The sequence below is a fragment of the Manacus candei genome, unplaced genomic scaffold (genome assembly GCF_025592945.1).
Source record: "Manacus candei isolate 608988 ecotype Guabito, Panama unplaced genomic scaffold, ASM2559294v1 h1tg000103l, whole genome shotgun sequence".
Taxonomy (NCBI): domain Eukaryota; kingdom Metazoa; phylum Chordata; class Aves; order Passeriformes; family Pipridae; genus Manacus; species Manacus candei.
In genome coordinates, this window is record NW_026138151.1 from 467,210 (window position 1) to 673,184 (window position 205,975).

General features: G+C 40.6%; 4 protein-coding genes across 9 annotated transcripts; 2 read left to right on the forward strand and 2 right to left on the reverse strand.

The window, feature by feature from the left end:
* The first annotated feature begins 6,658 nt into the window (after positions 1-6,658).
* PIWIL1 (piwi like RNA-mediated gene silencing 1) lies at positions 6,659-23,479 on the forward strand. 2 transcript variants are annotated; one of them, XM_051769138.1, is made up of 22 exons: positions 6,659-6,792; positions 7,337-7,420; positions 9,282-9,423; positions 10,125-10,250; positions 11,139-11,353; positions 12,421-12,542; positions 13,204-13,284; positions 13,810-14,007; positions 14,366-14,477; positions 14,873-14,987; positions 15,628-15,745; positions 15,901-16,015; positions 16,952-17,139; positions 17,738-17,810; positions 18,152-18,352; positions 18,638-18,741; positions 19,200-19,270; positions 19,798-19,951; positions 20,429-20,470; positions 20,841-20,966; positions 21,366-21,513; positions 22,248-23,479. In XM_051769138.1, the coding sequence occupies exons 2-22, from the start codon at positions 7,340-7,342 to the stop codon at positions 22,362-22,364; spliced, it is 2,649 nt and encodes an 882-aa protein (XP_051625098.1). In that variant the 5' UTR covers positions 6,659-6,792; positions 7,337-7,339; the 3' UTR covers positions 22,365-23,479. The 2 variants fall into 2 exon arrangements, with proteins under 2 accessions (XP_051625098.1, XP_051625099.1); XM_051769139.1 differs by lacking the exon at positions 20,429-20,470.
* Positions 23,480-24,152: 673 nt separating this feature from the next.
* On the reverse strand, positions 24,153-154,356 carry RIMBP2 (RIMS binding protein 2). Of its 3 annotated transcripts, XM_051769128.1 has the most exons (27): positions 154,254-154,356; positions 151,765-151,989; positions 150,918-151,052; positions 118,646-118,783; positions 81,157-81,246; positions 75,748-75,870; positions 71,080-71,184; positions 67,754-67,804; positions 66,477-66,497; positions 63,030-63,234; positions 57,289-57,440; positions 54,904-54,980; positions 54,132-54,241; positions 52,900-53,709; positions 48,886-49,037; positions 48,060-48,515; positions 46,296-46,442; positions 44,839-44,997; positions 41,686-42,411; positions 39,795-39,912; positions 36,607-36,756; positions 33,565-33,749; positions 31,360-31,528; positions 30,405-30,508; positions 28,539-28,610; positions 28,177-28,311; positions 24,153-25,780 (listed from the first exon to the last, which is right to left on the reverse strand). In XM_051769128.1, the coding sequence occupies exons 2-27, from the start codon at positions 151,894-151,896 to the stop codon at positions 25,592-25,594; spliced, it is 4,911 nt and encodes a 1,636-aa protein (XP_051625088.1). In that variant the 5' UTR covers positions 151,897-151,989; positions 154,254-154,356; the 3' UTR covers positions 24,153-25,591. The 3 variants fall into 3 exon arrangements, with proteins under 3 accessions (XP_051625088.1, XP_051625089.1, XP_051625090.1); XM_051769129.1 differs by lacking the exon at positions 66,477-66,497; XM_051769130.1 differs by lacking the exons at positions 24,153-25,780; positions 36,607-36,756; positions 66,477-66,497; ... (2 more) ...; positions 151,765-151,989; positions 154,254-154,356 and adding exons at positions 27,462-27,599; positions 147,420-147,714.
* A 12,518-nt stretch (positions 154,357-166,874) lies between these two features.
* STX2 (syntaxin 2) lies at positions 166,875-184,144 on the reverse strand. 3 transcript variants are annotated; one of them, XM_051769144.1, is made up of 11 exons: positions 184,035-184,144; positions 177,869-177,940; positions 177,275-177,374; positions 175,736-175,810; positions 175,329-175,402; positions 175,018-175,126; positions 173,248-173,321; positions 172,999-173,136; positions 171,567-171,677; positions 170,315-170,375; positions 166,875-168,882 (listed from the first exon to the last, which is right to left on the reverse strand). In XM_051769144.1, exons 1-11 carry the CDS (start codon positions 184,062-184,064, stop codon positions 168,782-168,784), a joined length of 945 nt encoding a protein of 314 aa, XP_051625104.1. In that variant the 5' UTR covers positions 184,065-184,144; the 3' UTR covers positions 166,875-168,781. The 3 variants fall into 3 exon arrangements, with proteins under 3 accessions (XP_051625104.1, XP_051625102.1, XP_051625103.1); XM_051769142.1 differs by having other exon boundaries at positions 170,248-170,375; XM_051769143.1 differs by lacking the exon at positions 170,315-170,375.
* A 4,446-nt stretch (positions 184,145-188,590) lies between these two features.
* Positions 188,591-193,152, forward strand: RAN (RAN, member RAS oncogene family). Its single transcript, XM_051769145.1, has 7 exons — positions 188,591-188,715; positions 189,456-189,498; positions 190,415-190,499; positions 190,593-190,718; positions 191,698-191,885; positions 192,425-192,595; positions 192,706-193,152. Exons 2-7 carry the CDS (start codon positions 189,463-189,465, stop codon positions 192,748-192,750), a joined length of 651 nt encoding a protein of 216 aa, XP_051625105.1. The 5' UTR covers positions 188,591-188,715; positions 189,456-189,462; the 3' UTR covers positions 192,751-193,152.
* The last annotated feature ends 12,823 nt before the right edge of the window (positions 193,153-205,975 follow it).

Consider the following 205,975-nt stretch of genomic DNA (forward strand, 5'->3'; position numbering starts at 1 on the left):
GTGCTTAATGACTTCTAAGGGCTGGAAGCTGGTGGGTTTTATCTTACTGGGAGGCTGGAAGATCTCACTGTGTGTTTCTAGTTCCTGCCAGTCTCCTTTCTGCGGCCCAGTGTTGGGCAGAAGTTAAGGGCATGTTTGAGAATGAGGAAAACAGAACAAAGCAAAGTGAGCAGAACCTGTTTTCAAAACATCTTTCAGTTTTCTGGATGGGGTTTTGTTTCCCTTGACAGAAGTCTGAATGTCGTGGGCATTTCTGACCTACATTTTTGGGAGCTGAGTGTTGTCTGTGTGTACATAACACGTAGCAAAACACTGTCTGTGTTCTCAGTGCCTGCTGGCAGGCAGGGATTTGTGCATTCCCAACACCCTCCAGAGCTGGTTATGGAGCTTCCCAGGTCATCTCAGAGATGGTCCTGCAGAATTGGTTGCTGTGTAATTCTTCTGTCACTGAAAAAGCCACTACAAGCAGTTCATAGCTAGAACACAAACTAACAAAGCATTACAAACTTTGCACCCAAGTTGAGCAGCTGGGCTCTGAATGCAACAAAGATGGCCTGGCTACTGGACTGAGTTCCCCAGCACAGTAAACAAGACTCAGGAGAGTCCCAAATGAGCCAGCCTAACATCTGCTCACTGGACTTGAATCCCTTTGTCCCCTTCTCCATGTTTCTAGATGGATGCAGGCTTGACACAGGAAGGAAAGCTCTGCAGAGTAACAGCAGTTGCCTGAAGTGCCCCCACTACACATGCCATGTGCTGGGAGGAGGCTCCAGTCCTGTTTTCCACCACTCTCAAAAATGATTCCCTGGCCTTATTCAGGGCTTCAAGAGTGTACTGTCATCCACTTAGACTCCACTTGAACCCTCTCTCAAGCGAATGCCCTCCAGCTCTTGTCTTCAAACAGTGGTGTCCATCCTTTTTGATCATACAAGTCATGTAGATTTTTCAAAGGCAGAGCTGGTGCTTTCGGCCCCTCTTCTCTCTCGCTTTCTGATTCCTTGACTGGATTCACTGTGCATTCAGCTGGCAGGTAATTCATGCAAATAAGGCACTGAATGCTCAAAAGATGTCCAAGATGAGGAATTGCTGAGATTAGGCAGCCTCCATAGGAATAATTCATGCAGCCCATGTATCTTTTGCTGAGGGTAAATTTGAGAGCACACAAAAACTCGCTTGTCAGTAGGTGAATATTTTACCTATGACTGCAGCTTATTCCTGGCTGCCACTCATTGCTGGTTACTCTCTCTCTTTATGGGTTTCTCTGCATTTTGCCATGGATGTAATCCACAGACTGCCTGAATCTGACTCAGAGACTTGTTTTCTCCTAGGCTGCCCCTCTGGTTCAAAGAACCTGCTCAGTTTTGTCAAGACAGTTTTGTGCTGGGAAAGTACAAAAGAATAACTTGGAGTACCTGAGGAAATCTATAACCAAAAAGTGCAGTGCATTTGAAACTAGGCACCTTCAAGAACAGGCACAGATTCACTGAACTGTGAAAACAGATATGTGTCTGTTTATGTAGAGTGCAGGTAACACCACCTCTGCCCATGGTTCCTATCTGTGCAAGAGCTATATGAAGTATAACTTCTATACCTGCTGTTTGAAGTGCCCAAGGAGGCCAAGGTTTTAAAAATGCAGCAGTCCATCTTAAGAATAGTATTTTATCTGGATCACTTACATGAATGAAGCAGTAGGACATCAGTAAATACTGCCATGTGTAAAAGAAGAACACATTTAAGTGCAACATCCTTTGAAAAAGGTCAGGGAGCAGCAAGTGTTCAGGTTTTATTTTCCTCATAAATGCAAATAAAGACAGTTGCCTTCATGCAATAAAATGTTCAGATTAAATAAACTGCTCTGGAAGCAGAGTGCAGGGTGTGTGGTTTGGTTGATGCAGCAACCAGGTGTAGAAAGCATGTAGAGACGTGTCTGATACTTCCCTGTGCTTTCCACTCCTTTCAGCCCTGCACACCAGACTTGTAGGGAGCCAGCAGCAAAGTGCTTTTTCTAATACATTACTACTATCCTGAGGAATTTACTCTGCCTTTTGTGACCCAGGGTATCACTTGTGCATTTGTCAGATAACCAAGAACTCGACCTCATCTCTCAGAAGCAATTCTTGTAACAGCGTGGATGGAAATAATTAATTCACTTGCTTGGTGTTCTAGGTGGTGGCTGTGGAGCTGATATTGTGAACACAGGAGTGGCCACCCTGGCCTTGGTCCCTGTGTCAGGGACAGCAGCACAGACTCAGTGCTGTGTGACGAGGCCACTCATTCTCATGCACAGCACTGACAGAGGTTTCAATGAAAACATTTCAAAAATGATTTTGCAACTTAAGAAAACATACTTCAGCAATTACCATTTCCTTTACCATGAAACCAAATTCACTGTACATTACAGCTTTAAAGCTGAGATCTAAGGTTCAGATCAACTCTTTAATCCTGACTGTGGCTTTGGGTACTTCCTGATATTTATGAGAAATGCTCCAGGCCTGCAGCTGGGCTTTGAACAAAAAAATAATGAACTTCGTTGACTGTGAACAAAGTTCTACACTATTTTAAAGAAAGTTAAGCTGTGACATTTTTTAATCCAACACTAAATCACATAACCCAAATTCTCTGCATAATTCAGGAATGTTCAAAGCAATAAAAAGACAATTAGATCAAACCGAGTTGCTAAATGAGCTGAAATCAATTTATCTAAACATGAGAATTCTTGCTGGTCTCTCTCCTGAAATACTCCCATTGCTTTTTGAAACAATCCAATATTTTACTATATAATATCTGAATAAAAATACTGTTTCAGCTCTATTCTAACATACTCTATACACTAACTCTCCATCTCCTCTTACTAGTTAAAAACATAGGTAATCAAGGACATCTTCCAAAATACACATATTACAGAATTTCATATTTATAGAATATGTTTTACAAATCTAATTACAGTATCAATTTCTGGAGGTCTTGTGTCTGTCTGTTTAATGTGACCTCTCCATTTAATACAGCTATTTATTGAGAACTTACGTCCAATCACTTCCTGCTCGCTTCGCTCAGGACTTGGACACAAAATAAACATCAGCTAGGGCCAATCTGAATTTTTAATGGGCAGAAATGAACAGAGAATTGTGTTAAGTTGGTAGAGTACAAGAAATTTTGGCAGGGATATGGTGGTGTGTAAATAAGAGGCCACTTTTTTTTTTCAGGAAAGGAGGGCTCAGGGCACAGTCTGACAAAACAGGGCTTGGAGTGAGCAGTGATGGTGACAGCAGTGATTAGATACCCTGGTAAACAGGGAGCACACAAAACCCAAACCCAGTTTGCTTCTGTTGAAACAAAACCCATTGTTGTCAAGGGGAACAGGAGAAAGTCCTACACAGGTTCCAAGAACAGAGTGATGTTTTAAGAGATGAGTTACAAAGAATAAGGGCTCAGACGGAAGAAGAAAGGATCTGAAGGAAAAAAACCCAGAAATTAGGGATAAAAAAAAATAGACTAGAAAACAGCAGGGGAAATAGGTTGAAAATTTATTCTCCCTGCTCCTGAGAGAAAATACTTTCATGATATTTATTACGCAGTGAGTTGGGTATTATCTCCTTAGTAGCAATTTTTTTTCTGTTTCTGTTTTCTGTTTCTGCCTTTTGCTCTCTGTTTTGGTATGTAAATACTAGTTTCCCTGTGCCCCATACTCTACCCAAGGCAGTAAGTAAATCAGGCTCCACTGTTTAGGCACATCAGTTCCTCTATTCCAACTATCATTATAGTAAATTAAATGGGACAGTAACAACTTGCATTGGGAAGAAGCAAGACTGTTAACTCATGAGATGATATTTCAGATACTAACTCAGTCTTTAAACTTTGCCTCTCTCCCTTTAGGAAAAAACTAATTAAGAATGTAAAAACATTGTGGTCCAGACTCACAAATACTACCAGAGGAACTTGAGTTTCAATGCTTATTTTTGAGAAATTCCCATTTGAAAATGTCTTAACAAATAATTCAATAAGATTCAGGAGCAACATGTTGGGCTTTTAAAAAACTAGCTGCACATGTGAGTTGCTGAGTTCTGTTCTGAAGGGTTCCTTATTTTCTCTTGCTTCATCACAGCAAATATTGCTTTTTATTCTGCTGTCTTGAGGTAATTTCCTTTTCTGGGGCTAAAACCAAAAGAGCTATTGATACCTGGACGTGGTGTTACAAGAAATACGTGAAGGTAAGAGTTCAACTTACTTTGTGAGGAGTTTGCAATACACTTAAACATTACACCAAAGGTAGTGAAGTGAGTATTTTCTTCACTATGTGCATTGGAGTCACTTATTTATTTACCATTCAGAATCCCAAAGTGCTGCTAACTACACGAGTTAACAGCTGTCTGCTGGTACAGTTCCTGGCTCCTACCTCCTCAGGCATCTTTTTCCTGTTTATACTTGTACATCAAATGGGCCTTTGGAAAAATCCCTGATTTTCTTTTGTTCTGTTTTCTTTGTTCTGTTTCCATGCGGTCTTTTCCCCTTTGGAGATGACATGTATGGGAAATGGCTTATTGTAGCAACAGGAGACAGAAGGCAAAAACAATTGCATCACGGGTAAAGCAAACATCAAAGCAGAGTTCAAGCCAAGTAGCTGTGAAAAAAAATATTTCGTATGTGATATTTCGGCGTGTTCGAGTCCAGCTTCGGGAGGGTTTTTTGGCAGCACAAAAATGAAAAGGCAAGCAGTTGCCATTTTCAAAATCTTGTTTTTCTCGGTGTTTCTGCGAACCGGCCTGGGCTAAGGACATGATGTACCTGTTGCCTTTTCCATGTTTCCTCTGACTATGAAAATCCATTAAAGATACCTGCACAGCCAGTTTTAGCTGGATTGAATTGCCAAAAGAAAGGCAAGTCTGAAAGACTGCGAAAACCAAATTGGAACTTATCTTTTGCTAAGTACTAATTAACTGTCTGACAACCCACGTATAAAAATTAGGGTGCTTATTGTTGATGTTTATTTTCATTTTATAAGGAATTGCTGTAGGTAGCCAGCCTGATTAAGTACTTTTAACAACTCCCATCTAAAGATAATTAAGTTCTGCAGTGAAATGTAAGGAATTTGGCATAAAAAAAATAAACACTAAGCACGACAGATATTTTAAATGAATAAACAAACATAACTCTTTCCAACACAAACATTCTGCTTTCTCATGATTTACATAACATAAATGACTTTGACAACATCTTTATATTCTGTTTATCTTTAAATACTGCTGAGCCAAGAAAATCTGCATATTATGTTTCTGCAGCTTTAACCCTCTGACCTACTGGAGAATTCTGCAGGCTACAGAGCAATAAAAGTTGGCACTGTGGGTGAAGAGCCCATGGCAAGGAGTAATCACTGCTCTTAAAAGCACTGAACATGCCCCATCTAAGTGTATATATTGAGTGCGTTAAATATTTATCCGGATTTATATGTGAATAATAAAAATTGCATGCTAAAAGTACTTTAAGTAGCAACATCCACACTTTCACAGTTTGAAAACTCTTCTTTTTCACTTGGTTTTCTAAGTGGGCTGCTGCACTGACATAGTAAGCACAGCAAAGCTGGCTTTGTGGACAAACTGACAATATGAATCAAATAAAAAGAGATATTCGTATTATTTTAGTATTGATATTAACAGCGTTAACCACTTCTACCTGGAATAACAGGCAAGGAGGAAAAGAAACCTTGTGCACTGCAGATCCAATTGCTGTGATTGTTACAAGAAATCATAACTCGTATTTTGGACTTCACAACAGAAGTAGAAAATCTTACGGCTTGGAAGTCAGCGGCCTGAAGTGGGAATTCACTCTCTAGCAAATTGTAAATGACCCCATAGGATCAGAGTGGTCTTTCATAATGGTAAGTATTTAATTAGGTAATGTTATCTCTTGTCCCTTGAAGTCTCCAAACACGTCACAGACACCTAAACTTTGAGCAAAGGCACACTAAAAACAACAGAAATGGTGAATTTGAGCCTTGGTGCCGTCTAGACATCCTGCCTTTCCACAGGAGCGTGGAAAAGCTGGCTAGAGAGTGAATTCCCACTTCAGACAACTGACTTCCAAGTCGTAAGATGTGCTAGTTTAAAGTCATGGCTTAAACGCGTACAGAAGTAGAACTGTGGCTGTAACGGTGCTGAGCGATGCAGCTCTTCACCAGAAACAACATCAAGAGTTTTATTTCTTGCTTTATTGCTCCACCTCCTGGTTAACTGCAGCTTATTTTTCAAGCAACGAGAGGGACGAGGAGTAAATCGCCTTTTAGCGGGAACGTTCTAATCTCGCACGGGTGACACGCAGCAGGAGGGGGCGGAGGGGACACCCCGAGCCCCTCTCGAGCAGAACTCGGCCATGAGGGCAGCGCCATGGCCGCTCCCCGCCCGCAGGGGCAGCGCGAGCGCCGGGGGGGGCGCCGCCAGAGCGGGAAATGCGTTGCCCTTCGGCTCCTTTCGGCTGCTTTCGGCCCCTTTCGGCTCTCTTCGTCTCATTTCGGCTCTCTTCGTCTTCCTTCGACTCCCTTCGGTTCTCTTCGGCCGCGCTCTTCGGCCGCGCTCGGGCCTCGGCAACCAATCAGCGCCGAGCGCGTGTTCCTCCCTCGCCCCGGCGGCTCGTGCCGAGGGCGGTGAGGGATCCTTGCGGGGGCCGCGCGGGGCCGTGCGGGGGCGGTGCGGGCGGGACCCCGGGGTGTGGCCTTCGGGAGGTACTAAATCGTGCGGCGACGGCCCGTTCTTTGCCGCTGCGTAGGAGCAGAGTCCTCTTGCAGCTGGAGGGCAGGGCGAGGTAACGCCAAGGACCGGCGGGGCTGGGAGGCTCTGTGTGCGGATCGTGGCCCTAAGGATGGCTCGAGGCGGGCAGGGGTGGTGGGGCCGGGAAGGGCGGCGGTGAGGGCAGAGGATGGGCAGGTCGGGGTTGGGGGCGGCAGTGACCAGGCGGTAACGCTGGCACGTGCTCTGGGTGAAGCTGCTCCTGGTGTAACAAATCAGGCTGAATTGAGAGACTCGAAAGTAACATTAGAAGGCTTTGAGTTACGCTTGGCTGAGGCTGCAGGTCCTGCCGTGCTCTCCGTTCTAATTGACTTACCAGCCTCAGGATTCGTGCTGGCCTGTGCCAGTCAGTGCAAACCTGCCTGTAAAGCCTCCCCACGCTCCCCGTCATGGCTCTGTTAGTGCGGAGATCCAAAAATGTTTCCAAGAGGGGTGCGTTTTACTGAGTTAACTGAAATTAAAGCGTGGCAAATGCAGTGGGGTGCTGCTCGTAGTATTTGTCGGGATAAGGATGGGGAAGGAGGCAATGGAGCACTAACGGTGTAAGTTGTTTGTTTTAGAAGATGACGGGAAGAGCCCGAGCGAGAGCCAGGGGAAGACCTCCCAGACAGGAGGCTGCTGGACCTATGGCAGGAGATCCATCTGTGAGTTGGTTTTCTTTTAAGTGAATGTAATGGGGATTGTCATACCTCAGCTATTTACCAGGCATATGTGTTAGATATTGTATGTGTGTATGTATATATTATGTTAGATGTATAGTTAATATAACTCCATTTTATTAAGGATATTCTGGTGTCCTTACAAACTATTTAATATATAGTTAAATATATATATATATATATAATAGAGCTGGGGGAAATAGATAGATATTTTCACAGCCTGCTTTGTCCTCTGTGCTACCCTGCAGAGAAACAGCATATATTAGGCTGCTGCTGCTATTGATTCATATTTGGGCAGAACCTGGGTCTGGCAGGTGTTCTGACCTATTCTTCTTGGTTTTAATTTCAATATCGAGGAGTTTATGCATTGGAGCTAGTATTTAGGGCTTGTCTTGCACTTGCAGGCACTGATCAAACTGTAACTTGGAAATGGCTGATACTTCTGTGTTTGCAGCCATGGCCACATACCTGGAGATTTTTTTAAAGCAGCTCCTTAAATTTATCAGTTATCAGTGATCATCTTTCATTTGAGCACATGGGCAGACTGGAGGAGTGCTCCTAGTAATTTTCTTGCCAGTGTCAGATGAGATTAAATAGTGATAGAAGGTAATTAACAGTTCTGTTTCTCAAACAGTGAAATCTGTTGTGCATTAGCAGTAGCACTGATGCACCTCTTGGCCCTGGAACAGAATTTATAAACCTAAGAGACCTGACTGCTTCAAATTTGGCCTCTTTGACTTGCACAGAACTGTTAACAGAAGTCAGGGAGTGGTATCAGTGTCCTGTTCTTAGTGAAGAGGAAAGTAATAGAAAAGGTAGGGGTTAAATACTTTATATGGACTTTGAATGCTGATGAATTCTGAGTGAAGAAAAGTCTGTTTTGGCATTCTATTTCTATACAGGCTGCCACTCTTCTGTCATGTAGACTGTGTGTATCTGTCTCCAAGAGGGTTAGTTCCAGAAGTGTTTCCAAAGATATGTTGAAAAGAGGTTGTGGAATGCATAAGAGGGTTTATATTAAATGTTTGGAAAGTGAGGGCTTAGGCATGCACTGTATCTCAACCTAAGAGAGAACACACTCTGGATGGCAGGGAAAGATGGGAACAAGAAGTGAACAACAGCATGTGATTTTTACACTGGTCTGATACAGAGACATCATAATACACCAGACATGGAGCTCTGCTCAGATCCTTTTGTGGATGGGAAAGGAATACAGTCAGCTCAGGGGCTCAGTGTTCAGCTGTTGGACTAGAGAATCCACGTAGATGGCATTGCCCCTTCCTTCAGAGGCGAGGATGGAGTATAGGTGAGAGAAGCAAAGTAGAGAACTTTGCTGAACTACTTTTATGAATACTATATATAGGGAGCACAGAACTTTGTAATATGCTGTGACTGTGGTAGCACTGGGCTCTGATAACTTTCAGGTATGCTTTGCAGGGTTGTTGCACATTGGATCTTTGCAGTAGTGGTTATAGGTATTTACAGACTTCTTAGAGGGTGTACATTTGACAGATCTTACAAGGTGGAGAGTGTAAGAGCAAGGAGACCTGCTTAGCTACTGATCTCAAATGAGAAGTCCATGAATTTTAATTAGAGCTTGGAAAGATTTGTACTGACTGTTAGTTAAATGAATATTAACTTAGGAAAAAAATCCTGAACTTCAGTATTTTTGAGTTAAAGGGTAGAGTAATAACTGCTACTTAATACAGGAAAAAAAGATTTAATCTTCTGGAACTCTTACACTTGGGTATTTGAGTATTCTCTACTTGGTGAACGTTCTGCTGTACTCTTGGAAGTATGGTGTTTTTTCAGTTGCAGTAGAAAAAGTTGTTCCCAACCATGGCAGGTTGCACTGGATCTGCCAGGTCAGCTGGGTGAGGGTCGGCAGCCCCAGCGGGTCGATGTTCCTTCAAACCCATCGGGAGAACCCGGAGGCCACGGACGACTGAGGGGCTTTGAGAGCGTTCGGCAGGAGAGAAGGCCAGAAGGTCAGACAGGGAGAAAAAAGTTCATTGCCCACAAGAGCTTGTGTTTTGAAGAGAATGCAATTAAGACATTCTTTAGACTGTTTCTTTTTCTTTTCAAAATGAGATTTATTACTAAGATTTGGAGAAGTTCACGATACATACCTTGTGGTGATGGTATTGTCACTCTAACTGAACGAGGAATTTTGAGAGGTACCTCATGTGTACCATGTCCTCTGTCAAAATAGTTGACACAATTAACTACATGAGTACCAACAGTAAATTTTGTTTTGATACTTCATTACTTTCTTGAATCTTAATAAGGAAATTAAACTTTCTTGCCTGTTTCACATCAAAGTGTATTTACATTTGGTGGCAGCTGGAGATAAAAGGAAAGAGACCTGTCCTCCCTGTATTTGCAGAAGAGATTGTTTATTTGGAGGATTGACATCTGGGTTTTTTTTGTCATCCTGTTGTGAACTGTTCTATTTGCTTACTAGTTACCTGTCCATATATTTTCAGAAGTTACTATGTGTTCCTTGAATTCTGTTTTAAGATGTTTGCTACATAGCAAAAGCAGAAAACTAGCATTTCATGATTTCTCTTAAATTTATATGTGTGCCTTTCAAAATTTGAATTGTATTTAATTCTAATTTGTGTAATAAATAATAATATCTATAATATATCTATTACTTGATTCTGATCCTCAAATTTCAAACCCCTAGGATTACGGGTTTCCTCGGGACTCCAGGATTTGTGTTTACGAGAGAGGGGTGGACGTCGGAGGGATTACCATGACCTGGGGGTCAATACTCGACAGACCATGGTGCATGTGCAAGAATCAAAAACTGGTATGTTTAGACTATAGGCACATAAGCAAGTTGAAATGAAAAATAGTTTTCTTCTGCTTTTAGTTTCCACTAGAGAGCTGAGTTAAAAAAAAACAAAACAACAAAAACCTTTACTATGTACTAGAAAAAGATAAAAGTTGCTCTTGTAACCCATTCACTAACCAACTTGATAAAGATCGCTAAATAAATGTGGAATTTGAAATCTCTTCTCGAGAAACTTTTTAGTTTAAAGAAAAGGTGACATGCTTCTTTTCTGGAGTTTAAATCATGCTTATGACAAGTACAGCAGACTGTCATGATGGTCCTGTATGCCTGCTAGAATGCAATCCCTTCATCCTTTTAATGCTCCACAGTGCGGGTTCTATGCTGATGATGGTTTTATGTTGCAAGTATGAGACATCACACCATACAGCAATGACTGTAGTCCACTTTTACTTAATTGAGTGATGACTGGACCATGGCACAGGCCCAGGAATGACAGGGCTTAGTTCTGCTCAAGTCACTTTGGGCCAGGAGCAGTGTAGTTGTTCTCATTCGGAGTTATTCTGTCTAGAGCTATGCTGCTGGTCGATGGATCTCTGTCCTTTGTAGGCAGCTGTAGTGCTGGCCTGCTGTTTTCCCTTTACATCTGTGTGCAGGTTGCTGATCTAAATGTTTACCTCATGTGATGTGAGAGTGTTCCTGCCAGCTGAAGGAGTTACAGAAAGCTCTGATGAGCAGATGAATGTCTCATAACACCGTGCCATAGCTCACCGAGCTTGGACAGATGCACAGCCGACCTCTAATCTTTGTCTGAACACCACAGTTTTTAAAAACCTCTAAGAGCTGTTGTATGAATATAAACGGGTAAAATGTTGTGACTGCTAAGATGTTTGCCTCTGGTTTTAGGTATGTCAGGTAGAATGATAAAATTAACTTCCAATCACTATCGTATGACGTCTCGACCCCAGTGGGCTCTGTACCAGTACCACGTTGGCTACAGCCCGGAGATGGAATCGCGCCGCCTTCGCTCCGCTCTGCTCTTCCAGCACGAAGAGCACATTGGCAGGACCCACGCCTTCGATGGCTCAATATTGTTCTTGCCACAAAAACTACGCAATAAGGTATGATATGAGCATGCTGGTTTAGTTTTTTAGTCTGACTCGTGTTTTATGATGCTTCTTGTTCCTTACTAGCCGGGGTGAAGTTAGGGAATTGATGTCCCACAAGTAGTGTTTAGTTGGATTGAGTGTATTAGTATGAGCTAATTTGCTCGTGTAGAGAAATTTGGTAATAAATGTCTGGTTCTAATGCTTAGGTTCTGCAGGTTAGAATAACCCTCTGCACAGAAGTGGGTAGTACAGACAGTATTTCTCCTGTAGTTGTCTTTCTACTTAATTCTTTTCATAACTTCTGTAAACTAACATTCAACATAATCAAAAGGGTGGTTATGGCAGGATTTTGGTAGTGGGGTGGTCTGGGGTGGCTCTCTTGGGAAGGGTCAGGCTGTCCTGTGTTGTGCACAGTCATTTTCTGCCAGCTTCACAATGGACCCATCACAGACCAAGGCTGAGCCCACCAGCAAAGCTGGTGGCACTTCTGTGTATTTAAAAAGAAGGGAAAAACATCAAAGCAGAAAAAAAATCTAAGAAGAAAGGAGCAGCAAAGGGAAAACACTATTACTGCTGCTGACCCCTGCCCCTTGTGCCACTCACTGCCTCACTGGAGGGACTGAGTGTAGCCAGTGGTGTTCAGAGGGAACACGGGAGTCCAGAGTGAAGCTGAGTTTGGGAAAGGGAGAGGAGGAAGATGTTTTCACTGTGTGTTCTAATCTTTTGTCTTTTTGCCTCCCAGTACCTGAATCAGTAATTAAATGTATGTTAGTTGGCAATATATTAAGTTTATTTCCTCAAGTTGAGTCTTTTTCCTGTCATGGTAATTGGTAAGTGATCTTCTTATCTTCATCTTGAGTTCAGCTGCTGTGGGGATAGTCTCCATTCTACTGTTAGTCACCTTCACCCAAATCAGGTTGTAATTTACAGTCCTAGTAGAAAATCACATTCCTTTTTCAGTTAGTCTTGAATTATTGCACAGAATCTCAGTGTACAAGTCCAGTTTGATATTACTGGAGCAAATTCCAGATACAGCCCTGTTTGCCTCTAGTTTTATTAACCTCATTTCCCTTTCTCAGGTTACTGAACTGTTTAGTAGGACTCGAAATGGGGAGGATGTGAAGATAACAATCACTTTGACTAATGAGTTGCCACCTACTTCACCTACATGTCTGCATTTTTACAACATCATTTTTAGAAGGTTTGCTGTACCAATTACGTTCTTATAAGAAGTCTTTCTGAAAATACATGAGTTAAGGTTTTTCATTCCAAAGAATAGATTTTAGTAAATAAGTATTGCAAATGTAAGTTTTTAAGCCTTTCTGGCTATTGTTACTTTGTGGCCAACCACATCTGGCAATATTTTAACGTGCATTATGTGTGTATTTCTGGCTCATGTTAGTGTGAAATGAGGTTATACCTTTTTCCTGAGCAAGCAGATTCACACTGGAATGCTGACTGTTGTAGGCAGATATTCCTATCCCTACTCTCTTTTTGTGTCTGTGGGTTTGCCTCTTAAAGCAAATAATAGAGCAGGACCTTGAACTGGCAAATGACTTTTTTTGGCTGTGGTATTTCCACTTTACTATGGTACCTGGACTGTCTGGTTCATCTGAGATGTAGCTTGTTTGGACTGTTACCTTCATCTGGTTGGAGAAGGGTTGGGTTGTATTTGAATTTACCTCACCTGACTGTCATTAATAAGTGTCCATGACCTTTTCATTAAACTCAATTTAAAAAGTTCATGTTTTATCTAGTCAGACAAATAAAAAATGAGGTTATGTAGAGGAATGGGATCATGCATGGTGTGATGGGCTGAATAATAGTAATGCTAAATGACATCCATATTTCAACTTTCCTAGGCTTTTGAAGATGCTCAATTTGCAGCAGATTGGCCGTAATTATTACAACCCTGGGGATCCAGTCAGCATCCCTAATCACAGGTGTGGCAAAAATACTTAGGTTTAGGAGGGGTGCTGGGAGAGGGGTTGATATTTGGGGATTTATCTTGTAATAAAACCATGCACATAAAAACAGGTATTCCTGGGAAGCATAAAATCTCATTCTCCTGACTTAGTTGCATGTATGTGTAAGATCCCATTTGGTGGAAGAAACTGGACAGTGTTCTACTACATAAACTGCTGGTCTTCTTCTCTTAAAAGTGTCTTAAATAGCTACACACTTTGTCTGTGAGATATTTAATAGCATGAATTAAATTTCTTAGCTTTTGAGGCATCCTTGCTTTCACTTCAGTTATAGCTGCTCAATTAATCTTATTTTGAGCTGATTAAAGATAGCTACATGTAAAATATTTTTCATTTTGTTAACTTTTAAGAGCTTGTTTATATTTGAATAATGGTTTCTTGGTGTCTTCACCGCTTTCTGATGTCCATGAAAGTGGACAGAAATAAGGGGTGAGAATAAAGATGCTCTAAGATGTTGAGATTGTGTATGTTCTCCTTTGACAGGTTGATGGTGTGGCCAGGCTTCTCAAGTTCCATCCTCCAGTATGAGGAGAGCATTATGTTGTGTGCAGATGTGAGCCATAAGGTTCTTCGTGGTGAGACAGTGTTGGATGTTATGCACAGTCTTCATTCCCAGGTTGGAGAGGAAAGGTTTAGAGATGCCTGTGCTAAAGAGCTGATTGGTTTAATTGTTCTCACAAGGTAAGTCTCTGTGGGCTCTTGTTGTCTTAAATCTCTCTATGCTCCACATCCTGAAGTACACAGTGAAGCATCAGAAAGCATGCAAATGCTGTCATTGTCAAGCAGGCAAATTAATCAAGGTGACAGCATTTAAAAAAGCAGAAAGTATATACTGGGTTAGTTATGTTTTCTTGGGTTTATTACAGCTCAGTTTTTGGTAGAATTGAGAGCCTCTTACAGTTGAAAACTTGAAGTTACTGCTTCTGATAAGAGAAAAACTTTCAACTTACATGAGTATTGTGATTAACTTTTTTGTCTCACCAGTTGTATTTCTTTCCTATTTGAGATTTAAACAAAACCTAATTAAATGTTTATGTAGGTACAATAACAGAACATACAGAATTGATGACATCAACTGGGATAGCAATCCAATGGCTACCTTTAGAAAATCAGATGGTGCTGAGATCACTTTCCTGGAGTACTACAAAAAGGTATGGAAGCTTAGCTCTGTGTGTTGTGCTGTGACTTGGAGCATTGTTACAGGTTTGCTTATGATGCATGGATTTGTAATTAATAATATTTCTAATAGAATGTTATGTTTAATGGATGCTATGTAACTTGAGATCAGTAAATAACCTACCCAGTATGGTTTGGTGGGAGTCCTCCATCCCAGGGAGGAGTCAGTCAGGCAAAAATGTCAGAAGGGTTGTGTGGATGAGCAAGGAGCTCTTGGGAAAACTCAAAAAGGAAGCATATGGAAGGTGGCAGCAGGGACAGGTAACATGGGAGGGACACAGATGCATTGTCCCAGCATGCAGAAATGAGGTTAGGAAAGCCAAAGCTTTGTTATGAGTAAACTAACATGGAATATATATTTCTAACACAGCAATATAATATAGACATTGGTGATCCAAAGCAGCCTGTCTTGATCAGTCAGCTGAAGAAGAGTAGAAATGTGGAAGGAACTGTGGTTCTAATTCCAGAGCTGTGCTCTCTAACAGGTACTGTAGTATTTTTTCATATTAAAGCATTTGTCAAACCATAATGCCTACTGAAATGGGCATTTTGACAGCAGCCTTTTGTGCAGTAGAAATGTCTTGTTTCTTACAAATGTGAGTTTTTAGAAACAAGTTTTGTAGCTAAAAGATTTTAAACAAGGCTGAAAAGTTGGAGGGGTTTTGATGTTGCATAGTCTGCAGGTACAGTGTTCAACATTGGCACACTGATAACTTGTAGAGACTTTTGGTGGTAGAATTTCTGTTGAAAAAGAGAAGTTTATTAGAAATGGATAATTTTGTAAGATCTGTAAATATGTATATTGCTCTGAGATACTCACTTTGCACTAGCAGTACCTGTCCATCTCAGCACTGTTTTGTTTTGATTTGGAAATGTAAAGAAAAGACCTTGTGTGGTCTTCATTTTGCATTCCTTGTGCGGTTTCCTCTCAAGCACAAAAATCCAGAATTTTTTTGCTGTGCAGATGGGAATGTATGCACAGAGAGCAACTAAAAACCTTGACTAATACTGCCACCACTTTCTGTGCCTGCAGTACATGCACCATCAATCTGTATGGCTTGGAATTTGAATTTCCATAGTCCTTAGTCTTAACTTTGACTCAGCAAAAGCTTTTGCTGTTGCCAGGATTAACGGAGAAGATGCGAACTGACTTCAACATGATGAAGGACTTGGCGACTCACACCCGGCTGCCACCTGAGCAAAGGCAGTGGGAAGTTGGAAGACTTCTGAACTACATCCAAAAGTATGCCACCTCAACATCTTCTGTACTTCTGTGGCATGAAAGATTTGTATCAACTTCTTTCTTGCAGCAAAACTTTAGAAATCTTACTGTTTTTTAAAAGAAGTCAGCAAGAACAAATTTCTTATGTTTTTTGTTTAAATCTTGTTTTTAAACAGAGATGACAATGTTCAGAAGGAACTTGGAAACTGGGGTTTAAGCTTTGATTATAAATCAGTGACCTTTACGGGAAGAGTTGTTCAAGGAGAAAAGATCTTTCAATCAGGAAACATGGTAAGTAATAAATCAACTTCCAAAATCTTCTGGGTCTCTCACTGATGAAACAAGTCCTTAAGGAAGGAAGTAGTACTTTTTGATTTATAAATGGGGGATAATGAGTGAAAACATTACACACAAATCTTTGTCCAAGCAGAAGACTTGCAAACTTCTTAAACTGTTTACAAGTTCTATTTAGAAACTCTTGAAAGCACTACATTAGAGTAGTGTCTTCCTTGCAAAACGATCCCTCTGTCCAAAAAAAGTCTTTTCAGGTACCCAAACTAGGAGACTAGAGATGTTTCTAACTAGTTTCCATTTATTAAAAATGTATCAAGGCTTTGAGATGATAAGCCACTAATTAGTTCAGTAGATAGAACACTTAAAGGTAGGGTGACCAATATGAATAATCTAAATTTGAATTAAACCATAGATTGTCATAAAACGTTAGATATTTGCTCTGTACTAGGGATTTTTGTTTTGAATGGCTGCTGGATGGAAAAGGGCACTTTGCACAGCTGTACAGATCCAGATACTGTATTTGTAAAGCCCTTTTAATTCTTGCTATTTAAAAGATGTGTTGTTTCCTTTATAATAATACTTTCTCGAGCAGTTACCCTATTAAAAAGAAAAATGGGAGAAAAAGAAGTCTGCATCAAAAGCTATGTCTTTATACCAGAGTCTGTGCAGCAAATAGTAACAACTTATCTGGGCTAAAAAACCAGAAGTATGTTTGCATAATTAGGAATGAATTATTTCAAGAGTGTGATTTCTTTAAAGGGCTGGATGAAGCTTATGTTAAATTACTGACAATGGCAGTAAAGGGACAGGTAAAAAGGAGGTTCTCTTTTAGGCAGAAGTGTTACAGTCTGTTCTTGAAGTGTATCAGGAAGTAGTTGTGGTATAGCTTGTCTGGTAGGGTGTTGATTTTCATTCTTTACCACCTTTTCACAGGTTGATTACAACCCTCAGTTTGCTGACTGGACAAAGGAGACCAGGGGAGTTCCCTTAATCCGTGCTGTGCCCATGGACAACTGGCTGTTAATCCACACACGGCGCAACCACGACGTTGCCAACACCTTAATTCAGAGCCTCTACAAGGTCACACCCTCTATGGGGATCAAGATGAGCAGGCCCACCACGTGAGTGTCTTTAGAAAGCTGCTGGGAAAACTATTTTATACTTCTTAAGATGTGTCTGTTCCCATGCTTAGGCTTTTAAATGAGGAGATGGTGCAGTATGTCACACTACTGACTTCTGGGAGAACTTTCATAAAACAAAGTTGCTTTCAGGATACAAACTATGCAGTTTTCTCTTGTGACTGACTTCCCTACTCATTTATTACTACATTTATATCTGAGAGCTTTTCACATGGCAAAACCAAAAAAATTAGACAGTCATTGAGCAAAACCTTCTCGAGTAGAGCCATATTTAACAAAAGAAGGAATATGTATTCTTGTTACAAATATCCTCCTTTGAGTACCTGTGCTTGCCTTTAACTTTGAATTTCATTGTGTTTGGAAGCCTAAGGTTGGGGTGATTCCTCTTCATCTCCAAAATGTGTGAATATTATATGGTTATTAATAGCTGTAAATGTGACAATACAGTACTGATGTACAGTGGGCTTTTATGCTTGTGCATAAGTAGTTTCAATAGCTGTTGGGTTTTTTTCTGAAGTTTTAGTAGGTGTTAATTGGTTTTTGGTTTTTTTTTCTGTAAGCTTTTTTTCTTTCTTTTCAGGATTGAAGTAGATGACAGAACAGAAGCTTACTTAAGGGTTTTACAGCAAAGGGTTACCCCTGACACAAACATAGTATGTAACTGAATCCATAATTTCAAATCATGTTAATCTCTGTAATTGGTGTTTTAAGACTAGTGGGATTTGTCTTCAGAAATACTGCTCTTGACTCCTGAGAATCCACTAGATGGCTAATCATACTCCTGTTCAAATCCAAGGCTAACTATGAGTACCCTTCTGGATAAGAGCCTTTGTACTTAGCTCTGATGCACAGACACTGAAACTTTACAGTTACTTCTTTCACTGTGAACACTTGGGTTATTTCTCTTGAGGGTAAAACTTTTCCTAAAGAACTCCGAAATGCTCTGTAAATCTTAGAATGCAGCTTCTTACAAAGCATTTTTTTTCCTTTAAAGGTGGTTTGTATCTTGTCCAGTGCCCGAAAAGATAAATATGATGCCATCAAGAAATACTTATGCACAGATTGCCCCATCCCAAGTCAGTGTGTGCTTGCTCGCACTTTAAGCAAACATCAGACAATTATGACTGTTGCAACAAAAATCGCCCTGCAAATGAACTGCAAAATGGGTGGAGAACTCTGGAGTGTTGAGATCCCAGTGAGTGATTATTTTTATTTTTTAAATTAGTAACTCTTTTTCTGAGCTTCACTTAAAAAGCAAGCCTTTTCCCCCGAGAAGTAAAATTGAGTGTTCTTTGAGTAGCTTCTGTGCCTTTGAGAAGAGGCATGAATTTAAATCTAACATAGGGAGATGCTTAATCCAAGAATTCAGTACCCATGGATTACTTAAGTGTCCTGAAACCATAGAGCTTGTGTCATGATCTTGTTACCTCACAGCACGTCTTCATGTACTAATACATGTTCTGTATTGATTTCTTTTAAGCTGAAGCAGGTGATGATTGTGGGAATTGATTGTTACCATGACACTGTAACTGGAAGGCAGTCAGTGGCAGGATTTGTCTCTAGCCTGAATCAAACAATGACAAGGTAAGATTTGCCAAAGGCAGAAAAATGAGAAAAATAAAAGAAGGACCTTTTCCTTGACTGAAAAGTGCCTTGAATGTGGAGGGCCACCAGGAGAACATCCAAATTGGTTTACTGTACATTGTTAATGAGAAATATATTGTGCATTAGTTTTTCCACTGCATTCTCTTAAAGGAGTAGCCTTGTCCTTCTTCCATAGTGCATGGAATAGAGGGCATCAGCATGTGACAGGCTCTTTCTCCTTTTCAGTTGACTTGTGTGAATGTTATTTTTGATTGAGAGGGATTTCAAGTGGTGCTAAGGCACTTTTACCATGGGGGAAATATTCTCATATAACTCCTCCTTGGCTGCACTGACCCACAACACCCATAAAGACTAACTGGTTATAGGCATTTTAAAAATAACTTCATTGAATGAAGCCTAGGAAGTGCTTTGAAGGTCTTTTATTTTGTTCTTCACAGGTGGTTCTCCCGCTGCGTTGTTCAAAGTCGTGGGCAAGAACTTGTGGATGGAATCAAAGCCTGCTTGCAAAGTAAGGGAAGGAGTTCTGCTCTTGTGGAGTCAGATCCTCAAAACACACCTCCCCTGCTGCCTTGAGGGGAGGTGTGACCAGCTTGCACTTGCATAGAAACAGATTAAAAATACAGTTGTAAATATCACTGAAAACTAATAATAATAGCATTTTGTGTCCAGTCTTTCATTGATTCTGGTATTTCTTTGCAATAATTACAAATTACTTCTCAGTGAACTTCAAAGAATGTTTTGGCAGAGTTGGATGTAAAGGAGGACAGCTCCCTGCTGTGAGGGAGGCCAGTGGAGCAGAGAGTCTCCTTAGGTTCTATCTTTTTGTGTCAGTACACAGAGTTCCTTTTTGCAGGCGATATTTGTGTAACATGATGCTCACCTGTTTCAGGTGACTGAAAGATTGAGGACCTTAGTTTTCAAACTTACTGCTGTTCTTCTAGGAATAAAAATCCATTTTTTGCTTTGGAATAAATTTTCATTACAGCTAGCAGCTTTTACTCTTGAGATTTTTTTGTTTGTTTGTTTTTTTTTAAGCTGCTCTAAGAAACTGGTTCAAGTGGAATAAGTGTTTGCCCTCTCGTATCTTTGTGTACCGTGATGGTGTTGGAGATGGCCAGCTAAATACTCTGGTTAATTATGAAGTGCCTCAGTTCCTGGATTGCTTGAAGAGCATCGGTTCTTTCTACAGGTAAATCTGTTTCCACCACCCCTCTTGTTTATACTGCAAGAGAAATTAGCCCTGGGATACAAAACGAGGTTATGGATGAAGATTGTGTTGTCTTTCTATCCGTACTTATTTTTACTTGAGCTCAAATAACTGCCCTTCTGATGATTGTTTACGTGATTTCAGACACCTGACATACATGTACTAAGAATTTTCCTATTACATCACACCACATGACTGCAATACACATGTATGCACATACACTCCTTAGGCATTCTTGATGGATGTGGTAATTAATGCTTTTTTCCAAAGCATTTCCAAAGGTTGATCATAGCCTGATGACTCTTACGTGGTAAGTCCATTTTTTTTTTCTTTCCACTTCTGAAAGGACTATGTTGTCCAGTGATTTATATTCTGCACAGTTTTCAACATTCTGCTTTTAACCTTAACAGCAGTGACTTAACCTGCTCTGAAAAATGAACATGTTTCCTTACACTGCAGGAAAGTAGAGTCCGAAAGAAGTCGCAGCTCGGAGGAATTGAGGTGCTTATTTCTTCTCTTTAGTTTCTGTTAACAGCATTTTTGATAAAGAGCAAGCCATTAAGGCAGTGTTTTCTGTATGAAATGGTGGGGTAGAGAATAGAAATCTGATCTCTATTTAGATTATCTCTTTTTGGTCTGTTTTTCTGTCTCCCTATGAAGTTAAATATTTAAATGGAATTGGTGAGAAATAGTATCAGAGTTGCATCTAAACTAAAAATCCAAATTTATGAAAACTGTCATTTAATCTAAATCAGTGAATTAATGAGGACTTATTTGTGGAATTAATGCCCTGGGGTCTAGAGAATCTGTTCCTGAAGTACTCATAGTGCAGTTTTTCACGATAGCTGTTGGGTTTTTTCCTTTATTTTAGTCCAAGACTTACTGTGATCGTTGTGAAGAAACGAGTGGGTGCCAGGTTCTTTGCAGAGGTTGGTGGAGGACTTAAAAACCCACCCCCTGGCACTGTTGTTGATACAGTGATTACCAGACCAGAGTGGTAAGTTACTGTAGAAGTAACACTTAGTCCTTTTGCTGGCAGCTTTATACTAAAGGAAATATATTAATATACATTAAATGGGCTGTGGGATTAAGTAGAAAATGACTTTGCACAATTCTGTCCTTTTGGAAAGAGATCATAGTGAATTTGTAGATGAAAGAAATGGATAAGCTTATATTTTACAAATGTATTATGCAGTATTTCTTGGGTTTCAATATGCACTGTTTGTATACATCAGAGTATTGCATACATTTCAAGTGCATGTGTTTCACTTTTTAGTGTTTCTTGTTTTGATTGTTAAAGGTTTAGTTCCAAATGAGTGTGTATTGACAGGATTGCCCAACTGTCCTTACAGAAATGCAGTCCTTTCTGTAACAGACTTTGCTTTTCCTGTTACAGGTATGATTTCTTTGTTGTGAGCCATACAGTGAAAAATGGTTGTGTCACACCCACTCATTACAATGTCATTTATGATGGCAGCCAGCTGAAACCAGATCACTTGCAGAGGTTGACCTACAAACTCTGCCACATGTACTATAACTGGTCGGTAAGTGTTTCCTCTGGGAAATGATAATATTTTTCTTCAAAGATTGTGCATCTCCGTACAGTTACAACCCACAAGAAGGTGGAAACAAGTATCCTTGAAACACCCATGCAGATCTAAAAAGCCTGCAGGGTGTGCCTTGGGACCTAGAGTGGTTGGTTGAGAACTAGATGCTTTATAAATCACCTGATCTCTCTGAAGACTAATCTTTATTCTCACTAGAAAATACTTGCTATTTTGATTATTATTTCCAAATTCTGTGTCAAAAGCAAACTTGAAGTTACTGTTTCTGACCTGCAGAAGTACTTCCTGCTTTATGTGGAGGTAGAATTATGTTCCTCCACTTCCCTTGAGGCTTCTGATGCACACCAAGATCAGCACACAGTCAGCTTGTGCCTGAGGTGTGCTTCAGATTTGTCAACTTAACAATCCCAACTATTAAGCCTGACTTAACCCATGTCCCACCTTCTGCAAGACCCAGTATTGAATGTAAAAGGATTTTTTTTGGAGTGAGGAGAGGAATGGAGTTGGGAAATTTGGGTTTTCTTGCATCTGTTCTTCTGTTACGTGTTCAGTGTATATAATGTTATTTTTCAGAAACCAGCATAAACAACAGGGAATATAAACTTTTCCATGTATGCACATACTTTGGAACTCCAGGGGTGTCTGTTACAGTGAACACATGCTTATTGAAATTACTTGAAAATAATTGCCTCTCTTTTTTCCCCTTTCTGCAGGGTGTTATCAGAGTACCTGCTCCTTGCCAGTATGCTCATAAACTGGCTTTCCTTGTTGGTCAGAGCATTCACAGAGAACCAAATCTGATGCTTTCAGACAGACTTTACTATCTTTGAAGTTGAGTTATCAGCCTTCTTCTCCAAGGAACACAGAATTGTCTAAGGTTTTGGTTTTCAGTTTTGTTTTTTCTTAAGACATGAACATGGGATAATGCATGCAGTTATGGAACTTAGTTTTGGTTTGTTTGGGTTTTTTTTTTTTTTTTTTTTGGAAAGTCTTACCCAAAATTACTTCTAGCAAGTAAGAGAGAGTGTTATGCAGAACGAAATCCAAACTTTTTCAGCTAGTGTGTTACACTTTAATTTTCAAAATGCTTCAAAACTGTTGATTCCTTGTTTTTCTTGCCTGTTAAAATGAGGGCCAAATTTTGTTTCCTAAACTGTTTTATACCTTACAAAGAGGCTGTAAGATGTTCTTGGTTTAAGGCTGCCACTGGGGGAAGGATTTGCAAACCGACTAGAAACTGTCTGGAGTCTCCCTGGGAGCAGAGGGGAGTGAAGTGGGGCTTTTTCACACTGGCTCAGCTGAGGAAGAAGTGCTGTGGATGCCAGAGTTACACGACTGACTGGCAAAGGCAAAATGATCTCTGTCCCTTACCACAGCTGTTGGAGCACCTTTATTATCCAAGACTACACTGTTCTCTCCACAAAAAGGGATGGCTTGGATGCTCTTGGAGCAGCTGTGAGACTTAGAATGGACAATCCTGTCGAAGTCCTTTCTCTTAGTCTTGTAACTTCATGTTCACTACACTGTGCAGTTGTCTACAGCAGTTTCCTCCCACTGTCATCACTGAAAGGAATTAAACTTCTGGACTGATACTATTTAACCACATGCTTGTTAAATGTGAATATTAACTTCCATCTGAGTGTCAGTGCACTGACCAGGTTCAGGGAGTTTTTTGTTTTTGTAGTTCCAAGCACTGGGCAGTGGCCTTGATTTGTTTTGCATGTCTGAGGTTTTCCCTGGTAACTGTTGAGCAGCAGCAGCTCAGTTTGTAAAGCAAGAAGTTGTGTGGATGGAAGTGGATTTCAGAGTTTATACCAGAGTCAAAATAGCACACATGGAAAAATATGGATTAGTGCTGATTTTCCTAACCAAGTTGTTGTGAAGCTTGTTCCTGTTCTCTGAGAGATTTAAATAAACTTGTTGTTGTAATTCCTTGCTTGTTTGATTCTGTTTTATGTATTTGCTTATGTACTTCAGCAGTGGGCTTTGGGCATAGATGGGACAATTGCCACATAGCTTTGCAAGCACTTTTTGTCTCTGGAAAGCTCTTGCAGTCTTGCATGTAGATGAGCCTTTCTTTATTCTACAGTAAACTAACTGTTGACAATTCTGAAAAATGAGAATTCTATGACTTGTATTCAGTTGAGGTTTTTTCCTTTCCTAGGCTGAGAGAACTCTGCCAACTCCTTCCACATGAAATTTGTAGTGAAGAGATGCAGAGGGTTTTTTGGGCAAATAGTTTTGTGTTTCTGATGTCATACAGTGGTAGCCTACTCTATCCTCTAGTTAGTATTTTGTATTTCTTGCTGGTTACATACCACTTATTTACTCCTGTCACAGATATTCCTTCTGATCCATTTTTTTTTTTTTTTTTCATTTGAGGTCACTTGAGAAGGACCTTGTGCAGCTGCAGAAAGGTAGGAGATGGTCACTGGGGGCTGCTCTTTTTCTTTGGTGCAGTGTTTGAAGGGGTGACATGCACCATGGCCATGTGCTTGTCCTTGGCTCCCTGGGCACCTGGGATCTGACCAGGGGTGCCAGGGCCAGGAGGGAGGGAGAGAAGGCTGGCACAGCAACCAAGTAGCTGCTACAGTAGATTTATGAAACGTACTGCACTCTACAAAATATCAAATTATTTATTTATATAAAATATAATACACAACAATTGTACACATGCACACACCCACACAGTACTTTACCACAACTTTAGGCCAGTTATTTTCTTTAATTAAATGTTATAATCTAGCACACGGTATCTTACAGTAATTTACATTATTATCTGAAGACACAATGGGGAAGCTTTGATCATTCATTTATAAACCTTCCATAAATTACAAAAAGAAAGGCAGTCTGAAAAGTATGTATAAACAGTAAAAACAATTTACAAATGGACAAGAATTACAAAATAGTAACAGCCAATGACTGCCATCAGTGTGTAAGATTGTTTGTCTTGATATGCCAATATCACAATTAAGATTTGATTAGAGCCTCTTGCAGCCTCATTACTGGCTGTGGCCTGTGACTGCAACACAGTTTGTCCTTTTTACTTTAAACATGTACTTTATCCTGAATCTGACATCAGCAATATGAAAATGCCTTTTAACTTAGAACTGTACCTCCACAGAAAAAAAATTAATGGGGGAGTAAAGGGGTTTTGGTGTGGAGTTGTTTTGTTGTTTTGTTTGTTTGTTAGTTTGTTTTTTAATTTTCCCAGTAGTTTAGAACAGTAAACCAGGAACCCCAAAACTGGAGGTTGAATGGTTGAAATTCTGGCTGAGGTTCTGAATAACTTACACTGTATCTGATTTCAGTGGAGTGAAAATAAGTTGACAGAATAAGCCAATACAAGGTTTTGGTTTTTGGAGGTGGGGGGAAATAAAGAAGCAAAAACTAAAAAAAAAAAACTAAAAAAAAGAAAAAAGCGTTTAGCACAGCACTTTCAAACTCCCAGGAGTTACATCAGACAGTGAATGGAGTCAGTAACATAGTACTTGATCTTAAATTACCATGTTTTAGGGAAGATGAAGACAGTTGAATACACAGTACATACAAAGTATACGCTGTATATTTATTAGACAGTACAAATCATTGTGCATTAATAAGGCAAAACATCAAGGCTGATTAAACTAGGAGTTTCAAGACCATTTTTGTTAATGATTAGTTGCAGTGGGGTGAGTTTTCTTCCCACCACTTGTGGGTAGAGGAGGCTAAAAAGGCTGAGATTTTTTCCAGTGGAGTTGCAGGTGTTGAGTTGACTTCAAATAAAACCACGTTCTTCTGCTCTTAAGCCCACGAAATTTTTTATTTTTTTAAAAAAAAGTTTTTGCAACAACACATCCACTTCCTTTTTTTTTTTTTTTCTTGCTGTTTTGATTAAGCAATTCACATGATTCTATTGATGTCAGAGTTAAAAATGCAGAGAGGTTTGGTAAAGTTGTACTGCATAGTCATGAAAGCCCTAGTTTTGACTTTAGAAAAAAAAAAAAAATTAAAGAAAAAAAAAATTAAAATACACAGACTGGAAGCTTTTACAAGTTGTCCAGGAGCAGCACATGAATCATTTCACTGCACCAAGCTTTTTCAGCAGTTTCTTGCCTTTGGAAAGCAGCCCCTTTTTCTTTTTCGAGGACATATCCCTGCCTCTCCCGGGACTACCAGAACCCATAGGTGACGTAGGTGACCCGGAATGGAGATGGACTGTGGGGGATGGTGCTCTCCGGGATGTACCTGTATTCTCAGGAGGAACCTATTAGGTACATTGTTATAATTTATTGAATGTTTGAAAGCTTCAAAGCTGTCAGCATCAAGAAAGTTTGGTAACATCACTTTTTGTCCCATTACCCCACTTTTTAAGCAAAAGGGCTGGTTCCTTTCTTCTCTCTGGCTTAAAATACTGCTCGGGCTTATGGCAAATGCATAAATTTAGAGGGGGGGGGAAATTGTAGAACAATAAGAAACCCACCAATAGAGCCCTGGTTTGGTTATACTTTTATAAAGGAAAAGTTGGATACACTTGTTTTGCCAGAATTCTGGCCACAAAAGCCACAAAACTGGCTTGGGTTTTGCATTTCAGTACTCTGATAGTACTAAAATGGAGAGGGATACTTTTAGCTATAGATTTAAAAAAAATAAATGTATTAATTACTACAGATTAGCAATCTATAGAAGCCAAACTCTTTTCAGAAGAAATTACTTAAAATGCTACGTGTTCACTTACTTTTTAATGTCCTTTAAATGCCTTTTCTTTAAAATTGGCTAGCAAACTTTATGTACAGATTAGAGAAGATGGCACACTGGCTTAAAAAAAAAAAAAAAGAAAAAAAAAGGAAAAAGAAAAAGCTAAAATGAACCTTAATTGCAATCAAAGAAAGCTTAAAGACCCTGACTGCTTGATGTATATGCTGCAGCCATGAGGTTGTTAGATGACAGCATTCCTAAATATTTTGAACAGCTAATTTTTTTTTTTCAATCATCAAAAGCACTTGGATGAAAATGCTAAAATTGCTTATACTCAGCCTATCCTAACTACAGTGCCCAGCTGGCGAGATGGGTTACTATCAATTAAGATGATATTTTCATAGTAGTATCCATGCTGGAGGGAGTCCTGTTAGCTTGGAGTTAAAACATCAGCAATTTACTGGCTTGTTGTGCAACAGTGAGTTAAGCAAAGGGGCTTCAAGCCGACTTTGATTTTAAATCAAGGTCTAATTCTAATGAAAAAAAAAAAAAGAAAAACCAAAACAACTTGGTAAAGCACCCCAACGTACACCTGAAGATACCATATATTGAGTCTAATGCATTCATTCAGTGAGCTGCATGTTTCAGGTCGAGACTTTTATTGCATTGGTAAACCAAACAGTTGCTAACATTTCAAATGTCCACTTTCTAGGACAAAAATCCCAGTCAATTGTAGCGTGGGAAGGGATTGTTTTCAGGAGCGTTGAACGGTTGGTCTTAGGCAGGCTGGGGTATAATCGATTATGGAAAACACATCTTAAGGCAGACAATTTAAGTAGCTCAGTTTGAGTGTAATGAGTTTCAAAACCAACTATACCCTTGTAAACTACCGTGTGCATCAGCTTAGGCTGCACCTGGATGTTCTGTAAGGGTTGGAGCTGTTGTGCTTTTCTCTTGTCACAGGAGCTTGGAATTTTTCCCTCCCAGGTTGGCTAACAATGCAATATGCAGCTTTGTTTGTAGGGTAGTTAGACATCAAACTCTCCTTTCTATGTAAACATAAACATTGAGCTCGTGAAGAAATATGTTCCAAACGCTGACCTTCATAAAGTGAGGTCTAATTGACTTCCAAGGATTCCTTTTTAAAGGATTTGTCTCCTCAAAAAACCTCAATTGACTCGACTAGATTCAGCAGAAGCATACAAGCCTGCTCTTCTGTGGCCAAGGCTTTTGGAGACATATTTCTTTCCTTTTCCCCCACAATTAAGTTTCAAGACTTGCATTAGATAGCCAGGTAGCTTTAATTGAAATCTCTATTGGTATCTTCAGTTGCTCACTTACGTGAAGGCTACATTGCCTTATTAAGGTGTGAAATGAACACTCTTCTTCTGTTTCCAAGCAGATGAGCAAAGAAATAAAAATATATATAAAATATATAATATATAAAAGTATTGCAGTGATGAAACAAAACCAAAAATGAGATACTCTAAACATGGTTAATCTTTCATAAAAGAGAAGTCTCTGAGCAATTAACTAATGCCAGTTGGAACAGGAAGTCATAAGGATTAAAAGACGAGCACTGTCAGTCAATCAGCTGCAGTTACAGTTTGTATTTAGAGGAACACTGGTACCAATCTTTTGTCCACGAGAGCTTTTTGTAGCAAGAGCAGTTTGGAAGCTTTAGGAAGTAACTATCACCAGAGAAGAACTGCTTAAATTCGAATTAGAATGGAAGGTACTGTAATGACTGCAATCAAACAGTCAATTTAGTTTCTCCATTTACAAATGTAACGAGCCAGCGAAGGCTAAAGTCGCTTTTCCTTACGTTTTATTCTAGATATTTGAGAGAGTTAATTTTAAATGGGCAGATGAATTTAAGGTGTTAAAAGTGACGTCTAAATTACGTATGAGACAGGATGGAATGGGAAATAAAAGAATTTAAGTTTGTCTTATTCGGTTGCTTACCCTTTTTGCTTTTGAACGCGTCGGTGTGTCGTGAACGTAGCGCGAGGGTGCATCGGATAGAAAGACTTCAACATCATCAGGCACTTCTTCAAGAAAGTTGGAAGGAACCAGCCCCTTTTGTCCGTTAAGTTCACCCTGCAACACCATGAAATGTTTTAATTAAAGCAAGTGTAGGTTCCCAAGAAGGGAAGGAAATACTTTTGCCTGACGCAAAGCTGGTGAGGAAGAGGAAATGCCCATCTAAGGTCAGTGGGACATGACCTGAACCCCCCTCCCCTGGGCTGTCATTTAGTGCTTGGTGCTGGTGAAGGTGCTCTAGCAGGTTGGAGCAGTCTGAAGTGAGCAAGCAGGAGCCAACTTACATAGTAAAATCCATCTTCATCAATCTCACCAAAGACAGTGATAATGTCCCCAGTGCAGAATGTCAGCTCGGCCTGCAGGAAAGGGACAGGGGGTTAGGCAAAGATTATCTTTTCTTTTATCAACAGTAAATCCACTAATATTCCCCCCTCCTTCCTGTTGACACATTTGGTGAAACCAAATTGAGAGCAAAGCCTTTTTTCTATTTTTTTTCTTTTTTTTTTTTTTAAATGTATTGGATTTTTTCCCTTAGCTTGCTAAGCCTGGCACCTCTCCCACTGGGCTCTGAACACCCCCAGGACTCCCTGTGGCCAACAAGCCAAGACACTTGGGCCTTGAACAACCTGAGCAAACTGTGAAGCTTTGAACTACACGACTTCAAAGGTGCCTTCCATCAATCCTTGTGGGAGGAGGGAACAAGACACCGGGGTGGGACGTGGCTCAGGTCCCTGCTGTGTGCTGAGCTGAGCACCAGGACTAAGGGGCACAGGAACAGCTGAGGGAGCTGCTTTTCACAGAATCACAGGATCAGGGTTGGAAGGGAGCTCTGGAGACCATCCAGTCCAACCTCCTGAAGCACAACAGTCCTGCGGTGGAGCTGAACTGGGTTCTCTTCAATAAAGGCTTTGTAATGGGCAGCTCCACTCTCTGATCAGTAAACAAAGAGTGCACTGGGCTCTTTTTAATTGCCTGTGGCTTAAATGCAATGTTACAAGGGGGTGGGGGGGTTAATTAATTTCCTGTGGTCATGGCAGACAGAACAAACAAAATGTTTGCAATATATCGGCACGATTTCTTTGATTTGTTGGCCAAATTACTTTGAAACACCCTAATTTAGAAACAGATTTGGTTCAGCAGGAAACAGAAAACAACCCTGGCTGTGTTTTAAAGCACCAAGACTTACATATTTCAAAATTCACCTTCTGCCTAAAAAAATTCCAAACAATTCACCAATTAAAAAAAAAAATCCAAACAACATTTTAAAGGATAACTGAGGAAGCTCCCAGATATGCAGTGTTTTTTAGAGCTTTCAGTGTACCCTGACATTCTTACCACAGTGCAGACAGAAATGGAACCTGCACCAAACCTGGACCAAGGGGCTTGCCATGTAACACCAAAGACATGTAAAAAGTGACTCTTGTTGCTGGTCACAGTTATGGAGAAATGGGAGACTGCAAGTGGGTACATGGAAGATAAACCTATAATGAAGATGTAATTGATGCTCAGCTGGTTTTAAATGAAGATGTGGTTAATGCTCAGCTGTTTAAGATATCCTTAAATTATTATAACAAAAAAAGAGATAGTCAAGACATACATTCATGAAAGCTCAGATGCATCAATTAAGAGAAAAATGCAATATATTATGAATGCTGTTCCCATGGGCTGTATCCTTCTGGCTCAGGTTGTGAGGGAGGGTGGATTTTTGGAGGTTACAGAGATTTGAAAGCACTCAGGACTATCAGCTTGTTAGAGTGAGCTAGGGTACTTCTCAAAAATAACCATGGTCTTGGGTGCAAAGGAAATCAGAAAATAAAAATTCCCTACAATTTATAACTGCTTTTTTCCTTATAGATTTTGTTATATTTGCAGGTACACACACATATGGCATAACATCCATATCCATAGTCAGCTTGTACTCAGCTGTATTAAATAAAACCTACAGAGGATATTCCTTGATTTTTTTTGGACAAGAACCGTAAATCTACTTGTACAGAAGCCATAAGCTTTGTCATACACATCTGCTCCAAACCATTTGACTTGTGTTTGTAATCCTGAACTATTCCTTTGCACACCCACCCTAAAATGGGGAGCAGTGCCCACCAGTCCTGACCATGCTGGGTACCCACAGCCCCCGGTTCCGGCCGTACCTCTACGTCCACATTAGGAGAACTTTCTCTTGGATCATAATCATACAGTGCCACCATCCTTCTTGTCGTCACTGGCTGTTGTCTGCCACTCCTTCTGCTTCTCTCTGCTCCAGTCACAGGGGGAGGAAGGTGAGGAAAAGCTATCAAAGTTATTTTGAAAATAAAACCACGATGCACCTTTCCCTCCCGGCCTTTTCCCAGCAGTGTGGCAGCAATGTGGGTGTTTCTCCAGCACAGTGATAAAAAGTCACAGATTACCAAACCTATTAGCACAGATAAAGGATGTGAAACCACGTGGGCTTCATAAATAATATTTATTTATGAATAAATATTATTCATTGTTGTTCATTAAATATTATTAGTGGCCATTCAACGTTGAACCAAGTGATTTGTAGCACAGAAGTGTTTGGCCAAATTCTGCTCTTTAAAGGGTTTGTCACTGCAATATCCATAAAAATCTCTTGATATGTAATGCTATCCCAAATGGGACCACACATAACCCTTTGCCACCATCCCTTTAAATTATTGCTAAAATAGGAATGTGCAGAAGAGTAAAAATAATAAATAAGTGATTCTTTTTATACTTTGCAGGAGTGAGTGTATCATGGAGCACCTCAGCACAGCACACTCCAAAGCTCAGGGATTGTGTTCTGAGTCCAGAAATCTTTCAGGTGACAAAACCCATTTTTTTTTTTTTTTTAAGAGTAAGAAAAGAAAGTAACGGGTCGAGTGGTGAAGTTACAAATCCCTATCTGCAGCAAAAGATATCAGCAAGATTAAGTATCAGTTGTATAAAGTCATCCAGATACCAACACAGAATATATTCCATGGGGTAGCAAATGGCTGGAAAACTTAGATGCATCTGCATACAGTGAAAACAAGAGGTACAGCAGATCCAGCCAAGTTAAGAGCACCCAAAAGTCAGGAAAAGTGAAATGCTTATATTTTCCCTTACCAATTTTCTCAATTGGTGTGTTCAAAGGAAGAAAACCTTGTTTAAGAAGCTGATCCATCATCTCTTCATCGTCTGCTTGGATCTCAGAGACCATGTTACACGGGATAAGGCCAATTCTTGCACAGGTTTCTCCACGATAAAATCCATCGGCATCTTTGTCCCCATAAACCTGTTATTCAGAGAGTGACAACATTGGTCAGCAAAGGTTTTAGCATTTAGGAATTTTAATGCAGGCTAAGTGGTTACCAAAGCAGAGATGATGACTGCAGTTTGCATGGGGAACTATATTAGGTTTTGACTTCTCTGACTTAGGTTATAAAACTGGAATTGTGACATTTATTTGAATTATAACTCCAGACATATAATTTACAGAATTTGAACTTTTTTTTGTTAGCAGTGAAATGCACAAAAAATGCCTTAAAAGTCATCAGACTCTCCCTGTGCTGAGCCAGAAGTTTACTTGGTGGTTTACACTGATATTTATGGAATTATTCTGGAATTATATTCAAAATGAAACATTTGCAAAAATTGTGCCAAAATGTTGTTGTTTTGATTCAAACAACTTTTATATGATCAAAAATGCCTATCTGATATAAGGTATAAAAATAGCATGGATGTCCTCAGTGAGAACATATAAATCCAAAATTTCTCTGCAGTGCTAAAAATGCAGTCAAGTCATAAAGGCTACTAATGATACAAAGGCCTAGATCTAGGACTGTGCTAAACAAAAATTATGCTCCTAAAGTCAAACTGATGACTGAGTTCCACTCAAATTTGAGCTCATTAAAACTGACTGATTGCCACAACTTTCTAGCACAGGAATATTTTTCAGCTTTAATCCCTACCTGTCCCTGAGTCACCTGGCCCCACTCCTGCACACAGGACAGAAGATGAGACTGTAACACGTGTACAGGTTTCCTACAGCTCGTGGAACTGACCCTCCACCACCCCACTGCTCAGGGAATGTACCAGAAACATTTTGGAAGTGGAAACTAATCCATCCTCACAACAGTTTGATAAGAAATTCAAAGCAGCAGTTCACAGAGCAGTCACCATGGTCACCAAATATAAAATAAACGTCACTGACAGTAAATATCTGATGTGGGGTCTCACTAGACTTTTCAGTGCCAAACAGGTAAATATTTGTGAAGAAATAATTACAATATCTCAGCAAAATGCACAGCCTTGCAAAGGAAAATAAGCTCTTAGCAAGATCAATTTTTTTGGCACAAACCTTATATCACAGGGAGAGGTAAACAAAATACAGAACAGAGTATTCAATGTTACAAAAATTGTGATTTAGAGTACAAACATTTTTGTTAAGACTCAACACAGTGGAAGGCAGTCAGGATTTTAATAGCTTAAGATAGAATTTAATCTCTGAAATGGGTAATATTCAAATGAGCCTATTTTTTTCAGGTTCTCTTTCAGATCACACTTAAACCTCAATCACCCTTGGACTACCAGCAGCTGCTCCTTCTGCCTCTCTCATTTCTGCCTGTTTTGCTGCAGATCAAATGGATGCAAGGCTGCAGGAGGAAACACTTACTTCTGCTGATTCCACAGAAATATCTGCTGGCTTTTTCAAACCAGATCAGCAAGCTGAACAAATTTGCCTTGCAGCTGCACTGTCAGAAGATGAGGCGAGCTGGGATGGAGGGCTGGGAAAAAACACTTCCAGAGCCCAACCCCTGACAGAGCCAATTTATCCTCTGTGCCCTGTTTAAAGGCAGTGTGTGTATTTTACACCAAACTGACAGAAAAGGGAACAGAAATACATGACTTCTGGACTTGGAATCAGTCTAAATTGTTTATTATCTGGGAGTGCCCAGCATTTAAAAAATACAGCAGCTCTGCTTTGTATGAAGGCACAACACTCAATACTCCTGGGGGACCTTTGCAGCTCCTCTCTGGAGCAGTTTCTCCTGCAGGGTTTGTGGCAATGGACACAGGGAGCTTCAGTCACAATTACAGTCTTCACACTAAATCTCTAATTAAGTCTGGCCCTAACTATCTACAGAAACTTTGAGATTTTTGTCCACTCTGTAATTATTTTTAAGCCATTAGTACTAGATCCAGATCCAGCGAGATTTACAGCCTGAACCTCTGGAGGAAAAAAAACCCTTGGATTCCAGTCACCCAAGGGACAAAGGAGACCCTGTTTGCAAAACTGGGTCCTTCATTTCCCTTGTTTTCAGATCTCACCTTTATGATCTGTCCTTCTTTAAAGGGCAGCTCCTCCTCCGCGGCGTCAGGATTTGGGGACATCGTCAGCGGGTCGTAGTCAAAGAGTGCAACAAATATTCGAGTAGAAATATCTTCTGTGCCAGGATCTGTTTCAGATTCCTCATAAAGATCTGGAGAAAGATGGTCATGACCACCGTAGCCATCTGGGAAATTAAAGTCAGAAAAGAACAATTCAGTAATGCAAGTTGGCCCCATCTTTCGACTATTCCAGATAATATTTGAAACACGTTTGGCATTTCAGGGAAAAAAAAATCCCCAAACCTCAATGCATATCCTATAAAGCTTGGTGGGTTGGTCTTTTTTTTTTTTAATTAGCAAGCTGGTACTTTTTTAAAAAGCCTATAAAATCTGCATGCACTGAAAGTGGTGTTATCTCCTACCCCACACTGACATTTACACTTGTGGATACAGCTCAGGTAGGAAAGCCATTTTTGTCAGATTTACTAGAGTTTGCTATAAATTAATGGAGCATGTTAGGAGTGACATAACGATGAGTCTGACAGGCTTTTTCATTCCTGAAAAAATAACCATGCTTTGGATCCACTTGTTTTCCAGCACAGCTGTCTCTGCTCTCCATGGACACAAGAAAGCACATCCCAGCTGTGTTGACAAACCATGTTTTAGGTACCAAGTTAAAAATAAAACATGGTTATAACCTCTCCAGACAGGGAAGAAGGAAGGTATTTCAGCAGTGTTAGTCCTGCCAGAGTTGGAACTACACTCTCTATGATTTTGTTGTAACACTGTCAATAGTTAACATAGTGCCCAAACCAACCCAAACCACTAACAAATGTGTTAAAATCCAGGAGAAATGATGATTGCATGTAACTATAATCTCATTAGGAAAGACTATCCTTGAACATCCCAACACTTGACATTGCACTGAACTCTGTCCACTGTAGGGTAACAGGTCAATTAGGACATTAAAAATGAGAATGAACATTTTGTCTCATGTACCTTTCAAACTTTTCAAATGACCTGGAGAATGTGTTTAGTCCATGATTTGCCAACATACTTAAGGATGGACTTCAGAAAACCAGATTGGAAGATTAGGTCAAAGTGGCTAACACTGACTGTTCTGACTGATGGGTTTAAAAGGCTTTTAATTTTGGGTTGAAAGAGGATGTGGCAGCACTTTCCCAAATAGTCTCTTTCAAGACACATGAACTTGAAGTCCCAAAAATTAAAGCCCTCAAAATCACAAGCCACTTGTGAATATCTTGGCTTATTGAAAAGTCCCTCTGGCTTCACTGGGAGTCACATACTTTTGTTCTTTGCTGAATCAACATTCATCATCAAGCTTGCAAGATCCTTCACAATGAATAAATTGAGAAAGTGATGTTATGAATTATGATGAAAATGTAGTTCAACTGTATCAATTTTTTCCAATTTTCATGGTAATAATTTTTTTACTGTAATCACCTCTTGCAAATTAAAGACTCACAGTTTTTTTAACAGTTTGAGCATTCAATACGAAACATTTCAGATAAATGCTTTTTACCTTTTTCCCCTCTTTTGCCTCTACATCATGCATTTTATTCAACATTTGATAATTGTAAACTACCAGAAAAAAATGTTCAGAGGGTCACAGCTTTCAGGGAACATCTCCTAACTCGTGGGTCCAGAGCTCAAGAAAGAATGTAAGGATAAAATGCAGGAAAGCAAAAGGGCAGGGAAAAATTCCAGCCAAGAAGCTTTAGGCAGGCACAAAGCACAGAGAGGAAGTGTGGGAAAAGGGCACATGTGGGACAGAAAGCAATGAGACACAAAGGATGGGATCCTTCTCTGTTCTGTTCTCCTCACCCTCAGGTTGCAGCCATTCTGAGGCTGATACCCAGGCCCACCAGGCAGTGTGAACCAGGTGGGCTAAAGGGTGTTTTGTTTTGTTTTTTAAATTAAAAAAATATCAATTTTTTGCCTCCAACTCCAACTGCACTTAATGAAGGTAAGGTGGAAACATGAATCACAGCCAAATGTATCTCTGTTAAAAGCACTGGCCTGTGCCAGAACATCAGAATACTCACGTTTGCTTCAGTGAACCAGAAAGCAAATAATCTCTTGATTAGCTCATTAGCCACTTATCAAGAGGTACAAATACATGTCACACACACACATCACTGTGCATGTACAATCCTGTCTCTGGATGCACCCAGCCAAATTCCTGACTGGTGCACAGTGGCAACCAGAGCTGCTCCAAATTCACTCGATTTACTCTGATACACCCAGGCTGCTGTTCTGGCTGTGTCAGTCAGACAGGTCTGCTTGGAAACTCAGCATTTAATTACAATTTACCTAAACTTTCAGAGCCTCTTCTGTTTCATTTCAGATATCAGCAAAACCTGAGTGTGTTTCTTAGCTCTCTATATGGTTTGGGCTGCTCTTGTGGGTTCAGTGTCACACACTTCAATTCCCTGTCTAATGAACTGTGAGAACTGAGTTGGTGATCAGATAATGATTTCTATGTTGATGAAGCAACAAATACTATCAGTAATGGGTAAAACTGCCTTACTTATGCAGTGCAGTAGAACACAAAGAATAATCTTTGTCTTCATCAAGTGACACAGCCAAAGTCCTGTGTGGCCACTGAAAAATCCCCCAGTCTTCGTTCAGCCTACCAATAATGTCTGGTGATTGCAGAACACTGGGTTGTGACACACCAGTGCTGTTTGTCCCTGTCCATCTGCCTGGCTCCAGTGGGGATGTTTGGATGGATGGTGGTTCAGCTGTGTACAGTAACTGGCTGGCATTGGGAGCAGCAGAGCTTCACAGAGTTCATGCAATGCTTGGACTCGGTCGAGTATGGAGAGGGGGCTGTGCAGCGGGACAGAGCCCTCGGGGCCGTTTGCCCCTGGCAGCTGAGCTGGAGGAACTTACCTGAGGGCACCCAGGACTCAGAGCCAGTCCCCCTGGCATCCTGCATGGCATGCAAGGGTGTCACACATGGTTAACACGCAGCTCTAACCCGTGCCTGGCACAAAGGAGGAAGAATGGTGGGCGTACCGTGTCCATAGTGAGGGGCCATGGGGCGCCGCGGGGGCCACTGCTTGTGTCCAATGCTGCCATAATAAGCTTCTTCTTTTACAGGTGAAATATTTCCCTCACTACCTGACCGAGACCGAGCACCTTCACTGTTACTGTCCATTGTAATTTCTATGGAGAAAAAGGGAATGATCTATTAAAACAGATTGTAGAGTTGCCTCAGCGGAGGCTCCTGCTGCCAGGCTGGGCCTGCCTGGTTTTCTCGCTTCCTAAACACTGCACAAGCTTTGCCAGATGTCTCAGCCTCTAGAAATCCTCTTCAGTGTGTGTGTGTGGGAGTGTCACAGAAATATGAATCTGGATTTTGTGCTTTTTAAAATTCATACAGTGTAAATATTGTTTGTTAGGTCTTTGGAGAGGAATTGTCTTTCATTATGAGGTTTAAACAACAATCCTAAATACAATGCTACCTGCCAGATCTGCAAGGTCAAGAGAACTGTAAACTCTGTTTCACCCTCTAAAGTATCAACCTAAAACCAAAAATTAATTAATTCACTTAAATCCTACCTGCAAGAAGATAATAGTCTAAAGAATTTGTAGATCTATGGAGAAAACACCTCACAGAACTTAAATTTTGGAGAGAGATTTTGCTATGGGAATCCTAAGAACTCTACAGTCTTGAAAGTCTTTTCTGTTTCTCCCAGAACTGCTTTAAGAACTCTCCATCACGTAAGTGACCCTTTAGCTAAATAACTCAACAAAAACCCCAGACAAATTTGGACTCCATATTTTTCAGCTATACCTGAGGCCAACAAGTTTCAGGTATTTAAGAAGCCTAAACTTTGGCTCAGTCATATTTACTCTCTTCTTTTATTTTACTCTGCTTTTCATTTTATGGGACTCCATATTATAATGACACAGCCTCAGCAACTTCCTTCTTCAAAACCATCCTTGCAGCCCTTACTCTTGGGAAATGTTCTCTGTCACTGGAGATCCAAAGAGTGGGTTCAATTTATACAGTGATTCACTATATGCTTTTGGATGCCCTACTTTTACTACATTTTATTTATCTGAGCTCTCAATATTTTTCATACCTTCTAGATTTTTTTTTTCCTAGTAGGTTTACAGGAAGGAACTCTCATGCAGTTTTATCAAGTGTTTAAACTTGCTTCAGTTCTCCTCAAAGTGGTATTTTTCAGTATGGTGCTGAAAGGGAGAAATATTGCATGCTTACCTTTCAGCAACTTTAATCATTAGTCTTCTAGTCAGAAATTAGGACTCTTGAACTCTAAACCACATAAGGCCTTCCAATAGTTTCACAGCAAATAATATTTTTTGTTAAATATTGTGCATGATGCTCAATAGTTTCTTGTTACCAGCAAGAGAAAATATTGTCATTTATTTCTAATGGAATTTTCCCAAATGGCATTTGTGGATTGTAAATAATACAAACCACAATAATTAATGCTTTAAGTTACACTGAATGAAACAAAATCTGAGTTATTATTTTCTATTTAATTATCTCCTTGAGCACAGACTATCAGAAATTAATTTCTTTATCAGATTCCTAAGTTGTTGCTATTAAACTGCTAAACAGCAAAGTCATTGCTTAGTGGTTTCTGTGTCCTAACCTTGTTTACAGAAAGTGAGCTCTGATAAATTTAATCACTTCCCTTATTTTTTAATTAAAATGAAAATTAAAAGGAAACCCAAAGGATTCAGTCACACAAACTTCTCTACTGTCTTGCTATTAAAAATGGGGGGGTTTAGCAGATAATAGAAAAGAAAGAACTTCTATACAAAACTTGCTTTAAGTAGTTTAAAGGTAAACCAGGAATCTTTACTCCTGTGAAATCAAGGCTGCTTTCAGAGGGAAAAAAAGAGGACATGAAAATCTAACATTCATCACAGCATCATCCAAAAGCTGCTTGGTTCAGCTCACAATAACCTGTCAGGAGAAGCACAAGAGCCTCCCTGGACCTGATTCTCCTCCAGGCCATTTTTATTCCAGGGTAATTCCATTGACATCTGTGAAGCTAATCCTGGTTTGCACCAGGAATTGGGATGAGAATCAGCCTCTGACAAGCCACACAACACTGAGGAGACTGAGCAAGTTCTGTGCATTTTGCAGCTGTGTCTGTTTTCTGATCTATGGTTTCAATAACAGTAGTTACTATCCACTAGATATCCAAAGAAATATGCCAACTAGGAGGATTTTGCTTTTAATTTACAGTACAGGAATTTTAGTGTGATTTTATGACAAGGGAAAAAAATTTAATACTTAAAAATAAAAGCATTCCTTAAGGATCAGTCTCTTTCCTTCTGACAATCCCCATTTGTTACATCAATTATTCCCATACAAGTCAGTGAGAATTGCCTGGCACTGCTTCCTTCTCCTCATCATGGTGCCTACAATGTTCACAAATTAAAGTCCAGATTAGGGACAGGAAACAGATAAACTTTCCATCTTCATGGAGTAAAGTTCTGTGAATAACTCACAGAACTCCTCCTGCATTTGTTTTGCATGTGTATCCTGATTTTCAGTGTGAATGTTTCTCCTTTTTCAGTTTAGAGTGCAAGTTTTAACAGATACATATTTGTCCACAGTGTCTTCATTCCATTATCTTTTTCCCACTACTTTTTGGATTTTCTGGTGTTCACCAGCATATAGATTAAGTCATAATTAAACCAGAATAGAGATGACTCTGTAAGAAAAACCAAATCTGGTAAATATATGCAAGTTCTACGAACTTATTGCATTTAACAGCTTCCATTTTCCCCGTTAAATTCCAAAAAGTAGTCAAGACAATGGAAAGTGAATGCAAAATGATGGTTGATGAATGGAAGGATGGATGGGTGAATGGATGGCTGAATGGCTGCATTTATTTTACTGATCATATAGTAACCTGCCAGCAAATTTCTTCTTAGGTAAGATCTAACATTATCTAAGCTTAACCAAGCTTAAAAAAGCTCCAATACCCACTAAATTTAATGAAAAGACTCCCAGGGATGTCAATGACTACTAATTCAACCCCCTGTGAGGCCCCAGTACACTCATTTACGTGGAGATGTTTTTAGTCCCACTTCACCCCCTTTAAACTGGGAGTAGCCTGGTTCAAGACAAATATCCACTGTTTCATTTTTTTAAGGGTTGCCTTCCCAACTCTGAGGCTGCAAAGAACAGAAATGCACCAATCTGTCCAACTAACCAATGGAAGGGACCAACATTGGCCGAGACCTTTGTGGCACTGCACTGCCATGAGAGGACCTTCGTCCTGCATGTTCCACCCTTTCAGGCCGTCCTGCAGATGCTGGATTACCTAAAAGCTAAAAAAAAAAAACAACAAAACAAAACAAAAACAAAAAACAACAACAGAAAAAACAGGTTTGTAAGTTCCATGCGTGGTAACATCGTGATCATATGGCTGGACATTAATCAGAGGTCAATCACATTTGGAAGCATAAGCTCTAAAGGCAACTAAACTTAGTTTTTAACTGAAAGGTTAGCTGAAAACTAAATGCTGTTGCCTGGCAAACCTGCGAAAGGAAAAAAAAATGGTTCCCTGGATTATGGCAGAGTTTTGTAACCAGCAGTCACACATCAGAACAAAAAGAAAAGAAAAGAATAATTTTTGAAATATTCTTTTGCCTTTGTTGTTGCCGCTAAGGTGACGTTTTAACCTCCTGGAGAGTAGTACAAGCAGTTGTGAGCTGTGGAGATTGGACTGCACTGCAAGAGCCTCGCTTGTGTCCAGCTCTAGAGCTTCCTCCAGTCTGCAGCATGGGAAGCAGTGTAGGTCCTTCTGGCTTTGAGCACACTGTGTTTCTAGAGTGGCCTTCGGCTGCCAAAGCCTTTTAAAGCTCAGTGAAACCTGTAGACAGCAATGCAGACACACTTCCTCTCACTTCACAGCTGGCTCTGGTCACTACCCTCGCAGGAAACGCTATTTATTTAACCAAATGGTACTATTTTAATGCTCTCCAGAGTTTATCGTGCAGCCATCAAGATTAACACAGCTTGGTCACCAATTTTGATGGGAGGAATTTGTAAGGATGGTTTCAGCATGAACTGCTGAGGCTGGAAGAGCAGGCAGCTGATCTCTACTCTTACGTGAGGTGCATTAGAATGGAGGTTTCCACTCTGGACTGTTGCAGGCTGAGAGAGGGTAAAGAGCTTGCTTTGGTCTTTAGGGAGCAGGGAAGACTATGGATGCATCTATCACCCGTGGAGACTCTTCTACAGATTAATGGACAGAAATGCAAATAGGCAAGATCACGCGGAGGCATCCTTGAAAGATATGGGATGGCCCTGGCCTCTCCCTCTGGAAGAAGCTGTCTGCCTGCATCCTCACCAGAGATGCAGTCTGCAACTTCAAAGGCAAGAAGAGATGGTCTAAAAAGGACGGCAAAGTGGTGACAGAGCAGAGATATAAGGCAGCAAATGAAAATATGATGAAGTTGTGACTCCATAAATCTGGGTCACTGTCACACTGGGGGAGAATCTTGGTTCTTGTCCAGAGATGTTCCATGATAAAGAGCATATCCTGAAAATTCTGGGAATGGGATGAATAAAAACAACACAATGAAATGAATTCCTTGACAGTAATAATAACAAAAAAAGTAAAAAAAAAAAATAAATTACTGATGAAATATTTTCCAGTTAGAATGCAGCTTTTTTTTTTTTTTTTTTTTTTTTTTTTTTTTTTTAAGCAACATTCAGATGGGCAAAGTCAAGAAAAACAATCTTTTGGGAAAAATCATAGTTCAGCTAACCCTTAATTAAAATTTAGATTCAGTTGTCCTTTAATAAAAGCAGCCATTATTGTAATTTGGTTCGTGGGAAAATCATTGTAAAGCAAATTAATCTGATTTCAGCATGACACAAAAGAGGACTATAAAGGAAAATGCAGAATAATAAAAAAAAATGAATGGGGAGGAAAGAAAAAAAGGGGAAAATGTAGCAGATGGGTCCAAAGGATGGACTCTAAAAATTAATTCAGGGAAAAAAGAGAAAGAACAAAAAAAACCAAAAATTAGTAATCTAAAGAAAACAGACTGATTTGGCAAGCAGATGTTAGAAGGAAGATTTACTTCACACACCAGAGAGTCTTCTGCATCTCTGTGGGATGGTTTTGCAAGTGGCCCAGCTGCCCTAGAGTCAGCCAGCTTAAAGTCGGTCTTCCAGCCTCCCTGAACATCTTCATTAGAGAAATTATCTGTTCTATTGCACTTCTGAACTTCATACTTCCTCTCGTAACCGGGCTTGGCCTGCTCGCTCCTGGGCTCTACAAAGGAAGGCCCCAGGTCCCCGAAATCTTCCTCGATGCTGCTTTGCCTGGTCAAGGTTTTCCTGCGCGCCAGCAGCGGCCTCGTGCTCTTCCTGCAGGAGCAGCGAGCGGCCTCTGCACAGCAGCGAGGGGCCACATGGGCAGAAACGGCATCACAGGTGGATCTGAAGCTGAAACGGGACTCCTCCTCTTCGCTGCCACAGTCCAGGCCACTGTCCGGGCTCCTGGAGAGGGACCGGCTGTGCTTGCATCCTCTGTCATCCGCGCCAAAATCCTCCCCGCCTGAAATCCTGTGCTTGGCCGGGTACCAGAAGTTGTGCTGCTGGTCTTGATTGTAGGGCCTAGGTGCTCTAGAGTCTCTAGCTATTTTGGGGTTCTTTTTATAGGGCATACCTAAACCCTGCTTGTACAGCAGTTCAGAGTATTCCCCATCCTCTTCGGCTACTTCTGGAATACTGAAAAGCTTTTTACTGTGGTGTATCTGCTGTGAAAAGTCAGGCTGTTCCAAAAAAGTGGCTTCAGTGGTCTTATCGCACTCCTTAAAGAGTATGTAATGTTAAAAAACCAGACAGGGAACAAATAGTGTGTGACAAAAATAAAATGGGAGGGAAAAGGGAGAAGAAAAGAAAAATAAAGACAGAATTAGTTTTAGAGCAATGGCAAACATAAGACATGCAGCTTATTTAGTGAAAAGGATGTCATGCTTTGAATGAGAATCTGTGAAAAATAAAGACATGATTAAGAAGTTGCTGGGTGTCAGGTACAACATGAGAGGTCGGTACAAACAACTGAGTGATGTTCTTAACAAGAATAAACTCATGCATTTAAAACAAAGCAGTAAAAGCCATACAGGTTCCAGCATGGTGAATGAGAATGGCATTAAAACACGTTCCTTGCACCAAGCCAAATTGCTATTTAAGTTTTCTTTGGAACCAGAACCCATATCTGAGAAGGACAAGTCTGCTCTAGCAAGCTTTCTTGCTTTGCATCTGTTAAAGCATCCTGTGTAAGCAGCAAGTATCTTAAATCTCCTGACAGAGGAGAGCAATTCTGCAGACATCATTAAAGGAGTTCTAGTTTCCTTTCTAAAATTCTAAAAAACCTGCACCATTTTTAAAGCTTGGCTTGCACAGAAAGACCCCTGAGAAGCAGGAAGCTCTCTGATGTCACTTGGTCTGCACTGTCATCAAATCTCTCATCATAATCTTGCACCTGCTTGATAAAACCAAGATTTGAAAATCAACCAATTAGCAGAAGTAAGTAAGAGTCTCTGTTTACATTAGAAGTAGGTAAAAACTATCCCAGCCTGGGAAAAAGAAGCATTCTGAACACGACAGACATATTTTTGAAATTTTTCCAATTCCATTTACACAAAACACAGGTTGGTCTGACAGATGAGTCCTGTGAGTGTCTTTGCTGGACTCTGAGAAGAGACAAGAGAAGACAATGCAGGAGGTGTTGGTTTTGACAGACAGGGTTTGTTGATTCTACCCCCCAGAGATCATCTTTCCTTGTACTTAATGCCCAGATCAGGGAGATCTCTGGTCACAAGAGCACCCATAAATGACAGGATCATCCTGGAGATTTCAGCAGTTCTCCCTCTCTCTGAGCGTGTTAAACTTAACTGGGTCTTGGATGTTGTCCCCTTTCAGGCATTAGGAACTTTCTTATTTCACCTATTTTCATTCCTTTTTGAAATGTGTATCACACTTGTGAAACAAGACAAACTGACATCAAAGTGGAAAAACAAATCAGAATGAACAGTGATAGTTTTGATAAGCTGCTGCATCAAGAGAAGCACACCTGTAAACCTTAACAGTCTAAAATTATTTACTGCCCCAGTTAATGTTCTGGCCCTTTCTTTCTAAATATCAACACTGGCAATACTAATTTAAAACAAAGAAATAAATATACTTTCTGATGCATAAAGAACAAGAACAGTCTAGGGATTATTCTCTTTTTCCCAGTGGGAAGGGACAGAAGCAGCATGCAGAAGGATTTCACTTTCAACCTTTATGTTAGCAGAACAATAGAAAACTGATTATTTCTTCTTTTGAAAAAGTACCTGTCTCATTGCAGATAGCATCAGAATAAAAAGAATGAATTTATAGCACATGAAAGCAGTTACAAGAATGGTCAAAATGCTTGTATGCATGAAATTGATTTTAGTTAAACAACAGTGTCTTGAAAAAAAGTTGACCTCTGTGTTTGTGCTAAGAAAACAAAATTTGTGTGATTACTACAGACATAAAAAGCCAAATACAATTTACATGTACAGATATAGTATGGGAACTACATATTTGGCATTGGGTAAATTCAATATCCTACTTATGCTTTAATTGTTATCATAAAGTTGTCTTTCATGATGAATAGTCCTGTGTAGTGTTAAGGCAATATTTCTCATGGGTATTTCCTGCTGTCTCTGGTGATTTTTTATATCCCTCTGGTGATTACTTAATAATCACCAGAGCACAAGGATTTCTGATAATGCATTGATCAAACAAAGCTAATCCAACTCCCTTTCTTACAAGAATCCTTTAGAGCCTGGGAAGAAATGGGACTGGCACTGGAAACAGGGACAAATCACTCAGACATGAAAAACATACATTGCCTTCTTGGTATGTACATAATTTTTATACATCTCCTTGCTCAGAAACAACTCATTTTCTGGGTAGCACATGCAGCATTATCTTCATATAGACATGGCAGAGGTCCTCAGATGTAGAACTGAAATTGCAACTGCAACAGTTACAAGTAGGAAAACAGTCAATTAGTTAAAAGATTAGCTATCCAACAATGAAGGAAAAAGAAAGGAATAACTGCATTAAAGCGGCCCAGCTCTAGGTCTATATGACAGCATGAGTTTTAATGGTCTGCAACAATCCATAACTGACTACAGGAAACGCTTTGAGGGAAGAACCAAACCCCGGGGGTGCTCCTGAGGGCTCCCTGCAGCCACACTTACCTTGAGGGCGTTGTGGGAGCTCCCACTGACTCGCCGCCTCCCTCCATCCTCCAGCTGCATTTCAGAGTAAAGCTCTTCCTCATCTTCCTCCATAATGTCAGACAAGTCCGAGCCTCTGCTGCTCTCTGTGTGATACTCCTCCCCGTGGCAATAGTGAGGCTGATTCATAAGGTGAGAGAGAAAGGTCTTTACTGCCTGTAGAGCTGGAAATCCTCAGATAACACACTGAGGACCAGAGCATTTCCTAGATTTGAATGTCAAACTGATCACCACATATAAATTACATCCCATGGCTTGCTGCTCTGTTCTACTGGAGAGATCCTGCAGGAAGTTTGTTTTGGCCATTTATGGTCCTAATTCAAGAAACCCAGTCTTAATCCCAGGTGATACAAAAAAGGATATCTCCATTCCCAGCACCAAATCTAGTCTTAGTCTTGATTAAATTCCCCTGATTTAAAGAGGTCCTTCATGCATCAGTGGACTTGCTGACCAAATTGTAAAAGCCCTAGGATAATTCACATATCATCTGTTCTTCACAGCTGTTTCTTACATCCCATTATAATTTAAAAGTGATCAGCATTTAATTCTTGCAGGGTGTTACCACCATTGTATGATATAAGTAGCTGACGACATTTGAAGCTTTAATTTTTTTAAACATTGTAGGAATAGACTGACTAAAACACTGGAAATTTGAGGCATTGTTCATACATTTGTAGCTGCTTGAACATCTATAATAAACAGAACCAAAATTCCAGAACATCTCAGAAGTGGCACAAGAAGGAGTGGTGTTGCTTGGACCCTTCCACATGGGAGGTCAGATATTTGGCTAAAAAGCTTATTTGACTACACCAAGACATAAGAAAATATCTCTTCTCTAGAATTTACATTTCTCTTGACAGTAATGTAATAAATTATTTTATATTTCTTTTCAGTGGGATCAAACTAAAAGCTGTGCAGTCGTGCAAAATTCTTCTGGCAACACCTTTCCATTCCTTACAGCGTGCCAAGCACAGAGGATTTTGGCTTTCTGTAATTAGGTTATGAGCTTACAGGTTGTGGCTTTTATGGAACGCAGAAACTCTTCCCACTTCCCCTTTTGCCACAGCATTTTTTCATGTGCAGTAGTGACACCACACTGAAAGGCCCAGAACCCAAACATGACAGTCCAGTCACATTTGCTAGTTCAGCTTTTCCATCTTCATTTTTGCAGTTTCCACTGCTCAAACCTGCTGCTTGGGCTGATGGCCTGGAGGTGCCTGGTGCATTCAGCTCCCATCAGGCAGTGTCATGCTGCAGGAACAGGACACACATCTCCCTCCCCACGAATTCCTGCTTGTCTGTGCAGTTTACCAACACAGCCACAATAATCAGGAGGTGACCTGGACAGCCTGCTGAGCTTCAGAAAGTGCTTGTTTTATGTCAAACACCTGACACAACGACAAAACCAGGCTACTCACTTGCTTTCCAAGTTCTGACCCTTTTAGGAAATCATCCACTGAAGCTCCCCTTCTTTTGACATTGGGAGAATCATAGCCATCCTCCTCCTCATCAGAGTTGGCATACTGGGCACTGCTCCTGTCGCTGAACACACTCCTCCTCTCCATCTAGCAAGGCAACAAAAAAATGGAAAATTGTGAAGCAGACTCCCTCCTGCCACCAGAAGAAGAAATGGCAAATATAAGAACTCAAGCACACACCATTTAAATGTGCTCATGGTTAGAGCAGTGCTGGTTTCCCCGACTGGAATCTTGAAGAAATATTCAAGAATTTTCTGCTTATCATATTCCTCTGGCTCATAAACAATTACATGATTCTCTGTGATCATCAACTCGTCTGCTCTCTTCCCTGTACCACTTATGTCAAAATTCTCAGTATTCTACAGTCAGAGGCTGCTAACAAAGACACTAATTTCCCCTTGGCAGAGTCAGTGGATGAACTCAGCACAAAAAAAGCTTTAGAATGAGACTCTGGGCTCTTCCTCTGCTCTGAGGTGACTCCTGGCCTCAGTTACTAATTCCTGCTGCTTACTCTCCTGACAATAACCCTCAGCCATCTAACAGGCTGGATGAGGGCAGGGAGAAGGCACACAGCTTCTGCAGCAGCTTACCACAGGGGCAGAATTTCTACTACAGGGGACTAAACATGACAAATATCACTGGCAGGATTTGATTTAATTTAGAATGAATTCATCTGTAAACTTCTGTCCACATTCCTGAATTAAACATTTCAAGCATCACTTAAATTAATGTAATTAAACATGGTTCAGAGTATTTGTTATGTCAGCATTTTCCAGACTAGAAAAAGTATTTCTGTTATCTTTCCCTATATAGTTCTTAAATCAACTTTCACCTCTGAGAGCCCAAGAAACAAATTTTTTCCTTCTACTACATTTATTCCAGTTTTCTTTCTTTATAAACAAAAGGAAGATACATACACATGCACACTTATGTATTTATCAGACATTATTGATCCAGAATTACTCAGGTTCTCAAAAGCTGGCTCAATTCACCCACTGGCTCAAAACAGGGACAGTCAACAAGCTGGGGCTGTTAAGATATGTGTGAACTGTCAAAATTAATGGAGTTATTTTGGACATATGATGGGAGACCAAAAACTGGACATAAGTGATGACTGCCGGATGAAGGACCACAAGGGTGTATGAAATAAGTGACTCCACAGCTTGTAAAAAGTAACAGACAGTTGTGAGCAGCTTGTGATGAGAAAGTCACTGCCCAGGGCACTGGGAGTGTTTAAATATTGCATACTTGCGTAGAAAAACCAGAGCGTGTTGTCAGGATGCATATACATCAGCTGTACTGACCCTTGAGCCTCAAATATGGGATTTAAATTAACTAGCAAACATCTGAGTCACTGCAGCAGCCATGGGTCCAAACCAGGTAGTGTCCTTTGGCAGTGATGCTGTTAGCAGCTACAGGAGGAGCTGCAGTGAAAAGCAGTTGTGAACGTCTGTGAAAATGTGACACTGAGAAGGGCAAATATGTAAAACTGCCTGTGGGATCCACGGCAGACAGACACAACAGTGCTTTACACGCACAGAATTTCAGCACACTGTTTTATCTCCAACTACGGACCCTCAGAGCTTAGGAATGAATTATCTGCTCCCTAAAGCACGTGACGAAAAAAAACCCTTTTGATGGGAAGCGCCACAATGAATAAAAACAACCCGAAAAAAGCCCTTGAGAGAAAAAGTTTGCCTTTACCCTGTTGCTCTCTGCAACCCTTTGCGCAGCTTCTCTGGCCATGGCTTTCGCGACGGTGTTTGGGATGGGTGTGCCTTGGGGCTGAGGGAGGATCCTGTTGGGGGATGGAGACCTCCTCCCGTGGCTGTGGAAGCTGGGGGGCTCCAGGGTGTGTCCGTGGACGGGGGACGCCGAACGAGTCTGCTCCCACGACTCATCCCTTTTCAAATGGGGACCTAAATGTTCTTCTTTGGTTTCTGGGGCTCCGGCACTTGCTAATGGCTTAGATTTGGGAGCAGTTCTGGGGTGAGGGGTTGGAGGCACCAGGAGGTCGGGTGGAATGGCAGCAACAGAAGAGTCCACTGATTCCCCTTGTGCAGAGAGCGTTCGAACAGTGACTTCCCTCGCTTCCAAACTCCTCAGCCTCAGCAGCTCCACCAGTGTGTTCTCTGCTGTTGGGAAGATCACCTCTGCCACCTGAGAGCACAAACAAGCAACTCATGAGCATGGAAACATCTGCCTCCCTCCCCTCAGCCCCACTAAAGGACAACCTTCAAAGTCTTGACATGGGGTGAACTATTTCCAACCCCAGCACCAGTTGTCTTTAATCCTTTCAACCCCGTTGTCCAAAAGCTGAAGTTTTTGGGTTTTTTTCTCCAAAAGCTGAAGTGTCTGTAGAAAGGAAGCTCATGAGCAAGTTGTGCACAAACAAAAGAACAGGGTCTCCTGAAAACTGAGTGAGAACCCCCTGCAAGCATCCAAGGGTTGTCACATCTTTCTTGCTGCCTTCACCTGTTGGAATTCCCCCAGAGCTGATGGTCCCTGTAATGCTGGAAGGAGAACTCACCCGTTGCCCTCTCGCATAAACCCCGTAACCTGTGACGTTGGCGCCGTGGGAGGTCCCCGTGGCCGTCAGAGTCGGGGGCTTCCAGGACACCTGGAGGGTCCCTGGGGTGGACCCAGCCCGGACAGCAACATCTTGAGGTGGAGCTGGAGGACCTGAGGAAGATGGGACAGGTCACTGTGGCTGGAAACTACAGATCTCAAAGCACTTTTTATTTTTTTTATTTTTTTTTTTTTAATTTTTTAGAAGACAAACTATCCTTGTTGTGGTTGTTTTGTAAGAGCAGAAGCACGGGTTCAGCAGGTCATGGAGCAGGAACTGACCCTCACTTTACAACCATTAACTAAACTGTACTCCTTTGCAAGATGGTCTGTAATGCACCTTGCTGTGAACCTGTTTTTAACCCTCCAGGCTGCATAACTGATATTCTTGAATGCAGGATATGCTAACAGAAAAACTGAGTGTGAAAAAGGCCCAGGATAGGCACTGTTAGTGGAAAACTGCTGCATGTGACAGCAAATTACATTTTGAGATATATGTCTGTGCTGAATGCACACTACATACTCTGAAATCACTTCCAAATTCTGTCTCTCTGGACCATCAGTGGCTCCAAGTCCCAATTTAAGGGTCAGAAGCACAGTGAACTAGGGTGCAATGTGAACTGCAAGCTGAAAATTCAACATTTTCCACCAGCAGCACGCTGGTTAAAGGACAACTGATCTCACAGTCTTTCCTCTGCACTGAAGAAAAAAAAATGCATCCACTAACCTCTTAAGGCATTTCCAGTATGTTAGTGTAATAGTACACCAAATACATCCTTAATTAAAAGACATTACCCTACTATAAATAGTTCTACTGCAGCCAGAAAGCCAAAGTAAAAATACCATAGAGATTATTAGTTCATAAATTTTTCAGGCATCCTGTTGTGCTAATTTAACAGCCAAACCCTGAGAAATATCTCGTGTTAAAACATCTCAGAAGGAGGGTTCAGCAAGCTCTGCAGAACAGCCAGGAGGATACAAACCTCTAGTTTGCTTTTCCCAGCGAACTAAGCACAACCAGTTCCTGCTCATCTACCAAAAAGGCCACAAATATTTCAGCTGTGTGCCTGATACATGTGTAAAATACCACACAAGCCTCAACCAGTTTGCTGGCAAACTGCCAGTGCATTTCACTGGTTTGCTGTCACTGAATTTCGTTCTCCAGAGGGCATGGAAATAAAATTGTGGTCATGTTCAGGACAGCACAGGCACAACAGGAAATTTTTGCTTGTACCATCCCCTGCATCTGTAAAGTATTTTTAACTTGCAAGTCCAAAGTATGCAAATTGACCTAAGACTATTTTTGGCCAAGACAGATTTTGGTCTAGGATTGAATTTCAGCTTTCCTAACCATCCTATTTTATTGACAGCCAGCATTCCCAATCCAGCAGGGCTGCTGAGCTTACAAGAAAGAATGCATCTGATCTAACCCACTATCTTGTCAGTGACAATGACATTAATCTGCTCCTGCAGGAGAAGTCACCTTCCTTCCATTCTCCCACAACTAAACAATCCCCAGGGAGTGTGTCTCGACCTTCAGAGACTCTGGCAGGGACAGGTTTAATAAAGTGTGATGCCCAAGGCTTAGCATGGTTTCTATTTTCCCCCATCATTAAATGGGAAATTATTCTTGGTGACTTGTGATGGTCTTGGCCATCAACATGAATGTTTGTTTTGGAATTCTGCCCTACTTTGGTCCTCATGGGGTTTTTCACATAAATTAGCTCAAAACCAATAACAGTCCCACGGGTCCTGATCCTGTACTTATTTCTATTTTTGGATCTGGGTGTCCAAGAGAGAGAACTACTTCTATTTTAATTTAAGCAATTCCAATGCTTTGATGAATCAAGAAAATCAAATTTCAATGCTTTGATGAATCAATTGGTCAGCTGTCAATCAGCTTTGGTCTCACAGGAAGCAATGTCTTTTCAGTATAAATCATGTAAAACATGATATATTTATGCAAAGAGAAAATGAAAAGTTGACCCTTAATTGTCCTGCACTTTTCATGTAACTGCTCTCTCTAGGTTTGAAATCTGAGCAGTTCCCTCAAGATCATTTTTGCTTATTGTACTCCCAAAAAACCCCTGAGTTTGATACAGTGTGAAAATATTAAAATATTCCCTGATCCCCACTCCTTTTTTGGGATAAGTGGCTGATGACATCCTTTTCTGTAAGGATATCACCCAACCCACTAGTAAAGGCCAGAGCTTCTCAGCTTTGAATAAAATGAGCACTGGAGGTATTTAAGGAGGAAAATTAATCCAGTCTGAGAAAAAAAACCAGCATTAGTCACTTAATTTCTTTCTTTTAACTGTGGTTTGAAAGAAGAAAGATGTGATTACTCGAAGTCAGCAGTATTTGCCAGACAAAACTATGACACACTGTGATGGTTAACTCCCATTTCATGGGCATCCTTTCCCTTTGTTCCAATAACTTCTGAAATACAGGCATAGGCCTCTAATAACTTCAACTACTGCTATTTTATTTTGCTATAAAACAGTGAAAAGTTGACATGCTTCTGTAAAAATGCTCCCTGTGCAATGAAGGTGGGGGGGGGGAAGACTCTGGATTTAAAAGATGAGGCTTCACTGCATTTCAGCTCCCCAGCAGAGAACAGCTCAGGCACTGCTTAGCACACTCCAGCAACTAGAGGGAGATACAGCACGTTCAGTGTTTGAAAAATACCTCACTCCAAAGGCCTTTCCCAATCAGTAAAGAAGCTGGCAAATGTAATAAGTTCAAGCCAGCATCCAGGCAGTGCCTCCCAGTTGCCCCAGAACACATTCCAGGCTGGAAATGTTCCCCCCCAACAGGTTCTACAACAGCACCACCACTCACCTCACTGACATGATTCCAGACAAAAGAGTAAATGTGTGAGCTGAGGATGTTTTTACTGAAACTGTGAATCAACAGCATCAAAAAGAGGAGACATATGAGCTTAATTCCCTGTCTACTCAGCCAGCACGGCTGTCCTGCCTGTCTCCTCACATAAATAGAAGTCATACAAGCCAAGGAAGAGATCAGAATTAATTCCTGCCTCTTTGCTGGAATCAAATCCCAGCAGGGAGTGAAGGAACCACAGCTCAGTACATGCTACTGACATTCCACTCTCCAGGAGCCACTTGTGCTTGTCTGTCCCTGCTCCAGAGGCACTCAGGGATCTGAAAGACTGGATGGATAAGGAGTCTCCTACTTGTCCTTGATCAGATGACCTTGGGTAGGTGAATATATAAGGACACGTTCAATTTTTTTCAGGGATATTGCCATATACCCCCAAAATCATGAGATTATCCTTTAATTCACTACATTCTTTCTGCTCCAGTTTTCAACACCACTTCAGTGTTCTTAAATAGTGGGAAATGACTGACAAGGCTTGCCACCATTCCTAATGTAAAAGCCAGGTGGGGAAAAAAACCTCAGACTATCCAAAACAAAATGGATTTGTTGACTTTACAGGTTCAAATTGTACAATGTGATTACAACTTCCCAACCAAAATACATTTACATCCCCTAAGTGACTCCGTGGTCCTCTAAGAGGTTTGTGTTGTTTTTCATTAGAGAAAATGTTAAAAGTGCTTTAAAACACACACATAACAAAAAAATGACATGTCAGAAGTAAAAACTGTTTTTTCTCCCAGTGCTGTTCACGCCAATGAGAATAAATTACTACCAGAAATATTATAACTGGACAAACGAAATACAAATGGAGATTAATCTGATAAAACACTTAGTGTGTTATCTGAGATGATGATCTGAAGTTTATCTCCCAAAAATGTATCTGTCCTTACCCAGGAGTGAAGAAGACAATAATGCAGGACAGGAATTAATTTTAAATAGCATAAAGCAATCTAATAATCCCCAGTCTGCTCACAAAAGTGGCAGGGATTAGAGCAGGAAGCCAAAGGTTATTTTATCTAGTATTTTCAGAGAAACTTAACTGGAGAGTTTTGGGGTAGGGAGAAAAATATCAAACCTGCTGGCAATGTAGAAAATTCCACAAAGGCTTCCTTTTTTTCTCGTTGTTCCAAGGGAAGCTGCCAGGGCATCTGATGGGGCTTTGCCATGACCTTCACCTTGTAGGCCATATTGGGCTTCAAATTAAAAAAATGGTACTTGTAGCTAGCAGCCTTGACAATGTCAAACTCCTCTTCATTGAGGAAGATGACGTGACTGTAATTACTGTTTGTAGGGAGCCAGGACAGCTCAGCAGAAATCTGGGTTATATTGTCCACTTTCAGATTGGAGGGGGCTACTATGACATCCTTCCCCACCAGCAGAGTGCACTGCAGCTCGTCGGAGTTGCCCTTGTTGGTGATGCTCTGGATGGATATTCTGTATGTGCAGGCAGAAATGTTGAGCTTTTCTATGAGAGCTTTCGTTCTGCTCCCCAAGGCGACGTTCATCCGGATTTCCTTGTCCACCAGGACGTTGTAGCTGCTGATGGTTCCCCAGCCGGGTGGCACCACTGGTGGCTCCCAGCCCACAATGACACTTTTGGCTAGTTGTTTGATAAGGGTGATTTTTCTAGGATAAGGCACAATGTCTTCTCCAATTTCATCAATGTTCACATCCAGAGTCCCTGCGCCGTTGCTGATGACGCCGGAGTCTATGTGACTTGGTGGACTTATCTCCAAGAGATCTCCTTCCAAAGCAGGACCCGAGTGGTTGATAAAATTCTGATCTTGTTCGCTGCTTAATGTGCTTGATAACCGGGTCTCGTTGTCTTGAACAAAATCCACGAAGTTTGAAGGGACTAGTCCTCTTTGTCCATCCAGAAGTTCTCCTGGTGAGGAAGAGCAATGCCATTAAAATCCTTGGAGGAGAACACCTCCTTCATGCCCGTGCCTTGAGAGCGGACAGGACAAGGAAGAAGGATGGAGTGCAAACCCTACATAAACAACATTCACAGCTTGAGAACGTGAAGGGGAACACCAGAACTGCCAGCAAGCTTTCCTGTCAACTTCAATCTTGCCAGCAGGAAAAGCTGACACTATAAAATATCTTATAATTAGCTTTGCCTGCGAGGAGCGGCTTTGCCGGTGCAGAAACTCTGTTAATTAACAGAGCGATGATAAGGGTAATTTTAGCAACTGATTTAGTGGTAGACTAAGAAGGAAAGAATTTGGAGCGTGTTTGACAGACGGACTGATTTCGATCTGCATGAATTAGCATGAATTCACAGACTGGAAAAAGAAAAAAAAATACCTTCATAGAAGCCATCTTCATCCATGTCCCCGTACACGTAAAGGTACTTTCCTGCCGTAAGAGGGAGCTCTGCCTCTGGATTTTCGTTTGGTCCATCGAAAGGGTTGTAACTGCAGGGAGCACAGGAGCAACGCTGATCAGGGGGAGGTGGACAGCTCTAAGGCTTATTTTTTAAAACGAATTAAAAGAAACTCAGTTGTGGGGGGTCTTTTCCAGCCCCCACATTTCATTTGTTTTATATTTTTTATGTGTCTCTTACATAATTTTATTAACTTCCACGAGGACAAGGTAAAAAAAGACAAAAGAGTGAGTTACAGATAAGAAGGAAACTGAGAGACAAAAAGTACTTAAATCCATATCCATCCTGAAAGAAATCGTTAGTCCCTGAAATTTATATCATGACAGGACTTTATATCTGAAATTTTAAAGTGCAAAACAAAAATGCGATGGACTTTTAAATCTTTTCTTGCTTGAGAAGGTAATTTATAATAACAGATTGAGACATCTTCTGTGAAGTAGGAGGTACCAATTTCATGTCATTTAGGCACTGAAGGTTGGAAATACAGTGGTGGGTGAGAGAGACATGTCATGTTCAGCTTCCTCTGAGAGTTAAAGCACGTGGACATGGCACTATTTTGCAGCCAGTAAAGGGGTCTGTTATCCATAACACTGATTCCATGTAATAATTCAGTGTGTGAATAAAGTGAAGGAAAACCTAATGTTGAACATTACAACTGTGTATTATATATGGAATGAGATGGGGGGGGTTTACCTATAACGGGCAATGCAAAGATGGACTTTCCCAGAATATCTCTGCTTTGAGGTATTGGAATTCTGATCATTATCCATCTGTAGGGGAGCAAAAAAAAAAAAAAAAAGGTAATGCTATTTCAAAAAGCTGCATGAACAGTTTTCCTGACAGGTGATATCAATCAGACAGTGAACATGCAACATTGAGAAAAAACAGAAATTAAATTCCAACATGGAACACAACTGGTTAATTTTACTTAGAAGGGCTGACAGCAGTGACTAAGCACTTAAGACAAATATTGAGTTTAGAGCTGGTGCAAGTGTCAGCTTCCAAACAATTTGAAACAATGAGTATCACACAAAATATATCCCCTTGCCAATCCAATCCAATCCACAGCATCAGCATCTGTTGAATCCCACCCTTTCCACTAACAGAAAGAAACATATTTCCTTGGAATTTACCATCATATTTAACTCAAATCTGCAAAGCCACACATTTATTCCATTACAAATCTGGTCTACAAAACCCAGAGATTAAATTGTGGTGCTGAATCAACAGAGACTGTGCCTATTTTAGCTCTGCATCAGGTATCTCACTGCTAAAACAGTAATTCTTTCTGTTATGCTTTGAGCCTAGTAGAGTTTTTAAAGTGAGAGTCAAACTTCCTGCCATTTATTTTACAGAATGCTGTGAGCCATTTCAGAAAAAATGACCAACTCTTTGCCTGTGCTTGAGAGAACTTTAATCAAAATAGAAATGCCAGGTAAACAGTGGGATCAAATAACATGAATTGTCCAAAAATTGATTGCAATTTTACCGTCTAAACAGAGTGAATATTGAACTGCAACTTTCAGCTCTAAACTGGTCCCTGTCAAAAGTACACCAGAAAAACACTGAGTTAATACACTTTTCCTCTGAATTAACTCTCAAGAGGTGGGTTAGCACAGCACACACTATTCTGCCTACACTTGACCCCAGTGAAGAGGACACTAACAGGTATTTTCCCCTGTGTAGAATTTGGGGATGTATGCACATTTCCAAGGATTATCACCCTGCCACCTTTATATGGTGCATAACTCAACCAAGAATGGTTATTCTAGAAGACTTTGGCACCAGTGACAACCAGGGCAGTTGCAAATATACTTTTTGCAGAGTGTCACTTTTTTTTTTTTCCTTATTTATTTCAGACTTCCCAGCGTTATGCTCCATTTTTAGATTTTATTCATACACTCTCCCTTAGGTCTGGATATCTCTGAAAAGGAATGGAGCTTAATTTCTGTGAGCTTGCATAATGTAAGTATGTATCACATAATTACACTCTAGAAGGCACAAAAAGTACAATTCTCCAAAAGAGGGCTTGACATTCTCAGTGAGAGATAACTCAAAAAATAATAGAAAAAGGGAATTAAATTTGACGTGTGCTTTTTCTGTTCCTTGCTGTTAGTTCTGCTTCCCTAAGTCTCCTTGCTAAGCTGCTTTTTCTGCTTTGACTACTTTTTCTGTGGCCTCTTCTAAAAGCAGTGAATGTTTCCACTTTTCAGTAATGCTGCTACACAAATATACACAAATATTTCTTGTGGATAATCCTTAGATATGCCCATGGAATTCCTCCTATACAAGAATCTAATATTTTGTTGAGTGTCCTACACAATACTCAGGCTTGTGATCCATTTAGAAACATTTGTTTCTATCAATTTTCACAGGTTCAATAGCAATGAACTTATATAATATAGAAAGAAAATATGCACAGTTGCAATTTATTTACTCCTGTAAAGATTAAGAAAGGGATTCCAGACTACAAAGTGAGGGGTAAAATCTAAAGATCATTTCCTCATGGGTATTTGCCCATACGAACCAGACCTTTTAGTATTTAATAGAAAATTATGCCCTTCTAAAAAGTTTTCCAAAATTTGTCCCATGCCTATTTTTATTTATAACATTTCTCCTAAATATTAACAAACAACTTTTTATGGCAGCTTTGAAAAGTTCTTCTGAGCCTCCCACTGGATTTCTACCAGAATCCTACCAAAAAGCAGAAAACCTTTCTAAGAAAGGAGGAACAGAACCTTTCAAAAGTACAATTAAATACCAGATGCAACAGCTGGATGGTGGAAGACTTTGGTGACAACAGCCTGCAACTTCCACTTCCATTTTACAGGCTCAGTATCAGTTTAAGAGGGTGCTGGAAAGGCTGGAAAGGCTGGAAAGGCTGTTAGCAGGTGGTGTCTGCCTTGAAAATATCAGTTATGTTCCCACTGATCGTGTTCTCGAGCTGCCTCAGAAAATGAGAACATTCATGTCTTGACTTTTTAAAAGCCAATGGATCAACCCGCATCAGCCCCCTGGGGCAGAGGAGTCTTGGCCCCTGTAACACACATTTTCAGTAAGAAATTTAAAAAGACTCACGTCTGAATCAAATCTGCATCTTGGGGTACCAGATCTTGACTTGGACAGGAATGTAGGTTTGACAGACAGTTGTTCTGGTTTGTCTCCAGATATTTGGAGGGGTCTTATAAACTCTGAGATCACACAGCGACTTCCAGAAGGACTTTCATGAACTGGCAGTGAACAAAACACACACGAGAATAAGGAATTGCTCTCAAGCAGAAATACTGCCAACTAATAAGCAGCAGTGAGTTATTTTCTCCTCCTGTTAAAAATCCTTCTAGAAAAAGACTACAGTAGGTAGAACACAAAAGGCTCTGCCTACTCATTCCCAGTCTCTTGGTAAATCACATAAATCAACCATATATAACAAAACATAATGTAGAAAGTGAAGGTATTTTAACTCAAAAAATTCAAAGTTCAATTTTTCCTTATTGAGAAAAAGTCCACCTTCATTCTGAGCACCTTAATATGTACAGAGAAGTTACCTGACCTGCTGTTTAACATACCCAGCACTAACGAGCTGCTGTTAGAACCTTTATTTCTTTTGGGGACTCTGTAGAACCAAGTCATACATTTGTCTTCTGAGAAAGTGACTGAAATGCTAATGATTTAGCTGGCAGGATGTTCATTTTCAAATGAAGTGGTTTGACTTTTGTCAGGCAGCAAGTGCCAAGAGCACCTGCTTCATACTTCGTGAGAGTTCCTCTTTAACACCAGCACTAAAACACGTAATTTGATCACAGTTCCATCTCTCCAGTTTCTAAAAAAATGGAAGATTTGGGCTATGAGAAAGGAAAAATCTTCAGAAATCCTTTTTGAATATTTTTGTTGTGCTTTTAAAAACAGTTTTAAGAAAATGAAAAGGCAGCGTATACTGCACACTGAATAACCCAAGGAGGCTGATCTCTCTTATCTCCCACTGACTCCAGTGAAAATCAGGCCTAGAGGTGAGGGGAGACAATTAAAAAGAACATCATCCAGGTTGCAAGACAGACTAACAAAGTGTTATATAAAATACTTCTACATTTTTTCCCTTTTACTGTTAGTTTAGTCCCCAGACCACAGGACAGCAGGAGATTGTAAACTGAGCTTAGTTACACCTGCAGCGTGAGCAGAAACTACAGCAAAGCACAGTCCTTGCTGACACATCCAGATATGCAGAGTGCATTCTCCTTTTCATTAACATAATGAGCCTATGCTCTAATTTTCCTGAATATGTGTAGGTTCAGCATTTCCTCTCCTCTTCTGCCAGAAGTCTGGACAGCAATGTTTTGCTACTGAACTGCAGCTTCCCAGACCACGTCACCAGGAATTATCAGTGGAACCTCTTTATTCATACTGCAGAGGAGAATAAGCTCCAAGAATATCATCAGAGGGTTTTTCTGGTGTTCTCATTAGTCCATTATGATTAATTTTCTCTGCATCACTGTAATTTACAGCAGGACAGCTTAAGCCCATTGACAGCAGGGTAATATACAACTCACCACACAAAAGATTAATTACAGCCAGTCCCGCTTACAGCAATCCCCAGGCTGGAAAAGGGCACATTTTTTATTCTTGGAACCTTTCTCACATATATAACAAAAAAGTCATCCCTGTTCAGAAACCTTCAGCCAATTTAGCTCCTTCTGTTTGCTGTTAATGTGCTTGCCATATCAGCCTGTCAGCGCCAAGCCTATAAATAATTGGGCCAACTGTGATTATTCATTCAAAGGAAACTGCTGTTTGGTCTCATACCTCCTGGATTCTTCAGGCTTTGTTTTTAAATTAGTTGCACAACATGGCAAATGTGGAGAAAGATTCTAGGACAATCTAGCCCTTGCTTTGCATACATATAGGATAACTAGGATAGGGACATGCATTATCAGGAACTCCAGGAGTATCAGGATGCTGGAAGATATTGATCTGTCTTATTATTTTTGCTTGTGAGACAGAATACATAGAATTTGCCCTGAATCTTTAACATGTAGAAGAGAAAACTATGTTGTTGTGATTGCATTAGTGGCTGGACACATGTATGCCCACATAGATAACTCACCTCCCATCAGAGTCACTGGAATATCCATCAAGGTATGTGGAAGTGCAGCTTCTGCCCCAAGTCTAGCTCTGCAAAATGGATCTGTCTTCCTAACTGGACTAATTGCTGCCTTCAGTGTCCTCTGTTTCTCCATTTATTTGGCTACTTGTGCAATGGAGCATCTCCCTTGTCAATAAGATCCACACAGGGTGCCATCAGCTCCTGTCTCCTTAGGAAAGTGTGTGTGAAACAACAGAAGCTGATCCTCTAAGGCTCCTTCCATACTGTGGGACTGCTTTTCTCTAGGGCCACAACGTGAGCTATTTCTTAAAGCAGTTTAAAAATTACTGCATTTTCAAGGTCTTCTAATATCTGCAGTAAACTGGAAAGAACTGATTTTCATGTGGGCCTTATCATGCAGCTTTAGCAGTGAGTTCCTGTGTGTTCTGGAGAGGAGCCTTTTTAAAAGGTCATGAGATACTTAGATAATATATGTAAATTCATGTAGATTCTATGTATGTAGAGCCACAGTTGGATTTTAAAAAAAATAAACACAGGCATCATCAAGTAATGCCTTTGCAAAAAAAAAAAAAAAAACAAACAAAAAAAACCACAAACCAAAATTGGGACTCACAGTGCATGAAGCAAATTCCTCCTAAAACCTCCTGAACCTCTGTCATCTCCTGATCATTTCTACAGAGGAGAGCTACTCCTGCAGGTTGTGAATACAGGATACAGACAAAAAAGGCTGCATGATGTCCCTGGGCTTGAGCTACAGACTGTGGAGGAATGAGACCTACAGACTGTTTTAAAGCTTGTTAACTACAAACCAAGCAAAAAAAAACCCAAACGAAACACCTTTCCTTTTATATCTGCCCTCTGGAAAAACCACATTTTAAAATGGAGAGTACAAGAGGTCAGCTCTTAAGAAAATGCAGCAGCATCTAGAAATGTCTCTTTTTTTTCTCTAAATACTAGAAAAGAACCCTATAAAGCCACGGGGTTTTTATCCATAAAGTCTTTGTGAAATCAATATATGCTCAAAATGGCCATTATTTTCCCATGCCTGGCAAATACCTGTTAAAGTCTGAAGAACACCCTTTCAAGAGGAAAGGAAGATCACCAGGCCTAATTGAAATGTTTCAGGAGAATTAAAGCTGCCCATACTTGCATTACAATTAGACTCTCCATTTTATTTATTGCAATTGCTGATTCCATATGGACTACCTAAATTACCCAGAAAGACCATTTAGACGAGCCTCTTGTCTGATGAATAATAAATCTTAAGGTTTCTCTATCTGATTGTGACATTATTATATGCTTAAAGTGAACTTTTAATGCTCTAATCCATTCTGGCTGGGTTTATTTCATTTCTTGATACATTCAAACATCACCAATTAAGGCAAAGCAGCTGGTCATAAACTGATCTCATTTCCGTCATTTGCTTTGCTTTGAAAGCTGTCCCTGTGTTCCCTCTTGTGTTCTTTCTTCCTCACACATAATAAAAATAATTACACTTCTGGTTTGAAGAACTTGCTGTACGTTACCATCATTATTGTGGAAGGGCTGATTTCAGTTATTAGAAATCCTGCCCACTTGCTCAAACATCACTTTATTGTTATCAGTGCATTCATACTGAGAATGAATGTTGTCCAAGGATTTCTGATGTTTATTCACTGGTGCTGCAGGGCCTGAATTCTTAGTCACATAAAAAAATCAAAAGGTTATGGGGAAAGATTTACAGCCTTTAAATGCCTTCAGTACAGACCTGGCTGCATTTGCTGTGCCTTTACTCAAGGATTACATGGAATATTTCTGTTTGGTATGTTTTGAAGGTTTTTAAAAAGGTTTTTCCATTGGTATTTTACTAGTTTGGAGAGTTTGACTGAGTATCTTAAAAAGTTCAGGTGATTTTCATTTGGGGATGGGAACTTGTTTAAATCAATTGCAGTGATACAGGCTGGACCTTCCCCAGGTGCCTGAAGGACATTTCAATACCTAACTACCTTTTCTTTAAAATTAATTTGAACTAATTTGAAAATCCTGTCCTTAGAAGACATGAAGAGCTAATGCTGCTGGTATTAAGGAAATTTCTACTAAATTCTTATGGCTATCAGGTAATGCCTCCAGAATTCTCCATTTACTGCACTTTGACATCCAGTTAAGTAAAACCTGCAGCTCCAGAAAAGCCTATGAATTAACATGCACCACAGTGGGCAAGACTGCCAACAGCTCCAATTTTGTGCTCAAGAACCCAAGGCACACAAAATACAGAGTTACTGAACTGAAATGAAAGAAGGATGTCACCTTGCTTCCCTTTGACTTGGTTTCACATTGGGTTTAGCACCCTTCACTGAAAATCACTGCTCGTCTGCAGCAGCAGGGAAATGATTTGTGATTCCTGGGACCTGTTGCTCAGGGTTTTTCTAGAAGCTTAGGGAGAAAAGTCGAGACTATTCCATATTTCCAGTTCCTTTTCACACTTATTTTAAAACAACCTTTGGTGAATTTGCAAGTGAAGGGAATTAACTGACAGCTGTTTTTTTGCAGAACAAGTGAAGTGATTCTTCACTGAGCTGGTGAGGACACTCCTCAGCCTCGAGAATAACATCCTGATAATACACAATCCAACGGTGATTTACATGGAAGTGATTTCCAAGTGTGCTCAGGTAACCCCTTGCCTTGACCTTTGCAATTTTCATATGAATAATGGATGGTTTACAAGGCTCTGTACTTAGGAGAGCCGTTGCCTCTGGCAACAGGAGACAACCCAGTGAAAGTTCAACACAGATCTTGGATAACCACACACTGTGGACTGTCCTGGGCACTCTAAGTGTAAGAACAACAATACACATGTAAATCAATTTTTCTTGTTTTTCAAACTTTACATTCTCCACTTGTTTTCAAACTCAAATCAATAATATTTTTGTCGAGGCTCTTCTGTTTCTAGAACAACTGGGAGTTACATCTTTAAATACTATTTGAAACACAGTTAAAAATTTAAACGTACCTTTGCACAGTTTAGCAAGCAACTGTAGATATTATCCTCACCCAGTTCTGTTAAAATATATCCCCAGGAAACTCATTTTCAGCCGAAATCACTTTATACAAGAATCTGTGTTTTGTAGACAGTGTTTGCTTCAATTTTAATTTTTTTAATGTTTTACTTTCAATTTTTTTGTGGAGAAGTGCATCATTTCTGCTGAACAAATGAAATTAAGCCAAAACCACTTTGGTGTCTGTCAAAATACTTCGTTCAGTTCCTCTATTTTCTACCCATCTCTATTTACACTTCTCTTCTATGTAATGGCCAGTACAGTGTGTGTGTGTCTCTGTGCTTGCTTTCCCAATGAACTGCTACTTCAACAAGATAGCAGACCTACCTCTGTGTCCCTGAAACAGGGAAGGTTTCACAACAAAGCCTGTACATGCAGACAGTCCTTCTTCTTACAATGGAAGTATATTTTTACATAAGAAACACACAATTTAACACTGAACTGGTCTCTTATCACTACACCCAACAACAGTTAGAGAGAATTGTGCTCCCAGCTGTGCCCAAATAAAACTGGAATGAGCTCAGTGAAGGCTTAAGAGATACTTTGAAATTTAAACAAGTCACAAAACGGGAACAGGAGTGGATTCCACCCTCCATTTGTACAGCAAACTGTGTTTACATCACAGAGTTGCACTGGAAAACCTACAGGGCAGAACCGACACCCACAAACAAAAGGCTGGTCCTTACCTTTGCCTATAGAAGTGGCTATTCCATTCATTAACTGGGATAGAGATTTACCAGGAGAACCAGAGATATCTGAGGGTGCCAACGTGTTGCTGCTCAGGAGGTCAATCTTCCCTGCCTGCTGCCGAAACTTCTCCAGCTCTCTGGACAGGAGGTTAAATTGCTCGCTCTGCGTCCGGCATTTCTCCTCCAGCTCCCGCACCTTGGCCTGCACAACCAGGACACAACGCTGGGATCAGAGCTCTGACTCCATCAGATTTTTCTGAAGGACCAGGAAGCCAGGAGAGGCAAACTATTTGGGGTAAACAGGCCCACGATCTCCCTGTGATTCTCAGCCTGGTGGGAACCCTGGAATACTGAGGTGATTTCTCCTTTCGTCCTCAGTTTCCAAAGGGGAAATTCCTCATCTTATATTTTGGCAGTGCTCAAAAAACCACTGTCAAGAACACCTGCAAAGAGGTCCTACAGCTTTGTGACTTCTACACACATCTGAATGTCAGTTTTGTGGTGTGCTCTTCCAACTTTTTCTAAAACTCAGGTATTTTTCTGAGATTTGCCCATCCTCTGCTATTATGTATAAACCTCCTAAATGGCTGGATTAACATTTATGTGTTAAAACCCAACAAGAACAAAAAAAAACCCACAGTGGCTCATGCAGAATTTAGGCCCAGGTACTGGCTGAATTCCCTTCCAAAACCAATGCTCCTCTCTTTAAAGCCAAACCACACAAAGTACTCCAGACTCCAGCAAGAGGAGGTTGGTTGAAAGGCTGTGAGAAGCACCAAAATGTCATTGCTGGCAAACATTTTCATTTTAATTTTGAGGCATCAGGCTTTAACAAAAGAGAACTTAAAAAAGAACATAAAACAAAAGAGAACTTCTGTGCTGACCTGGGAAATTTGCCTACATACAGCTTATGAATTCCTGGTATGAGAAAATGGATAAGGTGATGTGAAGAAAGATTCCCTGACTGAAAGAAATGACAAAGGGCCTGGGAATTCAGGATTTTTTTCTACCACTTTTACTCAGAACATATGAAGAGTAGTAAAGACACTAGAGCATGAAAAAGCCTTTTATCCACATTCTGCACATTCATTGTACCAGCTAAATTAAGGATATAATAATGTTTTCAGTACAATGAATTTAAATTTCAATCTGCATTTTATTCAATCTGCACAGAAGACAAAACCCACAAATCTGGAGTACCCAGAGAGTTAGGAAAGAACATATTAACACCTCTTGCAAAGAATGAAGAATCAGAGAAGCTCCTGAGAGTTTTCCTTTGTGAGGTTTGATTTTCACATAGGGGCAACCAGTTGGCCTGTGCTCTGGAAATGTGGCAGAGGGAAGGCCACTGGAGACCCAGGGAGAACCCAGGTCTATGTGCTGTGACCCAAAGCAGCAGAAGTAGCTCAGCAGAGGCACTAATGGGCTCCTTGTATGAAAAGGTGATGTATTGTATCCTGGACTGGTGCTTTGTGATGAATAAATATCACTTTCCTTCATTAAAACTCCCTTTTATAGTATATGCCTCGTTAAACAACTGTTGTAACAAAGGAATCAATTAAATTCATTCAACTGAACTAAGAGTTTGGGTTTTCTCAAAGACAAAACATGTCTTTGTTCATGTAAGAAAAACTGCACATTTTACATATCAAGAAAACATATATTACATACCACCTCTAAAAGGATCCTAGCTCAGCTAAAGACAAGGAAAACACTTATAGCACCCAGAAGAACCCAGAAATCCAAATTTTCTACTACAGAAGGTGGTACTGTTTCTTCCTTTTCTCGTAAAAAATACTTTTTTAAAGCCGGAGTGAATTTCAAAGATAAAATTTCTCTGTGTTCATAACACCAATTAATTTATTTCTGCTAAAGATGTCTCAGGGTATCCATCTGATCTGTTATAAAACAAAACCCTGTAAGAATCAGAGACATTGTGGGAGTTTTACACAAACATTAAATGCTTGGGGTTTTTTTTAGTTTTTCATCCCTTTGCTGTGGTTTTGAGGGACTGAAATGTGAGCCTTTGCTGCTTGTTAATTTGCTGCAAGAATATGACATCTATGTACGATTTTAAAAGGACATTAAGCAAACAAAGAAGTAAACTGGTCTGAGTTTTTGGTCCCCCCTTTTAAGGATGAGCTATTTGACCCTCTAAGAATATACACTGACTTTTCTACATGCAGTTTTGGAAACTCTAGCATAAAATGAAAAATAAAAACATCACAATCCAAATCTCATCAAGATGCTAAGCCCGTCTTAAAAATGTTTTTGAAGAAACAGTAATGTATTATTATCTATTAATTTTAGAAGTATATGCATCTCAGTATATGCCGCCTTTGTCTTTTCTTCTGAATATGTGGAAATTTCAAGTTGTTCTGTCATGACAGTGGGAAGCCTGGAAGAGAAATGCTTTTACTGCTTAAGGTTGTGAGTTAGAAGTGAGCACAAAGCTGGTACTATATAAAGAAAAAAGGGCCCTAAGATCCTCAGTGCAGCTACCAGGAAGCATTCCCTGTGCTCATCCTCGTTTCTTGGCTTCAGGCACGTGCTTGGTTTGCTGTCAGCCAGCCAGACTCACCTCGCTGGAGAAAACCTACACATCCATGGACGTCAGTGCGGAGCGGGGCGTGTGCTCACAGCCATAAAATCTGGGTTTTTATGCTCTGTCGTGCTTCCTCCTGCCCTGATAACGATGGCACAGAGGTGCCAAGTCTACCAGACCTCCCTAAAAGTGGCTCTGCCTACAGCAGTGGTTGTATGAAGAGACATTCCCCGCTGCAGACAGATTGAATGTCTGTCACTTGGCACCCGCCAAGTTTCTCATACAACCCATGGTGCTGCTTCTAAAGTTCAAATGGCTTCTAAAACAGAAAATGAAGCAGAGACTTCATCCATTACAAGACAGATACTGTTCACACGAGACAGGGAAGATGATGAGCAACTTTCCAAGTGGACAGGTTTGAATTCAGACTGGTAATTAACTCACATGTTCTGCTGGGGAGATATAGTTTAGCTGTTCTTGGCAGCAGTAGCTTTCACTGGGTGGTTCAAATCAACCTCAGGTGAAAATACCACATAAAATAGTCTCTGTATTAACAGCGAAACAATCTGAATTCAGACAAAATCCACACAGTCAGAAAGTTTACAGTGGTGAATAAACTACCAAACCATTCCTAATGGGCATGCTCTTAAGAAATTTGACTTCCAAAATCAGGATCTGAGTTCTCATCAAATCATGCCAAGATTAATTTCTCGTGGAATAAAAGTCTAATTTTGATGATTTGGTGTTTGGCCAAAAAAAAATAAAAATGCAAAGCATGCTTGCATAACAATGGTTCTGGCACGCATCCCATGCAAGTTTAGGTAGGGCTATCGTACTCATTTTAGAGGGAAAGGTGCAGGACTCAGGACAGGGAAAGGAGAATTTATGCCCTAAAATACCTGCATGCTGTCCAAGGTGTTCTGGATGAAGTGCAAAGCAATAAATCCCAAACAAGACACAGTAAACAAAGAGATGTGAAATAACCAAAGAAATAAAAACAGTTTTGAATACTTTTGTTTTGTTTTTACATTTCAAAGCGAAGTATATTAGAACAGTTCCACGTGTAAAGACATGCATTAACACAAACCACGCTACAGAACGCTTCAGAAATCAATATTGCTGCTGATCTCAAACTGCAAAAGGCACATTAAATAAAATGCTAAAACAATAATGCACTTGTGGCAATAAAAAGCAAAAGCTTTGGCAACCTTGGTGGGGTTGTGCAGATCGCAGGTTGCAGACAAATCAGCTACACAGGAATTGTGCTCAGCTTGAGGGGGGTAAATAATCTCTTGCCTGCCTTGTTTTTAATTATGCTTTCCTGCATTATATACTTTCCACCAGGCATTAAATAATAATTTAATCTTGTGTTCTGAAAGCTAAAACAAACTTAATATATATGGTGAATACGAAAGGCTATGAGCAAAACACGTGCTGTGGGAATATTGATTTTTATGAACGAATTCTTTAATTATTTTTTCTTTACAGTTGATCGATGCACCTGAAAAAACACCTTTCACCAAGATATGACCAGCAAGTGGACACACAGAAATACTGTGGGAAGCTAAACAGACTAGAAATCAGCTTTTGCTAAAAACAGATTTTTAGATGAAATATTGGCAATGCCCTTGCTACGATCAATCCATGGTATTGCCTGTTCTTTAGGATACATTAACCCTCAAAAAACATTTAATGCCTTTTCTTTTCATCAGGCAGAAAAATGAAGTGTTCTCTCTCTACCACACCCTTTTAAGGTTATTTGAAGCATCTAAATTCTTTCATTAGGTTTAAACTTTTTAGTTTTTTAACATGTTGCCTTATGTTTATTAGCCAGTATTTAATTAGGAACATTAGATAACAGATTGGTATTTGCAGCTATATTTCCAGCCTAATAAATAATATTTCTCGTAATTAATCACTTTCTATTTTAATAGTATTTTACAAAAAAAAAAGGTCCCAAATGAGAAACTGAGGTACACAAATCACTTCCAACAGCTCAGCTTAATGCACTCCTAACTGAATTATAAACCTTAGAGGATGAAATTATAATAGAAGATTAAAAAAAAAAAATCTATCTGCCTACACATTCCTTGGAACTTTCAGAAGTGATGATACTGTAAAGTTATCACATTCAGAAGGGAACCTGAATAGGTAAAGGTAACACAGAGTATCTTACCTCTAGCAACTGAACTGCTCCCTCATGTTCCTTCTTAGCTTCAACCTGAGCCTTGTGTTTATGGAAAAGGAAAAAAGAAAAAGGAAAAAAAAAGAGAAAAAAAGGAGGAAAAGGGAAAATCATTAGTCATGCCACATATAATATGCTCTAAGCACATAAAGTAGCATACTGTATACACAAATCCAGAGCCAATTACAGTCTGGAAGGGTGGCTCTGCCAGTATTACTCCAGCACTTGGGCTCCAAGCCTCTGAAATAACTGCTTATTTTTAGGAGATCGAATCTCAGGGAAGCTTAATAGCATTGGTATTTTGCTGGGCCAACACAAGCAGGCTCAACACACTGCAAGATCACATCTCTGAAACCCTCCAAATTAAAGCTGAAGTGGAGTTTGATACTGAGGAGGTTCATAGTGTAGAAACTTCCCATATCAGGCAGGAGAAAGCGACACAAAAATTAAGCTCATTCTTTTAATGAAGCATCAGTATTTATCATTGAAAAAAATAGCTCACAAAACACCTCAAGGCAAGCACAAGTCAGGCTCTCTGAAAACAGCAGTGCAACATTTAGGGTCCAATCAATTGGGTCAAAGACGAAAAGAGAGAATAAATAAGAGCAGAAAAGTGTTTTATATAGCTCAGAAATTCACTTATCAAATCACAGTAGGGAAAAGCCTAAACCTTAAAACCAAAAAACAGCAGTAAGTAACTTTGGGTTACCTTCCCTTTATTTCCATTTAAGGTTTCAGTATCTCCTTCATTGAAGCTTGCCCAAGATAAGCACAGATTTTGTTAACCATTGTATCATTCTGCACATTCCTCACCAGAGAAAAGTCTTAAAACCCTCCTGTTTGTCAGAGAACAGCACCCCACATACTCTCCAATCTAATGGTCCAGAGAGTCCCATGATGGACACAGATAACAGCAATTTTAACTTCATTCCCCTCACCTCTAAGGGCCACTCTACTCCTTTATTGGTTTCAGTGGAAGCTGGGTCAGGCCATAAAGTCACAACCAGAACATTCACCCAAACTATCCTTCACTGTCATGCAGGATAATAAAGCCTCCTTCAATCCTGCCAGCACAGTCATATTTCTTCCTGGACTACAGTAATAAGTCTTAGTGCTAGCACTCGATAAATATTGGCTCCACGAGTATCAGCAAACATGTGATAACAGGTAATAGAAAGCCTTGAGTCATCCATCAGTACAAGTTTAATAAAATCTACCCAGCATATGAGTTCTGGATAAATGATTAGAAAACCTGCATCAATAGCTATCTCTCTTTCACATCCAACTGCCTCGTGTATTAAGGTTTTCTCAAAAGAAAAAGACCATCTGATTCCCCATCAGCACAAAATCGTGGTGAACAATATCGTGCTCTTACTTTCAGGCTGAAAAATCTGAGCTGAAAAGCCTGTATTTATATTAAAAAAGACAATGAATCTTTATTTATATTCAAAATGGGGCTGTACCAGCAACTTGCTTTGCTTTGAAGTGCCCATTTTGGGGGCTCCTCAGAGCCTTTACAACAGTAAGAAGATGTGCTGTGAAATGCCATCCAGTTATTGCCCAGAGTTACTACTATCATTTCACAAGACTTTCTCACATAATTATGTGACTCCAATAAAAAAGAAGGGAAGAAATAATTTAACCCACACACGTACCAGGTACGTTGGGAGATCTTGTTCCTTCAGGTCCACTGAACAAGAGTTTAAGTGCTGGCTGCAGATGCTGAGCCAGTTGCACTGAGCAAAATACCAAATATAATATAACCTCCTTTGTGCTTGACATCTGTCAAGCTGCAGCTTAGCAAAAGTGACTGGAGAAAAGACCAGCACAGAGATTTGCCTCCTGTGGCCAAACCAAACATGTTTTTGGTAGATGAATGTAACAAAAATTAGCAAGAAACGCTGTACCTTCCTTTGATTTCTTTGCTTTGCCAGGGCTTAAATTTCAAGTCCAAAATTTATGAGGAAGTTCTAATAATAACAGCTGAATATAACTAGAAATGGCATTTTGAAATGTGCCTAAGTACATTAGTTGAGAAAGACTAAAAGAAAATTAACAGAAAGATTTCATTTGGTCAACTGCAGCTTTCTATTTCAAGCAAACTCCATTAGAAATATCTTTTATTCTACTGAGAATGTCACCCCCTGCCAATTCTCTATCAAATTATCATTAGCACTATTATTTCTGTGTTTTAATCTAGTCCAGCAATTGGAAAAATCAACATTAGCACTGAGACAATTGCAGCTTTAAGTGACTTTGGTATGATTGAAATTCAATATCATGTATTTTGTATTATAATGAATACTGAGAAATTGCAGCATGGAAAAAAAAAGGTCTTAAAGTGATTTGTGAATTAGAGAATGACCTTGGAAATGAGGTACTTAAAAACTGTTTAGTTTATTGTGGTGGACTGCCCCTGGCTGGACACCAGGTGCCCACTGAAGCTGCTCCATCACTCCCCTCCTCAGTTGGGCAGGGGAGAGAAAACACAGCAAAAGTGTCATGGGAGGACAGGGAGAGATCCCTCAGGAATCACTGTCATGGGCAAAAGAGGTTCAGGGAAATTAGTTTAGTTTATTAGCAATCAAATCAGAGTAGGATAATGAGAAATGAAATCAAATCTTAAAAACACCTTCCTGGAGCTGGCTGGAATTGGATCTGCTGGACATGGGGGAAGCTTCTGGCATCTTCTCATATATATCTTCTCTCTTGGCTCATAGAAGCATCTCCTGTAGCCACCCCACTAACCAAGGCCTTGTCACACCAATACATTTATGAAAAAGAAGATGAACTATGATTGAGATGACTCATTAATCTAATTTAATGGAGAAAGGTAGCAAGAATTCCATATCTGGAAGAGAAAGTCAAAGAAATCCTGACAAAACATTGATATGTTAACTCTTCCAGCCAACAGGAAATGGTAGAGACCTCATATTTTGATTATCATGAAATAAAGACCAGATTCCTTCTTGAAATTTAAGAAATGCACAAATATTCCTGAGGTAAGCATAGAAGGAAGCAATTGAAATACAAAGGAAATATATATGATTGTGTCAGTTTTATCCCTATTGAGAAAGAGGACTTAGATATACTGGAGTCAGGTTAACCTTCACTGGCATAAACATTCCTAAACCAACGGGCACAGACAACACCCACTTGTTGCTGCTGCAGCAGCGATCACACAGAACAATCCAGAGCAGGATCCAGTTTGGCAGCTGGGGTTCAAGTTCTTCAGACCAGCAGCTCCACGCTGTTCACTCTGCCACTGCAGCCTGGGATTTCCCCTGGCTTTCCCTGCTTTCCCTGGCTCCCCTTACCTTCTGCAGGAGCTCGATTTCCTGCTGTTTGGCGTTGAGGACAGCCAAGGCTTGCTCATGCTCCAACTCCAGCTGTTGCCGCCGTTCAGCAGCCTCTCGCATATGCTGTTTCAAGGGAACAGGGAAAACTATCAGGACACTTTAACCCGTTCCACCTGCAGCCAAACATAGAATCATAGAATCATAGAATCACAGAATCAGCTGGGTTGGAAGGGACCTCCGAGATCATCCAGTCCAACCCTTGATGCAACCCCGCTGTGGTTCCCAGCCCATGGCACTGATGCCACATCCAGTCTCTTCTTAAAAACCTGCAGGGATGGAGAATCCCCCACTTCCCTGGGCAGCCCATTCCAATGGCTGAGCACCCTCTCTGCAAAGAAATTCTTCCTAATATCCAACCTAAACCTCCCCTGGCACAGCTCAAGACCGAGCCCTCTTGTCTTATTGATCATTTCCTGGGAAAAGAGACCAACCCCCCCCTGGCTCCCCCCTCCTGTCAGGGAGTTGTAGAGAGTGAGGAGGTCTCCCCTGAGCCTCCTCTTCTCCAGGCTGAACAGCCCCAGCTCCCTCAGCCTCTCCTCATAGGACTCCAGTCCCTTCCCCAGCCTTGTTGCTCTACTCTGGACCTGCTCCAGCCCCTCCATGTCGTTCCTGAACTGAGGGGCCCAGAACTGGACACAGCACTCCAGGGGTGGCCTCACCAGTGCTGAGTCCAGGGGCAGAATCACTTCCTTGGACCTGTTGGCCACACTGTTCCTGATCCAGGCCAGGATCCATTGGCCTTCTTGGCCACCTGGGCACACTCTGGCTCATGTTCAGCTTCCTGTCAATCCACACTCCCAGGTCCCTTCCTGCCTGGCTGCTCTCCAGCCACTCTGTCCCAGCCTGTAGCGCTGCAGGGGGTTGTTGTGGCCAAAGTGCAGGACCCGGCCCGTGGCCTGGTGGAACCTCATCCCGTTGGAATCAGCCCAACTCTCCAACCTATCCAGGTCCCTCTGCAGAGCCCTCCTGCCTTCCAGCTGCCATCCCCAGGGATGCAGATGTTCCATCTCAGCATAAAAACTCCCTGGGATAACCGACAGGAGAGCAGGAAACCGGACAGGGTTTTAATTCTGTCGGTACTTAGAGGTGTGTTGCCAAAGCTGAACTTGGGCATGTTGACAGCAATCTCTTTTAGGATGTGCCACTGTGACATTGCCAGCACAGTGGTCTGGGTGCTGCACAAGTGAACAGGACCCATTTCACCCACCAGGCACATGTTTTTATGTGGCATTGTGCTAAAAAGTCAAAGTGTGGAAAAAAAATCACCTTGACAATTCCCTAAATGCCTCTTTATCTAGGATATGCTTTTGTCATTTGTTTTGCAAATGATGACCCAAAAGAAAGAGCTTACCTTTGCTGATTTCTGCCTATTATCTACAGCTAATTAGAGGGAACAAAACTAACACTGGTGGATTTGGACAAAAGGGACCATACAGTACTCATAAACAACTTTTAAAGTACATTTGCTGCTAATGATTCAAAGCAATATGAGAAAGGTTCTTGGGAAGAGCACAAGCTGAACAATGTCAAGATACCCTTTGCAGATAGAAATCTTTTTCATTACAGGTTAATATTATTCTCCCAACATCACTGTCACTTTCAAACACGCTCTTAATAAATGGGAGTTAAGAAAGATCTCTTTCTAGATTCTGATCTCTTCTCTGGTGAGACTGGTATTGAAGATTTTTATTTTCCAAATAACATATTATTCCCATATTACTCTCAGAGCAGAGGCACAATGTCTTATCTGTAGCACCATGAATTATTGCACACCAACCTATTAGAAATCAGCACTTGGAAACACAAATGCACTGCTAAAATTGACAAGAACAGCCCCAAAGATCTCCTATTGTGTACAAAAGAAAATTTTATCCAGCATATTTCGAACCTTTCATGAGCTGTTATCATCTGCTACATGTTACTCACAACAAAGAGGGACAGCCCAGGGGGGCTGATGTCTCTCAGTCTGGATATGTTTGCAAAGGAAGCAGAAATGTCTCCAAAGCTCCATTTGGCCTCTACTTGGGATTTATTTATTTTTATTTGATTAAAAACAACAACAACTATGACCCTCAACTATAGCTCGTTTTCTAGGAGCTTTGTGAGGATTCAATATTTCGACTGTATACATTTCTGAACTGTGCATACTATACAGAAGTTAAATGGATCTGTTCCTGGGTAATATCTATTATCAATATTTTATAATGACCAAAAATAATGGCTCTGATTCTCATTTTATCTGAATGAACATAACCTATTTTGCTAACTGGTCTTACTCATGATTTAAATTAGCATGAAGCTACATTTATTGAGCTCAGCAGCTTCCATCATGTCTTATGCAAAACTTGACACTGATGGAGCATCAGCACATTTCTTAAATTCAAGAAATGGTGAGGCAATCAAGTCATTCTCACACCTCTAATTAAAACCTTTAATTATCATAAAAAAGGTCTCACTTCACTCTCTCAAGATTCAGTACCAGATTTGGTACAGCATATTTTGATACTGTTAAGTTCTTGCTACTTCTACAAAAGCTATTAGTCCTTTGCAAAAATCAATAAATAATTAATACTGGGACCATACAGTGAATCTATAAAATGCAATAAAGAAACAGATTGTTAGCCATGATCTGTGATTCCCCACAGCTTTTAATTTCTCCACTTCCTAAAATACGCATTTAATGATCTGGAGTTCACAGATTTTAAGGTCAGAAAAGACCATTTGGTCACCTGTGTTAACCTAGAAGTATCTCTCAGTCATTTTAGTATTGTCACTATCTACTTAGTATTTAAAGCAGCAAGGATCTCTTCACCCCAGCATCTGTCCCTCCCCTGGCACAGAAAAAAAATCTCCCTCAAACCAGAAGCAACTCCTCTCCTCACACACTGGTGTCAAATTGGTTCTCCCTGCAGATCTGTTTTGTGCTTCCTCCCTGCACATCAGCTGCTGACACTTCTTCTTCCAAGCCCCAGGTTTGGGCAGTGGAGCAGGACTGCAGAGAGCACCAGAAGGGCAGCAGGGAGAAAGCTCTGAGCTGCTGAACTCTTTCTGCATCTTCCTGCAGGCCTGGCTTGCACAATGATCAAACTGCCAAGGTTTGGGTGGGTGGTGGCCATCACCTGTCTGTGCTGTCACTGCCCTTAATGTAAGGCAGGTCAGAACTTTCCAGTGTGTAAATCTGCACTTCCCTTTTGCACCTTCTAATAATGCTACTCTAACATCAGAAGGCAAATCCACATTTAAAAGAGCACAGAAAAAATACAGTAGGGACTTCCTATTTCAACACAGTTGTCAAACAAGGCTCTGCCCTCCCAAGGAAGTGTGAAGAAGGAACCTCTCTGGTGTATCTTTCAGATCAAAGGCAAGAACCCTGCAGCACAGGGACACCGTGCATTTATCAGTTTTATTTCAAACTACAGAGCCAGACAGCTGTATGGTATAAACTGTTTCTGAAATAGCACTTAAGGGACCTGCTTAAACACTTCTTGTTTTTCCTGCTTCCTCCAGGGCAGCAGGGGGATTTGACAATGAATAGCCCATCCTGGCTCCAGCTGCTGCAGTGTGTCCCTGCAGCTGCAAAGACAACAAAGGACTCCATTCTTTTCCTACAGAAGTGACTTTGCAGTTCTGAAACATGCAACTGGTTGATGCAAGAACAAAACTCCGACGGCTTTCAAGTCTTGTTTACCAAACAGAGCTCACACATGGGGCTGAATGGGGAGCAAATTTAATTCTCACCCAACGAGTCTTATCAAAAGACTTCTCATCTGCACTGGCAGATGGGTATGAGCACCATTGCAGTGGGATGAATGGGAAAAGCTGGCTGCACACATCAGAAAATCAGACTCCTCCATGTGAGAGGCAATTTTCAGAAGTTGGCTAAATCAGCAGTTCTCCATCTTTTCTGCTTTGTTGATGCATCCTGAGTTTCTCAAAAGAGAAACTGAATTTCTTTTCAGACAGGGAAACTAAGCTAAACATTCCTCAAAACTTTTTTTTCCAATGGCTGGAAAGCTGCAACCTGTGTTTTCAAACCAGTAATTTCCCAAACATACAAGGACATACATGAAATACACAATTAACTGCGTCTGCTTGGGCAAGATTTAGTGCTAAAAAGGAGCTGTAGGGTTTCAGATCTGTTCAAGTTAAAGGGAGAAAAGTACTGAACATGGAAAACTGGGATCTCTTATCCAGTAGAAAACTTTTGCTTCAGTGAAGGAAAATTTTTGAAGAAGTTCTTAAGATTTACAGAATGTAAAGGCCACAATAATGTTTTGTAGCCAGACTGGCAGACACAGCTCTCTCTAAAGTAAAATATCTTGGCAGTTGTTCATATTCTCATCCTCTTTTTCACATTTTGACTGAAATCACTGCATAGTGAAAACCTACATCCAACTACTTGCAAAGTATCAGATAAAGGCTTCTAAAGATGTCTCTCCTCTGATAGTTTGAGATCCCTTGTCAGTACTTGGTCTACTGCATTCCATACATGTTATCATAACTAGCAGGGGCATTCAGTCCCTGAGTTATGTGTCTTATGTTTCTGTGGCTTCCGAAAAAAGCATCAGGAATAATAAACAAGAAATAGAAGTACTGGGCTGTTGGACTTGATGCCATCTCACGTACCTTTAGGACCTGCTCTAAGTTCTCCAGCTTGGCTTGGAGCTGGTGTTTTCCCTTTACAGCCAAATCTCGTTCTTTGGTCACTCTGAGAAGGGTTTCTCGAAGATGGTCATAGTCTGATTTTACCTAGGAAAAAAATTAAATGTGATTACTGCCCAAAAACCTAATAAATGAAGGGAAAACTCTGTCTGACACAAATATTTCTCCATGTTAAAATGAAGAAAGGAAAAAAGAGTTCAAAGAGAATAGGAAAGAAGCACAAAAAACCCAAAAGGGAATGTTCATATACATGTATGCATGGAACATTTTCTTTCAACAGGGACTACAATCTGGCAACCAAAGTGTACTTATGCATAAGTCATGTAAATTTAAATAAATATACTACACAAGGCCCAAAATGAATGACAATCAAAACATTTCTACATTCTCTGGATCTCAAAGGCATCAGAGATGGGTGTGCTATAAAAAGAGACAGAGATCTAACACATATATATAAATATAACTCACATGTACCTTTTTTTTTGGACTCTTTTTTAGTGTGAACTGATTTCAGAATAAACTCAAATATACATGATCAGCCTGTGTTAACACTTGAAACCAATATCTCTACAATTCAAAAACAGGTGTTCTTCTGCAACAAACCCACTGTTCTCCCTTAAAATATTTCCATACCGAAGGTATGGAAAGGATCAGATACTCATAAAGTAGGATTTGTTTTATGATTTAAATTACTTGGTGCTATCCTAACCATTTCAGTGTGATCCAGCCTTTTTATACAGGATTTTGTGAATCATCAGTGATGGTGACCACTTCATAAACACACACAGGAAACAAGAAAATATATTGAATTACTTTATCCTGCCAGGGAAAAGTTCTCTCTTTAAATCAGCTGAAAATTTGATTTCTTATCTCTGATCATTTTATGACTTTGAGACATGCATTGATGTATAACAACAGGATTCTTACAGCCTGTGTTTTATCAGAAATTGCAATTTTTACATTCAGGCTGAAAACCCAGCAGAAACAAACACCTGGGTAAAAAAAAACACCTTATATTCCTGTACTATTTCCACTTCCCTGCAATGCTGATAGAAGGTAAGAAAGCAAAAGACAGAGCACTAATATTTTCAGTGAGCAGCGTTGCCAGAGTCATCTGTTCTCCTTTGTTACTGCAACACTGCACTGAAGCAGAAACAAGTCTGGCAGAGTCACTGGCCAAGGAAAGGCAAACCAGCACAATGGGTTGGCTCAGGCTCTCACCTAAACTCCAGTTTAGGAAGTGACAAGTTCCTCTGAATTTTATTATTTTTTTTCAGTCTAATCACTGTAATTTTTTAATTATTATTATTTTTAAGGAACGAGTGGCATTAAGCAATCTCTGCCATGGATATCTGCTGGACATTTTCTAAAGCCATGTTTTGGAAGCTGATTCAGCCTTTTTATTTGCCTTCTGGCACTCTCCAGTTTGTTAACTTGCAAATTTTGCCACGGACCAAACAATCTAAATGGTTGCAGCCAGCCCTCGTATTCAGCTTTGCAGCAGGGCTCTTTGGAGTGCAGTGGACTAGAAAAAAAGAGAGGAAAATGGAACAAATCATGTTTTCCACAAGAACTGATGCAATTATTGTCAACCTCAGGATTTTTTTTTTTTCCTGTGCACAGATTTTTCTTTTCCTCTCCCCTTGCTTCTTTCTAACTAAGGAAACTATTAAACAATGGATTTTCAGGATCTTATTAACTTCCTGCATCCTTTTTATTGTATTCCTTTGCTCAGATCAGTGTGTATTGTTGAAGAATAATGGAGTGAAAAAAAGAAACAATGAGGTATCAGTATTAATGATGCAATTTTTTTACTGCCTGTGATTCTCGGTTAATTTACTGAGGATTAAATGAAGTGCAATATTTTGAACAAGTTTCAAGAAAAGGTTGTTTTCCTCAGGCTTTAGTTTTCCCTGTCTCCAAAACAATTCATACAACTGACCACCTTTGAAAAGAATTTTTTAAAACTTATTAGTCATCATATTGTGAATAATTTTGGGGAGCTGGTGAGCAGGGTACCTTTCTGCTCTGTGCTTTTCCCTGCTGGCAGGGAAGGGGCCATCAGAACAAACAGTACTTATCAGGCTGCTGATGGAATTTGGGAAAGAGATGGATTAGAGACAGGAAGAACTGCAGATATTTTACACATCCCAGGATCTTTCATTTAGGATCCCAAAGTGCCTACCTGGATTATTTAATGTTTAGGAACACACAAATGGTTCTGATACCTTCTTTCTCTTTTGGCAGCTCAGCTTTTGAACAACGTTCTGTGTCTGTTTTAATTTTGTGGATTGGAAAGAACAAAGAATCAAATCTACCAAACACCTTCTGATAATTACTCTTGTTACTCCCAGAAACTCTGATATCTTTTCATGTTCCTACAGGACAGTCTTGCCACGACTTTCTCATCTGAAGACCGTGTGTCATGTAGAATGCTGTGATATGTACATTTATATAACCCATAAGGCATCACAAAACTTGACAAGACTATAATTTTTTCCTTTTTTTTTTTTAGACAACATTTGTTCTTGAATGTGAATTTAATGCTCTCTCCATGCAGGCTGTTTAAGAACATATGGGATATACATGAACTTGAATTACTCACAGAGCGTATCAAAACATCAATGTTCCCAGTGGCAAAAACAGTTGACCTAAATAGAGTGCCATCAGAAACAGCTCCAATTTCATGACAGAAACAGGGAACATTTTGATCTGTGATGTTTCTCTGTTCAATGCATCAACCAATTTAATTTGCATCCCGGCTCTTCACACTTACTAAATGTGCCCTCGTTGGAGTCAGTCATGAAGGCCAGGACATTGCTAAAGTGCCTTCCACTTCCTGAACACTCAAACAGACACTGGTTATTGAAAACCCGCAGTTTATTTTGTTGGTGGAAAGCTCCCTCAGCCTTCTAACCCACCATGTGCCTTTATTCTGGGCATTAGAGACCTGCCAGTTTCTCAACCCCCTGGCACCGTTCAGAACACATTCCTGAGAAATGAACACGAGAAGGGGATGATTTCAGGTATGGTGGAAATAAATTCTGAATGTATGATGCCTATTCTATTTTTACATCAAAACACTAACCCATCTATGTTCTGATGAACAGGAGAACAAGTCAGAGCCCAGTGCCACAGCACTCCTAAGGACACAAAACCTTTTCAGAAGGCCTTCCCCATGGAGTGGAGGAATACCACAGTGGAATACCATTTTGTTTCACTCAGCAGAGTACCAAAACCAAACCACGTAAATTAGGTACAATTTTAGCTTTATTTGGTGGGTTTATAGGTAGCCAGCCTAATACTTACTCCTTTCTACAGTCAAATTTCAGCAAGCACATTGTGCAAAAATGAGCAGTAGCTTTATCTGTGCTGCATAACAGAATGTATAAACACTCCTCCAGCCCCATTTGCTTGGATAAAGTTGGCCTGTTTTTCAGGCCAGCTCTCAAGGGTGAAAAAGAATAAATTAATTTAGGCAGGTTTTCCCCTTCAGGGCTAAGCCCTAACTCTGTTAGAATTCTGCTCCAACCTCCACATCCAGAGCTGTATAGTTTCACACATTCTGAGTGGTAAAATGTAATCTAAACTGCACAGTCTATCCTCAACCTCATTGTTTGTGGTAAAAATACCCCCAGAAAAGCTGTTATGCAAGAAGGCAAACAAAAGGTTTGTTAATGCTCAGGGTACACTACAAAGATTACATATTGTAAAAATTGTTAAAAGTGAGATTGTCCTCTTAAAACAAGTTTTTGGTTGCATTGAGGTGATATCAGGTTAGCAGTACAGGCATCCAGAATTGTTGCACTGTGCCTTTCACAGTGTTTAACACGTGAAGAAACCAACACCCATAGTATGATAAATCCTGACATGATAAAAGATAATTTTATTACTTAGTGGCTAATGTGTCAAAGGCTGACATTTTACCTTTATATTTTAAATGGTTTTCATTTGATTTTTTCCATGTACCTCAAGCTTTTCGCTATAGTTAAAGACTACAGTGAAAATGCATAATAAAGTATTATCAACTATGTAGTTCTGCACTTGCTGATAATAAGAGGACTAACATTTTGAGTGTCATCAAGGCACTGAGCCTTCATTGCATTAATGCTGTGTGTTATTCTGTCTCAGTTAGGTTATAAAATTGCCCAAATGAGACTTTATCTTCTGTGCCTCGTGAAGTAAAGAGCAAAGGTAATGTGTAAACAACAATAAAGAGAAGAGAAACACATCAGGAGAGGGGGAAATTGTAGACAGATGGATGAATAAAATTAAGTGATGCTATGATACACATGGCTTCCTCCTACCATAAAGTGTTATAACTCTGCCTTTTTATATAAAACCAATTCAAATTCGTCAGCAACAGGAAACGTCAGGTCGTGTTCCAGACCAGGCGCTACACGTAAAACGTGGCCTAAATGCACATTTTAAATGGGCTAAATGCACAGCCATCCCTAAATTTGGGTGGTTTGCATGGCCTCAGGGACCTCATCAGCCCTCCTCTGGCTTGGAAATCCAGCAGTGGGCTGCTCAGAAACCAAAGAGTGCAGCGACCACCGGTTTGCCAGCTCCGAGGATGGGCTGTCATCAGAGCCCCTGTGAGTAACAGCTCTGGTGATATGAATGAGGTTGCCCAGCAACTCACTTAAGCCCTGTAGAAATCCCAGATTGGAGTTTTATTTTTAGCTAAATGTGGCCCTGTAAAGTGGCTGGTTCCTGGTGTTTCTTCCCCTGAATGTGTGTGTGGGGAGCTGAGGCACGTCGGCCTCCCCTCCCTCCCGTGCTGAATTGGCCACAAATATAACCACACTGCAGTCAGGAAGAGGTTTTTTAGTCCACAATAGGCACAAATATTAAAATAGTTTTTCTATCAGGACCTGGAGTAGCTGAGGCTGTGCCATGTCCATGCCACAGAGGAAATGCTGCCAAGCAGAGTTTTGGGGCGTTTGCTGCTGGACAAGAGCTTTTCAATGTTTTACTGAGAAATTATAAACTGCAAATTTAGAATTCAGAAGGGTAGGTGTAAAAAAAACAGCTAACAGATAGAAATTTTTTAGGAAAAGCAGAGAATTTTTCACCAAGTATCACTGGAATCCCTGGAAAAGTCTTTTATCAAAGCCTAATCCCAATTTACAATACTAAGAAAACATGACTCAGAGGAACGATGTACCTCTCTAAAACCTATCAGTGTCTTGAATGTTCACTTGAAAATCGCATTTGTTCGTAAAGTAATTTTCTTGTAATATATTTTTAATCAATTTTTTTTCACGTTGTTGTGCAGAAGCAAGGAAATCAGGAAAAAAATGATCTGTATCCTCTGCAGCCTGATTTCTGTGACAAATGACTGTCTGAGCCCTGTGCTCGTGGGGTTACCTGGTCATATTGCAGTGCTTTGTGGGACACACTTGCATACTGAAGGCTCAGGCGATTCTTTTCTTGCACAGCATCTTTCAGTTTATTTTCCTAAAACAGAAGCAAAGAGTGTTACAGACCATTTGTCTCCATTACAGTACATCCTATTAAGTGCTTAAGGAAGCAGTGTTTTTGCATTATTTGGTATTAACAAACTATTAGGAGCAATGTGAGGCACAGAGCCAAAGGCACTGAAGGTGCAGAAGCAGCAGATTAACTTGCAATTCCAGTCAGCTCTACCATAAACCCACATGTTTTTAGGAGATGATCTGATTAAAGATGTGCAAGCAAAGAGAGATGACCTGGCTTCACAGGCCTGGTGCCTACCAAAATAACAACAACAAAAAAAAATCTCCCTGTGGATGTAACAGAGACCTCAGACCTGGCTGCCTCACCTCACTCACAGCTGGGAAGGGAAAGAGCCTTGACCCCCAGAAAGAAAGAAATGCAGCCAAATTTCAGAGCTCAGAAGGCATTTTGAGGGCAAAATCCGACAACTGGAATGTATCCTCGTGTACACATTATTATATTCACATATTTCACTTTACTTTTAATACATATCTATGTATAATACGTGTATATACAGATCCTAATAAAAATGCTTAGAATTAGGGTGGAGCATCTCTGTACTACAGTGACAGGCAAACCACAAATGCAGATGGAAGTCAAAAAGTAAGTCACTTATGCTTAAAGAACAAGGTATTAACTACAGCCTCAGGAATGTACTTTTATGTATTTAGACAGCAAATAAGCAGGAAAAGAGGAACAGTAAATAAAACTCAAACATAAAGTTAAAAGGCCAAACTAGAAGGGTGGAAATGCTTACCAGGTCACACAAAGCAAAACAGATGCAGCTCAGAAAAAACCAGCAGCATCCTCTGATATTTGTGACTATTTCATTGCTGCACAAGTTCACAAAGGTGGTTGTCAGAGATTCAATCTTAATTCAATTCCTTATGAAAGTAGCAATGAGTCATGGGCAATCTGTAATCTTTCCATTCTACAGTGGGCATTATATAGTGTCTTCTGAAAATATTGGTTATATTTCCCAAAAAATTACATTAAAGTGGGCTAAAGTTGTCCCTTTTTTGAGTGATTTGAAATGATGTATGATTTTGCATCACTCTAATCCACACTGTCAGCAGATTTCTCTACTAATTCTGCTGAGGTCTTAAGAAAAACTGTTCAAGCAATGCTTTATCACAGTTTGTCTTTAAAATCCTCAATATGAAAAAAAATTAAATTGCCAACTAATGTAAGCACTAAAAATAGGCATTTCAAGATTCTGCTATTAAATGTTTTTCCTGCTACCTGAAACCAAAAACTTGCTATTTTAAGCATATCTTTCTTAAACCAATTTCAAAACTCTCTGCATGCAAGATACACATTTGGAACAGAAAATAGCCTTTTCAAAGAAACAAAAGTTGTTAAACTGTTTGTCTGAATTGTTTCCTAAGCATCAGAACTAGTGAAGCTTACAGAGTTCTGCCTAATGGCTACTTGACTAATATCTGAGCAGGTGTGACACTCAAATCTGACTGAAGTTGAGCACTGGGTTCAAAATTTATGGAGTCAGCTAAACAGGGAGTTATGATCATGTGAATAATTTTTTTTTTCTATAGGAAAATGACATCACACATCAGGTTTATAAAACACACCGAAAAGATCATCCTGAGTAACAGCAATTTTAACACATCACTTAATTCCACAGAAGTTGCTGCAGGTCTGCCCACACCTGGAATGCCAGTCTTATCCTTAATTTGAGCGCAAAATTAGTGCAGCTCAAGTAATGCCATGGCACAGCAGCCCCGTGGTTCAGCACCAGAACATCTCAGCAGCTGTGGGAAGCTGTTCTCTTGACTAAATGGTGCTGCTGCACTAAAGCAAGATGACAAACTGCAGAACATTCAACCTCCTGATGCAGATACACCTCTCATCTCGCACAGGAGGAGCTCAGCAATTATCATTTCTCGAGACTGCTTTGTTCAGGGTGCAATTAAAAGTGGCCATCAGGCTCTGTGAGATGCCAGACACTCCTGAGGGCCACAATCAGGAGAATTCCTCAGCTCACGCCTCGGGTTTTCAAAGGTGGGAATCAAATCAGTAAATATTTTTATAATATCAACAAACTGCACAGAACAGTTCCTTGGATATGCAAATAAATCATTGTGTCCTGTGGATGGCTAAAAGTCACTTGGATGTCTTGTGTGTCTGTTCTGCACTTCACAAGGTGAAAATAAGCTACACCACCTGCTCTGAAACCCTTAAAACTGCAGGCTTTTGTCAAGCCACATTTGAATTTGACTTTAATGGATCAATTTGCAATTGCTGCAAATCAATCCTGCTCAGCTGACTTTAATGGGGGACAAGCAGTAATGAGGTACCAGGTTTTAATAATGTTATTAGAAGGAATTTCAGCCAAAATGGAGGGGTGAGGAGGTGAAAGGAGAGGAGGAGTAATTGATGGCAACCTAGGCCAGCATTTTTCACACCCTACTTAAATTCTCCAGCATGGAAAACAGTTCATGAGAGATAACACAGCAACTGGGCTGGCTGTTAGTCTCACCTGAAGAAAATACATTTTATCGTGTTATTTGCCAGAATGAATACAACTAGGGCAGTAACTATCCCAGTTTCATTGGTCCCTAGTTATAAGCCTATTTCTTTTCACTTATATCTCTGTTCATCACAGTGGCAATTTCTCTCAGCATTCTTTTAGATTTACCAGGATAAAGCCCACCCATATTCCCCATTCCAACTAAATCCATAGAGATGAAGAATCACCTGAAACAGGAGCAAGAATTACTGGAGCACTTCAAACCTAAGAAATACAAGACAGGAAGCCAGCAATTAAAACCTGGGTGCAAGATTTCCACCTGCAGTCCTTGCAACAAGGATTTGTAATAAGCATTTGTATTTATCATCAGTGTGTTTGGAAGTGACCAGTATATCTAAAAATATTTAGATTGCTTGCTCTCAGAAAAAAAAACCCTCAAAACATTAAGGAACAAAGAATAAATGACTCAGATTTTGGAACAATAACAGGTGGCAAAAGCCAGAAACTGAGCCAAAGTCTCGCAGATTTTAGCCAAGTTCCTTCACTGGGCCATGTCTTCTGGAAACCATCCAGGTCACAATTATTGGCAGCTCAGAAATTCCAAAAATATTAGTTTCAATTAGCTGACTCGAGTCATCTCTGAGCAGCAGTGAAGCCCTGCAGCTGGGACTGTGAGAGGGCAGTCCTGGGATGTGCAGCTGTGGCAGTTCAGCTCCTGCACAGAGGAGGTACCAGCAACATGTCCTGGGAAGAACCCGGGGGGTGGGGAACTGGAGCAGCACTGGAGCTGCTGCCTGAGGGGTTTCTGTGCCCTGCACACGAACAGCACTTCAGCAAACACTTGTGTTCTCTCTCTAAACTCCTCATCACCAGTCTCCCCGGGGTTGAATGTTTCCAGGTGCTGTACACCCTTTTCACACACATTTTTATTACGCATACTTTTATTATACATCTCCTCCCTCACCACCTCCTCTTCCTTCTTCCTGTGAAACACCACCTGATTTCTGCAGAGGATAGTGAGGTATCATTGCAGTTCGTGATTTTCTGTCTGATCCACTGACTTCAGTGATTTGGTCCCTTAACAATAACTACCTCAATATTGTCCAGATTAGTTAAATATAAGACTTCAATAAAAAAAGACCAAAGTTAATCCCAGCTACCCCAGAACTAAACTCCACTCAACCAGCAATTCATATATTAAAGAAAGAGAATCGAAGTCTTGTAGAGGAGTATCCTGGGATAGAGTTTTCTTCTTGGTAGGTGGTACAGTGCTGTGTTGTGGATTAAGATGGAGAATAATGTTGATGACACACTGATGTTTTAGTCATTGATAAGTAGTGCTTAATTAAATCAAGGACTTTTCAGTTCCTCATGCTCTGCCAGCGAGGAGGTGCACAAGAAGCTGGGAGGGAGCATGGCCAGGACAGCTGACCCAAAATGTCACAAACAGCGTATAAACTCAGGGGAGTTGGCCAGGTTGGATCCCAAAGGAGTTTTGAAACTTCAAACACATTTTAAGGGATACAGAAGCCTATTGAAAATCCCATCTTCCTGCACACGAAGGCTACACTTCCTCAAGATTAAATAAATAAGAGTATTTTTCCTTCTCTCCCTTTTGCTTGGCAGCAAGCACTGAATGCATTAACAACAGGGCAACACTTCTCACTCGAGCTCTTCCAACTGCCAATTCCAAACAGAACCTCCAAGTCAGCAGGGAGAAGAGGTCAGCAAATACAAGGGGCAGCCCTCACCCCCACAGACGTGCTGCCAATAGCCTGGGAAGGTGCTGCTTCCTCCAGCATGCCCAGGAATGCCAGGGATCCTCTGCTGCAGACTTCCCCACTCTAACAACTCCATCAGATTCCAAAGGGAACATGTAAAGAGGCAGCACTCAAATGTTGCCTGGACCTGAGAGGAAATTTTGTGGGATTTCACAGTTGGTTTCGGAACTTGCCATGATGGAGATTGTCAAACTTCCTGACAATAAACCAGCATCAGTCCAAACAGCAAACCTGTGGAAAGCATTACCATGCACTCTTCCCTCATCCTTTCTATTTTTTATACAAATAGCTTTTGACTTCCTAATGCAAATTTAATGAGAGTTTTGTCCTTTTTTCTCCCTGCTGCCCTCTCTCCCCAGTTCTTCATTTATTCACTGCGTGTAACAATTCTGACAATATAATTGTGCCTAAGAAGCAACATTTCACTGGAGTCAAATGAGGTCTACCATTTAACCTGTGTAAATCAATCCACTGCAGCTGTTAATAAAGACAAGTAGAGTGGAGATTAAGACTCATCCAGCCAGTTAGTCCAAGACACAGTATAAAGGCAAATGCTGACCAAATATTAGCAGACTACAGTGCAAGTGGAAAGGAAACAGCATTTCATCCTTCCAAAAAGGCTTCTTGCCAGTCTCCAGAGGCTTGACATTGGGTTTCAATGACAGTCTGTCACCCCCTTTTTCCATGATGTTGCTACACAATGCTCATTAAAAAAAAAAAAAAAAAAAAAGGAAAATCGAGGGCTTGAAGCAATTTAACAACTAGCCTTGAATACATCCCAAAATCTTACAAAGAAATGGATGTGGAAAATTAACTATAAGACAATAAGCAGTAGAAGATGCATGTAGAACACTCTCCCCCAGAGAAAAAATGAAGGTATTGTCACAGATTAGCATCAACAAGCTACAGAACAAACCAACCCCAAACTTTTTCTAATGTACAGAGGCAGAAGTTGCACAGAGCTCAGACTGCTCCTGCTTAAGCTTTTCAGACAAATACAAGAAGCATAAAGGGTACTTACATATATTACATATGTGGTGCCATCAATCACGCTGCATTCATGTCAGGACCACAAGCAGCATAATTTGCAAAAGGAATCTGAAATGTCTTGAGCATGTCAGACAAAACTCCACACAGCAAGGATGCTTCCCGCTGGATGTAAGGAATGCTTCAGGCATTCTCAGCTCAGACAGGCATTTTGATTTAAGAAAACAACACTAAGGCTGATCTTTTCAGAATCTGCAAAGTAAACTGAGTCAGAAAATTGACAGCCCTCCCAAATGTGTATCAACACCAGCAGCCCTGCAGTGGGCTTAAAAAAATGCAAACAACCTGGTTTTTAAGGGGTGCCCAAAGCACTGCATGGACTTAAAGGCTCACACACCAGTACATATTTCATAGAACATGAGACTATTAATAAAGAGACAGCCATGAAAAATTAAACAGGAGACGTTAAAAATAAATTGTGTTACCTTATATATAAGTTGCATCTTTTTAAGTGGAGAAATGAAGGTAAAAATGTGTGTTCCTAACAGAGCAAAAGTAAAAAATTCTCCTATGGATATGAGGACTGACTGAAAAAATTCAGGGGAGGAGGATGAGTTTGGTAGATTTAATACAATCTGACACCACTGTCTGGGTAACAAGGTTCTATATTGCCTGGAGAAAGGCATCTGTTGCCCTGTGTGCTAGTTTGCTCATCCATCAATTATTTTTGTTTTAAAAAAAATGTTATACACTATTCATTTATTTGCAGCTCTTTTTCTCTGAGATTTATTTCTACCAGTAACCTGGAATGACTGCACTGGAACACTCTGATTATACCCCCCTGTGATAGTTCTCTGTTTTGATGGCACATGAATAGAATTAATCCAAGAGCAAAGTGAAAACCTGTAGTCTACAGGTACTTAAAAAGAAAAAAAATGAAGAATCTTCTGATCTTTTCTCGTGCATTTTTTTTGCCCCATCAATGATTCACTTTGAAGGTCGGGTTCATCACCACCAATTCACTTTTTCTCTTCTTCTAAGAGTTACATTTTAAAAGGCAAAGCTGACTCATCCTCAGTGGTACACAGCACAACTACTGCAGGACCTCCCCATGGCCAAGCCAACAGAGCTGGGCTGAGGCACTGCCTGTGCAACAAAGTGCCAGTAAAACCTGATTTTATCTTTGCAATTAGTGTGTGGATAATGCAAGGGAAACACAGGCTGCCCTGCATAATTCCAACCACTACACAATATAGTCCTGGGCAAAGTGGAACCTGAAGCAGACAGAGGAAAATGACTTCCCAAGAGAGATGCTGCTGTTTTGTTACTGTTGGTTAAGGTTCTGACACCACTTCTGTCATACCTGACAGCTCTGCATGTGTAGCAGTGAGATAAAAGAGGGATCAAAGTAAGCTCTGAAAGATGCTGAATGTCCCTCCCTGGCCCATGAAAGGGACAGTTCTACCCACTACTGCCTGCCACAGTTACCAGCCTTGACAATTAGAAAGTTGCACTTTTAATAAATTAACACTTTATAAGTCAGTGGAAAAATATTAAATGCGATGGAAAATAAACAAACCAGATACTCTCATTTTTTAAAGTGTTTTACTATTTCTATTTGATTTTTTCTCTCTATTGCCATGATGAAGTACACGTTAGCAAGCAGTACAGGAAAGTAGTTGGACATTTTCTGATGCTAACATTTCAAAACTGAGGAATTCCTACAGAGAATACTAACAGGCATGCATATGTGTTTTCCACTACCACTTTAAAGATAAAGGAAGAACTACTCCAAAACGCTTGCATTTTAAATAAAAGCACTTCACAATTGGATTTCCTTCATTTTAAAAATAGGAACTTTTCCACGCAAATTATACTTTGTTCTAACAAAGGAAAACAAATGCAGCTTTACCCCTCTAATCAGTAGGCTGAATTTAGCATAAGAAACACTACATAAAAATAGCACTTCTTAAAAAGCACTGCTAAGTAAGGAACACAGGAACTGTAGCAGTTTATTGGACTTGGAAATCACCAGTGTCTTGGCACTATAGCAACCAGGACCAGATGTTATGGAGGAAGCACAAACAATTAATCCATGCTATCATTTTTCACTTCAATAAAACCCTGAAGACAGCGAGTGTTGCACCACCAAGTCACTTCATTCACACTCTTCTTGTCTGTTCCTCTGTTCCTCTAGACATTATCTCCATCACAGGACAGATGGAACATCAGAACTTCTGGAAGATTTCCCTGGTTTAGAATTGAAGATTTTCCCTGTTTTAGTCTCTGATTTGCTGCTGCTCAGACCATGCCCATCACTCAAAGCTGTTTGCCACAATCTCCATCTTATTTTCTTCACCTGTGGCACACAATGTAAGCATGACAGGACCCCCTCAACTCTTTTAATAGCAAAAGTGGAAAGGGATAACTTTAGATCTAAGTGCAGTGGTTTTAGGATGGCATCCATACCTGAGAATAAGTAACACAGCAGACATTCTACCTGCAGCTCTTTATAATGAATGACCAGGTAATGCAAGTTCTCCTGAAGACATTCCTTTTGGACTTCATGCCTACCACTGCTGAAGGAGGTAACCATGAAGAGAATAAAAAGGCAGATATTACCCATTATAACATTATCAAATATTTATTATTATGCTCATCTATTATGATGCCTTGCTTCTGCCTTGAGGTATGTGGAATTCATCAGCTAAGCCCTAAATTCAAAAGCAGAACCCAAATGTCTTTGCACACTCCCAGCTCACAACACAGGCAGTAACTGGCAGTGGTGCCATCGCTTTTGTTCTTGTTAACTCCTGCAGAAAGTATCAAACACCATCCCAAAGAGCCAAGACAGCAATTGTGTAACTTATATTTTCAGTATCATCTTTTAAAACCTTCTCAGAATTTGCAATAAAAGGTTATTATTGGACAGCTGCTTAATTCCCTAGCGAAAAAAGTCATATATAATCTTGTTGTGGAAAAGTAGGATTCAAATGTAGAGCTGATAACTGAAGAATCAATTCAAGGTAATTTTAGGCCTATTGACTTCAGAGAAAACTGAGGGGTAAGGGAGAGGTCAAGCCTCATCAATAATGAGTTATTTATGTAGGTTAACAACACTTTCACTCTAGGCTGTTCCAACAACTCAAATGATGCAATATTGAGAATGCTTTCATCAGTGACCATATAGAAGTTATTTTGATAGGCATGAGTTTTAATACAAGCTTGACACCAAAGTAATTCTGTCCTGGACAATGCCCTGCTCCTAATTTAGCCACTCAGAGCATCTCTGCAACGTGCTTTTGATCTGTTCAGGTTACCCTCCTGAAGATACCCCTTGCCTCAAGTCAGCCAAACTACTGCTTAGTATTTCTTTTAAAAACAAGCCCATTTGTGTTCCACCTTTCAAACAACATTAAGGTGCTTGGAACATAAACAAAGCCAAAGATACCATAGAAACAGATTTCTGCAGCATTTAATAGTGAATTAATCTTAAATGTAATATTACAGCAGTGTTCCCCCTCAGTCAGAATTAGAAAGTTAATCAATTTGATTTGTGGGCTGAAGCAAAATCAATATTTCTTCAGGGGCTTTTCTTTCAATTCTTTTTACACTCACTTCTAAACACATTAAAGTAACCTGTGTTATCTGAAAGACAGAGGGTCTAATTCTCATTTACCATAGCACAGTTCTAGTTCCTTCAGGGACAACTTATATCCAAGGGAAAGAAAAATTATCCACTGCTAAGGGAGAAAGGAATGAACAATGTCCCTGCTCTTGCATAAAGGCACAAAGGAAACACAGTGTGGCTTAAACATTAACCTCATCTGAAAGCTGGTATCAAGCTGGCACTGTCTGAAGGGGATATTCTCTACTGACCCCTGAAAAAGTATTTTCTTTTTATCTTACCATCATATTAATATGTTTTGTTTCACAGCTCCAATTGGTAGCAAATTGTTCTTTTGCCTTGAGACCAGTGGATGTGCCAAAGATCTAACTTAGCTTCGCAGGTCAACCCAAATATCACCAAATATTTAAAAATACTTAAAAACCACAGCCTGGTTTTGGTGGTTCCTGCACATGCATGAATTTCCACTCACTTCACGAGGATCTCCTTGCCCACATTTTCCACTCACTCCGATTACACCAGTGGCAGAACAAACAAAAATCATCAGCTAAAACAGACCAACAAAGTTGTGATCACCTCTGGAGCTCCCAAGGGATGAGGCTGCAACAGAAGCACCAAATCAATTATCTGCTAAAAGCATTAAGGTTTCCATCTGCTGATCAACTGAACACAAGATTGATGAACAGCAGTGGGAACTGGGAGATCTCTCTGCAGAGCACCTTATAGGAGCCTCTAAACACCATATACATTCTGCTAACACACCACTTGCAGACACTTTTCTGGAGGAACAGTTAATGGGGAGATCCTGTCAGCTTTGATTAAATTATCAAGTTCATCGTGCTGCTTCTTACAATAGAAATTTATTGTTCTTACTGAAATAGAGCAAGCCAGTTCTTTATCTATTTTACTGATAACTAAAATGCAATTAGTTAGGCCAGCTTTTGTAAATATTTCTCAAAAATCTTTCCTTTTTGTCATGCACAAAGAGCAGAGAACAGCAAACAAGATCAACTGTTGTCATGGTAACATCATGCCCCAGCAGGTGAAAGATTCAGTCCTGTGGCACTAAAAAAGGATGCAATGTACTGAACCTAAGCACAACAGCAACTACAGCTCAAAAAGCTCAGTGTTTTTTCGTAGACTGGCATATTTTTAAGCAACAAATTTAGAGATGCAAGCGTTAAAAAAACCCCCGTGTGTCTGGTGACACCAGTAATGATTCAACTGTCTCAGAGTAATTTTATTAGGCAGAAATTTACATTGATGCTTTGCATAATTTTGGAAATCTCTACGAGAAGTTAAAGCACTTTTTCAAAAACATTGTGACTCGAAAATAGAAGATAAATTTTCATTTCAAGACCGACACGAGAAAAATGTGCTGAATAATTTTAAGGGTAAGGTGCCAGAAGCATCATTCAAAAACAGCTCTTCATGCTCCAAAAATTCTGTTTTCAGAACAGATAATATTACAGCCTTCAAGTAAGAACGTACAATCAATTTTTCATCTTCTTTTAAGCTGAGATGGTTTATAGAAACACTAAAAAAAATTTATGGCTTAAGTAAAATATTATGGGCCACTGCTTTCCCTGCATGATTTTTTAATAAAAGCTGTACAGAACTGTATGTTGGTCCTTCTGTGGTCCAACCAAAACTTCCTTAACTAAAAGTATCTATAAATAAGAGCCCATCTCAAAACACTTCATTGCCATTTAAAAGGGGGGTTGCTGATTTTGGATTCTGGTTGCAGACATCCCTGAAAAGCTGGGACAGTCGCCAGCAAAATACCCTCTGGAAATGTGGTCTTAGAAAATGTGACTGGCCCTGAACAACAACATGAAAGCAGAGTCAGAGAAAGACACTTAGACCAAAATCCTCCTGTTATCACACTTCACACACACACACAAGTCTTTCAGAACCACCACAACCTCTTATTTTGCTGTCACAGACCTACTCTGCACCTCTGTAGCCTGTAAGGACAATATTCCAGGCATTTCTGAGGAGAGCAGAACACAGATAAAAAACTTGGTGTTAAAGTATCGTAAGAAACAACACAAAATTTAAACAATACATTTGCTATGTTACTTATTTTTTATCTTCTCTTTCATAAATCTCAATAATGCTGCCAGGTAGATATTTATGTACTATTCTGCTTAGTACAAAAAAAAAACCAAAAGAAAAGTAAATTAAGGCCCCACTTCGGGGAAGGAACTAACTGCTTAAGATCAGTGGAATAGTGAAGCAATTTATCCAAACCCTTTAGTATTTTCCTCTTCATTAAACTCTGACACAAATCCAAACAGAGTCCTGACTGCTTTCAACAGGGTAGAAAATCATCAGCCAGACATCTGCATTAAAGTCACAACCAGACTTATTTCTTTACTATTCCCGAGCCTTAGCAAACACGTTATTTGGCAACACAAATTAATCTTAAATTCGCTTCAACATGACTAATTAGGTGCATATTACCCTCGGTCTCAAAGCATTAATTGTTTCCTTAGTTGGAGTCACACGTGGCAGCCACGAGCTGCGTCTCAGCCCCTCTTACTCCCGCATCAGTCCCGCGTCCATCGTCCCTCCTCAGTGACACGGGCAGCCAGAGCCAGCCAGAGCTTCCCTCTGCTCCAGCTGTGCCACATCACACCCCTAAATTCAGATTAATCCTCCTCGGTGGCTGGGGCTGACCTTTTGGCCGCTGCCTGGGAAGGGAGCAGCGCTCCCGGGGGCTGGTCCAGGGGAGGCTCCAGCGCCCGGCACCTGCAGCCCCCACGCTGGCCGAGGCAAAGGGATGGATTTGGCAGGGGATGATTAATGTTATTTACACAGGGGAGGCTGGTTGGACACGCTCAGCTTCCTGCTGCCTCCAGCACCTGAGGCAGGGAAGCTTTTTGCGATCTGTGGCATCGGTAAATATTTGCGTTTTGGTTTATTCTCCCCAAGCCGATAATGAACTGCTGGAGGCTGGGCTGAAAGATTCCCTGGGCTCTCCCCCATCACCTGTACCCAGCCTGCTGTTACTGCATCCCTGAGCTCCACCAGCACACTCTGGCTATTTGTGGGCATTTAAATAACTGAAGTTTAGCCACAGTTGTCTCCGAACTTGTCACAGAGTTCACGTTTTTGCTACTTGCTCATTTATTAAATGAGATTAAATGGAAAATTTATTAAATGAGATTAAATGGGAAATTTATTAAATGGAAAATAGGCAGAGAGTCTGCAAAACGATTTTGCCTTCTATCACTCAAAAACAACCTGAGCACTGGGAAATTCAATTTCTTTCTGCCCATAAATATAAGCGTGTGTCGCACATATCCTGGATACAGCTCTCAAAATCTTTCTCTCGCTCTCACATTGTATAAAATGCACATTATTTTATGTCCTCCTTAAAAACATACACAGTCTTTGTCGCTATTTTAACATTTCCTAATATTTCATCAGAGTTTTATGGTTAAAATCTAAACAAACTGAGAACAACTCATAAGTCTGAAGGCCATTAGGGCAACCAAGCAGAGAGAGTCTAATCAGAGCACAGAATCCATCTTCTATATAAAATACCAGTTGATTAGCAAATGATTTTACTTAAGGAGAGAAATGGAAAGGGGAGGAATAATGATGCAAAACATTCCTGATTTGTGAGCTGACTGAAAAATAAATCTTGATTCAAGTGATGTATAAAGGGGAAATAAAAACCAAAACCAACCAATAACTTTGGACAGTGAAAATAATATTTCAAGTTCTAAGCAAGTACAAGGCCAGTCTGAAAAACAGATTAATGAAATCATTACTCTGTTTAATAAGAGATGAGATTTGGTACAAATATTTAGGATTGCAATCAATTCCAGGAATTGTAAGACAAACGCATTGTATTGTTTATTTCACCAGTTTTCTTCTTTTTCCATTCACAGATATACATGTATTATACCCCATCCCAAAACCTGAAAGAGGAGGAATTAAATTTAAATTCTGACAGGATGTAGATCCAATTTAATTTCACTTGAACTTATTTTCATCTCAGAGTGTCTCGTCCTCACATGCTGTGCATTATCAGTGAGGAAAACAGTGAACTAATTTACCTATATGTATTAAAGATAAAATTTGTTTGCTGCATTTCTTAAAACCACCTAAATTATGTTTTCTCATGAATGATCAACTGAAAAAGAAAAGATTATATTTGATTAAAATAAGCCTCATGTGTCATCTTTCTATAGCAACCTCCTGAACCATGCACAGACAACATCAGCATAATTTCTGAGCTCCCCCAACTCATCAATTAAAACCAAACCTAGAGTGGAAAATCTATTCATGAAGGAAGAAATGGATCTCTCACCAGGTAATTATAATTCTCTATGCAAAACAAGACCTTGGAGAACACTGAAAAGCTACAGAAAAATTTTAAGCACTTTAGACACTTGAGACCAGATACTGTCAACTGTATTTCTACCTGTCTATTATGAATTTCATTAACATATATTTTTTATTCATATTGAAGTAATTTTCAATTATTGCTTATTTCTCTCCTGATGTATTTATTTGTACAAGGAATTCTGGGAGATCTTCTGTCCTCAAGCAAACTAATTAGTTCTAATAAAGCCAGAAGATATTAGTTTGAGTTAAAAATTAACACAAAACAAATTTAAGTGATGCTTCTGAATTGCGGTGGGCTGAAGGTTAATCAAAGGGGAGGATCAATTTATCTCCCATTACAAATAAAGATTTTGAAATTAGGCAGCATTTCTAAGCACACAAAGAACAGAAAACGCCAGGGAGAACATATGTGTGAGGAAAAACAAAAGCAGACCCTAAAATAGCAGGGAATATTCCAAAGAACACAGCTGAGCTTCCCTGCTGAACTTATTAACTAAAAAATATCAATAATATCAGCTGAAGGTCAGCTCTGCCCCCGTGTCTCTGAATGGGGTCTCATCTGTCACTTCAACAGAGCAGCCAGGTCCCCTCTGCACCCTTCCAACAGAGTGTGAGAGCAGCTCTGGGTGCACTGGGAATGTTGGAGAGCAGGGATGTCAAACAAAATGATGCCAAGTTTTGCCTCTCTCCAGATCCAGATGAAATCTCCTCGGACCGACACTGGGTTTAAATGAAGCTGAGCATCACTGGATCTCTCTGGCACAGCTATCTCAGCAAAGTGAAGAATGGAACTGGAAATTAAAGATAGCCTCAGATGGCTGCACGTTTATGGAGTTTTCTGAGATGTAAATTTCGTATCGTTGGTTCTTTTTTTTTTCCCAGCTGTCTGCTGAAAAATGACACCTGCCTGCAAAAAAAAAGTGATTGCCAGGCATCACTGAGGTACCAGAGATCAGATGCCTTGACAGATCCCCTGTTCCAGTGACAAAATGTCTGTCATTCCAGTAGGCTAAATAGCACATAAAAGATTAATATTTCTCCTAAATATTCCAAATGCCGAATATTTAGTTCCAGAAGTGCTATTTAAAGCCTTTCCATTGCCTGTAGCAGTAAGCTAACTTCTATTTTCACAAAAACATTCTGACAGGATGAGAACCATTTCTTAGCACCTCGGAGCAAATGATATCTCTGGTTGGGAGGAGGCTCCTCTTGGTGAACTGTCATTTCTGCATTAATGTGCATTTAGAAATGGACGAACCATGACTGTGGAAAATCTGCTGTAAATATGTGAAAACCACGGGCTTATGGTCATAATCTATTGAAGGAAAAGCAGTGGCTAAACATGCTGCTTTTGATTAAATGTTTTGCATCTCATCATATATATTCGGTTTTGATTTCACACTCCAACCCTTCACAGGTAAACTACTGATTTCAGCTCCACTCTCTTGAACAGAGGCTCTCACAAACATGTTATTTATTTCCCTCAAGGCATGGGCCTTGAGAATTTCTGAACTTAAATTCCCATACATGCAAGCAAACCAGAAGGGAGTTTCCTCTGTTTGGTTGACATCTATGTAAGAAAAATTAGTAACATTCTTGGTTGCTAAAAAGAAAAGTTCTTCCACAATACTGATGTGATTTTTTTATCTATACACAACAGAAAGAACCCAGGACAGAAGGCAGTTTCAGCACACAAACCCCACATCTGCACTACTTTACTCTTCTGTATAATCTACACTTATTTCAGACCCCAATCCAAGCACAGTTTGTCCCCCCACAGCACAGCTCAGCTGTGGTAACAGAAAGATTCATTTACCACCTGAACACATCACTTTGTTATGTTCTGCTTACCAATCCCTTCTCTCAAAAAAAGGGAGTCATGGAGAGAAAGGAGCATGTACATTGCACATGTCTGCCAAACTATATCCACACACACAAGTGCTCCACTCAGAAAACCAAAAATCAGACACCTGTAATTCCAGAGATTTATAGATTAGACTGAAGGATTGCTGCTGGGCCAATCAAAAAGAAAAGCAGACAAAGAATTGTTATGTGTGTTGCATTTTGGCTGCTAAAACATAGCCCAGACAGCTGATGAGCTCTGAAATCACCTGTCCTTCTTTTCCAAAGGAAAACACAGTTTTGCTGTTTCTTTAGAAGTCTGGTACTCTGACAGCCAGCCTACCTTTCACCTCATTAAAGGGGAATTTGGGACATCCTGGCCAACTCCTTCCCTCCTCTATTGCTGGTGTGGGGTGAAGTCTATTGGGGATAAAATCTGCTTTAGGGCTGCAAACTCAATATTCATAATAAATGACTGTTTTCCTGCTCGCAAAGACTAGTGCCATTAAGGTGAGTGTAAAAATCCTGTGTAAGCATTTCGTGAGTCAGTCATGCAATTCATTTTTGCAGACACTAGAAATAGATAAATTGCCTTTTTGTGAAGTTTCTCCTGACTTTCCTTAAATGAATTAAAGAAGACAAGAAGAACATGACTAGAGATGGTAGATCTCTCAGAATTATACCAAACCAAGGTTTTTATCAGTTTGAAGCTCTGCTCTTGAATATATGATCACAAGACAGTGAACCTCAGCCAAATAAACCTATGGGTCTTTAAAAGACCCAACACATCCAGTGGTAAAGTATCTGTGTTCAAAGGATCCCCTCATGGCAGAAGGAGAGAAACAGCAAGGGGTAAACAAAGGGGAAAAAAGGAGATGTTGTGTATCCTAGCAGGTTAAAACACACTGTGTAATTCGCAATTAAAGCAATTTTGTGGAAAACCAACAACAATTATGTTGTAAAATACGTCACAGGCAAAGTGCAAACACCTGTCCCTACCTGCAAGATGAAGCACATACATTGTCTCCCTCCCTCAATGAGAGACTCTGTGACACCTTCTAGAGTGCAGGACGTGAATACCCTTAATTTATCATTTACCCCAGCAGCAAAAACAGTGTTTTGATTTTCTCCTAAATCTGCATATCCCCTCATTAGCAACCCTCTCCCTCCATTAGTGGTTTACTGTTGTTCTATTTGGTGAGCTTCCAGCAAATTAACACTAAATTGAATTCCATAGAAAAAGTTGTTAACAGGCTTTTTCCCCACCACCCCCCCGGGCCTGATTTAATCGCATTTTCTTCTTCAATTTACGCTACATTTAATGGTGGAAATTATTTTTAAGATTGATTTCTGATGATGATACTTATCACAGCTCAGAGGATTATTCTTCCTCTCTATCTCAGGGTAATTCTCAAAGAAAATATTTGATCTGGAACATCTTGTGAAGGGCAAAAGTGATATTTACATAAAAGATGATTTCTTTACCCTTCTACTCCCCCTTTACAGCACTACACCCAGCCTGTGGCAGAAGGCACTAAGTCCCCATATATTTCCTCCTTTCACAAATAAAACTAGCAAATGGTGGAGAACAGACAGAAGAACTAGAAATAAATCAGTATTATTCATTTGAATTAGATGTAGGAGAAATTCTTCTCATTATGGCCAAGCAACCTACTTATGGCCAAGCCTTCACGTAAAGACATTCCTCTACAGTTTTAAAGTGCTCTGAAATTGTTTTAAGAAAAGAGAATTGTTATTTATCGTTGGTATGTCATTAATATAACCATCCGTTTTTTAAAAAAAAATTCTCCCTGTAAAATTATTGCTTTTTAAACCCCTATGCTTCAAATTGTTTGAAGTATGATAAGAGATTATCTGCTTAATCCATTTCTTTCACTTGGGCATTTCAGATTTCACACAGCTACGCCAAGTTTAGTTCTGCTTAACAGTCCTGGGAAGCTCTTCACCAAGCAGAAAATGAGTCAGGAGAAAAAAAAATATACAGCCTTAAGGTGGTTTAAAAACAGACAAAGTGTAGTGGAATGGAAGTACAAGGGAGAAATTTGGAGTTACATCTCTTCCTGACACTGTAACCAGCCAGAGAATCCGTGTTACCTTTCTCCTTTTATTTTCTGCTGAGGAGGCAGCAGCTGAAGGGAGCTTGTTAACTCCATTTCTTCAGACTTAGGATTCTGTTTCAATCCTTGGACACTGCCACTTGAGGAGGAGCCTCACCAAATGCAAACTCCTGCGGCCCTCCAGCACTCAGATGATGCTTTATTTACCCAGAGGAAATGAAACTCTCACTGCCAGCGTGTTTTGTATTCAGTTTTCATGCCTCATTCAGAGGATCAGAATCTGGGCCTTTCCTTTACTGTTCTCAGCACAATTCCAACATGATTCAGTCTTGGTGCTGCCAAGGCTGTATCACCTTAAATGGGCTTCAGCTACATAATTAACCAAATGAGTTAACATCAGTTTAGTCTTTCTTTGAGAATTACTGGATTTGAGTTAATGCCTTCTCCTTGACTCACACTCTTAACTTGACCATTGCTGGCTGAACCACATGTAGAAAATTAAAGAGCATCTCTCCCTGAGGGTCCCAAATTGGCCACAGTGAATTGATATCCCTCTGCAGAGCGAGGATGGGAAACTCAATGTTATGGCAATCTACATCTCTGCCACTGGGAAGCTGAAAATCCCTGTCCTGTTCCCTGGACAGGTTGGAAAGCAGAATCCAAATTCTGAACCCTTTTCCTCTACCAGACTGTCAAACAGCATTATTTCTTCTTATGTGCAAAGTGTGTGTTGAAAGTTGCTCAAATGCCAAAACGTGTCTAATCCTGCTGTAACGTGGCAGAGAATAATTTCTAAATTTAGGAAGTAATTGCTTAGCTGTCCAGTGAAATGTACACTAAAAAAGTAATCTCCTCTAGGCAAGTCCTCATTTTAAACACCAACTCAGACTCCTGTGAACACGAGCACTAAACCTTTGGGAAAAAACGAGGCTGTGCAATTCCATTGTTGCAGTTTAGTGTTTCCATCGGTGCTTGCTCTGTTTCACAACACAATCAAAATAACAACAGTCGGTGCTTAGATGTCATCCAATACATACAAACGTGCTTGGCAAAGAAAACCACACAGTTCTCTGGGGTAATGCTCCTTTTTGTGCAGGATTTTGACTTTCCCAGTTGTGGTTTTATTAGAATTCTGAACAAAAACCTGACATTTCAAACATCTTTTGTGCAAATGAAAGGAAGGGAAGATTCTTGTTTCAAATACAGTCTGCCTGACACTGCTGCCCTAGAGCAGTTCCTTGCCAGCCTGAATCTTGGGAGCACTAAGTCTTTGATTCCAGGAATTTCAGAGGACTGAATTCCCAGCTTCTAAAATCTGAACGAGAGCAAGGTGAACAACCAAGCAGACAAGCTGGCAACAGAATAGTTTACTGCCAATTTAAATTACTCTTTCAGTCGACCTACAACTTGGGTTTCAAATACACTGCCAAATCCCCAACCAGCTAATTAGCATCATTCCTGATTTTAGGGAAATACCAGCAGTAGTCTACATGCATTCATCACATACAGGTTTTATCTTCACATAGGTTTGATATTCTGTGAATTAATATAGAAAAAAAGAGCCAGCACAAGACATGTCCCCCATTTAAACTATGATTTCACAGCTCTTCAAACCAGGCACCAATCCTGCTGGGGGAAAAAGGGGCAAACCCGAAATCTCCAAGACCAAATCTCCAATAAATCTTCGTAAGTATTCAAAAAGAACCAAGGTTAAAACTGGAATGAAACCACACAGACCAGCCTGTGAATGGAAATCATACATAAATTAAAGGGAGAAAGGAGGCTGGTTGGTTGGTTTTGCTTCGAGCTTCTGAGTTTCTTTTAAATATACTAAAAAGTTCTTATATTAGGATCTACCTAAGGACCATTTGAACGTCATTCATCTGGATTAACTCCAGTCCACTGCAAATAGTAAATCCTGAAAAGTTAAGATCTTTAATTGGGTCATTAGTATGTGCCTAAAACTTCCTACCAGGTTAATGCAATCACTTCTTTTCTCCCTCACTTTTGGGGGATGACTCTAATCTCATGTGACTGAAATTCATCCTAAAACAGAGAAAAAGAGAGAAGGAGAAAGAGTAATAGAGTAACAATAATCAGGATAAATAATCACACAAGCAGGAGGGTGGGAAAGCTCTTACTCCACACAAGGTGTTTGAGGGGCAACACACAAAGGATTAAGATGCCAAAAGCATTTGCAGATTTGGTCATTCTGGGAGCAGGGGGAGCTACCCAGAGGTCAGTCTGTCACACAGGGAACCCACTGCACATTTGTCAGCCAAGAGACAACCTTTCTCTGAAAGCAGATTCCTCCTGTGGGCTGGCTGTGGCACTGAGACAGATTCTCAGCCAAATTTAGTACAACTTCCTGGCTTGCCAGCAAGACAAGGTGCATCACAACATTCCCAGGAGGTTTAATCTGAAGCCTGAAGTCTCACTCTTGCTCTCAGTGATCTCTGGAAACCTGGGAGCCAATAACTAATTTCTGTGGCATTAGAACTCTGTCTTTGTGCTGTACTGTGGTGTTGTGACACTGCAGAGCAGTCCACAAGGAAACTGCACAGGACTTCAGGACTGAAAGAAAAAGTGAAACATCCACCTTTTTTCTCGGAATTTTTCAATGGAATTTCATCTGCACCCTCAGAAATGAGAATCCTTATAATTTTTAAAAACTCCTGTGTTCTAAAAGTCTAAAGAGGATGGTGATGGATTTTTGAAGACTATGCAAAAGGGAGGTTACATTTTAAATATGGCCCAAACTTCCAAATTAAGTGATAGAAAATCTCTCACTTTTTCAGAAACATGAACAAAGAAACAGATGCTGCTGTAGCACAGAACTGACCATTTCTAAACCTGTGAAGAAAGGTAAGTTAATGTGACCCATATTTCACTGCTCTTTAATCAGTGACTCTTCAGAAGAACAGACAGTTAAACAGTAATAGAGGGATTTTCCTCCTCCTCTGAAAAAGCTTCATTACACAAACTCACACTACACAGTGACAGGCAGATGCACAGACACAGAACAGCTCCTCTTTTCAACTGGGTGACCTAAGAGAACAGGCTTCTAAAAATAATTTGTTTTGTTCAGCAATAGCTTTTGCCATTATTCTTCTTTTTGCTATTCTTGCAGTCTCTGAGGAAGGCTAATTTTCCTTCCCAGATCTCTGCATGTCTTCTAAGAGCTCAACCCAGACTCTGATTTTTCAGCCTGCTTAGGAATCAGAAGGGGCATTCACAGGGTGGAAGACATTAATGTCACTTGAATCAAACCTACTCGAGACACTTATTGCCACGTTCCGAAGAAAAGATTCAAAACAGGAATTGTGGGGGAAGAAAAAGGGGAAAGAAAAATATTAAAGCTGTTGTTCACTAGCAGAAATAATCATCTCACTTTTGTTCTGTAACTTAATATTTACAACTGGAAAAAAAAACAACAACAAACCCAAACCAAAAAGAATGAACACCCTCTGTTTCTTCCAAGGCACCACTCAGATTACAATCCAGTCACACACAGGAGTAATTCCTGTTTGTCTCATTCCATCAATAGGATGAGACCATGGGCAAGCATCACTTGCAAACATCCCACTCCTCCCCCCTGGCTCCATGAGCACCCAATTCCCAGTTGGATCAGAACCCTGCAACTGCTGAGTGGGACACAAACTCCCTTTTCCTTCCTTGACAGATGCTCTCAGAACTCTGAAGTTTGGAGAAGGACACGACTGATGGAAACCAGATGGAAAAATCAGCAACAAGCCCAGAGGACTCCTAATGAGTCACAGATCACAGTTGGCAACTTGGCCTTGGAAAATGATCATAAACACATTATTACAGGGCTTCTGTAGCTTCTTATTTCGTCAGTGTTTTGGAACTGTGGACCTTTTTTTTAATATGTAAATTTACTTTTTGTGCCATATATCTATTTACACAGGGCTCCCAAAACATCACGTTTACTATTTGCAGTATACAAGCAAAATTAAGCACTTTAGATACATTTTCTGATAACTCAGAATATTTTTTAAATTATTACTCGAGTTGACACAGTTATTTCGAATTTGCCCAAAATAAAAACTTGAAAAAATTCTGATTTCCTTCGCAGTCCTCGTCACACTTTTCTTCAGTACTGACCATTGTACATCTCTTACTTTAAATAAGTCAGAAGTGTATAAATCTGAACCTGCAGATGAAATCTGGCACTGAACTCAAGCATCATCAAATTTCACTAAACAATTTGAGTGACTAAGCACTTTTTTGGACTTTTTTTTTTTTTTTTAAATTGTTAGCTCTAACTCTTCCTTCTGACAAGAATTCACAGAAAATTCTGACACTACCAAATCTGTGCTTTCTGTGAGAAGAACTTCAGTGCAAAAATATTAAAGCACAGACAACTTTCTTATGCACCACCTAAGACAGGCAAAATGAAAATCCTGAGTGGCTTCAGAGGGTTAATACTGACCCAGAAGGAAAAAGGGCTTCCCTTTCTGTAATATTAGGTAAAATATCACACCCATCCAACCCCCCATGGGATTAATCTACTCAAATATGGTTTAACAGAAATTTTACACTGCCTTCCTGACTATTCTTTTCAGCTCACTAAATACAGTGTTACCTTTTCCCAAAGGTAGAGATTTCCCACTCACACTCGAGGGGTTGTCTTGGTTTTAAAATTAATTATATGGTAATGTGCTAAAAATGCTGTTACATGGGAGGACTGCAGACTTATTCATTTTATAGATAAGGACACAGTCCTATTTCAGGCAAATGATTTTCCAGAATCTGAATAGTTGAGATCTTGTAAAGGGTGTGTCCCAGCTCATCTGTCAGTCTGAACTGGTTCATGTGACAAGAAAATGCACTCACAAGGCTAGAATCCAAGAAATAGAACTGAAAATTAAAACACCAAATAGAAGTTAAAAAGATGTGAGAAATCCCTGCTGATGCAGCAGCAAAGTGGGGAAAACTCACAGCAATTTTCTGTACTGGGGACGTTTTGCAAAAGGAGGTTTTCCCCCTCTCTGTTACCTGCCAAGGAGAAACACACACACTGCAGTTCACAGCAAATAACTGGCAAAGTCAAGCATTTGATTCCCCAAATTTCCTGTATCATCATCTACAAGCCTCCAGCTCTGGGGCCAGCAGTGGTTTCCCTGCAGACACAAAAGCAGACAGAATTTCCATGGCATGCAGACATTGCAAGGACATGAGGGAAGCCAGGCAGATGGCTCAGCTCATTCCCAGCATCCCTCCTTGGGAAGTGAAGAGAATTACCTTCCTTTCCTTCAAGGTAATGCTCAGCTGCATCCCAAATTATAAACTCTCCTCCTGATGAATGAGATGAGGCTGCTGAGCTCAGTGTGGGCAGCATTTTGCTGCCTGCTGTCCTGTGCACTTCTTTGGAACAAGCAGCTGTGCTAAATATGCAGCTCTGTGAGACACAAAGGTTTTAGGGAATAACCTGTTGTGAGGTCCAGGAGCTTCTCTTTGGAACAATGCCCAGTGTTCCTTGGTCACAGACCCGTTGTAAGGGACAGCAGTGCCAGCCAGTGATGGAACAGACAAGCAGCCAACAACAGAAGCATTTGTATCTTATATTTTGCCCTTCCCACAGTGATTTCAAGCAAGTGAAAAGATTACATACCTAAGGCTATGCTTAAACTGCACACCAAAAGGCTTAGCTATATAAAACCCCCTTCTAGTCAAGAAATACTGACTTTAAACTTCTGTTTGCCCTGCTGACCGCTACAACTAGCTTGACCCCTGCAATAATTCTGTTATTTGTGTGTCAAATTCTCTTGCCCCAAACATGCAACTATGGCTTTTTTATTTGCTTATTCATTTTTAGAAAAAGAGAAAGGAGGAGGCATTTTTTTTTTCTTAGCTCCTTCATCATTCTTTCAGAAAAAAGAGATCACAATTTCCCCTTTGCTAGAAATGCAGTATTTACTTCTGGCCACTGAGCCCTGTAAAATATGGCTACACTGTAAGCTTTAGGGTCACTACAGAACACATACAACTTAACATATTCAGGAGGGTTTTCTAAATGTATTCCTTTCATTTGACTTGATGCTTGGAATCCTATACATCTGGATTCATGGAAAGAAAATGCTCTGCTTCAGAGTAGTCCACAGTATAGTGATTATGGGACTCATCAGGGATCATGATAGAAAATTTCACTGGACTCCCAGATTATCAAAATAGATTATTTAATTTCTAGGGGAGTTCTAGGATGTAAGGCTTTGCTTAATAATAATTTGGCACTATAGAAAATCCAGGAGCCATCCATTATTCACTCAGTCAGCCTATAAAAATTACATGACTTTTAACACACTTTTTAATTGCTTTTAATTATTAACATTTACGTTGCTCTCAAAATGATGAAGTGTCTCAGCTGGAGATGTGGTTAAATTTTCAACAGCATTGGAAAGCAAAGCAACAAATCTCAGACTGTGGATTTTAAACGTACACAATATTACCTGGATCTGCATTTAGAAATATTATCTATACAAATACGCACAAAATTCTATCTATCCATAAAATAGATGAGCATAAAAACATAGATGTGTGTTTTCATTCAGGTATCCTTAATGAAGTTTTGTGATGAGGCAGTTCAGAAGGTAAAAAAGAGGTGAATCTCAGAATGCTTTTGGGCTCCACAAGCTTGAACAGAAATGATTGCACAGACCCCTAAGAATCCTCTCTTCCCATATCTTTAATTTGTGGGATTTTGTCAGTTAGGGGAATGGTGAGGCTACCAGAGATCATGATGCAACAGGCTTGCTCACTGCACATTTCATCTTTCTGAAGGAAAACACTCATCACAGAAAAAACCTTAAATTAAGTGAATCCTTTCATTCATCTGCAAAGCCATGTCAAACACTTTGAAATTCCACCATTTTAGAATTGCCACTGGAGATCATTAAACACAACATTTATTGCCCCAAAGAGATAAGCTGCACCTGTGTTCCCTCCTTGTCTCTCTGTGGCTCTCTCTTAAGAACTTTTCCCCAACTTTATATGCTAGATCTTCAAATTAATTCTACTCTTGTCCTGGGTTTATGAACAAGAGAAAGCAGAGGTAGGTTTTATTGAACTTTTTTTTTAATTGAACTATGGTTCTTTCTCTTATGATTTTTGACACAAAGCTGAAATTTTCCTGCTGCTGTCACTCTTGGGTATCTTCCATTTTACATGACCTGCATTTTAGGTAAAGTTCCTAGACATCTTTGCCGGCAAGCAAACCTTTTTACCATCTGAAGCTTCCAAACATCTGTTTTCCAAAACCTCAGCTCTGCCTTCAGTGTTAACCACACAAGAGTAAATGAGTCACTAATGTCATTAGGGTGCCAAGAGATACCTTGAATATAATTCAGGTTGACTCACAGCCAAAGGCAGCCAGCCTGTAATGCTGTTATAACATCCCCACAGGCTTCCTGTTCCTTCTTCTCTAGAAAATCACTCACACAACTAAAATAGAGTCGAAACAATTTCCATTTGAGCCCTGGATGGGTCTCAATCCTCTGATAGGAATCTTGGGAGTACGTAAGTGAAAGTCAGACTCCCTGTGAAAGGCTTGAACCAGTTTGGAGAGCTGGAAGTCCCTCTGAATAACTGAGACATTAGAAACTATTTATTAGAGGGAAATAAAGAGAGAAACTTGCTTCTCTCTTTAAGGAGAATTAGGAGGTATCTATATTTAACAAAGGTGTGAGACTCATAATCATCAAACTTTCTGGCTTTTAAGGAAATGCAAAAAACACGGAGGAAAAGTGGGAAAATTGAGTTTGGTTCAGAGGAATGACAGAAAACAGCATTAATACAGGGCCAGCAACCAAGGTTCTGGTTTCCTTCTGACCCTTCTGAAGTAAACCTGCAAACACTTCTTGTGTCAAACCCAAGCAACAAGAAACCCTGTGTGACAACCAATGTACAACCCCATGTAACTAAAATTAACTCCTGAAGCTGTAAAGTTTTGTCCTAAGATATTCATTACATAAATGAGAAATGCCCAGAATCTTGCCACTATTGGTACTTTTCTTATATTTAGGGATTTTTTTTCAACTTTTCTACATTGAGTTCAGAGCAAACTGTCACCAAATTTGCAAACCACCCAACATTTTTTACAGAGAAAAATAAGAACAGATTCTCTTCTGAATAGGTTTTTGTCAGTTTTCTGCATCTTTTACTTACTCCCCACTTCATAACCTTGGTTTACATTTCAGGATCTGACAGGAGCAGGGCTTATTCCACTAAACCAAATTACAGGTATTAATTAATGGCTCTTGCTTGTTTGCCAGCTCCTGCAAGCAGAAGGGTAGATAAAAATGTATTTACAGCAGAATTCAATTACCCATTTTCAAGCCACTGGCCTCCTGGCAAAAGTCTCCCAGTCTAGTGCAGAATAGGACTTGGTTTAAGAATTAATTTACTGTCAGCAATGATCTGCAATTTAATGGCTTAATCAAGTTTGCCATGAAATTGGTAGGGAGCTCTGGAGCCTAATATTGCCCCAGAGCCTGCTGCATCTAAAGACAGGTTTCAGAGATCCATAACAAAATCATCATCATCCAGCAAATCCAAGAGCTGTCTCACATAATCAGGAACTGCCTCCAGCAAGTTTTCTACTCCCATTACACAGTTATAGCCCACGGGTTTGGAGTTCAGCACATCCATTGGACTCCTTCCTCCTCTTCCAGCTAAACCTCCCAGAGAATCTTTACTTGCATGAATACCAAGATTAGCATGTAAGTACAGGCCAGCCTGTGTCAAACACATCCTCTCGTGTCTTTTCAAACTATAATGTAAATATAGAAAACTGTTAATAAAAAGAGACAAAGGGTTTTAGCACATAAATGCTTCTTTTAGCTGCATTCAGAATTGCCCCTACAGTGGGCAGTGTGATTATAGAGTTCCTTCTACAGGAGCACAGCTGAAGATGGAAATAGAGATTAAGGCTTTGAAATCACAGTTGAGGTAAAATCAGGTACAAACTGAGCCTTTTTGCTTGTTAAAATTTTTAAGTTTAAAAGACCTTGATTGCTTTTAAAAATAAAATCGACCCACATTTTTCTACTCGAAGCCAACTGATAGAATAATAAAAGCCTTTCTGCTGAAATAGAAAATGTCATGCTAGAAATAGGGGTATAAAAACTGTTCTCTTGAGCTTCCAAAGCCAGATTTTTAATGAGCTCAGAGGCTCCAGCCTTTCAAAAAATATGAATAAGCTTCTCATATGGGGTGTTTAGTTGGGCTGAAATACTCCAAACTCTCTGCAAGTTATCACTGGTTGTCAAAATATCCTGGGGGGAACTCCTGGGAGTGCTTTGAACACCACACCATCTCAGCAGCTTACCTATTCTACCACTTTTTTCCCTGCTAAGATTATGAATCATCCTCATGTCTCCCATTCTGTCACCCATCAATATTTACATCACATCTGGCACAATGTTACCAGCACATCCAAAGGCTTCTTTGTGGAGCACTGAGGACAGGTTTGTTTTTTTTCTTCTCCTTTTGTAATTTTCTTTTTTTCCCCTTTTTTATTCCTCCTCCCCTTTTAAAAAAAACCTCCAAGCTTTCCCCCTCATTTATTCTCAAAACAGAGCAGTAAGTCTGAAGCAACACTACATCACTACATGTAAAAGTACTTTATATACTGAGTTTAGGAAACATTGGTAGAGAATTTCAGGTTCTGAATGCCTAAGAAGGAAAATGCATCATGAGTACACTCAGAATTATACAGGCAGGACCATTTTGCATTCCTACACCCTCACCAAAAGCTGACATGGTGGTGGAAGAGTCCACTCCTCATTTATGGTTAAATGAAATGGGTTAAAAAGGATGAAGTTTATGTACAAGTGAAGATCTAGTACAAGTGTAAAACTTACCAAGCTTAAGTTCACTCAATCACTTGTATCAGGAGAAATATTAGCTAATAGCAAAGTCTTGCAGTAGTATTTAGGTTAATGAATATGCTGCTGTCAGGACTGAAGTATGCACCACAGGTAAAACAATCCCAGCTCTGAAACACCAAACAAACCATCCCTCTCAACAAAAAAACCCAAATTGCACAGATAATTTAAATGTAACACCGTGGATGGATGTTTGAGTAGTGATCACTTGTATAATGTAATTGTTTAAATACAGGAGCTAAATTGAAGAGATGAAGAATGCAACTCCACAAAGAAAAAAAAGCCAGTTTTAAATCAGGCTGCCATTCCTAATAAGTCCCTCCTGTAGCATTTCTCAGCTGAGTTTACATACAAAATACAAATTGACAGCAAGTCCTTTAATGAGCCTGTTGAGAGCACAGCAAAGTGGAGTCAGACATCCAGAAAAGTCTCATTAAACATCTGACCACATCCATTCTAAAAGGGGAAAGTTATGAGAAAATTGCTGTAGGTGCCTGCACCTTAATTCAAAAGGCTAATTGGGTTTTATTTGTAAGATGATCTTCAGTCCTCTAATCTCACATCCACTCAGCCACCATCTAATAATCATTTCCTCAACATCTGTATAGATCTCTGATTCTTCTGATGCATCATTTTCAAAACAATGCATTGTTTCCATGTATTCTACAACACTGCTTTGTTTGGTTATCTGCAGTGTCATGTTTCTTGTGTCATGAAAACATCTTCAGAAGTAAGAAAACTCTGCTGTTTTATTCTAGTTTTAGAGTGTTGCTGCATATTCTGTATTAAATTCCTTAGGTCGTGTATTACAAGGATATGTTTTGATACATTATGGTATTTATTCTTGTGAAACATTATGGCATTAATTCTCTGACATTTCAGCATGGGCTTGCCTCCAAAAATGGCTGAGAATACAGTTTTTAAACTCTTCAGCATCCTAAAAAAAAAAATCAGTGCACGCCTCATAAGAAAAGCAGAATGATCATTCAAAAATATACTAAAAAAGTCTGTTTTACAGCATTACCCCTTCCATCTGTTGACACAATGCACGTGCTGGGATGGTGATGCTCATCCAGGAGCTGCCAATGAGCAGAGCAGGTCTGAGGCACCCAGCAATGATGGCAGTGACAAACCAGGGGGTTCCAGTTGCTGCAGCTGTTCTGAATAACCATCTCACTGCCCATCACAATTCCATTTACAATTACAGCAACACATTGAAAACAGCACTTCCTACTTTTTAAGCTCCTCTCTCTCATCCCAGACATCACTAAATGGAACTAGGAAGCCCAAAAACTCACTCCACACATGACAACTGCAGTGTGTGTTAACTCTGTTTTCCCACTCCCACAGCCTGCTTTGTTTCTCCTCTCTCCCCCAGGGTGTGCCCAGCACTCCACATGTGCTGCATTGCCACGGGGGATTTTTTGGCTCCCAGCACAACAGGAAAAGTAGATGCTTCCAAACCTAAAATTTTTCTGGACCTTGATCTAAATTTTTAAGCTGTCAAGTATTTAAACACGAGTGACTCTCTCTCAAGTAGATGCATCAGACAGCGGTTGGCTTAATGCTTTGCTTTGTAAATTCAGAACAGAATTCTCTTCCCCTGTTTAAATTTTCACCCTGGATTCCTTCCTTACCAGCTGCAGAGGGAGCAGGCACCAGCAAAGCCCGCCCCCATCTCAAGTGGGAAGCCAGGCTGCAAACGTCAAAAATGCCAAGGCACAAAATAGCATACTTGTCCCAATTTCTTCATGTTATTTTGGTATACTTTATAAAAAAAAAACCCAACAACACATAACTCATTAATTATAACCTTTCAAAAGTGTTTTCCTTTTCCCCAAACTGTTAAAATTTAGCAGAGCTGCAGCCAAAGTTCTAATAAAATTATTTTTAGCTTTTGTCATGCAGAGAACATCATGAAGAGTCTCATCCTTCTATTAATGCAAATGTCTTTAAGCAGTCAGGGCAGGGAACTTTAAAATATGCTAATCACTGTTTCTTTGGACTCCAGTCTCTAATGTCTTTGCTGATGTGTACATATCACAGACAGAATAAGTAAAGGCAACACCATCATTTAAAGTGTCAATTTATAGACAACCCCATAAAGTGACAGCCATATGCATATTTTATTGCCACGTTTATATATTTCATTAATTTCCACGTTTGACATCCTTTTAATACACACTGTTCTTATTTTCTGGTGTCTGAGCTGAATTGCCCCAGTGTGTTATAAATGGAAATGCTTTTGATAATCACATGCACTGGTTTTCTTTTTAAAGTGGTTCAGTGCTGATGAGAGGGGCCAGATTGACGGCCCTGCAGATTGGAGTTCCCTGTTAATCCACAGGGAAAACAAGGCACAGTCAGGGCAGTAGCTCAGCCAGTTTCCCTCCAGTGCATCTCCACTTAAATCCTTAAGAGAAAAACTAAAAAAAACCAACACACACATCACATCTCTAAGTCACAGCCTGACTCTGCCTGCTCATATCCTCAGCCTTGCTTCTTATTTTTAGTAGCAGGGAAAGTAATCAGAGAAAGTAATGCCTTTCTGGGATTGGGCTGCTGCCCACGAGCTGCTTTCCAGCACATACATCACTCTCAGGCCAGCACACACGTGTGGAGCTAAAAGACCACAAGAATTTAATCTGATAAAGCCTTGAGGTGAAGTTGCTGGGTCTCACTTAGATGCTTCTCATCTACTGGGAGTTCCATCAGGAATGACAGATGCTTTCTTCAGCACCCAAGGCAGATGTGCACCACTCCCAGTTTTGTCACTACTACCCGTGAAAAATCAATAATTTTAATTAGAAATGTGATCCAAGCATTAGAAAATGTTATTTTTAATTTTACTCATCTGCCACACAGTGTAGAGCAGACAGTGTCACATCTGAAAGGCAAGGCCTGCACAGTTGTTCAACCCCCCCCTGGTAGCACCCAATCTACAAAACTAAAGTGGAAATGTAAAGAACAAAGACCATTTTGTAATGACACACAAACAGGTCAGCAATTGGAGGAGAATATGCTATCCTAGACATAAATAAACAAATAAAACCACAGGAGTTTAAAATAACAAAAGTAGCTCAGCCAGAATACTTTAAAGGACATATGGCTCAGTCATATGGCCCCGTGAACACAACAGGGTGACGTGGCCAAAACCAGGAAGGTTTTTATTGTGCAGTGATAGCTGTGAGTCTATAACTTCCTCAGACACCTCCCTGAAATATTCAAGAAAAGTCCTGCCTGCCCTAGGGAACTAGGAATGCGTTAATAAAGAGATAATGGCTCATTCCCACCTTACTAGATATCCAGTTACACAGCTGTTTTCTTATCTCAATAGAATTTCAGAAAGAATATTAGCCTGGGATTTCTGCAGAAGATCAAATCCCATTGAAATGAGTCTGCCAGGCTTCTCTGGAAATATTGGTTATGTATAGAATTGCTTTTTATATTCTGTTAACTGAAACAATACAGCTGTTGGAGTATATTTCAGGTGTTTGCATTCATTTGTTCTCCATTTCCTTTCTGGAATTCCAACTGTTAGAAATAGTCTGCAAATCTTCATGGCAACTACACAGAACATGTCATCTACTGCTAAAGAAGGAACCAGGGGGTTTCTAAATATGTTCATGAGTGGCCTTAATGTGTGTCACCTTCTGTTCCCTTATGACTATATTTCACATTTCCTGAATTCTAAAAGCCCACACAGAGAAGAAAGGGTTAAATTATATTTGCCTGCTGAAATGAATAGTCTCAACCACACCTTTGAGACCATGAACTCAAGCCAAGATACTTTTGTCACTGGATAAGCATATTTTTAAAGTGCGTTGCTAATTATTTTTATAGCTCATTATCTCCTTGCTATGGTGAGCACGACTCATTTCCCTCGTCCACCCACTGCCTCTCAGGTAACGATGAGCTAATGGTTTGAATGTGTCTGAAGCTAATAATTTTCTTTTTTGTTTTTTTTTCTTTAAGGAAGGAAAAAATTAACCAGTGCAGAAAGTTTGGAGGAAATTTCAGTGAAATCAGGAAACGAGAAGTTTGGAGGAAATTTCAGTGAAATCAGGAAACGAGATCTCACCGTCATTATTATGTTTGGGAAGCGAGGTGTTTATGGTACAACTTTCCTGCAAATGCAGAGAGTGACCTATCAAGGTTTCTTCAAGAGCAATAAAGTCCTTCATGGACAGCTCTGTGTATCAGGAAAGAGGAAGAGACAACATCCCAAGTGATGGTGGTTTCAGAACTGTTTTAACCAATGTAGGTCATTTCTGGCCCTCCAAAAGAAAATAAGCCATACCAAGGCCCCAGATGATGTACCAATACTGGCACATGTTCCCCAAGGAGACAAAAAGTGGCAATTTATATAAAACATGCTGTCAAGCATCACTGAGCCTGCAGCCCACAATCCAGGGGGTGGTTGCCTCTCTCCCAACGTGGCAGAGGATGGTGGGCCTGATGGGCACCTTCCACACTCAATAGCACATCTTTACAGAGAACAGGGACTGTTAGAATGAATTTACACAGGTTAGTGACAACTACACACACCACAGAACCACGGAATATCCTGCCCTGGAAGGGATCCACGGGGATCATCACAGCCCAGCTCCCTGCCCTGCACAGGACAGCCCCCAGAATCCCTCTGTTCAAGAGCCCTGTTCTGCTCAATCTTATGCTTCTCAAAGCACTTGCAACACAGCATCAGTGGAATCACCTGTACCAGCTATTCACAGGGCTAAATAACTGAAGTATTGCACATATTTTCCCTACCTCCCCATTTGAAAGCACTCCTGAACGCTGCCAGCGCTCACTGAGTATTTCCAAGAGTCTGAAGGCACTCAGAGCTCCATCCACCCCATTTTAATCAATTAACAGCAGAACTGGCATGCTTTTTTGGAGGGCAGAATCACAACTGCTGCTCCAAATAAGAGATGCAGTCTCCAAATTATTTAAACAGAGAAGCAGAAGTTTCACTGCCTGTTGTCCAACTCCCAGATTCATTCTATCCTCATCACAGTGCAACTTCCTCAGTGTCAAGCACCATTTCCTGATAAAAAGCAAATGCTCCAAGTTGCAAGAATGTTGCTGAAGGACAATGTTACAGTAATTTTAATTTCAATATCAGCTTAAATTCTGGGAGAGTAGTTACTCTGTAGTTAGTTCTGATCTAACCACAACTATTCTGTGTGGTTTACCTTGTCAGTTTTAAACTCTTGACAGGACTTCTTTTTTTTTTTTTTAAAGTACTTGTCAGTAAAGCACCTTTATCATTTGGAATCCATACTAAGATCCCCAGACGTAGCTGCAAATACAGAATCTGTCATATAAACCATGCATGAGTGCTAAGCACAGGTTGAGACAGGAATTTGTGAACTTCAACACACACTAATACATTCCTGTTCACACATCTCAGGTTTTCTGGTTACGTTTGATGAAAGGGGACAGCTCAGAAATACAGTTTTATACATCTTTTTGACACTCAATATGCTTTTCCCCAGCACACTGTTTATCTCTGATGTTCACCACCAAGCCACAGGCTCATCATGGGCTCTAATATCCATATTCAGGAAGGGATTTCATTCAAAATATTTTTCTCCCAGCTGTGTTGACTTTGCAAAGTGCTGCACACTTTGTACAGCATTTCTGTAAGCTGGATTTTTGATCCAACACTTCTGGGTGTTTTTTAGCCAGTGAAAAGCAAGCCTGGTAGCTTTGAGCAGCCTTATTGCTACAGATCTAATCATTAGGATTTCTCCAGGAAACAGAGGGAAATGTTTGTCCAAATAATGACTGTCTACATTTGTGTGCTGTTAGAGAACAATTTGATTATTCATACAGATAAGGCTGTTTCTTGCCTGCACTACTCATATTACCAGCCTTGCTGACTTCAGTGGTGCTACTGGTAATCAGAATTTGGCCCACGTGGAAAAAAATTGAACACCAACACCAGGAAAAAGCCTTGTAGATGTTTAGAAAAATTAAATCTCAAGCCAAAATCAGAGACCCAACACCTAATACACCTCTGAATTCAGCAGCAACACCACTGAGCTTAAAGATTTTTGTATGGGGTTTAGGTTTAAGGCTTATATTTTGCAGTAAGGTCTGAGTACTTTGCCTCCCACCAATTTACTGGACAAGAAGCCTTGCAAACGAGGCTACTACAAGATTCTGCAGCCTGATTCATTAGGACTAAAGTTAATTAAATCATGTTCCCTCCTCAGACATACTATTTTGTCTTAAAGATGATTAAACAAGAGGCAAATGTAATTAGGACAGGAAAAAGTATAAGTCAAAAAATTAATCTTATAATGTGTTTCAGAAAAATAAAGCAATTAATCACCTTGCCTTTTGTTTTGCTGCAGCTGAGATTCTTCAGCTTTCTTGACTGATATGATACTTACACTTGATGAGGCAATTTAGAGGGAAACTGGGACTGTGACAATAGACATTCCATTCAGGAGAAGGATCATATATACACAGCCAGGCTTATGCAGATGGTGCCCTTTCAGAGAGCAATCAACACAACACCGGGTGGTGAGGTTTATGAAAATATAAACTGGATCCATAAACACACAAGCCAGATTTGAAAATAGATATCTAAACTGTCTCTTAAACAGAATCCCAAGTCATATCCCACGTGGAGAAAATAATTGGTTGAAGGGAAGTGGAAGCCCTGAAGGTTTGTGTCACTGGATGCTTGTTGGCTGGAGGGTTCTAAATGAGAGGGTACAAAACACAAAAAGGAAAACCATGTGCTGCCAGCACTGCCCAGGCATGAGAAAATCTGCGTTTGGTTCCTGAGCCTATCTTTGACTTTCTTGAGATATTAATTGGCTCATTTGTTCTGTTCCTTACGGAGGAATAGAGATAAAAATGTGTCACTGCTCTTGTCTGTTTAGATCAGATTCTCTGCTCAGTTATACTGAAGTCATTTGGGGATGTCTCATAAATCTGCAGCCACAAAAGCCAAAAGCCCAAGTTTTAATATGAGAATCTGCAGAGTTTGAATGTATCATATACCATAAAGGTTACCAGAAGGCCTTACATCTGAATTTCATAAGCAGAATTAGGAAGAGAAATCACAACTACAGACCAGTAATACTTGAAAAATACATATTTTTTTCCAGAAACATAAGAAGGCAGCAGTGCATCCAGCACAGGCAAAAGGCCCTGACTCTGCTCAAGGCCTGACTCACCTGTGCTCTTTTGAACACCTAAGCACTCACTATGGCTCTAACTAGTCCTCCAAAAAGAAAAACAATGGAATATACACGACAAGAGTGTCTTTATTAAAAGGTCATATTCGAGTCAACAACCTCTTTAAACTGTGGGAGTAAAAATATTGTGTTCCAGGGTGGAAAGGAAAAAGGTCAGCCTGCTTTCGTGGCTGCTAATTTAATCCAGCCTTATATTGGGCACATCTCATTGTTTGAGAATTCAAATATCTTTCACTGCTTCTACTCATTCAGAAATGTAACGACCTGCTTGAACTCCGAGTAGAAAAAATGCTTTTTAAACCACATTAAGATCTATTTTTGACGGAAGTTTATTTCTCAGCCTGCAGCTAAAAAAGGCTTTTATGATGCTGGCACTGTATCAATAAATTCAAACCAGAATTCTACATTTTTCACAGGCAACAGCTAATCTAGAAACTACCATTAGAAATGGACAGCTATATAAGTCATTGCATCTGTATAGAGAGAAAATTGATGATGGAATGGTAAAGCTCATTGGGACTCAGTGCCATATATTTAAAAATGCTTAAAAAGAAAGACACAAAATGGTAAAAATTCAAATACATTCTAATCAACTGCAGCATTTTTCAAAATTCAGATACTGGGTTGGCCATGGACATTGTTGGTTTCATTGCTAAAAGTCTCAAATGTGTACAGGACACTGGAAAAACAGGTAACCATGAAAGGCTTCTTCTGCAGAGCCAGCTGCCTGGGCTGAACACTGATTATGACAATCAGAAGCATTCATATTTTTTATTATTATACTAATACCCAGCCTCATCATTCTGCCATCATTAAGAGATTGCAAACCACCTCTGAACAGCAAGCAATTTAAAAATATTTTTTTCTTATAGTTTTTACCCGTTCTTATAAACACCCAGTGCTCTGACCTCAGCAAACGACGAATCCAAGGGAACATTTGGGAAGCACGACACATTCCTGCTTTGCACAGAGGCAAAAAGGCTTAAATGGAGGACAGGGTGTATTTTAGAGAAACCTGCTTATCACAGAAGACTGAAGCAACTCCAATTTCTCCACCGTGCCCGTGTGATAAGGGGCTGTCGTTATAGAAACTCTGCTGACACGTTGCTCCTACGGTGCAAGTGGCATTATATGAGCACTAATGCCCTTTTTATCAGCCTCAGTTCCAAATTCAGAGCACTCCAATTCACAATCAGGGAGCTGCACGTCATCCCCCACAGCTGCAGGCAGTGTCAGATGCTGCTGTTGCGTGGTAACCACCAGGTAACTGGTGGGAGCCTCTTGTATTTGTGTGCATGGAAAGGCAAGGACAGGAGGCAAAGGAAACACTGGGTAAAAAACTTGGTCCCTGTTTACTAAAACACAGCCCTTTCCTCTTGCAGTGAAAGCACTGCTGAAACATTACAGTGCCAGAAAGAAAAATTGCACCTATTTCTTCCGGTCTTCAGTGGAAACGAGTGAAAGTTGCTGTTATTGCTATAGCTGTGGCAATTCATTAAAAATTAAACAGGAGAGAACTGCAGGTTAAAATTGAGCCCCGAAGTACTGTGAGTACAGTACCAAAGAAACATGATTTACTGTTTTGTTAGGAAATTTCAGTCCTGGCATCAGAGGATGAAGCTCTCTCCCTGCCCATACTACACCACTATATAAACAACAGTATTTTAAATAGAGTCTAATTTGGGTGTCCAAAGTTCACCCTTTATCCAGCAGGTTGCTACGGCCCAGCAACCATTTAGATTTCGTGTGTTTCCCTGAAATACTGGCAAATTGAGCAGAGAGACTCTGCATGGGCTCAAAGGTGCAGCTGGACAGGAATGAGCTACTGCAAATAATCTGTTCTCCAGACCCAAATCCAAACCACTGCTGTTTGTTTTACAACACTTTATGCTTCTCCAAAGCACGAATTATTTGTATAAAGGAAATTAACAGCAAAACTCCCACTAATTCCAATGGCATCCCAGTTTTGCCTCAGGCTGGTCTTTTGTAAGTGTGCTGGGTTTGGGTCTACAAACAGCAGCCTCACCTCTCAAATGCCTCCTGTTAAGGGAACTTTGACACAACATTAGAAGGTTGACTTCACTTTTTTTTGCAAGAAACGTCTTTCACCAGACCTTAACATTCAGTTCACATCACAGCTATGTAATTATTCTTTTCAGAAGCAGAGATGCAAAGAAGGCATTAACAGCTGTTCAAAATATCACATTTATGCACTTTTCTCTTGTCATATTAAAGATAATTACTTCTGATGCAATCAAACTCATATCCTCCAAATGGATAAATCCAGCACCAAATTTAGAACCTCAAGCTTCAACTCTCAAGCTCTCAAAGCAAAGCATTAAGCCTTTACTTTCAGTTCAGTGAGGTACAAAGAAGAATTGGGAGAACATAAGGTTTAAAAGTGGTATGGTTTTATGAATTTTCTCCACATTATTCTGTTGGTTACTTTAGTTAGTGCTTTGAAGCACTAGTTAGTTAGTGCTTTGAAGATCAAAGGTGATATATGAACTACATCTTATAACTCAGTCACCCAGAGATGGGGATCAACTAACTGGCCAATCCTTCTAAAAGTTTCTTCTCTGAACTCAGAAGGTGCCTGAAAGCCAGAATTTGTGCAAACACATGGAAATCCAACTGGAAAAAAAATCTGCTGATGCTTAGAACTAAGTGTCAGGATGTATACCCCAAAACAGGTTGGAATGTGCTGATCATGACCATCAAGCACAGGATCCTGCACTTTTATTTAAACATCCAGAACGAAGCATTAGAATTTCTGCCTATGCCATATTTTTGTTTACTAAATTCTCATTTCATGCTTAAGCTATGTCACCTATGTATTTTATATAAGTATTACTGATATTCTACAAGATTTTAAGACATCAATACAAAATGTATTGCTCTGAAGGTGGTGGAGGTAAATCCTCCTTCTCTCAAACACTCCCCCTCAGAAATCCCCAACCCTCTGATATTACTGCACATGCAAACAAAAAAACCCCACCGACCAACCAAAGGCAGAAACATGGATTGCAAAATGAGACCTGCCTTCAAATTCATCAGCTGCCATAAAATTGTAACAACAAGGACAGGACTTACTAAAAACTGCCAGTGATGATGCTTTTGATTTAAGGTGGCGACATGAGACTGGGAAATCTGTGTCTGTTCTATAAACCGGGTCTCATCAAATATTTTCTGTGACGTTGCAGGCTGCAGACATGATGGATCATTTCCAAACTGTGCAGAATAAAAGAAAACAAGTGACTGGTTTGTTCAAACCACATTTGTTCTGGCTGAAGAGTATTTGCTCTTCCTACCACACAGGGGGTTTCATTAATGTTTTGCATTCATGTGCCCCCAAAAGCTGCATGAAAGTGGTGGTTAATTATATATTACATACAACAGAAACCAATCTAAACTAATAAATTCAACCTTGCTGAATAAACATTGTTGTCAGGGCAGGCACTGACTGAAGCCCAACACAAAACCCAAAAATATGGGTGTGGTCATTGGTCCCTTGCAGGAAATTAATTTCAGAGGGCAAGTGAAAAAACTCAGTTTCCGTATTTCCTCTAAGAAATGTAGGGACGTAGAACCAAGCAAGTTTGTTAGAATACCACTGTGTTAACAGCAAGTGTCCAGCAAAGATTGTACAAAGCATCAACAGAAATAGAAATCCTGGAGGTTTTTGCTGTCTCACCCACACAACTCACATTAATCCCTGGGTTAAGTGGGATCATTAGATTTGATATTTTAAGTCTTTTTGGATGGAGTCAGCGAAGTCAACATTCCCAAATTCCTTTTCGAAGAAGGTTTGGGAATAGTCACCTCAAATACACTAATTTTCAGGTAAACATGATTTAATGCCAACATATTTCTGAGAAACCTTGAAAAATCCTGAATTTGAGATCATTCAGAACTACTTGATTCTCTGCTAAGCATTTTTTTGTTCTGGTCAGCAATCAATCACCATTTGCAAAATGACTCCACACAGACCATGAATTATCAAGGTAGCACAATACAAAGTCCCTGAAACCACAGGAATATCTCCCACTGATCTTTGGGTAAGACCCTAATTGTTTACAGCTTAGCTCCATAACCCAAGGAAAGATCCAATAAAGCAGTTCTCCCCTCAGGCAAAATTAGCTTCCCTTCCTTACACCACAAGTCAATCCATTTTAATGCCACCTGCAACAAGTAAGAATCATGTGCATTTTGAAGCTGCTTCTTCAAGAAACATAAACATTAAAAAACCCCAAAAATTAGAAAAAAAAAGGATTTAAAAAATATTATAACATAGCATCAGCATCGTGACAGTCTTAAAAGAATCCAAGTTTGATGTAAAGTCCAGCATGGAATGCAATTAACTTGCTCTTCCTAGTCTCAGAAGAAGATTAGCAAATTGCTAAGATGATTACATATGAAGATACTCATGGGACTGTCCACTTCATGGACAGTAGTGAATCCTGATCCACTGCACAAAAATGCAAAAAGTCTGTCCAAAAAAATCTTACCATTTTGAAGACTTAATTTACAGGGCTATCACTCGAGTGATGGGAAGAATTGAGGGGAAGAGCAACAGGGAAATAAGTGCAAGAAAGAAACTCCTGCTGGCCTAGTTGAATTTTAAAACTTCCAAAAGGTGCCCAAGATCAAGCATTTGAGCAGTGCATGGGGCAGGAGGTTTATGTGCCTACTCACAAGCCATCCCTTGCACAAAAACCTGTGCAGTGCAGTAGTTGTCACACACATACACTGGAGAGGTTGAGCATTCAACAGGAGAGGTGCTTTGATTAAAAAAAAAACAGAAGAAATACACGTGTAAAGATGTTTGGTGGGGTTTTTTTTTCAGAATTTCTCACTTTTAAGACCAAATAAAAAATTATTATGAATATAAATACAAATAGATATAGATATAAATATAAGATATAAATATAAATAATATACATATAAATATATAAAAGCATAAATATATAAATATATAAATATAAATGTATATGATATGAATATTAAAATATAAATATAAAAATAAATATAAAGCATTGGAGAATTTATGGAGGACTGTCTCCCATGGAATGGACCCCATGCTGGAGCAGGGGAAGAGTGTGAATTCCCCCACTGAGGAGGAAGGAGCAGCAGAGACAAAGTGTGATGGACAGAATGCAGCCCCCATTCCCCATAGGTGGAGAATTCAGAAGTTAAACTGAGCCCTGGGGAAGGTGTTTTAAGTTTAGTTTCTATTTCTCTGGTTTGTTTGGCAATAAATTGAGTTACTTTCCCCAAGCAGAGTCTGTTTTACCCACAACAGCAATTCCTGAGTGATTTTCTTTGTCCTTATCTCAACCCAAGAGCCTTTCACTATGTTTTCTGTCTCCTGCCCAGCTGAGGAGGGGAGGGATGGAGGGGCTTGGTGGGCACCTTGTGTCCAGCCAGGGTCTGCCCACCACACAGACATACTCTTGGAGAAAACAGAGGGTGTTCTGCAGTTAATTTCTGTGAGAACTTTCTCCGTGTCCTCCCTTTTGCACAAACTCTTCACAACCCTGAACCATATGCTCCTTCTTCACATCCCTCTTTCTGCAGGATTGAGGTCAACATAAGTGCAAAGATGTTAGAGCTCTTGGAAGAGCAGTTTTAGAAATAAATTTTGTTGCAAATAGGGCTGTGAAGCAATGAGGCACCTTCCAATAATGTTTGATTCGGGTTGCATTTCACTAACTAGAAAATGAAAAGATTGAGTAAAGAGGTTTGCTGATTAAATTAAACTCTGATGAACCCCAATCTTTGCAGAGGTGGTTTCGTTTCAGCAACACAGCAAAGGGAAAGAAATTCAGAAATGCTCAAAGGCAGCCCACACAGGGCAGTGTCCTCAGGATCCAACCCCCCACACTGTGCAGTCAGCAGGAAAACACGACAACAGCCTCCTTCCACCCAGCAAACAACACTTGGATCTCGTCCTCCCTTCATCCTGCTAAAAACCACCGAGGTATCAGTTCCCACCTCTGTTCACCCAACAGCTCTGCCCCCTCAATAGCCACATTTTCACATAAGCATCTCTTCCTTATGGCCAAGAAAAACTTCCCTATGAGCATTTGCCAAAGGTATCCAACTGTCCTTAAAATCCTCAGTTGCTCTGGCACCTTGGAAAACTAAGAACTAATCAGCCAGTGACACCCCAAGGTTACACTCGTCCCCAGCAGCATTGTTGCATAACTTTCTCCCACACTGTTTTTCTGTTTTATTGCTCTTATATCACCTGCTAAACTGCAAAAATTCTCACAGAAATCACTCTTGATCTTCCATGTGTGGAGCACAACACCCTCTGGAGCCTGAATTCGTGCTGAAAACAGTCATGTAACAGCAGAGGAGAGCTGACATATTTATTGGCCTCAGTAGATGATAAGCATGAATAAGTTCTTCCAAAGAGTTATTTTTCCCTAAAATGGAATTCTAAAAATGCCTTTGGATAGTGTCCCTCCACACACAGAATGGCAAGGCATATGAATTGCTTCCTATAGGCACAAGCTAAATATCAGAGGTTGCAGTCTAACAGATTGTTCGGAGTTAATGATAGATACTTCCACTCATACCCCCACATTTCCATCTATTTTTAAATGCCTTTACTTACATAATGGTTGATGTCTTCAACAGCACAAATCTAATTCTGGTGGCAACATCAAGGCTGTGCTTGTAGGACATGGGAAATCACCAGAAAAGGAGGCACCCTCACAGTTCTGTTGGGTTTGGGCCTGGAAGCACAGGATCTTTTACTTATTCATGAGTTTCCTGAGAAGAACCAGTGGTTGCTTTGTGTCAGCTGAACAGGATCGTAATTCAATCTTCCCTGGAACCTGTTTATCTGAATGACTCATTAAGGTGCAAGCTGACTGCTGAAGAACTCTGTTTCACAATGACAAAGCCTTTTGCTGGGGAAGATACGTTTGGAGAAGTCACTTGGTGCAGTGCAAGTTTATCAAAGTTTGGTTTTTTGAGAGAGAGCATTATTTCTTAAAAACATAAATGAAGCAAAGCACGTTCACACCCCTAATGGTGACGTTTTGCTGCAAGGACTGTGCCCGTGGGCAGTAGGAGGATTTAGGGGCACAGGTCTTAAAAATGCAAGTTCACAGCTGCAGCTCGGTGTTCATCCACAGGACTTGCAATCAAAGTGTGTTTTTTAATAAGAGTTATTACCATTTTTCTGAAATCTCAGCCTTACCAAAGGGCTCATGAGTAAAAACAACAAGGAGTCAACTGGAGACAGATAAATCTACAGCTCTAATAACTGCAGTATTGCTGCAAATGCAGGTAAGAAATCACCTGTCAGAGCCACAAACTTATGATAATACTCCATATAGAGTTTTCATTCAGGGAAGTTTCAAGGAACAGAAACAGCAGGAAGATTTGTCCCTTTTCCAGACATCCCTGCTGCAGCATACACAGGTTATGAAAGTTTGCTGGAAAGCTGGAAAGGTCTTTCTAGGAAAATCCTCACCACGAGGTCAAGAGACAGACTCTCATCACTGCTGGGCAGCTCTGCACAACTGCACAGCAAGGGGTGGCAAAGGAAGCACAGCACTGAGGGGTTATGCTCATAATGGCAAAGAAGTTTGGGTTTAAATCCTTTTTCACGTCACCTCCAGCATAATTAAGAAGCAAATATAAAACCCAGTCGTTTAGCTGGGGTTTGTGCATTCCCACAGGGTGCTCTGAACCCTGGGGAAAGGCTGCTTTTAAGTTTCATCCTCTAATTTGGGGCTTTGGTGTTTTGGTATCTTCATTCTAATTTAAAACCGAGACTTATCTCTGTCATAGGAAAGATGAGAAAAGACATTCCAGCTCTTTCTGTGTCCCACTGGCATGAAGCCCTGCACTTTATAGCATGATCCTGGACTGGATAGGCAGTTATCTGGTTTACTGTTCTGTTTGCACTGGACAGCAGTTCAAAACACGAATTATTTCACAAATAATGATTCCAGTTTCCCTCTAGGCCCATGGGAAGTATCAATTTTTGAGGACAGGCATCACTTCAATTCACAAGAAAGTGTGCTAGGCATGGTCTTGCACATTATATTACAGATAAAACACCAGGAAATCCTCACTAAATAAACAGGGAGCCTCTGGAGACCATTGGAAGTGACAATATGAAAACAGATGGTTATAAAAGATGAGTGAGGAGGTGAAAATACATTTACTCTAATTAAATAAATCTGAATAGACTCACTCCTTGTGTTCAGCTGACTGGCCACTGACACTTTCCTGACAAACATCTCCTTAGGGATTTTTCCTTCCAACGTTTCCTGTCCTTTAATACATTCATTTAAAAACCTTTCCTGGTGTTGCTTTTATAGCTGATCTTCCTGCAAGTATTCCAGTGATCTTAAATAGTTTAATCTCCTTCCTTGCACCATTCCTGTGCAAAAGATTTTGTTTATATTTTTTCAGCATATAATCTAAAAGGGATTAAATGCATATGATTCATTATTGGTTATTCACTGAAATAGATGTTTTCAAAAGGAACAGTTCTGAAACCTTAATATATTGGGGTGACTGACCTTCAGATAGGAGTAAGAGAAAAAAACCAGTGTGTGAGTCCCAAAAACTGCATTGGGACATCTTAAACTTGAATTATTATGCTGTTTCATATTCCAGGGACACAAAGTATAGACACAGAAAAGTGTCTATGATACTTTATCATGGTGATATTTTATCAAGGTCCATCAGGGATCCAAGTTTATCAGTTTACATATTTTGTTTTCGAGCTGAGATCAGCAAGACACAAATGTCAACGAAAGGTAAAGGTCTAAACCTGAACACAGACGTTCTCAGAAGAACCTATAAAGTGACACCTTCATTAAAGTTTCCTTAAAATTGGAAATCCCAATAGACTCTGATTGTTGTGATCTGCATAAGTACTGTTTCAATGTGTTTTATGCCAACTGAACTCTTTCTTATTGGGGAGGTAGAAATACTTTACCAACTTCTAAAATGAAAAAAAAAACATAATTACAAACCCAAATGACACCAATACTCCTGACTTGACTGTGCTGTGAAACAGTTTTGGGAATTAAATTGAAAGATGCTGTCACTGTGTCATATCTTTTATCATCTCTATACATTAAAAATAATCCAGCAGTTGACTTTGGTCTTAAATTGCAGATGATAAATGAATTGTGACCCAAGAATCAGTAGCCAAGTTATACCAAGGACAATAACATTGAACATGGAAGGCAAAATGTCAACAATTATATGTTATCAGTCTATTAAAGCAGTTCTTAAATGTTCAGCTTGTAATGTAAGATACTTCAATAAATCCTTCACACAACACACTTCAGTCTTTCCTCTTAAATTGAAAGGATTAGTCTGACCTGCCTCTGCTTTTAACACATCCTTTTTCTTCTGCCTCTATCAGAGAAATACTCAGTCTCAGTGAAATAATCAGCAGTATTACAATGTGCAATAATTCTGCAGCTCCACACTCTGTGTGTGGGTGTGTGCAGAGAAAGACATATTTAATACAGATGCTAAGTAAGACAATAAATTTTTGTACAGTCTATAACTAATTTATTACAATTTATTACTGTCCCATTAAATCTAAGCAGGTAACAATAAGGCAAACCTTGGATTAGCAGCACTGTGGAAATGCCTCTTAATTTTTTAGGTTAAAAAAAAAAACCTTACAAAAAACCAATGCAATAAATAAAACAAATAATGCAATGCAGTATGGCAGAGTTTCAGTCAAGGGATATGACACAGTCTGCTACTCACAGCACAGAAAAATATTTCATGCCTCAACAAGCTTACAAGGTGTATTTGTCCATAGTAGTTCATATACAGCCTTTTTAAAAAATTAAGAACTATGAAATTTTACATCTGCCTGTGTATTTCACCAGCAAGAAAAACTGAAACCATTGTGACATTGAAATGCTTTTTCAATGTGCAAAAGCATTATATGATCTTTATGAGCATAAAAACTGCATCTTACCCAAAACACAGCACCATCACTCCTTCCAGAACCCCACCACAGCTCCTCCTCGACATGTCAAAAAGAACTGATCCAAAAGTCAAACCCCAAAGAAACATAAAGTGCTTTATTTTGATTTTTTTTTTTCAATACAACTGCCTGAAGCTTCCAGAGATGGTTCCTCCCATGTCCCTGGCCCATGCCTGACCTTGTGGAGTTGATAACATCTGACAGGGTCAGAGTGCAGTGATTTGGCTGCAGGCAACCACCTTTACAAATGATACACATAAACACACCCTTTACTCTTCATGCAGCCTTGCCAGCAGAAAAAAAAACCACTTCATTGTGCTTTGCAATCTGACTTCATGTTTTGCTTTTTCACTGAAAAAGAATAATATATTTATTACAATTCTGCATTATCACCAAATATTATCCAAAACAGCAGATCTACACAGCCACTGACACAGGAATATGGGTGAGGTTAACTGTAAATTATATATACAGGAACAGGGGAGAGATTTGAGTAGAGGTAACAAGCTTTCTACAACACCAAAAAGCTTTTAAGAGAGTGATACTGCCTAAGAAGTGAACCTTGAGGAACTGTGAAAATTACTGTGAGAGAATGAAAAAAACCCTTCCAACACTTGCAAAATTATTACTCCCTGCTGTTAACGAAAGGACTCAACCAGTAAAACAACATGGCAGAAAATTTTTGATAGTTCCTGCACTAATGTTCCTAGAAATGCTCCACACACCAGGTTTGGTGCTGATAAGGGTCAGTATGAAGTCCTCACAAAACACCTCAGATGCCACCTGGAGAAGTGAATCCTAAAAATCTCCTGGTATCTCTCCATCAGTAAGGTCACACCATGCAATGTTCATTTTATTTCTCTAATATTGAGCCAAATATCATCCTCCAGCCATATTAAAACTGAGAACATGAAAAAAACTTTGATGATATTTGTCTCACGATCTGAGAGCTTTCTGGTGCATTGAACAACCCCCAGTTTTGTAGCATCCCATCATATTTCGAAGTCACAAAACAAATTAATTAGCAAGATCGTGCCACCTCGTCCTTAATCTCATTAGGAAAGACTAATGGCTACAGAATCAATTATTTCATAGAGATTACTGCCTTAACACCATTAGCCTTTACATCACACGGGCTCATTCTGAATTTTCAATTCCTTTGTAATTTCCTCCCCTGGTTTAATTACAACCCTTAATTAAGTCCCTTCCTTAATCAACTTTATAGCTGTGTCCATTCATTTATGGCTGCACGTAAAATAAGAAACAAAGAGCAACCTGGAAAACTCTGAAGCCAACACAAGAGCTGTCACAGTATTTGGCTGGCCCCAACCTCTGCTCCAAGAACTGCAAGCATTCCTTCTTTTTAAATATCCCCAAGCTCATAACAAACACAAAGAACCCCAAATCTTTAGCCAGTGTTTACAAAACCATGACTGACACAGTTTTGATTTTGCAGTTTCCGAAAGTCCAACGAATTAGTGATTATAGCTGCGTATTTCATTGATTAGTTTTCTGGTAATGTGAAGAGTCTGTAGCTTGGTCATGGTTTTCTAGTTACTCCAAAAGCAATTTATGTCCCTTCCTTAGTGCAGTGTCACAGCCAGCACAGCCACATCCTCCTGATCATCAGGTCCTGCAACCTGGGAGCTGCTTTTGCCATTTCTTTCTACTTTACATCTCCCACACTGTGTGATTTCTCTTTTTAACCTGCCTCCTGTCCCTTCAAATCACTGTGGTTATCAAAACTTAGTCTCTCCCCAGACTCCTCCTTGACTGGGGTAAAATCCCTGCTATGCCAAGTACAAAATTTGCCCTTCTCCAGCAGTAAGTCAACTGCTATTGCTATTCCACTCTCTGTAAATTCATTTTGAGTTTTCTGATGCTCTGAGGAGCATCAATTCCTCAGGAAGGGCTACAAAACACCAAACAGCCCCACACAAAGCACTCTGCAACACCAAATGAATTTGGAGTAGCAAAATTCTCCATTGGTCCAGACACATTTGCTTTGTTTGCTGAATATTTTTCCCACCATGATAAAAAAAATATTTCTTGTCATTTCTTGATAAAGAGCCTGAATGTTTTTTTTTCCCTTAAATTCTATCTTTCATATTCTCAAGCATAACTGATAAAAAACTGTTTAGTGACTTTTTTCTTTATGGTCTATTAGAACAAATGTACCAAAAGTAAATCAGCAACAAGAATGAGAAAAGCCAACACCCTCTCTGTATGCAAATTTCTTCTCTTAAATACTAAAAATGAGACCAAGGGAATCCTATTTCACTGAGCAAATTAACAAAAGGTCAGAAAGCTTGATCTTTGTCACTGGTGTACTCTGTCTGAAAGCTGAACTGCCATTTAAATATTTATAAGGGAGAGCTGTAATTGCAGGTTGAGAGCTGTGAGAGAGCTCTGTATGCACAAAACAGGAACCTGAAAATATTCATGACATGGGAGATATTCCACCAAAAGAAAATCTGGGTAAAGGGAAGGAGTATTAACCCAGCATTTTAATAATTTCTGGACCCAAATACATAAGAAGGTGCCCTAAAACTTGTTATTTTTTGGGGTCCGTTATGGGACACAGACAAAAAATTCAGACTCTTACCAGCCACTGGAAACTGGAAAACTGGAGAAAAAAATAGTTTTAAATGATGACAGCACCAAAAGTGGATGGAACCACAATTCATTTTTGTGGATATTTTTTGACTAAATAAAAACAAAGTGGGAGAAGCAGCTGCATACATGACAAAGTGCAGGGAGCAAACAAAAATATTCCAGACCCTGCTGCATCTATTAACTGGGCTTGCTACTAAAAACAGAGTCCTCCCAGCAGATTAAGGGTTCTTGCTAGATAATCTCCCTTCCTGCCTGATTTTAGTGCCTTTAATTAAACTAAATATACTCTTGTCCCTCTGGTTTGATATGCAGCTTATTGAAGGTTCATTTGAAGCAAGTCATTCTATGTGGCACCACAGGAAAAGCAAGAAAGCTCAGAGAATTCACAGTCACTCCTTCCTACAGAAACCCCCAGACAATGGGAGTGGTCCCCTCTGCCACCCTTTACCTGTGCTCTTTTCCTCTTCACAAGCCCAAATGTGCTTCACACACACACGATGGAGAATGTTTCCATTGTGGTCATTTAGCAAATTACCTTTCAGGCACATGAAGACCCAGCCCAGAATCACTTTAAAAAGAGGCTTTTCTGAGCACAGCAACCAACAGGCAGCAGAGTGAATGCTTGCACAGGTGACAGCCTACTTTGACATAAAGACACTTAAAGAACTATCTTGCAATAAACTGAGTGTTTGAAAGGGATGTCACTGCAAGATAAATTAAATACAAACTCTATCAAAAATACATACAATGAGCTTGATAGTATTACTTCTTAGCCACCTGAAGAGAATGAGTATTTAGTTTAGGCTTCAGAAACAAGTAGTCTCATGAGCAGCAGGCTGAGATCAGCCACCACTCTGATGGTGGTTCTGCTCATCTCACCAGTTTTCAGGAAGGATGATTACCCTGCACAGTCCTTACCTAATTGTGTCCATCATATTGCAGGTTTTGAAACCAAGCTGTCATTGGAAAACATAAAATGGAATTCAAAAGAAAGAATCAGAACTTCTTCTTAAATAACTTTTTGGAAGCATAGAATAAAATATGCTCATTGGTTAGAATAGGCACCATCCCAAAATATTCCACTGATGACACCTGGTGGAGTTGCATAGAGATTTCTACCAGCTTGTGCTGCTAATGAACACTGCTCTGGGGATTGCCAGCTCTTTCACAGGATCAAGAATAAATGAGTAAGGTATGTTTGTCATCAGACAAAACAATTCCTTGTATCTCTGTTCAAATATCTTTCCAATATTAGCCAGACTGAACAATTCCCATTATGGTAGGAAATAGGAAACACAACTGAAAATGCTAAGTTTAGCTTGAGGATAATTATACAGATCTAGCTTTGGGTGAATGGTGATCTTGATTGTGAATGGGAAGATTGTTGATTAGAGTTTTTAATAAGTAAATTAAAAAATTAGAGCTCGCTTGTCACTTGCAACTCAAAGTAAGAAGGAACAATAGGCAGTACTGGAGGCTGTCCAGGCATGCAATCCCAGCACTGGAACAGAAACATCCCATAGTCTACAACACCAGAATGATAAAATGAAAACAGACACTTGACAAGAGAAAAACACTTGATAAGCAATAGAATGTTCCCCCCAACCAATGGGAAAAAATTGAAGGAAAATTATATTACACTATAAACTATTATACTCCCAGACTATTTTTCCACACTTTTTTCCATCAAAGATCACCATCACTTTGTGCTCCTTCTTCACTTTTTGAAGCAGACATTCTGCAACCTTCTCAGCACACAAACACTTCCTCCACCAAACTGAAACTCTTCACAAAATCTAGCACTGATAGAAGCTCCAAATAGCAAATTCATATCTGCAAAAGCCTCTTACCACTTCCCGTATCCTTGCTTTAATTTTGCTCTTCTCTATGCATCCAGTATCACATTGGTTTGCCCTCTCAGCTTAAAAAATTCTCAATCACTCTAATTTTCATAATGGTTCTTGCTTCAGCTGACACCAATTCTCCAAAGCACTGCAGTCTTGAGGGTTCCCATATTTTTAGCTACTGTGCCAAATTGCTCTGAATTTAATTAGTTAAACACCTAGCTGCAGAAACCCATCCTAAATTCAATGAGAGGAGTCTGCTGCCAAAGTTTTCATGATAAATTCAAAGCCACTTTACTTTGATACCTTCGGGGCAGGAAGTTCTGATGCAAACCACTCATGTTGGTGTGTTACATTTGAAAACCACTTCTAACTGTATGTGTAAGAATACAGGGCATCACAGAGCATGTCAATAAATACTGCAACAAGAGCTAGAAATGTGATTCTTGGGAAAAATACAAATCTGCCTCTCTAGATGGAATAATAGCTTTGTTTATTTTTTTTTATGACATCTCTATGTTACCAAGTATTTCTTAAATGAAGTACGAATATCTAGTTTACAAATTAGAAAAAGCTTATTTTGCCTAAGGCAGGGTGATTTCTCCATTTTATTCATGCTGCAATTATGCACTGGAAAACTGGTATAAGAAGTCACTCTTGTGCTAAACGTGCACATAACCATTTTTTCCACAGACTATAAAGAAGCTCTGCATTAACTGTCAACTCAAACCTCTGTAAATCTCCTGACTAAGAAGAAAAAAAAAGCCTTTATGAGCACCAGATATCCATTAGTGCCGAGGCTTCTAGAATATTCATTTTCATCACAAAATTCACACCACCACATACATTAATGCATAGTTTACATTCTGGTTTTCTGAAAGTACAAAGGACTCCATGGTCCACGTGGCACAAGATGAACAAAGCTGCCACAGCTACATTCCCATTCAGCAAAGCATTTATACCTCAATTTTTAGCAGGCATGTATGAACAAGCCACTGCATCATTCTGCAGGAACTGCACACGAAAAAATATAATACCTGTATTTTCCATGGGGCTGTTGATTTTTATTTAAATGAATTATGTATCAGCCAGACCAATTTTGCTTTCATTTCACACATGTAACTAATATCTTTCTTACTGGCATTATCCCTGAGTGATACTACCACAAGTCTAAGGAGAATCAGGCCTTTAAGCCCTAAGTATTATCAACATAAAATGTAAATCCTTTAAAAAGGATTTGAGGTGGCTTTTTATGAGAAAATGACAGTCAGGGAAACGTCTGACTTCCTCTGACATAAACAACAAGGACAAGAACTAAAGATTCATCCCTGTAAGGAAACCTGAAACCCAAACCAAAGAAGCCAGAAGGCATTTGGTAACAGCTGGGATCTTTCAATAGTAGCCAAACCATCCGAGTTTGACATCCCTATTTTGGCAGCGGCAAAAGCACCATTTTTGGCAAAAACAGAATCTCCCAGCACTAGACAAACAGGCCTCTTGAACCTGCATTGCACAGCCCATGATTTCCCTGTCCTCTCCCACGGGCAGTAATTCCAACACCTCTCGTGTCCGGCGTTAATTCTGTGATCGGCCGCTCTCAGGGCTCTGCTGATAATTATAAGTGATGTCATGACCAAGCTTAAATGTATCTGCCAAAACAGAAATTGAACCTGCAGAGAGAAAGCTTTTTTTTTTCCCCCCAGTGTAAGCCTTTGACATAAGCCTGGCTGGATCTGTGCCTACATATGCAGCCAAAAACATTAGCAAACAGACCAGCCCTACAGCACAGCCACCTGAGCACTGCAGGCTTCCCCCTGCGTTCCAAAAACACTGCAGTCCACAGCTTTAGCTCTACAGGTGAGTAATCTGTCATCCTGGCCATGCGCTAATGGGCTAATCAAGAGATTTTTCAGCCTGTGGAGTATAAAATCAGAGAGAGATGTGTCCACACTGGACTCGAGTCTTCAGGTCCAAGCCACCATTTAGTGTAAGAAACACAACTGTTCCTTCAGGCACTAAGAGTCTTGGACCATCTACATGGAAATTATAAATGATGCATCAACACTTACTAGAAAACATTTTTCAAACTGTATTGCAATTATAGAGATTAAAGTTGTTTATTATTAAAAATTAATCACATTTATTATGCAAGATTGCAAATGTAAATCTTCATGAGATTATTTTGTTTATCATTAGAGGTATATAAACACCTCCACTTGATCTAGTTGACTGGATCCTCTTACAGTGAATGGAGAAATGGGCATTCTAAGATGTAATTTCTATCCACTCTGAGACAGATACTAAAACCAGAAAGCTTTCTTTCTCCATCTGATTTTTGTAACTTATTACTAAATTCCCATACTGCCTGAGCATTAGTCATTCATCATGGTCTCTCTGTGCTGGTGCTATAACTGGTCCCTTCTCTGGCTAGAGTTACAGCAAATTTACCTTGACTTCCCACTTGCTTTTCCTGTGAGTCATTTAACAGACCACCTGAACCCCACATACATCTGTGCTTCCACCTTCATTTCATATGGAACTGTGCCTGTAATAGCTGCTGACACTTGCCCTTTTCCAGGGGAGCTCTTTGAATAGAGGCAAGTTAAATAACTAAATTATCACAGGTCCAGAATTAAGCCCAGGAAGTGAGAATCAATTTACTTTGACTTTCCTATTAAGTCATATGAAGATTAGTTAAAGGATTTTCTTTTTCTCCAGCCTCCATCTGCATCCTGTATAAGCAAAAGGATAGAACTGATGATATGCAAGTCATATCTATCTTCTACTTTGATCCAGTTAATGAAATTGAGATTCATTGCAATTTTCTACTTTCCATCATTTAAGGGATGTGGTTACTTTGAAGATTCCTTGAAGCTTACAGTATTTTTCGTCACAACTAAATTCTATTTCTCCTGGATATCTTGTTTCTTTATCACTGCCAGTCAAAGTTTTTAATACAAATCTTCTGTCTAAAGCAATCTAGACTGACTGAGCTCCACAAACTTAAACTCCATCTTGAACTGGTATAAAAAATTTTGTAGAAAAAGTTTTTTGCTTTTTTTCTCTCTCACACACACACCAAAATCATGTATTTCTAACTGCTGATGCAAGTACTGGAGTAGCATTTAAGTGATTACTTCAACTATGTCAAAATGGATGAAAAGGAGTCTTCATCAAGGTAATGATTTAATTGGAAGGTCAGAACTGAAGTGGTTCAGGACAATACCCTTTCTCTTCCAGAATATGGAATCCACAGTCATGGTAGGACTGTATTTGTTTGTATAGTAATAAATGTATATACTTCCCTTGCCTCCTCATAAAGGTGTCTGCCTGAAAGTTTCTCTTCGGTGTTGAGATAAAATTGTGGGAAGGAGTGGGGGAAGCCTGGAAATTGGATTTTGGATTTTTGTGGGGGCTCAAACCACCACAACTGTACATGTGTGTGAGGAGAAAAATGCTTCTCCTCTCTAAGACTGAGAAGAACGAGATAACCAGAGCACGGAACAGGAACAGCCAAAGTCCAGGGCTGATGTACAGTCTGTGCAATTCCTCTGCTAAGGCCTTCCTGACCAGCACATTCCCAGTTGCCTTTTTGCCCATGGAGCCCCCTCTGCTCCATGGTCCCATCCTAAAACACTGGTGAAAGCAGGAGGGAGGGAGCAGGTCAGGCTGAAAAGATGCATTTGGGATGTGACATCAGTGAGACACCACAGTGAAAGAGCCACGGGGCAGAGGAAAGGACGAGGCTGACTCAGCTTGTGAAAGTCCCACTCCCATGGTGATGGATCTGGGGAGTCTGTAAAGAGGGTGTGAACAGATCTAGGTTATTTGGGCAGAGTTCTGCCACCTTAAAGGGAGCACCTCAAAGGGATTTGCTGCCTAATCTTGCACTGCCACTCCCTTCCTGGGGAAGGAGAACAACATCCCCAGGGTGGTGATTGGTCAAAGGCTGCACTCAATGGTCTTGAAGGTCTTTTCCAACCTAAATGCTTCTATGATTCTATGACTCTATGAATCAGGGTGCCATTTTCACGCTGACCTTCCACCTCCCACCTTCCCTGGAGCAAATCAGAACACGTTCTATTTTAATTCTGCAGGAAAGCCATTAGTGCAAATATTGGAACACACAATTCAATTAAAGATAAACAAAACAAAACAAAAAAAAACCACACCACCACATCTCCTGTAAGTCTTTACCTTGCATATTCTGCTGGCAAGCTTAGATAAGCACACTAGAGGGAAACTAAGAAAGCTCCAGACGGGAAAGGTTAATATTGCTGTGGTATGGCTTGGTTTTGCACGGTGATTAGGCTCACTGCCAGCCTGATTCCTTCAATGTTTTAACTATCTGCAGCTTGAGTGATTACATTAATAAACTTCCAGTGCAGACAGCATGCTAAATTCGAGCCACTGTTCATGTAGGAAGAGAATGGATGTCTTTAAATATACTTTCTCTTCTAAATTCTAGATAAAAAAGGCAAATCCTGGCCTGATTTTCTCAGAAAGAACCATTCCTTAGAAACCTCCAGCAACACTTCGATTCTCAGCAGGATTTTTAGGACCAGGAGAATTCCCTCTCAGCCAAAGAAAGATTTTTTTTTCTTTATTTTTAAGGTTGTAGCAGATCTGACATTCCTCTCCATCACCCTTCGTAGGTCTGCATGATTCAGATTCCAGTCATAACATCCCTAGAAATTCCAGCTGGAAGACTTTAAGGTCAAAGGCATACACCTCTGCTATTCAAGCTAAGAGAAGAAATCATCAATGGTTCATAATCAGAGATTAATTTAAGTCATCACAGGTGAGTCCAGAAATCTTCAGGTCAAGTCCAACATAAACACAACCCCAGGTGATCAGACCGAGTCCCACACAATCCTGAGACTATCTTACAGACAAGTACATTATCAAATAAGGATGGGAAGCAAGTGAATCCTGTTATGTAACAAACAAACAAGAATATCTTCACATCTGGATGACAGCAACACAAAGGGAAAAGGCTAAGGAAGGTATTACAAGCCACGTTACTTCACCAATCCTTCTGAGCCAACAACAGTGAAAACCTCTTTCAGCAACTGGAATAAATGCAGTTTGTTCTTCTGCAACAGGAACAACTCCCTGCTAGCTCTAAATCTTGACTTCTGCCTCCACTATGTCCAGAAAGGAGATAAAATGAGTATTTGCAAAGTGAGCCAGACATGCTTGCTGCCTTCCTGCAGGCAACTACACCACCTGTTAAAGCAGTCAATAAAACTATTTGTGTCCTTTTCACTAAGTGTTGTTTCATCACTTCACTCCCCAGTACACAACTGCTGTATTTATTTTTGGTTATTCATTTGTTTTTGATTTCTGCAGCAGGAAATGACTGAAAACCTTTCAGATGCACTGTACAGAAACCTACACATTTACTGGTGACTTTACTCAGGGGAGCAGAGCTACAGTGTGGGCAGAACATCCACTTTTGATTCTCAGCTCTGTCACCAACTCATTAAAGAAACCTGGGAAAATCATGTGCCCTCCTAAACAAAATGGGGATACTAATTGTTCTTACCAAGGAGACGTGCAGGAAGAGTTTATTAATTAACGTCTGGGAGTTCTTTGAAATCCCAAGATGAAAGACAAAGTGCATCACATGAATCCCTGAAATAATGTATCTATGGAATATAAACACCTTTAAAATTTCTTAACCATTAATCCTGTGCCTGTAAAAGGCAAACTCCTACTGTTCCATTCTAAACAGACTTGTACATACAGAGCCAGGAGACAATAAAAACTGGGGACTCTGTGCCCCCAAACCTTCAGACTCTGTGCCCCCAAACCTCCAGACTCTGTGCCCCCAAACCTCCAGACTCTGTGCCCCCAAACCTCCAGACTCTGTGCCTCCAAACCTCCAGACTCTGTGCCCCCAAACCTCCAGACTCTGTGCCCCCAAACCTCCAGACTCTGTGCCCCCAAACCTTCAGACTCTGTGCCCCCAAACCTCCAGAATCTGTGCCCCCAAACCTTCAGACTGTGTCCCCAAACCTTCAGACTGTGTGCCCCCAAACCTCCAGACTCTGTGCCCCCAAACCTTCAGACTCTGTGCCCCCAAACCTTCAGACTCTGTGCCCCCAAACCTCCAGACTCTGTGCCTCCAAACCTCACTAGGGATGAATTGCTGAAACACCCCCAGTATCAAACAAAATTGCCTGGAGACAAACATGCAGGTTGTGTACAAAAACAGCCCTGTGACTAAGAAAACAAAATAAGCCTGTTTGCTGTGGGCTCAATCGTTTGCAACCTGATCTTCAGGGTGGGCTCCAGCAGAGCTGCTCTGCAATCCTCCTGGAGACTGAAAGGATGGAAAAGGCAACAGCAATCCATGATGAGCAGTCCAGGTAACAGAGATAAATCGAAAAGAACACAAAGTGATGGCAAAAAGTAGATCATCTTTAACGGGGAAAACTTACCATAAATGTAGCCACTTATTAGCATGACCTTCTTTTGTACCTTTATTGAGAAAAATTGAATATCTGTTAATAGCTCATTACTTGAAGCAGATGCATGAGGGACTGTCACTCTTTGGTTGTCTTCAGTTTTGTGCCTGTTCTCTTTTCTCCCTTCACATGACCGTGGTATGAATGGTTTTTTGAGGCACATGTTGTTTGTTATTTTAACTTTTAATGAAGTTTTGCTGCTAAGTATACAGATGTAACTTCAATTTTCTCTTCATAGTTGAATCAAACAAACACACACCATGCTTTAAATTATCCTTACGTGGCTGTTAGCGAGTTCTATCAATTGTTATGTTCTTTAAATCACTTCCCCATCTCTTCAATTTAATAACAGACATTCCCCTTTGGGTGTGCTATTAAAGTGTTAAATTTCCCTGGATGATTCTCCCCCATTTTCATGATTGTCTTTTATTTGGCATAAACCTGCCCAGGTATTCTTGAGACAGCACAAATAATAATCCAATGTATTTGGCCCCACAGTAATAACAATTTGAAATAAGATTCTGCTTTTCCCAAGAACACCTTTGGGAAAAACCTAAAAATGAACAGCAGAACTATTCACAATACACCAAATATTGTGGCAGTGAGAGATCAGGAGAAACCTTGGGCTTCCAGAGCAGATATATCTTTTAGTTAGGAACTCTGCATTTAAAAATATTCAATCATCCACACTGAGAAAAATATCACAGGCACCATGTAAAGACTGAAAAGAAAAAGGTGTTTTCTTACATAAATGGCATTCATGCAGCACTTGGAAAGGGTTCATTGAAAATTACTGAATTCAACCATGAAGCACTTCAATAGGGTAAGAACTGAAGCCAGGTTAAACCTTGGCCAGACAGATGCTGTGGAAAAGTTACACTAAAAATGAACAGCTTTATAACATTTCTAAACCCTTCTATCATCCTGACAATCTCTTGGGGTTTGAATTGGAGCACTAAGCACATGCTTAACTTTAAAAACTCTAACAGTCAGAATTAGTCATGAAATCAGACTTACCTTGTCATTTTGTCACTATTAGACAACAAATAATAAGCTCTTTTAATGTTTCGTAACATAAGCTCCCCAAACTCCTGGTTTATTCATATGGCCCTTGCTTTTTGCCTGCTCCAGTTCCAATTCATCTTTGTTCACATGCTCTTCCTCGAGCATAAATCCTCCACTGACACAAAAAGGTAGAGCTTTAAGATGCATTTTAAGCATTTCTCACTGTACGTAAATGGTTGCAATTATTCATGAGGGAAATAATCTGGTTTGTTCCTTACGTTTCTCTCCCGCCCTTTCAAATGTGTGTGTGGTAATTTTAAGAGAGGTGCAACACAGAGTAGGATGTTGTGAGAACTCCCTCGAAGTATTTGCTTGATGTTTTTATTGCTTATGTAACAGTAGCCCATTATCAACCCAATAATGATGGATAGTGGTAGTGGAACATTCCTGTGGGATTTCACAGGCCTTCTTCCATAAAGTAGGCTTGATGGGACTATAAAAATCCAAATGGATTTTTTTTCCCCATGCACACTTGTACTGGATTGCAAGAGTGGGATTTATGCACGTGAGAAAAGATTTACCACCTATCTGAATTTAGATATATTGCACCAACACATCAGGAAAGAAAACCTTTTCAGCCCTGAAGTTATTCCAATAAATTGAGGAATTCTGACAATAGGAAAAACATGGACATCTAGAAGCACTGCAGCTCATGGACATGTATTATTCTTCCTAGTTAACGCCAGCAATTATACTTTTAATGACTGTTGCAGAGAATAAAAAGACAATAAACAGTGCTACGTGCCTCAAATCTGTATTTTTCTAAGAGCCATGACTGCTATGAAAATTCTGTTCTCCTGCCAAGTATTACACACCACAAACAAAAATTTTTTTGCCCTCAAGGCAGATTTGATGTCAAAGACAGTCCCTTTTTGCTTACTTGTAAATTTTAGTTTGGAAGGGGCAGTAGTCCATGAATTACAAGCTTGTGAAAAGCTAAATTGTAATATATTACTGAGGACAAAGACAGGACCAAAGACAATGAACTAAGGATGCTGTCATTCATCAGTATCTGACAAAGAGAATTTCTGAACTCAGTATTGCATCAACCAAGCTGTCACGTACACCAAACAATTAGAATATGCAAGCCTGGACAGACAATGGTAGAATCCCTTTTCCTTGTGGAAAATAAATGGATGCTACCTCTTAATTCTGTAGGTTTATCATCAAGGTTTCTGATTTACCTCCCTCCCTTTGTTTTCCACTCCACCTTCTCACTGTGTTGGGTTTTTTTTAAGCCTCTCCATTTCTTCCTCCCTCGTTCAGATGCCTGAGAAATCCTGCAGCCTCTGATCTGACTTCTACAAAGAAGAGCTACAAAGTAGGCAAACTAGGCTGGGAAAAACCCAAAACCCACCAGCCCAAGTGAATGCTTTGCTCCAGACACCTTCCCTAGTGCACAAAAACCTTCTTTCAGAAAATAATTTCATGTAGATGAGGGGGCTGAAAACTACCCATGGCATTATAACCTCTCCGGAAACAATATCCAAATCCACTAATTGAAGAATTACTCTCTGATTTTGGTTTTCCTCTTTTTGTGGCTAAATAATTTCTCCCATTTAAGATGAAAAAAAAAATATCCACAAACCCAATTCCAACATTAATGTACATAAAGACTCTTTTCTGACAGTCATTCTTTGGGATTGTAAGGAAAAGGGATAGAAATGGCCAGGCTAGATCAGGTTCCAGACCCATGCAGTCCAGGCAAAATGGGCTATCAGATGCTTAAGAAAGAGGCACAAAAACCCCACAGTAAATTCCTGCAGTATAATCTATAAGTCTCCTACAGGGCCTGGAGTAAGATCTCATAAATACTAACAAAACACCAAAGCACACAGGGCTTAACATGCCCTCCAACTCAACTGGAGCCCAGTTCCATGCACACATTACAGTGCTAGGGAAAATTTCCTGTTACTTAGTTACAGAAGTCAGAGCTGAGAAAACATAATTTCCAACAGCAGCATGGTCTTTTAAATGCTATTAAATAAAACATTAAAAATCAACAACACTGGCTAAATGCTCTGGTAAATCTTTATCTAACAGACTAAATTTTAGTTCCACAAATCACAATATGGGGAGGGGAGGGGAGACAACACCTCTGGAAGTGGCTAAAAAGTGGGGTGAGGAGGAAGGAGAAGGAGGCTTCTCCTTTGTGCTACCTCAAATGCTGCATCACTCTGCTGTGTCCAGTTGGATGTTTGGCCTGGCAGCTGTTTGGGAATTGTTGAGTGGAGCTGGTGCTCAGGACCTGGCCAGCAGCTCTTCCTGCAGATCAGAACCAGGCAATGCTCCAGTTGCTTGGTGTCACTTCCAATGCCACACACTTGTTGCACCAACACTGCCAGTCATGTTTAATGGAACGTGGGTATTTGTTTATTTACAGTACACAAATATTATGGTTTCAGCATCGTTTCCTGCTTTCTGCTCAGAGCAATTTTTCCACGAAGGGTCAATGGAACCACCTGAGCCCCACAGACACAAGTGTGTCACTCCAGTGGTGTCAGCAGCACAGTGACCTCATTCACTGTTTGATTCTTTGAGCTCTCATCATCACAGACAGTTTGTCTTCCTGCCTTGTTCTGCTTTCTAAATTGTTCTCTCTTTTTTTAAGATAATTTCCATAATCCATATATCAAGAAAAAAAATGATGTATTTATAAAACGTCTGGTGTTAGATTATGAAAATATCAGCAGCTTGAAGCTCTCTATCTGCTTTATTTCCTTTTAACAGTATTTACAGAAATTAAACAGAAATTTTTTCAAATTAGAAGGGTTGTAACCTATGCAGAAGGTTTAGGGTTTGTGATAATTAACAACTATTGATATCAAAGCTGGTAAAAATCTCATTTGCATCTAAGAGCTGGGATCAATATCTACCAAGAAGTCACTGAGCAGGGCTGCTGTACCCTGGCTGCATAAGAAACTTCACCTTTTGGAACTCTGAGAGAAAGGTGTGACTTCCCCCCACTGCAGGAAATAAACTGCAGTCCATTTGAGCCATCAGAGCTATGATGGATCTGACACGAAGGGTCAACCCTTCCTTCCAGCTCCCTCTCCCTTATCAATAGTGTTTGTACAGGATGTTACTCTAAGGTTTATAAAATCCCTGCTTGTATTTCCTCCCTGGGAGGAATCCTCAAGCCCACAGAGCACAGGCAGTTCAGGTGAGGCAGACACCGGATTATTGCTGATAGGGCAAGAAAAGATATTCTACTGTAAGTTATTCAAAGGCTTCATTCCTTCATTTGTTTGGGTCAGCCACTTATTGCATCCTGAAACTATCCAGGATGTAGCTTGCCAGGGTGACAGCTATCTTGTCCCTTTGTGACTGTACAGCACATCAACTGGAAGAGATTCACATCCCAAAAAGCTCATCTGGGCACATTATTAACAGGAACAACTGCCTCCAGGACAGCTTCCCTTTAAAACACAAAAGCTGTACCCAACTGTCCTACAAAAAACCCCATAAAACTGCTTTACAGTTGTTTCTTTGTTCTGATTTTAATTCATCCAGTATGATAACACAGCAGTGTTAACTCTACCCACTTAATCTTCAAATAAGCCAAATTTACCAAATCACAGGGAGTAGTGTATGATACATACATTTATATAGAAGGTTAAAGACTGTTGAGCAACAGAGAATCTTTCCAGCAGGGAGACATTTGCAGTTCCAGTACACCCAGCAGGTGAACAGGCAGCCATCAGAACAGACAAACTCACTCCAGCCACCATGATTTATGTTAGTAGTAATTTTTTTAAAAATTAATACATTAACAAATCCATTACTATGAGTAGCACATAGGCAGTTAATTTAAAATGAAGCAAAAAAAAAGTCTGGGTTTAGGAGATCAATACTTCCCCCTCCTCCTTTCTTATACAACATTTAATTAAGAGAAGCAATCCAGTGGATAAATGTTAGGCTGGACTCTGCAAACAATATCCATATCCCAATTCCATCGACCCTGCTGAATGATCTTGGGCAAATAAACCTAAAGCACATTGAAAATTTCTCATCTGCAAAATGGACAGAATGTTATCAACCATCATTCTTCAGTACTCAGTAAAGAGTTTTTACTGAAAAGTGCTATTACAGACTAAAGGCTATTCTAGAACAAAGTGCAGCTTCACACAATCACAAATTTCAATAAGAAATTATAAACTGGAAAATCTGATATCTTTCTAAAAAAATAAACCAACACCCAAAATTTCATCCAGGTCTTCCTAGTTTCCAACTGCAACTTTTGTTGCAAGGCCACAGAGGCTTATTCCCACTGAGCCTTCCCAACAGATAAAGAAACTGAGGCAGGAGGATCTGTGGCTTCTTGGAAAACACAGGTCAGAGCCACAAACAGGACCCAGCTCCAACAACCACACCCCAGCCAGGAAACCAAAATGAGACTTACGTTCTTCAGGGCACAGAGCTGGTCCATCAGCAGGGCAGTGCTGGAGCTGCATTGGATGGTGTACAAATAAGTTTTACCCAACAAAAATGTGAAACTGTCCGGGAAGGAGGACCAGAAGTTGGTGCAGGTTCAGAGAAAGCGAGAGGAGCTGTTATTCTGGGAGTGGATACAATGCTGTCAGTGCTAAAAGTACTTCTTTAGCAAAACAGCAACCTAATGAATTACCAAGCATTAAAAATTGATCGTCCCTCCATAGCATGTTTTTAAACTTCTCTATTGATTCATGTTTTCATTTTGCATAATGCAGCAGTTAAGGTCCAGAGGAGGTGAAAGGGGGTGGGGGGGGGAGACTGAGAGGTTTTCTCTGTTTGTTCTGTTCTCTGGTCACTTCAAAGCCAAGACAAGCAAAGCTCTCAGGAGAACAGAAGGGATCCTAGCATCCTGCATTTAATATTCATTTGATCATTACCTGGCATGCCAGAGTGTTTAAATCTAACCCCTCCCCTCCTCTGCCCTGCAGGAAAGGCAGACACAGCCGACTGCAAAGCATCTCAGGGAAGTAAGACAATTGACCTGACAACCGAGGGCACAAATCTTGTGCCAGAACAAACCATCCACAAGATTTCTACAGTCACTGTACATAAAAAAACCTGATCAGACTGTTGGCTTCAGACAGAGCCTTATGTCAGGCCCAGTATGACACAAGCACATTTTCCCAAACTACTTAAAGGTTATGTAATAGAGATCTGCAGAGCATTAGCAGTCACATGACACGTCCCACTAAGATTTCAAACTGCCACCTACAAAATTTAATTAGCAAGCGGTAAACAAGAGAGAAAGGAAGGAATATACTCCTGGAACTGACAGGGAATATTCTTCATGTGCCAAACTTCGTTCAGAATTCGGGGCAGGGAAGTGGGGAGAGCAGAAAAGAGGTTTTAACAAATAGGTAAAACTCAGAATGTCACAGGAGAGGGAAAATTCAGTGAACAGGGGACAGATTCAACCACATATTGCTCGTTATAGTGACAACTGGGAGCTTCATCCAGCTGAATCCTAAGCACCATCAATTCTATCTGTCTCCAGTAAGGTGTTTAGCCCATTAGCACACTCCCAGGGATACTGTGCTGTGCTATCCCTCTGGGTGTAAGCTGGCACAGATCTACAAAAGCCCCTGCTGATTAATATCAGAGAATATCTTTAAGTGAGCTGGACAATGTACTCATTACAGATGCACTGTCCATACCAGTGAAAAGGCACCATGATATGCCATACAGGAGTAACAAACAGCATTTTTCAACTGTATGAGAAGGAGGCAGAAATATCCAGCAGGACCTGAAATAGTAAAACCTCAGAATAAATACCCAATTCTGCAGGAATTTACTCTCACTATAGTATTTTTCTCAGCCAACCCTAAACAACTTAACCTTATTTTCCTTTCAAAGTTGGTGAGAAGGGTATTGTTGTAATTTTCCCCCCACATATCCAGTGTAAAAACTTAATGAAATGTCTATAAATTGATTTATGCTCCTCAATAAAAGAAAATAAATCAGTCTAGTCCCAGAGGAGGTGGAGCATGGAAGGAAAGAGGCCCATAAGCTGGCTGCTCATCAGCTCAGCTCAGGCCCTAAGGAAGGTGTCACACTGAAGAGCTTGTTGTGGGATGATCTTAAAGGAAAAAAATGGAAGATGGTTTCTAATTGTCACCAGATGAGGACAGAGAAGAGAGACTGTGCCATCCTGTTATATCTGCACTGCCTTCTTCCTGATTCTTCACAATAACACCCTGCACTGCTGCTGCTTCCTAATCAGCATCAAATATTGGGCACAGTAACATTACTGCCTTAGAAATCAAGTGCTACACTGTAAGAGAAAATATTAAACCTTATGACAATTTAAAAAAAAAAAAGAAAAAAATCAAACTACAGGCCCATTTCCTCTGTCCTGACATTTGCTCTGTAAATGTTTCTACCAAACCACTGCCACCAGCAGGGAGAGAAGGCTCTTCACTCCAAACTGAACATACCCCAGGGGCACAACAGAAAGTTTAGCTAATAAAATGTTATTCCAGAAAGCTCAGAATCAATTCAGATTCTTCTGGCACTCGGCAATATTCTTCTAGAGAGCAACAAGGCACAATGCAGACTGTCAAGTGATTTATAAGTAGCGTCTCGAAGCCTCTGTTGGGATTCAGCATCCTGATGGAGAAAACAGTATTTGGTGTGAAATTCTCATTTCCTAAGCAGATAAAATAAAGAGAATGTAGTGGAAAGGGTTCATTATTATTCCCATTTACAGAAAGAGAGCAGAGCCCACGAGATCCTTTGCTCAGGGCCATTCACAGAATCTGTGGCAGAGTTGGAAGTCACACTCTGGTTTCCTTATCAAGCACCACATCACAAGCACAAGCCAGAGTGTTGAGCCACGAGCCTTTAAGCCACTCTCAATTTCCTCACCAAAATCCCAACCACAGAGGGCTTTACAATCATAATTTACAGGATGAACATGCCTCCAACATGTGGTTTAACAGGATGGCTACAGTTAGCAAAGAAACCCTCAGTGACCACATTCAAACTCCAGAGTCAACCAGCTGCTCCAGAAGATGTTCTCCCTGTTCTCCCAGGGAAATGGTATCACTGCCACTTCCCAAGAGCCCACTCTGGGCAAATAAGGCTGACAAAAGCCCTCTTTTCCACCAGTGAACAGAAAAGTTGTTTCATGACACGTTGCTTTGAAGGAGCTGCATTTTCCCAGCACTGTGGCTACACTCCACTTCTCTTTTTAATCATGATATTGTTTTTTTGTTTTGGTTTTTTTTTCAATTCTAACAGCAGTGAGAAAACGCTGCTGTCAGCAATGCTTCACCACAATTCTCATCTGTGGTGGACAGGCAGCTTAGGAGGAACATCAACAGTCAGAAGAGAGAGAATCATCAGTGGCAAAAGGTGTTTTCCAGAAAATCTTAAATAGATTTTGATCACTTAGTGCTGTGCACGGAAAGATTTTCAAAATGATAGTGAGGAACTGTTTTCTCTTCAGCTTTGCCATTCTATCAGAGAGCTCACTGGACACGCAAGCTGATGCCATGAACAGGGGAAACAAAGGATTTACACAAAATTCCACTTCAGTCAGGAGCTTTTGCTGAATAATAACCCAAAAACAAGTCCCAGGCAAAAAAGTCGTGACTAAGAAATATTTCAGCTACTGTGACACATTTTGTAGCAGTGACAAAGGCCTGTAACAATTTCAATGAAATGACAAACAGCCTTGACTCTCAAACACTCAACATACACCGTGAAAGGGCAGGACAGTGATGCATCACCAACCAGTTACTTTTCACAGAGTGCAGTCAGAGTGATTTTGGATATTTAATTTCAATATGCGGTGGGGCATTTGACACACAAAAAAGAAAACCCATAACACCAGAGGATACTAATTATCCAGTGATCCCAGGCATCTTATTTCTCCTGTGGCAATCCAGGAAGGCTCAGACTTTTGTAAACAGCACATTGCATTTCTCAAAAGGATATACACAAATATATAAAGTTGTATGTAATAACACTGCGCCTCTCTTATGCCTCCAACATACAGTCATGCTGCATTTTAGCAGGCTGAAATATAGTTTCAGGTATGGAATTATGAAAAAATCAGAGTTGCTCTCCAGTCTGCAGGCAGCATGACCATTTCACTAATTTCATTTAGAGTAGGTCTTTTCCTTATCAAAAAAGAAAATAGTCCGCACAGAGCCACTGACCAAGACCATCAGATCAAGACAAAAAATAACCAAGAGGCACCTAAAAAAGACCCCCAACACCCTCCTTTGGGGTACTAGAAGTAACACATGTACTTCAAAGGATGTCTACAGTGGTGAGTCCTGGCTGACATCTCTAAGATTTGATCTGAATTACCTTCCTCATTTGCCAGCTGGGTAGACTTGAAAGCCCTCCTCTAATAAAAATGTAACACCTTCTGATTAAAAAAACCAAAATACAATGTGACTACAGTAACTTTCGTATCAGTTCACGTGCACTGCTATTTTTTATCTATTGAATTTAGGGGAATGCTATAATTTCCTCTCTACTGTTTGGTCTGTGTTTAAATATTTCATGCTTTTTTCTCAAGGTAGCTCTTCTACCTTGCTAAGCAATAGTCCTTACTTGTGTTTTGATGTTGGCATCATAGTATTCTTTTTCTGTCTCAGCATAATTGGTGCAATTCTTAATGTTAAAATCAATGGCTTTGAATTTAGGCATTTCTTCAAAATATATCCAATCCCTTAAGGAGCAGGCACTGTATTTACTAGATGCACTGTCAAGGCTCATTAATAAGTTATTCTGCTGAGTTATTTTATATATAAACTCTGCATCACTACCTGCACTGGACGAAAAAAAGCCCAGTCAGTGTTTTACCACTAAAAGAACAGACAGCAGCAGTTTAAAAAGAAAAAACCAAAGGCTTCACATGCTTTCAGATTTTGCTCAGTTAAAATTGTACTAAGACCATGTACAGCTGTAATGTCGACCATCACATCACTCCGGGAAAGACACACCTCCCCTGCCCAATGCTTTAAGCAATAGCCAATTTTGAAAAGAGGTTAATAAAAACCCCTGCAGTATCCCCTATAATACTGAGCACAGCACACTGGTACGTGCTAATTAACTGGTATTTATTTGCATATGTTGTAATAAAATGTTATTATTCTGTCATACATGCTCATAAACATGACACACTTCCCCTAAATACTGCTATGTATAGTGTGTCCATATGGATATGTATCCATCTGTATTTATCTGCAGATGTCTCTACCAAAAAAAGATGAGGTATTTACTTGCAGTTGGTCTAATTTAGCATCAGATGCCAGACAAATAGCACACATCATTTCATTAGCAGTATCTCTGTGGAGGAGCAGTCACATCGATGACTTTGCCATGACATGACAATATACATTTGCAAAGCAAACACATACTGTGCATATGCACCATGCTTGGGGCTGGGGGGGCAGGGGAGAGCTGCCAGCCAGTATCATCACTAACTTTGCCCACAGACACTAATACAGACCAGAAACACAGCCCCATCGAGCCTGGCAATATAGTGTTTATTCTACTGGAAACCTTAAAAGTGACTGGAAAATGACATCAGATTAAACATCAATCGGAGGGAGGATGGAATAATCTAGCAAGAGTTTAATCCCTTTACCTAGTGCTCATGCACGATGCTAACACATTTTATTATTCTAAGCAGCACCTAGAAGAAAAGATTCAGTGAAGGGCATCACCGAATTGCTGCAGAATAATAAAGTTTGCCTGCCCGTGACAAGAGTTCCTGATGCATCACCGCCAGCTAAAAAGAGGATTCTCCCCCCCGCACACAAACCTTCAGCCCTCCCACCCTCAAAAAAAAAAAAAAAAAAAAAAAGCATTTAACGGAGAAACAGCTATTTTTAGGAAAAGGGGCGAAAAAGAAATAAATCTCCGCGTACCTTCAAAGCGAGCGAAGCTGAGCGAGATCATCGCCGGGAGCGGAGCCGCAGTGGCCGTGTGAGCTCAGAGCCGGGCAGAGGACGGCGGCAGCATCGGCGTGTTGGCACGGCCAGCGCTCGGCTAGGAATGATTCATTAGCCGGCTGCAGGCAGGCAGGGGGAGACGGGGCGGGCGAGCATCATCGGCCATGCAGCAGCTGCCGGAGCCTATGAGACAGCGGCGCTCGCTCGCAGACGCGCACCAAGATGGCTTTCCCTTCGTGCCGGCTGTCCCTGCCTGTGCCGCTGTCCCTGCCGGCTGTCCCTGCCTGTGCCGCTTCCCTGCCTGTGCCGGCTGTCCCTGCCTGTGCCGCTGTCCCTGCCGGCTGTCCCTGCCCCTGCCGGCTGTCCCCAGTGCCAGCGCCCCTCTCACACCGCCCCAGCCCCGGCACAGCGGCGGGCGGGCGGCATCGCGGCGGGGCTGCGTCTCGCACGGGGGAGGGAGGGGGAAGGCGGGTGTCGGGAGATTTTATTTTACCTCCCGAGTAATGCTATCACAGGATCTTCTCAGTAGGTCATCCGTGGCCTGCTGGCACGAACCAATGAACTGTAAATGCGAGCGGCAATTTTTTATTTTTTTTTTTTTAACGCTGCCCGGCCCGCCCAATGGAAGGCGCAGAAAGCCCGATGCAGAAGGGGCATTAAGGCAGATTACCTGGAGCATCCCCACCGTTCTGCCTTTGCTCCTTCTCAAAACTGCGTGCGGTGAATTCACGCAAAACTTCCGAGGTGCAACAGCATCTCCCCAGCAGCTAGAGGGAGACGTTGGAAGGGGATACAGGGAAAGATTTCAGAGGGAGATGCTCTAAGGGGATGCAGGCAAAAATTTTAAATACATTAGTTTTTGGAAGTCTAGCTTTAATCTTTTTCCCATCTTTTTTTTTTTTTTTTTTTTTTTTTTTTTTTTTTTTGTTCCTTTTTTTCTCTCCTCAGCAGAGATGATCTGACTGACAGGACCTGACCACTTTGGGAGTGTGTTCACTATAATGTAACTGAAGTCTCCAGGCCGGTGAAGGTTAAACTATCAAAGAAACATCTGAAGTTATGTTGAGTGGAACTTCTGCATTTTCCTTTTGGTATTTAACAGGGGAAAGAAATATTGCACTCTCAAGGCACTATGGTATTGAATTCTGTTAAAATATCTGCAGAAATACATCTCTCCATTCATTAATGCCTCTCCTATAGTCCCTTTTCAGGTACCAGTCTTCCTCCCACAGTTTTACTAACAGGCATAATGAGGAAGAGGAGGAGAATTTTCAGAGAAGTTTGGCCTTAACAAAAGGAGTCAGATTTCCCCTAAAACCTAGTAGTTCTTTATGAAGTTGAAGTGCATGGGGAACACCCTGCTCTCCAAGAACTATCAGCATCAGGTGCTTCACTGAATTAAGAGCCATGGAAGAGGGATTTGTCAGATGATTTTCTGAAGTTTTGTCTTATCTGGATTTCTAGTTCATGATCAATGTGAACCATGAATTGGGATGTTTACTAAACAACTGAGGAATCCTTCCAGAATGGCATTACTTATATTTCTGGATATTCCAGTTCTCAGCCATCAATCCATTTGAGCCCCTTGCTAAGGGTGTTACCCCCAAAGCTTCCAGCAGAAGAGAACCACCACTCCCACTTGGATGAAACACATTCCTCTTCAGAGGTTTGGAATTAAAGTATGGTGCAGAGCAACACAGTGTGATCTTCAAAGCAACTGAAAAATCTGCAACTGCTGCTGAAAAATCTGTCCCTCATTACATGAATGAAACAGCTCAAGATCTGATCCCTGGTTGTGTGATACTGCAAAAAAAACAGGAGCAAAAGGGTTACAGGCAATCTGTGCTTTCTTCCTTGAAGGTCTGCCTTGGCACATTCTAGAAAGACTCGAGTTTTCTGAATGGAAAGTCTAAAATCTAAAAATAAGGCATCCAAGACCACTCTTTTGTGCAAATCTCAGCCCCAAATGACCTTCCATGAGATTACTCATGACTATAATGGGAACAAAACTCTGACATTTTTGGAGAGAAAAGCTGTTCCCACTCAGGTTCATATGTTCCTTCCCAGATTAGATGATGACTTTGATCATGAGGCAAGTGCACTCTTACTTTTCTAACCAGTTCGTGGCATAAATGGTTTTCTTTTTTTTTTTTTCTTTTTAAAGCCTAATTTTGGCAAGTTAGATTTTTTTTCCCCCCTCAGCTGAGCTCCATGCAAGCTTCAAACTCAAATGTTCCTTCTGACTGTACCAGCACTCACCACACTGTGCTTCAGCAATGACTACAGATCTGCAGCATATGACACAAAGTGAGACCAGAAGATTCCAGGTGACACATTTTGGAAATCTGTCTTGTCTGGGCTGGAGACTAAATGAACATAACTGTTCCTTTTGGTGCTTTTGTACAAACAAACCAAAAATTTGCTAAGCCACCCTGATACTTGAAAAATCAGTGAGATCACTGTAAAATGGCATTATTAATGTGTTCCATTGAACCAAACCAGCTTTTCTTTTTCCTTTTCATGGGTAGATTTAAAACATGTATATCGGTATATGGGGGTGTGTGGATATATACATGTATAAAAGATGTAAATTATCATAAATTTTCAGGAAGTCTTGTTTTAAAAATATGGAAAATGACACGAATAAAAATTCAGTGAAGTCACTCTGAAAGTAAAATATCAATTAACTTTTTAAACTATCAGTACAGATTCACTGCTATGAAGATTTTAAAGCGTATTCTTTATCTCAAGAACACGTTAAGAAATTTGAGTCATAAAAATTTGACATAGGCAACCTGTTAGGCCACAGCAGATGAGAACAGACATTTTTACTGCAACTGTAAGATGTTAGGGCATTGTTGGCATAAACATTGTATTATTAATTTGGTAGTTTAAATGGCCAAATATCAGCATTAATACTTATCAATATAAACATTTTATCATTAATTTGGTAGTTTATATGGCCAAATATCAGTATTAATTACTACCAAATATAGCTTGGTAGTAATTTTTGCTGGATGCAGCAATGCTGATGATGGGCTGCTGGCATCTAGGAATGCACATATATATCAGTTTTGTTGAGAGAAGAAAGGGAATTACAGCTCTGGATGGCAGGCCAAGAAATCCCCCCAGAATAACATCCAAAATAATGACTCTACTTTCTGACAGACAGTTTTCTTTAGAAAAAGAGACAGAACATAAGGCATCTTTCTGTGGATGATAAGGGCTCTATGAAATGCCATTTTAACTACGTAACATTTCACAGGTCAGAATTAATTTCTTGTTGTTTCCAGCCTTTCTGCATTACATGAAACAATTATTTAAAATACCTCCTAAGAGAGGAATTTTCCTCTTAGCATCCTTAGTCTGAAAAATAAATCTTGCAGTGTGTTGTTTCAATAAAACAAGAATGGTGATAAAACCCTTCCCTCCCTAATTCCATTTTTTGAATGAGAGCACAGTAAAGGAGCTCACCTTGGCAGCTGCCAGAACACACACAGGGCCTCCCGTGGAGATGAAGGACAGATGTCTCTGAAGCCACAGCAGTTCCTTCTGAGACTGTTTCAGTAACTCCTCTGGGTCTCCCGACTTCTGCCCCATCAGCCCTTCCTGCAACACAGGACATTTTCAATTTCTATCTTGTCAAATATGTGCTGACAGTAACACATGATCTGTCATAGCTGAATTTCTAACCAAACAAGAACATCTGCTGTATTTATGCACGTTTGTTTTTTTTTTTTGTTTTTTTTTTTTTGTTTTTTTGTGTTTAATCTAATAATCTTCTGCCCCCTAAAAAGCAAGATGTCTCTTCATAGCACCAGCAGCAGAACGACCCACACCTCAAGCACCCTAATACTTCATGCTTAGGGGACTTTTGGCTATTAATCAGTCCAGGCTAGACTGAGGTAGAAAACAAGATGGGCAATTCCAACTTTCGGGAACTAGAAGTTATTCCTCTCACATGAAATGCTGCTGTAACAAAGAGCTCAGAGATGCTGCTGGGAGGGCACAAAATTAATACAAGACAATGGTGAGAAAAGCATTTACAGAGTACAGGAATGCCACTGAGTATTCCAAAGTTTATATCCCTAGTGAAAGTCTTGAGTCTAAACCAGAAATATTGTGAACTCAGACCCAAACTCTCCTCTACACGTGATAATTTACACAATATTTAATGTTAACAAACATTCTGTTTGAATAAGAAATGGGTAGAAAAACATTTTTTCTACTTGCTTTTAACAGATCTATCAATAAACTATTCTCAATGTTACTGTTTATCAGCATAGTTAGATACCAAGAACAGAACTGGATTTTTACCTACCCTCAGGAATCCGAGCTGATTTCTGAGTTCTTCACACTCCCCTTGCAGTAGTTGGATCTCCAGATCTTTTATACTTTTGGAATGTTTGTTGATATTTTGCAGATGTTGAGCCTTAACATTGACAAAGTGCATTTTCTGCTTTAGAGGAAGTGTTCTGGTGATTGGTTTTGTGATGACAGCGGTGTTATTGGATGACAATGTCAATGAAGTTGAAGGGTTGACAGGCTGGTAAAGAGAAAATACATTTTTCATGTCATTCTTGCTAAAGTTTTGTCTGAGGGAAAGAATATAATTCAAATCCCTTCAAAAATCATATCCTAAGTGAATTATTTGATACTTTTCTTCCTCAGATCTTTCATTAAAACTGTAAGTGAGTGAGAGACAATCTCCCATGATCAATCACCAGTAAAGAGATAGGGATGACTCAAAGAAATGAAAAGCAAACAATTTCTTTTCTTTTCCCTTCCTTTTTTTTTTTTTTTCCCCCCACTCAGTGGATTCCAGCCAGCTATGATCCCTAACTAAATACCAATGTATTTACCACTTGATGGCAACCTAGTGCTGCTGCTCAGCCACCACTTCTGTCCTTCCCTCAGCACAGTCATTAGGAAGCTCTCCTCGCTGAGCACGCACCTCCGGGATGCTGCATTCCCAAAGGTGTGCTCCACCACGCTGCAAGCCCTGCACTGGGAACAGCTGCTGTGCTGCCAGACTTACTGTGTGAGAGTGGAGGGAGAAACTGGGGCTCCCTTCTGAGGCTCAGCAGCTCTCAGCCCACGGGAGAGCTCAGGGGTTGAGACCAGGCAGGAAAATCCCCTGCCATTTGCCATCACGGGTTCAACTTGGGGAAAGTTAACGTGTTGCCAGTTAAAAGTAGGTTTGGGTGGTGAGAAACACAGGCAAAAATTAAAACAACACCTTCTCCCCACGCCTTTCCCCAGCTCAGCTTCCAACTTCTCCACCTTCCCCTCCAGGACAGGTCTCCTCTGGCACAGGCTGCTCCCCTCGGTCCCTCCATCCCACTGCAGGGACCCTGCCTGGCACCTGCAGCTCCTCCTCCTCCTGCCCAGCCCTGGGTGCTCACAGAGCCATTTCTCACACCTTTCCCCCACCTCTGGGCAGGTTTTACCCTTTCTGAAATGCCCTTTCCTAACAAGGGCTTGGCTGTGCCCATATTGGGGCCATCAGGGACCATCCTCGGGCTGCCCAAAATGAGTCCCCCCAACACCAGGCACCAACATCCATCCCACACCTGCATTTGGAACCCATCCAAGGACAACTGACCCCCCCAGAGCCAAGCTTTGCTGAGGTGGCCAATGTGCTCCACCTCCTGTGCCAGCCCCTCCCTGGGGGAGGCAGAGAGGGAGGGGGTGAGGAACATCAGCGAGGTGCAGCTGTGCCAACCAGGCCAACCCACACTGGCTCTGCAATTTTTAAAGCAAAAAAGGGCTCCAAATTTTGAGTGGTGGAAACTCCAACCTGGAATACTGAGAGATTCTCACAAATTGGTCCTGACACTGACCTCAAACAGGTAAATCAGGTGTCACTCCCCAGCAAACGCAGTTCCTGTGCTCTGGAACAATTGATTTGGTCATGAATGAGGAGCCAGAAAACCAGAACCAACTGGAGGGTGTTATATCTGCTAAATCTGCACATGAATATTTAACAGGTAAGTTTCTTCTTTTAAGCATTACACTGCTGAGTAAATGATACAGTAAAAAGTCCGAGAGTTGCCAAACACTTAAGTGTTTATTGATTTTTTTTTAAAGCATTTTTTATCACGTTGGTATCTACTGGAGAGAGAAGCACTGAAAGCTCTGGAGAGCAGATCCATTAGTGAACAGAAAAGATGAATCAGAGGAAACATCAGATAAAAGTTCCCTATCACTGATGCACCCCAGTGTCACTGGAAAAGCAGTTTCTCTGTAGATAAACAGGGTGCTGGGTCTCCATCTCAAGGGCATCCTGAGGTTATCCACACCTCTTCCTTCTACTATGCCAACCTCAAGCTCAGTGCTTTTAGAAAAGGTGTTGATCCCCCTCTAACAGAAGCCTAGTGTGCAAAATAATATGCTGGAATCATTGCAAAAGGTGTTTCATATAAGCATGTAATTTTTTTGTTGGGGGGCATCACTTCAAATGGACCAAAATTTTAAATTAGGTATCTTACAATGAAAACAGCAAATAACTCTCCTTAGAAGAGTCAAAAAAGAAAAGTCATAATGGGATAGTCCTGTAACTGGTTAACACTCATAACATAACTCCTAAAACTGTAAAGAATTACATAGTTCGTGCTGGACCATAAACCAAGACAAACACATCGGGGAAGCAAAGCCTGAGATAAATCTCAGTGCTCCAGGTGCCGGGGAGGGTGCAGAGAGTTGTTTCCCCTGCCATGTTGTCACTTGTGATTTGTGCCAGTGCCATGACAGCCATTTCAGCAGTTGGCAGGAAAGCCCCTGGAAGATTTTAGGGCACGTTACACTCACCTTGCTCTTCTTAACATTTACTGAGCTGCTTTTCTCTTTGCTTCTGCCCTCAGATCTGCAGCGTGGAGACTTTTCAGATGTTTGTTTCTCTTTCTTGTTGCCCTTTTTGGACTGTGGAACGAAATGCACCAATAGCTCATTAAAATACCTTAGAGCACATCTAAAACGTCTCAGTGATTCTGTTGGTCTGAAATCAATTTGTTCCTGCATGGCAAAGCACAACTTTCAAAGTGTAGACAAAGAGAGTCAATGGCACGGATGAGAGGTGGCACTCAGGCAGCAGCAGAGGACGTGGCATCTCTGTGGCAGTGCCCTGTGCAGTGCCCACTGTGGTGTGAGCTGTGCTGGTGCCACAGAACAGGACAGCAGACACCTCCTGCAACCCAAGGAATAAGTAATATTATCAGGAGCAATTTGTTCCTTACATGTCGTTTTGTCTCCTTGTCAGTCTCAGGAAGAATCTCATCCTGGGTTTATTTGGAAGATGGATAAAACAGCAGGGATGTGAGGAGCATGCAGTTAAACACTAAATGGCACTGCTTCATCAGATTACTCAGTCAAAAGCAGGCACTTTCTGCTGCATCCCTGGAATTAAGTGGGATAAAGAAGTGCATGAAGAGGGACCTTTGTTCCTTCTGCTGTTTCCTAGTACAGAATGACAGGGTACAGAGTTAACAGGCAATACTATTTTAAGTGTGACGGAGATTTTCACATTGATTCCTTTTTTAAATTTCAAGGCATTGCTAAATCACACGTCAATTTTACAGTGTGCTACATTCAATGTAAGACAGTCTTGTCCTAGAACTTACAAACCTAAATAAACATAATCATAAAGCAGTTAGCAAATTGCCCTTGTACCATATTGCCTAGTTCAAGGCAGCTTGGTTCCCTTTCCTTTAGGAAGGCTGATCCCTCTTTCCTCTGCTCGTGGATGCTTAACAAGAAATTCCACTATGAAATTTCCCTTGTCCCTGGCTGTGTGTGCTGTCTATAAGCACTGGCAAAGCAGCTGTTTTTTTTTTACTTTACATAACATTTAATCTTGTATAACCAAGACCGCTCCCAGAGGGTAAACAAAGTGCCTGAGATCTGTTTTTCCAAACACCACTACCCTTATTTTCATGCTTTCTCTGCTGATGGTGAGTCAGGCTGTCTCTATTTGGCCAGCATGACTTGATCTTTAGTACTGTTTGAGGTGTGGGTTTCATTTTTGAGGAACCTTGTAATGCCAAGCAAGAAGCTCTTTTTGGAAAAGGAAGTTTAGAGTCTGTTCTTTTCTCTAGTCAGGCCTCAAAATGATCTTATCACCCACCAGCAGAGGGTGGTAGGAGGACAAAGCAACAAACCAAGTAGAAAGAAGAAGTGAATTGGTTCTAATGAAGCAAATAGCTGCCTGGAACGGGAAAGGAACCTCTCATGTAGCTGTTCTGCAGTCGCTGTCTGTGAACCAGAGGTGGTCATTAGAGCTGCTCGTACCACAAACACAAACCATCTGTCACTGCTCGAGCTGTGATGACTTCTGCTATGGGCCAGGATGCTTGGGAGGAATCCAGAAATATTTGCCGGAAAATTAAAACAATGTCCCTTCCCACATGGTCTCTGAATTTTTCTTGTTTTCATGGGATGTTCTGCTGGTGGGAACTCACCACATCTAAGAGACACTGAAACTGGAGGGAAAAAATGCACACAAGCAGTGCAAACACACCTGAGAGGGAAGAGCAGAGGGGGCTGTGAGCAAAGAAACTCAGTGCATGTGGAATCATCATCCAAACAGTTTTGGCATGAATTAGGCATTGAAAAAAAAATCAAATTGTCATTGCTGGAGCCTTAATAAGACCATCTATGTAAGCCTGGTTGGTACAGCAGATAAGTATGAATTCCTTTTCTTTAGTTCTTTAGTACCTGGATAATAAATGCAGATTAAAATAGAAATAAAACTGAATGAGCTCTTGGCTGGACACTGAGCTGGCCCCAGGTGTAGATGAAGTTGTCACAGCTCATTGTGATGGAGATGGGGAGGGCAAAAGGGGGGTTTTGCCACCAGGACTGATCACAGCAGCAGCTGGCACTGATGCCATAGACTGCCACCCCTGGGGAAGACAAGAGGGAAGGCTCTCTCAGAGGTACCCTCTATTTCCTGGCCTTGCCCACACCCTCTCTTTCCCTGTCTGTTCTTCCAGCCTGTCTCCCCTCCTAAGCATAGAGGAAGAAATGGGAAAAACATCTTGCCTTCCAAGCCCTCATTCCCAAACCAGTGAAGTCTGTGAAACCTCACTTCCTCCTCCCAAACCTGTCAGATTTATCTCAAAGAGCAATAAAATAATTCATTTTAAAAAGAACATCACACACATATTCTTTTTCTCCCCTCATAAATGATCACTATTTTATAGCAATTCAGTGTTTATTTCTTCTTCTCTACATTACTACACTGTGCTGTGGCATGATGGGTATCACTGTGTAAGAGCAGAACTTTGAAGGTTATAAACAGATGCTAATGAAACAGTTCCCCTTTAACCATAGAAGACATATTTTAATGCCATTAAAATAATTTCAAATTTACTTTCCTAGTACTGAATGATAGAAAAGTCAGCGAGGGCAATTATTTATATCCGTGTGGGATAAAAAGAATGCTCAATGGAAACCCAAGAAAAGCATCCTGGCCTACAAGTCTGTGAGTCACCCTGCCTAGCACATGCTTGGATATAGCTTAGCAACCAACCAGCTTCGATGGGAAAAGACATAGAAACAAATATATCAGCTCTTGTGGGTACATGAATCCAGCTGGATTACAGGGAAACAGGGATTTTGCCTTTATTTTCTTCAAACTCATTAGAAGTTTATGGTAATTTCTGCTATTTCAGGGATTAAAAAAATAAATATATCCACTGCGATTAAAAATATGTTTCAACACTTGCTGAATTTTATCGTCCTGTGAGTTTGTTTTTTTTCTTTCTGAGGCTGATTTGTTCTGTGGGTTTATTTGCCTCATTCTGCAAGGGTAATCAGACCCAAAAATACACTGAGGGGGGGAAACTGTACGAATGGGAACTCTGACAAAAGTCTTATAAATAGCTCCAAAGCCAAGCGTGCCCAGCTGTCGGGATCTGGGGCTGAGCAGGACACCAGAGCTCTTCCCCCAGCTCGTCCTGGCAGACAGAGTGGGTGACCCTTTGGGGTGGATCAAATCTCCAGGCCCAGGGCAAGGTTACTGTAACCTAAAATTAGCCTTCTGAATTCCTACCCGGGCTGTCAGCCCTCCAGAAATGCCCATCACACAACATCCTCCCCAGCGCTCCCAAGGCCCTCTGTAGGAACTTGTTGTGGTTCTTACAATGCTTCTGAACCTAATTTTAGGTGAACTTTTTTTCTTTTTTAAGTCCTGCCATCAGTGACTATTGAGGAGCTGTGTAAATACGTGGTGAGAAATAGCTCTGTGTTGTAGGAGTAGGCTAAATGTGCCCTTCTACACATGCAAGTGAATTTATTTAAAAATAAATGTACCACTTGGTAGGCAGCTTAGGAAGCAGAGATTTTTTTTTTTCAATATGGGGAAGATAAAAAGGAGCTACAATTATTTTAACAATGAGTGCCTAAAATGTGTGTACAGGGGACAGTAACATCAGTTCACCACAAATGGTGATATCAGATGTGGGGGACAGAGTTGAAGACAGACCAGGCAAGCACTTTGTATAAACCATTGTTGTGATGCCTTGTGGGAAAACCAGGGGAGAGAGAGAGGCACAGACTAAACTAGAAATCTTAATGCAGATTATTTGTTGTGGGGATAAACATATTTCCTCAGCTGAAGTGCAAGAAATAAGGACAGATTGAAAGAGCAGCCATGGCCTTCTGGGACTAGGAGCTGGGTTTTCAAAAAACTGGATGTACAACTCACTTCAGGCTTACCAGGACACCTAAGCTGACCTGCTGTCAAAAGTTCCACAAGCTCCAGAAGAACTTTTCTTTGATAGAATTGGCCTTGTGATTACAGCCACTACACAACCAAAACACCCCAACCCTGTAGCCAGAGGAACTATGCAAATGTGACCTTAGAGCTCACGAGTAGCTGTGTTCTGATGGTGTTTATTGTCCATACTTTCTGTTTTAAAAAGCACCTCCACTTTTTCAGCTGTCTGCCAAACAGTAGGATTTTGGGGTTTCAATTCATATGTTTTGCATATTAGAGGCATATCCTGCACTGTAAAGCTTTCAGTTAACAAGGCTATGTGTAGTTCCTCAATTCGGTAAGATTTTTAAAAATGCTTATTTAAAACAGTTGCCTATAACCCCACCCCTCCAAAAAACAAAAACAAAAAACAATCAAACAAACAAACAAACAAAAAAATCCACAAAAAAACCAAACCAACCAAACAAAACAACAACAACAAAAAAAAACCCAGACAAATTCTGGCGTGCCCTGGGTTGGAAATGGTTACTCACCACTTTGTCTTCCTCTTGTTCTTTAGTCAAGGGCTTATCCACTTTTGAAAGTGATTGATTTGCCTTGGGGGAGTCCTGTAGAGAACAGCCATGCTCCAGAACATGACTGATAGCCTTCTTCTGGAATAGAGGGAAAAGCAGCTTGAGAGCATTTCAACTCTCTAGAGAGAGGCTAAATTGGCTTAAAGGACTTCAGACTTTTAATAAAGTCAGGCAGCATCATTTCACTGGCTACAGCTTCAAGGTAACAGACACATTACTGGGACATTTCTTCTTTCCTTTCTATATGCCTTTGTTTCCTCCTTCCCTTCCAAAACATTCCCAGCCTGTCTTGCATCTTTAAGCTTTGGAGGTGCTGGGTGGGAATTCTGCCTGCACAGGAAATTGCCTTTCCCTTTGTCTTCCCAGGGCTTTTCAAAAGACAACCAAGATGTTTAGTCACAAGAGAAATAAGCATGGCTCAAATTTTCCCTTTTTTCATTGTAGATGAGCAGCCAAAATGCTTTTGGCCTTGGAAGGCAGCACTCTTAGTGAGACAGCCTCCCAAAAGTTTGGTAGGTATTGCGAGACAATGGGTCCAACTCCTTAAAACAGCAGCACCGTGTCTTTCCTTCTGGAGAGCAAGTGGCTTCCTGTCAGCACCCAGAGATTCCCCACCCAGTGGGAAGTGGTTTATATGGAGTAATGTTAAATTGTTATTACTTTGGTGTTTGTAACAGCTGAGTGTAACGTTGATACAACAAGGCTGGGTGTGCCAGCTGCAGACACAGCCAGAGAGTGAACCTCACCAACTCAACGGTGTTTCAGAAAGGCAGTAATTTCCCTCCCATACAGAACTGGGACAGACATAAATAACATTGTCTTAGGGCAACAGTCTGAAAGATTCATACAGGGCGAAACAAAACGCTGTGTGTTGACACCTGGAAACATATTCCAGGGTTTTCTTTAATTATGTTTAAAAATTAAAGGCAAATTTCTACTGGAAGTATATACTTGATGTTTCAAACAGTTCTAGAAGGGGGTGGTCTGAGTGCTGCAAGTTTTGCCCTCAGAAGGAGATGGTGCTTTCCACCTACCTTTCTGTTTTGTTCTGAACTGTGACCCAATTTGAGATGAAAAAGCCCAGAACAGAAATCTCTGTGTAGACAGAGCATCACGTTTCTCCTCAATTAATAAAGCATCCAAGTGAAAAGGGTACAATATGCAGCTCCCAAATGATGCTGAGAAGCAACATCAGGCTTTCTCTGCAGTGAATTCATTTAGTTTCAACAGCATTTTGCATAAGAATAGTTAAAAATCCATCCAAAAGTAATTGAAAGGAAAATATACCTGCAAACTACCTGCAAAACAGGCAAAAATGATTGAGTTTTTGAAATTCAGTGATCTTGTATTATGAAAATATATCCAAACATCAGATGGAAAGTGCATGGAAAAATTGAAAGTTGAAAAAAATAGAATGAAACAAGGTGTCTTTCCTGGGGGGGAAAAAAGAAAACCCTATATTCCAGCAATTCCATACAGAATCAATGATTCAGTTCCAAAAGACAAATCACTTCCCTTACATAAAATCACTTCCCTAATATAAAATCATGGGTCAGGCACCAAGCCACTGAGTCATGTCTGTCCAGCTCTGACACATTTTAAGGAACAGCTAAAACCCACATTAAGAGAAGTTATTCTTGCAGCATTTGTAAAGAGGAATTCGGTCTAAGCTTCCTGCCCGGGTTGAAGGGAGGAAGCAATCAGGACTGTCCCTGCTCCTGCTGAGCACCACACAAGCTTTCTGTCTCGTGTATTCTGGCTTTTCCAGCTGGGACTGGAAAGCTGGTTTTACCAGGATCCAGATGAAAAGATTTGTACTGGAGATGCCAGTTTGCTGATGCCTCTGCCACCTGTTTAATGAGGGTGTGAACCCCCTGCCTGGTATTGTCCTGCAGTCTGTGCCTGCATTAACACACCTCAGAAGGGCAAAAGATGAGCTTTGTGTGGGTAACAGAAGGAAAACATTGGAGGGCAACGAACAGATTTCAATCAGAATTGTGATTCCTGGCACAAGAGGTGAATGCAAAAATTATCCCTCTCGGGAATCCCAGGTTTAAGTCTACTTCACATGTAGGTCTGAACCAGGTGTCTTTGAAGCCAACAGGAGTGTTGCTGGGAATTTTAATAAGAGGCTGCTTCAGCAGCCCAAAAGCCCAGCAGAGAAACTAGATTGAAACAGCTCATTTGTACTTGTACAGGTATTTCAGAATCTCACTTAGCTGTCTCTTTATTCCTAATTAATTGCAGTCTGCCTCACTATTTAAATGAGTTTTTTCTAGATTTTTTTTTTCATAGCAACCACGTGAAACCCAATTCTGTATTGCTTGACAGGCACTTTGAACTTTTAACTTCTACCACGTTCTAGAACGATCCTGTGTCACGTATTTTAAATATACTCCAGTAAAATTAAAATATACTCCTCTGCACGCTGCCTATTTGCCTCGAAGGAACAGAAGGTAGGTAGGAGAGCAGCCACCCTTTGCATCATCTCTTGGAGTCACTGGAAAGATTCCTATGGGAGTAGATTTGATTCTAAATAAATGGCCAGCCATGCTGGGACAGGAACTCCCAGCCTTCAGCACCTCTCTGATATTTAGCTTTTTCCTACTGATTTCTAATCAACCTCAGCCATTGCAACCTGGAGCAGCATCACTGCCATCAGTGCAGCAACACTTCACTGGTGCACCAAAGGACCTGGGACAAAAGATGCCTCCCCTCGGGGAGTTTATTCTATTTAAGCACTTATGATATGCTTAAGTAGAGCTGTTTGTTTTAGCAGCAAGTTCACAGATGTGGTGAAATTTTTATTAGCTCCTAAAATGTTAACGATGCTCTGAATTTCTCGTGCACAAAAGGCTCTTCTAAAAAACCCTCACACTGGAAACATCATCATCATGACTCCCAAATGGAAATGAACTGCAGGTCAAGCTTCACCTCCAGTAAGATAAATGCCAACAGAAACATTAGTGGACTAGTGCATGTATGTAAATACTCTAATAGTGCTTTTATAGGAATAAAGCCATAAGAGCCTTTCAAAGTGAAGCTTTATTTCACCCATAATTTATTTTGTTCCCCACCACATTGAAGAGACCTAAACCTAAAACCCTGTTACTCCAACTGAAGTGAGCATGTTCTTGTGTAACAAATGATATCCAGGAGAGGGCTCAGATTTGTGCTTTACAGACAGCACAAAAATGTGATGTTTTTCTAAACAAAAATGTGCAAAGTAAATACAGAGAAAGTTGTACGGCAACACCCTGAATTATTGAACGGCCAGCTATGCAGAACAAACATAATTAAAGGGTCTCATTATCTTCTAAATAATCATTGTAAATAATGCTTTAGATAATTACTTCATTAGTTCTCAAAACACTGGCTTTTATTCTCCTCTGAGATTCTACCCACTATCTCTACTCTGAATAAATTGCCAAAAGGGAAAATCAAAAGCAGAGCAAGGATGTGAGCTGGAAATGTAATGTGTGTTTGTTACATGAACTGATTTAAACCCAGGATGTTTTGAAACGTTTTTTGGTTTTTTTTTTTTTGCAATTTTCAGATGGTTAAAAGCAGTTTGTTTAGATTTTTTAATGTATGTATTTCTTTCTTCAGATTGCTTTCCCATGCAGTTAAGATTCCTTTGCTAGCAGCTGGATTTATCCATTTAAAGATGGTTCACAGCAGTGTGGATAGAACCAAGATTAGTCTCTATCATGGATGTCTGGCCTTACCTAAACTGCCCTTTTTCTTCACTACAAATACCATGAGGTAGATTCAGTAACAAATAAACTATGTCTCTAAAAGCCACAGCCTGAACAAAAGGAAAGCCAGAGACCAAGATAAGAAGTGGGCAGAAAATCTGAGACCCACAATTACATGGCTCAATAGCTGAGAATGCCTGCATTTGGAAAAGTGAGTCTTTTTTTTTCAACAGCGTTCTGTCAGTACTTCCAGTAATTAAAGTAATGGCATAAAAAAGACAAATATTTCCCTGGTCAGGTCCCAGGTCAATCTGAAGCACTGCAGAAGGCTGAGCCTTACCAGTCATGGTATTTTAAAAGTCTGTTAAAGTCTATTAAAGAAATTAAATGGCAAGAGGAAAACAGTAAATGTGCAGAGTGAGTCAGCAATCAGCCCATCCCTGAGACAGAAGGGGCACAGCAGACAGAGCAGCCACATTTGAAACTCTGGAAAGGGAATTAAGGTGATTCCTAAAATTTTGAAAAGGGGGATCAGCAGCAACCACAGACTGGAGAGAACTGAGACATGTTTTGTGAAAATGAATATTTTTGGAGTTTTTTGTGCTTGTGTTGTGCTTTTTCTTAAACTCACTCCACTACTAAGGTCACATCTTGCTTCAGCAGATGCCAAAGGTGCTACAATATTTGCTGTAAACGTGGAAGATTCAGATTTCCCTAAAATTTCAACTCATCTCTTTCCAAACTTCCAGTTCTTCCCATGGATCAATAAGTCCTGCCAGCAGCCCCTTCCCACTCGTGGCTGCACAGGGATGTTCTGGTGATGTACCTGTGCCACTGCCTGTGATGGTTTAGGAGAAGAGGCCTTGCTGCAGCACCCAGCAGTTCCCAGAGTACCACTCTCCAAACTACTCCCCAAAGTTTCCCCTTTAGGAGAAAGCTCTCAGCACTCAGAGCAATGAGGCAAGAGACCTGCTTCTGTCTCAGCAGCTGTTGGGAATGAGATGTTCTCTCAAGCTTTAAGTTGATTTTCCAGAGGGGACTGGAGCTTAGTTGCTCTCGCTAAACACGCTTCAGGTATCAGATCTTTTCCCTGGACTCGGGGCCAGATGGGTAGCTGTGCTTAAATCAGAAATCCCAGGGAATGACCTGGAAGAATAAAAGTGGAATTAACTGTGTTTTCTGAGAGCCTTTCCACCTCTAAACAAAATGCTTTTGTCTACCCCATTGCCAGCATTCAAAGGATTTGCTTTCCACTTTCTCAACATAAAACCTAGCGATAAATTAAAAACAAGCCAGGGTTTAGCCATGTTTTTAAAGGCCAGAGCCTCTCCTGACCAGCTGTTCTGGAACAGGGACAGAACACAAATCAACCTGCCAAGTCAGTGGATATTCTGGCCAACACACACCACCTCCATTGTGGCCAAATTCCTGGAGGTGTGTGTGAAATACTACTGGAAAACCCTCATGAAAGCCTCTGCAGGGAGAAATGCTGATTAAAGATGATGAAACCAAATTGTTCAGAAGATGAACTGTGACGGAAATAACATTACTGCAGACCTCAGAATGAATGGGACTAATAGCAAAGGGGTTGGTAACTTCTGACTGCGTCACTGATGGAGGATTACAGCTAATGAGGAAAACCTCCCTCCTGCATCCCTGTTCCCACAGGACAGGGCATCTCTCACTCCCAGGCTGCTTCAGCTGCTGGAGTGCAAAGCTGCAACAGCAGTTTCTCTTCTTCTGTGGGAGTTATTGTCACTTTTAATGAGGAACCAAATTTAGACCTCATTTACAGCAGTGGGTGTAACTCCTGACTGCAAAGTTAGTCTACGTGCTATACATGCTCCAAAGTTTTAACAGTGAAAGAAAACGTGCAGAAAATTGAACTGTCAGTACCAGTTCTTTCAGTTGAACTTCCTTCCCTGAATCATTTCCCACATCTGCAAAGTGTAAACAGTTTGCCACAATGGTGATGTGAATTCCTGTAAAGAACCTTGAAACCTGAGATTTTAGATCTGCCTTCACTGATTGACATCTACTACTGTACCACGCTCTAGATCAGAACTGTGCAATCCAACACTGCCAGATAGCTCTGAAAAAAATCCCAGCTGGGGCAGAGTAACTCACAGATCTTACAGTACTGTGCAGGTAGTTTTCATTCCTCTGGCTAAAATAATCTCAAAATAAAATTATTTCAAATAAAAGGAAGATGGGAAAACATCAATCTCATTTAAATTTCTGGACAACAATGACATGGATGAACTTTGGAGTTTCCCAGGAGTATTTCTTTGCACACAGCAAAGGCAAAGAGTGTCTTGGAAGCTGCAAAGGGCACCTGAGCACACACACTGTGCTCTGCCACAAGGATCCTCTGTGACCTCAGACAAGTCATTTCAGTGACTTGGACAAAACAGGGCTTAATATTCCCATTCCACAGCCAAACAGAACAGCTCTGTCATAGCCCTGATGAGGGTTTGAGTCTACAGTGACCTACAAATGGGAGTAAGTAAGGCCTTGGACAGGCTTTCAAATAGTTGCCATTCTTTCACTTCTACTTCACAGTATCTGACTGGGCAAAGATGCATTTCAGGGGCTTTGAGCTGACTCATAAAGAGTAACTGCTGTCTGGGTACCTGTTGGGAAATATCACAGCCAGTCACCCCCTGCCTCTTGTCTAATGATCAGATATTCTACATTTAGTCCAGAATATACCCTTCAAAATAACCATTTATATCCCTCAGTGAACACAAATGTGTTCCACCAACAGGGCAAAGAAAAAAATTCTTCTCGAGGCTGGGTTCTTTCCTTAAGAAGTTTTAGACTAGCAAAATGTTATTTTGTTTGATGGACTTCCTGTAGAAAAACAATTCCATTCATCCACAGAGGATTAAGAGATACTGTTCTACTATCTGAACCACCATGACAGAAAAAGTGTGTTTTGTTGGTTTCTTTCAAAAATATTTATACCTAAAAGGGTAATCAAAATCAAAGGTGTTTCACTCTGTGATGTAGTTACACGAACAGCACCTCTGCCCAGTTACACTCTCTAAACTGAGTTGCATTAAACTCAGTTTAATGTTGCCCAGCTCAGTTTACCTTGAATTGACAGTACCTGGCATGGGCTGACCCTGGATACAGGGAATATAATTTTGTATGCAAAATAATCCTTGTTTTCTTCCTCCTCACAAAGTCTGCTGCATATTGTCAGCTCTTTGCATCATAACTCAGCCATTTTCTAGGAACTGTTCCCTCTTGAACACCAAAATCCTTCTTTCCCCTATTTGCAGTCAAATGGCTTGAAATGCAAAGAGCAGCCACTGCTCCTTCCAACACAGAAACACAAGGATTTTATCATTACTTACCATCTCTAGTTATTGCCCTTTGTAAATCCCTTTATTCCAAAGTATTTTCGCTCTTCAGTACTTGTTCCAAGTGCTTGTGAAATGCTGTTTCCACTCCCAAATGCTCACTGTAGGTGCCCTGTGCTGGCAGCAGGACCTCCCACGTGTGGGACAGAGGTGGCTGTGGTGGCACCACGGCCCCGAGCAGCCAAGTCTGCTCCTGCCAGCCCCCCCTGAGCCACCCCACAGGTGCAGAGGCTGCAGCACAGGGACAGTGCCATGGCTATTTTCAGAGCTGGCATATGAGCCACATGAACACATCACATCAAATTTAACACTGGGTAACCCAAGGCTTTAAACCCCCATTCACATCCCATCCACCCCTCCATAAAAAAAACCCACAACCAAAGCCCACATTCAAACTGTTCTCTCAAAACCACTTTTTTTTCTAATTTATTTTTAAATAATTGTTATAGAGAAAAGCATCCTTCCTCGTAGGCAGCAGCTCCCTCATTCCCTTTGTCTTTTAAATTTATCTTCTAAATTTATTCATTAAAACTCAGATAGTGCTTTGCTAAACAAATCCTCCTTTGCCTAAAACTTTTCTGTTTTACACTACAGAGCAGAGGCAGAATTAAGAATCTGAAACAGCTTTAGCTGATTCTCTAACGTTTTGCCTTTGTTTCTACTGACAGATAGTCATTAATAGGTCGTTTTTCTAAGTGCTTTGGTATTAACCCTGCTGCAAACCCTCACTGCTGTTGGACTGTTACAGAAGTTATAACAGCTTATTTTTGTATGAAAAGAGCACTGACTCAAATGAAACCCTGGGCACTTCTTACCTCAACATTTCTCTGAAAACGCCTCCCCCATGGGCATAGTTTAAATTAATAAATCCCATTATTTTCTTCATCATTACCTCTGTGTACACTCAGTTCATCTCTACACCTTTCTTGGTAAGAAGTTTCAGGAAACCCACTGCCTTTAACCATTGTTTGACAGGTGTCACTGCAAAAACATCCCAGCCTGATTCAAACACTCCCTGGGAATATTCACAAGGGTCACAGTAAAATCCTTAATATAAAAATAGACACGAGATACTCGCTTAGATGAATTTATTAGTGCATAGGTTAGAGATTTACTCCCCTCCAAGAAGATTTCACATTCTCCTGTGAAAAACAAAGTTGTGTTTTGTTTTAAAACAAACTCATTGAGGCAGCTGTACAACAAGTAGCCTATTCAAATTTCTGGTCTTGATGGGCAAATTACTGCATTATAAAGAAAAACAAAAAATACAATATAACAGGACTGATTTTTCCCCTCTATGTAATTTGTGTATCTGTATAAATAATATATACTGATAAAAACCTAGAAAACTACAGAATAAAAAATATATTTACCTAGAACAAGTACTAAGGCAACCAATCTTTCCTTACTTTGCTTGTAAACTTCCTCACAAACATCAGTGAGTGTTCTGGATTTAGAGGTAAAAGAAATTTGTTCATTAATGAAGCCAAATTTTTCAAGCGACTTCTTTATGGCTGACTTGCAAAAGGACCAATAATAGTATTTTTTGTTGGTTTTTAAACGTTTGACATCTGAATAACTCCAGCACATTCACAGTATATTTGGACAGCAAAGCAGGAATATTCATACATACAATATAAATTGTAAACTTTGCTGAATTTCATGAAGTCAAACTGAATTCTAGTTTACAGAGTAACTTTGATCTCAGACACTTCCAATAAAATGCAAGTTGAAGGATTCTAACCTTGCAGGACCAAGTCACTGCAGTTCAGATCAGAGCTGAGTATCTGAAAACATCAACGAGTGTGGTTTCAGACTGTGCTTAAAAAGGCACAGATCATCCTTTCCTATATTTACACTGTAAGAGAATTAGATCTACATATCTACATGGATATGCTTCAACAACGAGGAGTCACAAAGGCAAGTTACAAATATTTTACACACACACAAAAAAAAAAATACAAAAATAACCTGTAACATTAAATGCAGTTATTTGGGTACATTTGAAGTATTTCAAGTCACGCAAGCTAGGATTACAACAGGCATGTATACACTAAAACACTTCATATATGTTATATATACAGACATTTCATAACAAGTCAGTGTCTTAGTTTGTATTATGCTGCAGATTTTCTGAAGGAGTTCATCCTCCTGTGCCATGTTCATACATCAGCATTAGCAAAGGCTCGAAACAAGAAAACTTGATTTGGCTTTATAATGTAATTTTTGTCATATTCATATGAACAATAAGGCTGAACTGATCCATCAGCTTCCTTTGCTCAAGTGCAAATTCAGTGTGCTTCACTGCAGTCTTCCTTTGCCAGAAATGTTCCAACTAACTTTTTATTAAATAGGAAGGAAATATTTAAAGCAATTTATCTTGAAGAAAAAAAATTAATAAACTGCCAAGTGTAAAAAAGCTTTTTTTTTTTTTCTTCTCGGGTGTAATGCACTAAGCAGACAGTTAAATAAGTCTTTTCAGGTTAAAATATTTTAGCACTTGTTGGAGAAGAAAATATTTAAGCATAAAGCTTATATAGGTTAAGGTGACTAAATAATTAATAAAGACAAGGCTATATCTCATAAAAATGTTCACAAGAGTACTAACAAAGGCAGCACCAGCAAGGTACTAAATTCATGATTAGAATTATGTTAGCAATAGGAAAAAAAGCAAAACAGTCAAAAACTCAATTGTCTCTCAACTCCCTATTTTAACTATAACACTGAGATATGAAAAAAACCCTAAGTTACTCTAGTTCAAAACAATTAAGAGCAAGTGTCAGTCTTACAAACCTAGTTTCTGATGAAAATCCATACACATCCTAATACATTCTGATCTTTGTTTATGAGTAAACATTAAGAGTGATTTTGCTTTCATTTTGAGCCATTAATGACAGGTCATCATCACGGAACAGTGTAAGGCATCATTTCTGGTCAAGGTTTGGTTTTACTAAAGATGTATTTTGGAGTTGCTGAAGGTTCATAACTCTTGGAATGTGCTTGCTAGGACAGTGTTGTTGCAAGGATAATTCCAAGTATCAAAAGCAATACAGTTACACATATAATGATGAACATCAATTTCTGCAAGAAAAAGAGAGAGAGAGTCGAGATTGAAACACTTTGTTTAAATAAATGCAGAGCCACAGAAAATTAGTAATACTGATACCCAACCTGAGAGTTTGGATTTTCTTTCCAGAGATTAATCACTGCTAGGATTTCCTGCTGGTCTTTGTTTTCTAACACACATGTAACCATAGCCACAAGACAGAGTGTAAGGTGCCTGTATTTTGCTTCCCAGGGTAATTTTTATGACTCGTGCCCAACTTCTGTAAATACCATGACGTACAGAAACAGATGTAGGTCAAGTCTTAGTACAGAAACTGCTCACTGCCACCCTCCCTGGATAAACATTTGCAGCCTGCCCAGACCTTTACACCTGCACACTCACTGGAGTTCAGGACAATGTCAGTAAGAACATTCTGTGGGTAACAGCTCAAAGAGCTGCAAGGGGAAAACAAAAAACAAAAGAGGTGGTCCTGTGTGAATGCATCAAAATGTGACATTAGATCTGATATTTCTGACTAAAAGCAATGACACAGTAAAGTCTGTTCTCTGCCCATGAACCAGAGCTGAGAAGAATCCATAACACCAAACCTCAAAGTCTGATATTAAAAGAGTGTTAGTACAGAAACCTGAATTCCTGACAAGCTCTCTGAACTGACACCCCTTGGAGCACTTAGTACAGAGCGGGAAGATAATACATATAAAAAGCTGGATTGCAAAGAGTTAATTGCTACTTAGTTAATTCTACTTAGCCTGCCTAGGTGTTGACAAGAAATGGTAGATTAGTACAGCAAATACCTGAAGACTGAAAAAAGCCTCATTGTTGTCCTAAGATTCCAGCTGCAATCTCTGCAGACTTCCTTTTATGAACACATTGTTACTTCCCACTGTTTCATTTAGTCTGGTATTAATAAACAGCTTCAAAGTAAGTCATTTTAGGATGTTCTGGAAGGCATAAAAGCCAACTTCCTGGTTGCAGACACTTCTTTTTTTAAAAGCTCTGCTTAAAACTATAGAAAACCCCACCTGATAAAGTTCCAAGTGTTAACCAGCATTCCATATCTTAGTGCAGATTGTTTGCTAACGTGAACTTTTTGTATAAAAAAAAAAGAAACTCAAAGGAGTGGGAGACAATAGTTGGCTTTTTGGTCTCATCTGCTCCTGTTCCTGAGTCAGGCAGTGACTTTCTGTGCATTGAGCAGTTCACCACTAGATGTCAGTTGGCAATATCCACGTGCATGGAGCTGTTAGAGGACACAGAGGGAAGATCCAGCAATGCAGCTCCATCCCTCCACCCCCCCCCAGCAATAACTGCACAGATATTAAGGGTTAATAGAACAATACAGAGAAAACAAGAGCAAAATTAGTTGATTAGTTACTTACTGCCACAGTGGCAGGAAGACATGCATGCTGAGGTTATCCAACCATCACCGAATACCAACAGACAAACCAATAATTAGAGCAATTATGGCAACCAACACCACTGACACAATGATAATTATCCACATTTTCTGTCAAAAAACAAGGTATTGTTAATATTAAGCACATTTAGACATGCATTTATTCTCAGTTCTTTTAAATTGTTTTTAGATCCACAAGCACTTTTATTAAAGCCTGCAGTATTTCCAAGTTGAGATAAATTATTCTGTGTAGTCTTGCATACATAAGAATAAACATTTTTAAACAGTGTTTACATGTAAACTAGTGTGATAATGTCTATACAGTCAAAGATGGTACAGTCACCATTTACAAACACATTAAATGGGCTTTTTGACACTTCTTAAACAATCTTTTGTAAATACAACAGGTGTGGTCTCTCTGTGTAGGTATCTATCAATAAAGATGCACTATTCCCTCAAATTCAGCTCACCATAAAAAAACCTCACAAAATTGCACAGCTTCTCAAAAGGGGAACTGATAATGTAAAAACAAACTCCTTAGTTTGATTTCAGAGTATATTATTTGGTGTCTGATGGGAAGGAAGACACCAGGACACAAAACAAGTGCCACGGAAAACACCTGAACGTTACTCTGAACTCAAACCCTCCACAACTTCAGTGTCGTGGTAAAATGTCACTCCCTTTCCAGAGGGAAGATCCTCCTAATTCATCTGTAAAATGAATAATTAGAGAGAGGATTCTAAAAAAGCCTGCTTCACCACACCACTTATGGAGATTTCATACCTGTAAATCCAGGTAAGTTTGTCGATGATAAAAAAATCCAAAAACTTTTAAGCTTATTTAGAATCTGAATAATTTAAAGTATTAATTCTTCTTTTGGGGTTTTTACATATGACAACTTTTTGTGAAAAAAACTGTGAATACACCCTTAGCTGTGCATGAATTGCTTATCTGTTTTCATAGTACAAGAAGCTTCTGTCCCCTACTGGTAATACAATTTTTTAATATTAGCTATGACAAATTTGTTCACGTTGGAAATGTTTTGATTTCTTCCAGTTTGAGGTGGTGGGGTGTTTGTTTGCTTGTAAAATCCTTTGTTAAGTCTCCTTCTGCAATTTACTAATTCATAACAACATTTTCCTATCTAATTTTAAAAAGCACAACTGCAAACAAGGAAAATGCACATATTAATTCTACCTTGAAGGAGTGAATACAGCAACAAAAATTCAACTAAAATTGAAGGTCACTTCATCCTGTGCTAAGTTAAAATACTGACTAGAACAACTAAGAAAGACAACATACCCTTCGTGCTTTACTTTGATATTTAACTGCCTTTTTTGTCTCTTCTTTTGCATGTTCCACATAATCTGTTGCATTCATCACGTTCTTCTCTATGTTGTTGATCATTTCACCCTTAAAATGAAATTTCAAAGGAAAAAAAAAATCTATTATTGGAATCCATGGATCCTTGTTAATGAAAAACAATTACTTTCAGCAAGGGAACGATGCACATTTTAGTGGGTGATGTTTTTTCTGCTTTGATATGTAAAGGGAAAAGGGAATGAGAAGCAAGGACTCACAGTTCTCACCAAACAAGGAACATTCATGGGCAGGGCAGGCACATTCCCTTTTGCAGGAATAAGTACTGAACACCTGAAAACATACCTTTGTGTGTGAGGTATGTTTTAACAGCCCAAACTAAATAGAGATGGGAAATCCCTGATGTGTCTGCAAGTGGGGAAGGATAATTGACTATTTTAACACAAGGTTCAACAGTTATCCAAGGAAACACACACATAGGAGTTCCTCAGAATGGAGGGACGTCAATACATTACAAATTCAAATTAACTATGGTGAATGAAATTTGGCAATGAAATGGAGGATTGGTGAAAAATGACAGTTAAGTCTGTTACCTGTGTTTCTGTCCACCAGAAGAAATAATCAGCAGCAGTAAACAGCAAAGCATTAAAGAATGATGCACAAGGAACTTTTGGTCATTTCTAATTCAAAAGAAAACTGCTACCAATTTCTCTTGGCTGTATATGTAATATCAAAGCAACACAGGACTTGTAGAGCAAAAACCAATTAAAAAAATAGTCCTTTTCAGGAAAGTTTATTTCCTAACATTATTCTGTTCAGTTTCCTGCATGAGTCAAACAATTTTAAGAGCAGAAACGAAAAATATTTTTGTTGGGTAACTGGCATGTAAAGACTACAAACAGAACAAATTTATATACATGTCAAGACAAAGTTTATGAACAAAAGAGATGACTTGAAGGACTTGTCAAGCCCTTCACATTCATGAGTCAGAGCAGTAACTGTACTCTGTATTAAGTTGCTAACACACATGTTATTCTACCACAGTAGTTCTTTACCATGTCTGAGAATCCTCAGTTCCCAAGGTGTTAGCCAACATTCCAGGACAGAGTTGTTCTTTTTTAAACATGCACAAAAATGTTCAAGTATATTGCAATTAGGCATGGTGAAGAAAATGTTATATATGCTAACTGTGGTCAGTTATTGAAAGCATATCCTACAAGCACAGAGATGGTAAGCTTCTTTAAAACAAAACAAAAACCCTCCTGTGATTAACTTTTCTATATTCTAATCACAGCCAAAAACACTCTAAGTCTGCACTATCTGAACATAAGCAACTGCTCCTGCACGTTGCAAAGAGGAAGACTGAGGAAAAAAGCCACCACTTACATAAAGGTGTTTGAATTGGTTCATTTACCTGAGTCTCAACAAACATTGCCATGTCCATAAACATTTCATGAAGTTCCTTTATGCTGCATTCCAGTTTCATAATATCCTTGTGACGGGACTCGATCTCATTCAGAGCTTGCCTGGTTATTTGAGAGTCTGATATAATCTTTGGGAGGATGGACAAAGATAAGGACACAAGTAAGGACCTGCTGACACACTCCTAAAGAGCAGGAGCAGTAGAATAGAAGAGAGACATAGCTGGAGCAGAAATACATACATCAGAAGTGAAAATGGAAGGATTACCACTCTCTAACATTTCTTCCAGTTCCTCATCAGTGGTGGTCTTTCCAGCTAGGATAAAAACAACAGGACTTCACATAACATCACTGGTTCAGTGTGGAACACAACATTTTACCATTCTGGAAGGATGACAATTCAAAGACAATTCTTGTTTCGAGCATTTTGCAGGATAAAACGTTGTAGTGGTCAGCCATTACCAAGGGTCATTTTGCATAGAATAAAACCCACAAAGTATCAAGTGATAGTCAGAAAACAAACACAGGTTCAAAGCTATCATGAAGAATTCCTGATCATGGAGTGGTTTTGCTTGCTTGGTTGGTTAGTTCATTTTGGGGATTTTTGTCAAATTGAAGGGTTTGATCAGAAATATTTACAAGGTACATATGAACCTTCTGAAGTGGAGTGTTCTTCAGAAGGAAGAACTTGAGATACTTGAGAGTATTTATAAAACATTCAATATTTACCTATTCAGTCATGTCCCACTCACACCCCACCACTGTGTGGGCAATAAAATCTTTACGTAAATTTGATTTTCCCAACACAGGATTCCATCCATATTCCACACAGAGAAGATGATAACCCACAGTGCCCCTTCACTTCTGCTTTTCATAGTACAAGTAACCATTCATGTAATTTATTACTGCATGTTTAAGCAAACTGAATCCTGTTGATCACACTGGTACCACAAATGAAAGTGTTATGAGTTACACAACACATTCAAGAGATTTGTATTGTACAGTTTTAAAAATTCCATATCAAAGCCCTGTTCTTCCAATGTAAAATAAGCTGAATATCTGTACCAATTTATATAATTCTGTCCTATCAGGAGAGAGCTACAGTTTGAGTATTACTTTCTGATGTTAATACCCAAGAATGCTGCAAAATCTGCTTTAAAATTTTTAGTGCTTAAGAAAAGCTGAAGGCTCTAATTGGGTCATAACAACTTGAACTTAAAAGAACTGAGGTATTAGTGTCCCTCCCCTCACACATATAGCAAAAAACAACTTAACTTGCCTAATAAACTTTACTGAAATGCTGAATTGGACCATTAGCATGAGAGGCTAATGACCAATTTGAGAAGTATGTGAAAAGCAAAGTCTTCTTATAATTTGCCAGTTGCTGTTTCCATTCCCTATTTCAGCAATGTACATATTTGCTCCTACAGGAGACATTAAAAAGGGCCAACTTTAGGCACAAGATTAAACAGAGATTTTCAGACACCTTCCAAGGTAGATGTAGAGGTCAGATGCTCTGAACTCTGTAGTTCAGAGTCAGGAGTCTTCTAAACACTCATCCTAATAATCAACATTCATACATGAGTCAGGCAACAGATGATCAGAGCACATATAACAGCAGCACTGATTTTATGCCAGCTGAATTTAACAAGTGTCCCTGTAGAAGCATGTTAATTTTGGAATGGCTTTTAATAACACTTGCTGTTTCAGAATGCAGCTTTTCTTAACGCTTCATTTAAAGTTGCAACACTGGAAATAAATGAAGCAAAGGAAAAAGATAATTTTTTGAATAGTTTTTACGATTTAGTGAGTTTTCTCTATTTTCTTTACAGCTGTTCTGAAGAGTAATATCGAGTTTATGCCACACACAAAAATCGTTTCTTCTCTCTCACGTGCTCCCAGATGATGTCCAAGCTGATGATGCTTTGCACCATCTTTTAATAACAAGAAACAAGAGAGGTACTAAGAATACAATTTTTATTTTTTTAAACAAGCATATTCAGGTCACTTACTGATCTCTAATTGCCTCTGTATCCGACATTTGCTGCGCTCTCGAAACAGAGTCTGGGTCTCGTTGTATTCTGTCATCACCTCCACAAACTTGTGAGCCAACACAGAGTGCTGGGTGTGAGGAGTTCAAAAGGTGGAACAGAAACATTTATTTATTTTTTTTGATACAGCAAATAGCACTGCACAATAACTCAGAGTGGTGTTCACATCCCCCCAAAACAGAACGTGAAATTCTGAAATTATTTCAGAAGAGTTAAAGTCATTCTCCAATTTACTCAAACCCTTCTATTTTCTTTAGTTTAAGAGCTCATACCTGTGTTTTCCTTATCCTGAGGTCCACTGATGTCCGATTGGCATTTTCACCCTGCTCAAAACTTTGTTCAATAGCTGAGAACAAGACAAGAATACTCTGAGTCCATGTTCAGTTATTTAACAGTGCAGCTCAATTACTTTGTAAATATTATTATTATTTTTTACACATACAAGTTCTCTACATGCCTAATATTTCAGGGGTGGCAGTGACATATATAAAATCTTAAAATAATTTTGATCATTGGTACAGATCTTTAAACACAGTAATTACTTCAACAGCCTCAACAGAGTAACACCACTATTATGCTGGAAAAATTTTAAAAGGTGTAGCAAAATGGGCTTTAAACAATAAACACCTATCCTGACTCATTGCAAGTGACAGCAGTTTTATTTGTGCTCACAACTCACCCTTTAGCCTGGCCCGGATTTTGTTAGCAATCTTCTTTATTTCCTCATTTAATTCTTCAAGTTCTTCCTTTGTTCCTTTAAAAAAGCAGTAATTTTTTTAAACTGTTTATGATTGATAACAGTAAGTCAGCAACCATTTTCAACTCTACCTTGCAACCTCATAGTTGTACTCAGAACAACCATGCAGAGCTGAAGTTTATTATAGTCTTAAGTACTTTAAATACCATTTTTGTAACAGCATACTATCAGGTTCCTGCTTCTTGTGACAGGCTTACACTTGGGAAATGTTATTACTAACTCATCAACTAAACCAGGTGATAAAATATTCCACAGTTTCTCTTAACACTTTCTGGGTAATATCTGTTTGCTAGTCAAAAATTAAATTTTACTGAGTTCTAAATACAAGTGAAAGTACAGATTCATCTCATCCTTTTTTTAAAAATTGTGTTGTTCATCATGTATTCATTGCTTTTACACTTAAGGTAACTGTACTATGTCTGACCTATGTGTTTTGAAGAATTCTGTACAGAGCATTCATGAAGAACTTAACTAGATCTCTGTCACTGAAGACACCAGAATCACAAGAACACACATTACTTACAAGAGCTGTCATGTTCCTACACAACTCAGATGCATTATTGATATATACAATTTTTAGCACAAACACAAGCTGACAAATGAGCTGAGACCACGGACTTTTAACATTTAGATGAACCCTTATTAAGCCTGAGACTCATTAACTGTATACAACTGTTAAGACAAAAAGCAGCCCCCAAAATCACTTGTAAGAATACAAACACCCATCCATAAACAGAGAAAATAGGGGGACAATAAAGAACTAACATCCAAAGCTCAGTTTTCATCGACGAGATGAAACAAGATGATAAATGTCAAGCCAGTCTTGCAACACTGAGCAAAAACATCTCAGCATCTTTTCTTCCCTTTTCTCTGAGCCCTGCCCAGATGCCCTGAGTTCACAAGGGTTGAGAACACAGAAGGTTCCATGTTTCTGGGCAAGTTCCCTAAACTTTTTCTGATCAGAAAGCACAACTTCAATTCCAGCTTTGAGGTTAAAGCCTCTAAAACTAGGGTTCCTTAGAGGAACTCTTAACTGTAGCTGTGGTGGGAGACAGGACATTGTCCCTGCTGAAGAATAAAGAGAGTAAAAGAATAAAGCTCTGCAGTATAAGCTTCAGTGGCCAACTTCCACAAATACAAGAAATGTAAGTAGCTTCTAAGTTTCTGAAGACAAAATCAAATTCAAGACACCGTATCAAACTGAGTTTTGAACTAGAAAAAGTGTGGATGAGGCAACAAATATTCTGAAAACGCATTTTTTTCAAATGACACTTCAAAAAGGTAAAAATAAGCAAATGAAAGTATTAATTCAATATTAAAGATGGACATAGTTACTTAAATAGGGTTACCTTTCGCATTCTGAACACCTGAAGTTTTATTCCTACAAACAGCTAAACCAAACAAACAGTATTTCAGAATATCTAGCCACACATGCACGAAATCTTAAAAATTTTTACTCACTTCCTTCAGGATTTGGTGCTGACAGGATAATGCTGTGCTGCTTCTTCACTTCTTCCACATTTTGTGCTATTTTTGCTATATTATTTCTAATTTCCTCAACCTGGAGGAAGAGAAATATAGCAATGAAGACATTAGAATAAATCAGGGTAAAATTTTTTTTAAACAAAAAATAATTGGTCATAAAAATCATAAATTATTTCATTGCAACATTTGTAAGTACATGACAGAAATCCCAGTAATGTTGATATTTAAAAAGCTTGTAATCTTACTTTTAAATAAAAAATGTAATTCTTAATAGCAAATATATTCTGTGTGGCCATAAACTTAAGTGCTAATATTCTTAATAAAAATATTTTAAAATTCTATTAGCAAACTCCTTTGTCAATAGGAGTTAAAAACACTTCTCTGCAATAAAGACAGAAAATACCCTGAAATAAGTAACAGAGAGTGTTACCAACATTTAATTTGGCAAACCATTACAAACCATACTGGAGAGTATGTGTAGAAGGGAATTGTTAAACCTAATTACAGAAATGAGAAGGCATAGAGAGAAAACATTAAATCTTCAATGCACTGTGAAAATTGTAACTTTACCTGCTGGAAAAAGTCATCCATGAAATGGTCTTTTTCAATAATAACTGTCTCCCCATCTTCATTTCCTTTATACTGTAAGAGACAACAAAATAAATCTATGAAATAAAACTCCAGATACTGTTCTGAAACAACTGCAACTTGTACCACATTGCTACACAAATGCACACACATTTTTGTCAGTAGCCTGCAAGGTCAAAAAAGTCTTCCACTGCTGCAGATTGTCATCTAAAAACAAATAAGAGAGGCCACAGAAAGTCACCTGACTACTACAGAGTTGTGAAAGAAACACAGAGAGAGGTGCTGAGAGCTGCCTTGTGATGTAATAACTACATATCTAACGACAGCCAGAGCAAAAAGCCATCACCAACTTACTACTTTTGCCCTGAGGTGTTTTCAAGGCTGCCATTCCACACCAATTTAGACATAATTACACTACACTAAACTATAAATGCATTGCATAATTGATAAAGCCTCGGAACAGCAGCTGACAGGCTCTCCCACACCTCCAGGGCACAAAGCCCAACAGCTCCCACAGTCACACCTCCCAAACCCCTGAGCCAGCCCAGGGCAATCCAGGGATCTTAAGAGTAATGGAGAGTCAATTTTTGTCACAGGAAAACAGAGAATTAACAGGCATCAGGGAAAGGCAAAGAGCTCCAGCTTCTCTCTTCTCCAGTTCCCTTTGTAGAGCACAGACTGCCTGAACTGTGTTGAACCAAAATATTACTCAAACATACAGTCAAGGGGTTATCAGTTAGAAAAAAAACAAACTACAGGATAGGTATCATGGAGGGATTGTCATGTTCACGACACCTTTCTAAGAACAAGGCCCTCTGCCTTTGATCTTGTAACACCCACTCCCTGCTCCTAACCTCTGATCCTACTACCCAAAAAGCCCTTTGGTTCTGGTTTTGTTAAATTAGGTGAAATATATACTATTTGTGTGACAATTCTGCCATCTAATCCAACGTCAAACACTGCTATTATCTAATAAAGGAAGTTTTACTCAATTAAGATTTATGCATCAAAATATAAGAGTGCTCCAAATCTTCAAGGGAAGTTACTATACTTTGTGACAGTTCCTTTCCTGCAAATCCAGTGGATGCATAAAGCCCTCTGGCAATATGTTTGTCAGAAATCATCTGGGTTTTATACTAAGAGAAAACCACAATGCCCCAAGTGAAACACAGGAATGGAGCTGTCATTGCTCTCCTGAACCACCCTCCAACCACTCCTAGTGCTGTGTGTCACTAAAGACTTTGGGGAAATGATCACTAGAACTCAAATTATCTGTCCTTAGAGATTGTAATCAATGAACAGTCTTGCACAAATATGGAAGGAAGTCTGTGCCCAAATGAAGTCACTCAACTTTTTACCATGCTAGAGACTGCACTGCTACTAAGCTGCCAGTTTAAAGTTAATATTTAAGAACGAGCTATGCTTTAAAGACATTTAATTTCATTACCTATGCAAAAGAACACTTTCTGTTTATATTTACTGAGAGAAAAATAACAAATTAAAAATCGTGAAAATAGCATCAGCTAAGAGACCTGGCATGTCAGCTTTTAGTTTGATCAGATCTTATCAAAACATTTAACACCTGAGTGAATCCTAATCAAATCAAAGCTACAAAACTCTCCCTCAGAAGTCCTGTTTGGAGATGCTCCATCGGGATCACCCAACCCACTGTCAGTGCCACCTGTATTTCGCTTTCATATTTGGTTGCAGCGACACCACTGACAGATCAATTTGCTTCCTACAATTTGTTGAAGGATTTATGGGCAACCTACTTCAAACATCAGCACTTGAGACACCTGATGAGTTTGTCAGCCTCTGTTCTCTGTGTTCTTAAATCATCTTTTACCTAAAATACAGCTTATTTGCTCACTCTTCAACTGAAGTGATGTGCTCTTTTGACAAGCACACAACCAAGGACTCACGTTTATCACTGAGTTTAGCAGAAACATATTACTTCCCCTAGACTTCACCTCCCCAGTACAAACAGTATCACAAAAAACTGATAAAAAGTTTCACTCAATGCCAAGAGCAATCTAATAAAGTCTGTTTGCAGCTCATACCTTGACCTTGGGACTGAAGGGCTGGAACATACAACTCCATAAACTTTACAGAACTATAGATCGAGTTCCTCGGGAGTTGTTTGTGCTGGTTTTGCCTGGGACAGAGTTAACTTTCTTCACAGCAACTGGTATGGGCTGTGTTTTGGATTTGTGCTGGAACAGGGTTGATGACAGAGGGATGTTTCAGTTACTGCTGAGCTGAGCCTGGTCAAGGCCTTTTCTGCTCCTCACCCCACCTGTGAAGCCCGGGAGGCACAAGAAGCTGGGGGGGGACACAGGCAGGACAGCTGTCCCCAAGTGACCCAAGGGATATTCCAGACCACATGGCATCATGCTCAGTGTATAAAGCCAGGGGAAGAAGAAGGAAGGGGGGCACACCTTTGGCATTTTGTCTCCCTAAGTCCCCGTGAGGTGTGACAGAGCCCTGCTCTCCTGGGCATGGCTGAACACCTGCCTGCCCACTGGAAGTGGGGAATGAATTCCTTGTTTTCCTTTGCTTGTGTGCAGCTTTTTACCTTTCAAACTGCGTTTATCTCAACCCAGGAATTTTCCCCCGTTGCAATTCTGACCCCCATCCCAGTGGGATGAGTGAGGGAGAGGCCAAGGGAACAGCCATGTGCTGCTCCAGGTGCCAGCTGGGGTTAAACCACAACGTCGGTTCACGTGACAGAATCCACATATTCTGACAGTATCACTTCTCAGCACCAAGCAAATGCTGCCCTAAAAACTTTGTCCCTTCTAATACCTCACAGAACTGCAGAAATAAGCCTAGCTGGAGATATCTTAATAATTACTGACCTTTGAAACCAAAAACAGCTTTCGACTGAAAAACGTGACTACAACTTGCCCTTGAAATTCAAGGTTAGTCCTTTCTCAGTGCAGATCACGTGTATTCCTCTGGCAGGCTGCAAGGATAATAACTGCCCATTATCCCAGTGAAGCAGGCCCAAGGAGTACCTTACAGAGTTTAAGAGCTTCTCCTCACAGCATCAGCGTGTGCAGAAATCGTTTTGTATCAGAGCAGCCAAGGAGGGCTCACAGAGGGCCCAGGAGAGCTGTCAGGCAGCTCTGGCAGGTCAATCATTAACGTGCATTTAGCAGCATTATTGTACAACCAGGGAAACATTATATGGTAACCATCTACAATAAATCACTTCCCACTGTTAGGACGTGGAAGGCACACAGCTCATCTTCAGAAAATTCCATGTTTGAACAAAGTCTCACGTAAGAGGCTGACTCGGCGAAAAAGGACACGGTCGTGTTTTCCTCCTGCTGGAAAAGTTCATTGTGCATCTGTTTCCATACCACCCAATTCTAACAATTTTAACTCCTGTGACTTTGTTTTTCACTCATTCCTAAACAGTTTTGGGGGCACTAAGTGAATGTCCAAGAAATACTTTAGGAAAAAAATCAGTGCAGTTCTGTTTATAGGTCCTAGTTTAAAAAAAAGCTACAGTCAAATATAAACATTTTTCAAAGATTAAATGTAAAATATCTTCATTAACACTCAAGAGTAAAGGAATATAAACCCCAAACTTTTTAAATGATTCACCAATCAAGCACAAAGAATGGATTCCAGTGGAGAGCTCTGCATCCACTTCAGCATCCAACAAGGTGGTAAGTTTTGAGCCATGTGGACAGTGCACCCCGAACCTGAGATCTAAAACATCACACATGAGCAGAGGTTTACATCTTCTCCCTGTCTTAAAGGATTTAACAACAAAACCAAAAAAAGTATGAATGAGCTTTACAAACAGACCTTTAAAAGGACATCTGTTTTTAATACCTGACACAAGCTAAATGTGCTCATCTGGGTGTGTGAACACAGATTCTATGGCTCTTTTAAAGCTATTTCAAGATGGACTTGTTATCTGTGAACATCAAACCACGGAGGGAGAATATTTTGCAATCACAGCTATGTACTAGTCTTTTTTTTCCTTCCCTAAATATCTACTGTAAACTACTGCTGAAAACAGTGTATTGGATCAGAGAGAACCTTTTAATCTTACACTTATTTGTGCTCAAAATAACTCAAACCAGTCTGGGATTTGATCAATTCTCTAAGTAATTGTATTAAATGACAATTGAAGCAGCTGCAAGACGTTCATTTTGGCCCGCTCAGAATAATTTATAAATGACATTAAAATAATCTCCTAAAGTTGAACAAATACAATTATGTTTGCTATCCTCTGAAAAAGCACGTACTTTACAAAACTCCTTCTAGCTAAGAAATCAAGAGGAAGCAACATTATCTGAAGGCTCATAATCTGCATGTCCTCAACAATTTCTTTCTCCAGCAACTACTTGAGCACTGTTTACCTACCTAAATACAGCGTATTAAAAATATCAACATGTTAACTTCATGTTAATGAGCCACGAACACTGACAGGTAACATTTCTCCCTCTTCTTTATAAGGGGAAATCTGGGAAAAACTTACAACTTTGAATGACAAAATAGTTTGCTTGCTGTCCAAAACAAAAAAAAATCAGGAACGCACAAACAAACACATGTTAAATTAACACATGTTAAATTAACATTTCTGCTAAAGGGAATGCTGTGCTCAGTTGAAACAGGTCAGTGTAGACTGACTACAGCACTGGGATCTCTTAAACAACCTGTTGGGGGAAATGGAGTGGATGGAACTTACAGGTAAGGCATGACCAAAGCAACATCTAATGAAATCCTTATATTAAAGGAAAGAGGCAAGGCACAGTTATTCCTGAAGATTTTGCAGGCCTAGGCCTGTTTGAAAACCACAATGTCTATGCTCTACTCTTCACTATTTCATTTAGCCAAATAAAATGCAATGAAACTACACTGATCAAACCCGAGCAGTTCGGAAAATAGGCAAATATATGTTAATACATTATTTCTGACCACAGTGTTTAAAGTAGCTTGCTGCAGCAGTTAAAGCAGTAGTTTGCTGCAGCAGTTAAAGCAGTAGTTTGCTGCAGCAGTTAAAGCAGTAGTTTGCTGCTGTAGTGTTCAGATGTCAAACACTAAAGCTGGCCTAAAACCTGTACGTACAGCTGCTTTAAACACTTCTAACAATATCAATGGGGGGGGAGTGTCAGGGCATGGAGTTGATTTTTTTAAATTAAAAACTCACACAACAGACCACTACTGCTTCCCCTCAGCCAGAATTAAGTGTACAGGTTTAGGATTATAAATTAAAAACTAAATTTGGATCACCATTTGTTCCTTCCTCTATCTGGAAGACAGTGCATCATTACTGAAATTTGGCACACATTCCTACAGCCTGGACTGTTTAGAAACAGGAGAAGGGAATGAGGATACCTGAAAGAAATGACACTTTTGGGGTTTTTTTTGGCATGACTCCAAAACATTATTCCTGGTAGAGATTCCGTAATTTAATCCTGCTAAAACTTTTCAGCTGCTAATTCATCCTTTCGGGAGAGGAAAACAAAGAGACTGCTAATCCCATCACTACAGATGGAGCTCCCAAGATGTATTTTGTGATCCGGAAGATATGACGTTACTCTTTAAAGTGAACGAGCCTTACATGCAGCTCAACACACGCCAACTTCTGCATGTATGTGGAGTCCTGGAACTATCACAGGAACTCCTGTGTGCTCTCCATTTCCATTTCTTTTCAGGAAAAGGAAAAAAAAAAAGAAGCCAAATATCCTTTTATTTTACCCAGGCCATATCCTGTCGCAGACAGACTGACGGTACCTCCCCGGCACACTCAACTCTCCCTTCTTTTTTTAGGATACTGTTTCCAAAGCACAAATAAGGGAAAGGAAAAGCGCGTATAAACACGGCCAGCTACCATTTTGTAAACACGCGGAAAATAAACGCTGCCGAGAGCTCCGCTGACGCACCAGGGCCGAGCAGCTCCGGGGGACAAACCCACCCCGCGGCCCGAGAGCAGGGTGACCGCGGGGCCTGTCCGCCGGGGGGCTGTAAAAACAACCGGAGAAGGGATGGCGGAGGCAGCCGGGGCCCTCCCAGCCCACAGGGACCGCCGGATCCCGCAAAGCCCTCCCCGCCCTGCCCGTTACCTCGGGCGGCCACTGCGGCGCCCCCCTCCCCCGCAACCCTCCCCGCGCTGCCCTCTCCGCACCTCTGCCAGGTCCGCCAGCCGGTCCTTCATCCCCGCGGCTCTCGGGGTTCCTGGGGCCGCTCCCGCCGTGCCCGGGGCCGCCCCGCTCCCCCCGCCCGCCCCGCGCCGCCCGCCGCCACCGCCCCCTCGGCGCTGCGCCCGCCCCGCGCATGCGGGGAAGAGGCGGCACCGCGCCCCGTGCGGGCGGGCGCGGCAACCATTCCCTGCGGGCACCGCCTGGCGCGGGCGGGCGCGGCGGGAGCGGGCACCGGGCACCGGGCACCGGGCACGGGGCACCGGACACCGGACACCGGGCACGGGGCGGAGGGTGCGGCTGAGCCCTGCCCTTCGTGTCCAGTTCTGGGGCCTCAGTTCAGGGAGGATGTTGAGGGGCTGGAGCGTGTCCAGAGAAGGGCGACGAGGCTGGTGAGGGGACTGGAGCGCAGGTGCTGTGAGGGGCGGCTGAGGGAGCTGGGGGGGCTCAGCCTGGAGAGGAGGAGGCTCGGGGGAGACCTTTTCGCTCTCTACAACTCCCTGACAGGGGGAGCCGGGGTGGGGGTCGGGCTCTACTCCCAGGGAACCAGCAGTAGGACCAGAGGGCACAGTCTGTGTGAGGAGAGGTTTAGGCTGGAAGAAGTTCTTCAAAGAAATAGTGATCAGACATTGGAATGGGCTGACCAGGGTGGAGTCACCGTCCCTGGTCCCTGGAGGTGTTTAAGAAGAGACTGGATGTGGCATCAGTGCCATGGTCCAGTTGACAAGGTGGTGTTGGCTCAAAGGTTGGACTCGATGATCTCAGAGGTCTTTTCCGACCTGGTTGATTCTGTGATTGCCGCAGAGATGTGGCAGAGCACTGCAACAGGCTGCCCAGGGAGGGCGAGGAGTCTCCTGCTCTGGTGATGCTCAAACCCCAGCTGGACACGTTGCGATGTCACCTGCCCCTGAGGACCCTTCCAACTCAAACTGTTCGTGATTCCGTGGATGTGTACGAGGAGAGATGAATCCTCGATGTGGGAGAGCTCAGGGGTCTGAACGGTGCCATGGGTGCCCCCCCAGAGGAGGCTACAGAGGGGATGAAGGGGCTGGAGCATCTCTGTGACAAGGAAAGGCTGAGGGAGCTGGGGCTGTTCAGCCTTGAGAGGAGACACTGAGAGGGGACCTCACCCACGTCTGTCAGTGTCTGCAGGGAGGGGGCAGAGGATGGACCAGGCTCTGCTTGGGGGTGCCCAGCAGTGGGACAAGAGGCAACGGGCACAAACTGATGCACAGGAAATTCCATCTGAATTTGAGGAAGAACTTATTTACTATGCAGTGACCACACACTGAACAGATGGCCCAGAGAGGCTGTGGAGTCTCCCCCACTGAAGATATTCCAGAACTGTGTGGACACAGACCTGTGCCACGTGCTCTGGGATGACCCTGCTTGAGCAGAGAGGTTGGACCAGTTGACACATTGGTCCCTTCCAACCTGACCCATTCTGGGATTCTGTGATATATAGACTTTATTTTCTAGACTACACATTCAAGAAATTCTAAAAATGTTACTTTTGGAAACTGAGCATAATCCATGCATAATTTTCCTCATGTATTTAAAGCATTTCATTCCAGTGCTGGATAAGGAATTTAAAGATACCGAATTAGCAATGCAAGCTGTTTAAATGACAGTAAAATGCTGAAATTTTGTTTTCTGAAAAAAAATTAGATCTCCATATGTCTTTCATCGTTGCCCTAGTAAATGCTTATTTTCTGAGAGTGTAGTTTCTTAATGAAACCCAGAGTCAAACATATTTTACTTGGTAAAAAAATGACTAAAACTTGTCTTTTGACTATATATTTTTATTGAATCTTGCTGCTGTGTGACCCATTTTACCTATCTATACTGAAAATGGCTTATTTCCTTAGAGCAATTTCCTGTGTTGCCTTGAACCCCAAGTGTGTGGAACCTCTGTTCCTGCTGGAGCTTGGATTCCAGGGGCATTTCCGCAATCACTGCTTTAACTGGGAAGTACAATTATGCTCCTTTTCATATGTTGTTTCCTTCATTTACAGTTCAAAAATTGTTTTCTTTCCTGCTAATGCAGCAGTTTTCTTCAAATATGCTGCTCAGCTCTGTGACTGTTTATCCCCAGTACCATCTCTTGTACCATTCCCCATCTGCACCTTCAAACACTTGGTACCTGCTTCTTTTTACTTTGTATGTTTACTTGTGTCACAGTTGCTGAGTTTGTTCACAGTTGACCTGAGTCAAGATATAGGAAATGTAAAGACCTTTTAAGAGTAATTATTCTGCTGATTACCTACTGATCTCATGGGCTCTAAGCTTTTAGATAGTGATCTAACTGCTGATGAGTGCCTGGAAATGAACACTTACTTATATGTGATGATAAAACATGATAAAAACTAAATTCCACATAGTAATGTACCTTTGTAACAACAAAATAAGTATTTGCCAGGAGCTCGAATGGGGAACTTTTTAATTATTCCAAATTAAGGTATTAGATAGTTTGCAGGGAAAAAGTAGCTCACTAATAAATTTGTAACAATATTGAGAAAATTCTGAAGTACAGTGAATGTTCTATACTCAGTTACAGATTGCTTTTTTCCCCCTCTGTGTTTGTATTCCTTAAATCTGCCAAACTCCACTAATGTGGCTCTATGGGCTCCTATTTATGAACACATGCCTATTTGTAAGGAAGAGAGGTGGAATTCACAAGGGTTTTATAAGGAAAGCATTGTGGTGAGAGAAATTTAAGATGAGTTACATATTCTGAAAAAATAATCCTGACACCTAGAGGCGCTCAGCAAAAATGCTAAAAACCACACAAACCCAACTCATCCCAAAAAGGGAAGGCAAATTCAACATGCTAGTGATTTTTCCAAGAAAATCTTATGCAACACTTGGCTAGGCATTACACTATCAAATAAAGCAAAAGTTACAGCACAGTTCAGCCACTCTTGTAAAACTTTGTATTTTGTGTCTATGTCTGTAGAAAAGTAACAAGAAATAAGCTATGTTTGTATATATCACCTGTCATGAAATATTTTCTATGTTAATTCCATTCAGAGATCTGTAAAAAAAAATATTCTATATTGGGGGGGCACCAACAAATGTTGTGCAGGCCACATAAAAGTAATTTCAGTACACTGGATTAAAAAAATCAGAGACCTTAAAAATCAGTGTGAACCCATGAACTTGGTATTTATAGACATATGCAAAACTACAATGTTCTTTGAAAGTCAGTTTTCAAACAGCTTTGTTCCACTGAAGTTTGAAGAGAGTTTTGAGAGCTTAGAGAACTATTCTAAATCCAGGGCTTACAGAACAACTTTTGCTTTCATTTCTGCCCTCTCTAGTGAAAGTATATCAGTTTATATGAAGAATGGAAAATAATGGTCACAAGGTGCATTGTTTGACCACAGCCCTTTTTACCTGAAAGTTCTTCAATTAAATTCTCCCTCTGTTAAAAACCACTTTATTAAACCACGCTGGAGGCAGTTTAGTAGTTTTTTTAAGTAACTACATGTCATATTTTAACTTTGTCTGCAGAGAGAGCATCACCAGCTGAGTGAAACACCTCCTGGTGTGATTTTGATGATTAAACAGGGAGGCCTCTGGTTTCCCTGAGCAGCTCAGCCTCACAGCCAGGGGCTGCCCTGCTGCCCAGGGAGGAGCTGCCAAGGAACCATTCCATGTGTCCCACGGGCTGCATCCCTCTGGAGGATGGGGAAGGACCTCTGGAGATGCACTTCAAGTGCTGTGTCCAGTTTTGGGCCCCTCACCTTAAAAAGGACACAGGAGCTAGAGCATGTCCAGCAAAGGGCAGCAAGGCTTGTGGAAGGTCTAGAAAACTTGTTTTGTGATGAACAGCTGAGGTAGCTGGGTTTGTTTAATCTGGAGGAAGCTCAGGGGGGACTTTATCACTCTCTACAACTTGTGAAAGGAGGTTGTAGTGAGGTGTCCATCTCTTCTACTGTTCCCTTTTCCGCCTCCCTCCTGATAGATTGCTGTGCCCTGTGTTCCCTGTCGTACTTGATGCCAAGTACAGTGTGTTTTGTTTTACAGAGGAGAAGCTCACGAAACCTGCTGGAATATGGACCATGGGCTTGCTGGATTCTTTAGAAAGTTGTGCTCTCTCATCACAGCTTCACTCAGTAGCAGTGGGAAGGTTTCCAGATCAAGCACAGTAAGAGGACAAGAGGAAATGGCCTCAGGCTGAGAGAGGAGAGATTCGGATTTAATATTAGAAAAAATTCAATTATATATTGGAAAAAAAAAATCAAACCCAGAAATTAGAAAAAAATTAGAAAAAATACTATTCGGTTAGTCAGACGTTGGAACTGGTAGTCAGACATTGGGCTGCCCAGAGAGCTGGTGGGGTCGCCCCTCCCTGGAGGTGTTGGTGGATGCGGCGCTGGGTGACGTGGTTTAGTGTTTTAGGGGTTCCAGCGGCGGTGCGGTGCGGCCGGTGGGGCTGGATGCTCTCAGACGGTGACTCCGCCGTTCCGGTACCCCCCTCGCTCCCTCATGGCCGCGGCCCTTCCCCTCCCTCCCTCCCTCCCGCGCGCCGCGCACCACGTGACGCGCGGCCCCGCCCCCGCCCGCGGCCGCGCGGCGTCGCCGTCCGGGTATTTGAACGGCGCTTCCGCCATTTTCCCTGTGCCGGGCACGGAGCGACGGACGGGGGGAGACGCCTCGGGAGAGGTACCGGCCCCGGGACCGCCGGGCCCCGCTCCCGCGGGCACAGGGGCGAGCGCGGCCGCTCCCAGAAGCGCCGCCGCCGGGTGGGAGGCGGAGGGGTGGCCGCCGTTAGCCCGCGGCGGGGATGGGCCGGGTGGCAGGGAGGCTGCACCCGAGGGAGCGTTGCGGCGCTCGCGGCGTGCGGCGGCTTTTTCGCCCCCTCGATGGAAGGGCCGCGGCTCCGTCCGGGAGAAAAGGGCGGGCGGGGTGTGGGGAGGCGAGCGGGGTTCCCGCGGGCCCGAGCGCGAGTGGGGGGGAGGCGGCGCTGCTCAGTCATGGTGGCTCATGGCGGGGAGCGCGCCCGGTGCGGGCGGGAGGGAGGGAGGGAGGCCCGGCCGGGGCGGACCCCGCAGGACTCGCCGCGATCGGGCGGCAGATCCCGCTGAGGGGCGGGATGCCGGTACTGGGAGGACTCCCCGCGCGGAGCGGGGCCGGGGCCGGCCGTGGCCCAGCCGCCCGTTCGGAGGCCGCGGCTCGGCCTCGCCTCGCTGGGGCCCGAGAGCCGCGGGGCGCCGGGGGCGGGCGGGAGGCGCCGCCGCCATTGCCGCGCGCGGTCCCGCCGCACGCGGGCGGGAGGCGCTTCCCGCCCGGGGCCGGGCCCGGAGCACGCGGAGCGCGCGGGTCGGGGAGGCGGTTTGGGAGCTGGAAACGGCCCCTTCCGGCCGGGCCCGCGGTGAGCTCACGCGCTGCCATTTCCCCTGCAGACCCAGCATGGCCGCCCAAGGAGAGCCCCAAGTGCAGTTTAAGGTAAGGGGGTGGTTGGCGGGTTGGGTTCTTTCTTTCGCCTTCAGGAGCGGAGTGGAACGAGCGACTCTCCAGTGCCGACGTGGACGGTAGGTTTGGTTTTGAAGGGCTGGTCTTCCCTCAATGGTGCGTTGTAGCATTGTAGTACTGCATTCAGCTTGTACAAAAAGAGTCTGTTGCGCTGTGTCAGTCTGATGGCTTTGTAGTTCAGTGTAATAAATGTTAATGAATCTTTTACCTGTACAATGATTTTTAAATTTCAGAAGCAGGGTTCACTACAAAAAAATGCTTGGACTGAATGAAAATAGTCTGCTTTCTGTTCTGTACTAATTGTTCAGAGAAGAAAACTTGAAATGTTCCAGAAGATAATCTTCTGATGTTTTTTGTGGCTGGTGGGTTGGGGTTTTGTTGTCTTAACAGCCAGAAGTTCTGAACACAGCTTCATGAAGGTTGTTACTTGTATTTCCTACAATACTTGGCTGGGGTATTCCAGTTGTTAATAGTGCAGATGTTGGTTGGTTGTTGTGGTTTTTCATTATTTTTCTTTCCTTTTTTTTTTTTAATTATAAGGTAACAATGGGTTTTTCCAGTAGGTGTTTAAATTGTTTCCTCTCTAAATCTGGTCACATTCAAGTTGAAAGTTCCAAATATCATTCAGTCACTTTTAGTAGTTTAGTGGAAACAGTGCATTGTAGTTTTCACCTACAGGGACTAAGTAAGACTGACTAGAGTTGCAGCATGATGGGCTTAACAAATTGGTTCCCAGTTCGGGGATTTACTTCATGGGAAATTCAGCCTTTTGTTTTTTATGATTGTGTAGTACTGAGGTCCTTGTAGTAATAATTAGCATTTGTGCTAAAATGACTGATAAATGTCTCAAAGTGTATTACTCTGACTTATTTCCTTTATCTACCAACAGCTTGTCCTGGTTGGTGATGGTGGCACTGGTAAAACAACGTTTGTAAAACGTCATTTGACTGGTGAATTTGAAAAGAAGTATGTAGGTATGTCCGAGGAAACGTTTGAGATCTGCTGTGTCACAAATGGAAGTGCAGCCCATGACTTGCTAAGTGTTCTGCTTTTTGTTATTTCTGTAGCAACTCTGGGTGTTGAAGTTCATCCCCTGGTGTTCCATACTAACAGAGGCCCTATTAAATTTAATGTATGGGACACAGCTGGGCAGGAGAAGTTTGGTGGCCTGCGTGATGGCTATTACATTCAAGGTAAGATGTGTGTTTGTGTGGGAGTATTCTCTCCCTCTTACAGTTCACTCCTTCATTCTGTTCATGTGAACCAGTCTGGAAGCTGTCAGTGTGGCTTGCAGTGAGGGGCTGGGTTAGCAGTCTTCACACTCTTGGTGTAACTAGGATAATTTTTGTTTCTAAAGGCAACTTGAGTGAATGTGGGAACACGCCAAGATTGTGTTCCAGTGTGCTGTTGTGGGCTTTGGTGTTAATGAAAGTGCACCTTTAATGACTAGATACTGCTGGTGAAGTGTGGTGGTTAAGAGGTGAAAGTGTTGAAGTTGAAACTTCATTTAGTACAGATTTATATGTGTACTGCTGTACTGTGCTAAGGAAAAGACTTGGAACACAGAAACTCTAAGATTTTAGATACAGTGAGGAAGCTGAACATCATGCCAGAATTTACTTGCTTTTCTAAACAAGTATGATAGCATTCCTTACTCTATGTGTACTTCACCTGCATACCTTTAAAATTTTATAAGGTATTATTTGAGTTTGACATTGCTTTTCCTTTTAAAGTATCAGAATGAAATCAAGCCCCCATGTTCTTCGAGAAATGCTCTGGGCAAGGGCATCCTGAGGTGTGGACCACAAGCTCTCAAACTACTTCAAAGCCTCATTAGGTTGTCTGAGATTAGTGAAATAGGTGTTGACTAATTTCTTGTGTAAATCCAAGTTCTGTCATCTTATGTATTTTATGATGCAACACCACGTACCTCAGAAGTGGGACTGAGTTGGTAAAACCAGCTGGGGTGGGAGGTGATGTGGTCAAGGCCCAAGTTCTGTGGACTTGTGCATTGAACTCATTCATAGAACAGGGGCTGTCAGAACTGTGACACCAAGAGGGAAAAGATAATGCAGATGCTTAACCCTAGTGTGGGATCTCTGAGGGTACCTCTGTCCCATCATGTAAGCAGGTGATCTCTCCTGATGTAACTGGCCTGTTGTTCTCTTGCAGCTCAGTGTGCCATCATAATGTTTGATGTAACATCAAGAGTTACTTACAAGAATGTACCTAATTGGCACAGAGATCTGGTACGAGTATGTGAAAATATCCCTATAGTGTTGTGTGGCAACAAAGTGGATATTAAGGACAGAAAAGTCAAGGCAAAATCCATTGTCTTCCATAGGAAGAAGAATCTCCAGGTAAGTTGGTATGAGTTTGTAGGAACCAGATTGGTTGGGTCTGTTGAGTGCAGTTGGGTTCTAGAGAGTAATCGAGTGCTCTGCCTTTGTCACTACAGGCAGCTTCACATCTCTTGGCTGTTTGAACCAAACCTCAGGAAAAGGGGAAATGATGGTGTTAAAGATGATCATCACTGGCCTTGAGCAGGAGCTGTGATGTTCTTAAAGAGCTTGTGTGCAATTGGCTTTCACTGCTCAGAATCTCATCTGATGACAGAAGGGAGACTGAAGTAGATCAAGTCACAGGAAAAAGATAGAGGCACTGTTGCCTCCTGAAGGTTCCATCTTTTAAAAGATGCAATGCCTTTTAGTTACCAGTTTCTGCCTGAAACTGTTTCTAGACACTTAGATCATACTGTTTATGGAAGTGCAAACAGAAGTCATGCAGTCAAAAAAAGTAAGGTAAAAGTAGAGTTGACAAATGTGTGTGTTAATCTTGGTATGGCCTAAATATTAGTCAGAGGGGTTTCTTAATAATGTATAATATGTCCTTTTTTCAGTATTATGACATTTCAGCTAAGAGTAACTACAACTTTGAGAAGCCTTTCCTGTGGCTTGCTAGAAAGCTAATTGGAGATCCTAACTTGGAGTTTGTGGCCATGCCTGCGCTCGCACCACCTGAAGTTGTCATGGACCCAGCACTGGCAGCACAGTATGAGCAAGACTTACAGGTCAGTGAGAAAGGGCACAGAGGTAGAACTGCTGCCTGATAACTGATGTTCAGACTCCTGGGGCAAAGAATTGAAGAATAGTTCTTAAGTGTAACTTCTCTTTGTTCCAGATTGCTCAGACCACTGCACTGCCAGATGAAGATGATGACCTGTGAGGGATGAAGCTGGAGCCCAGCGTCAGAAGTCTAGTTTTATAGGCAACTGTCCTGTGATGTCAGTGGTGCAGCGTGTTTGCCACTTTATTATCTAGCTGAGCAGAACATGTGCTTAATCTTTGGGATGCTGAAAGAGATGAATGGGCTTCGGAGTGAATGTGGCAGTTTAAAAAAAAAAAAAAAAACAAAAACAAAAAAACAAAAATGAAAAAAAAAACCAAAACAAACTTCATATTTTGGACCTGCATATTTAGCTGTTTTATGGACTGCAATTACTTCCCCTTTTGAGTTTCAAATATAAGACTGCTGCAGTCACATCAGAGTGTTAAGTGGAAAATCCTGTTTCTGTCATTCCCATTCTTTTTTGTTTAGATAATAAAGTTGTATTTCAAGTATCTCTAAGCAAGTGAACTTTCATGCATTGTTAGGAAAACTCTTTCAAAGTGTCTTCTGTTCTTCAGTTGAGGCTAATACTTGGTTGTCTACTGCATTTCTCAGTCTCTGTTTTCCTTCCTGCTTCTTGTATTATGCTCCTCTTGCTAAATCAGAGCTAACAGTTAACCTTTCCTTTATTTCTTGATGCATATAACTGAAGCATCTGAGGAAAGCTGAACTAACTGCCAGGCAAAACTAAAGCAGTGAGCACTTGTCTGGTGTGACTGGATCAGCATTCCCAGCAAATGGGAATGTTCGTGGTCTGCAGGGTGTCTGGAGAGCAAAGTGTGTGGTTCAGCTTGAATGTGCTACAATTAGATACAGTCTCAACTCTCACTGTTACTATGTTCTACAAGCTACCTTCAGAGCTCTGTATTTTTGGCAGCCAGAAGCAAATGGCATCCGGGTCTCTTAGGTGACTTAAGCTGTGTTTTTGCATGGAACATCATTCAGTAGAGCTATAGCTGGCTAAACAAACTCTAAGCATCTTAAAATTCACTAACTAGAAAACATGGTTTGAGCTGAAAAGCTCTTGCCTACAAAACTGTATTAACTAAAGCCATGTTGATTTAAATATCTAGACTTTACTGTAACTGCACCAAGTTCTTAATTTGAAACTGGCTTATTACAGCACAAATGGTGGAAAATGTCAACTTTTAACACTACCTTGTAGACATGAATCTTGGTCAATATTAGTACTGCTAGTAAACAAAACTAAGTAACATTTTTTCAGTAGTGTTTGAGTACATGAAGCCTTGAACTCTTCAGTTTTGTATTTTTGGTTTCTTAATAAAGTGGAGCATTTCATTTATTCCTTTTAACTTGCATGTTTGTGTACATAACTCTTACTTGAATATTTAATTTTTGCAACCTGGTAGCAAAAAGTGTGGACTGCAGTTATTACTTGTGCAACACTGCTGGAAAGGAATCTTTTTAAGTTAGTTCAAGGTGGAGTTCTGTGGGTTTGGACTTGTTCTTTGTTTTTTGGTTTTTTGTGGTTTTTTTTTTTTTTTTTTAGCTAGTCAGTCGGAAGCTGAGTTGTGTGTGTTTAGGACCTGAACCTCATTGTTGATGAAAATGAGGAATGTTGTACATGTGGTGTTTGTAAAGGGACAAAGATTCTATGTTTTGCTGAATTGCTGCATCATCTTGCTTTAACTTCATGTTGTAGGTTCTTGCCTGTAGTGTTACTAATTACCTGTGCATATCTTGGTTAATCCTGCTGGCTTGGCTGCTGCTGCTTTACTAGGTGTGGTAGCTTTTTTTGTCTTCAAGCTGTCTCACTTCTGGAAATGTACTGCTTAAAAACACAAAATAGAAAACTTCAGTAGTGCCTCAGCATTGATATGCTTTAAGAAGAAAAACCAGCAGCACTGAAGTTACATTTTTATTGTTTCATAGTGTGTATGTGGTGTTATCTTTACAGCTCACCTGCTTAACACAGGGACTGCCCTTAGCATGAATTCCTATGGAACAACTGGAAAGGTGAAATAGCTGTTAAAGTCTGGTACAACTGCTGGGAGCTTTAATCTTCAGGGCTACTTTCAAGTCCAGAAAAATTCAGGTCTGATGTAGGCAGGAATGCTCATCCTGCTGTAAAGGAGTCTTTTCAACTTGCAACTTGGGAGTGGAGTTAAGCCCACTTGCAGCATTTTTATGTTTAGTCCCTGGTAATTGTTGATTATAAATAATGCATGTAGCCTTAAATGCACGTGCAGATTCCTCAGATGAAGTTCCTTAACTATCACCCTTCTAAGGAAGTTTTCACTTGGGTTTAGGCAATTCAAAATTTTACCTATTAAGTAACGAGGAAAATAAAACTTGAGTTCTGAGAACCTCTACTATGCAGTCACATGAGCCTGTTGGAGCTCTACCAGTGGCAGGGCTGAATGATGAGTGGAAATCCTTGGGATACCTGCTGTGTTGCACTTGATTGCCTGACTGTTGAGTCAGTTAATTGTAGGAGTTTTTGTATTCCTACACGGGGTAAGCTTTTTCACAATAAAACCTCTGCTTTCAGATTGGTTTTAGGGAACTTGTCAGGACAGACCGTGCTCAGCTGGAACTCAGAAGCTGGAAGTGGTGCTGGGCCATTTACTGTTCCTGGTTCTGTGACTGTTGGGGATGGTCCTGTGCAGGGCTAAGGGTTGGACTCGATGATCCTTGTGGGTCTTTTCCAACTCAGCATATTCCATGTGATACAAAGCTGGGAGTTCTCAAGCCCAGGGGCTTGTATCAGAAGAGTAGTCAGAGAACTAGAGAACGTGCAAAACAGTTAAGGCAAAGGCATCAATTCAGGAAACTGGCAGAGGAAATGTGCTGGTTACTGAACCTTGAAATGAAGGAGAGTTAAAGTCCTTAGGAACACCAGGGGTGCCCTTGGATCTCAGGATTCCAGCACAGAATTTTTTTTTTTTTTTTAGAGATGCTGGGGGACACTTCTCTGCAGCCCTGGAAATCAGTGTGCCGGGAGGGCTGGAGTTGAGTTACAGGGCAACAAACTTTGTCTTTTCCCTGTAGAAATTGGTTTGTTGTGTTGCTCATACAGTCTGAGTCTAAACCAGTGGAGAAACCTGTGCTGAGATAAACTTCTGCCCTCACCTTCCTGAAACAGTTTGCACAGTTTGAAGCTAATTCTTTTCCTGCTCTGGACTGGAGGTACTGGTCACTTCCTCACCTGAGTTTTGGCAAGCTGGTTGGCCCTCTTAAGCCAGGAGTGATGGCAATATCCTACAGGTAACTGAGACACTAAACCTGCACCTTTGATCAGTCTGTTTTCACCAGGCTGTGTTAATTTACAGGCTGGCTTTGTGTGTATGTGTTGACTCTTGGGCTGAGCTGAAAAGTTTGCCTTTAAGGATCTATTTTTGAGTACAAGCTGCTGTATGAGCATCCTGTGAAGGAGTTCTTGGTCATCTCTGCCAGTGGCCAAGGTTGGAGACACTTTGAGCTGAGAACTTGTGTTGGGAGAACATGAATGACTGTGCTTGTCCCAGCCAGGAGCTTTTTTGGATAACAGACTTAGTGGGACTTACTGATGAGCCCAAACCACAGTGTCCTTATTTATCTAGTTATTCAATAATCATAGGAATGTTGACACATAAAACATATTATTTATGCTCTAGCACAGCCTAAACCTTGGGTTACAGATCTGAGTGTACAAGGCAAACACTTTTAATTGGGTTGTGTGGGTAATTATCTTCTAGTTCACAGATTGAACAGAATGTTCAGTGAGTAAATGACACTTCCCCCAAATTCCAGTGTTCCACAAGCTGCACCACTGAAACAGGCCATTGTCCATATTAGGACACTAGTTCAGTATAGGAATAGGCTGCTTGATTTTTATTTTTATTTTGAATGGTAAAGTGTTTGTCTGTTTTGCTGTGAGCCTGGAATACTGTGATTAAAAGAATCAGGTTCCCATATTTCTACTTTCTTGAAGGAAAAAAAATTGAGACAAATTTCCTCAATAATATTATAAACAAAATGTCATATTTTGTAGTAACATTAACAGAAATTTTAATGTTTGATCCACAATCTCTGAAATCATGGTTTTTAATCTTTAGTGCAAGCATTCAAAATTGAATGTTACCAATACAGTTCCAGGTTACTAGGAGGCAATGGCAGGTTACTTGCAGTTGCCTATTTCCATGTAGAGATTTTATGAACAAAGACTGAAAAGGGCAACTAAACCAAAAACTAACTGCAAAGTAAATGGTCATAAGCAAGGAGCTCCTAAAGTTGTGGTGATCAATAACATCTAAGGAAACCTTACCCAGTGTCCTTCCTCCTATGATTGTTGGAGACAAAGCCACTGATGATACTCTGGAAGCATCAGGATCTTTCATGATGCAGCTATTTAAGTCTTCTGTACAAAGTGTTAAACCAAAGACAGCAAATCAAGTGGTTAATAAATGGTCCTTGTTTGTGTTGAACTTCTTTTTCAGGTAAGAGTTTGCAGGTAAGAGTACTGCAGTCTGATTGCCCAGTAGTGATTATTACAATTCCCACTGCTCCTGCTGTATAAGCTTTTCACTGCACAAACCCAGTGATGACCTTTTCCCAACTTGGTGGCTTTCAGAAATAGTACTGGTGGGGAGCAGTGTGTCAGACTTTTTCAATTGATTACATCATTAAAAAAAACCCCAAAATTGTGAAAATTTCTGAGTCTTGTGGTGGGTTTGCAGGGCAAGTATTTAGGGAAAGAGGTCAAGCCACAGAAGTTTGTTGCATTTGGAAATTAAAAGGTGGGTTGTAACTAACACAAAATCTGCAATTTTTGTCTTTTGATTCTGGATGTAGGATTTTTGCTTCTTACTTGTACCTGCGTGCTTTGTTTTGTTTGAATACCTAAACTGAGACCTAGTTATAAAACTTCCTTCAAACTGTAGCAGATGAGTTCAGTAATTCTGCAAAGTTTACATGTAAAAGAACTGTTTGAGACACACCACCTGCCAGTCAGAAGTGCAGTTTCTCCCAGCTGATGCGAGGCTTAAACCAAGTGAGAGCCGTTCTTACCTCACCAGCTGAACACTTCTGATATTGCTTTACAACATCTTTGTCGTGGAGATCGAGCGGTCACCGTATAATTCTTTTTTTTTTTCCTGCTGGCAAGTGGGCTGTATCCCCTGAGAACGCGGGGGGATTCCCGGCTGGAATGGGATTCCCGGCTGGAATGGGATTCCCGGCTGGAATGGGATTCCCGGCTGGAATGGGATTCCCGGCTGGAATGGGATTCCCAGGAGAGCCGAGCCGGAGATGGATTTTGCAGTACCAGGTTTGGCCACGCGGTGGCACAAACCGCCCGCCCAGCGGCTTTTAGTCCCATTTAATAAATAGACTTTTTTCTTTAAGTTATCTCACATTCTCGGTGGATTTACACCAAGACCGTGAATTGCAAGAGGATTTTTTTCCATCCTAATGCTGTTAGCGTGGCAAAGCACAGGCACTGCCATCGTGTTCTTTCTTATTTTTTCCCCAGATTTAAGCTAAAAAAATGTTATGATCAGAGCTTACTATATAGAGCCTTGATAATTGACACTGAATGACAGAATCATTTCACCTGAAAAAATAATTCATGCATTAAGTGCTGATCACCTAATGTTATGAAACAAAAATGTGAGGAACATGCAATAGTCAGATCTAGCACAGTCCTGTCATGTCATTTGTGGTTTGATTTTTGTAGTAAACTTATCCCAGGAATAGCAAAATGAACAGAAAGCTTGAAAGATCTGTATCCTGAGTATTACAGTGCCTATTTGGCTGTGAAGAGAATGTAAATAAGGGAGAAAGATGCTCCTCCTCTTAGACCTTCAGATTTGGAGTTGGGGTAGCTGGAAGAGTGGCTCTGGGATGGTTTTCTCTGGTTATGCTGGAGAGGGCTGTGTTTAAAAAGTTCCTCAACTGCACTTGGCATATTCGGGAGGTGCTAAACCCCCCGTGGTGTCCAGCTGAGGCCCCTGGTTCAGTGTGGAATAAGCAATTGGCTGACTTAGTGCACACAGGCACATTCCCAGCTGATGGAACTCATGGAATCTCCTGTGTGGATGTTGCACAGGAGACTGGGCAGTGTGGCACGGAGCCCAAGGGGCATTTTGGGAAACATAGCCTAGGCTGTTAGTAAGGAAAAGCACAAGGGGAATGTGGCACTAGGAGAGGGCCCTGCTGTCCTAAAGGGCTGCATCAGTACAAGGGAAGGAGTACAAGGGAACTCAAAAACAGGAGGAGGAAAGCACAGACACAGCATAAATTAAGACTAGAGAACAAATACTCATATGCTGATGTGATAATGATTAATGCAATATTCCAGAGCATCACTAACTAGTAACAATTATGCTCAATGGAAGTCTGCTGTTAGATACCAATCCAAATAGAAGAAAGCAGTGGGGGGAAAGAAAGATGCAGATTGGAGAGGGAGGGGAAATAACAAAACTCTCCTGGCGATTGAGAGCTTCACTAGATGGTTCTCCAACACAGAATTTAAAGTAAGAACAGCTTTGTATCAAACAAATTGTAAGAACTCCCCGTGCCCAGACGTGACAGGGGCTGATCCTGCAGCCCTGCTTTGCTGGGCAGTGCTGACAGGATGCCATGGCAAAAAGCTTGAGTGAGAAGAAATGGATCTAACAGGAAAGAAATGAGTTTCCTCCACCACTAATCTTCGCTGTGCACAGGTCAGTTGGCTTTGCTAGAACTTCTGTGATTTAAGTGGGAGCTGCCTGAGAAAATCTCCCTTAACACCCTGCAACTTGGAGATTACTTGTCAGGTGGAGTGTTTGGCCACTTCCTTGCAGGTGAATAACTTGGCTGTTTTCAGATCAGATGAACAGCAGGGACCTTGAGTAACACGTGAAAGAGAAATACGGTTTAGGCACGTAGCATATTCTGTGCTGCAGTTTAAAAGACTTACACCCTGGGGCAAGCATTTTTCTGTTCCCAGCTTTATTACTCCTTTCAGTTGCCTACTTTTGCTAGTGCTCTTCAAGTGCTGTGGTTATAGACTTGTACTGGGTAGGCACTGCCTCTTTGGTACACGTGCACACAGTGCCTTGTGCAGCTAATGCCATGTTCTGACCTGGAAGCTTCAGTAAAACACACATAAAACAATAGTTTTTATTTCTCATATCATGTATCAACCTTGCAGAATGAATGCAAATGAAAACGTGGGCATAAAACCTTTTTTTTTTTTTCTGCTTTTCTTAAACTTATAGAGAGAACAATTCCATCTGCTTGGGTTAATCGTGCTTTTGAAAATTATTTGTGCTTTTGTTGCCATTGCCCTCTGCTGAGTGGATACTGGTTACTAGTGGTTTAATAAAACTGATGGTTTTATTCCCTCTGAGCAATGGATAAATCCTACTTCTAAATACATGTCATATATCCCTGGCTGCTTAAAATCTGACATGTTAAGTTTTGTAATGCCATTTTCACAGGTACTGGCCTGACTACGGAACACTTTCTTCTGTATTTAATTCTGCAGATGTGAATGCTGATGTGGTGGGTATTCCTTGATGATTCTATTTCCAGCTCCTCATCCCAGCTGACTTTGCACGTGCTAAAAAAAGGCTTAGAGCCCAAGAGGGAGCAGGGAAACTCGTAATCTCCTGAAAAATCTGTATTTCTAACTAATTAAAAAGGATCTGAAGAAGGTCGCATCCCTCTTCTTTAGCTGCAAGTGACATCTGGAAATTACATTTCTGTAGGGAGCCCATGAAAATCACTGACACATTGTCAAATCCTTTAGAAAAAGAAAAGGGGGGATTTCTTTGATCTCCGTATCATATCCATTTTCATAGTCAGAATCCCATTTTGAATGGCTGATTTTATTCCAGTTTGCTTTCCTGCAGTATGCATTAAGAACAGTGGCAGATACAAATGGGATTTTTTTTTTTCCTTTTGTTTATTGTATTGAAAATATGTTTTTAGCCAGTTCCATGATTCCAGGGTGTGTCTTGTGATTTTAGGATCTTTGGGATGACTGTTGCAGCCAACAGATGTAAGTGATTATTCAGATTACTGAGCATTACAGAGGAGTGAGGAGCAAACCAATTGAAGTCACAGTGGTTGAGAGGTCATGGAAGAGAATTTATGCTGGGTTTGGGTTGTGTTGGCCTGAGAGGTAAGATCAGCACCTGAAAATGTGTAACTCATTCTGGATCTTAATTCTGGAATTCAGTTTTTGTGCTTTTAAATTAATTAATGAGTTGCATTTCAGGTTTGATGACTCTTCAGGTTTTAATAAGAGTGTAGATTTGGAAGCCACTGCCAACACTTCAGCCAGCTCCCTCTCTTCTGTCCCCACCCTTTCGTTGCTTTTGCCACTTAGATCCAAAGGAAAAAACACAGGAACTGTGTCATTCCTATAGATTGAAAAGCCTTAAATATATATATATCTATAACACCCCCAGATGTCCTTGCTGAGAAGGAATTTCCATTGTTTTCTGGGTGTATTCTCCCTTTGGGCTGGTGAACTTGTTTCACAGAGCAGTTGAATGAAACTTTTCGTGGAGTTGCTTTTACCCAGAAGAGCAGGAGAGAAATAAGTAAGGATGTAAGAGAAAAACTGGCACAAATCCTAAAGGCAAAAGTTTATCATGGTGAAATATTTGTGTAATTAAGAAAATCTGACAACCTAAATGATCCCAAGACACACACGGTTACAGGCAGTGGCTTTTGGCAAAAATGATTTGGCTTAGTCATGTAAAAAAGAATTTGTATAATGTTTTATTTATACAATTATCCAATTTTATGTAAGCTTGACATTAAGGCTCAGATAATCAAAGATTTGATTAAATTAAATCTTTGGGATTTGCACAAAAGCCTAAACTATTTTTGCAAAAATCAAATGTTTTCTTCAGTGTATGGAGTAAGATGTTTAAGGCACTACCAGGATACAAAAAAAGACAATAAAAAGTGTAATCCAATCAGTAAGTGGGACCTCATCCAAAGAAACTTTAAATGTATAATTTATTTTTATCTACCTGCTTGATTGGTCTTTGAACCATCAGTGTCTTCATAAAGAATATATCTATTAAATCAGCTTAATATTACATATGTTGCAGAGCAAAAGTATTTCCATCTGATTAGGCCTAAATTTTATTGCCAAAAAGCCATATTTCATTTTCTGGCGTCAACCAGCAAATTCTCGTTTTCTTAATTAGAAAAATATTTCTCCATCATAGCGTTAGCCTTGTTGAATTAACTCCAGGGCTCGTGTTTGTTTTCTTTTCCTCCGATCTGAACTGTTCAGTTTGTCCTTTTCAGTGCTGTCAACTCAAAGAAAGCTTCACGCAATGTTCTCCCGAGCCTGCTCTGCTTTCTGACTCATTTGGCCAAAATATCTCCCACTCCTTGGTACATCCTGGGGACCAGAGTCCTGTAGTGGCCACTGCCACCCTTTGGTCGCCTCCTGTTAGGTGGCATTGTGCAAGTAAGAGCTGTAAAGCCTGAATTTCTTTTACCTGTGAAGGTTTTTTTCGTCACTTTTGTGGTTCTTTGCTGATCTGAAGCGTTGGAGTCACTCACCAACAACTGTCTTTGTGCAGGGTGTTCCTGCCAGAGGCAGGGCCCAGGGAAGAGCTCATGAAGTGTCTTATTCTCTCTCACACCTGAAGCTGCTCATTCAGCATTATTAAAATCACAACTCTGAGAAGCTGCACTTTATCAGGAATCATAAAATCTGTATGTATTTGTAACTGTTTCTCACTTTGATAAAGCTTCTATGCAGCTTGTATAGCCTGTACAAAATCTTTATGCATAATGCTTTCCCATAAGCTATAGAAAGTCTACATTTTACTTTAATCTGCTTTAAATTGTTCTTTAGAGTGCCTTGTAGGTTTTTGTTTGAGTATTTTTATTTTATGGGTTTTTTTTTTCTATATGTTGGAAATTAAGATTTATGATATTTCAGGATTTGCACTGAAAATCTTAATGTTGATACTGACCAAAGTTAATACTGTTCAACCATGAGGAAAAAATGAAAAAGGAGAATATGGAAGTACATCAGTGATCTCAGAAGTCACAGAATGATGGCAAAATACAGCTGGAACAGATAAAAATAATTAATTTAGCTCACCTTCATGCTGCAAGGTAAGACCAACTGTTTCCATAGTATCTCTGGCAAGTGTTTGTCCAGCCTGTTCTTCAGGGCATCCAATACTGGAGATTTCACAGCCCCTCCCTCCTACTCCTCTGCAAGGAGTGTGTAGAACAGATTTGTTTGTTTTCACGTGTCCAAATCCCTCTGTGCTTCCTGGCTTATCACTCCTGACTCTTGTTCTGCTGGTGAACTCCCCAGGCACGCCAAAGTTTCATTTATTTTTCTTAAGAATGTCCTGCTTCACTTGTTTCTTAACCTGTGTTTGTACGAGCCCTAGAAATTGTGGCTCATCCCGGGGAACTTCAGCCCTATGGGTTTCATCTCTGCTTCAAATAAACCCACAAAACAACAAAAAAAAGCCTTTCTAGTAAAGGACTTATGGATAGACATGAAAGAAAATTTAATTTTGTATTAGTTCTAAGTGCAGAAATAAGCACTGAGTTTTGTAGCTGGGTGATGTATCAAATATTCCACAAACAGCAATAGAAGAGAAGCTGTAGCACCTAAACCTGGTTAGATCATTGGATAGAAATCATGTTTGCTGGCCTGTGCCACCCACAGTATTTTTGTTTCTACTGCTATAAGGGCTACAGCCTTACAGCACTTTTCTTGTCATGAAAACATATCCTTAATGCCAACTATTCAACCCTCTTCCCTTTTTCTAATAAGAATGCACTTTCACCCATGCTTCCTTAATTTCGAAGTTTCAATGGAAAGAGAAGCACTAAGGCTGCTGGCCAACCTTTTGCATACCTAGAGAAAACTTACAAACCTAAAATAACTTTGTTAAACTTTCTGTCTGTTTGGTCAGGAAAGTGCTAAAAGGTAAAAAAAAATATTTAAATGCTTTTTCTTTTAATGTTCTAAGGAAATGGGTACAATGTACTTCAAGCTGTCATTCACTCATAGGCATCCACAGCTCAGTGAGTGTTTACCAGTTAAAAGAATGTTACAGGGCCTGTAGCAAAAGCTGTGTGTGGAGAGTTTAGTGCAACAACACTAGATGATGACATCCACGAGAATAAACACTAACAAACAGTTTTTAAAATCAGAACAAAAAAAAAAAAAAACAAACCCTCTCTGTTGTATATTTTGGGTTTGCTCAGAATCGCAGCCTCTCGAGTTACAAAAGTTACACAAGTTTTCAGTTTAAAGAAAACTTATCATAGGCTGGGTTTTCCCTGGAAGTTGAGTGGAACCCTGATGTGTTTGAGTGAGGGGTGACAATGGAAAGGGGTGTAGTTGTTAAATGCCTGAGAAGAGACTCCACATAATTCTTGCAGCCCAGGAGAAAGTGCTGTGGTGTGTTACCACAGCTGGACGTGCACACCATCCCTCGAGGAAAAGAGAGGATTTGTGTGCTGGAAACCTTGAGAAACAGCAGGACTGAGCTTTTTCTGCCTCATCCCCACCCAGTACATCAATAGAGGTTAATATGAGGATGATAGTCTTTTAAATAAGCAATTTTTGCACTTTTTTTTTTTTTTTAAAGCAACAGCTGGGAATTTAAGCAAAAACCTTCTGTCTTTTGAGTGAGATTTGTGTTTTCCTGCTTTTGTCTAGAACCAGGGGGCTCCTGTGCTGTATTCCATAGTCACTTGGCCAATTAGTATAGCCCATTAGCATGCTTTGATTGTAGTACATTAAGGAACAAGGCAGGGGAGGAAACATATTCTTCAGTCTCTTTGAAGGTGGTACAGTTAGCAAATGATTTTTTTAAAGTGCAAATCAAACCCAATTGCACCTATACACACCTGAGTAGTTCCCTGATGCAAGGGCCAGATGGATTCCCTTACACAGCTGTGGGGTGTTTTTTGCAAGTGAATTAAATAAAATCAGTTCTACAGCTACTTACCTGGGATGTCCATTAGAAGCCAGAAAAGGTAGCACTAAAATTTAAGTGGATGGATGTTGATATATCAGCTGTAATCACCTTATTAATAATGTCTATTAGTGACAGAGAAACAGTTTGACCAGAGGGTGGTTTTAATCCAGAATATTTGTTGGTGTGTTGGTAGGGACTGTGATATTAGAGAAGTTTTACAAAATCTGTTAGATTGATTCTTACAATACTCCTTTCTATGATGTTTGCTAAAACATTTCAATCCCAATTATGCACCAGCTCTCTTGCAGTGAGTTAGTGATTCCAACAAAAACAAAGGAAGAGAACTGTATTACAGATTGTTTGCCTTCTGCAGTGTAAAGCATTCTTTAGATGATGATTTCTGTGCTTGTGTTTAGGTAGTTAGCAATAAAGATTTTTAACTTCAACTTATTTTTCGTCTCCTGGTAAATGTCAGCTACAGCCTTTGACATAAAGCCATTGATCTTGGGGTTTTGTTAAACTTTTGCCCCACTGCAAAGCAGCCCCTCCCTGGCCCTTTTTTGCTGCTCTCTGCCTAAGCAAGACAGAAAGTCCAGGGTCCTTTCAGGGGCTGTAACATGGGAGGGGGGCAGAGCTTTCTCCCTCCTTACTCCCAGGGCAGCAGGGTGGGAGAGCTGTGCTGGGGGAAACCACCCAGAGGGCTTGGCATGGGCTGCCCAGCCACGGACCTCTGTGCTTTTATTGACATGGAAGTGCTTTAAATGAGCACTGGTCCATCCTCAGGCTCCTCAGGAGCAATGCCCTGGCACTGATTGTCCTCCCAGAGCTGGGTCAGGGACTCTGTTCCACACACGAGGTGCCCGGTGCTGCCCCTGGGCTGCGCTGGGAGCTCTGGGACTGCTCAGATCAGGTTTCCAGAGGATCAGAGGAATAAATTCAGAATTTGTTCCTGCAAATGATCTCCCAATGTCTGCTTGCAATTTGGTGGTTCCACAGAAAATTTTTGGCAGCGAACGTGTTTGCTTGGATTCTCACAATTGTTTTGGTAAGCATATTCTTTCCCTTGACAGGCCCCTCTTGGCAAATATTTCGAATTCCTGCCTTTCTCTTTTTACATTTTAGCTTTTCTCAGGATTTTTAGCTGCAGCTCTCTATTATTTCTAAGGGTGGCTCTACGTGTCACTGCATTGTCACTACATGATGCAGAATTCCTGGGGTTTATGCAGAATTCCTCTTCCTCCTTTGGGATATCAAGGAGATTGTGGCTAACAGTAATGAGGGAAGAAGTCTGGAAAAAACCTGGAAGAAAATAAGCAAAAGTCAGACTGGTCATCATTAAATGGGAAGCTAAATTTTTGAAGGAACTG

What these genes read in the sequence shown, in the direction of transcription:
- RAN (XM_051769145.1), top strand. Translation starts at nt 189,463, where the DNA reads ATGGCCGCCCAAGGAGAGCCCCAAGTGCAGTTTAAG. An exon ending in ATAGGAAGAAGAATCTCCAG is followed by an intron (nt 191,886 to 192,424) that starts GTAAGTTGGTAT and finishes TCCTTTTTTCAG; the next exon opens with TATTATGACATTTCAGCTAA. An exon ending in AGTATGAGCAAGACTTACAG is followed by an intron (nt 192,596 to 192,705) that starts GTCAGTGAGAAA and finishes TCTTTGTTCCAG; the next exon opens with ATTGCTCAGACCACTGCACT.
- STX2 (XM_051769144.1), bottom strand. Translation starts at nt 184,064, where the DNA reads ATGAAGGACCGGCTGGCGGACCTGGCAGAG. An exon ending in ACAGAGGCAATTAGAGATCA is followed by an intron (nt 173,322 to 175,017) that starts GTAAGTGACCTG and finishes TTTTTATCCTAG; the next exon opens with CTGGAAAGACCACCACTGAT. An exon ending in CAATGTTTGTTGAGACTCAG is followed by an intron (nt 171,678 to 172,998) that starts GTAAATGAACCA and finishes TTTCATTTTAAG; the next exon opens with GGTGAAATGATCAACAACAT.
- PIWIL1 (XM_051769138.1), top strand. Translation starts at nt 7,340, where the DNA reads ATGACGGGAAGAGCCCGAGCGAGAGCCAGGGGAAGACCTCCCAGACAG. An exon ending in TTACCCCTGACACAAACATA is followed by an intron (nt 17,811 to 18,151) that starts GTATGTAACTGA and finishes TTTCCTTTAAAG; the next exon opens with GTGGTTTGTATCTTGTCCAG. An exon ending in AGCATCGGTTCTTTCTACAG is followed by an intron (nt 19,952 to 20,428) that starts GTAAATCTGTTT and finishes CTTACACTGCAG; the next exon opens with GAAAGTAGAGTCCGAAAGAA.
- RIMBP2 (XM_051769128.1), bottom strand. Translation starts at nt 151,896, where the DNA reads ATGCACTTTGTCAATGTTAAGGCTCAACATCTGCAAAATATCAACAAA. An exon ending in CTTTGCATTGCCCGTTATAG is followed by an intron (nt 54,242 to 54,903) that starts GTAAACCCCCCC and finishes TGCTCCCTGCAG; the next exon opens with TTACAACCCTTTCGATGGAC. An exon ending in GGCCCCTCACTATGGACACG is followed by an intron (nt 33,750 to 36,606) that starts GTACGCCCACCA and finishes TTAATTTCCCAG; the next exon opens with ATGGCTACGGTGGTCATGAC.